General features: G+C 41.6%; 2 protein-coding genes across 2 annotated transcripts; one reads left to right on the top strand and one right to left on the bottom strand.

Moving 5' to 3' along the window:
* Positions 1-55,395: 55,395 nt before the first annotated feature.
* Positions 55,396-196,562, bottom strand: EFCAB11 (EF-hand calcium binding domain 11). The gene is made up of 6 exons (XM_080808646.1): positions 196,386-196,562; positions 195,741-195,836; positions 191,824-191,869; positions 175,986-176,087; positions 175,094-175,184; positions 55,396-55,601 (listed from the first exon to the last, which is right to left on the bottom strand). Exons 1-6 carry the CDS (start codon positions 196,467-196,469, stop codon positions 55,520-55,522), a joined length of 501 nt encoding a protein of 166 aa, XP_080664772.1. The 5' UTR covers positions 196,470-196,562; the 3' UTR covers positions 55,396-55,519.
* Positions 196,563-198,354: 1,792 nt separating this feature from the next.
* Positions 198,355-287,593, top strand: TDP1 (tyrosyl-DNA phosphodiesterase 1). The gene is made up of 16 exons (XM_080808493.1): positions 198,355-198,447; positions 203,340-203,905; positions 206,974-207,017; positions 208,169-208,224; positions 210,060-210,156; positions 213,886-213,920; positions 219,189-219,281; positions 222,568-222,735; positions 223,184-223,262; positions 225,364-225,543; positions 226,341-226,389; positions 228,579-228,645; positions 230,239-230,346; positions 264,479-264,581; positions 276,827-276,935; positions 286,327-287,593. The coding sequence occupies exons 2-16, from the start codon at positions 203,344-203,346 to the stop codon at positions 286,398-286,400; spliced, it is 1,824 nt and encodes a 607-aa protein (XP_080664619.1). The 5' UTR covers positions 198,355-198,447; positions 203,340-203,343; the 3' UTR covers positions 286,401-287,593.
* Positions 287,594-288,358: the final 765 nt, after the last annotated feature.

Here is a 288,358-nt window from a genome sequence, read left to right as displayed (position 1 = left end):
TATGAAAGTCCAGTTCTTTGCTCAGAGTTGGGCAGAGTCTGAGGCATAACTTTTATCCCACGCCTCTCCCAGGGGCAGGTCAAGGCTGGGACTTGGCCCGAAATGGCTCCTGGGTTGGCTTCTGTTGGTTCTCTGTCCTGCCTGTCTTCCCCACCCCTCTCCCACTGATTTACCCTGGGGAATAGTTCCTTAGAAAAATCTTTGTCCATGAATATTCATTTCCAAGTTCATTTCTGGGAGAACCTAAGATAATATATACGGTGCATCTCTTCGTTGGTCATTGGCAGTCATCCCCCCCCCCCCCACTCCACCCACACACTCTTCTAGTTTCCACTTTTTTAAAATGATGCTTGACATGCTCTTTGAGGTAGCCCTCCAGGACCTAACTCCAAGTGAATTTTGTACAAGTCAGGGGAGCACATATTTCAAGTCAGATCATTCCACACATGTCCTCTAATATAGTGAAAATCTACCTAGTCAGTCCCTGGTAATGGGATAACAGATACACAGTCAGAAACTTATATTTATTTATTTCCTTTAGAAGATAACATATATCTTATTTTTCCAGAATTTCCTCATTTAAAAAAATTTCTATGTAATACATTTAAGGACATCAGTGTACTAAAATGTTGGTTTGTGAGATAGTGGAACCATTAGCACCAAAAAGGATTCTCGGAGCTTGTCTGTATTATTAAAACAATGACTGTGACTTCGGGTCATGCGCAAAGGTTTCATTTCATTTTAAAATCCCAAGGTTTGCAAAGCTAGCTAGTGAAATGTCATCATTCATCCTCCTAGGAAACAGTAGTAGCTTCCCCACAAATAACTTTGGATGCCGCCAAGGTAGTCACTGATAGATTCCACGCATCTTTTTGGATCCTACATTCTTCTTCTTCTTCTTCTTCTTCTTCTTCTTTTTTTTTTAAGATTTTATTTATTTATTTGACAGACAGAAATCACAAGTAGGCAGAGAGGCAGGCAGAGAGAGGGGGGAAGCAGGCTCCCTGCTGAGCAGAGAGCCTGATGTGGGGCTCGATCCCAGGAACGTGACCTGAGCCGAAGGCAGAGGCTTAAGCCACTGAGCCACCCAGGTGCCCCAGGATCCTACAGTCTTGATATCCTGACTCAGGAATGCTTCTGCCTCGCTGGCCTCGCTTAAACTCTTCTGAGAAGCTGCCTCAAGCAGTGAAGCAAAGAAACAAATTACCTTTTTGTCCCAGGTCACAAGTCGCTGAACTCTTCCTAACTTTATTTAAACCCAACCCTAAAATCCCACCACCATTTCCCAGCTTTGCTGCAGGTGTGTGTGTTCACGTCCAACCTCCCAAGCAGCAAGCCAAGTCTTGTTCTTTGTTCCCCAGTGTGGGGCCAGGAGCACGCCTGTCAACCGCATTGATCCCTCGAAGAACAAAAGTCACAGGCTACTTTGAATCAAGCCAAGGCAATTCGAGTTTGTACGAGATTCAACCGATTCGTGGATCCAGGCACCTCAGCCAGCTAATGCCTCAACTGGCAACTGAAATGTACTTTTCTGAAATGTGATTTCTCAACCCCTGTTAGCTATCCGCCGTCAGATGCACCTGAGTTTTCTTTCTAGCTCTGCCGTTCTGCAATTTGATTCTTTTTCCTGCCTGAGAAATTCAGGTTTGTGTGAACTTAGGGATTCGGTACTTCAGATTTCTGAGAAAGGCAGTTTATTAGGAAACCTCGTGTTTACTCAAGTATACGACAAGTCCCACTTGGCCAGGAGGCTAAATGTGATTCCTTGAAATTCTGTTCCGTGGACTCCCGGGAGCTAACTGTAACGTTTAGTCATCAAAAGGATAATTTAGGTTCATTCTTTCTACTAGCCTTCTTAAGGGATTGGAGTTCACGCTGGTATTCTCTAAGAAAACGGAACTACCTTCCCGCCCTGTAAAGGCATGTTATTATGGAAAGAGCCGCCCATTTTCTGTGTTGGCTTCCTCTGTGTTTTTGGATTTAGGCATAGTGTCTTTTCAGATGTGCTAACTTTTTATGGCTGCAGCAAGGTAATAGTGTATAAATGCCGCTGGCCGCTTACCGTTTGGGATTCAGCTCCACGTCTGGATCTTGTTATGTAGGCATTTTCAGAGCATTACAGCTCAGCTGTGAAAGCACTCGGGCTTAAAGCGAAAATGCAGTAGAACCTTGCTAATCTAACAACTTAATAACACTTGCCACCCCTGCACAGCCAGGACTTAATAGTAAGACTCCAAGCGAAGCTTCCTGTTTTCGGAATGCACAGAGCACATGCCGCTGATGTTGGGGTTATCATAAATAACCTCTAACTATCTCTAACTTGGCTTATTAAAGCCAAATGAAACAATATTACTTTATTGCTGCACTGGTCTTTTAATTCAGCCGTCAAGGAGCGCCTCCTGATACTTCACTGAGAACCTGGTTGGGGCGTGCTTGCTTCTGCTCTGCATCGTATCCTTAGGTACCAAGACTGGAAAATGTGCTGTTGAGCTCTGGTTTGAGTTGTGCCTTAGGTTTCTTCGGGTGTCCAAAGACAGTCCTTAGGGGAATGTTCAAACACGCTTTTGATACGGAAATCCAAACTCCAAAACAGATGATTTGTTTTACTAAGGACTTTATTCACACATATATAATTCTAATTATTTGGCCAGAACAGGTTAGTCCATTTTCTCTCTCTGTGGGGGTGAGGGAAGCTTTCATAGTCATATTAAAGTTGTTTCCAATGAGGTCTGAATGATTTTCAGGGCATAGATAGGTTAAATTGGTTTCTACTCACCATGTCCCCCTTCATAAAACAGATACTGTGTTTCAAAAAGAAGAAAGACGAGGTGGCACAGTCAGTTGAGTGTCGGACTCTTGGTTTTGGTTCAGGTCATGTTCTCAGGGTCATGAGATCAAGCCTCGCATTGGGCCTAATGTAGAGTCACTTAGGATTCTTCCTCCCTCTGCCCCTGCCTCTCACTCTTTCTCTCAAAATAAACAAATAAATCTTAAAAAGAAGAAGGGGGGCGCCTGGGTGGATCAGTGGGTTAAGCCTCTGCCTTCGGCTCAGGTCATGGTCTCAGGGTCCTGGGAGCCTGCTTCCGCCCCCCTCTCTCTCTGCCTGCCTCTCTGCCTGCTTGTGATCTCTGTCTGTCGAATAAATGAAGAAAAATCCTTAAAAAAAAAAAAGAAGAAGAAGGAAAGTGTTATTTTTGACATGAAACTGATTTCAGCTAAAATTTTACTAACTCTAATTGGGATCCTTTGGTAGGAAGTTTCTGTGTGTGTGTGTGTGTGTGTGTGTGTCTAATATCTTTATACTCTTATGTGAAGAAACTTTCTACAGATCCTGGAAGGCAGCCTTCAGTAACAAAGTTTAATGGAGGCATAAGAGGGAAAATTGATGTTTGGTGTTTTTAAGTTCCCATGAAAATGACTCCTAATGTATTCAATGAATATATTTTCTATTGAGTGTTGTGCTTGTGGAGTACGACATAAACGTGCTGTAAAAATGGTTATGGCCATTTAAAGCACCTTAAGAAATACCTTGATGGTTTGTGGTATATGTAACCCAGTGTCAGGCTTCCTGTATATGGGGCTTCCGTGTGCCCGGTCTGGTTAACTCAGGATAGGGTCTAGGTGTGATGTGTGGGAATGGCTTTGTGGAGATCCCTTCTTTTTTGGCAACAAGTTCCTCAAAAGTTCCAAAGTAACCATTATTCACTCTCTTGTTCCTCCATGTATGTCTAGAGATGACATCTGTCAAGGAGGGAAAAGACACCTCAGAGATTGTCCTGACTCGAGTTTTTCCAAGTGATGCCCATTTAACATCGCTCCTTATAAATTATGCAGACCAGATCACTGTAACCCAAGGTTTCCTTCAAGAAAAGGGTATATACACATGGAGCCAGATATCTCCCTTGTTATAAACTCAGCGTCAGTGAATGTGGCAGGAGTAGCCTTGGCAGCAGTCCAGCATTCCAAATACATCATAGCTGATACCTTAATCCTTGAGGGAAGACATTGCTAAAAAATCTGTGGAGAGTAACTCCTGGGGTCTGCATCTTAAGTATTCTAAGAAACTCTTCTGGGCTTCATGATCAGTATGATCTTTCCCACTAATTCTTGGGAGCCTGCAGAAAATCTGTTGTAAATTTTAAAATAATCCTTTAAAAACATATGCGAGATTATGTCTCTGACTTGCTCAAAACAATCCTATGACTTCCGATGACATTCAGAAGAAAAAACATTAAGTCCCCAACCTGCCTCCAAGGTTCCTCATGAGCCGGTCTCCCCCTGAACCTGCGACAAACTTGGCCTCCCTCACTGGGCTCTGGTCACTGTCCCCCCCTCGATGTTCCAGACTTGAACCGGTGCACTCATTGTCTCTCCTTGCCCAAGGCACCCCACTTCTGGTTGAATCCCCCTACAGCCATAATTTCTTCCTTCTTCAGGTCTCTGTTCAGATGCCTCGTCTTCTTGGAGAAGTCTTCCTGAACCCCCCTGCTATGGGCTGAGTGGTGTCCTCCTCAAATTCATATGTGGAAGCCCTATATCTCAGAACGTGACTTCATCTGATGACAAGGCCTTTAAAAATGTGCTTAAGTTAACGTGGGTTTGTAAGGGTAACACTCATCCAATGTGACTGATGTCTTTATAAGAACAGGAGACTGAGCACAGAGAAAGACACCAGGCATGCATGTGCGCAGTGAGAAGATGGCCACCCGTCAGCCAAAGAGAGACTTCAAGAGGAACCAAACCTGCCTACACCTTGATCTTGGAGTTCTAGCCTCCAGAGCTATGAGAAAGTACATTTCTGAGGTCGATGTCCCCCAGGCGGTGATATTTTGCTATGGCGGCCCAACCTGACTAACACATCCCCCAATCTAAAGCCCTCCCCTGGCTCTCCCCCACAGCCTACTTTATATCTCTTCCTAGCATGTGAAGTATGAACCTATTTATTTGTATCTATTTTTAAATTGAGATATAATTGCCATCTAATGTGATGCTAGTTTCAGGTGTACAACATAACAATTTGATATGTGTGTGTATTGTGAAATGAGCACCACGAGAAGTCTAGTTAACATCCGTACCACACATCATAACAATTTTTTTTCCTTGTGGCGAGAACCTTGAAGACCTACTGTCTTAGATACTTTCAAATAGATGGTACACATTATTAGTTACAGTCATCATGTAGTACATTACATCCCCAGGATTTGTTTCTTTTATACCTGGAGGTCTGTGCCTTTGACCACCTTCACATAGGGTAGGTGTTCAGCAAATATTTGATGAATGAATTAATAAATATGTTAAATAATATGCAGTAGCTTAGCTCTACGATAACTATACTAGGAGCTTTGAGCCATGTGTAAACATAGATATTGAAGTCCTGTGTTTAAATCAAATGAACCAACTTGTTCCCTAAATGTATATTAACTTGGACTGAAATGACTATAATTTTGGCAAGCACCTTGAAAATGACATTGAAATGAACCTAATAACTAGAGAGGTACTAAGTGGCAGCTGTGAATATTCAATCAAATTCAAGAACAGAAAATGTCTTTTTTTTCTGCTCTCATGGTCATTGTCCTATATGTGGAATAATTAGGAAAAAACACACCAGAAAGAAGTTAATACTCAAAAACACAGAGATACCCGAAAGCCTTTGAACACCTCACCAGAAATAACTTAACCCTATAAGATTCAGATTGTTAGCAAAAATACAGAAAGGGAAGAAAGGCAGTTGTAAGACTTCCCATTCCCAAACACACTGACCACCAGCAAACGATTAATAAACATGGGGTTCCCACGGCAAATAATTTCCATTTCTACCACCTGTACGGAATGGCATTACATCGCTGTTCTTGGAAAAAATGGCGGGAGGTTTCCAACACTAGTGATCCGATCAGTCTAGGAGCAGATAAACAATAGAGAAAAAAATAATAAATACAGAAGAATGGATCTTCACTGTCATATAATCAATCAGTAAACATGTATTGACTACCTGCTACTACTTGAAATTCTATCCATGGTGTTATAGGAAAACCCAACAGTAAATGCAAAAGCTTCATGTGATTTACAAAGTCAAGCAAACCCACAGCAAATGGCCATGGACATAAGCTCTGGCTGGGATGGAAGGGAGCGCCCTGATCCTTACATACAACTACAGCTCATCAATAACTTTTTTAAAAAATTAACATATAATGTATTATTTGTTTCAGAGGTACAGGTCTGTGATTCATCAGTCTTACACAATTCACAGCACTCCCCATAGCACATACCCTCCCCAGTGTCCATCACCCAGCCACCCCATTCCTCCAAACCCCCTCTCCTCCAGCAGCCCTCAGTTTGCTTTGAGATTAAAAGTCTCTTATGGTTTATCTTCCTCTCTGGTTTTGTCTTGTTTCATTTTTCCTTCCCTACCCCTACGATTCTCTGTCTTGTTTCTCAAATTCCTCATATCAGTGAGATCATATGATAATTGTCTTTCTCTGATTGACTTATGGCGCTTAGCATAATACCCTCTAGTTCCATCCACTTCGTTGCAAATGGCAAGATTTCTTTCTTTCTTTCTTTCTTTTTTTTTTTTTTTTTTTGATGGCTGCATCAATATCTGTTGAATGAATGTCAAAATAGAAGCAGAAATACGGCAGTGGCTCCATTTCTTAAGTGATCCATGAGTCATGAATTCAAAGCTGTTAGGATCTTTTTTTTTTTTTTTTTTTTTTTAGATTTTATTTATTTACTTGACAGAAAGAGAGAGAGATCACAAGTAGGCATAGAGGCAGGCAGAGATAGAGGGGGGCTGAGCAGAGAGCCTGACGCGGAGCTCGATCCCAGGACTCTGGGATCATGACCTGAGCCGAAGGCAGAGGCTTCAACCCACTGAGCCACCCAGGTGCCCCTGTTAGGATCTTTAAAAGAACTTGGGTCAGCAAGCTTTGTAGGGGAAAAAAAAAAAAAAAAGCCTACTGGACATCTAATCCAATGAAATGGGACTCCCTACACTTCAGCCTGAAATCAGATATGAGCCAGGATCTACTGTTGACTGCCCTCCTGGCGGCAATCATGAATGTTCCTTTTTGGCTGCCTGCATGCACACCCTCTTTCTTTGGATAATAGTATCTCAACTGGCCTTTCTTTTCTTGGTTCACACAGTTTAGGTGGAGCCAAACCCCTCTCTAACCCCCAGACATGAAGATGGGCAGTTGGATCAGGTCAGGCCAGTGCCAGGTTTCCTTCCACTTGTTCAGAGTGATTGGTTTAGGGATATTAGGTGACTCCAGACAGGTATCTAAGATGCAATCCCAGAATTCATGCTGGGACTCCTGAGGAGGGAAAAAGCTCTGTCTTTCTACTAGAATTTAAACTTTTGGGTTTGGCTTGATACTAGTCATTTTAACTTTGTTAGTAGAGGGGTAAGCAGACTCTAGCGATAGAAAAAGTATGTGTGTGCATGTGTGTGTGTGAGAGACAGACAGATAACCACCATTCGGTCACTTGGATACAGCTGTGTCTGAAACTGGCTCTATCCAAAGGTCTTGGTTATGTCACCAACAAATTCCCATACTTACTCCAGCAAATTTGAGCTGGTTTCCCATGGCTTGCTAGCAAAATAACTTGAATAATAAGCAACACACAGCAAGGCTCAAACAAGTCTGCCTTTCAGTGAGACATCAAGAGATAGGAATTCAAATTTGGGGATGGGGAAAGCTACCTCGCTGCTCGCTGGCTGAATTTCCTCATCTGTGAAATGGGGACAAGTCATAAAACCTGCCTTATTTTGAGGATTAAGTAAATCAGTGTATGAAAAGTACCCCAAATGTTAGCCAATATTGTTATTAGTATTATTCCCGTTGCTAAATTTTTTAATTTTTATTTTTTATTTAAATGTTATTCCTATTTTTTAAAAAGATTTTATTTATTTGAGAGAGAGCATATGTGCGTGTGGGGGAGGGGTAAAGGGAGAGGGAGAAGCAGACTCCCTGTTGAGCAGGGAGCCCCACAAGGGGCTGGATCCCAGGACTCTGAGATCATGAGCTGAGCTGAAGTCAGACACTTAAACGACTGAGGCACCCAGGTGCTCCATGTTATTTTCATTTTAAAAATTATTATCCCAGTCCCCATGTTCTGTTCCTCTATGTAAACACATCCCTTTGACATCAGATTTGAACTGTTACCAAGCTGAGTTAACTATCCACAGGGTCTATTGACTACTGAATAAAATAACCCTTTATCCTATCATTCAGAAAGGAAGACCATATTCATGTCTGGGGTTTGCCTAACACTTGAATCTACTAGGAGCACCCATGGCTGAACAAGAGGTCCGTGAAAGACAGGGTGACTTATCACTTCAAGAGCCCGTGAGGACCAGGAGGTCGCGGCTCCCTCTGCACCTGCAGGACCAGCCCATGTTCCCTTTTCTGTGGAATTCAATAGGGAAATGAGTATTTTTAGAGGAACAGAGGGAAAAGGATAATGGGAGCTTTAGCTTGAATCTTGAAGCTGTTGTAAAAGAAAATAACAGTGTCGGTAATTTCTCCTTCCTGTTTAAGCACTTTGTGAAGTGCCATCCCCTAAATTAAACTGGGAAGTAAGAAAAAACGCGTTCCCATGCCAGCATACAGACCCACAGGCCCACTTGGCCAGAGCTTTCTAGCACACAGGAGTTCTCCTAGAGCAGAGTGGGGGAACTGGGCCAGACTGCAATATAAGAATTTCCCTCTGATGTGGAAAAACAGGGAAAAAAAAAAAGAAATTTAATCATCTCAGTCAAAAACATATGGAGGTTTTCTTATCAAATGCTCTCCCCTTCTCCTCCCCCTTCTCTGTTTATTGCAGTAACACACACACACACACACACACACACACACACACACACACTAGAATTTCCCATCTTAAACATTTGAGAGCATACCCATTAGGGGGCACTGTAGAGTCACGCAGTTGTGCAACCAGCAGCACTGTCCACCTCCAGAACTTTTTCATCTTCCGCAACTGAAACTCCGCCCCCATGAAACACTAACTCCCCATACCCTGCCCTTCCTCCCTGTCTCTGAAAACCACCATTCCACTTCCTGTTTCCATGAACATGGTTAGTCTAGGGACCTCCCATTAGAGGGATCAGAGGGTATGTTCCTTTCTCACTGGCTTATGTCACTCAGCATATTTTCAAGGTTTGCTCACTTTGGAGCCTATGTCAGAATTTCCCTTTTAAAAAAAAGATTCTGTACTGTTCTGCTGTATGTACCACATATACTACATTTTGTTTACTTATATCAAGTGATGGACACTGAGGTTGCTTCCACCTTTCAGCTTTCGTGAATAACGCTCCTATGAACACGGTTGTACAAATATCTGTGCAAGTCCCTGCTTTCCATTCTCTGGTGGAATTGCTGGATCACAGGGTAATTCTGTGTTTAATTACTGGAGGAACCATCGTACGTTTTCCACACCAGCTATACCATTTTATATTCCCTCCGACAGTGCAGAGGGGTTTCAGTTTCTTCACATCTTCACCAGTATCTGTTATTCTCTGGGTTTTGTTGTTGTTATTGTTGCTTAAGTGGCCATGTTAACGGGTGTGAAGTGGTATCTCCTCATGGTTTTGACTTGGGTTTCCCTGATCATTAGTGATGTTGAGCACCTTTTCCTGGATTATTGACCATTTGTATATGTTCTTTGGAGGAATGTTTATTTAAGTTCTTGGCTCATTTTTAATCCGGTTGTTTTTTTACTGTTGAGTTGTAAGACTTCTTTACACATTCTGGTATCAGTCTCTGATCAGATATATAATTTACAAGTATTTTTCTCCCATTTTGTAGGTTGCCTCTTGCTCTGTTGAGAGTATCCTTTCATGCAGAGAAATTTTAAATTTTGATGTAGACCACTTTATCTAATTTTCTTTTGTCACCTGATGCTCTAGGTGTCATATCCATAAAACCAATGCAAATCCAGTGTCATGAAGTTTTTTCTCTGTCCTTCAAAACTCTATAGCTTTAACTCATATTTAGGTCTTTGATCCACTCTGAGTTAATTTTTGTATGTCGTGTCAGGTCCAACTCCATTCTTTTGCATGTGGTTATCCAGTTTTCCCATCACCATTTGTTGAAAAAAAAAAAAAAACCACCATGTTTAGTTTCAAAATCACACATAACTGTAGACTTCGAAATCTTTCTCATTTCTCAGCAAACACTGTGTATTTTGAAGTTCTGTGAATACACATTTAGTTGAATACCCAAATGTTATGTTGTCTTAATGAATTGATCTTTGTATCACTGTGAACAGTCCCACTTTTTCTTTGGTTATATTCTTTATCCTGAGTTCCCCTTGTCTGATATTAATATAGCTCTTCAGATTTCTTATTATTAATATTTGCATAGTATATCTTTGTCCATTCCTTTATTTTTTCCTTTTTTATATTTAAATTAGATCTCTTGGGAGGCAATGGTTAACTGGGTCTTGCTTTCTTATCCTGTCTGACAATCCCTGACTTTTAATTAAAGTGTTTTTATTTAATATAGTTACTGATATGGTTGGATTTAAGTCTACTATCTTAACTATTTTGTTTTTCACTTGGTTACCTACCACCACCCCCCCTCCATGGCTTTCTTTTGGATTGAGTATTTTTTTTTCATTCTATTTTCTCTCTATTGGCTTATTATCACTTATTATCCATAGCTACCTGCTTTATTTTGGGGCTGAGTTGGGTATAGAGTTCACAATATGCATCTCTAATATCAGAGTCTACTTTCAAATTATGATATACCTTGTAATGTATAACCTAAGAATCTTACAATAGTATGCATCCACTTCTCCCTTTGGGTCCTTAATGCACTTGCTGCCATACATCTTACTTCTACATGCATAATAAACCCCATAATACATTATTATTTTTGCCTTAAGCATTCCATTCTCTTTAAAAGAAAATTTTAAGCTAGGGAAACATATATTTCATCTTTACACACACATTCACTATATCAGTGTTCTTCTTCCCTTTATGTAGATCCAGGTTTCCAACTGGTATCATTTGCCTCCACCTAAAAAGCTTACTTAGACATTTCTTATGGTATGGGTCTCTTAGATGAAAAGCCTTACTTTGCTTTCATTTACGAAGGATATTTTTTCTAGATATAGAATTCTATGTTGACATTTTTTTTTTCCTTCCAGCACTGTGACAATACATTCTCCTTGTCTTCTGGCTTGCATTGTCTCTGACAAGAAATCTGTGAATATCCTTGTCTGTGTCCCCTGTTTATAATGTGTCTTTCTTTCTCTGGCTTCTCCTAAGGACTTTTCATCACTGGTTTTCAGCAATTTTGATTATATGTATTGTGATGTGCTTTTTATTTTATTTTATTTTATTTATTTGACAGAGAGAGAGTGATCACAAGTAGGCAGAGCAGCAGAGAGAGAGGGAGAAGCAGACTCCTTGCTGAGCAGAGAGCCCCATGTGGGGCTTGATCCCAGGACCCTGAGATCATGACTGAGCTGAAGGCAGAGGCTTAACCCCCTGAGCCACCCAGGCACCCTGTGATATGCTTTTATTTGTAGTTTTTCTGCTTGATATTTATTGAGCGTCTTGGACCTATATTTTTAGTTATTAAATTTGAGGAAATTTTGGCCATTATTTCTTCTAATAGATCTTCTATTCCCCCTTTTCTAGGACTCCTGTTTCACATCTATTTGACTCCTTGGTCTTGTCCTGCATGTCACTAAAGTCCTTTTCATTTTTTTTTTAAACTGCTTTTTCTCTGTGTTTCTATTGTAATTTCTTCAAGTTCACTGATCTTTTCTTCAGCAGTGTCCAATCTGTTGTTACACCTATCCATTTACTCTTACATTTCGTTTGGTTCCATTGTAATTCTATTCATTTCTTTTCTATAGTTTGCATTTCTTTCCTCATGTCATTTCCTCTTGAGCATATTTATTTATTTATTTATTTATAAGAACTATTTTATAGTTCTTGTTTGGTAATTCTATTATTGCTGTCATTTCTGGGTCTGTTCCTATTGATTAATTTTTCTTCTGGTTGTGAATCATGTCTTCCTGCTTCTTTGAATGTCTAGTAATTTAGGTTACAATTATAAACATCACGTTGTTTTGTGTCTGAATTGTGTTGTCTTTCTTTAAAGAGTTTTGAAATTTGTTTTGGCAAGTATTAATGGACTTGTGGATTAGCTTAATTCTTTTGAGCTTATTTTATAGCTTTGTTCAATTGGGTCTAGAGTATCTATTACCATAGAGCTAGTTTATCTCCACTACTATGACACAATTTCTGAGGTCTCTAATAAATGCCTCGGTGGTTGTAGTATGCAGCATGAAGGCCTCCTGAAATGCCTAGATCTTAATCCCTGGAACCTGGGAATATGTTAGAATACATGATAAAGGGAAATGAAGGTAACAGTTGAATTAAACTTACTAATAGCTGTCTTTAAAATAGGAAGATTATAATGGCACTTCCAACAGTTTTTAAAAAACTGTTAGAAGAAAAAACAAGAGAGATAGAGTATGAGGATTCAGCTCTACAACAACAGTGTTGTTGACTTTGGAGATGGAGAAAAAGGGGCCATAAATGAAGGAAAGTGGGTGGTCTCATGAAGGTGAAAGGCATAAAGATGCGAGTTCTTTCCTAGGTCTTCCAGAGAGGAATGCACCATGCCAACACTTTGATTTTATGCCAGTGAGATCTATTTCAGACTTCTGACTCACAGAATTGTAAGATTAATAAACACATTGTTTTAAGTCACTAAATCTATAACAATTTGTTACAGTAGCCATAGAAAACAAATACAGTGATCAGTGGGATTTTTCCACATTGACTAGGTGGAACTCAGTTGTCTCCCAGAGAACTATGGATGCTGAGAAACTTTCAGTTTATTGTTCCCTAGTAGTTCTTTTACCTTGCTTCGTTGCCTTTCTCTCAGGGATTATAGTCCTGCTGTCCAATGTCTGAAATAATTGTGTCAGATATTTCATGAGGTTGTCTAGTTGTTTATGGCAGGAAGAAAACAAGTAGTGTTGGTTATTCCACCATGACTAGACATGGGGAGTGGATAGGGACACAGAATTCAGCTCATAACAATGCTTTTCCCTACTGAAGTTACTGTTTCAAAAAATGTTGGGAATCTCTTCTCCCTCTGTTTTTATGGGCCATTGGCTATTCTTTATCATTGAATGGCAGCAGCAAAAAATGTAATGAGGTAAATTTGATTTACTGGATAGTGTACCAGGATATGCTCAAGATACAGTTCCTAACCTCAAGGTCTTTTCTTTTTGTGGTGGAATTATATTCTTTTTTTTTTTTTTTTAAGATTTTATTTATTTATTTGTCAGAGAGAGAGCACAAGCAGGCAGAGTGGCAGGCAGAGGCAGAGAGAGAAGCAGGCTTCCCGCTGGACAAAGAACCCGACGCGGGACTCTACCCCAGGACCCTGGGATCATGACCTGAGCTGAAGGCAGCGGCCCAACCGACTGAGCCACCCAGGCATCCTGGAATTATATTCTTGATATTAAAATATTAACTGGGGTGCCTGGGGGGCTGAGTCAGTTAAACATCTGACTTGTAGTTTTGGCTCAGGTCATGATCTCAGGGTCATGAGATCGAGCCCTTTGATGGGCTCTGTGCTCACGGGGGAGTCTGCTTGAGATTCTCTCTCACTTATTCCCTATGCCACTCCCCCTCTGTGCACACACACACTCTCTCTGTCTCTCAAATAAATAAATACATTTTTAAAATATTAACTGGTTTCTTTTGGTCCATAGTCCCTTCTTCTGCCTACTGTCCCACAGAGAGACTTCTATATGCCTTGGACACTCACATAAGCCTCTTTACTCTCACATATGTATAAGCAACATGAAAATGCTGAGACTAGGACCAATGGTGGGCAGCCTTACAGTCAAGAATGAGAGAAAACTACACCCTAACTGACAATGAAATACCCAGCAGAAAGGAGGATGGCTACACCAGATGATGACATTGAAGACCAGAGGCCCAGCTCCACAGCCCAGAACTTAGATGCATTTCCAAAAGAAATCAGGAAAACCTCAAATTGACTAGATTGGGCTGTGCCAGTAGAATGGAAACTCAAAAAAGAAATGAAATTTTATTTTATCTTAGTTTTTTAAAGATGTATTTATTTACTTGACAGAGAGACAGAGAGCACGAACTGGGGGAAGGACAGAGGTAGACAGAGAGGATATCTCAAGCAGGCTCCATGCCCAGTAGGGAGACTGACTTGGGGCTTAATTCCCTGAACCTGAGATCATGACCTGAGCTGAAATCAAGAGCCAGACACTTAACCAACTGAACCATCCAGGAGCTCCAATATTAAATTTTAAAAGTAACATTTTTTGCATCTTGAAATCAATATCTACAATATTGTCCAACTGGGGAACAGGACATTTCCATGAAAAGAGAGGTATCATCCCTGGGTGGTAGCTATGGGGAGTAAATAAAGTGTTGTAGAGCAGACACTTTCTACAGGAGTTCAAGGCCTCTGCAGCCCGCAGAGGTGAAGAGACCATCATGAATGGTGGGTAGCCTTCTTGCAATATTAACTGAGCCTAGTGGTTAGGTTGATGCCGAGCACCTAACAAGCTAGGTGCAATGATAAGGAAACCCCACATTTAAAGATTCAGGAAAACAGGAGTTTACTTTGCATATGTAATAGATTGATAGAGCTAATCCTGGTTGCTAGGTGACTTCTTCCACAGTCATGCAGGGCCCCAGGATGCTAGGTCTCCCAGCACAAGGAGGAACACAGTAACAATGTAAAGAATTACTAATGGAAGGAATCCTCCAAGTTCCCATTCGCGGAGTGTATCATGTGCCAGGCACAGTGTTGGGACTCCCCATTTGCTCCCCCCAATAATTCTTTGTGAAGAAGCTGGGGCTTCTTTACACCCAATTCTGGCTAACCCCGAGTCAGATTCTTAATCATTCTACTCTGTATCAGCCTTTTGATTTATGCTGATGCTGCATTCCTGAGAAGTGACAGTTAATTCAAAAACATGTAAAGCAAAAATGAAGTTTCTCACCAGAAAGGAAGGAAAAGCAAAGCAGGAGAGATGCTCCAGTAGATTGCAAAAGATTCTAGTCATGTAAATATTTTCACCAGATTGCATTAATATGAACAGTAAATAAACAGTTTATGGGGAAAATTGAATATATTAAAATTTATTCATGGGATAACAAGAAGAAAAAAAGATAGCCCCTTACTAATGGACCTTTTTTTTTTAGCTCTTTCATCAGAGTGAAGCATACAGCTGAAGCCCGTGAAAATAGTAATTAATCATCATCATCATTATTCGTAGTAGTAATAGTCAAGAGCTCTATGGGCAGGCACTATTCTAAACACATGCACTTATTCTTTCGGTCTTCAGATTCCTCAACAGGATAGGTTCTTTCATTATATCCATTTCACAGATGAGGTTAACTGAGGCACTGAGAGACAGAGTAGCTTCCTATGATGGTTACCTTGGTGTGTCACCTTGGCTGTGCCACAGGGCCCAGATATTCGGTCAAACATTATTCTGGATGTTTCTGTGAGGATGCTTCTGGATGAGATTCATATTTAGATCAGTGGACTTTGAGTAAAGCAGATTGCCCTCCATAATGTTGGGGAGGCCTCATCCAATCAGTTGAAAGGCTGAAGAGAACAAAAGGCTGACCTCTCTATGAGCAAGAAATTTTTTTTAAATTTCTTTTCAGCATAACAGTATTCATTGTTTTTGCACCACGCCCAGTGCTCCATGCAATCCCTGCCCTCCCTAATACCCACCACCTGGTTCCCCCAACCTCCCATCCCCCCGCCCCTTCAAAACCCTCAGGTTGTTTTTCAGAGTCCATAGTCTCTCATGGTTCACCTCCCCTTCCAATTTCCCTCAACTCCCTTCTCCTCTCCATCTCCCCATGTCCTCCATGTTATTCCTTATGCTCCACAAATAAGTGAAACCATATGATAATTGACTCTCTCTGCTGGACTTATTTCACTCAGCGTAATCTCTTCCAGTCCCGTCCATGTTGCGACAAAAGTTGGGTATTCATCCTTTCTGATGGAGGCATAATACTCCATTGTGTATATGGACCACATCTTCCTTATCCATTCGTCCATTGAAGGGCATGCAAGAAGAAATTCTGCCAGCAGGCCTGCCTTTGGACTCCATCTGCAGCATCAGCTTGTCCTAATTCACTAACACACTGCCTTTGAACTTGAACTGCAATTCTTGCCTGTGTCTGCAGCCTGCCAGCCTCCCCCATCAGATTTTGGACTTGCCAAACCGCCACAATCACATAAGCCAATTGCTTAGAATAAATCTCATTCCCTCTCTATCACATCCTACTGGTTCTGTTTCTCTGGAGAACCCTGCGTCCCCACCTAATAATGCACTTGCCTAAGGTTATATACCCAGTAAATGGTAGAAACAGCTTTCTGTCCTGTAGTCTGGTGCCAGAATCCACCCTCTTGATGGGAACTGTCCCGTTAGCCTTTATCAGCATGGTGGGTAACCTCTGTTTTGTTGCTAGTAGTGATAGCTTTTTCCCACTTCTTCATATTACCTGACTGTATTAGTAAAGATGATGCAAACTGACCAAGAAACTAGCTGCTGTAACAAACAAACCCAACATTTTGAAGGCCAACCACAATAGACGCACTTGTTACTTATGTGTGAGTTGACAGGGGCCTTGCTGGTTGCTAGGTGACCTTCCTCCACACACTCATTCAGGACCCAGCTGCTAGGGGCTCTGCCGTCTTCAACGTGTAGCTTCCAAGGTGACCTTGGGGCTGCCTCCGCTCCAGCCAGCCAGCCAGAAGGGGATGGGGCAGGGTAGGTCATGCATGAGAGGTTTCTCACTCACTATTGCTAAAGAGTTTTCTGTTTTTTAAAAAAAATTGACAAGCAACATAAATCGTGCTATTCTGAAATTATTTTATGTGTATGTGTGTGCTGCTCATTTCTCTTTCATTTTATTTCAAACGCTTTAAATTAGGAGGGTGTAAATCAGAGGCAGGTGTATTTCTTAATGAATCAGTCAAGTTGACTGGAAGGGCTGTTTTATATGGTGGATATTAAGAGAGAAGTTTGGAGATAAGTTTGTGGTGAGATTATGGAAGGCCTCGAATGCCAGGCCAAGGACTTCGGAGTTTATCCTACAAGAGATCTCAAGTTCTTGGTCTTTATCCTCTGAACTAACAGAAGTCCTCTTCACATACTTGTTTAGTACCTAGAAACACCCAAACAGCTGGAAGCTAGGGCTGGAAGACAGAGAGCTCCTGGGCAGCTCTCTATTTCTGTTTGGTCTCTCTATGTGGTCATTACAGTATGGTGCCTTCAGTGTAGCTGGACTCTTTACAAGGCAGCTCAGCACTCTAATAGCCCAAGGCCAAGGACAGAGAGAGAGAGAGAGAGAAACTCTAGCAGGATGGGTGCTGTGCTCTTACATAATCGTGCATTCAGAATCATGCACATCCCATTACCTTTGCCAGCTTCCACTGGTTAGAAGGCTATCATAGGTCCTACCCACACGTGTGGTGTGGGGAGTGACACAGGGCTGTGACTCTGAGGAGCAGAGATCGCGGGGGCCACCCTACAGTCTGTCTGCCACATGCACTGGACGTCAGCAACGTGCTCCAGGTCACACAGCTAGTGAGCAGCACAGACAGGACTGGACCCCACGCAGTCGGACTCCAGAGTCCCTATTCTCAACGATTACACCAGAGGGACGCTCCGTATGAGTGTAAACTTTTTAAATTGTTTTAATTCTCCTTTTAAATGAGCACATTCTCCTCTGCATCCTCTGTAAGAGACAAAGCGCCTGTAAGAGAACATGGCGCCTTCACGTGGGTGATGCCCCATCTGTCACTGAGGCTCCCCTGGGGACACATGCTCCACAGTTACACCTTCAGGTCACAACAACACACCCAACGTATTTGTACAAACGGAGAAACCGATCTTGTCAGAAGGCTGTAAGCTTCCTTGGAACACCTTCAGGCCAGAGGCACATGGACAGGAACAAGTGGGTAGCATCTCGATGGAAGGAACTGGAAGAAAGTCTCGTGGATGCGGGGATTTCAGCCTTGGAAGGGACTCAGGCAGCAGCTGATTTTCTACAACACAACGGGCTGAAAAAAACACATCTCTGTAAAAATAAAGAAAAGCCTAACCGAGTACAGCTGCCATCCTCCCAATAATTAGATTTGGAGGATTACTGCCGAGATGAATGGAACATATCATATGGTCACTGCTAGAAATATTTGCCATCCCTGTCTAACTGCACTACTAGGCCCTCAAGTTCTTAGCAGACCCACATATGCTTGTTTTTAATTAAAATGTGCTGAACGAACCGTTAGCTGCACTGAAATAACGAAGAAAAGCAACACAAGACAAATCAGCTAATTGACAACTCCAAACATTCTATTTTATACCCTTCAGTTACGTTAATGGAGATTTCTAATACGTTCTAGTTGAAATAATAATTACACAGTCGCAGTTACATAATAATCAAAGAGGTAGATAAAAATATATTATAAATAACTATGGCACCAAATACCACAAATGGGGCAAAGGATTACAAGTTCATCTACCCAGAATTTATTCTACCGAGTTTGAATTGAGTGCTTATAGCTTATTACATGCCAGGCTCCCACAGGCTAGTGCTCACTCCTGGTGTTTTCAAAGACACATTTTTGTTCAAGACACATGTTCTATAGAATGTTGAGGAGCGATGCACGGTACATCTCCAACCACACGATGAAACACAACAGCAAGCAACTCTTGAGAAAACGGGCCCGTAATTTTAAGTCATTTCAAAAGCTAGTTTATGTGAAGGCAGACAATCTGGCCAAGATCTTGACAAACTACATTTTATTCAGTGCACAAGAAACCAGAGCAGCTGCCTGAAGGAAAATGTAGCCTGGGATGGTGTACACAGAGCAAGGCCAAAGGGCAGCCATATTCCAAGTAGACCGTAAACAGGAGGCTTATTGGAGGCCTTTCCAAAGATCATGGCAGGATTTCAGCTGTGAGATAACCATAATTCTGGCCAAAATGAGGAGCGATGGAAATTGTCACAAGTCTTCGGGATATCTGGTGGAGATTATCCCTTGGCCGGCCAGTTCTCCGATCAGCGAAGGCGGATAATCAGAGTCAGGCACTGAACACTCTTGCTCTTAACATGAAGACCGGGATATCAATGAGGTAAATTAACTTCAATGCATGTAGAGTTTATTTACAACTAAACTGCAAAGCCTCTGTCTCATCCATATTCAATCAGAGAAAATTGTGGCTCATCCAAGACAAGATGTGAGCCAAGTCTGGGGCGAGGCGAAGGGTGACATCATCTGAAAGGGCTGGAAATGAAGTGTAAATTTGAATATCATCTGTATATAAGTGATAATTAAAGCTGTGAGGCTCAATACGCACCAAGAGAGAAAGTCAATAAAAATGAGGAACAACAGTGTCCCGAGCCACGTGGCACCTCTGAAATGGAGATTTTTAAAAATAAAATGGTGGGGGCAAGATTTCTTTTCCTCCCGAATGATCTCAAAACAGATACAGAGCACTCAGAAAAACCGTTACCCTCTGCAGATTATCACTGAATTGCTTGATGGTTGGGTAAAGTAGAAGAGATTTCCTGGAAAATTTCTATTCCAAGGAAAATAAGTCAGTTCGTGGGATCTGGGAAGACCACTCCCCCACCCCCAAATGGACCATTTAGGAATCATAACAAAGAGAATCACCCATCCGAGCTGACATTTGTTGTCCTTTTCAAGTCTAGTGGTAAATTTGGGCGGGAAATAGAAGGTGCTTTCATCTGGGCGTCCGAGGACTTTGTTCACGCAGAGAAGAAATAGCTTCTCTCTTCGTAGCTGTGTTTGAACTCTTCAACAGCACCATTAACTAAAGCAAGAGGCATCATGAATCAAATGAAATTAGACTGGTTCATAAGGAATTATTCATCACGAAAAGGGCAGCTTTTGCCCTAATCATCCCTCTAGAGATCTAAACTTAAGGCTTTTTTTTTCTTTTTTTTGACTACCAGCTCCCCAGACCATAGAAGCTTCCTAAAAATATCCTGTTTTTTAGTAACATGAAGTGAGCCTAACCGTGATTAATGGTGGGTGTTATGAGCTGAACTGTGTCCCCCTTGCATCCATATACTGAAGTCCCAAGCCCCAGTGCCTAAGAACATGACCGTACCTTGGAGATAGGGTCTGGTTTTTTGTTTGTTTGTTTAGAAAGGCAGACTGCCACGTGCAGCTACTTGTTTGGATGTGTCTGGAATCTCGGAAGCTTGACTATCCTACATTCACCTACAAGTTGACCTTGAGAGCTTGTTTGGAAGTCCTAGCAGGGGTGTGCAGCTACTCATATACCCTTGACCAAAGAATGGTCCTCCTCTATCAGGGAAGTTCGTCCTCTTCAACCGGGTGCTTAGCTTCAGGAGGGAGGCATACGGATCATTGAGGGAGGAAGGGGACAACTGTCTAGCCAGCAAGATCTTCCAAATTAAGTCTGGCGATCAGTGGGGTAACAGATGTCATAGCCACACTGCCTTCGCATAAGGGAGAGAGGGTCTTTAAAGAAGTAATTAAGTTAGAACGGGGTCATTAATACCGGCCCTCCTCCTATGTGATCAGTGCCCTTATAAGAAGAGATTAGGGAAGAGGGAAGAGCATGTGAAGACACAGGGAGAGCCTGGCCATTTGCAAGCCAAAGAGTGAGGTCTCAGAAGAAACCAATCCCACCAATGTTTTCACTTCAGATTTCTACTCTCCACATCTGGGAGACAATGAACTGCTTGACTGCTCCCCACCCCCACAGTCTGTGATACTTCATTATGGCCGCCCCAACTGACTAGATCAATGGGACAAAGGAAGTAAGGCCAGCGTGTACATTCTCCATGGAATATCCTCACCTTGAACCTTCCCTGTTATTCTAGAAACAGACCTACCTCACAGATGGATTTATGTCATCTTGAGCATCTTTTTTTGTTGTTGTTGTTAAAGATTCTATTTATTTGAGAGAGAGAGAGCACAAGAGTGGGACGAGGGACAAAGGAGAAGCAGACTCCCTGCTGAGCAAAAAGCCCAATGTGGGGCTTGATCCTGGGACCCTGGGATCATGACCTGGGCTCAAGGCACTTGCTTAACTGACTAAGCCACCCAGGCACCCTCATCTTGGGCATCTTAATATATATATACAAAACTTCTCTGAATTTTAGTCTCCTCATTTCAAAATTAGGATGAAAACTCTGGTTCACAGGACTGTTGCACTGAAATGTAGATTCTGAACAAGTTAACACAAAATTGTCTCCTTTGCCTCTTCCATCCCCTCCATAATCAGGAAACGCTATCACTTCCCAAATATTATATTCTATTATGGTTTGAAGTTAGTCTGGTTTAGTCACTCCCTGTGACTTCAGACAAGTAACTTAAACTAACTGTTCCTCATAACCTACTTTCTAAGGTCCTAAAAATTAATATTTAAATGAGAATTATTTAAAGCCTCTGGTAGAGTGCTTGGCACATGGTAGGAGTTCAGGAAAGGTTGCTTTCATCCTCCTGAAGGCACGAGCCTATTATTCACCAGCAGAGAAATGTTTATGGCATTTGCTATTATACTCATTTATTTATTTATGCCCCTCTTCAATCTAAAAGGATGTTAGTCAGCTCATAAAAATATCTCCAGAATAAATCAGTCCTCATAAGGGATAAATAGTGGGAGGTAGTGGACAAGATCATCAACCATCTTCCTATAACAGATTCAAAAGGAAGCTCCCAGACCTGATCCCTAAAGCATTCTGCACTGCACATCCTCGAAATGTGGCAAGAAAGAGTTTTTCTAGTGAGGCAGAGATGAAATGAAGTCCTAGCGTGCAGTTCCTTCATGGTTTTTGACTTCACGAAAAAATACATTTAAAGTGTCTTGAGGAATGGAGAGTTGGTCATCCTTTTTGATTTTTTAAACTTCTTTAAAAATATAAGAGATACAGGGGTGCCTGGGTGGCAGTTGGTTAAGTGTCTGACTCTTGGTTTTGGCTCAGGTTCTGATCTCAAGGTGGTGAGACTGAGCCCCACGTTGGGCTCTATGCCCAGCTAGGAGTCTGCCTGGGATTCTCTCTCTCCCTCTGCCCCTCCCTCAACTCTCAAATAAATAAGGAGATCTTAAAAATATATATATAAGAGATATGGAAAATTACGAAGAATTTTGTAACCAAACTCTTATATTCTGCTACTCACAATTAGAAACCATTCACATTTCACTGTATTGCTTTGCAATATTTTTTAAGGAAATAAAATACTACGACTAAAGTCACGTTAGACTAACCAACAGAGAGGCGAGTTCTAATGCATCTGAATGATCCTTCCAGGACATGAGATGCTGATATACATGCATAAGATAGTTGTGTAGGTTCATGTGCATGTTTTGTAAGTGGGGAGTGGTATCATACGGTAGGTACCATTATGCATCACGCTCTTTCAACTCAATGTTGTTTTCTTTTTTTTTTTTTTAAGATTTTATTTATTTATTTGACAGAGATCACAAGTAGGCGGAGAGGCAGGCAGAGAGATAGAAGGGGAAGCAGGCTCCCCGCTGGGCAGGGAGCCTGATGCGTGGCTCGATCCCAGGACCCCGAGATCATGACCTGAGCTGAAGGCAGAGGCTTAACCCACTGAGCCACCCAGGCACCCCTCAATGTTGTTTTCTGAGATGAAGTTGCACTGTCACACGTGGCTCTTGCTAGTTCCTTTTAGGGACAATATTATGGGATGAATCTTGTCCCCCTAAAATCTGTACATCTATGTCCTCAGCCTCAGGGCCTCAGGATAGGACTAGAGTTGGAGACTATCTATTTGAATAGATAATTAGGTGAAGTGAGGTCATTAGTATGGGCCCGACTCCAATATGACTGCTGTCCTTATCAGAAGAGATCAGGACACAGGCAGGTAACAGAGGGAAGACCATGAGAAGACAGAGAGAAGGTGGTCGTCTACAAGCCAAGGAGAGAGGCCTCAGAAGAAATCAACTCTGCAGACAGCCTGATTTCAGACTCCTAGGCTCCAGATCTGTGAGATAACAAATCTCTGTTATTTAAGCCACCTGGTCCCTGGCAGTCCTGGCAGATGGATACAGGCAGCCTGGAACACAAAATGCCACAGTATTCTCAGCCGTTCCCCTACCGGTGGCCATTTAGATGGAAACTCAGCACGTGGCCCCTCATGCACATGTGTGGGAGTCTCTCTAGGGCAATACCTAGAAATGGAATTGCTATGTTACAGGGGAGGCACATTTTCAAATTTGCAAGATGCTGCCAAATTGCCTTCTAATGCATCCGTATCTGTCTACAATCTCGACAATAGTGAATGAGAGCACCAGTGTCCCCACATCCCAGCCAATATTTCATATTCTCCAACTTCAAAATGTGTGCCAATATGATTGGCAGAAAAATATCTTATTGTTGTTTCAATTGCGCTTCCCTCATTATATATGAAGTTGGATATCTTTTCATACGTGCATCTTCCATTCTTTCTTTTTTTTTTAAGATTTATTTACTTATTTGAGAGAAAGAGAGAACATGAGCAGAGAGAGGGGCATAAGGAGACAGAGAGGGAGAATTCTCAAGCAGACCCCCCTGCTGAGTGTAGAGCCTGGCACAGGGCTTGATATCACGACCCCGAGATCACAAACCAAGCCAAAACCAAGAGCCGGATGCTTAACTGACTGAGCCACCCAGGCATCTCCATGCATCATCCATTCTTACTTCCTCATCTCTACATTCTCAGTTCATATCCTTTGCCTGCTTTTCCTTCATTGTATGTCTTGTTCTGCCTTACTGGTGGGAATCCTATACATTGCAAAGAATAACAGATCTGTCTGCTAGCTATTACCACTTGTCTTTTAATTTGGTTCATGGTGTTATTTTGACAAAAGGTTTTTAGTTAGGTGTAATCAGATATTCCTCTACTCAAAGTTTGCCCTTTTTTACGTCATCTTAAAACAAACAAACACACAACTTTCCTTCTCCAAAATTGTGAGAGGTGTTCTATTTTCTTCTAATTGTTTTAGAGTATTTTTTTTCCCGTGCTTAGATCTTCAGTACATCTTTTTTAAACATTTTACTTTTGAGTCATCTCTACACCCAACATGGGGCTCAAACTCATAACCCAAGGTCTAGAGCTGCACGCTCTGCCAACTGAGCCAGCCAGGTGACATGATCTGCAGCAGATCTTTAATTCATTTCTGTGATGGGCATGAAGTAGGATTTTTTTTTCTTTTCTTTCCCATCTGAGAGTCAAATGTCCCAACACTATCTACTGAAATGTCAAATACTCTAATCGGTTTTTAAAAAATCTCAGTAAAGCACCCACAGACCATCTCATTTTAAGAGTGTAATTTCCTGAAACACTTCCAAAATATATTAGGAGGCAGATGTACCCCTAGGTAAGTTAATAAGCTGACTGAAATGGGTATTTGGATATGAGCCAAGCAAATGCTAGAGACTGTCTGTCAAAAAATGGTTTTGATATTGGGAGAGCTGGTGTTAAGCCCTTCTTCCTGAGAGTCATTGGATAGTGGGGCCAGGTGTCTTTCCAAGGCCACTCCAAGTTCTTAATGATTAAACCATCAGTGGTGTGTAGAAGGATTGTTCTTCCATTGTCCCTAGCAAGGGAATGGGGCCCCTGTCCCCCAAAGCAATGATCCATGCATGGAAGTCTCTGGAATGATGTGCTGAAGTCGGCTACAGTTTGTCTCTCAAAGATGGAGGATGAGTATTAGTGGGAGTCTGAGTTTTCACTGAATTCCTCTTTTGTGACCATATGCATTATACTATCAATTCAAAATAACAATTTCTTTTTAAAGCCAATAAAAAGGCAGTATGTCACTAGGACACTAAATTAAACCAGGAGAAAACATCCTTGTGTTATGCTGCTTTAAGAAAAAACAGAGAGATGAGAACTTTGGTGGGGAGTAATTCAAACAGAAATTGCACTTCTAATTTTAATTATTTGAATAATTTAGACCATTGGTTTTCAAATATTTCTTGGCCACAAAACACTGTTCAAACTAGACCTTTCTTGGAAGAACAACATATAAAATAGATGAAATGAAAGTAGTTTTATTTAAAATGAAGAGCTCTCCTGGGAGCCTTTGAGGGGGTTCTGTGGGACCCCGAGGACCCTTTAGAATACATTGATAACTTTCTTTTAAAAATCAATGCATTTGAGAGGTAACAATAAATTATAATCATCTTTTTCACTTTCTTCATGTAGTAATTCCATCCTCTCTCCGAAATTAAGAACATATGTACTCACTCATTCTGTAAACACTTCTTGAATGTTCTCCAGGCCCTGGGATAGGTACCAAGGGAGGAAGAGATGGCTTGGAGATGGTGATATCTGAGCAAAAGTTTTAAGCACAAGGAGGAGACAGCTGAAAGTCAAGAAGGCCAGTCCAGGCCCAGGATCCACAGGGGAAAACATGAAGGAAGCCGGCTGGCAGATTAGGGGGCCTGCGGGTGGGTTGGAGGTGCTCAGTGTGGTGAGATGCATGGGGCATCTGTTAGCGATAGCAGGTGCTGAAACTGGAGAGGCAGGGAGGAGTGAATTACTGCGTGCCTCTGGACCTTTCTAAGTTTGGACTTGGAAGACCACGAGGAAGTGATGGAAGGATTTTAAGCAGGAGATCGACACAGTCATATTTGTGCTTTGGAACAATCACTCTGGCCAAAGTGTGCATCAGAAGGGGACGTGACTAAGGCAGGGAGACTGGATAGGAGATTGTTGCAGACATCCAAGAAAGAGATGATAACAGACTGACCATAGTTAGGCCACAGAGATAAAGCAGAAGGGCGTTAACTGAGACAGAATGAATTGAATGCTGGTTGGAGGAGGGAAACGAAGTGTCCAGGGGATTCCTGGAGTTTGGGTTTGTTTGACTGAAGGAACTGGATAACTGGTGTCATTCAACACAGCAGGGAAGATGGGAGAAAGGATTTGGGGCACTGGAGGAGTGCCATTTGGGGGGCAAGTTTTGGATGAGGAACATGTGAGATATCAAAGTGGAAATATCCAGTAGACCATTGGACCTCCGGAGAGAGATCTGGGCTGGAGATGAAGATCTGGAAGCCATCCTCAGTGTGGTGACAGTGGTGGTCAAAAAGGCAGTTGAAATCCCTGAGCGGATATGACCAGGAAGGAGAGAAAAGTCCAAAGAAGGCAGGGGAGGGGTACCCCATGAACAGACTGAGAGGAAGAGCATCAGAGAAAGTGAGGGAGAGAACTCCAGGGTAGGAGGGGCTACCAAGAGGTTCAGATGCTGTGCTTAGAAGACTTGTTTGACTGCTTGCAAGGACCACTGATGGTGAAGGAAGCATGTACTACCTAGAGGTGAACCTGCTTCTATACTCTGATGAACAAAACAGGGGAGCCTGGGCCAGAGATTCTCCACTTTAACTGCAGGATAGAAACACCCAGGGAATTTTGGCTGTTGTTGTCATTAATATCAAAGCCTGAGCCTGGGCAGGGGTATATTTTTAAAGCTCCATTAGAAAGTTTCATGTGTGGCCACAGTTGGAAACCACTGTTCCAGTTACGTTATTCCCTATTTTGAGCAACACGGAATTGAAACGTGTCACTTCTAGGAGAAGTCCGACAACTCTCACATTGGTCCATGTCATCAGAACACAAAGGAGTGGTAAGTAGAGAAAATGGAGTTCCGTGAATCAAGATGTGTCCATGTGGAGCCAATTCTTTTTGGTGGTGACAGGCCTGGAAATTGGGGGAACACCGAAGATGTGTTCTCCATTGTTAGGGAGGGGAATTTCACGGGACTTCCCCACAATGTAAGAGACTTGTCCCACGAATCACATGGAGTCTCTACTTGCCAAATATCCTTCTGAGTAATAATTAAACTTTGCCTGGTGATTTTCACGTGAAAATCAATGAAATCAATGAAAAGCAATATGAAAATATTTCATATTTTTCAAAATTTGGCAGGAATACATGTATAAGATAAAAAAAAATTGAAAAACTACAGAAGCAATCTTGTCCCCCTCAAACCATCTCCACCTGCAACCACATCCCAAAGGCAACTGATTGAACTATTATTCTATTTTTGTGTCTTCTGGTGGTTACCGTCACCATGGATAATACGCTCACTCATCGTTTTCACCTTTTTCATTATTGATCAATATTGGAAGCTGAAAGTTCACTTACTCTGCCTTCACTTCCCCTTCTTCCTTCCAAAGTTTGGTAGTCGCAGTATTATTTTTCATTCTTCTGTTGGTTACTTTCATAACTTCAACTAATGTATTGAAATTCTATTTCTCATTCCATGAACTTGAGACAATATTTCTTTTTTTTTTTTTTTTTAAAGATTTTATTTATTCATTTGTCAAAGAGAGAGAGAGAGGGAGCACAAGTAGGCAGAGTGGCAGGCAGAGGCAGAGAGAGAAGCAGGCTCCCCACCGAGCAAGGAACCCGATGTGGGACTCGATCCCAGAACCCCGGGACCATGACCTGAGCTGAAGGCAGCGGCTTAACCGACTGAGCCACCCAGGTGCCCCTTGAGACAATATTTCTTAACTCCACACAGAGTGAGATGAAGAAATCTGCTTCCCCGTGGAGCCCCTTCAACTCCTCTCAGCTTGATCTGTGCTTTTCCGTTGTTCTGCCCAACAGTAGGACCTTGTGGTCTGCAGCTGGAAGTCCTCTCTGCTTGGTCTACTGCTTAAGTCCAAGAGTTGAAAACCAATAAACTGCATTTGAGTTATTCTCAGTAGGTAGATGTTACTTCCTGGAGAGCCCAGGATTGTGTTAGGACCGTATTTCTCCCTCTTGGGTCCAACGTCACAACTCTTGAGTGATTCAAAGGAGTATACCACAGGGAATAATCTGTGGCATGGTCAGACTGATTTTCCTTTATTACACTCTACCAATTATTCAAAATCATAGGTCATTTTAGTTTGCCTCTATTTGGACCATGATTTTCTTGCACCTTTTTGAGTTTCTCCTAAGACTTCTCTTTTTTGTTGTTGAGAGAAGAAACATATTTTATCTTCACCAAACATTCCCAGCTTCTTATTCATTCCATCTAATGCAAAATGCCTTCGTGTTTTCTTCTTACAGATTTCTTGGAGCCCACTCATTTCCTGTTTTAACTTGGACCCAGAGAAAGCGGTATGAGCGGTAACAATACAAACACTTTAATCATAGCAAAAGGACGGTCTCAGTGTAAACAAACCAGTTCCCATGTTTTCATTAGTCTTGTCTGAATTTAGCGGGTGTGGCTTTGTCATGGAGAGACTAATTATCTGTGGACATATAAAGAACATTCAGGGTCTGGGTCTCAGTCAACCACCCCAAGAGTCTCACCATGGTCAGCTAGAATCCTCCGGTGCACCTGGAGTGGATACAGTATCATGTTGCCAAGACCCCCGAAGGACGAAAGCACTCACCCCTTGCCTCAACTGGAAATGTCTCTGAAGGGCCATCTCATTTTCAGAGTGCCCCGTGGGATGGGCGAGGCTTCTTTTGCATCTGCTTTGAATTTCCACTTTGTTCTCTGTCCTGTTTCCTTCACTGTCTGACAGGTATTGTTCCCACTCCCGAATAAATATCTGTCTCAAAGTCTGTTTCCTGAGGAACTGTACCTACAGCCCTACCTTTCTCTCATACCCAGAACTGTAAGAAGAGCAAGCAAACAAATGAAAAGGTTAATTTTTTACAGGGCAGAGTGGATTACTGTGGAGGTGGTTGTTTCCTGGGCAGGCGGGGCTGGGATCCAGGACTTCAAGGGATAGAAGCAGGAACTGAGCTTGATCAGAAAGAGGAAGAAGGGAGAACAGTGAGGGGCAATTGATGACCCCAGGGGGAACTGGAATGCAGTCCAGGAGGCTGAGAAAGTGGTAAGGATGGTTGCACCTGTGAGTTTGCTTGCAGATCAAGAGCACTCTATTTCTAAATCCAGCTTTTCCTTCTATTGTGTCTGTACTAGAGACGCTGGCAGGGATGGGGGATAGGGAGGATGGGGGCGTGGCTCTGAACTGAAGGCACAGCAGGAATCACAGCAGGTACAGAGTGATCACACTGGGGTGGGTTTGCTGCCATTCGCTTAAAGTGATTTAATTAAGTACCTATTAATCAAAACTAGAATTGGTCTGTACAGAACCTATGCTATGCTAGGGGCGATAGGAGGGGAAGCTGGCTCTCTGTGGCCTGCATTATTGATACATCAGTCCTTGTTAAATTAGTTAAAATTAACTTCAGCTTAATTCAGGATGATAGCAAACTCCAAATAATAATAAATTAGCCAAGACAGAAATGTATTGAGATAGTGCATATGTGTGTTGATATTCCATGTATGTGTTGAAATGTCTAAGATAAACCAAGTCTGGAAGTGAGCAGATCAGAGTTTTTCAGTTATCAGGGACATCATCTCTTACCTATATTCTTCCTCATCAATCTCAAGAAATGGGTCCACCTCATGGACTTAGATGGCTGCTTGAGCTCCAGCCTTTGCATTTGCACCATAGGATGGAGAGCAGAAGAGGAAGGACATGGCCACATTGATTTTCAAGGGAGTCTAGTGACCATGTGTCCATCGAAAGCTTGGGAGTTCTAGTGCCTGGGCAGAAGGGAAGAATGGCATTAGGGGTCATCCATAGCCTCTGCCATACCTGCCTTCCCCCATTCCTGACACGTGCATCACTCATGCTCTCTCTGCCCACCAGCCCCAGAGTGGTACCAACCAACACCCAGACACAGCAGTCAGTGGAACTATATCTGCAGTCACTGCACAGGGCTGCTGCCTGGCATTTCTGTGCCAGAGAACTGGACTTCTGACTCAGTTTCCCTGCCAGCACACCACATCCACAATGGTGTTTACAATAGTAGTTGGATAGTCATTATGGAGACCACATCGCTCACAAAGCTAAAATAAATGTGAGTCATATATGACATTTTAAGTTTTACTAGTAGCCACATTTTTTTTAAAAGTACAGAGACAACCTGGTAGCCAAGAAACACCCTGATTTAAAAGGGGGCAAAGGACCCGAATAGACATTTTTCCAAAGAAGACATACAAATGGCCAACAGGTACCTGGAAAGATGCTCAACATCATTCCTCATCAGGGCAATACAAATCAAAACCACAGTGAGAGTTCACCTCACTCCTGTTAGGACGGGCAGCATCAAAAAGACAAAGGCAAGCGCTGGTGAGGAGCTGAAGAAAAGGCAAGCCTTGTACACTGGTGGGAATGCAAACTGCTACAGCCATCATTTCAAAAAAATGAAAAAGAGAACCACCAGAGGGTTCAGCAATCCCACTTCCGGGTATCCACCGAAAGGAAATGAAATCAGCACTTCAAAGAATATCTGTACTCTCGTGTTGAGGGCAGCATTACTTGCAACGGCCAAAATATGGAAACAACCCAAATGTCTACCAACAGATGAAGGGATAAGGAAATTGTGGTATGTAGAGCCCATGGAGTATTATGCAGCCTTTAAAAAGGAGATCTTGCCATTTGCAACAATGCAGATAAACCTGGAAGACATTTTGCTACATGAAATAAGCTGGACCCTGAAAGAAAAATGCTTCATGATCTCACTTATAGGTGGAACACAAAAATGTTGAATACATCGAAGCCGAGAGTGGAATGGCGGTTACCAGGAGCAGGGAGGTGACGGAAAAGGGGAGATACTGGGGAGATTCATTCTACATAAGTAGAATGAATGAATACAGAGCTCTAATGCACAACATGGAAACTACAGTTTATAACGCTGCACTGTGCACTAGAAATCTGCTAAAAGAATATATTTCCAGGCACTCTCATCACTCAACAAGGGAACGCTGTAAGGAGATGGGTATGTGAATGAGTTTGATGGTAATACACATTTTGCTCTGTATATGTCTGTCAGAACATTATGGTATAGACCACATTATGTTGTATGCTTTAAACATATGTAGTTGTTACCAAAAAATAAACGTAAAAATTTGGTAAGTACCAAGGAGAAAATAAAGAAAATATTATCAATTCAATGTTGCAATCAATATAAAATTATATCAATAAAAATAAATAAATATAAATGATCAAGGAGATAGTTTACATTCTTTTTTTTTTTTTTTTTGCATACCGATTCTTCACTTACCACACACCTCATTTCAGACTAGCCACATTTCAGGTGCTCACGTGACCAGTGGCTATTGTGCTGGACAAAGCAGGACTATACTATTGTAAGCTATACCATTTACTTAATGTATTTTGTGCCCACGACATCTTTTTATATCACTTTTTTTTTTTAAGATTTTATTTATTTATTTGACAGACAGAGATCACAAGTAGGCAGAGAGGCAGGCAGAGAGAGAGGAAGGGAAGCAGGCTCCCTGCTCAGCAGAGAGCCCGATGCGGGGCTTGATCCCAGGACTCTGGGATCATGACCTGAGCCGAAGGCAGAGGCTTAACCCACTGAGCCCAGGTGCCCCTTATATCACTTTTAAATTGATCAATTTATTTGGTTGGGTTTTTTTTTAAGATTTTATTTATTTACTTGACAGGGAGAGCGACAGCAAAAGAAGGAAAAGAAGCAGGGGGAATGGGAGAGGGAGAAGCAGGCTTCCCACCGAGCAGGGAACATGACGCAGGGCTCCATCCCAGGACCCTGGGATCATGACCTGAGCTGAAGGCAGGTGCTTAATGACTGAGCCACCCAGGTGCCCCTAAATGGATCAATTTATTGAAAAGATTCCCATTTTCTGAATATTTATATTGCTTCTGAATTTCATAATTATAAACGATACTGCCGTCACATTCTTCTACTAAAAGTTTCTGCCCCATCTTTAATTGTTTCCTTAGGATAAATTCCCAGCTGTGAGTCAAAGAGCATACATAAAGCTTGCAGGCTGTTGAAATATGTTGTTTAATAATAATATCTCCCTTACAAGGTTGTTATGAGGATTAAATGAACTAGTACATATAAACCAATTTTATTAATTCAAGTGAGGTTAACAAAACTTCAAACAGTCGTGCCTCGCACATAAAGGTCCTCTACAAATGGCATCTATTATTATTAGCATTATTTCTGAATGAATCTCCGGCACAGTTATATTAATTTGTGCCCTCATTAACAATGTCTAAGAATGCTTGTTTCTAGCACACTCTTCCAACATGCTTTTTTTTTTAATAGCCTTCACTAATTTCACGGGTTAAATTGGCTTCTTGTTATTGTTGGCTTAACCTGACTGGCGTTCTTTTAGTTTTCTTCTGCTTAAGATTAATTTTTCCTGAGACATTTGTCACAACCTCAGGCTATAGTCACATACAGAGAGACCTGGACCATTCTTCACTAGAGGGTCAAGGACAATCAGTGGCCATTTGTACCAGTCAGCTTTCCCATAGTTCCGTTCTTGTAACAAGCCTTAATCTCAGCAGCTTATACAACAAATACCACATCACATGTGAGAACCTCGGCTGAAGGCACAGTATGTAACAGGGACAAGTCACTGTCTCGGCAGATGGAAAGGAAGGAAGGCAGATGAGCAAGAAAGGAAGAGCAAAGTCTCCTGAACCTCTCCGATCCGACCTGGCACCTAGTCTCTTCCGCTCACATCTCCATTTGCTCATGAGAACACAAGTCATGGCAGCAAACTCAGTATCAAGGGGGTGGAGAAGTATTCTCCCACCGTAAGAGACACTGCAAGTCACATGGCAGTGCGTGGGAACTGAAATGGGGAGCCAATGATTGAGAACATTAATAACATGACCTACCCCACAGTCAAATTAATCTACTTACGTTAAACTGGTTTATGTGGTTCCATCCACCTGAAGTCAGGAATCCCCTCTAGGACTCTTGTCCTTACGGGAGTGTTATGACTCAGCACCCCAAAGAAACAGATGACAGAAGATGGTCTGCTGACCTACTTTCAATGTGCTCTAAGGACAAACTGATCCAAGAGAGTCAGCTAAAGACACCTAGAAGCGCATCTCCCACGCCCTGCGTGAAGGTGCAGACTTGCCAACGAGAAGAGCTTTGTATCTCAAGAAATCATTTCATCATCAAATAACCAGGAAACAATAAATCCCCAGATGCTCTTACAGCCCTTGAGCCAATGAAAGGTACCTCAGTTCGTTAGGAAAGAGAGTACAACACAGTCTCTTCGGAACAGGGGAGAATGGGGTTTATATCCTGGCTGCACCACCTATAAGACCAATAGCTGCTATCATCATCACCATCACCATCACCATCGCCATCACCACCGCCTTTTATGGTAGCTGACTTGATCCAGCCAGTAGCACCCTGCTTGGCCACAGAGGCATTTCCATTCCAAAGGACTGGCCGCTGTACTGCAGAAATGAGCCCCAGGCTCCGGCGGCCTGACTGCTTAGGAAATCGCTAAGCTACTTACAACCTCAATAAAAACATATTCCTAAAACCCCAGCACCACAAAGTTTTGGAATTAATACATGGGTATTAAAATTACAAGCGTATTCCACTCCAAACTGAAGGAAACCATGCTAGGAACATGAAAAACAAACAAACAGACAAAATAGAAATGCATGTTTCCGAAGGTAAGTCACTTCATATTTGAGTCATTTATTTATATAACAAGCCTTTCTGGAGTGATTAAGGGAACTGCCAGTTACACTTAACCAACCTTTCTTCAGGTTACGGAGAAGCAAACGTTTCTTCCTGCTTTATGTGTGAGTGCCCGTGTTGGAGATTTGTGTTCCGAGACCCAGACTCTTCCCCCACTTTGGTCAGACTCTGGAAGGACTCTGGGCTCAAAGGGAAACACTTCTCATGCTGAACCAACGGCAAAGGGAAGAAAAACAACACGATCCCTTTCATCCCACGGGGCTACTGAGTTTGCTTGAGCCTTTGAAAATGGTCAGGAATGAAAGTACAGTATTTTCTCCCGTATCCATTCTTAAACTCTTAGTCTTTCAACACCCAGCTCCAATCCCACCTCTGCTGTGAAGCCTTTCCTACCCCAGGGGAGCATGATTTTCCCTCCCCTGAACCCCAGTGGATATTCCCTGACCTTACCCTCTCATCGGCACTGTCTTCCTCCTGGTGATGTTGGCTAAGTTCACCAGTAGCAGCAGCTGATTGTACAGATTTATTCCAATCTCCTGTCTTCTGGGGCTCATAGCACTTGGTTCAGGGGGAGCCTGTGACCCCAGCAGGACTGCTCGGCATTTGCTCTGCATAATTAAAAAGAAACATTGAGAGAGAGGCTCTCCTGTCTTCTCCTAGGTCATGAATTCTAAGGAAATTAGAAGCTCGTGATTTCTCAGTGCCATCTTTTCTGGACTTCAGCAGCAAGTCAGTGCTGGGAGATGGAGAGCCTCGTGACATCTTTTGAACCCCTAGGTCCAGCTATGCCTGAAACTCTTACCCCAGACTTCCCAATTATGTGAGCAAACACATTCCCCGTCTTCAGTGGATTTGGGTTGACTTTAATCATCTACAACCTGAGTGACTAACATGCTCACTCAAAACTCCTTAACAAAACAAAACAAAACAAAACAAAACAAAACAAAAAACGGTGCTTTAGGTAAGGATTCTCTGGACCACAGAATCTTTCCGTCTTGTGTTCTGCTTTTGTCCTTGTCTGGTTGAAGCTGGATCGCCTCCATGCCTGGGTCCCAGCTAGTAGGAAGGGGGCAAAAACCTACGGAGGAGGGCACAGGCGGTGTCCACAGGCTCGCCCTCGCAGTCTTGTGACACGGCCACCTCTCCCTTCCGGGGAAGCTGGGACACGTAGTCCACCTGGATAGCTCCGTGTCCAACCATGACTCTCTTTCAGAACGAAAGAACAGATGTTGCTGCACGACCAGGGGTCTAAGGCAGCACCCCAGGCATCTGTAGATTGAGACAGTTTCCCAGCTCCGCTTTAAAGGTGTGCAAGGCTGCGACCCCGCTCATGAAGAGTGCCAGTGAGCAGAACTCCACGTGGGCTCCCCGGGAGGCTGTGCACCGTGTCAGTTTACCAAAGTGGGAGCCACCTTCTCTCGCGTTCCCTTCCCTGTGTGGCTCCAAGTCAGGGCTGGCCACGGGGGAAATCAGTGCGGGACTCTAGGGCCATCTCTGCAGAGAAGCCGCAGCCCCTAGGCTCGGAAGGCGGCCCCAGGGCACCAGGCGTTGCGGCGGGCATTGCCCGTCTGCATCAGGCAATCCTTGTTTACCCGCTGGCTCGCCAGGCCTCCAGCCCCCTCTCCTGCTTCACAGCTTCCCCCGAGTCCTCGGCCAGGTGCAAATGTAACTCCACCGCTAAGGGCCCGCCCGCGCGCTCCTTCCGCAGGTCACACCCCGCCCCCCGCCCCGGAAGTTGGTGGCCTGGGGAGAAAGACATGGCCTCCTCCCTGCCCTGCAGTTGCCGGCCTTCCTCTACTTTAATCTTGGGGTTGCTCAACCTCAGCACTATTGCTCTTTTGATAATTCTAGAGAATTCTTTGCGGTGTGGAGCTGTGCTGTGCATTGTAGGATGTTTCACAGGATCTCTGGATACCGGTAGCAAACTTTACCCCAGTGATGACAAAGTCAGACTGTCTCCAGGCAGTGCCCAAGTCTTCTGAACGCAAGGTGGGGAACCACCTGTCTTCACGACCAGCTCTTCTTTCCAATGGCTGGCCTTGTCGACCCACGCCTTCACATGCAGAGACCCGCACAGGCTTGCTTACACCTCTCCACTAGCTCCCGTAGTCACAGAAGTTCTGACCCTGTAATCAATGCCTTGCCCCGTGTTCCTCATATGTTCTCTGCTCAGGGCTGCGTGGGCCTGAGACACTGGACCTTCATGGACCCCTTCCTCCATTAAGAAAAAAATTAAAATTGCTGTTTTAAGGCTCTTTTAGTAGAAAACAAGTATCTGGGCTGGATTCGTTATTATAGATTCATGATTACACTAGTTTTAATTACAATGAAAGCTTTTGTGGGCCCTACACATATCAATCGTGAGCCCTAGGCATCATGTGTCCAACAGAGAAGGGGGCCTGAGGTCTGCTTTTTCCTTTGAACCCTGACTGACAGGTGCACTCCCTCCACACAATCACCTTCTTTGTAATCAGAGCAAAAACAGGGGCAGCAATGATTGGCTTTTTTCGGGACCAACCTGGGTTTAGGAAAGTAACTCCAGGGGTGCCTGGGTGGCTCAGTGGGTTAAAGCCTCTGCCTTCAGCTCAGGTCATGATCTCAGCGTCCTGGGACCGAGCCCCGCATCAGGCTCTCTGCTCAGCAGGAAGCCTGCTTCCTCCTCTCTCTCTGCCTGCCTCTCTGCCTACTTGTGTTCTCTGTCTGTCAAATAAATAAATAAAATCTTAAAAAAAAAAAAAAAAAAGGAAAGTAACTCCAAATCCCTGATGCCCCACTCGATGGTGGCCAAGCACACTGTGGGGAGAGAGACCCTCGGTGATGCAGCCTGTGAGCCGACTCACTGGGTCAGTAGGAATGATAGTTGTAATTTAGGGCATTCCAGGGAACGAGAAGTGTGAAATAAAACTCTCTTTTAAAAACACATCAAAGAAAACAAGTGTGTCTCAAGGGGAAATTGCAGACATGTGTTTTCCATGTATTTTCCATTCGATTGGTAATAATTGGATATAAATCATCGAGTGGAATCAGATGTACCAGACCCAGGGTCCTTGTCCCCACCCGGTGACGGCTGTTTCTGATTAGCTTGGACCCCGCTGCCCTGACGAACAATGGGTGCCTCTCGGGGTCTGTGGGGGACGGGAAAGTAAGCCGTCGGGCGTCTTGCCTATTATTCCCACGCTTTCCTCAAGCTGTAAATCCATCAAATATGAGAGGGAGGAATATAAATTGTGCAGAGTGGGAGGAAGTGGGGGATGCTGTTTTATTCCACACCTCCCTCAGCACGTTTGTCCACAAATGCTCAGTATTCACTTCGGAATTAAAACACCTGCCTTATGCCAGATGTTTCATAGATGGGCACCCCTGTGGATGGCAGGAGGCTTGTATGAAAACACCCAATTCTTCCTGTAGCAGGAACTCTGCTTCTTTTTCTGCAGAAATATCAGGAAACCATTTTGAGTTGAACAACCAAACTAAAGGCGGTGGAGTTTAAGATAAATGTTATGAAAATTGCATAAAACATTATATCAAAACCCTTGGCAGTGTCGAAAAGCAAGATTTCTGAATCCAATGAGTAGCTGAAGAAGAAAATTCAATTCCATTTTTTCACTTTGTCTGCCAATTTTATAGCACGTCATTTAAAATGGAATCTCTAAAGAATCAATTCAAATTAGCTTTACAGTTTTCCCCAAAGAATCTGCTTTAAAATAAATTGAATTGGAGCATGTGACATAATAAGTGAGCATAAAATTCATGTTAACTAGTCCGAAGGAAAAACTTCTCAGAAGGAAACAAATAATCTCACATGACTGAGCTAAAAATAGTCTTTAGATTGTCAGTTTCAAAATTGAACAAAAAATAGGGGGAGTTGTTATAATAATGATATGGCGCATTTCCCCCTAATGAAATGGCCTTGAATTTTGTAATAAATTACAGAAAGAGAATCCTTTGGGCAAAAAAAAAAAAAGATACGAGACACAAGTTGCTTTCATAAATAGAGTGACAGCAATGAAAATACCTTTACAGCTCAGACCAAGCAGCCTTGGCTTTTCCCTGTGGTGCCTTCACCATTGAAGACCCCACAGAGGGGGTAAGCAAGCGTTACAGTGAGGGTGATTTGTAATAGTCTGCTGCCCTCTGTCCAGAAAACAGCTCTTGCTTCTATATTTGCTTTATTTCAATCAGGTCTATCTATCTTGAATATCTATTTAAAATCTCTTCATAAAGTTTCTTAGGACTCAAGCTTCTCAAGGACGGGGACGGTGTCTTATTTCACTTGGTAACCACCTCATACCCCTCCCAGTGCCTGACACAGAAGAGGAATCCCATAAATGTTTAAAGGGGAGGACACAGGAATGAATTAATGATTCAGTTTATTGTTTAAGTCAGATTAAACTTAGTTTTTAAATTTTATCTTTGAAAAAAATTCAGAGGGGAATTGGGAAATGGGTAGTTAGTTTAATTAAGAAGGGGACAGTGGGTTGTGGTGATTTGTTTCCCCTCCTATTGGAGTCCAGAAACAAATAATGTGTTTTACTGTTAAAGAAAGCTTAATGGGGGTTCCTGAAGGCCCTGACTGAAAGTGAGCATAGAGGAGAAATCTACCTTCATGGGACCCAATATGTCGGAAGCTGGCTAACTCTTGAAGAATGAGCCAGCCCCTCTTTTCACAATAACGATTTAGGTTTCCTTGCTTTTCCACTGTGCTCATTCAACATAGTTTAATAAGGATCGTGTCTTATTTTTTCTCACCTTACTTATTCCTCAATCCACCTACTCATTGGTCCATCCACTTATTTGATCATCTGTCCATCAAATACTTAGGGATTCAGTGATGAACAATAATCATAGCTAACGCTCATTGAGTGCTTATTATATGTCAAGCATTGTTATAAACACTTCTTGCTAATGAACTCATTTAATCATGCCAACAATTCTATGAAATACGTGCTGTCATAATCCACACTTTGTATACAAACCAATTGCGGTGAAGTAATATTAAAGACCTTGCCCAGCTTCACACTGGTAGGACACAGGGAAGTCAGGATTCGGACCAATGAGTCGGGTTCTAGTCCGACTAGAACCACCGGTCTGTTGTACTAATTAGACAGATAGTGCCTTGGCCTTCACAGGCTTTCCATTCTAGTGGTAGAAATAGAATTTAAACAGGTAGCTGTGTAATTTTCACTGTAACGATTGCTCTGAAGGTGAAGTACAGGTGTTATAGAGTGTGTGAAAGGGATACGTGGCCTAGTCTGAGCAACTGAGGAAGGTCTCAGTGCTGAGGAAGTTGGCCCTTGGGTTGAGATGCGAAGGGGTTGGGTGGTGAAGTATAAGTGGGAAAGAGTGTTCCAAACAGAACAACGTGCATCTGTGTTGAGGCACAGAAAGTGGCCAAGGGGTCTTTGGTGTCTACTGACGTCAGTATGATCCAAACTCAACTAGAACATGGGCCCTTCTCCCAGTGTTCTTGATCCCATTGACTCGTACTTTGTTTACCCAGTTATGGGAGTCAAAAATGCAGGAGGTGACCTGTCATCTTCTCCCTCACCTGGTGCCCAACGGATCTAATCTGTCACCAATTCCTGTCACCCAGTGCCTTACCATATTTAACCTATTGTTCCTCATTTCTCTTGCAAACTTATTTCTTTCTGCTCCTACCCTGGTTCCTGAATCCAGCCACTTCCCTTTTTGCTTGGATACCTACAGCGTTCTCCTATATCCAGTGCCTGTCTGAAGGCACTCCAGAACCCCACACGTCTGTTCTCCACACTGCAGCCAGACTGATATTTCCAAAGGACAAATCTAGTCATGCCACTTCTGTCCTCACTTAAAGCCTTCAGTGGTCTCCCACTGGTCTTGGGAAACAGATGAAAGTCCCTGCACGGCCTGGCCCCCGTCTATACTGTCAGTATCACCCTAGGCGCCACGCCCTACCTCACGGCTCCTTAGCCACCTTAGTCTGCCTCCCTTTGGTCTCTGCTACTGCCCACTCTCTCTCTTTGGAGGGCTTTGGCATGAGATCCTCCCTCTTCCTGGAATGCCCTCTTCTCCTCTTCTGGTAGTTAGCTCCTAGTCATCCCTGAGATCCCTACCTAATCCTCAGCAAGCTCACCTTATGTCCCTGCTTGGGTATCTGACCTGTCTCTCTCAGTATCTCCGGATGTACCAGGTACCTCTCTGTTATGGCTGAATTGTGTCCCCCCAAATTCCTATGTTGAAGCTCTAACCCCCAATACCTCAGAATGTGGCTGTATTTGGAGATAGGGCCTTTAAAAAGGTAGTTCAGCTAAAATGAGGCCATTAGGGTGGCCCTAATCCAATTGGAAATAAGAAAGGGAAATTTGGGCAAAGACACATGCACACACACAAAGGAAAGACAAGGTAAGGACACGGAGAGAAGGTGGCCATTTGCAAGCCAAGGAGAGTGGCCTCGGATGAGACCAAATCTGCTGATTCTGTGGTCTTGGACTTCCAGCTTCCAGAACTGTGAGAAAATAAGTGTCTGTTGTTGAGGCCACCTGTCTGTGGTATTTTGTCATGGCGGCGCGAGCACACTACCATGGCTGCGTTCATAGCACCTGTTGTAGTTGCAACTGACCCTTCGTTGCATTGTGTGATGGCTGTCTGGCTGATAAGAACTCGGGCTCCAGAAGGGCTGGAACTGGGTCTGGTTTTGCTCATCACCTCGTAATCACCAGAGCCTGGCACAGTGCTGGGCATGCCATAGTGCTCAATAACTTGCTGAATGAATGAGGGAATGTAAAAACTTATGAGTGAATGCATGAACACACACACATGAAATAACAGTCATTACACAGTGGTTTTACCTCTGGGAAGATTCGCTTTGGGCCCAGGGCACATCCAGAAGCAAGGGCACCTTGGATTGGTTAATATGGGTATTAACATGCATTAATGTAATTTCACCAGCTACAGTGAATTCCTGGAATTTCAGGTTTTTAGTCCCTTGGAGAGAAACTGTTCAATGAAATTTAATCTCGTGGATTTTATTTTTAAAGAGGCAAATATCTCTCTCTCTAGAGTAAAAAAAGATAATTCTAAGAGACATAAATCCAACCTCCTTGCAATGGGAAGAAAATATCTTGTTTCTATCAAACCACGTCGATGAATGGCATGCTGGATTTCAGCTTGGAAGGTGTCCTTGCTGGTTTCCACCGGGGCAGTGACACTGTGAGAGTACCGAGGAGTCGCTGCATGGGAGGGAGGGCGCGACACACATGAGAATTTCTGTCAAAGTCTTCCGAAGAATCCTTTTTTCCGAGAAACTCATTATTCACTTAATTATTCATTCTGTTTATTTACTGTATAGTTATTACACATAAATATGGTGCAAATCCCCAGAATCCTCAAACACCAGATGCCAGTTTCCCTCTGCAGTCCCAAAAGACATAGCCAAGCCATCACTGTGAGAATTAAAACAACAACAACTAAAACCCAATTAAAATTGTGCCAGCATGTTCATTTCCAAAAGAAAAATCCTGCCAATGAATAAGCTTTTAGTCACTCCCCTGACTGCTTCTGTAAAGGAACAAACAAACAAAAAAAAAAACCCTTAAAACGAAAACTGGCATATAATTAGTATTTAAATCACAACTACGATGGGCTTTGTATCTGCACGGAAAGGGCATTGGCTAAGTCAACTTTGTATCATCTCCCCCATTTTCAAAATCAAATGATTGAAGAAAATGGCACTTTGCTTTTCAGAATTTCCATATGTCTGGCAAACCCCAGGGAGGGCGGTGGGAGAAGCCAAGATGGCGACAGGATTGTTGGGATCTTGGAATCTGTGGGTTACACAATCTCTTCCTCCTGATGATCTGAGTGGGGTGAGACCAGGATGCATCCCACCTACCTGAGTATATGACTGGCATACTGAAGAGGTGAACATGGGGCCAGTACTCTTTGAACAAAGTCCAACACAGCACAGGTCACCTGCCAAGAGGAGAGGAGATCAGTCCCATGTGAGAAATGGCTGGGGGATATAGACAAAACCATAACAGCCAAGGGCAGGGCAAGGCTGAAGGCTGGGATGGAGGATGTGGGTGGGTGTGTAGGGGGAGGAGAAGATAAGGTGGGGGTGCGTGTGTGTAATTTTTTATAGGTCACCAATCCTCTGGTGATGTTGGTCTGAGCACAGGACTGGGGACACCTCTAATACAAAGTCACGGTGTAATTGGAAGATCTCTCTGGACTTTTACTCCCATTCTAACAGAATAGTTGGCCTGAGGGTGTTGGTCACTGTGAGACCATGGTGACCTTTTCTTTTTTTTTGAAGATTTTATTTATTTATTTGAGAGAGTGAGAGACAGAGCACGAGAAGGGGGAGGGTCAGAGGGAGAAACAGACTCCCTGCTGAACAGGAGCCCTGATGAGGGGCTCAATCCCAGGACCCTGAGATCATGACCTGAACCGAAAGCAGAGGTTTAACCCACTAATTCACCCAGGCGCCCCTTGTGGTGACCTTTGAGATGCAGGCAAATGAGTCCATTACTAGACACACTTGAAGCTCCTCTGGATGGGACAGAAGTCTGCGGTGCTTCCCCAGAGCTGCGACCTGACAGTGTCTCCATTCTCAGTGTTCAGGTTACGAGGGTGGGCTCAAGCCTGTCCAGGTTCAAATCCCATGTCTGCCACTACTACTAAAGGCCATTCATGTCTCTATGCTTATTACCCATCCTGAGAATAAAGATAACGCCTCCTTCTTAAAGTAACCACAAGAATTAAATGTGGCAACGCATGCCAAGTGTTTAGAACAGTGTCAGCCCATGGCAGGGATACAGGGAACCTTGGTTTTTACTATCAACGTTAGACTCAGTGCGTGCGGCAGTTTAGCACGGCCCGGACTAAGCTTTGCAGTAGACCTGTTTTTTCTCTTTTTTATTTCAAAGGCAGCTGACAGAACTGTTCATTTCACTCTTGAGTAACAAGAATGTTTCTATTCCTGGCACCTCAGATTGAAATAAGTTCGGTGCCTCCTGTCCCACAATGCCTCGTGGCCACTTTCGCTACCTGTCACTAATACTTTCTAGTCATGTAACCTGATTTGGGGCCTTCCTGCTGAGAAGGCAAAAACATTTTCTAATCTATTCGACCACCACATTGTAAAGTATCAGGCCCACCAAAACACAAAGGTCTTCATTAATAATATATGGAGTGGGAACTCTGTATAATATTTCATTATTGCTTTCTTATTAACATAACATTAATAATCTGTTGCTGCTTTAAGAATTCATGGGCATGAAAGCCTGGTATATTAAGTTATGGCTCAAATTAGACATATTAAACAATGACACCTGTGATATCATGAAAAAAATGTGGTAGAACTGAGAAAATCAATTTTAAATTAAAATAAAATCATTCTCTCTGTCTTATGCTTCAATTTTCAAAGCAGCCTCTCTTCTAGATTAGTACTGACATTACCTCATTATCAGAGGTCCAAAGTTAAATGTGTGCACCTCAGCCCCTTCCTTCCTGACAGGCGTTTCAAGTACAATTGTTCCAGTTTCTCCTGGGTGGGTCAGGGGGTGCAACGGAAGATGAGGAAGCTGGAGCTGAGGGAGTGAGAGGTTACGTGTATGGTTCCATGAGTTCATAGTCACACCATTATCCAAGCTGGGCACCAGGGACAGTAAAACTGGGCAGCATCTTCATAAAAGTCATAAAAATGTGGAACTGGACAATTCCTTAGAGACAAGCTAATCTACCATTTCCCAAGGTAATATCCATGGAACATTGTCCTTTAAGATGGCTCTCTCTCTCTCAACACGCCGCACACACACTCACGCACACACCAGTTCCGTGGCTCATTAAATGAGTCTGAGAAACTTTGTACATTCTACCTGTTTCTTGCAGTGCCTTAATGGGATGTTAGCATTTTAAAGTTTGGGGAACTCCTACTGTAATAAGAATACCCATTTATCATCTTTGACCAAGTATTCCCAAGCTCCCAAGCTTGGCCATGGTGCTCTTTTTTTCACATAACACTTATTTATGTATAAATAGGCAAGGAGGCACTTTATCTAAGCCAACCTTGCCACTGAAATTGATAAGAAAGAGGAAACTGAGGCCCAGGAAAAGTAGTTGACTTGCCAAAGAGCACACACACCAAATGGAGAGTAGAATTCAGATCCTCCATTACTTAGCTCCAAATCACACTGCCTCTCAGAGAGATTTCCCTCTCATTCCTCAGTGTGTCCAATCCCATCATACACCAGGCATGGTGCCAGATCTTACAGACAAGAAGATTAAAAAAAAAACACATGGTCCTGGCTTCAGGAAGCTCATAATGCAAAGTCGGAGACAGATATGGAAATGTGCCAATCCCACCACAACACAGGCAGAACTCTGAAGAGGCTACTACGGATCTTGAGAAGAAAGTAAAAAAGTCCTTAATGCAGGAAGGAGAGGTGTAATACAGGAGGTGTTGTCGGCATGGGGCCTTGAAGGGTGATCAGTAGTTAGAGTGTTTCTGTCGTCCTCAATCACGTTTTCCCATGCAAACATGGGAAGATATCCTTGTTCACTGAAAAGTTAAAGGACTTAGAAGAGAATTGTTTCAAGGATTGAAAATATTCAAAATAAGTCCTCTGCCCATGATAGAATTAGTAAAAGCAATAAGGAAAACTAGAAAACCAAAAATATTTTTGAAAATGTAATAATTCATTTCTGACTAGACCATGCACCAAAGAAGAAATCACAACAATGAGCAGGAAGATAACAATAATGAAGATAAGACACATGAGAACTTGGGAGATGCGGCCAAAGCAGCAGTTTAGGACATTCATAGCTTTACTTCATTATTTTTTAAAAATATTTTATTTATTCATTTATTTGAGAGAGAGAACAAGTGGGGTGAGGGGCAGAGGGACAAGCAGACTCCCTGTTGGGCATGGTGCCTGATGCAGAGTTTGTTCGCAGGACCGAGATCATGGCCTCAACTGAAGTCAGATGCTTAACTGATAGCCACCCAGGCACCCCAGGACCTTCACAGCTTTAAATATAAGTGTAAGAAAAGAAAACAAGCTGAAAATCAATGACCTCAGCCTCTCAAGCAGCTAGGGGAAAAAAGCAGAATTGAAAGAAAAAAAAATAAGGGAAGAAATAATGAAACAGAAAATAAAGAAAATCAGCAAGCCCCATAAAAGTGATGAATACCTACAAAGATCAGTCAAGATAAGACAACAATATATTATTTTATAGGTGCAGTTAATACTTAAGGAAATGTGAGAGAATTATAAAAGCCACCTGAAAGTGACAAATATTTGGACACTTGGTACATACTAGAACAGTATGACCTGTATATGAGATGAAGGTTTAATGCTTTTTACCATTTGCTCTGGTCTGAATATTTGTTACCCAAACCCCAAATTCATATGTTAAAATCCTAACCCCAAGGTGTTGGTGTTAGGGGGTGGGATGTTTGGGAGGCAATTAAGTTATAAGGGCAGATACTTCATAAATGGGGTTAATGCTCAGGTAAGGTTACAGTGAGAAAATGAGCATCTGTAAGGAAGTAGGCTCTTATAGGTTCAGAATCTGCCAGTGCCACAATCTCAGACTTTCAGCTTCCAGAACTGAGACATAAAAGATTTTTGTTCATTAACCACCCAGTCTATGGTATTCTTGAACAGACGTAGACACCATTTTAAATTTAATGAGTAAAGTATTAACCTTTACAACCAAACTTGTCTCCGCCCACGATATGGCTTTCATGCCAGCTTCCTTGGCTATGAGGCAGGACCAAGCTGAGGCCAAGCTGCCAGGAGTTCAAGGAACACGATGGAGAGTTAGTCACAACATGCTAGTGTGCTCCATCCATTAACAGGCTGTTTCCCCCAGCTTTATTGAGATATAATTGACATATAACATCATGTAAGGTTAAGGTGCACAATGTGATGACTTGGTACACTTATATATTGTGAAATGATTACCACCACAGTAAGGTTGGTCAGTATCTCTATCCCCTGACATAATTATCTTTTTCTTAAAAAATTGTGGTATGAACACTCAAAATCTTCTTTATTAGCAACTTTCAAATATATAATAGAGTATTGTTATCTATAGTCGCCATGCTGTTTATTCGATCTCCAGAACTAATTTGCCTTATAACTAGAAATTTGTACCCTTGGACCAATACCTCCCTGTTTTCCCAGTCCTGCAACCACCATTCTATTTTCTGTTTCTGTGAATTTGGTTTTTTTAGATTCCATGTGTAATTGAAATCTCACAGTATTTGTCTTCTCTAACTTAGTTTACTTAACATAATGCCCTCAAGGTCCACCCTTGTTGCAAATGGCAGGATTTCTTTCTCTCTCTCTCTTTTTCTTTTATCATTGAATAATATTCCATTATTCCATAATATTCCATTACACACACACACACACACACACACACACACACACACACACTCATCTTCTTTACCCATTAATCCATCAATGGGCACTGAAGTTTCCATGTGTTGGCTATATTAACAGGTCTTTTGAGACACAGGGAGAATCTAGGAGCCATACCTTGTGGGTGGATGGCACCTTATAACTTTCTCAGTGTTATGAGGAATTATGAAATTCAAAAGAAGAATAAAGGGCTTTCTTTTCAATAGGTCCAAAGCTAAGGGATTTCTTTCCTTGAAATGTATATTGAAAGTAATATAATAGGACAGCTGGATACTTTTTTCTTAGTTTTTTGAAGGTTCTCCAAATGCAATTCAAAAGCAGGTACTTTAAACTATATGAGGTCTCTTCTTTGTCAGAAACCAACCCAAATCATATAAGAGGCTGTGAATATACTTCCCCATGGCAAAGGCTTGACCCTTGAGTGTTCAAAGAGTCCTATAAAGGTGCCATAAAGTGGTGGTCTTCAAAGTTTTTTGCTAAAGTATCCCATAACATTATATTGAAAAGCTATATATCCCTTTGCATATTTTTAATTGACATCTACACTTTGGTTGGAAATTTAAATAGTAGCATGGGATATAGTTCCACCATAGTAAAAGTGTAATATGAAAAATTTTAAATAAACTTTTAATTTTAGAACAGCTTTAGATTTACAGAAAAATTGTGAAATAGTACAAAGTTCCCATATATCTCAAACCCAGTGTAACCTATTATTAAAATCTTATATTAGTATGGTACCTTTGTTATAGTGAAGGAATCAATATTGGTACAATATTATTAATGAAAGTCCTGACTTTATTCAGATTTCCTGAATTTTTATCTAATGTCTTTTTCCTATGTCAGGATCTCATCCTGGCTATCATATTATATTTGGTTGTCATGTCTCTTTAGGCGTGACGTGTCTCCCTGGCTATGACAGTTTCTCAGGCATTCCTTGTTTTTGCTGACCTTGACATTTTTGAGGAGTATTAGGCATTTTGTAGAATGTCTCTGAACTGAGAGGTGTCTGCTATTTTCCTCACGATTAGAATGGGGTTGTGGGTTTGGGGGAGAAAATTCAGAGAGGTAAAGTGTCATTTTCATCACCTACATAAGGGTTCACAGCATCAACATGATTTATTATTGTTAATATTGACCTTGATCACCTGGCTGAGGTAGGGATTGTCAGGTTTCTCCACTGTTACTCTGTGCCCCACCCCCTTCTGTACCGTACTCTTTGGGAGAGAGTCATTATATTCAGTCCACACTTAAGAAATGGAGAGTTGTGCTCCCTCTCTTTGAGGGCAGAGAACTGACGTAAATTATTTGGAATTCTTCTGCAAAGGAGATTTGTCTCTACCCTTCCCTTTATTTCTTTATTCAATCATTTATTTGAATCAGTATGGACTCATGGATATTTATTTTACTTTGGGTTACAACTCAATACTACTTTATCAATTTTGTTGATTATTCCAGCTTTGGCCACTGGGCACTCTTTCTGTTGGTTTCTATGTTCCTTTGTCATATCCCCTGTCACAAAGGGGGTCTTGTTTGGTTTTTGTTTTTGTTTGCTTTTTGAGCACTACCTTACTTTCTAGCACTACAAGATGCTCCAGGCTTATCTTGTATTTTTTGCCACACTAAAACCCACATATATTTAACCCACACCCAGCAAAAAACCTGATAATCACTAATCTTAATCACCATTAAAGTTTTGCCTTTTCCAGAATGTCACATTGGTACAATTTTTTACACTTTTTCACACTGGCTTCATTACTTAATATACACATTAAGACTCACCCCTGTCCTTTTGTGGCTTGATAGCTCATTTCTTTTTATCACTGGATAATAATTCCATTGCGTGACTATACCACATTTTGTTTATCCATTCACTTCCTGAAGGACATCTTGGTAGCTTCTAGTTTTTGGTGATTATGAAGGAAGCTGATATAAACATTCATGTGCAAGTTTTTATGTGGAGAGAAGTTTTCAAGTCAGTTGAGTAAATATGTAGGAGTATGATTGCTGGATCATATGGTAGGACTATACTTAGCTTTGTAAGAAACTGTCAAACTGTCTTCCAAAGTGGCTGTACCATTTTGCATTCCCACTAGCAATAAATGAGAGTAAACATCACTAAACTGAAACTAAGAGAGGTGGGAAGAGGAGGAAGACAAGAAAGAGGAGGAGGAGGCAGTGGTGGGGGAGAGAACAGAGACTGAGAGACATTTCAGATAATATCCTCATTATAACATATGTATAATTGGAGTCTGACAGGACATTCTCTTCAAGAATGTGGCAAAAGATGTATTTGAAGAGATAATGGCCAAGAAGTTTCCATATTTAATGGAAGACAAAAAGTATCCTGGAATTTTGGGTTTTATTTGTAGTGGGGGGGGGGGGAACTGTTGATGTTTAAGTTTTGTATATCGGCCAAAAAAAGCAGGTCCAATCGGATCTAGGATGGCCCATTGTATTTAATTCTATTTGTGCATGTGAGAGGGATAGTAAAAACAAAAGAAGAAAAGAAAGAAGGGAAGGAAAAAGGGGGTAAAAGACAGAAATAAACAAGTTTTATCCCATGAGCAGTCTAATACAGATAGCAGTAGGGAAGGCTTGATGAAGAAATGGACTCAAGGGGCACCTGGGTGGCTCAGTCAGTTAAGTATCTGCCTTCTGGCTCAGGTCATGATCCCAGAGTCCCAGGGTCAAGTCTGAAGCCAGAATGAGTCCCACATCAGTTTTGCTGCTCAGCAGGGAGTCTGCTCCTCTCTTTCCCTCTGCTCCTCCCCCTGCTCATGCCCTCTCTCTTGCTCTCTCTCTCAAATAAATAAATAAAATCTTTAAAAAAAGAAAAGAAAGAAATGGACTCTAGCACTATTGCTGCCATGTTTGGCCTTAGAAACATCATTTAAAAATGAGGTCAGCTTCTTTCTTTAAAATGAAGATGACCAAAACTGGATTCTTCTTTACAATGACTTTTATTATGATAATACTTGTGATGTATTTCTAGATCCTTGGTCAATTTTTTTCTATAAATCAAAAATTTATTGAAATTGTTCTTCCTAAAGTCACACACTATAGCAAACTTAACTGTTTTGTTCCTCTTTTTTTTTTTTTCAAGGATCAGTAAACCATAAAATAGGGAGTATATTTGGATTTCAGTTTACACTTTCATGTAAATTAATCTGCATTTTCTGTGAAGTTAGAGTAATGTTCTTTTTGATTCACACTTCTGAGTATTTTATCAATTTAGTAATCTAAGAAATTTAGATTGAGCACTTAATATTTTATCATGTTCAACTGTTTCATGTTAAATTGCTTAAAGCCATTTTTCAATCCATGGGACCAAGCTGATTTAAATTGGTTGTATATGAAAGGTTACTTTGTGAGCAGCTACTCCGATGCTATTAAATTTCAATTCATGTGTTATTTTAACTAATTCTGTAGTTCTAAACAGATTCCTCAAAAGTTACAAGAAAAAGGAAAGTAACCTATGGTTTGTTTTCATTAATCCTAAATTATACTTCTGTGAGTTAAGTGTGAACACCAAATAATAAGATTGGTGAAACACACCGTTCAGAATCTGTGCAACACAGGTAAGTGTTATAAAAATGCACATCTATTTTAAAAATGCTTCCATTGTTTAGAGCATTTCTATAACTCTTCTTTGACAATTGTCTTTAGAGCCCACAGCACACTTTATTTTTTTTTATGTAAATTCAATTAGCCAACATATAGTACATCATTAGTTTTTGATATAATGTTCAATGATTCATTAGTTGCATATAACACCCAGTGCTCATCACATCACGTGCCCTCCTTAATGCCCACCACCCAGTTACTCCATCCCCCACCCGCCTCCTCTTCTGCAACCCTCAGTTTGTTTCCCAGAGTCAAGAGACTCTCATGGTTTGTCTCCCTCTCTAATTTTTTCCCATTCAGTTTTCCCTCTCTTCCCCTATGATCCTCTGCACTATTTCTTATATTCCACATATGAGTGAAGGCATATGATAATGTCTTTCTCTGACTGATTTATTTCACTTAGCATTAATCCCCTCCAGTTCCACCCATGTCAATGTAATGGTAGGTATTCATCCTTTCTGATTGCTGAGAAATATTCCATTGTATATATGTACCACATCTTCTTTATCCATTCATCTGTTGAAGGACATCTCAGCTTCCACAATTTGGCTATTGTGCACATTGCTGCTATGAACACTGAGATGCAGGTGTCCCTTCTTTTCAGTACACCTGCAGCACACTTTAAAAGAGATTGTGTCTGGTGGCAAATCTTTGATTTGATTAATAACCCAATGGAATGTGGGTCTGATTAATTACCCAGTGGAGTTTGGGTTAAGCCCAGTGACATGTTAAGATGGGAATTAATATGCCTATTATGTGTTAGATGTTTGACTTGGGGTGTCCAATCAATCTGGATAAACTGATTTTGGGTCAAAAACAAAGTGTAATTATAGAATATGGACCAATGTCATGGATGATTTTTCCCACTGGAGGCAATGCAGCATGGCAGGAAGGTATCTGTATTTAGTAAGGCTGACAGGTTTTTTTTTTAAATTTTTTTTATTTATTTTTTTTTTTTTTTAAAGATTTTATTTATTTGCCAGAGAGAGAGAGAGAGAGAGAGAGTACACACAAGCAGGCAGAGAGGCAGGCAGAGGCAGCGAGAGAAGCAGGCTCCCTGCGGAGCAAGGAACCCGATGCGGGACTCGATCCCAGGACCCTGGGATCATGACCTGAGCCGAAGGCAGCGGCTTAACCAACTGAGCCACCCAGGCGTCCCAGGCTGACAGGTTTGAATCATCATCCTGACACTCTCTACCCACCTCATCTCTTGGCCTGAGTCAAGTCATTTAGACTCGGAGACTTGTTTCCTCATTTGTAAAAAAAAAAAAAAAAAAAAAAAAAAAGCTGACTAAAATTATCTCAATAAATTTTCAAGAATAAAATATTTAAAACTACAAAATACTTAGCATAATTAGGCCCCATTCCCTCTTCAGAAGTGACAACTGTGAGGGGGAGATACTCATTAGGATGAAGGTGACCCAGTATTTTTTTCATTGAATTTTATTATTTATGGTTGCATTTTCCTATTTTCCTCAGGTATTAATTCCAAGGTAATCTGTTACTTTCCTACTTGGGGCAAAGATCTGCTTGCCATTTTGGTGTTTTGGGGCTAAGGGACCATGTGCAGGTGTGAGTCACCTAGTTGTGGGATAGGATGAATAAGGGGTTGTGAAATATGAAGCTGAACATATAAGTTGAGACCAGATTATAGAGGGCTTTGAATGACATATTAAAGGATGAGACATCATCCGATAGAAAGGGGGGCTACTAAGAGCTTTGGAGCAGAGAAAAAATAAATTTTGTCTGTGCTCTGGGAAGATAATTGACATGCTAGACAAAATTTCCTGACAGCGGGATCTGTTTCTTACTTATCAGCACATCCTTTACTCTTCTTTATACCAATGAAAAGAAAAACGAATGGCTGGATAGGAGGATGGGAGTGGGAATCAGAACACAGCGGGGAGACCATGATGGGCTGGAAGAAAATGTCACAGAGTTACTGCAGACACAGTGACTGGCTGAGTGTCAGAGCGGAGGAAGATGGGGGAGACTTGAAAAGAACCCCGAGGCAGCTGGCTTGGATGACAGCTCAGGGTGGGTGGCCGGGTGGTTGCCATTAACAGAAATAGAAAACACAGAGTGAGAAAGCAATTTTGAAAATTAGAGGAAACAACAAGTCTGATTTTAGTTCAGTGAGTTTGGAATTGAGGTGGAAATGTCCAACAGGCAAATGAAAACTGGTCTGGGTTGAGCAGAGGTTAAGACTAATGATAAAGATTTGTTTGTGGAGTCATATCCATAAAGATGTTAGCTGAAGTCTGGGGAGCAGAGGAAATGATCCATAGAGAATGTTGATCAAGACTGGCCAACTACAGGGACGCCTGGGTGGCTCAGTGGGTTAAGCCTCTACCTTTGGCTCAGGTCATGGTTTCAGGGTCTTGGGATCAAGCCCCGCATCGGCCTCTCTGCTCAGCAGGGAGCCTGCTTCCTCCTCCCCCTCTGCCTGTCTCTCTGCCTACTTGCGATCACTCTCTCTCTGTCAAATAAATAAATAAAATCTTCAAAAAAAAAAAAGACTGGCCAACTAGAGGAGAATACTAATAATACGGGATGGCTGTAGGAGAGGAATCAGGAAAGAATAGTAGGAAAAATGGGCACAGAAATACCACGAGAGGGCAATGTCATGGAGCCTAAAGGGAGAAGGGCCCAGGAGAAGGGACAAGTGCAGTGAGGTCTGAGAGGCACTGGTAGGCTTGCCTGCAGGAGATCTGCGGTGAGCTCTTTGAGAGCTGTTGCCACAGGGGAAGACTGGAGGTGATTTTTGTGATAGGTCAAGTAGAGGCTGGGATGTTGGAGACAGAAATCCTTCCTCTTCCATCTTCAACTATCTCTTGCTAGTCTTTTTAGAAGACTCTTCTCCCTGCTGCCCCAGTAAATGTTGATGTTACCTAGGACTCTGTCTTTGGCTCTATGCTTGTAAGTTAGGGTTCTCTTGGTTTCAAATAACAGAAAGCAACTCCAGCTGGCTTGAGTAGAAAGATTTATTGGAAGGGTACAGGGTTACCTCATAGGACCCAAAGGGTTATGACTGGGCTTTGCACACAAGCTTTAACCAGAAAGCAAGTAGCATAGGGTTTCTCCAGCTTCTTTCTTGTTCTCCTCTAGTTGTTTCATTTTCTGCTCTTGTTGCAAATCAGCTGCCTCAGTTTTCCAGGCCTTGTGGTGGAAAACATGTCTGCCATTTCCTCCTGAGTCATAACCACCCACTCAGCCACTCAGAGGAGCACTGCTGAGTCTCACTCACTGTCATTCTTGATGTCTTCCAAGGGAAGGGATGGAGTTGATTGACTTGCATAGATGCCCATCCATTCAACTGAGGGCAGACCGACAAGGTCACACTCTACAGACAGTATCATGTGGCCTGGAGATGAGGGTAGGGACTGGGACCTAGAACTGAGAAGCTAAAAGGAAAACTCAGAGGATGAGGATTTGGATTGGGCCTAGCAGAAGTGATAAGGAGGGGAAGGTGACACGAACAGCTTCTCACCTTCCCTTTCTTTTTGGTCTTTGCTCTGAGAGCCTGGACCCTCCTACGCAGCCAATCCTAGGTGTGCCCTCTATCCTATACTAGGTGCAGTTTCCTCTAAGAAAATGGAATGGCTGCCTAGCTTTTTATCAACTTCCACTCCCAGTACACTTGGGAGTGTCCAGTGGCCATGTCTATACTCTCTAGATGAACCAGAGTTGACTGATGCATAGGTCAACCAGAGCCTCTTTCTGGGGTCTCTGGACTTGCAACTGGACAGATCATGGGCCAACTCCTCGTTGGAACCAAGAAAGGCTGATGGTGATTATGGCACAGAGGCAGGGTCTGGAGGTACTGGCACTGCTGGTTATCTTGAAACTCAGCTGCACCACTGCCTTCCATATGTTAAACTCCATAAGCTAGCCTAGTATTTTCTAGTAAGTCCCCTTTACATCTAAATTCATTAGGGTAGATTTCTGTCATTGAGACCGAAAAAAGCCTGGACTAATCCAGGGCCAAGGGAGTTGCCCGATAGCTATTCCCAGCCTGGCCTCTTGCCTCCCACGTCAACTGGAGAAAGTGAATCCTCTCTTTCTCTTGTCACGTTTCCCGGGGGGAAACAAGGTCCAAATAGTGACTGCAATTCAAGGTTTTGGCATCCTGGCAATTTCTGAAATACTGGCATTTTGTTGGTGGCTTACTCTGATTTTTAAAAAATCTAAAATCCATATCACTTATATATTGAGATGAAGTTCTGATGAAAACACTTCCTGAACAAACTCTACCAAAGTCACAAAGGGCTTTCCATCAGCCAGAACAATTTGTACTAAAACACACAGGATACTCAAGGATACCTTGGATCCACTCTGCTTTTTAAAATAAAATTTCATTTGTACTTCTCAATGATTTTCAAAGTTTTCTTCATTTTTGATATTGTTTAGTTTGCTAGTTTTTGAAAAAGATTTTTTAAAGTCTTTTTTTTTTGGTAACAGTTTTAGATTTGCAGAAAAATTGTGAAGGTAGTATTATTAACTAAAGTCCGTTCTTTTTTTTTTTTTTTTTTTAGATTGTATTTGTTTATTTGACAGAGAGAGAGAGAGAGAAAGCACAAGCAGGGGTAGAAGCAGGCAGAGGGAGAAGCAGTGGGGAGCCAGATGCAGGGCTCGATCCCACACCCCAGGATCATGACCTAAGTAGAAGGCAGATGCTCAACCAACTGACCCAGGTGCCCCTAAAGTCCATTCTTTATTAGTGTCTACCTAATGTCCTTTTTTCTATTCTAAGAACATCAAATTATACTGTTTTGTCTCCTGAGGCTCCTTTGATTTGTAACAGTTTAAGATCTTATTTTTAAGTTTATCTGCCAATAATTTGTGTTTGAATGATGCTTGTTTAATGTTTCTATTTTACAAATGCATATTTTTATTTGATCTTGAAATGTTTACTACTTCTGAAATTTGAATTAGATGTTTTCCTAATGTTAATGTTGCGATTCCTGAACACTTAGAGATAAAACATTGGCACTGATACCGGCATTTATCTGAAATAAGTGCTGAGGGTCCCAGGTAACAGTTTCTGTTTGGGTACAGCATTACCAAACCCTACGTGCGGACGGGCAAAAGATGGAAAATGTGAACGCACACAGCTCAGCCTCTTGGTCCAGGCGGGGCCACCCACAACCAGGAAGTGTGAGCAGAGGACAGTTGGGTAGCCACAGAAACTCCAGGCCCAAGCCATCCGAAAGCGCTTCCCAAATAAATCTTTTGCCCCCAGTATCCTTTCATACTGCACGCTGTTCTTCTTCTGTATCCAGCTGGAGAAGACTTACTTGTGCCAGCCCAATTTGTTTCTTCAAATTTTGTATAGCGAGTGCCCTAGGGCCATTTTTCAATGAAGATTTTGACACTGGGTACTTTATCCTAGAGAAGTCTTAAGTCCTTGTTTTTCCAGTGCTTTTTTGTTCATCGCTTGGAACATCATTAAGCACTCAGTACACACAGGTGCTATTATTTGTTCAAACAAAGTTGAACGCAAGAAGAAAACTGGTACCATTGGCAGGAAAAAGCAACTTCTCTCCAGACATTAGGAACCAATGAGAATCATGGAGCAAGCAGGTGGGGTGGTGAGGACTGGTGAGTGGAGTACCCCAGCCTGCAGTGTGGGTGGGGTGGATTGAGAGTGAAGAGGAGGTGTGGGGCCACCCCCAGTGGCAGAGCCAGCAGCAGCCTGGCTCAGGGCTACGAGCCCCAGTGGAAGACCATGTGGAATGACCTCCTCCAGGATTCTGCCATGCAAGTAATACCAGCATCTGAAAACCACGATGGAGAGTTTAATCACAAGTATGCAGCGTAATTACATCACTAACGGAGTGGAGTTTGACATTTAAATACACAGAGGTCTCCCCAGAGGTTGCCAAAAGCAGTTCACAATAGTTAGGCTTCATTTTGTCCACAGTTCATGGCATATTCAAAGTCTTTAAAGCTGACAAGACCATCTGAGTCTTGATCTACTTCCCTGGAAAACAAAACAAAAGTTATTTTGTTATTTTCAGATTATTTTTGTCTCACTTACACATTAAGAGCGCTCCACAATCTTTATTTCTTTGCATGTTCATTAGAGGCACCTACTTGAAGGCAAACTTGAAGCCCATTTTTTCTTACATTGATAATGTCTACGGAGGGAAGGAAAGGAAAACGTACTTACTAAAACCTACAAAAATAATATATTCCATTACATTTAAAGAAATGAAGCCAAATGCACAGATTTTTAAAGAAAAGCAGAAATCGTTCTTCTAATCATCCTGCACATTCTTTCTGTGATATACCAACAAATATATATGCATCACACAGCAGAAATGTGGAATCAACCAACGAGAGATAAGAAAAATGTTTGGGGAATAAATAGCAGTGACGGGGACAATGACTGACACCTGCACTGTGCTGCCTTGACATTCCTCGTCTTATTGAATCTTGGCATGATGCTGGGATGGGTCCACTTTACAGACAGAGACACTGAGCTGGAAGCGGTCCACCAATTTCACAAGATCACACTGCTGGTAAGTAGCAGACTTGGAACACAAATCAAGACCACGACACTCCCAAAACGAGGCTCTCTAAATACTCTACTGCAAGGCGGCTTCCCTACGTATACAGAACAGTCCAAGGACAAGGGGTTGTATTGCAATTTCACGTGGCTAACTCTAGCTCCAGAAGTCTTCACTGGCCTCAGAAGTGGTGTTAAATCCTCACAAACACCCGATAAGCTTTTCTGGTGCAGAGCGGTAAAGATGGGAGCCTCTGGCTGGTTGGCTGAGGCTGTGGGTGGCCTCAGTTGCGTCAGCCCTGTGTGTCCCTAGAACCACTGAGACAGGAGCATGGCTCCCTTGACAGGGACAGAGAAATAGCACCCCCTCCACAGGGGTAAGATAACACATGTCAGGAGGACAAAAATCACAGCATTAGAAACACATTTCAACCAGGACCAGGAAAAGTAATGTTTATTTAAGAAGTGTGTTTGAAGGATGCCTGGGTGGCTCAGTTGGTTAAGCTGCTGCCTTCGGCTCAGGTCATGATCCCAGAGTCTTGGGATCAAGTCCCACATTGGGCTGCTTGCTCAGCAGGGAGCCTGCTTCTCTCTCTGCCTCTGCCTGCTGCTCTACCTGCTTGTGTTCTCTCTCTCTCTCTCTGACAAATAAATTAATAAATAAATAAAATCTTAAAAAAAAAAAAAAAAAGAAGTGTGCTTGAAAGGGTAACTGATGAGTAGTGGTCACAATTCCTCTTTGGGGGGCCTTCTAAAACAATACATTACATTCCTTATGTGGAGCTCCTGTGGTTGATGCAAATTATTTGTTGAAACAACAAATGGTATCAACCATGACACAGGGCTTTTTAAAGCAAAGACTGGCCCAAGTAACAGAGCCACTAATCACTGTAATAGTTTTAAAGCAGGCTTTTAAAATATTGAATTCTAAAATAAACTTTCTGAATATTTCATGCCAAAGTCTCTGAAGTCTATAATGGTTCTGGATAGTGATGATAATTTTTCATTCTTTTGAAGTACAGAAAATCCCTACTTCTCTGCCCCAGGGCAAAACCATGTTGCAGTGTGTTAGCGTAAAATGACTGCAGACTGCAGAGGCCATTATTCTTGCTACTTCTTTTGGTAAAATATACATGATGATTTCATGCTATAACAGGACCAAAAGCAGAATGTTAGATCTCTTCTAAGGGATTAGAAATAATCAGTATCACATGTTACTGACTACAGAAAATAAACCTTCCCTTTTATTAAATTAGATAATTGAAGATTCTTAATATTGCCTAAGTATTTTTCCCAAGGAATTGGATTAGATCAGTGGCCTTTTTTCTTTCCACTCTGAACTGGTATGGTTGAACTATAAATCCCAGAGGGTAGGTTAAGAGGATAACCTAGAAAAGTAATGTTTGAAATAAACTGCTTCTGATAATATTTTCTCAGTATGTTTGTTCACTTACTGAGATGCTGAATGTGGAAAAGGGAATCCCTTTTTCTCAGTAAATAACCTTCATTGTAATTGCATTCACTTATTTTTCTTGCTGTCTTTGCCAAAACTTCCCATCATAAAATAGGCATGGTATAACCACGAATCATTAAAACGGAAACATTTATTCATAAAGTTTGTAGTGGCATTTTATTCACATAATGAATATGAACATCGTGTTTATATTTAGAATAAGATGTGGTAAAGTACCTCCTATCTTCTGACTTTTCTTCCTCATTCTGTGTGTGTGTGTGTGTGTGTGTGTGTGTGTGTATGTATGTGTGTTTGAGACAGAGAGCAGGTCTGGTTGTCTCAAGGAGGGTAAAGAGGAAATTCACATTTCAGAGCTATAATTTTAAAAACCGAAATATATTGTTTTTTCATCGAGGATGGAATTATCCTGAAGAAGGAATGTTTCACAGCACCCACACTTGAATCGCCGCGTGATCGAAGAGCAGATGTGGCTGGCGGCTAGAAGCAGTGTGCGCCGAGATGAAGAAACGTCATTAGGTAGCGGGTTTCATCGTTCCTGTTTACCGCATTCCCCCTCAGCAGGTGCTTGCTCTGGTTCTGAAAGGAGGGTGTGCTGTTTTGGTGTTACCAGCACTCACCAAGCACTAAAATACTCCACCACTTCTCACTCTAACTAGAAATGAATTCGGGGAGGGTGAGAACTTTCTCTTGTTTCTGGCTGTGTCCCTACCTCTCAGCTCACTGCAGAAGACACATGTTTGCAGAGTACATGAATCTGTGGAATCAAAAGATCTGGAGAAACACCTGACAACATTAGGGAATATGTACCACCTTCCACGAAGGGTTGGGGGTCAAAGAAAGAGAGTATATCATCACTGCTTTTAGAGAGTCTGGAAACCAGCCAGAGAGAGAACGCGTGCTGACGAAGGCCCCCAGGAACCATCACTCAGGGACCCATAAGGAATAGTCAGTTGCGGTCTCCATGCCCAGTCGCATTTTGAAAACACAGACTAGGTACGAAAGAGACCAAAGTGCGAGATGAGCTCCGGCAAACAAGGCCGCAGAGCAGAAGACGGATGGAAAGAACCACTTGAGGGTCGGGTTGAACGACACAGAGGGAAATACAGAGCAGGAAACTGGAAACTGAGACAGATGCTAGCCACATCTGAGTCTAACCTGCCCTGCAGCCGAAGCCCGAGCACTCCCATCGGACTAAGTAGCAGCTCTTCCGCCAGAAAAGTGGATACAGATACAGACAAGTATACGGGCATCTATTTCAGAACTGGCTTTTCAAAGGAGTTAACAAAGCTCCCACAGATGTCCAAGAAGAAATGAAATGCTGTTTGTTAACAAAAGTAACTGCTTTCTAGAAATATAGGTCCAGTTAAATTGAAGCTTCCTGGTTTGCTTGCTTTTGAGATGCAGAAGGAAGATGTGGGTCTGATTCGTGGAGCAGAGACTCGGGAGAGCTGAGCTGCTCTGTGTAACTCAGCACGAACAATTTAGGATTCTCGGGTGCAAGGGGATGACAAGCCAGATAAGAGAGAGATGAGGAAGAATGGGCCACGGAGAGGCAGGAGGCGGGGATCCTCCATGAAGGGACATGGCCCCTGGGAAAGTCTGTGGGGGTGCGGCGACCAGAAGTCCTTTACTCATCTGCTACGTTTACCGTGTGCTTCAAAGGTGTCTGTATTACTTGTTAGAACCTCCTGTATCTTCACCAAGGACTGCAACAGGCAGACTCCACTGCAGATGATGTGTGTGTGTGTGTGTGTGTGTGTCTGTGTGTGTCTGTGTGTGTGTTGTGGGGGGGGGGGCTTCTGTGTTGACTTTGAAGCTGAAGACTGAGTTAGGAGATGAGTTCCACCCGAGCAGGTGCACAAGCCAGCAACAACTGTGGGGGATGGTTTGATGATCTATCAGCCGAATTAATTCAGAGGAAGGCGTGAGAGTCATGGGCCTTCCAGATACTGTAAAAACGCTTCAGAAGTGCTTGACAATCCTGCAGGGTGTGGAATGGGGCTTCCAGGCAACACTGAACTGTGACACACAGCAACACCCAGGCTGACACTGGGACACATTGAGAATTTCAGGCAAGACTAGACTGTGTCCACTTAGCTAGGTTCTGACAGTTTTCTGTTAAAATATAAACATTTTCTGACTCATCCTGTAAGTGGTTATAATTACTTTCATCAGCATGAGCTTTAGCATTTGTCTGTTACATCCTGACTTGTTAAACTTGTTAAGCTTCTGTTCTCCTCTTCTTGTGATGCGGTGTGGATTCCAACAGCCCGAACTAGATGGGCTGAGACCCAGAGGCTAGGTGGGTCCCGCCCTGAAGGAGCCAGGCTTCCACACTGGAGGCCAGAGTGTTGCTTTAATACATTCTGAAGAGAAACAGAGGGAGTTTTTGAATTTTAAAAATATATAAATAGTGACTGTTTTTCACAAGTAGTGTTTCCTGTATGAAAATATTTACATAATAACTATTTCTTGTAATCTTTAGAAAATAGCTATTTCTTGGAAAATAGTTTTTGTAAAGTAATTCAAGAGAGCCACATGGCCAGGTCTCCCAAGCCAGATTTCAGATTGGAGTACGTGCTTTTTCCCAAGATACTTTAAAAAAAAAAAAAAGGACAAAATTAATTTTTTTTAATTAAAAATGAAGAAAAGAAAGAGGCAATGGTTCGATCTCATTACATTGAAACAATGGAATATTCTCTATCAAAACGATATAGAGAATATAAACGTGATGTTTTTAAGTGGAAACAAGAATATAAACTAGTATGTATTATAATCACACTCTTACAAACATCAAATTCATTTGGGCAGAACCTGAATGTGAGATGGTAAGCAGAAAGTTCTCTTTGGCGTTATTTTGTCTTAGAGTATTTTTTAATATATATATATTTTAAACACTTTTTTAAAAGATTTTATTTATTTACTTGAGAGAGAGAGAATGAGAGAGAGAGCATGAGAGGGGAGAGGGTCAGAGGGAGAAGCAGACTCCCTGTTGAGCAGGGAGCCCAAATCAGGACTCGATTCCGGGACTCCAGAATCATGACCTGAGCCAAAGGCAGTCGCTTAATCAACTGAGTCACCCTGGCACCCCAAGTATTTTTTAATATTATTGATATTTTTCAACTGAAGGAATATTTTCTTTCAGTCCAGATTTTCTGAGAAGATGGCCTTATTTTACAATGTGTAAACCCTCGACAGCTAGGGCAGCGTTTGGCTGGCTAATCCTTTACCGTGGGAGGCTGTCCTGGGCACTGCAGCCTCTCTGGGCTCTACCGTCCTGATGTCCGTGGCACCCTCCATCCTTGCTCCCCAGCTATGACAGCCCAAAACATCTCCGGATATGGCCAAGAGTCCGCTGAGGGACAAAATCGTCCCTAGTTTAAAACTACCAGGCTAGAGGAACCACAGCTGGAGGCAATTCTTTGGAACATTCCAGCTACATCTACACTTACTACAATAATTGCTCTAAGGACTTTAAAAAAAAACCAACAGGTGATTTCAGGGGCAGCTGAGGCACACATGTTTCTTGGATGGGTTATGCAGATAACTGCCCCAGTGCTCTGCCTTGCTGACACTAAGGCTCTGAATTGAGCCCAGAGAAGAGGCTCGAGAGGCAAGCTCTTGGTGTGATAACGGAGCCGGTGACAGGCATATCTGTGTTCCCAGCAAATACACTGACAGACAGCAATTATTTTGAGTCACTGTGATAGTCACACAGGGTTTTGAAAGTTGACGCTGTATTTGATTCACCTGCAACATGAATGAGAAATTTAATGTGGAGGCAAAGATTTAAATTAGAAAAGTTTTCTTAGTGGAATTTTTGGGGTGGGGGAAAAAAAGAGAGAGAATCTCTTTCTCTTTGATTCTTTATGGAATAATTTAAACTAAAGTCAAAACTGCCATCACATTAGGGACAAAGCTGTCATCCTGACTGAACAGTGAGAATAGAAATTACCCTCCAAGCAAGGAGCCCCTGCTGGGGATGAGAGGACCCGCCAATTGAAGATGTGATGATGACAGCTTCTCCCGCAAGCAGCCTTCTCTTCTGAGGAGCCCGCTGGTTCTTTCCACCAGCGTGCTTGCCTCTTTGTTGATGAGAGTCCTGCAGGGCTCTACGGCAATCCGGTTGGTAATGTGTTTATTAATTTTACCTTTTTAAAGACACGTGTTAAGAAAAGCCATTCAGACACGCAGGAAAGATAAAAGAGATGTGTAGATGGTTTCTGGTCTTCTCTGGGTTCCTGTGTGACTTTGGCTGTTCACTGTGCGGTGGACTCCCTAGGCACCCACCTCATGTTCTCACCCCCATCCTTTAGCTCGGTTACGGCTGGAGGACTACCCCTTGGCGCACCCAATGCCAAGTATCTCTCACTGTCTTCCTGGGACCGCTAACACCCAGGTGTGGCCCTCACACAGATGCCGTCTGGAAGTGTGAAAAAATAAGGAGTGGACACCCCACGGGCCAACCCCTGCCCAGGGAGGGAGCAGGCGCCAGTGGATGTCGGCTCTCTCCTGTCCCTCAGGCAGGCAGACAACTCTGAAGTTGTCCTCTCGGCTCCCTGGAGGTTCTGGTGGTATCGAGCTCTAGCTGCTTCCAGAAGTAACAAATTTGGTTCACAGACCCCTGTGCTGGCTTGCCCTCAGTCTCTGTTCTGCGCTTGCTCACGGAGGTTCTTTCCCAAACAAGCTGCAGGCCATTTCTCACCCAAAGCCCTGCTTCCAGGAAAAACCCAGGCTGAGACATGGCGGAAAGTTTTATTTTGAGAGATGGAAGTTCTCCCGGGGCATTTAAATTGCCATCAGCCATAACATGTCACGTCAGATTCTCATGAAGGTGAGGGGTATCTCACTACTTGAAATAGATCAGAGTGTTCCTCTAGAAACATCTTTAGAGCAAATGAAATATTGCCTTTCAGAAGAGCTCTGGAGTTTGAAGTTCCAGACAACTGAATTGCCAGGGGTCACCAGAAAATGATAGGAGCAGGCTTCTCTGTCTAATACATGTGTCTTATTTAATACTATTTAGTCTGTCAGCAAGTCATTATTCTTTTAGCAGGAGGATAATACGTTCCTAAGTATAAGAGAGGTCACTGGCCTTGTGGATACAGAGGTATAGCCATGGACTGGCCATGAGCAGGTGGGGGAATTGGGCACGTTGGCTGAATTGGGGAAGGATAAAAGGCTGGCCAGACCAGATCAAGAATGAAGAATGACACAAGCCAGGCAAAGCTTTGGCCTCATTAAGACCAGGCTCAACTTTCTAAATGAAAGACAGGGTGGATTTTGTTAGGTCCTTCCCCAGCATCCATCCTACACCTCTGTGCTACTCAGCAGCTGTGGGATTTGGGTGAATGGCTTGCCACCCCAGGCTCCAGGAGGGGCAGCTAACTGGCCGAAGCCAAGCACTATAATCCTGCCCTCCTCACCACAGGGATTGGGTTCAAGGATCGACTGGCCAGTCAGCACATGACATTTCTCCCTTGGCCACTGCTGGATGGTAAGGAGTCGGTTCAACCGTAATGAAGCCTAGGAATTCTGTTTGTGAGTTAAGAAGAAGCCCTTTCCTTGGAGGGCGGGGATGCAGGGGTGAGGCTGGGCAGTATAATAGTCCTTTTTCTACCACAAGGACACAATCTCCCCAGTTCTGTGAGCCAATGGTGCATTGATCCAGAAATTTTCTGTACATGCGCATAGATGTCAATTATCAGCCTGAGAATGGGGCTATCCACAGTGAGAGAAAGAGTCAGAAGAACAGCAGAGTGAGCTGGAGCCTAATCAAACCAGGCCTGAAGAGTGCCTAAGGTCAAAATTTTTAGTCACCTGACCCAGTGAAGTCAAGATTCAAGGATTGTTCAAGGCGGTCTGAAATGGATCCCTGATATTATCAAATTAAAGCATCCTGACATACCAGGGATCCCATCTGAAGTCTTTTCTCAACCTTGCAGTATCTGGAACTTGGTAGACATAGAACAGACACTCATAAATACAATATTTGTGAAATGATTATTCCATTTTGAAATGAAGCCTAAAATAATTCAGATTTTCTTGTTAGGTGCGATCTCAAGATTTGAGATTACTCTCCACAGTTCTGGATTCTGAAGAAGTTACTTTTCTTGCTGCATCCAACAAAAATCTCTATTTGTAGCGCCTTAACTGTGATTATGTGCTGAAAGAGGCTATTGATGGGACCAATATGGTTTTTTCCTTACAGAGCGACAGGATAGATTCTCCAGTCCAAGACAAAACAGAAAAATGGATGTGAAATGCAGTCACAGCTGGCAAAAGTGATTAACTATAAATAATGACTCACTTTGTCCTATTTACTAGGTTTTAAAAATGAGGAGTCTTATTTAAAGCTAGAAATATTTTAAAAGGAGGAAAGAATGTAATTTCAGTATGCTTGATTATTGACTACTTGTGGGCATGTGGGTAAATGCAATCAACATACAGCCCAATGTCTCACTTCCGGCAAAGAGTGTCATATTTCTTCTCTAGCAAGTGTTTTAGCAGAGTTGCTAATAAATAGTGACATGATCTTTTTTCTCAGTTTGAATCTCTGGAAGAGAAATTGTGATGTAAGAAAACAGCACAGATCAGACAGATTTAAGGATAAAGAATAAAACCCAAAGTGAACATCTTTGAACCAATTACAAAAAAATCTGGTTCCTATGTCTTTGGGTCACTAGACCTCCCATTCTTTCCCCACAGCAGATCTGTGTGACAGGTTTGCTCTGAATATGGGAGCGGGGAGGCAGCAGGGTCCAGCAGAAACGGCCCAGGAGGGAGCTTTCAGCTCAGCGAGGCTGTGTGACCTTGGGCAAGTGTCTTAGCTGCTCTGAAGCCCAAACTCTTCACTTGTCAAGAATGGTTGGGCTATGACTTGCCAAGATTTGATACGGCTCTAAATTTTGATGGGTCTAAGCTGGATCTTCATATACAACTTAAGTGTCTTTGTGCACAGAACACTTATTAAAAATACAACCGAATTCCTATTAGCTATTTTTGCCTTCAAAAAGTACTTTGAATCCTTAACCCTGCAGACAGTTGTAAAGAACCATACATATATAAATGTAAATGGGGAAAAAATGATCCTGCCTTCAACAGTGTGAAATATGAATGGAGATAAAGCCATTTCTATTTCAAATATATAATCACTTCAGCTGAGATATCTAGTATCATCTTGAACTTGATTATGAGATAAAAGAAATGGGACAGAGATGGCAATCATTTAATCTCTTAAGAACAGCTATTCTGAAGAGCTTTTCACTCTCTGCTCAATAGATTTCTCGCAGGTTATGATCCGGCTAGAAAGAAAGCATAATGATGAGGAAAATTATGTTTTCAATAACACACGCTTTTACAGTACGAGTCCTTCCACAAAGGAGGCAATAAAATGAACTCTGACCACTTTAACAGATGGCGTAATGGCTCAGTGCACAGATGTGGCCTCTCTGAAAGCAACAAGTTCATATCCTTGACTGGAGGTTTAGGAATGAGCTGAACTTTCAAGTGTAATGTGGGAAAGATTACATACTCCCGGACAAGAAAGCGGAGTATTAGTGGACTCAGAGGCTTGGAGAGATGATCCAAAAGAAAAGTCTTAATGAGCTTCATTTTGCTAATGCAACAAACAGACTTGAAGTTGAAATATGAACCATAAACATTCAAGTCGTTTATAAATCCCTGCTAATAACATTGCTAGCCACTGTGCGATAGAAAGCTTGCTTTTTAAAAGCATACTTCCTCGGAGTCAGAAGATACCGAATGTCAAATAATGCTTATCTTCTCTAATAGTATCATGTTTTCAAGTAGAACATATATTTAATAATAGATGATAGGGAGACTGGAGAGTTTTTTGTTTGCTTATTTTTTTCCTTTCTTAGGAAATGTGAAGCTCAAGTTTATCTGGAAAAGGAAATGTGCCAGAAGATTCAGAATATTTTTTTAGAAAATACACATAGTAGCAAAATAGAATATAGAGCTTCAGTAAGTAAAACAGTGTGATTAAGACCCAGCAATCAGTGAGTGAGAACAACATCCAGAACACGTACATAGGAATTCACCAAAGGTCAAAAGGGGCATTTCGAATCGGTGGATATAGAACAGCTTGGAAGGAAAAGGAGCTGGGATAATGGGTTATCCATTCTGACATGGGTAAAGTTTGATTCCGAGGCAGAGCTTGTTATATGTTCCACAAAACTTAATTCCCTCTCTTCCCGAAAACATAGCTAAACCACATTTTCCAGCCTCCCTTACAATTAGATCAGACTGGGAGTCCTGGCAATGGAATGATAATAATATAATAATAGAGAAACAAAAACTAGCCATTGCTTCATCTAATTAAAAGCACTCACATTTCAAAGGAGAGCCCAGGACCTGACAGTCACCCTAGGGACTGTGACATGGCCGAATTATACTGTGTTAGTTTAGCCTCACCAGAAATCCAAGGGACTTACTCCATATAGCTTAGTTATAGAAACGTTATTTTAAAATTTGATCAAGTCAGGTTTTGTTTTTTCATTAAAGGAAGATACAGGAATTTATAAAAATTAGTATTTTTAATTGCTTACACTTTCATTTTAAATAATCCATTTAAGAAAATAAGATTTTATATCTCAGCCCATTTTCAATTGATGTGCATCACTGAGCCAGTAGGAAATCTGGCCTTAGTTCAGAATAATTACAATAAATTACTTATGCTTTCGTTTATAACGTGCTCCCACCATTTGAAACCTCTGCATCTGTGGACAATAATAAACAACATAAAAAATGAATAACGTTTCATAATGAAACAATTCCCTCATATTATCAGAAGCTCTCTATTAATAAAGTCCACTTATAATCACAAAGTCACACCAAATGGAATGACCATGAGGGCTTTTAATATGAGAATTTCACTCAAAAGAGATAAAGAAGGTTCGCAGGGCATATGACAAGTGTTCAGAAAATTATGAAATGCAGAAAATGTGAACATGGCTAAATTAATCAAATGCTAGACTAAGACCAAGGGACTCCAAGTTCAGAGGGGATATTTTAGGACTGAAAGCTGGAAGTGCTCCTTCATATAACAGCTAGAAAATGGGACTTGTTTCCTATCCCTGAAATGAAAATAAAATTCTTAAGGTTGGTATAGGGACGGGGAAAGAAAAGGGGATGCACCCTCCTTAACGAGGTCTCAGAAATCCCATGATACCCCCGGGCCCCAATCCTCCCCGCTCCTGCCCAGCACTGAGAATTACTTTTCAGGTGGGTGACCACTGTGCCGCAAGCTGGCATGGAATGGCCTTGTTGGGTAGGTGGGAGGGGGAGAAGAGCCTTAGATGTTTCCGGCTGAAAGAGGAACTGGCTCATCATGGTTTCAGCAATGTGTAAATCACTAAAGAGTACTGGGGTGCTGGCGGGGCTCTTCTTAGTCTTGGGAAGAAACCGGCCTCTCCCATAAATGGCCACTCTAATACTGATTTCAGGGATTCAAATTACTAGTCCCATCCAGCGTGACATTTTCTGCCCATTATCTAGTCTCTCCTGCCTCCAGGCAGGACCACATCATTGATTACGGAGATTTTCAGCCACTAAAAAAGATCCTGATCATCATTAAAGACATTAAGTGTTGATCTGCACTGACTAAGTGAGTTAAAAGGTTCGTGCCCTTCCAGTAACAACTCAAAGAGGCTATTTCAGGATATTTATTAAACAAATTAAGTATTTACATTATGCTCAAACACAGAGGCACAGACACTGAGCACATAAGTGTGAGAAGATGAAACCAAGAGAATTTATGGCAGCAAAACTCTGCCTTGTCAGTTTCCCTAGAAGTGGGTGCTGAAGATCCACCAAATGCTTGGGAATGAGGTTGAATTGGGGAGGATCAATGGGTCCTGTTGACCAGCACAAACATTTTTAATGTAGTTGAACTAAGGTAACCAGAAGTTCACCCTGATTCCAAATGTTTTCCTTCTAGAATGTATAAAAAGCGGTGATTAGGGATTGGAGAGACAATTTAGGAAATCTCCTTCAAAGCCTAAAGACTAAAGAAAATGGGTATATTTCTCCTACAATTCCCCCCCCCACACACACACACAATTAAAAATTTCAATGCCATAATAATAATGGACCTGATTTAAGAAATACTTACTTTAGCTTATGGTGAACACCATGGCAAAGTTTTCTTGAATACAGCAATAGTCTGTCAATACTAGATCATCTATGTCATGATTATTATGAGTTTTCCTCCTACTTGGCCATAACCTTGCAGTGAACAGAGACCAATACATCCTGACACAGACCCTGGCACACACTGGCTGCAGGAAATGTGTGATGAATATATGAACATGGGAACAGGGGAGTTTGGAGGTGGGAGAAAAGTATCACTCACCATTCCATGATCTTGAACTGATTGCTATGATCATTATTGCACTTTGCCTTCTGACTGGCATAAGAGCATTTTGTATCCTGCTATTTTAAACATAATATAAACATTTTCCCCCATTGCTATAGTCTTTTTCATTTTTAATGGCTATATGGATTTATAATGATTTACTTATTTGCTAAATTTTCAAAAAGCCCTTTTGCTTTTATAAATGTGTCAGTGAACAAGTTCAATAAAAATGCTTTTTTTTAGAAATAGGCTATTGATTTCATTTGGTCATTCATGGGACACACACTAAGAGCCCACTGTGGACCAGGTGCTTCAGGTTCTGAAGATGTGGGGAAGAAAGAAACAGAGATCCTTTTAGTCCAGCCAGAGAGAGAATGAAGTAATTCTGAGTAAAGTAAAATCACCAGTGTGCTAAGTTCTCTGAAGGAAAGAGAGAAGGTGCTACAGGATGGTGGGACAGAGGATTGAGCAGGAAGGTTTGGGCATTGACCCTGAGGATACAGAATGGGGCTGAGATCTGAGGGATAAGAGGTAGTTGGGAGGTGCAGAAGGGCTTTCCAGGCAGAGGGAACAGCATGTGCAAGAGCCTCGTGACAAGAGAGAACAAGGTATGCTCAGGGAATGGAAAGAGCCACCGTGGCCAAAGCATAGAGTGAGAATGAGCATGGAGCCCAATGAAGCTGGAGAGTGAGTGGGATAAGATTATTCTGGAGCTGGAAGGCCACAGAAGAGTTTTGGCCATAATCCAAGGAGCATGAGATGCCCTGATGTGCTTTAAGTAGAGGGCTACTGTGCTTAGACAGAAATTTTGAAAGTTCATCCTTGCTGTAGTAGACAGAATAATGCCCCACCCCCCCACCGAAAGATGTCCAAATCCTAATCCCCAGAACACATGAAAATGTCACATGAGAAAAGAAGAGTAGGGCTGTTGATGGAGTTCAGATTCCTGACCTTAAAATGGGCAGATCATTCCAGATTATCCAGGCGGGCCCTATGTAATCTTGAGGGTCCTTAAAAGTGGAAGGAGGAGGGTCACCTGGGTGGCTCAGGTCATGATCTCAGAGTCCTGGGATCGAGCCCCACATTGGGCTCTCTGCTCAGTGGGGAGCCTGCTTCCCCCTCTCTCTCTGCTTACTTGAGATCTCTCTCTCTCTCTGTCAAATAAAGAAATAAAATCTTAAAAAAAAAAAAAAGTGGAAGGAGGGAAGTAGAAGACTCAGTAAGAGTCAGAGAGAGCTTGGAAGTTGCTAAGTTACTGGCTATGAAATGGAGGAAGGTGCATGAGCCAAGGAATACGGGCAGCCTCCCGAGGCTCTGGAAGGGTAAGGAAATAGATTTGCCCCTCAACCCTCCAGAAGTAAGGCAGCCCTGCTGACACCGTGATCTTCGGCCAGCGAGGGCCACTTTGGATTTCCGACCTCCAGAACTAAAAGGCAATACATGTGTGTTAAGTCACTAAGTCAGTGGTACACAGTGACAACAGCCACGGGAAATTAACACAAGGGGGGATGGCAATGAGTCTGGTTTCGGACATTTAAGCTTTACATGTCCTCGACACAAAGAATATGAATGTTTGGAAGTATTTGCCTGTTTAGCCACTCACCTAACAAGCTGTATGATCTTTAAATAAAGTTATATACTGTTCATGACCTCACTTTTATCATCTATGAAAAGAAAATATACTTAAGGTTGGTCCCAGTTCTAAATCTCAGAGTTTATAAGCTTGGATAGAAACAAATATGCTATTCACTTAAGATTCCTGTCAGTACCTGGCAATCACTGGGGAAAAACAATATTAGAAAGAATAGAGCTAAACTGAAGGGGGGAAAGATTCCACTTTAAAAAAAGTATCTGAAATATAAAATAATAGGGAAATACTTTAATAAGGAATGTGTTAAATTTGTATAAAGAAAAATACAAAATTCCACTGAGACATCAAAATGATATTTGAAAATGTGGAGGGGCATGCCATATGTGTATTGCTGGTTGGAAAGACTAAATGTTGTAAAGATGCCAAATTCTCCCCAATTAATTTATAGGTTGAATGCAATTTTCATCAAAACCCCAAAAGGGAGGTTTTTGGAACTCCACGAAAATGATTCTACCATTCATCTGGAAAATAAACAGGCAGAAAGTGCTGAGAACAATCTGAAAATGAGGAATACTAAGTCTGAGAACATATTATACGAATTGGGGGGATAAAGGTGTGTCTTTTGTGTAAGGAGACCAGGGAATAGAAAAGCTCACAGCCTGGAGAGGTCTGTGTACGTGTATTAAAAAAAACTCAGTACAGAATATGATAATGAAGGCACTGTATACAAACAGGGACTATTTAATAAATGATAATGGAAAAACTGGCTATTTGGAAACAAGAATGTTTCGATCATTGCTCAATGATATATACTAACGTGAATTCTAAATACATGAAAGTGGCAGATAGCCTGAAAATTCACAGATTCAAAACAACCACGAAAATGGAAGTAAATATTAACCTGGTCTCAAAACGAGGAAAACTTTATTAGTATAAAAGTAAATGGAAGAAATTGTGGAGGAAAAGATCACAGATTTGAATATATGAAAACTTAAAATTTCTGCACTTAAAAAATCATAAAAATAAAAAAGAACTGGAAAAACAGTTGCAATAAAAATGGAAACAGGTAAATGCTCTCACTAAAGAAAAAAAAAACATGGGCAAATGACATGAATAGATAATTCACGAAAGAAGGAATAGAAAGAATGGATAAACGTGTGAAAATGTTCCATATTACAATCAGTGAAAAAAAATGAAAAATGAGATAATACTGTCACCTGTTACATCAGAAAAGATGTGAAAAGTAAATAACATTTGGTCATTGCTGAGCACACGGTGAGAGGGGCATATGCTGCTGGAGGAACTGTCATTCGTTAATTAGGCAATGCAGTAAGAAGGATCAAGAGTTGTAAAAATGACCAAAAAAAGCTCATACTCCCTAATATGGTATTCCCCACACTCAGGAACCTCTCCTAGGGAAATAACAAAAGTGCAGACAAACATGGTCAACATGAGGTCTTTAAAAAGTGAAAAATAGCAAAATGATAGAAAAGCAAAGATCAAAACAAAACAAAACAAAACAAAAAACAACTCTCACTTATTTGAGCAACAAAACCTCGAAGAGCAACAGGAAAGAATAAATACCAGAATATTAACAATGATTGTCTCTGGCTTGGTAGGAATGAGGTTGTTTTTATTTTCTTCTCACCCTTCTCTAGTTCCCAAACAGTCTACAAGCCGCACACGTTACTTTCGTAACTGCAGTTCCCGCAATGCCCCGGCCCGCACACCCACGCACACCCACACACACGCGTGTGCACGTGCACAGCAAGCCGCCTGAGCCCGCAGCCCACGCGCCCCCCGCCTCTCGTCTATTCTGCCGACTTCCCGTTCTTGCAATCAACAGCTAAGGGAAAATACACGTTTGATAACATCATCCCCAGCTAGGGCCAACAAAGGAAAGCCATCCAGCACTCCGAGCGCTCACAGAGGATGAGTTTATGAGAAAGGAATGACAGCAAGGACGCTCCGGACCCCGCCGGGAAGGAACGCGCGTGTCCGCATCTGCAGCGGGGACCGCGGCTCCGGGTGTCGTCGTCTGCGCGCACATTCCTCCGTGGCCGGCTTCCTTCTGTGACTGCATGGTCTGGCTATTCGACTCACTTGACACTCTTTCATAATAAATATCTCCCCGTATGGAAGTTTTACTGAGCACAGCTCCCAGGGGGAAGAGAAAACAAAACAAAAACGCTTTTCTTAGTTCCAATCAAACCGCAGGGATAAAACAACTCCGCTTCGTGGTTGGTGTGCGCGCGGGCCTGAACAAACAACCATGAAGTGGGAACCTTCCTGCCCCCCTGAAGTCAGCTGTTCTGAGGGCGCCGGGGCTGCCATCCTTGAGTGTCCCATACTCTGGAACACGGGGAGAAAGGCCACTCTCACGTCCCCACCATGCTTCCAAATTCCCACCCTCTACCCAGAGCGACATCAGGTAGTCATTTTTTCCCCCCTTTAATGAACTTTAGAAATCACCCGACCTACTTTTTTTCATTTTCCAGACAAGAAAACTGAAGTTCAGAAGCATACAGCAACTTTTCTGAAGTTACATATGCAGCTGGCACCAAAACCAGAATGGAAAACCTGGTCTGTCTCTTGATGGACAGCAGGGTTCTACACCCAGCTAATAATAATTCTGGGCTTTTGGGGATCATGAGGACCTTTGTCAAGAATCCACATAGGTCCTATTTTACAAGGAAAAGCCAGGTTGCAGAAAACCACCAGCTCAAAGCTATGGACACACTGCATGGAGTACTAGAACAAGACCTCAGGACGGCTCCTTTCCAACCGTTCTAGGTTTCTGTGGGGATATGGGATGAACCCTGGGATCAGGATCACTGTGCTATGCCACCAGTACAAAGTTTTTCACAGCCCTGCAGAATTTTGGGGTGTGTAAGCCATGGACCTGGAATGCCCTAATCACGACTTCCCAGCCAGATCTCCTCCCCAGATTTTTGCAGAATAATAGCACAGAGATCATTCCAATAATTTGGGGGTAGGAAAAGAGAACAGAGAAACGCTTCAAAGCATTAGTGCTTAAAATATTAGTGCTTAAAAATATTAGTGCTTAAAAATTAGGCAGTAAGTGTACATTTGAAAATTTTCCATTAAAGTTCTTAATTAGGTTTTTCTCCCACAGATGCTGGGCTGTGCTCAAGAAAAGAGCCCTTAGCAAAACTTGAGTTTAGTAGAAGCACTGGAATCAAAATTAGAGGAATCTCATTACGAAATCCTTCTTAATTAATACTACATGGATAGCTGTAAACTTGAGTTTTGAGCAATGGTGAGGAAATAAACTATTAGAGGAGAGTGAGTACCCCTGGAACATTCTGAAGATTAGAGTTTGACTGACTTAATAGAGCACCTAACTGAAAAAATAAAAATCAATGAGAATTAAGAGGAGAGTAGAATGAGCAGACTGGAGATGTTGCTGAGACAGGGGGAGGACATGAAGTCTATAGAGCCTTAGCAACAAGATAAATGAGTGCTCAAGTCTCTGAAAAAAGAAAATTTTGGAAAATTCAGAGCAAATGATGAAAAACTTGTGAACCAAAAAGAAATGTGTTCTTTTTATAATATAGTTAATTCACCCCTTGTCTATTTGCTGGCATTCATAATTATTCATACACACACACACACACACACACACACACGTGTGTGTGTGTAATTATATAATTATAGTTGACCCTTAAAACAACATAGGCTTGAACTTACAAGGATCTATTTATATGCAGGTTTTTTTTAAGTTGACAGCAAAAGGCACAAAGCATATATTTATGATTGCCTACCCCAGTCTCCAAGGAACCCAACTGAAGGTGACTGGTATGGAGTTCTCCCTTGCTGCCCTTTGGGTATCTGGGGAGGCCCACGCAGGCCATCAGCAGCCCGCTGGGGGCCCCATGACTAGGCAGGGTTTCAGGTTGCCCTGTATTCCCACAGGGTAGTTGCATCCAGCACCCAGGGCTGGCACGCAGGAGGCCAGGCTGAAGCAGAGGAAAGGTCCCAGAGTGGGCAGAGTGCAGTGCAGGAAGCCCCTGGCCAAAGCCATCACCCACCCCTGGAGTCCTCTGTGTGCTAGCCTTCCCAGTTGCATTTGGGTGGCTGTAGGTCTTGGGCCCCTCCGGGGAGGCACAGACCCCTCCCTGTGGGAGCCCCTCTGCCCAGAGGCCAGGCACTCATGTGCACACAGCTGCTGATGGCCACAAGCTGGTGGCACACCTCCAAGCAGTTGAGGCAGCTGTACTGTTGCCTCTGCTGAGTCAAGGTCACTAGGCTGCAGAACATTACTATCCCCCGAGGCCAGGCCCACTGTTGTCGCTGCCCCTGGCCCAGCCTGGCCTGACTGGACACAGATTTTCTTTAATAAACTGAGATACAATACTGTAAATGTATTTTCTCTTCCTTCTGACTTTCTTAACATTTTCTTTTCTCTAACTTACTTAATTGTAAGGATACACTATATATACATATACAGATTATGTGTTAATCGACTATTTATGTTAGGGGTAAGGCTTCTGGTCAGCAGTATGCTATTGTGGCTAAGTTTTAGGGAGTCAAATGTTATACCCAGATTTTCAGCTGCAAGGGAATCAGTGCCCGTATCGCCCATAGTGTTATGGGGTCAACTGTATTAGTATGTTAGAAGACTTAAATGGGGATTTTATAAAGTATAATGTACATTTTTGATTTTTAATTTCTGAAAACTAAGCAAAACAAAGACTTTAAAATAAAAATCCATTATTGTTCCTAATGGAGAAACAGATATTAGTGCCATGTTTCCTAAAAGCAAAGTCAAAACAAAGACACTCTTTCTCAGACAGGTTATTTAATAAACTATTAGAGGGTCTTGACATACTGACAAGGCAGGAAAAACAAGTAAGAAAAATTGGTAACAAAGGGACATCACTGGGGTACCTGGGTGGCTCAATGGGCTAAGTGTCTGACTTGATTTCAGCTCAGGTCATGATCTTGGGGTCTTGGGATCAGGCCTCGCATCAAGCCCTGCATCAGGCTCTGCACTGGGCCTAAAGCTTGCTTGGGATTCTCTCTCTCTCCCTCTATCTCTATCCCCCCCCCGCCCACCACCACCTGCCAAAAAAGAACAAAAAAAGACAGGAACATCACTAACTGCAGAAGTCATGATTATATAAACTCAGGAAACTGAAAGAAATCTACTAAGAATTTTAGAAACAAAATAATTCAAGAATATTTATCATATAAAACCTACTCCAAAATAACATTAGCACTCCTTTTTTAGCAATAACAGCTATTAAGTATTTGTTTCAAAATCTATCTCCTGGGGCACCTGGGTGGCTCAGTTGGTTAAGCCGCTGGCTCTTGATTTCAGCTCAAGTCATGATCTCCGGGTCCTGGGATTGAGCCCCCGCTTTGGGGGGGGGTCCAAGCTCAGTGGGGAGTCTGCCTAAGGATTCTTTTGCTCTTTCCTCTCCCTCTGCCATTTCCCCTGTTCATGGGAGTGTGCACTCTCTCTCTCTCTAATAAATAAATAAATCTTCAAAAAATTGATTTCCCTTACAAGAAGGACAAAACATATCTGTACTTAACACACATTTATTGAGTACTTACTTGGTAACTAACCTAAGGTGGGATATATCAATCCAATATAAATAAAACTACAAATATCTTATAGAAGAAAAAAATAAGTAAAAAATATTGTAAAAATGGCAATACTTGAAGTTAATTTATATATTTAATGCATTTTTTTCCAATAACAAGAGGATAATCTGTTACATACAAAATTCTGAAAATCATTATCAGAGATTAATTTTCACAATAAGGAGGGGGCTTGCCTTAGGGAATATCAAATTATGTCATAAAGCAGCCCACATTAAAAGTACATTGCTGACTTCAGAAATCCAGGGAACCAAGTACAGAATTGCAAAATTCTGTACATAAGTTATATGAGAATTTAATATAGGACAATCTGAGTATAACAGAAGGGAGAGCTGTTCAGATTATTCTTTAATAATATTAAGAAATAGAAACTTAGGGGTGCCTGGGTGACTCAATCGGTTAAGTGACTGCTTTCAGCTCAGGTCATGATCCCAGGATCCCGGGATTGAGCCCAACATCAGGCTGTCTGCTCAGTGGGGAGCCTGCTTCTCCCTCTCCCCTGCCTGCTGCTTTACCTGCTTGTGCTCTCCATCAAATAAATAAACAGAATCTTAAAAAAAGAAAAGAAAAGAAACTTAGACCCTTACTTTACACTAAATAAAATTATAAAACCATAATAAAATTATAGTGAAGAAAAATTTAACATATAATTTCCTAGATTTAGAAAAAAAAGAATAATATATTTATCTCAAGTGGTTACTTAGATTTACTACTTAAAAAATAAGAGAAATTGGGGCACCTGGATGGCTCAGTGGGTTAAACCTCTGCCTTCAGCTCAGGTCATGATCTCAGAGTCCTGGGATCGAGGCCTGCATCGGGCTCTCTGCTCAGTGGGGAGCCTGCTTCCTCCTGTCTCTCTCTCTGCCTGCCTCTCGGCCTACTTGAGATCTCTGTCTGTCAAATAAATAAATAATATCTTTAAAAAAAGAGAAATTACAAATAAGTGGTAGGAGAGGTGGGGGGTAAAACTAAGATAAAAGGTAAATATTGATATGAAAACATTTTATGATAAATATTGTATATAAAATTTGACATCTAAATTATATAAAAAGCTCTTAAAAATCTGTAAGAATGAGTCAAAATTCCCAATGATAAATGGCCAAAAGAATGAAAAATTTAAATATACTAAATTTAAGTAACTAACTGTTCAACTTGCCATATGAGTGGAATGAAATAAAACCGTAATGTAACACTTTACACTCACCAAAATAGCAAACACAAAGACAAGTGATAAAGTCCAGAGTTGGCAAGGCCCCAGGGAACATATTACTATTGCCCAAATACAGTGTTTCAAACTTCAAAAGCAGTCCAACAAGAGGTAACTAGAACCACGCACACACAAAAGATGATATTCTTTGACCCTTTAATCCTATTTCTGAAGATGTACCCAAAGAAAACACCCTTTAAAAACTTCTGTTCTTCCAAAGATATTGAGAGTGAAAAGACAAACCAGCAGACTAGAAGAAAATCTTTGCAAAGCTTGTACGTGATAAAGTAATGTATAAAGAATTCGCAAAATGCAGTAACGAGAAAGCAAACAATACAATAATAATGGGCAAAAGACTTGAAAAGACGCTTCACTAAAGAAGATATATGGATGGAAAATAAGTACATGAAAAGATTTTCAAAATCATTAGTCATTAGTAAAATATGACTGTAAATCACAATGAGATAAACACTGCAAACCTAGAAAAATGGCTAAATTTACAAAGATCCATTGTGGATGAAGATGTAGAGCACTTGGAAGTCTCATTCACTGCTAGAGAAAATGCAAACACTTTGGAAAAGTTCAGCAGTTGCTTAAAAAATTCAACATATAAACGGATTAAAGACCTAAATGTGAGACCTGGAACCATAAAACTCCTAGATGAAAACAGGCAGTAATTTCTTTGACATCATCTGTAGAAACATATTTCTAGATATGCCTTCTCAAAACAAAAGTAAAAATAAACTAGTGGGACTACACCAAAATAAAGAGCTTTTTTAAATAAATAAAATCTTTAAAAAAAAAAAAAAAAAAAGGGGCACCTGGGTGGCTCAGTGGGTTAAAGCCGCTGCCTTCGGCTCAGGTCATGATCCCAGCGTCCTGGGATCGAGCCCCACATCGGGCTCTCTGCTCAGCAGGGAGCCTGCTTCCTCCCTTCTCTCTCTGCCTGCCTCTCTGCCTACTTGTGATCTGTCTGTCAAATAAATAAATAAAATCTTTAAAAAAAAAAAAAAAAAAAAAAAAGAGCTTTTTGCACAGTGAAGGAAACCATCAGCAAATGAAAAGGCAACGTACTGAACTAGAGAAAATATTTGCAAATGATCTACCCATTAAGGGGTTAATATCCAAAATATATGAAGAACTTATATAGCTCAACAACAAAAGCGAAATAATACAAGTAAAAAATGGGCAGAGGACTGAATAGACATATTTCCAACAAAGTCATACAGATGGCCAACAGACACGTAAAAAGATGCTCAACATCACTAATCAGAAAAATCCAAATCAAAATCACATGAGTTATCACCTCACACCTGTCAGAATGGCTAAAATCAAAAACATAAGAAATAACAAGTGTTTATGAAGATGTGGAGGAAAAAAAAAACCAACCCTCATGCACTGTTGGTGGGAATGAAAACTGGTGCAACCACTATGGAAAACAAACATTAAAAATAGAAAACATTAAAAATAGAAATACCATATGATCCAGTAATTCCACTACTGGATATTTACCCAAAGAAAATGAAAATACTAATTTGAAAAGACATATGCACCCCTATGTTTATCGCAGCATTATTTACAATAGCCAAGATTTGGAAGCAGCCCAAGTGCCCACTGATAGATGAATGGATAAAGAAGATGTGGTGTGTATGTGTACACACACACACACACACACACACACACAGAGGAATATTGCTCAGGCATAAAAAGAATGAGATCTTACCATTTGTGACAACACAGATGGAGCTAGAGAGTATAATACTAAGTGAAATAAGTCAATCAGAAAAAGACAAACACCATATGATTTCACTCATATATGGAATGTAACAAAAAATGGACATACAGACTCTTAAATACAGAGAACAAATGGGTGGCTGTTAGAGGGGAGGTGGGCGGGGAGGGAGTTGAAATAGATAAAGGATATTAAAAGGTACAAACATCCAGTTCTACAATAAAAAAGTCACGGAGATGAAAAAGACAGCATAGGGAGTATATTCAATAAGAGTAACAATGCTACTTGGTGACAGATGGTGACTACACTTATTGTACTGAGGAATGTACAGAATTGTTGAACCATTATGTTGTACACCAAAAGCTAATATGACACTGAATGTTAACTCTACTTCGATTTTTAAAAGTTCAGTATTCACTTACCATATAATCCAGCCATTCTATCCCTAGGGTTTTACCCAAGGGGAAAAGAAAGCTCCTACCCAAAGACTTGGACCTGGATGTTCATAGTAGCTTTGTTTGCAACAGTCAAAACCCTAAACAATCCAAATGTCCATTATGTATGAATAAATAACCTGTGGTGTATTAACCCAGTAGACTACTACTTAGGAACTAAAAGGGAATGAACCACTGATACACACTATAACAGGGATAAATCTCAAATAATTACGCTGGGTCAAAGAAGCTAGGTGGAAGGAGGGTACCTATTGTGTGGTTCCATTTATATAATATTCTAGAAAATGGGAACTAATTTGCACTGACAGAAAACAGTTTGATGGTTGCATGTGAAGGGGGAGCAGGGAGGTGGGAAGGGGCAGGAAGACAGTAATAATTACAAAGGGATACAAGGAAACTTTGGATGATGACGGACATCTTCATTATCTTGACTGTGGTGGGATTTCATCAGCGTGTAGGTGCCAAAAATTATAAACTGCACACTTTAAAGTTTATTTCATGTCAATTATATTACAATCAAGACGTTAAAAATACTTCAGGTAGAAAACCATTTAAACCATCATCTTTTATAATGGCAAAATCCCAGTAGGAAATCCTTATGTCTCCCAAAAGGAATATAGCTCAGTAAATTATGGCTCATCAATTTACCATGAAGCTTTTCTGTTGTTAAACATAATGTATGTGAAGGTCATGTTGATATAAACTTCCTCAGAGGAGAACATGAAATGATATACACAGTATTATTCTAACTATACAAAATCGTATGATTACATGTGGCTAAAGACTGGAATAGGTCACAGAGAAACCTTAACAGTTTAAAGTAAGGGATTATAAGTATAAACGCCAGTTGTTGGAAGAAATTTCACATTGGCTTGTTTTTTAGGGTTTTATTAACATCTTTCTAGAGCCTTCTCCAAAGCATTTGGGAAGTCCTGGCACTAAGGAAACAAAGAAACTGAAGGAAATGTAAATGTGGAATTTTCCAACAAAATACTATTTACATGCCTCTTGCCTTTCTTTTCACACTCTCTCCAGCGGCTCTCTGCTTGTTCCAGTGGTCCCACTACCGCTTTGCTGATCTTTCCATCCCCAGGACACTGCATTATTTGGGTCCTTGCCATTCTCCCCTTGCTACCATAACGATTCTGCACTCTCAACCTTGCTCTCCACAGCGCCGTCAAGACAGACGACATCATGCATTTCCCTCAGAAAAGCTGTGAGAAGACTCCCATTCTGCCCACATCATATAGTTAACTCCCTCACTCAAGTCTCTCAAAGCTACTGCGACCTCTATTTCCAGCCTTATTTCCAATATTATTTCCTTATCTCCAAACCCCAGCCTCTTATTTGTTTGTTCTTAATTTCTGTGCACCACCGTAGGTCCTGAGGGTGTAGAAATAAGTAACACCTGTGTGGTGGTTAATTTTATGTATCCACTTGGCTGGGATGCTCAGCGGTTTGGTCAAACACCAGTCTAGATGTTGGTGAGAAGAAAATTTGTAGATGTGATTAATCTTTAAATCAGGAGACTGAATAAGGCAGACGGTCCTCTATAATGTGGGTGGGCCTCATCCAATCAGTTAAAGGCCTTCCTTAAGAGCAAAGAGTAAAGTTTCTGAAAGAAGAAGCAGTTCTGCTTCAAGACTACAACATAGTAAAAAAAGACTACAACATAGAAACCTTGGTTGAGTTTCCAATCTGCAGCCTGCCCCGTGGACTTTGGACTTGCCTGCACCCCCAGTTGTTGAGCCAGTTTCTTAAAATGAATCTCTCTCCCCCTACGTGCATATGCCCTGTTGTTTCTGTTTTTCCGGAAAACTCTAATACCATATGGCACCTACACTTATGGAACTCAGAGGCTAATCCAGGGAATAGAAATATAACCAAATAATTAAATCCAACTTGGAGGGTACCACAAGCTCTTCTGCCATAAATTATGACAAAAAAAATTTTTTTTTTAAATGGCAGGGATGCCTGGGTGGCTCAGTTTGCCTTCGGCTCAAGTCATGATCTCAGGGTCTTGGGATTGAGCCCTGCATCCAGCTCCCTGCTCAGTGGGGAGTCTTCTCCCTGAGCTCCTTCCCCTAGTTTGTGCGTACTCTCTCTCAAATAAATAAAATCTTTTAAAAAATGACTTTCAGAGATGGAACAGACAGCAAGACCTATGATCTCTGAGAAGAAAAACAAGTGAGGAGCACCCCATCACAAGCCTAGCTTTCCGTCTAGAGATACTATCTAGACTGAGGCACAGGGAAGGGAAGGAAACTCAAGCAGGGGACGGTGGTCTAGCTGAGACGAGATGAGAAGCATATCATTTTTTTGACACTCTTTCCTCTATATGACAAAATTACTTCCAGCAATAATCATGTAATAATCAGTAAATATCATTATTTTCTTGATTAATTCTCTGGTTTTAAAACAAACTATTAACAATGCAAAAAAGAATCAATATCACTTTATAAAATATTATTCAAGTTTAGTAAAACTGTTCAGGTATACATTAAAATTTATGCTTAACAAACCTAAGTATGATGCCTCACATTCCACACTGTTTCACTATTCCACGTTTTAACACAAATTTCAACGCTTAAGTGGCCACATAAAATGACAGATTTTAATAACTCAAATTGTTTCTTTATCTTCACAGCTATGTGCTGTCATTGCTGACACCAAATCCATTTTTAAACATGGGAGTTTCTTGTACCACAGGATGACGGAAACACAAACCATCATTGAAGCCAGTTCAAACGATTCTGAACTGTGTTAAGCTAAGCAGACTCTCAAAAAGAACACATGTAGCTGTTTACTAGAGGGAAGAAGTAACAACGTGTGATGTAAAGTTTCCATATGGATCCTTAAAACTCAAAAGGAACCTGGGTAGCTGTTTAGAACATAAGCCAACAAAAACCCTACCTTCCACCCCCCACCCCTACCCCAGGAGTATTTTATCATTGATTAGTCAGAATTGCACAGACATGGTGATTATTAAAGATAGACTTTTAGTCATTTCTGTAATTGTTTTAAAATTCTGTTCAGACAGCATTCCTCCAAATTTCCATCACCTAGGTTGGATTGGTCCCTCCATCCTGCATTTGGTGCCCCACTAGTTGGGGGTGGCCAAAGGTCTGAAATCTGTGGGATAGAGTACAGCAGGGAAGGAGCTATGCAGAAAAACAGCTCCAGAAATCATGGCTTTCCCTTGAGTCTAGCTGAATACCCTGTGGACATGAAGCAATGATAAGCAATGATAGCACAGAGCTGTGAAGATAGAGAAACAGGATGAGGGTGGGAAGCCAATGACTTGGGAAAGGAATCTGCAGGGGTGGGACGGCTGAACCACCTCTGGGCCACACAGGGCTTGCACATGTTGAGGTTCCCACTAGTGAGAGTGGCGAGATCTCATTGGACACCTTGGTTACTGAGCAGAAGCCAGAAAGGCCATATCTCAGGAACAGGGCTAACTTAGTAGCAAAGCTTATAAAGAGGCCCCTTGAAAATCAAACAGATTTACAAGTAAATTTAAAACCTGCCAGAACAAATCTCAATACTCTTTAAAAGAAGACATCCAAACCTTGACTCTTAACATCATGACATTCATATTGTTGTAGACAGCATTTCTAGGAATGGCACCTCAAGATTCCATATTCCCTAGTCCCCAGAACCTATGAATATGAGGTAATGCACCCTGATTCTTACATTGTCCAGCTGAGATAATCCAGTTTGACTTAATCTAATCACATGAGCTCTTAAAAGCAGAGAGCTTTCTCTCCCTGGAAGCAAAAGAGGAGGTCAGAGAGACCCAAAGCACAAGAAGGATCTAACACACCACTGCTGCTCTGAAGGTTGAGAGGACCACATGAAAAGGAGTGTAGGTGTCCTCTAGGAGGAGACCCTGGCTGCCAGCCAGCAAGTAAATGAGGCCCTCCAACCTACAGCCACAAGGAAATGGATTCTACTGACAACCTGAATGAGCTTGGAATCAGATTCTTCCCATGAACTTCCAGGTAACAGCCCAGCCTGGCCAACACCTTGATTTTGGCCTTCTGAGACCCTGGGCAAAGAACTCAATGGAACACACCAGACTTACAACCTATGGAACTGTGAGGTAAAAACAGGCACTGTTTTAAGCTGTGTGAGTTTGTGGTAAGTTGCCATACAGCAATAGAAAGCTAATAAAGTAATGCTAGAATCAAACCAAAACATTACTATACATGCTTAGAAACAGGAAAATGTGATCCTTAAGCAGGAGTAAAGTCAGTCAATAGAAACAGAACCAGAAACAACAAAGATCATAGAATCAGTAGACACAAACATTTAATTATAAGTATGCTCCATGACTTTTCCTTTTCAAAACATGAAGAGAATGAAAAGAAAAATGGAAGATACAAAAATGAGCCAAAATGGGACTTCTGGAGATGAAAAGTGTAATACCTGAAGTAAGTAATTCATGGGATGGGAGCTACATCAGATTAGATCTTGCAAAAGAAAACTTCTGTGAACTTAAAGAAAGCAATAGAATCTTTCCAAACTGAGTCTGGAAAAAAGGCTGAAAGAGAAATGGAAAGGCCATCAGTGGCTTGGGGGGGGGTTACTGAGTGGCCTAACACATGTAACTGGAGTACCACAACATAGAAGAAAACTTTTTTTAAAGAATGATGGCCAAATTTGTCCAGATTTGATGAAAACTAAAATCCCACAGATCCAAGAAACTAAACAAACCTTAAGCAGGATAAATAAGGAATACTATAAAAAGGAATACCCTAACCAAAATGTTTAAAACAAGGAAAACAAAATCTGAGGAGCAGTCAGAGAAAAAGACACATGTTCAGAGAAATAAATATACAAAAATTACCACTGACTTCTCATCTGAAACAATGGAAACCAGTTAGATTGACAACTTTAAAGTGCTGAAAGAAAATATCCTTCAAAAATGAAAGCACAATTTAAAATTTTTCAAACAGGGGCATCTGGGTGGCCCAGTGGGTTAAGCATCTGCCTTCAGCTCAGGTCATGATCCCAAGGTTCTAGGATCGAGGCCCACATCAGGGTCCCTGCTCCTTGGGGATCCTATTTCTCCCTCTCTGTCTGCCTGCCACTCCCCCTGCTTGCATGCACTCTCGCTCTCTGTTAAAAAAGTAAATAAAATCTTTAAAAATTTTTTTCAAACAGAAGCTGAAAAAATTTTCCACCAGTAGACATGAACTACTACAAATTTTAAGGAAGCTCTTTGGGCTTAAGAAAAATAACACAAAATGGAAAACTGGATCTACACATACAAAAGAAGAGAGCTGTAAATAAAGGTAAGAAAGGAGGAAAAAAGAAAACTCAGGACAAATAGAAGAAAGAGAAAATATGAAAACGGTAGGCTTACATCCAACCATATGGATAATTACATTAAATGTAAACATGGTAAACATTCTAATTGAAACGCAGAGATTGCCAGGCTGAATAAAAAAGCAGACTCAAGGGGCACCTGGGTGGCTCAGTGGGTTAAGGCCTCTGCCTTCGGCTCACGTCATGATCCCAGGGTCCTGGGATTGAGCCCCACATCGGGCTCTCTGCTCAGCGGGGAGCCTGCTTCCCCCTTGCTCTCTGCCTACCTCTCTGCCTACTTGTGATCTCTGTCTGTCAAATAAATAAATAAAATCTTAAAAAAAAAAAGCAGACTCAACTTTACCTTATGCTTGAGAAATCCACTTTGAAAGACATAAATTAGTTAGTAGTAAAAGAATAAAAAAATAATCATAAAGAAAAGGAGTGACTATATCAATATCACTTTAGAATAAGGAATACTGCCCAGGGTTAAAGAGGTAATTCATAATGATAAGAGAGCCAACCAATTAATTAAGAGGACATAACAACCCTAAGTGTATAGGCACCTGTGTATAGGTGTATACACAGTGTAGAGGTACTTTTATAGCTTAAAAAATACATGAAGTAAAAACTGAGAAAAATAAAAGGAGAAACAGACAAACCTATTATTATAGCTGATTATTTTAATATTCCTCTCTGAGAAAATGATACAACACAGAGACAGAAAACAGTAATAAGACTAAATAACACCATTAACCAGCTTGACCTTACATCTAAAGAGCCTCACTCTCAACATCTAAAAGATTTTCACTCCATTCCAATCCTCATGAAACATTCACCAAGACATTAAAAAGAAAGTTAGAATAAAATTAAAAGGATTGAAATTAAATAATTACATTAAATTAAAAATCAGTAACACAAATATCTGGAAAATCTCTAAATATTTGGATATTAAACAACACATTCTTTTAGTAACCCATGGGTCAAAGAAGAAAACACAAGGAGAATTAGAAACTGTTTTGAGCTGAATGATAATGAAAATAAGAAATTTGTGGCATGCAGTTAAAGCAGTGGTTAGGCAGAAATATAAGGTTTTAAATCTTACATCAGAAGATTAAAATCAATGATTGAAATATCTATCTTAAGAAGCTATAAAAAGAGCAAGTAAACCAAAATAAGTAGAAGGAAATGAATAGTAAACCAAAATAAATAAATAGAAAAACAAAAATCAATGACCTAGAAAATGGAAAAATAATACAGAAAATGAATGAAACCAAAGAAGATTTTAAAAAGAGCAATAAAATCGCTCAACCTCTAGCTATGTTGATCAGAAGGAGGGAAAAAACCCCTACAAATTACCTCTATCAGGATTGACAGTGAGGCAGATCCTGCAGTCATTAAAGATATTATGAGGGGCACCTGGGTGGCTCAGTTGGTTAAGTGTCTACCTGTGGTTTAGGTCACAATCTCAGGGTCCTGGGACAGGGCCTCATACTGGGCTCCCTGCTCAGCGGGGAGTCTGCTTCTCCCTCTCCCTCTGCCCCAGTTCTTCACTTGTGCTCTCTCTCTCCCCCAAATAAATAAAATCTTTAAAAGATATTATAAGACTGGGGCGCCTGGGTGGCTCAGTGGGTTAATCCTCTGCCTTTGGCTCAGGTCCTGATCCCAGGGTCCTGGGATCGAGCCCCGCATCGGGCTCTCTGCTCAGCGGGGAGCCTGCTTCCCTGTCTCTCTCTGCCTGCCTCTCTGCCTACTTGTGACCTCTCTATGTGTCAAATAAATAAATAAAATCTTAAAAAAAAAAAGATATTATAAGACCATCAAATATAGCTTGTGCTAATAATTTTGAACACAGATGAAATGGACAACTTTCATTTATGTTTAGTGGTTCTTGAAAAAATGAAAGAGAGAAGAAAGTGCAATCTGAAGTAAATATGGCCAAATTTCAAAATCTGTTAAATTTAGTTGGCAGGTACCTGGGTATTTTCTGCATGCTTGAAATGTTCCGGAACTAAAATTTTAAATTAATCAATGGAAAATTATTTCCCAGGATAATTTGGTCAATGAATACCTATTGGTCATCTCCTATGTGAGAGATATTGGAGTGAGGTCCTAAGAATACAGTAGCCAATAGGCCAGACAGGTTTCTGCCTGATGGAACGCAGTTGGGTGGGGCACACGATCAAGTACATACCAGAGATGTGTACAGGCTGTGGTAGGTGCTGTGAAAGAAATGACTCCAGGAAGACACACTTAATAGGGGCAAAGGTGGAAGGTTTGCTCTATATAGGGAAACTTGGGGAATTAGGGAACGTGAGACATGCAGGATGAGAAGCAGTCACACGTGCAGAGAGCCAGACAAAGTGAATCCCAACAAGAGGGAAGTACATAAATATGGGAGCCCTGGATGGGAAAGAGCTAGAACATCCAGGGTAAAAAGCAGTTTGAGATGAGGCTGAAGAAGTTGGATTTTATTTGAAATGTAATAGAATGTCACTGAGGGGTTTGAAGCAAAGGAGCTGGCTTGGAGGTACTTAGGTCATTATAAAGTTGGATTCTCAGATTGGAGGACTGAAGGGGGAACTGCTGCAAACCTCAGGGGAAGAAGGAGGTGGCTCACACACGGTGGTGGCCATGGAGAGGAGACAAGTCAAGTCATCTGAGGTTTGCCATTTATGACCCAAGCTGGGTGTTTAAAGACTTTTTTTTTTTTCTAAGAACACAGTGTCCAGACAGAAAGAGCCATCACATTCTGTACCCTGAGCATCATTACTACTCCAATGGCCAGTGCAGTGGCCTCAAGTTACTTGCTTCGGAAGGCACTATGCCACCATCCATCTCAAGGGATGGGCTGACAAATCCTGATGCCACCACATGACCCAGATTACTCACGTTCCACTTTGTGGGGGCAAGTGGCTCAGCTCCGTGTTCGGGGCCAAAGAGGCAAGCACACCACCCCCAGACCACCAGGGCCCACTCCTGGTACCAAGTTGGGTTCAGTCAGGATCCAGTCAGGCAATCAGAAACATAAGTTATTTTAAAAGAGAGAATTTAATTAAGAAATAGGTTAGACAGATACTGGAGGGCTAAAAAGGTGAAACAGAAACAATGCAGTTAAAAAAAAAAAAAGGTTGTAAAAAATATGGTACTGTGAGTCCATGAAGCCTCCCCCATAGACAGCGCTGAAGAAACAGAGAGGAGATGGACCTGGAAAGCCTTCTAGGGTCCCGGGAAGCTGGAGCCCTGCCGTCTGCGGACATGCTGGGGCTTCTGCTGGTGTGCCCGAGGCGGCAGGCTGGGAACCCAGGAGCACCTGCAGGGCCAGAGTGAAGAGTGGCGACCCCCACAGAACGGAGAGTAGACAGGAAGGAGCCACTGCTTCCCCTCCAGCCATGTGGTAGTCTCTGTAGCCCTAGGAGACCCAACAGGATGAGCCGCAGCTGCTAACGGAGAAAGGCGGTTTCCAGAGTCTTGGTTCCAGCCTCACCATGAGGAGCATAGAAGGGGGTGGGGGGTTGGGGCTGAGAGACCACTTACAGCTTAACAACTAACACACAGGCCTTTTTCCGCAATCCTGTCTCATGAAACAATTTGTTCATTCTTCATGTGCACATCACAAGAAATGTCTCCATTAGCACCAGAGCCACTTTTGAGACATGAACTGTTTTTCAGGGCATGTTGTCACCTTCACATCTGTGACAGCTATCTAGGGCACAGGACTTTGGAATTCCATGCCTGGTACTAACACTCTACATTTTTACCCAGAGCCACTTAGTAGCTATTTGCATCACATTACAAAGCGTTTTGTTTTGTTTTAATATATATATAACTTGAGATGTATATCTGTGATCTCCAGTATATAACCACTTACTGTTTTGCTTCTGAGATGATTTTTAAGATGTCCATCGACAGATGAATGGATAAGGAAGATGCGGTATTTATATACAATGGAATATTACTCAGCCATCAAAAAAGATGAAATCTTACCATTTGCAACGACATGGATGGAACTGGAGAGTATTACGTTAAGCAAAGTAAGTCAGACAAAGACAATTATCATATGGTTTCACTCATATGTGGAATTTAAGAAACAAAAAAGAGGATCCTAGAGGAAGGAAGGGAAAGATGAAATCAGAGAGAGAGACAAACCATGAGAGACTTTTAACTATAGGGAACACACTGAGGGTTGCTGGAGAGGTGGGTGGGGGATGGAGTAATTGGGTGATGGGCATTAAGGAGGAGGGCACGGGATGGGATGAGCACTGGGTGTTTTTTGCAACTGATGAATCCCTGAACCTCTATATCTGAAACTAATGATAGGCTATACATTAACTGAACTAAACAAAATAAGCCACAACAAAAGAAAGAGGAAAAAAAATTACTTTTAAAGGCTTATAATAGTAGCCAATCTCTGCAATTGTGAGTTTACCACACTGGCATAAAAATTAGATCTGTGTTAACTTTCTTTTCTCCTCTATTTGCCAATTTCACCCGATGACCCCTGTAAGTGTCAGAACCTCACACTGTGTGAGGCTGCTTTAGGCTCAACTGCTATTTTGTTTTCAAAATAAAGTCACAGAGAGCATGTCCGGTAGTCGGAGAGACTTTGTAACAGAATTAATTCTCTTTGTAAGAATTAATTCTCATTTTATATTCAGTCCCATAAGGCAGTGCTGCTTAAATTCTCTGCAGTGAAGGACCCTTTTAAAATTTTTCCAGTCTGTTGCAAACTGATACTTTGTAAAAATTAATAAAAATGAATTACTAGAAAAACAAAATTTAAAAAAAAAGACATACAAGATAAAAGCCGCAATTTTGTGTTATTAGTTTAACAAAGAGGAAATTACATTGTAATAAATATTGCCAGGGTAAACATAATATGCAGAAAAAGAAAGAAGTACGAAAATTGTACACGTTGCTTATTTGCTAAAGGTATGCATATGCACAACTCATATACAGGCTCACTATTACACTTGTAGGTTTTTTTTTCATCTTGAGGGAAAAAAGAATCCCCATATTAAATAGTTATAGGTATAGTTTGAATGAGCAGTATATAGAAATATTTGAAGTTTTTAATTTGGCAAATAGACTTGCTTCTTGATTAATAATTTATCTAAGATTGCCAAGACTACTTGCAGGGGAAAACGTACATCTAAACTGCTTCTGTGTTTTATTTTGATAATAATTAAGAAGAGGAACAAGAAGGACGAGTAGGAGGAGGAGGAGAAAGTAGTCTCACTAAATGGAATAAGAAATTTTAGAGCAATTTCAGTAAATTCAGTTTATTCACTTTTAAATTTTACCTAAAATGAAGAAAGTGCTATTTTTTTCAGAGTTCTTTAAATACTTAAATAGAAGTCAGTTCCAGCAATGTATCCTGTAAGTTACAGTTAAATTTAAATCATCTTTTGATGAAAGAAATGGATTCTGGACCCATGAATTTTTTAGGCATAGATCTTCCTTTGATGGAAAATAAAATTCAAAATGCTTTATCAAACTTTAAGGCGTTTTGTGATAGCTTTTCACAGATGTGCAATATCAAGATCATCACCCACATCATTGATAATTGTTAAATTATGGAATATGTGTCATAATAATCTGTAGAAACTGTTCTTCCAAGCTTCTAACTTTCGTTTTTGCCCTTTGATCTTATCTTGAGAAACATGTTGCATTTTTTCTTTGCATGGAAGTACTGAGATCATTAAAAGTACTGAAGAGCTTTAGCAACCCTGCTTGTCCAATTCATATCTTTAACAAGCCTGGACCAAACTGTCTTCTGGTTTTGCAGAAATGTTGAGCTGTTCTGTGGATCAAACATTCTCAAACATTTGTTCTCTCGATTATCATCGTACCTCAGCGTGCCATACGAGCTGTTTAGGATCTGCTTCCAAACCATCATATAGCACAAGAGAATAACCCAGAATTTAACATAACAGCTTTTACCTAATTCATGATTTTTAGTGTGACAGTAAGCCCATTTTTTAGCTCACCCATTCTTCATAGCCCAGAACTTCCTTGAAAGACAAAAAGTTCATTGATTTACACCCTGGAGTGAGCCTCTTAATCAGGGTAACAACAGCAGGATGCTTTCTGCACCATCAGAACAGACTCCTACACAAAATGTAAACTCCAAACCGGATTTGTTAACAATGTAATCCTTCACAGTATTATTTAGTTCGGACTTAGTTATGCTTGTCAGCAACGAAGTTGAAAAAAAAGGAATCTTCTTCCTATCACCATCTTAACAGGAATACAAGTGAGATTATACTGCAAAGAGAAAATATATTGCTAGTTTTAACTGCTCTGTGAGTTAGTCTTCCATGTCATTAGCTAGTTCCTAAATACCAGAGCTAAGCACCTTGGAAGTAGTGCCTGAGCTACCTCTTTGCTGCGGATTCACCCAACATTTCCAAACAAATAACTTTGATACAATCTTCACCAATGTCTTGGCAACTGTATATGGATTTTAGCCTTGGCATTTTCAAAACAAAACAAAACAAAAAACAAAAATAACCTCCCTGGGGCTCCTGGGGGGCTTAGTGGGTTAAGCATGTGCCTTTGGCTCTGGTCATGATCCTGGAGTCCCGGGACTGAGCCCTGCATCGGGCTTCCTGCTCAGTGGGGAGTCTGCTTCTCCATCTGCCCCTCACCCCACTCTGGCTCTCTCTCACTCGCTCTCACTCTCTCAAAGAAATAAAATCTTAAGAAAAAAAAAGTATTTCAGAAATAACCTCCAGTGGGGCTTGTTTTACCTTCAATAACTTGAGGGTGAAAAATCACTAATATAAATTTTATTTCCCTAATTAATAATGTTAAATCATAAAATGAAAACTGTCAAAAATTGGAACTTGTAAATATGCTGTAAAAAATGCTCACAGATTTTTATACACTTTCAGGTTACAAGCTGACAAACCTAATAAAATATTACATTTTACAATATGGTCCTACTACACATGATTATTTATTACACAACTTGGACTTTATGACTCACTATTTGAGCTTGCCAATACTGAAGTGGTCTACACCCTGTTCAATGAGATGAGTTTGCCATTGTGAACTTGGCCATCAGAACAATTTTAAACTGTTATCGAAGCTTCTAATGCCTCTTCTCAATTTCTATACCTAACTTGTTACGGATCAGTAACAGTTCATGGACTAGCACCAACCTGCAGACCACACTTTCAGCAGCTCTGCAAAGTATATGCAAATGACCTGAGACGGGTGCTTCTGGGTGTCTGAGGAAAAGCCAGAAGGCAAGTGTGATGGAGCAGCACGAGCAATCAGGAGAGTTACAGATGAGGATGGGGTGGTGGTGGGAGCAGATCATGAGGGAGGAGGAACAGATCATCTCAGGCCTTGTCGACCACTGTAAGAACTCTGGTTTTTATGAAGTGAGATGAGAAGCCACTGGAGGGTTGGGAGCAGAGTGGCGGCCAGACCTGATACACATTTGAAAAAGATCTCTTTGGTTGAGGACAGAATCAAGAACAGATTGGGGGCAAAGGCAGAAGCAGGGAACTGGGCTGGGAGGCCCGGGCTGCTGGTGGTGGCTTGGACAGGGTGCAACAGTGAAGGTGCTGACATGACGGATGTGGGATGGAAGAAAAAGAAGCGAGCTGGGGGGTGATGCTGAGGTTTAGGGCATAAGCAACACAAACGATGGAGATACCATTCATTAAATTAAATTCATTAAAATGGAAAAATTGGGGGCACCTGGGTGACTCAGTGGGTTAAGCCTCTGCCTTTGGCTCGGGTCATGATCTCAGGGTCCTGGGATCGAGCCCCACGTCGGGCTCTCTGCTCAGTGGGGAGCCTGCTTCCTCCCCCCCCCGCCCCCTTGCCTGCCTCTCTGCCTACTTGTGACCTCTGTCTGTCAAATAAATGAATAAAATCTTTGAAAAAAAAAAGGAAAAATTGTAAGAGAGCAGCTTTTGGGAAAAAGATCAGGAGTTAGGTTTTGACCATGGAGGTGCCTATGATTGCTGAATCCGATCAGAAAAATAGCAGAAAACCTAGAAGCGATTTAAATGTCAGTAATAGCAACTGCTGAAGTAAATTACTATGTACTGATAAACTGCTGAAAGAAAAGCAGAATGCAATATAAAGAATGTGATACAATTATACGATTACGAAAATCTGTCTATATTATACGAAAAAGTGAGTTGCAGAATGGTACGGTAGCATTTTAATATGATTACATTTATATATAATCTACATATATAAGTATGTGCATGTATACATCAGTTTACATGCTCAGAAAAAAATCTGGATAGACACACCACAGACAATTATTAGTATCTATTTGTGGAATGGGATTGGCAGAGGGGAGAATGGTGTGAACATTTTATTTCTATATTATTAGAAGTTTTAAATGAAGAACGTGTATCATATGTATAATATAAAAACTAACAAAGATCGAAAAGTTTTTTTTAAAGTGTTTTAAATGCTGGTTGGTTCCTCTATAAGCAACCACTCTCCAACACAGGCACATTTTGTTAACATTGTTCTTTAAAACAGATAGAAATTTTCTGATTGCAGCTTTCGTCTGAGGCAGCAAGCAGTTGGAGATGGTGGGCACTGGGAAGAGGAAGAGTGAGCAAAGGCCACTCCAAGGGGATGAGAGGAAATGTGTCAAGGGACAGGCATGATACAGATAGAGACTAAAACTCAAGCTGGGGCAGTACTGAGTCGCTAAGCATGTGTTTGTGTGGCCAGCTCAGGGTTTTTCAGTTTTTTAAACATGCATGCCTTTAGGCAACTTGGGAGCTCTCCAGTTTGCTGCAAGCCCCACCACTCCCCAAGACCTCACACGCAACCTAAGTCATACATTTAGGTCACTGTAGGCAGTGATTTTCACGCTCCTACGCTGACATGCTTTGAGCTCTTTGCCTGGGCTATGCCCTGCATTCAGTTCTGCCTTGTGCTGTCCTGGGCATGTGGGTAAAGCCAGAAGATTAAGAGCATGAATAATTTCCTTCATGAAATCTATACATCTCATCTATCTCCCTGTGAGCCATAAAAATGTACCTAAAAATGAAAGTGGTCACAAGATCCCTTTCTTAGTTCATACTCAGGCTGCAGAAGTGTGAACTCCACAAATCAGCTGGCAATGGAGTCCTGACTTCCGATTTAATTTTGACAATTCCTTCTTTGCCTGGACTGACTGAGTTTCCCTTCTGCTTAGGTATAGAGTGGCACAAAGATACCATGACCCAGCTTGTTGTTATGACGACTACAGCAGGAACAGATGGAATCGGAACAATATGACACATGGGCCTATGCACAGTAGATCTTGCTAACAGGCCAGAGGTCGGGGGGAAGAAACCTTGGCAGGTAAAGACCAAATAAAGTTACAAATAAACTCAGCAACTTCTGCCAAGTAGCTTTCCACATATTAAATAATATCCATTCTAAGATGACTGTAAGTGGCTATTAACATAATTATTTGTTGAATGAATGAATAAACAACCGAATGCTCTACATGTGGAATCTCTTTAACTCAATGAAAAGAAAGCCCTAAAATGGACCTCTGTGGAGTTCTCTTTTTTCAAACTGGGTTTCAGGATCTAATGATGGCCCCCAGGCCAGTGTGTGGCCCTCGAGTTCTACATTCGGAACATAAAGTTAAGAGAAACTTTACAACCAGACCTGGAAGGGAAGAGGCCATCATGTTTAACCACATGTCTCTGGGGGAAAAAAAAACAAAAAAAACCTGAAAATGTTCTATTTCCAATAATCATGGAATACACATTGCCTTTTAAGATTTGTTTCTCAGAACAGCAGAGATCATTTAGTCTGAGAGAACACAGAGTGGCTTAATTATTTTTTTTCTTTTCTAGATTCTCTGCCAAGAACCACAGAGCAAAATGAAATGACAGTGTGGGGAGACAGCTGCTAAGTAATCTCTTTGTTGTATTTCTAATAAGATAGCTACATCATTTCTGTTGCTAACGTATAGCCATATTAGTTCTGAAATAAGCTATTATGGTTTTTTCCCCTCAGTGGACTCCAGTTGCAATAAGTAATACATCATTTATAATTGGAAATGTGTATCCTTACCCAAAAAAAAAAAAAAAAAAGTTTGCTCCTTCTTGCTTCAACTTTGAAAGACTTTTGAGTAGACGGCTTGAATTTGAAACCAGCAGCTTGATTTACACACATAATTTGATATTGACAGAACACCTTGTACAGGTCAGGCGCCGGGGAGTCTGATGAATCAGCAGAGAAGCAGGTAAGGAGGTTACTCTGAGGAAGACGACATTTAAAGGAAGGAGACTGGGAAAGTCAGCCAGGAAAGCAGGAAGAGTGTGGTGTCAAGGGCGAAGAACATGTTTAGGAGGCAAGCTTGTCAGTGTCAAATGCTAAGGAGAACAACCAAAGCACCCACTGGTTTTAGCAACCAAGAGGTCATTGTTGAATCTGATCCAAGAGGTCATTGTTGAACCTGGTCAGAGCAGTTGTAGCAGCAGAGTTCCTGGGGCAGAAATGAGGTCACAATGGACTGGAAGGGATCTGGATATGAGACCAGAGGGGGCAGTGCGGCTTCAATGATGGCTTCAGACAGAGAGGCTAACTGAGGCACTCAGTTCCACAGGAAGCAGATGGGGGCAGAATCCTAAGCTACGGTGGAAGGATCTGTCTGAGACTGTGGGGCGGAGAGAACAGCACCTTTGCCACTGTGACAGGAGGGAAGGAGTCATAGTGGCAAGTCAATGGTGAGAGGCACTGACATCTTCCTCATCCCCCTGGTCCTTATCAACAGTGTCCAGTGAAATTGTAGAGGGAAGGAGGGAAGAAAAGACACTCGTCCTTTGAGGACTTCAATTTTCTTTTTTTTTTTTTTTTAAGAATTTATTTATTTATTTGACAGATCACAAGTAGGCAGAGAGGCAGGCAGAGAGAGAGAGAGGAGGAGGAGGAAGCAGGCTCCCCACCAAGCAGAGAGCCCGATGCGGGACTCAATCCCAGGACCCTAAGATCATGACCTGAGCTGAAGGCAGAGGCTTAACCCACTGAGCCACCCAGGTGTCCCAGGACTTCAATTTTCTTAAGAAATGGGGAGCAAGGCCATTTGCTGAGTGTGACAGGGATGATGGTGGGGCAGGAGCCTGACAAAAGTGGCCAAGGTTTGAAAATGCTCCTGTGTGACCCAGGGAACCTGGAGAAATGAAGGCCCTGTGGTGGCACAGAGGCCCAGCAAGCCTGGACCCATTTATGCTGCTTACATCGTGCACTGCAGGTGCTCAGGGGTCTCAGCGTAAGGCAGAAGGCAGAGAGTCAGGCAGACCTGGGGCTACGGTTTTGCCAGGCAAGAGTGATGGAAGAACCAGTGCTGGGATGTTGAGGGCATTGCCAAGGGCCTAATGGACTCAGGCTGTAGACTAGACAGGGTAACAAGGCAGCCTCACAAGAGCCTTTCCATCTGAGAAAAACCTAGAATGGGGAGGGAATGGAGGGCCTGACTGAAGTTGATGATCAAGTTTAATGGAACCAGCACCAGTCCCAGGCCAGAGGGAACCTGCTGTGCATCCAGTGTTCTGGAGGGCTCTGCTCTGGCCCTTATCTGGCTGCACCCTTCTCCACAACAAGGAGTATGCAGGACCAAGGGGATGTGCCCACTCAGGCCCACACACTCCACCTTTTAGAAGGCATTCCAGATACCCAGAACCCTAAGATTGATTCCCTATCCAAACAGCTCCAGGGCCACTTTCGGTGCCTGTGAAGGCCTCTTCCTGAGGGCTCCCTCAAAAGGTGGCTGTTTATAGGAAATGTGGATTAAGCTCAGCGTGAGGGCTGGTGTCCACACAAGTGTGTGAGGCCCCTTTCCACAGGAAGCACAGCCGGGGACCAGGGGCCAGTGCTCCCCCTCACCATAGATGTCCCATGTGGACCTCCAAGGAAGTGACGGTTTCTAATCAAACCTTTGCCTCCTAGCTTATTAAAGTATATTTGTCAAGGTAGGAAGAGAAAATATATTTAGTAGTTTACCTTGCTATATAATCAATATGGAGATATACTATACATAGACACACACACACACACAGCATGTGGGATTCCATATGTACTCTTGTCGCAGGCATACAAATGTCAGGGGTGTGCCTGAATGAGGGAGTCAGCTGGGTAAGGGGTTGAAGTAGGGATTCTTAGACTTCTGAGTCAACATGGCAGAGTAAACACATGCTGAAAATTCTCAGTCTGCTGCAACATACAGAAATAACAGATAAAATATTTTTTCAAACCATATAAGCCTGTTCTGTTTATTTTCTATCTGTATTCTCTGCTTTGCTCTGTACCCCTCTGGATCACATTACTTGCGCTCCCTTGTTGGCTGTCTTCCAGTTGGGTTTGGCCAGCAGAAGGTACCAGCAAGAGCTAGGAGGGTAGGAAGAGAGAGGATGGGATATCTCTTTCTCACTCCCTCCCTACTTCAGGCCTGCCTTCTAATGGTGGCTACTTCCCTTCAAACTCAGCTCCCACCAGGAGGCCCCTTATTGGCACTGCCAGCTGTCCCTAGACTCCGTTAATGACATCTCCTCCTTTGCCTCTTCAGGACTCGGTGTGGTGATAGCCTGCTGCTGTTCCTACTCTCTGGATACCTCAAATGACCTTGTTGGAGTCTTTATTCCTGCCCATATTTCTATAAATAGTTTCTTCATTAAAATCTCTTGAATTTAAGTATCTGAATGATATTCTATTTTTTGCTGGGGACTTGACAAGTTAAAATGATTTTCAAAAACAAGAAAAGCACGCCTCTGTAAATAGGAGAGGATAATTACCCCCAGTGGTAAGTAACAATTAAGACTCTGTGGGCATGGTGAAATTGGGGTAGGGGCAGGTGCTAGAAGACTGCGGGGGTCTTACATTTCTGTATCTGCAAAGGGAAAGGGGCTGAATATGCCCCACAGATATCAGGGGATGGAGTAGGGTGGGATGAGATTAGTTCTATTATTTCATTTAGGGTCAAGACCCCAAACTACCTGCGTCTAGAAACAAAGATGCCTATATTTGACTAGCATCTGAGTCTGCCCTGCCCATAAGCTCAGACACTGTTATTTCTCTGCAGTGGGAATCCCAAGCCATGCTTAATTTATGACTTGTCTCAGAGCTAAGGATCTCAAAACCACCCCTCAGAGGAACCCTTGTAAAGCAAATCCATAGGGAAGTTATGCTCTCCAGAAAAGAAAAGAAAATTACAAAATACACAAGGATGTGCAGCATGATTAAAGACAGCCCAATGAATGAGACAATTCACATCTGAGAAGAGAGAACAGAACACTCTGAAGAAGACTTTTAAAATCCTTAGTCATAATGGAAAAACAATAGCTATCAAATGAGATTGTAATATGTAGAAGATTGTGTATAAAATAAAGCCACCAGGATGTAATATCAGTGTGGTGACTAGTTAATAATGCCATATTGTATACCTGAAAGGCTTTAAGAAAGGGGATCTTAAAAGTCCTTATCACAAGAAGAAGACAATTTTTTTTATAACTATGGAAGGTAGTGGACATTAACTAAACATTGTGGTGGTTATTTTGCAATGTACTCAAATCGTTATACTGGAGACTAATAAGTAATTTAATGTTATTTATCAATTACATCTCAATTAAAAACATTTTTTAAAGGCTATGAAATAAGGAGAGAGAGAGAGAAATAAAAAGGAACCAGCTGAAAATCCTGGAATGAGCAAATATAATTGGCAAATTTGATAGAGCTTAAGGGAGAGTCAATGAGCTGGAAGACAAAACTGAGGAAATCTCCCAGAATGCAGTACAGAGATCTAAAAAAGGAGGGGAGAAAACTGAAAAAATTAAGGAGGAACAGACAATGTAAGGGAAAGCACAGACATAAACTAAAAGAAGTTTCAGGAGAGAAAAAGTGGAGGAGAAAATATTTAGTGCTACGGGTATCAGATTAAGGGAGAAAAACAACATTAGCATCTCACATGTATAGGAAAAAACATTCAAAGTAGCCCAATGCCTGTTTACAGTGGAAAAAATTGAGCAGATTTAGAATATAAGAGATTTTCCCTTCCAGCCAAACCCTATAGCAACATCACACTAAGTGGTGAGACTATAGAAGCGTTTCTATGAAAAGCCAGAAACACAACAGGGATGTCACTAACCATTCTAACTACTCAGTATTATATCAGAGGTCCTGACTTGTGGAAAACAGCTATCTAGATGTGAGATTTTAGAGATGCTGCATTTCCTGGTAGTGATCCAGGGTACAGGTAAGGAAGCGGACATGATGGAGATGAAGGTCACTGTAACAGAGAGAGTGGAGGAACTGAAAAGCTACAGTTCTGGGAGGCCCCCAGGTGATGTCAGGACTTTGGGTCTGGGGGTGGCTCTGTGTGATGCACGTGACCTGGACATTGGTGGATGACAGTGCCATGCACATGAAGGGAAGATCAGCCAGAGGGCAGAATGATCAAAAGAGCAGGGTTTATCACGGGCTGGGAAATGACGGTCTCCAAACAGCATCCTGCTTCTGGAGCTGTGTTCGCTTGAAAGACCAAGTGGGCAAAGCTCTCAGGAAAGAGCCAAATGTCAGCTAAAGCAAGAAAGCAGATGCAATGTTTCACCTGCCAGTTAAGGATGTGGGAAAGTTCATTTATGATGGGAAAAGGATGCCAGACATGTCCTTTGAAGGAGGGGGAACGTTGAGGTTGATCAGAACAAATGAAGATCAGAGTGGACTGGGATGAGACAACCAGAGGGAATGCAGGGGCTTCTGTTTCTAACAGAGCTAGCAGGACTGTGAACCTTGTGGGATTAGGTGGTATCATGTGGCCTCAAAGACATAGCTCTCTCCATTAGCCTGCTACAGCTTCACTGACAGGAGAATCCATTATATGGGTTTAGAAATGGAACACAAGGCCTCTTTGGGGTTACAGCAGAAAGAAATAAAAAAATAAACTGACCTCCAGATCAGATCCACTAAGGATTAATAGCAGATTTTTCATTTAACGGTACCCTTGTACCATACCATAGTCCCCACTCACACATATTCGACACAGTATGTAGTGAGAGGCATTAGGGTAGGTTATTAAAGAAGGTATCTGGAACAAAGACCAAAGTCTTATATACAATGCATATTTAGTAGAGGGCTATAGACTTGGAATCTGGAAGTATTTAATGGGTTAACCTTATATGGAAGCTGCTTGAGATATTTTAATTTTACAATTTCAGTGAAGAAATTGTTTTATACTTTGCATAATTAACCTCAGAGAAATAGATTTCGGAGACCAACCTCTCTGTTGACCACTTAGCTGCCCCCCACCCCCGCCGCCACCAAGCCAACTGTCTCTATTACATCTGCCTTATCATTCCCTTTGATGCAGAACATGGCACACGCAAGTCTTAGGAAGCATCCCTTTCAATAAGGAACAAATATCAAAACAAGTAAGGATTGGCATCTGTTAGCCTATGAATCTGGACTGTTAATTATGTAAGACAAACATGATGTATTCAAGAAAATAGTACCCATTCATCCGCTTTTTTTCAAAATGGAAAAGCACTACATTTAATTTGTGGTTCTCTGCATTTTAAATAGGCAACTCAATGAAGCAATAAATGTGTTCATAATGAATAGATTTTTCTACATAGGGAACTCTTAATGGCAGTAGCATAGCTGAAGATTTAACCTGGTGAACATAAAAGTAAACAACAGAAACACATAAGGATGATTTGAATTGGCCAGAAAATAACGTTTCAGTTAAAAAAAAAAATCACTATTGTTGAGAGTAATTTTGTGATATAAAGACGTATCATTGTGTAAAAAGATAAGATTGCTGTAATTAAATTACCAATATCTAAAATAAGATACAGCTCTCTGTATATCCTGCCTGTCTCCTCATAACTGCTAAGTGTGGTCACTGTGGCCTTCAGTCTCTCCCATCTTCTTCCTCATACTGCTCTGTGTCTTTTCTCCTGTGACCCAAACTCCCACTGTTGTCCTCCTCCTAAACCTTTCCATTGAGCATCATGGAACTTCCGTTTAGTTTTTTAATTTTTTTTTTTTTTTTTAAAGAGAGGGTGAGTGGGGGGAGGGACAGTGGGAGAGGGAAAGAAAGGATAGCTCCACACTCAGCATGGAAACTGATGCAAGGCTCCATCTCACCACCCTGAGATAATGATCTGAGCTGAAACCAAGAATCAGACACTTAACTAAGTCACCCAAGCACCCTGGAACTTTCATTTCTAATTAAACTACTCTATGCCCTCAGTTTCTTCAGCCAATGCCCTCCCCACATCATGCCCTCATTGGAACTTCCTGATTGGAAGGTTCCTTGCTGGAGACCTGGCTTCCCTCTACCTGCTCTCCAAATCTCCTCCCCTTCCGACTCTTCTGGAACCTGCTCTACTGATTTTCCCTTCTCTCTTTTATCTTCAACCTTCTCTCTCTAATGGGCTCCTCCCCAAATAATTAGAATTTAAAATCAATCTTTTTCTCTCTGTTTTCCTGCCTCCCACACTCTCTGCAGTCTTTCCCCTCTCTCCTCCACCAACCCCTCCCCTCTCTTGTTCCTCCTTTTCAAGCTCTTGAGAACCTGCCACCTCAATGACATTGTTCTGGATGCAGTCAATTACTCAACAACTACATCCTTGTTGCTAAATCAAAAAGATACTCTCAACGCTCATCTTACTGACCTCTTGACAGCACTGGTCATGACTGATCTTTCCTTCCTTCTTGAAATTCTACTCCCTCGGTCTCAATGACTACATCTGTCTCTGGACTCCCTTAATGCTTTGGGCACCTTTTCATTCCCTCATTGTTGGTACTCCCTATGGGTCTCTCTTGGACAGTCTTCCCTTCTTGTTTAAATCCTCTCTCTGAGAGATCTAGCCCCTGGCTTCAGTTACAATTAATATGCCGATAACTCAACATCTATGTCTCTAGTCCAGGTCTGCCTCCCCCACAACTTCAGAACTGCAGATCCAAATGCTGAATGGGCATCTCCTCTTGGACAGCCTGAAGGTGATCCAAATGGAATACCTCCTCCTTCTTTTTTTTTTTTTTTTTTTAAGATTTTATTTATTTATTTATTTATTTATTTGAGAGAGCAAGCATGAGGGGGAGAAGGTCAGAGGGAGGAGCAGACTCCCCACGGAGCTGGGAGCCTGATGCAGGACTCGATCCTGGGACTCTGGGATCATGACCTGAGCTGAAAGCAGTGGCTTAATGGACTGAGCCACCCAGGCACCCTTCTCCTCCTCCTTTTTAAAACTGTACTTCTTACATTCCCTCTATCAATGAACATTATCATTACTCCAAGGTGCTAAACCTGAAACCTAGATTCAATCTTGATGCCTACTCCACTCTTCTCTAAACACAACCAATCTATTTACCTAGATCTGTAAACTTCTCCATGAAAATACCTCTTCAATCCAGATACATTTCTCCAACACCTCAACCATTCCATAGCCCAGATTCCACCAACTCTCTTTGATTGCCACAATAACCTCTAACCAGTACCCTTACCTCTAGATATCCACTCTCTACAGTCAAGAGAGATCTGTCTAAAATGCAATCTGATGTCACCCTCCTTTTGTAAAACCCTCCAGGATGCTCCATTTCTCCTAAGAGGAGGTCCTCACTCCTGATCTCACAAAAACCCTCATAATCTGGCTGCTGCCTTCTAGCCCAGCCTCATATCTTGCCATCCCCTCCACTCTGTGATCCAATGACACTAGACTTCATTTATTTGTGCAATGAAGCCATGACCTCTTGCGTGGGGACCTTTGTACATGTTTTCCCATAAACCCAAAGCAATAAACTTCTCTTCTTTGCCTAATTAAATCTTATTCATCCTTCAGGAATCGGCAGAGACTTTACTTCCTGCTGAAAGTCTCCCCAACACAGGGCCAGGTGCCCCACAGTGCACTCCCATATCACCTGCTGCTTCTCCCATCACTGCACCTACCACACTCCATGGGAATTATCTGTTTCATTTTAGATGACTATTAGCTCTGGGGGCAAGGTCCACATCTGTCCAGTACACCACACTATGCCTGCACAAGCCCAGGCCCAGGTCATGGTACGTAGCACGTTGGTGGTTCTCACAACTTTGTAGCTTTAAGATTCCCTCCCACTCTTAAAGGTTGAGAATCCTGAAGAGTTTCTGTTTACAGGGGCTTTATCTGTCAATATTTGTCCCACTAGAAATTTTAGCTGGGAAAATTTCAAAATCTTACTTCATTAAAAATTGATAGTAATTTCAGTGCATTTTAACATAAATTGCATGCTTTTATGAAAACCAAATTTTCCAAAACAAAACAAAAAAACAGTGATAAGAGATTTTACATTTATGCAAATCTTTTCAATGTTTTGTTTAATAAATTATAGCTAGATTCTCGTATCTGCTTCTGAATCCCTTTTGTGGTGGTATGACTGTAGTAATGCAAAGAAAAATACAGCTTCACACAGACACGTAGCTGAAAGGGTAGGCAGTCTTTTCAGATAATTGCAGATATTCTTTTCTGATACTCCACTGTAACTCAATTAAGTGATAGTTTCTTAAAGGTTGGCTGCAATGTAGAATTTGAAACCACATCAATTAACTTTTCATACTTTGTTACATTAAAATCCAGTGGCATATCTTGTACTTTCAATAGATCTTTTGCCCAAGCATGATTTTGTAACATCATGCATTGGTTGTCTGAAAAATATTAATTCACTGAGTTACACAGATCTTCTAAATGTTAACACATTTCATTATACAATATAAAAAAAAATCACATTTGTTAATATCACCATTGAATTCACCAGAAAAGTCTTTAAGTATTGAGAAGCTGTCAAGCTCACAGTAGTGGATACAAATTTCCCAAATTCTAATTTTCACTTGAAAGCTCGAATCTTCTCATTGGCAACAAACACTGTCAGTTGTTTTTCTTGAAATGACAGGCTCACTTCGTTCATTTTTAAGAAAATGCTGACCGGATACTCAAGCCTGAATAATGATAGTTTGTCAGTCATTCTTTCAAATAAAAAAAGTGTTCCATTAATACAGTGGCCAGTTCATATTTCAACTTAAACAATCGTGCCAAGAGCTTTTCCTGAAGACAACCACCGTGGTGCAGCATGGGACAGGAATGCTATACAAATACTTCCGAGCATATTAAAAAGATGTGCATTTGAGGATTGAGATTTCTTATTGCTTTACCAGAATATCTTTTTTTTTTTTAAAGATTTTATTTATTTATTTAACAGGCAGAGATCACAAGTAGGCAGAGAGGCAGGCAGAGAGAGAGGTAGAAGCAGGCTCCCTGCTGAGCAGAGAGCCCGATGCGGGGCTCGATCCCAGGACCCTGGGATCATGACCCGAGCCGAAGGCAGAGGCTTTAACCCACTGAGCCACCCAGGCGCCCCTTTACCAGAATATTCTTAAGTGAAACTGACATTTTTTTTTTTTTAAACTCTGAGGGCAAGGTGATAAAGAATACAATGCTTCCTAGATACAGTTGGGTGCTACCGTCTCGATTCATGCTAAAAACAGGTAAAACAATTCAAGCAGTCTTACCTCCCCCAGTTTTTGTAGTTTGAATGCAATGTCAGCAGAGTGAAACAAGGTCTTTAGTGCCTTAGCATCAGGAAAATCATTTTGACCTCACAGACCGCTTTGGGCCATGGATCACTCATAGAGAACCTCTGGGCTAGGTGAATGACACAAGGCAGAAGATATAAGCCAGCTAGGGTGCCCATGACAACACTGCCCGAGACACTGGCCCTCCGCACCTGAATTCCACCCTGAGCACCTTCTGCACAGCTAATTCTTCTGCTGTTTACTCTGGGGCTTCTTGGTTGCTTCCTCCCACCCAACATTTTGTTTTGCCTCAAACCCTGGGTGCTGACACCTGGGCCTTAATAAAGTCCTGAGTGCAACTCAATTTCCTGGCTTCATTTTTGTTATGATTTCTGGGACCTAGCTTTGGATATCAGCCCTCTGGCCTTTGGCCCCATAATGAGGAGTAAGGTAAACTCTCCTTGGTATTTTTTCTGCACCATTCTGGGGTGGACTCTCCAGGTTTACTTCTTGCTGGCTTTGTGTCTTTCACTCTGTATTAGAGAAGGCAGTGGGGTAGGGGGACTAGAGGAATTAGGGGTTGGTACAAAATTGATATTACTTAGGAAGATACCTGACTTTGAAAGCAAAACCAAACTGTATTCTTCTTGAAAGATAAGGTGAAATATAATTTTACTCTTGAAGATATGGGTCAAAATAAAAAGTCAGTGAATACACACTAAAAGAAATGCCCAACATAGAACAGTTTTAAAAATGTATGCTCATCCGTTTCTCTTCCATCAGTACTTTCTAATTATGCATCAGAAATTCATCCAAGTATGAGACTGGTAAATGCATCTTTTAAATACAAAAGTTGGAGTTGGGCATGTATGGGGTAAGATATCATTTGCTGAAACTGCTTTCAAAAAATAGCAAATTAATTTATTTATTTTTTTTTTTTTTAAAGATTTTATTTATTTATTTGACAGACAGAAATCACAAGTAGGCAGAGAGGCAGGCAGAGAGAGAGAGGAGGAAGCAGGCTCCCTGCTGAGCAGAGAGCCCGATGTGGGGCTCGATCCCAGGACCCTGGGATCATGACCTGAACCGAAGGCAGAGGCTTTAACCCACTGAGCCATCCAGGCGCCCCAATAGCAAATTAATTTAGAAGCAAATTAATATGATTCTCAAGGAGGTCCTTCCCACTGAACAAATCACTTTTATCATTACAAAAGAAAGGCTTTCTTCTCCTTGTATACCTCTTACATTACTTTTCTGGGCATTCTTAAACTAAGGCTTCCTTGTACTTTGAATAGCCAAGCTCTATCATAGTAATGTATCTGTGTGAAACAACCTTCCCATATTTCCAAGAGACAGTGATAGACTGAAATGCCTTTCATGTCATTCCTCAGCCCTCTTGCCAGAACAGCATGAGGTTTAACTTCAAGGGGGCTTTGGGAAGACATCTCGCATTGCCCTTGGCAGTGAGGGGCACTGTTGGGGGAAAGTGGAGCTATATGGGGTGACGGCTGCTCAAAGCACGTGAATTATGTTCCAGAGGGAAGCAGGCTGAAGATTGAGAGATAGAAGCCAGTCAGGAGCCCTAGTTCTAACAGTGTGCCCGTGGGACAAGGACAAGGGATCTCCAAGTGGCTACTTTCCTTTTCCTTCATGAACAGGAATACACTGATGTCCAGCATGAGGCTAACCTGGATCTCCCAGGCATCGAGAGGTCATTTTTCATAGTGAGAATCTTGAGTTCTGGAGGCAGACTACCTGAGTTTGAATACTGGCTCCAGCACTAATGGGCTGAGTAACCCTAGGCAAGGGATAATCTCTACCCATCTTGTTGAGTTGTTATAAGGCCGTAAAGATATAATCTACGTAAGGTACTTTGCACGGTATCTGGTATGTAGCAGGTGCCTAACAAATGACAGTGATTATTATTCACGTTGTTCCTCTGAAAGTGTAAGCTGTACATCCCCTAGAGGGAGAAGAAATGAAGCTAGGACTTCTATATTCGCTCCCTACCAAATCCAGGAAGAGGATTCTGAGAGACGGTAGAAGGTTCTTATCAGATCTCTCAGGCACCAATTAAAGAATATGTCACCCTTCATCAGGAGGGTTTACACCTTAATTGGGAGGTATAGATATAAACATTTGATATAAACATTAGATATAAACATTTGATATAAACATTAGATATAAACACCTTAATTGGGAGGTATAGATATAAACATTTGATATATAACATTAGATATAAACATTTGGATTAATAACAAAAAATTATGAAAAGATGCAGTCTTTTTGGGTGAAGACTCAAGAGGATACCAATGTCAGGTCTCAATCACAACTCTAGGCCTAGAATCCCTTGATCTCCTCAATTCTGATGAACTTCACCTCTACTCTGCCTCAAAGACTAACCTCTTAAGCTAGACCGGGGGTTTTGCCAACTACACAGAATGTCTCTGCATATGAATTATCCAGTATCCAGATCCCATTCACTGTACACAGCTTTCCACTCTTAGAGCTCTATTGCTCTCTGAGACTCCTAGGACCCTGACTACTCTACATTTTCTCAGTCTACAGGTGTCTGTCTGGTTTTACTTACTCTCTACCTGGCTTAGAGCACATAGTGCTATGCCTTTAGTTATACAGACCATTGTCCTCATCGCTTCACTTCCTTCTTCCATCCCATGCAACCTATAAAACCCACTCCCAGGCTTGATCGATCCCAGTATTATCCAGTCATAGTTCTTCAACCAGGCTTTGAACCCATTCCTCTTGCCTCCTAAAGGGCTTGGCTCCTTCAATCATGTTCTTATGCTTCACTTCTACTCATTACTTCTTCCCAATACGTAAGTGTTGTGAAATAGCTCCCTAGATTCCAAAATTACTTCTCTAGGATCTTATTCATCAAAGGCAGTTTACACCAGTTTCCTCTGCTTCTTCATCATCAGTTTGCTCCTTAACCCAAAGCAAGCTGGCCTCGGTTTCCATGATCTTCTCCCAATTGCTTTTGTTGAGATTTACTAATGCTTTTCATTTGGATTAGCAAATCCAAGGAATCCTTTTTAATTGTTACATTTTCTGATTTCCCTGTGGCATGTCTAGCTGCTGATGCTGCTTCCTCTTTTTCTTTCTTAAAAAGATTTATTATTTTTGAGGTGGAGGGGAGAGCATGAGCTTGGGAGTAGGGAGGGGGTGCCAGAGGGAGAGAGAATCTCAAGCAGACTCTCCACTGAGCGTGGAGTCCTATGTGGAGCTCGATCCCACAACCCTGAGATCATGACCCGAGCCAAAATCAAGAGCTGGACGCCTAACTGACTGAGCCACCCTGGAGCCCCACATTGCTTCCTCTTCTAAATTCTCATCTTGCCTTTTAAATACCAGGGTTGCATCATGCTTCTTTCACTCTATAGACCCCTCCAGTGTGACCACATTTACACCTAAGACTTCAAAAACTCATGGGCTTCATAAATTGATATCCTGGAGCTTAGATGCCTCTAGTGAGTAGAGACCCTATAGGCACAGTGGTTAAGAACATGAAATCTGAACTCTGATAAACCTGCATTCCAACTCCTGTCTCTGCAATGACCAGCTAAGTTAGTTCACTTAAACCTCAGGCTTCTTAACTATCGAATGGGGGTAATTATATCACTGGTATTTACCTCTTAGAGTTCTCTAGAGGATTCAATTAAATAATGCATGGAGAAGCATGTAATTAACACTCCATAATGTTAGCTATTGCTGTTATTATAGGATTCTCTACTTAAAACTCCCGAAGCAACTCAAACTTCAACTCAAATTACAAAATCAACTTAATGCCCTCATGCTCCTCCTTCATTACAGTAATCATCATAATAGCTTCTATCTCTCAAGGATCCATTTTTATAATAAATCCGTAAGTTAAATACTAGTGACCCTATTTCACACATAAAAAAACTGAGGCTTAGGGAAGTTAATTACTCCTCTGGAGATGGGAGGAAAATGACAGTTAGGATTCAAAACTTGGCCCTTCTGACTCCAAAGTTAATGCTGCCTAGCCCTGCTCAACCACTTCAGTGTTTGAGTCCCAGGCCGAAACCTAGGACATTGATTTTGGACTTCTTCCGTCTCACTCAGCTACATCTAGTGGTGTGCTGGGGAATTGGTTTTCACAGGGAAAAAAAAAAAAATGAAAATTCCCTGATTCATACATTTTGCTGATTTCAAGCTGCCAAGGTGACATCACTGAATGTGAGGTGGGCAAAGGTGGGCAGAACTGGCTTGGGAGCCTGCTCGAGCCAGCTCTGGCTTACCACCGGATCCAGGAAGCCCCCAGATCCCGTTAATTTGGATCTGGATAGTTAGACTGGAAGCAATTTGCCAAAACAACTTTGTCGAAATCAAGTTGGTGAAAACAACCATGTGTTCCAACAATCTGGTCAGAAAGGAATACTGTTCAGTGATAGGCTACAGGGTTTTTTTCTCTTTTTATTCTTTTCTGGAGTGACTTAATTCTAACCAGTCACTGCCTGGGATGTCCAAGCACAGGCTCTTGGCAGCAAGACTTCAATCTCTGCAGCCTGCAGTCCTCTGGGCCCCAAAGAAGACTTTCCATTCTCCTGATGTCAAGGTCTCCTCACCTCAAGGTCTCTGCTACGGCCTGGAATGTTCTTCTCTCCACCCCACCTTCTCTGCTTGACTGACTCCCCTTCCTCAACTTTCTGCATAGGCATCTGCCACAGGGGATGCTCAACAAACCAAATGCCAAACAATGGGAATTCAGTGGGAATTGTGCATGTGTCCAACAACCAGCAGACTGCTAGTTTTCAGAACATATGGTATGACCCTATTTCCATAAGGAAAAGTGCACATGGGCATACTAAAGGATTCAGGACGTTAGTCTCCGGGGTTTTAGCAGTGATTTTCTAAATAATAGATGTGATTAAAGGATGCTTTTTTTTTTTTTTGTCTATAGTTTTTATAGTAAGCATGCATTGCTTCTGTAAGAAAAAAGCCTATTTTTGTAAGATACTTCATTGTTAATATCTTTGTAGTCCAATCGTTCAATAAGACAAATAATTTTGGGCAAGGACAACTGGCTGACTATTCACTGGATAGAAAAGAACCTCAAAAATAATGGAAAACAGGTAATTTTTAAGAACATGTAAATTACCATATGGTGTACCAAAAAACTATCAGAACTGAAGAAACCAGACTCCAGAGAGGCTAACTTTCAACTGCAGTGTGATTTCAGCAAGATTATTGGGTTGACTAAATTATATCTGGCTAAATTCTAGGCTATTGTTAACTTTACCTCCTTGAGATTCCTCGTGAATCTTCACAATTTCTCTTTTTCATTCCTTTTGATACCAGGTTAAGGAAACAACCAAATTCCTTAGGGTACACATACCCACTCTGATCAGAGCTTTACCTAATTCTTGGCATCTTTCCTGCAGCATATTCCCCTTCACCTGCATGTCCCCTCACCCCAAATCACCCACTGGCCAGTTATGAGCTCTTGGCTCCCGAAATGCAAATTCTATGTCCCTGAACACATTACATGGTTTCAGTTCTCTATTCCTTTGTATGTGCTACATTCTCTGAAATGCCTTTAAACACACACATGTGTGCATACACAGTGATACAATGTGATTAATCACACTGCAGAGTATTCACATGAATCCTATCTGCCTTATGCACTTGATCGTGTCTTCTTCACTTTGACATTTTGAGTGTCTCCAGATCTCTCGTACCCAAAACATGGTTTGCATACTGGTAGTATCAATATTGCTTGGGGAGCTTGTTACATAGGCACAGTTTTCAGGCCCCACCACGCTATCTACTGAATCTGAAACTCTGAAGATGGGCCTTAGAAAGAATTTTCTTTTTTAGATATTTATTCATTTGAGGAGAAGAGGGGATGAAGGAGAGAATCCCCAAGCTGACTCCCCACCGAGAGGGAGCCCCACGCAAGGCTTGATCTCACGATCCTGACCACCACCCAAGCCAAAACCAAGAGTTAACACTTAACCAACTGAGCCACCCAGGTGCCCAGAAAGGTTTAAAAAGCCCCCCAGGTGTCTTTTATGCATCTAATGTTTGAGAAGTATTGCTCTAGGTAATCGGTACTGTTGGCTGAATGAATTGATAAATGGTTAAGAACTTGGAACAGTCCTTTACATTATTTAAAAACCTACCTCCATTACAAGCTTCTGCTTTTGAATGTGTCAATCCAGACATGTGTATGTGTGTGTGCATATATATATATAAAATAAATAACCAATCTTTTCAAAATGTCCAGTGAAATGTTACTTAATTATTAGATCTGTTTGGGCAACAAGCTTTCACCTCTAAAAAGAGTCAGTTAACACAGGGTTTCATTTATTATTAGCTATTGTTTGGTAGCTCAATTTGCATTGCGGATCTGAATTTTGGTTGGAGGAACGGAACCCCAGGAAGTTACGGACAATGTCTTGCCCAGGACCCTGCAGTAATCTAGCATGAGGCTGGGTTCAGACTAAGCAGACTCTGAATCTCCATTTGTGCTGAGCCCACCGAGTCACTCACGAGGCTGCTCTTCCTTCAGGTATATCACAGTAATTAACTTGGTGCAGAGACCTTGGAAGGTTACAGTAAACACTTCGCTTTGTGACCAGGCAGTTAAATGTGTAAAGGTCCCTACCCTCTATCTGATCATTACCTAAAGGACATTCCTATCAGGCCAGAAGTGATTTGCTGGTGCTTTAACATAGGCAGCCTTTTCACATCTCCCTCCGTAGCTGCTGGAATCTTGGCTCACACCCAAATGCCCCACTTGGGTTTTGTTCAGGAAAGATTTCCTCCAGCTGCTTTATTTGTTCCACGATTACATGTATGAGCTTCCAGAATGTACAAGATCACAAGTCAAATGAAAGGCTTCAGTTCCCAATTCACCTAAAGAGATAAAATTTGAAACCAAGGAAACAACAAAACATGGCTAAATGAAGGGCTAAGTATAAATGAGACTGAATAGTTTTCCTACTAAAATGTCAGCACATGCCAAAACGCGGAAGGAAAATAGACACTGTGGGGTAATCGGAGTGTCTTTGTGCTCCGTTTATGGTCACACTTACAAGGGGATTCAGACTTGCTCTTTAGCATTTACAATTCGAGGCAGAGCAGGCTGACAGAAACAAAAAAAGCTTTGTATTTAAAAATAAACAAAAACTTGTTTAGCCATGTTCATAGCCGCGTAATTCACTATGGTGAAGTGGTGGACGTAACCCAATTGTCCTTCGATGCGTGGGCGAACGAATGAGGTGTACCCGTACAATGGAATATTGTTCAGCCTTTAAAAGGAAGGACATTCTGACACAATGTGGATGAACCTCAAGGACAGGACATCAAGTTAAATAAGCCAATCAAAAAAGATAAATACTGTAGGATTTTACTTATATGAAGGACCTCAACTAGTCTAACCCGCAGGAACAGAAAGTAGAATGGTGGTTGCCAAAAACTAGGAGAAGGGAGTTGTTCAATGTGTACAGAGTTTTGGTTTTGCAAGATAGAAAAGTTCTAGAGTTGGGTCACACAACAACGTGAATACAGTTAACACCATCGCGCTGTACACTTAAAAACGGTTACGATGGTTAATAAACAAAAAGAACAACATAAACTGTTCTAAGGATTGGAAGAATACATCTAGAAATGGCATTTGGGCATCCTGGGTATCACTGGATCATTCTGGGCCATTACTTACACAGAGAGCGTAGGGGTCAAGATCAAGAGATGCAGGTCTAAAGGGAAAACACTCAAGTAAAAGGAACAAGGGTGGGTAGTTACTTGTGGCAGATGGAGGAGTAACTGAAGAATATGCAGATTAAGACCTATAGGTCACAGGGTATGAGAGGAAGATGACCTTTAGCATAAAAATGGACAGGCTGACCCCCCAAAATCATCAAATGCCAGAAACATCTGGTAACTTAAGAGGCAAAAATCTGAGGTTTCCTGAATCTCAAAATAGATGCTGGAAAGTTTATAAAAGGCTAGAGTGCGAACATCAGTTCAGCTTCAAACACATCATACATGTCGGTCAGTTGTCCTTAAGCCACACGGTCTTGCCAGATCTCAGATGGGACAACTGCTGGATATAAAGAGGACCAAACACGACAAGACCTTCCGAATATGGCTCATAATCAGTGAAGATGCTCTCATCTGGAACAAGAGTGTGTTGAGAAGAAGGAAACACATAGAACGTGGATATACATGGCTGTGGAGGCTGCGGGGAGCGGGGGGCCTTCGGATCCCCCAGCTGCTGGAAGTGTTACCTGCTCAGAGTTCCGGTTGAGAACCTCAAGGGCCTTTCCCCCAGCCAGAGGAAGTTGCCTTGCTAAAGGTGATGGCCCCTACATTCAAGGCCTGGTCACCACGGAAGGACAGGTACCAATTCTGTCTGCTGCATCTCTGCAGAGCGGTGGGCCCAGCACGGCCCACAGCACGGGCCAGGTCTGAGTCACAGTTCACCGTCTGTTAAGCCTGCCTCCTGGGCTCCCACATGGGCCTGGTTCCAGGAGCCCCCTCAACAAACTTCCTGCATGTGTATTTCCATCTTGGAGTCTGTTTCCCAGGGCCCAAACTAAGACATAGCCATAACTTATGTGTTTCGTTTTAAATTTAAAATTTAAGCATGCATTTGTTCCCTGATACTGTGATTGATGTCAAGGCCTGCATCTTAGAAACCAAGTCCATGGATCAGCATGCTTTCTCAACTCTCTCCTGCACAAACTACACCTAAAATGCATTAGCTATGATTTCCTATTTTAGTTTTCCTGCAAGCATGAAAACTGAAAGGCCACTAGAGAACAATTTAGATATCTGGATATGGAATCCCTCCAAATTCTTTTTTACCTCTCCCCCCTACAATCTAATAGCTATCTCGCCCACAGCTAATCTGACAGCTTTTTCTAAAAATTTAAACACTTTAATACACATAATATTTACCATCTTAACTATTTCTTTTTCTTTAAGATTTTACTTATTTAAGAGAGAGAGAGAGGGAGAGAGCGAGCACGTGTATGAGAGTGCCTGGGGGGGAGGAGGGGCAGAGGGAGAGAATCTCAAGCCGAGTTCATGCCAAGCATGGAGCCCTAATCAGGGCTCGATATCAGGACCCTGAGATCATAACCTCAGCTCAAATCAAGAGTCAGATGCTTAACCAACTGAGCTACCCAGGTGCCCCCCCCCCGCCATCTTAACCATTTTTAAGTGTACAGTTTGGTCATATTAAGTACATTCACGTTGTTGCACAACCATCACATCCATCTAACACCAGGACTCTTTTCACCTTGCGAAGCAGCAACCCTGTCCCCATTAGACACTAAGTCCTTATTCCCTCCTTCCCTCAGCCCCTGGTAACCATCATTCTACTCTCTGTCTCTATGAAAATAAGTCCTCTAGGGATCTCAAAACTTTTTTTAAAATTTAGTATCTTTTATTAAGTCTTTCCAAACTTAATTTTTACAGAAAAAGTGGCTGTCTGTGGTACTTACATTCTGTTTGCCTAATATTTAATTAAGTTACCTAATTACAAGAACAAGTTCAACTGGCAGAGATAGGTTTGAGAAAGCACAAACAGGTTTGGGAACAAACACGACTCAGTTAGCTGGAGCAGAAGCACATGAGTACAGTAGAGACAAGCCTCCCAATTATCAGCATTCAACGTGCTACAGGCATCTGCAGGACTGCTTTGCATAGGGACTGGAAGCTTCTTTTAAGTTGGTGCACTGGTTAAGAGAGCTTCTTCTACTATATAAAAACAGGCACTGCTAGTGTTTAGTGGGCACCTATTATGTGACAGGTACTGTGTAATTTGCATTACCTCCCTTAATCTCATCACCCACAAGGCAAATATTATTGTCTTCATTTTACATACATACAGGAAACCAAGGCACAAAGAACTCACGCAGTTTATCCAAAGCCACACCCTGGAGAAGTAGCAGGGTTGACATTTTCTTTTTTCTCTTTTTTTAATCAGAACCTTTTTTTTTTTTTTAAGATTATTTATTTATTTATCTGACAGACAGAGATTACAAGTAGGCAGAGCGGCAGGCAGAGAGAGAGGAGGAAGCAGGCTCCCTACTGAGCCACCCAGGTGCCCCAGGGTTGACATTTTCAAGTTGCTGTGAATTAAAGCCTATCCTCACCCTACTGGCTCTACTGACCCTCCAAATGAATATTAAATAAAAGAAGTAACAAGATTAAAAATATAACAAGTAGGAACGCATGGGTGGCTCAGTTGGTTAAGCATCTACCTTCAGCTCAGGTCAGGATTCGGGGCCAGGGATCGAGTCACGTGTCCGGCCCCTTGCTCAGCGGGGAGCCTGCTTTTCTCTCCCTCTGCTGTTCCCCCTACTTGTGCACACACACTCTCTCTCTGACAAATAAATAAATAAAATCTTAAAAAATATACATACATAACAAGTAATCCTTTGTTTTCTACTGGCATTATACCAAATGACAAAATATGTCACATCTAGTTTTTTTTTAAAGACTATAATTTAACAAAAGAGGGATGTACTTAAATCCTCACAAGAAAGGAGTGAAGGTAGTACAATCTGCAATTGTTACTTGTTTACAGAGGAACGATTTCAGTTAATGAAAGATGTAAGTGTTCAGTGTTTGTAAGGAAAGAACCGAAGTCAGACATGTTAATTATGCTATCAGATTAACACACAATAAAGAATAAGCTGGAAAATTTATAGAATATAATAAAAGCTAAGTGTGTTACATTTCAAGATAGCATTTTGAATTAAAAAAAAAACAAAACCCACACAAAAAAGCCCCCCCCAAAAAACCCAGAGAGCCAGCACATCTAAAATAATTCGTAGAGTCATCTAATAAGTGACTAATTGAAGAGGTCTCATTACAACCAATTGCACCAACACCCACATAGAAAAACCAAGCTACAGTTTTTTATTTAGAAGTATTTTCCCAAGAAAATAAAGCATGAATTTGTGGTTTTCTTATTTTTTAATTTTTTTTTAGATTTTTATTTATTTGACAGAGAGAGTAGGCAGAGGCAGGCAGAGAGAGAGGAAGAAGCAGGCTCCCCACCGAGCAGACAGCCCGATGTGCGGCTCGATCCCAGGACCCTAGGATCATGACCTGAGCCGAAGGCAGAGGCTTTAACCCACTGAGCCACCCAAGCGCCCCTGTGGTTGTCTTTTAAAAAGAAAAATGAGGGGCACCTGGGTGGCTCAGTGGGTTAAAGCCTCTGCCTTCGGCTCAGGTCATGATCTCAGAGTCCTGGGATCGAGCCCCACATCAGGCTCTCTGCTCCGCGCGGAGACTGCTTCCCCCGCTCTCTCTCTGCCTGCCTCTCTGTCTACTTGTGATCTCTGTCAAATAAATAAAATTTTTGAAAAAAAAATAATAAAAAGAAAAATGAATGACATTTCAAAACAGATACGGACAACATTGTAAGCAAACCAGAAAAAAAAAAAAAGGAAGCATTTAAGATTGCCAAATCATACTGGGTAGAAGCAAGCTCTGTGTAAGAGCCGATGGTGGAGTCCTGGGAGAGAGAAGGGCCCTTGTCCTCCATGACCAGGTGGCAGGTCCCTTCTACATCCACAATCAGGAGGTCACTCATTGGTTCCCAATGTGTCCAGGACATTGAGATATAAAGACAGCTGCAGAGATTGCAAATAGTACAGCAGAGCCAAGAAAGGCTGCTTTGCCATTTTAGCTCTTTTCTGTACTGACAATCCATGAACGGGAGGGACATCAATAGACACACATCTAAGACCCAGGCCTTCTCCCAGATATCCTGGGACAACTTCTCTTTTCATGGAACCATCTGACCTCAATGCTCATTTCTCGATGGAATACCTTCCTCGGTTGTCCCACAGACACATCCCAAATTGACGTCATCATCAACCCCACCCCTCCTCTCCCCTTATGTCTGTCTCCTGTCACACTGAATGGAGCCACTATTCACTCAGAATACCAGGACAGAAGCCTAGGAGTCTCTACTTTCCTCCACTGCACATCTTATCACCAGGGTCCTATGGATTTAGATGCAAAACCCCATTTGAAAGCATCTGTTCTTCCCCCATTCCCATAGTTTAGGGCCTGCACTCACGCAAGAAGTCCCCTTCTTAGTAGTGATGGGTTTGGCAAAGGGGTTTGATACATAATCTCCTTATTTACTGAGCTCTAACTTTTAATCTAAATGCCACGTTCTAATTTCTTCATCAGCCAGGGTAGGCTCTCTAGGGAAAAAATGGTAAAAAAGAAAAGGGAGTTTCCCTTAGCATTAATGAGAAATTTTTAGCGTCCCACTTAGAGACAGAAAAACATCGGGTAACACCAAAAATTCACTTGTAGCCCAAACACAACGGGCAGCTTATTCTTAAGATTCTTTTAGCCAATCAACAACCTGTCTCCTGCAAGACTCTTTTAAACCACAGTGACCCATTCTGGGTGAACACAGAAACACCTACTAAGTAATTTCTCCCAGGGAAGATCCGTAAGGATGTTCCTTGGGTCTCCCAACACAGTGGCCTCCTAGAATCTTCCCAAGAGCATCTGTGCTAAACCACAAACTTCAGACCTGGCTTTGAATTCCAAACTCCACCACTTACTCTGCCCTCAGTCAAGTTATACAATCTTATGAAGAAAGAGAACATAACGGTATTTGCTTATAAATATGGCTCAAGGGGTGCCTGGGTGGCTCAGCAGGTTAAGCCTCTGCCTTTGGCTCGGGTCATGATCTCAGGGTCCTGGGATCAAGCCCCGCATTGGGCTCTCTGCTCAGCGGAGAGCCTGCTTCCTCCTCTCTTTCTCTGTCAAATGAATAAATAAAATAAATATGAATAAATAAATAAATATGGCTCAAGTCTAACAACAATAAACATCAGCAAAGGGCCAGGCACTGCCTCCAGCACCTGGGATCCAATGATGAAAGTTCTAGCTCTGCCCTAGAGTTTCAGCCTAGTGGGACAGAGAAAGGACACAAAGAAGGGAAGATTGACTGGGGATGATGGAGAAGAATTAAAAGAGAACATATTCACAATGAGGTATTTAGGTAATAACCCAATGCCTGATACCTGGTTTACTTTAATAAATGCCTTTTGGTTGATTTTTTAACCCCTCCTCCCCCACTAGGGATTATAGCTGTTACCGACCTAACTTTTCTCTTCTCTTTCTGAAAATTCACATATAAAACCACCACCAAGACACGTGGTGGTCACCGGCTCCATTTTTGGAGAAGCTCTCATTTCACTGTAATGTGCTCCTCTCTGAAGGCTTGTTATTTTTGGCACCTGCTCTTCTGATCATCCACGAGTGCTATGTAATTGGTACTCACTGGTTCACCTGGAAACAGGTTTCTTAAACTTTTCTCCACCTCCATTAAGAAGGTTTCTCAGGGCAGATATGTTGTGAATTGATTTCTAGACAGGAAAAGCTCGTAGTGTGGCACGCAGAGAGAAAATGACATCTTTTGATTCTAATGCTTCATGATTTCTACCGCCATACCTCATTATCTTACATTATCTGTTATCTTCTACAAGAGAATAAAAAGGAAATGGACACCGGAAATAATTAAGTGGAGACTAGAAATTCTGATACCCAACTTCTGTTCACGGATAAGAAGTGAGATAAATAACTTGGATCACAGTTGCTTTCACAACCTGGACAATATCAAAGGCAGCAAATTGTGGTGTTCCGTGTTACAAGCTGTGGGGGTTTTAAGATGTGCTCACAGATAACCTTGAGGCCCAATAAGAGGGCTTCCTCCATGTTCTCCCGCTCTCCTGGACCACTTGCTCCAGACAAAGCCAGATGCCATGTTGTGAAGACACTCAAGCAGCCCTGACGAGAGAGACTCCTGTAAACCACAGGCACTAAATCCGCAGGTGTCTGAGGGACCAACCCCTGTAAGTGAATTCTCCAGCTCCAGTCAAGCCTTCGAATGACTGTGAGTCTGGCCAACACATCTTGAATTTAACACCATGAGAGGGTATGAGCCAGAACCACCAGCTAAGCCACTTCCAGATTCCTAACCACAGGTATTGGGTGAGATAATAAATGTTTATTGCTTTAACCTGCGGAGTATGAATACAACCCATTCATTTGATTATCAAATATTTACTGAGCATCTGATCTGTAGTGGAGGTGCCTGGTGCTGGGAGTACCACTGTATGTCAGAAAATGCCCCATGAGATGAGAAGAGGGAGATGATGGTCTGTCATTGACAGAGGCTGCAGTAACTTTAGGGAACAGTGAAGAGAGAGCACATGAGGAACCCAACCATACCTTCCAGGGTGGAATCATACCACATGGTAGGCTGATGATCAAGTTAAAGAATAAAGTAGTCTATTTAGATATTCTGAGATTTTTCCATTGGAAATAGATGTAACTGACCCTCTACCACAATTCTCTCACTTCATAGAAGAAAAACTCCAAACATTGACCCAAGGTCATACAATAAGGATAGGCAGAGAACTAAGTTCCTGTGACTCCAGTTCTAAATATACTTTTTTCTTGACTGGCTCCTCTTAGGAGTAAAAGGCATTTTTCAAGAACCAGAATGAGGCCAAAGTGTATTTCTCAATTCTAAAAAGTGTGTGTTGTTACTATAGCATACTATCTCAGGAGCTATCAATCTGGGGCATTTTTGAAAAGATACAATCAACAAAGAAAAAGCAAGGTGGATGTAAAAAATGTCTTTGAAGCTATTTCGGTTGCTACTGTCAGAGAATGTTTGAATTTAAACTCTAGTAGGCATAAAATAAGCTTATAGAAAATACTAGTTTTGGAATCTGAATCAATGACCTAGAAATAAATCTCAGAGAGGGATAAGCAAAATTTTGAAAGAGAAGAATCAAAATAAAAACGTTATTTCCAAATGGTTTGTAAAAATAATGTTTTTGAGTTACAATGTGAAAATAGGCACATTTTAAATCTACAGGTATTAATAACAGGCTAGCATTTTGTTACTAGTCTGGGAAAGAGTGGATTTCCTTCAAAGGGGTTTCTTACTGGAAATAACTGAAGGATCTTGTATTATAGTCTCACCAGTCACACCAGCCTTTTCAGGGTCTTTGCTATCTGGCATCTACTTCTACCACTTTTCTGAAGTTACTGAAAGGTCAACCTTTTGTCTTTTCCCTGTACAAAATCAAACTCAGACTCTTATTTCTTGACTTCTCTGTTCACTCTGTCTTCCTAAAATACTGTCTTCCCTTTGTTTCCATGAAACTGTGGTTTCCTGGATCTCCTCTGACCATTCCTTGTCTGGCTTCCCTCCTGGCCATGGGTATCCTCTCCAGGCTCTGCCTGGTCCATTTCTCTCTCTAATTCTCCATTTCTGCTAATATAACACCAGGATTCTTCTGCTTGCCTAGGCTCCCAGCCCTTGGAGCAAACCTGGGCAGCTTTCTTTGCATTGCTTCCCAATATCCCAATCAGCTTTTGAGGTTATCAGCTTCTTTCTGGGTAACATTTCTAAGACTTTCACATATCCTATCACATTTCGTTTCACACATCCATCTCCTTTACCCTTGAAGCAGGACCTCATCAATTAGGCCCCAGTCAGTGACAGTGGCTTCCAATGGATCACCCACCTCTTTACTCCATGGTACATCCTGCAGCCAGATGAAGACCTTTCTCATCATGTGACTTCCTTGTCCAAGAGTCAGTACATGCCTTGCTGAATCCAACCTCAGCACCTCTAACCTGGAAAGACTTTCCCCTTTGCAAGGCAAAACTAATACATTGTTAAGATCCAGCATCTTGGATGATGTCTTCACAACCTAAACCCTTCACAGCCTAACCCCCTTCCATAGTGAATTTTATTTTTCCCCACAGTCACATCTGGAATGCTCACATCTCACACTCAATTATTGTGATGAAAAGGCAGTTCTTGTAGATGCCACAGTAATGGGGAGGGGGCAGCAGCAAAAGGGTTTCCATATATATTCACTAAATTGAACTGAATTATATTGCAGCTATGCCAAAGCTTAATTTTAATCACGTAAAGATTGAGGGAGAATAGAAAGCACATCTTGCTTCAATTTTAACGGTTATTACTTTAATTTCTTAGAATATAATAACAGAAACAGATACACACTAAAAGCATTTTTTTTTAATTAGAAAAATCACAGGGACAAAATCTTTAAATATTTTTCTTAGTTTTCATTCCTCTGATGTTTTAGATAGATTTTATCACTCTGAATATAAAGGGGTCTTTTGGCATCTGAGGAGCTAAGGATTGATGACAATGGGTAGACTCAACTACGTGAAGGATGAATTGTGTCCAAAAAACCGTGGGTCAGACAGAGATCTTCCAAATGGGAAATGAATTCTGACAGGAAACTGCCTGCTGGGAAATGAAGGAAGGCTTTGAAAAACTAGTAATCATGATCAAATTTTCGTTGGGTTGACTGGTCTGAAATACACATGTGAAATTTATAACATATAAGTTGTTCTGAAAAGAACTTATTTATGCAGAAGAGGAGCCAAAGATCTTTTTAAAATTTCCCATCTATATTGTCAATGTGTTAATATGTCACAGATAACAGGTCTGCCTTACAAAATAATTGATGTTCAAGCATGTTCTGTTAGGCTTATAAATCTTGCCCACCTTCATATCTAGGGTAGCTTCTGGTTAGGTAAAACTAGTAGGAAGGAACCTGGGTGGCTCAGTTAAGTGTCTGCCTTCAGCTCAGGTCATGATCCCAAGGTCCAGGGATCGAGCCCTGCATCAGGCTCCCTGCTCAGCGGGGAGTCTGCTTCTCCCTCTGCCTCTGTTGCTCTCCCTGCTTGTGCCCTCTCTCTGTCAAATAAAAAAATAAATAAAATCTTAAAAAAAAAACTAGCAGGAAAGTTGCTATGACAAGATAGATAGTTCAAAATCATGTGTGAAACTTAAAATCATAATATGTACTTGTACCTAATTTCCTCAGCATTATTTCTTTCCATTCTGGTGTGAAATATTGTTTTCATCCACTCACGGAGCATTCACTGAGCACTGTCCAAAGCTCCAGGGATTCAACCATCCCAGGCCAAAAGGAATTTACAGCCCAACAGGGAATATCGCAGGCCTCGTGGAAGGAAATGAACAGGAAAGGGCAGGAAATAAAGAAAAACATAATAAGGGGAAAATGTTGGGTTTACTTCTAGATTTAGTAATTGAAGAATAATCCAACAACTCGGTGTTAAATAAAGCCAGCTAAGAACTTGGCCAACTTGATTATAGTCAAATTCAGTTTCCTGAAATTCTCATGTCTTTTCAAAGTCACATGAATGTATTAGGCCAAGACATCCACGAGGAACAGCCCCAAAGGTATTAAGATGCTATTAAAAAATGACTGTGTATCACTGAACACTACATCAAAAACTAATGATGTACTACACAGCGGCTAAATGAACATAATAAAACAAACAAATAAATAAAACAAAACAAAACAAAGTGACTGTGTAGATGAGACAGTGTTTAGAGCCTATAGATAAGTATTTGTCCCTACATTTATTTCGTTAAGAGATAGAACAGTTGGTATTTTTATTTTCTAGTTTGCTTTTGGCAATACTTTCTTCATCACTGTAAAAGAAATTTAGAATTATATTATTATAGCATTACAAAATAATTCTGAAAGACTCATAGGGAGTCATTACAGAAATGTTAGAAAAAACACAAACAATTGGAAGGGATCCATATGACCAAATCTAACAATTCTGCAGAAAATATCAATACAGCAAAGAAAATCTTGGAATTGAGCAGTGCTCTAATAATAAGTTGGGGGAAAACAGAATAAAATGCAACTACAAATATAAACTTACTTGGCCTGAGATGTTCTTCCCTTCCTTGCCAATATCCACACCTCTCCCATCCTCGGCAGGCCCACCCTCTCATCCTGGCAACTGTTCCTCATTTCACCTCACTCGGTGGGACAAGTCTGTAAATAACCTGCTACTATTTATTTTCCATGTTTTTGCCTTTCTTCCCAAATTGATCATATGATGTTCCCTGAGGACAAGTGGCCCTTTCATTTCTCTCTGTCCCCAGCACCTAGGGAGCAACCTGCCCATCATTCTTGCTGATGAGGGTGTATATGCTCCTTTTTATTTATCTTTTATTTTTTTATTTTTTAAAGATCTTATTTATTTATTTGAGAGAAAGAGAGCACATGGACAGGGGGAGGGGGAAAGTGTAGAGGGAGAGGGACAAGGAAAGCAGACTCCCCACTAAGCAGGGAGCTGGATGAGCAGGGGCTCCGACCCCAGGACCTGGAGATCATGACCTAAGCCGAAGGCAAATGCTTAACAGACTGAGCCACCTGGGCATCCCTCTCCTTTTCATTTTAATATCTGTATGAATACTAACAAAACATAGTTGGTTGGGAAGAAAAGACCTGGGATTAAAATTTTTAAATGCTATATATATATTTGCCTTATTTGGAAATATTTCTGAAGAATTCAATATAGCCTCGTATCATTTAGGCAAGTAAATATTCTAAAAAATGAAACCATTCTTCTTTAAAAAGCCCTGAAATTCATTTATACTGAATTTTAAAACATATTTAAATTTAGATAGGGTAGATAGAGTACAAAGATCGCCAGACCTTTCATTAACCAATAACCCTTATTTGCACCTTCCTCTCCTCCTGTGAAACTCCAGTTTATAAAGTTATTCTAATACATCCAATGAGGAACACTATAATTTCTTTGAATAATAGTTTTAAATAATGCATAATTATTTTATCCTATCCTAATAATTATCCTAAACAAACAAGATCTACATTGTTTTTTAATTCCACACACCACAGCCACACACTTAGCCTCTTTGAAGGTCAGAGACGCCCAAGTTCAAATGCCTACAGCATGGGGAATGTCAGAGACCACAATCACTCGATAACCTGAGCCATACTAGCAGATTGGTCACTGAATGTCAGGAGGAAGTCTGGCACGGGGACCCTTAGGTTGGTCCCACTGTCTACTATACAAACAATTCCCTTCCCCTCTATTTGCTGATACCCACATTTCTCTAACATTCTACAAATGGACAAAAAATTTTAAATGTAAATAGCCATGGGCCATCAGCATTGTCTGGCACTTTCTCAGATGCCCTCAATCCTGCCCCCACCCCACTGGTATCCAGCATCCCTGTGGCTTGGGAGGGGAGGATCCCACCCACAGTCCCAAGGGTGTGCTGCCAATCAGCAGCATGCCACCCCCTTGCCCACAGTGACTGGTTCTCAGATTAGCAGACACTCCTGGTTCTCATCATTGGTGCAGGGTTGTCCCACAACCTTTGGGAGAAGCCCAGGACTTCTGACCCTCCTGAGGAGAGCAGTGCTCAGCTCAGGCAGTGAGGGTGGGAGACAGCTGCAGTCAGTGCTGCAACCCTAAGGGGCGTCAGGACAGGCATAGTGGACTCAGCCAAGGGCAAGGCTGAAGAATACCAGAGATGCACAGCTGAGCCCAGCCCCAATCAAATTACACCCAAGCACATCTCACCGCTCCTGCTTCAGCTGTGCGAACCAACAGATTTCACTTATCACTTTAGACAATTTGAGTTACAAAAGGTCATACACTGACATCCTAGGAGAAGGCAACAGACTGATTGAAAATTGCATCATAAAGTTCACGTAAGTCCTTTCTTGAAATCGGGTGTTGATTTAGAGACCAACAGGTGAGTCCTGGGCATCTGAAGGAGGAAGCGATGTCACAGAGACAAGGAAAAGTCACTTTAGAAAAGGATGACTGGAGGTCTGAACAATTTTTTTTAAAGGTCGCCTTTTGCCTAAGCCTTGGTTTTTAGGGAACCTGAGTTTTAAAATGGAAGGATTTTTCAATTATAGGAGTTTAGACACAGTGTCAGGAGGGACTGGAAAGATACTTTGGAGCAGGGGCCTTGGTGGAATTTAGATTTCCCTTCTCTAACCTCTAATCTTCCCTTCTCTAAACCTCAGCTGTATGTATAGTCGGGGCCACACAGTCTGAGTTGTCGCTCTTTCACTTAAAGGCTTAAAGTCAACCCCCAGACCTGTGAGGTTCCGAGCCTCTGACATGGCTACAACACTGGGCGACTAGCTCTGTGTCTCTCTCTGGGCTCCTGCACCCACGAGTCCTCCCTCTTCAAGCCTCACCGGCGGCTCCTCACAGGCACCACGGAGTTTTCTTCCACTGGATTTTGCACACAGTGTGCATTTGCCTGAGATGCTCTCCGCGTGGCCTGGCCGTCCCCACCCTCTTCATGTGACTGACCCAACTGGACCCCATCTCTTTCCAGAAACACCCCATCAGAGAAGCTACCGCAACCCCCAGGTCAAGCAGGGCCCAGCTTACAGGCAGTGACCACAGCCTTCACTTTATCTGACACAGCAGGGAGAGAGGTATAGGATGGTCTAGTTGTAGGGTAATTGTTTACCCAGGGTCTCCTCTCCTGACCTGACTGTACTTAAGTCTGAAGGCAGGAACAGGACTACTTGCTCACTGCCAGTTGATGGGACCTCAATTTGCTGAGTGATCTCATGATTTCTGGTCTCTGTTTGGTGTGATACCTGGGTCTCTTTCCTTCAGTCCATGTCCATGCCTTACACATAACTCACACTTATAATCAATTGGTCACTGATGTCCTTAGCCAATAACTCCGACCCTCCCCAGCCCAAACCCCAAACCTCATCCCCAGCAATGGAGCGTCTACTGCTGCCTTACCACATCAACACTTGGCCTTTTCTGGAACTAATGAGTTCAGAAGCAGTGTGAAGAATGAAGTGATAAAAAACGGGAGTCTGCTTCACCCTCTGACCTCTCCCTTCTCATGCTCATTCTCTCATTCTCTCTCTCAGATAAATAAATAAATAAACAAAAAAAACCCGGGACTGGCTTAGGGAAGCTAGCCCCAGCGAGCAAACTCCACACTGAGCTGTTCTTCCCTGTTACAGCCCAATATAACTTCCTTTGCTCTCTGCCTTAATTTTCTATTTCACTTTATTTTAGGTCTTAAACAATCTATACTTGCTTAATTAATAAATAATTAATATATTTTAAAAGATTTTATTTATTTACTTGACAGAGAGATAGCACAAGCAGGCAGAGCGGCAGACAGAGGGAGAGGGAGAAGCAGGCTCTCCATGGAGCAGGGAGCCCAATGTGGGGCTCGATCCCAGCACCATGGGATCACGACCTGAGCCGAAGGCAGCCGTCCAACTGATTGAGCCACCCAGGTGCCCCTATATTTGTTTAATTTAATAAACATTTTCTTTTAATGATGCAAATGCCTCTGGGTGGATTAAGGGGTATCAGTCATGCATACTTAAGTGTGAATTAGTTTAATTGAAATATTTCCCCACTATCATCCGGCTGATATCAGCTACAATGAGGAAATTAAGAGTTTTGATGGGGTGCAGGGTGGGGGACGAGCAGCTAGTGATTTTGTAATAGCATGATACAAGGACACTGAGGACCTCTGAGGTACAAAGACAACAAAGAAAGGGTGAGCCTAGAGCCCAGAAAGGCAGAGATGAGACTGCCCTTCCTTTTCTTCCTGTATTGTAACAATAACAGGACACATGGGCTTTAGGGTAAAGGCTAACCACACTAGGAATTGAAGGTGCCTGGTGGGCTAGCCTGGGAACTCAAGCATTATTTTACTACACTTATTACTTTTATTACCCTTCTGGTCATTATAGTCCAGGTTCCAGATTCAATTTCCCCAAACTTCGGAAACCAATCCATTCTTAGCTGGGGACTATACCTTCCTTGTTTCTTCCAAAGGGGAAAATGCTGAACGATGCCCATTGTAAGTGTGCAGTAAAACCTGTTTAGTGGATCAATACTGTGTGATCTGATCACTGAATCAAAGAACTGGCTCTCAGGAGAAGCCCAGGAGAACTGAACAAAAATAAAAATTTCTTTTTGATCAGCTTCCAAGGCCTTCACGTAGTTGTAGGATCGAGTGGCCTTCAAATTATGCATTATATTTCAACCATTACTGTGTACGAGATTGCTTGGTCCTCAGGAAGAATTTGTGATATGAAATCTTACTACAAGGAAAGGTATTTTGATTTTTGTATCAAGCCCTCCCAAAATGAAGCACATATAAGTATGTAGCAAGAGAAAATCATTGCAAAGAATTAGGTAGTGGACTGTCTTCTATAAAATGCTCTCCTAAAAGCACGGCAGCTGGGGGGCTCTCTTCCCGGGTGCTCAAGCACCAAGTACTCATCTCCCACCATGCTGCCAGCCCGAGGTCCCCCCTGGGGGAGGCTCACTCGTGCTATCTCTACACTGCAGGTCCTGGTTTTAAGCATTCTCTAAGTCAGAGGAAAATCTTTATTTTTTCTGGGGCCAAATAAAGACAAATCTGCAAGCCAAGGATAAAGACACTTCAAACTCGCCTGTGATACCCATTTCTCTTTAAGAACTTGACTTCCCTCATTAGGACCAGGAAGAAAATGACATTCACACCCCTCACAAGAAGACCAGAAACCAAGCTGCCCGCATTCTTACAGAAACAAACGTGTGGACACTCAGTCTCATCCCGGCATGGTAAAGAAATATAATCGTGCTTAGCCAAATAAAAATCTCTCTCACGTGCTTGCTCCCTTCACCCCTCTCACTTTAGGAATGTTTAATCCAACCTATCCAAAAACATCAACCACCCAGATACTGATGACACTGCTTTGATGAGAAGAAAAAGTATGGAATTCATTAAAAAGAGGGGTGATCGGATCTCAGCAACCCCCAGTGTAGCCTCCCTCCTGCCCAGAGGCCACGTCCTTTCCATACCACTTCTGGTCACCAAAACCCGTGGAATTCTGACTTCCATCAGATAAAAAAAAAAAATTTATATGCTCCCATGATATTATTAGAATTAGTGGATTTAAATGACAAGGCCCTGGTATTGTTAAAAGCATGAGTTTTAGAATCTGTAAGACCTAGTTTGCGGTCTCTTTAGGAGAACATGAAGAGTCACTTCACCCATCTCAAAGCTCCACTTCAGTATAAAATGGCGGGGGATGAGAAAGAAACCTCCTGAGAAAGGTTTGAAGAACTCTTCCCTCTTCCCTCTCTTGACGATAGAGAAGAGAGAATTTGGAAGGGAAGTAAGACGGGCTTCCCCAATCCCCAAGGACAGTGAAGTTGGTAGAGTACACATAATATTTTCCCAATTTCTCAAATGCCTGGGTAATGTCCCTTCAGCATTATAAATATAGAAAGTGTTCACAAGCTGTTTTTAGGAATGATGAAAACGAACTGTATCTAGAATTAGACCTCAAACTAAAATAATTTCTAATTAGTCTTAGCTTGAGCAAATATGAGAGCACTTAATTTGCAATGCAACAGTCCCTCCTTATTCATGGGGGATACGTTCCAAGACCCAGGGGGTGTCTAAATCAGCAGATAGTACCAAACCTTACACATACTATTTTTTTTTCCTATACTTACATAAAGTCTAGTTTATAAATTAGGCCCAGTAAGAGATTACAGGCATACCTCGGAGATATTGTGGGTTGGTTCTAAACCACCACAATAAAGCAAATATTACAATAAAGAAGCTGAAATGAATTTATGGTTTCCTGGTGCACATAAAAGTTACATTTATATTCTACTTGTACTCTATTAACTGTGCAACAGCTTTATGTCTTTAAAAAACCCCAATACGCACACCTTAATTTTAAAATAACTTATTGCTAAAAATGCTAACCATCGACTGAGTTTCAGCAAGTTGTAATCACTGATTACAGATCACCATAATAATAATAATGAAAAGTTGGAAATAGTATGAGAATCACCAAAATGTAACAGAGAACCATGAAGTGAACAAATGCTCTTGGAAAAATGGTGCCAATAGACCTGCTTGATGCAAGACCTTCAACTTGTAAAAAATGCAATACCTGCAAAGTGCAATAAAAAGAGGTATGCCAGGGCACCTGGGTGGCTCAGTTGGTTAAGCGGTTGCTTTCAGCTCAGGTTATGATCCCAGGGTCCTGGGATTGAGTCCTGCATCAGGCTCCCTGCTTCATGGGGAGCATGCCTCTCTTTGTCTCTCATGAATAAATAAATAAAATCTTAAAAACAACAACAACAACAAGGTATCCCAGTACAAGCAATAATGAATAAATAGAAAATTAAAACAGTATGTTTTACTAAAAGTTAGGTGAATGTGGTCTCTCTCAAAATATCTTATTGTGCTGGAATAGATCTTCTTGTGATGATGGGAGATGAGAGAATGCCTATGTGATGAGATGAGGTGGGGCGAATGATGTAGGCACTGCAATGAAGCATCAGGCTTCTGTTGACTTTCTGAAGACACATCAGAAAGGGGATCCTCTGCTTCTGGACTGCAGCAGAGTGCGGGTGATGAGGGAGCAGGAGGCTGGCTGAGGACAAAGCAAAAGCTGGCACCTTGCACCCCCTCTCCACCCGCTCCCCTCCCCTCGGTAATATATGTGACATTCCTCAGGCACCCCTGACTGCCATAAACGAGAAACAAATAGTTAACTTGCTGAGATCACAATCCTGCAGGACAGGAGTCTCCCTTGGTTTACAAATGTCCTAGAGATCTACAAACAAAGAAGTTACATTATCAATAGCACAATTTCCAGAGGCAAATAACTCAGTTCCTCAAGCCTTAATGTCACCCTCCCCTCCATAAACAAAACTGAAGGAGGCTGGGGTAGAAGGAAATGTAAGTAAAGTTAAGTTTCTTCTATACCTAAATCTCACTAACAAAGATGCTTGATAGCAGGATTGTGACATCCCACCAGGAATCTCCCAACTATCTTGATGTTAATGGCTTGCCAAAAGACAACATTGACCAAGCCTCCGGTATCCCGGCACCTAGTAGGGCCTCTTTAGCATATGAAAGCTCCGTTGACACCTCCCTTTCCCGCACCTTCCCCCAACCTCAGGGTACATAACCTGCCATCCTCACAAGCCAGGGCAGCAGCTCTTCCTGCCCCCGGGTCCTGCCCCCGGGTCCTGTCCCCGTGCTTTAATAAACCACCTTTTGCACCAAAGATGTCTCAAGAATTCTTTCTTGGTCATCGGCTCCGGACCTCAGCCCACCGAACCTCACCTAGGTTCTAGAACTTCATCACAGGTAACCAAAACCACAGACAGCGAGTATGCGCATAAAGGGGGACCGCTATAATTTCATGACATATCTACCATCTAAAAAGGTAAAAGTCTGAATCTCTCCAGGATTTCTCCCACAAAGGCATGTAGATATGCCATTTTCCTGTTGGATGCTGCAGGAGTCTTATAGGAATACATCATCCTCCACTCTGCTGAAATCCACACAGAAATCTAACAGACGTTATGTAATTCATAGCAATCTAATTATGAACTAAATTTCCCTAAGCTTGTTCCAAAAATGTATTACGTAATAGTTGATACATATAAAGAGTGAATATATATAACAAATAGTTGCATTATGAAGCATGATAATAAAACCCAAACTTGCAAACTCACCCCACACTTCACTAGAAAAGGACCAGCATTACTGTAGCTGACTGCGTGGTCTTTCCTGATCTCAGCCCTGCGCCTTATCTTCAGAAGTAATCACTCTCCTGAATTTGGAATTTTATCATTCCCCTGCTTTTGAAAATAATGATTTTCCAAATACGGACCTTTAAATGTGTATTAATTTGTTGGCTAAACAATATAAAAACTTTGATACCGGGGCACCTGGGTGGCTCAGTGGGTTAAGCCTCTGCCTTCGGCTCAGGTCATGATCCCAGAGTCCTGGAATCGAGCCCCACATCAGGCTCTCTGCTCGGCAGGGAGCCTGCTTCGTCCCTCTTTCTCTGCCTGCCTCTCTGCCTACTTGTGATCTCTGTCTATCAAATAAATAAATAAAATCTTTAAAAAAAAAAACAAACTTTGATACCTTACCTCCAGCTGCATCTACAGTGTGCATCATAGACGTAGGAGGAGGTGAGGTATAAGATGCTTTGGCTGTTGCCATTCTTCCTTAATAGGCATTGTGTGCTCTGCTCCGTAGCTCCCAAGAGAATCTACTGAAGTTTTAAGGCTGCTCTTGGGCTCTGCCCATAGCAGTCACTAATTTCCCCCCATTCTCACCCAACATAGGTGTCTGTCTGTATAGCTGTTGTCTGAAAAAGAGGTAGAACTTTCTGCCCACCGAATATGAATCTTTGTACTAGTCATCACTACAGAAAGACTTGAGACTGACTGCCATAGTGGTGAGGACGTCCTCTGGCCTGGAGGAGGGTCAGCAACAACACAGATACTCTCTGGGAGGCTCTCCATGACTAGACTACCCCACCTCCCCAGTTCCTCTGCATTAACAAGTGACAAAGCAGGCGACCATTACGGCCTGGCTGACCATCTAATGTGGACAACATATTTGCTACTAATTCCCATGGACTTTCTTCAAGTCCTGTTAGGGACCATGATTTCCTCATCCTTCTTCCAGAAAGCCATGTCACTGTCAGCATCCCATCCTTGTTGATAAAACTGTTAAGAACTGTGAAGGATCTGGGAATTCAGCCTCCCTGCAAGCTACCTTGGTAGCTTGGATTCAGGGACCCTGGCAGAAGCCCCAGGATGACTGGCTCACAAAGGACTCCATTATTCACGGCGCAGCAAGCAGCATGAGGGTCGGCACATTTGTGTCAGTTCCCTTTACCCTCCAAATCCTATGGGATGATGCAGATGAGCCTAGATGGATGGTGACACATGCAGAGGGTTGCCTGAGTTTAGGAAGCCCGAGATTTTTAAAAAATGGTTTGTAAGCATGCCTGCCTTTTGTTCTGGAAGGAAACCCTAACTTTATCTTCTAAGCCTATTCACTATTCAAACGTCCTTGAAAAGACATTCTGGAACAAAGGGAAGTCAATGCCTCACTCACAAGATCTTTAAAAACAAGAGAGGTCCATTGAGAAAAGTCTCTCATTATCTGTTATACTTTAAAATTGCTTAGAAGTTTTATTGTCTGATTGTTTTAAATTGAATCTTGAACCCAGAAATGACAGTCCTGTTTACAGAGCCTCTGGGAGGAAGGACTGTGTGTCTGTGTGCAGCAAAGGGTTCCCAAAAAGGTGTGTTTTTGCTAGGATCAACAAATATGAGGTTTACAGGGTCAGGCATTCAGAAGTTTTGAGGGGATCTTTCCGACTTATTTTTTTCCTCTGTTGGGCAAGAATAATAATTTTGTGCTATATTATTAGCTTGGAATTTAATCAAGAATTCTAAAAGACCTAAAGATCTGTTATGAGACGGAGCCATAAAAATACCTAAAGTTCTAGCCAGTGGATGCATGGCCAGCAAGTATCCTTGATAGGATGGAAGCTCGTTGTTACAGCGAAGCCCCTACCTCATATTATCTTACAATTTGCACCTTTTCCTCCCAAATCTGCCAGTTTTCCCATGTTACTAATGTACTGACCTCTTCTTTACATTACCCTGTAATTTGTACCTTTCCTTTAAGTCCATCACATTCCTTGCATTACTAACGGACTGGCCTCCCCAGTATATTATCCTGCAATTTACACCTCCTCCCCCTGACTCCATCAGATTCCCTGCGTCACTCCTAATGGACTGACATCTCCCAATTTGTACTGCATTTCTTGCCATTTGTACTCCTATTTTCAGAAAAGCTGGGGGGAAAGCTGCATTGTTCCTGTGTGTCTTAGGAGTGAAAGAACAGAGACTGCTGAGAGGTAGTGCTCTGAAGGTGGATGGGGCAGGCTTGTGAAGGTGTCAGGATGCGATTAAGCAGGATGACGGTCCTGAGCTGATAGCTAAGTAAATGATGAAAAGGAAGATAAAGTCTCCTAATCTGTCCTTTAGGAAAGCTCCAGGGGCTCCACAGAATGAGGAAAGTCTATAACAACTAGCTTAATTTACATTTAACATATTCTTTTTTTATTACATTCATATGAAAGAGATGCCTTTTCATGCATTAACAATTTCCCTCAGTTGGTACTATTATCATTTGCCACATCTCCTCCTGGTTACTCTACGGTTAGATTGCTTCCAGAATGTGCTACTTATGTGGAGTTTCCGATGAGTTAGAGAGGGCTAGATGCAGGTAGGGAAGGTAAAGAATATTCCAGATACAGAATGCTGCGTGTGCAAAGGCACAGAGGTGCAGGTCCAGAACCTTAGGGAATTTTAATATTTTTTTTAAATTTTTAAAATTCTTTTTAAATATTTTATTTATTTATTTGACACACAGAGATCACAAGTAGGCAGAGAAGCAGGCAGAGAGAGAGGGGGAAGCAGACTCCCTGCTGAGCAGAGAGCCCAACTCAGGACTTGATCCCAGGACCCTGAGATCATGACCTGAGCAGAAGGCAGAGGCTTAACCCACTGAGCCACCCAGGCACCCCAGGAATTTCAATATTTCAGACTGGTTAAGGTAGAGTATGAATAGGACGGTGGCTGAGGCAGATCATGGAAGAATGCCCTTTGAAGGAATCTAGACATTATACTCTACGTAACTGGGAGCCATTAAAGAGTTTGAAGCATTGAGAGTAATGTGCTTATCTCTGAAATGAGATTAGTCTCTCAGATGGTGGTATGGAGGATCCATTAGAAGGGAGATGATCCTGGAAGCAGGGAAACTAATTATGAGAGGACACACTAGAAAGGACTTGATGTGGGCTTGTGTTATGGGCTGAATTGTGTCCCCTAAAATTCATGTTGAATTCCTAAATGTCAGTACCTCAGAATGTGACTCTGTGTGGAGAAAGGGTCTTCAAAGAGCTAATTAGCTTAAAATGAGGTCATTAAGGTGGGCGCTAATCCCCTAGGACCGGTTTCCTAAGAAGAAGGAAATAGGACGGAGACTCACACCAGCTATTTGTAAACCAAGCACATGGGCCTCAGGAGAAAATCAGCCCTGCTGATGACTTGATCTCAGACTTCCAACTTTCCAGAATTTTAAGAAAATAAATTTCTGTTGTTGAAGCCACCCATTCGTTCGTTATAGCAAACACAGTATGGATCAAGGATGGTGAGGAGGAAAAAATTCTGAGACAGATGTGGGTGGAAAGACAGACCGAATCTGGTGACCAGTTGGTCATAAGTGGCCAAGGAAAGAAATGGACATAAAGGATTCTGGTGTGGGTAACTGGGTAGATGGTGATATTATGAACCAAGGAAAGTAATACAAGAGAAGATCAGCAGGTCTGAGAGACAATATAAAGCATTTAGAACATATGGAATTTAGAGGTCAACGGAGACACCCAGAGAGGGATATTTAGCAGGACAAAGTTATGAGTCTGGAATTCTGAAAACAGGACTGAGATATGGGACCAGGAGTCTTCCACATGGAAGGGGAGGCTGTGAATGAAATCTCTCAGAGGAAGGATATTGGTAAAGGGGAGAAAATTGGAAGAATCATGCAGGCAGAGGGCCAACCACTGAAGGATACAGAATGGAACGGCTGTTAAAGGTGGGACCAGGCCCAGGAACAAGAACCGTCACAGACACCCATGGAAAAGGGTGTTCCAAGGAGGGGCTGGTCACCAGGGCTGAATGTTTTTTGTGTTGTGTTTTTTTTTTTTAAGATTTTTATTTATTTATTTGACAGTTCACAAGTAGACAGAGAGACAGACAGAAAGTGGGGCGGAGGGGAAGCAGGCTCCCCGCTGAGCAGAGAGCCTGATGCGGGACTCGATCCCAGGACCCTGGGATCATGACCTGAGCTGAAGACAGAGGCCCCACTGAGCCACCCAGGCGCCCACCAGGGCTGAATGTTGAAAAGAGGTCAGAGACTAGAGAGTGACCAGTGAATTTGACAATTAGGAGATTACTGGTGAACTCAGCAAAATCCTTCAGCCGAGCTCTTGAAGGTGAAAGCCACTCTGTACTGACTTGAGAAACGAGGCAAACACAGATCACTCTTGCAGGAAGCTGGGCAGATTTGGAGCTAGGGGTGATGCAGGCTCCAGAGTGGGCTCTACCATGATTCCCAGTAGTGGAGGTGCTGGGCTGGAAGGAGGGAGGGAACAGAACTACAAAGCAGGTAGGGTTGCCGGGGTCATCTCCTCAGGTCAGAGAGTATTGGGCCTCTCTGACGGGTTCTCTATCTAAGATTTCAAACATCATCCTTACGAGGAGCTGTTCCTGGTTCTGTTTGGGATGGCTGATGTGAATTAGGGCAACTTCCTGTTCAAAGTGTGCTCATGGGTGCAGGTAGCCCACTTGTGGATAATTCTTCCACAAGGATAATTCCACAAGGATAATTCTTCAACAGCGCAGGCTTCTCTGCGCTGTGAGGGAGATGACACCCATTTGATGTTGTGAAGGAGCACACTGGGTCAGGGGAAAAGAAGAGGGGTGGAGTAAACCACGAATGAGGCGAAGAGCAACTTTATCCCCCAAGGTGCTGCCTGTCACGGCTAAAATTTGGTGAATTCTAGTCACTTTCTATGCATGTACTCTCCCACCAGATGAATTCAACGCCTGCAGTGATAAGCCAGTGTTGTAACCTAGAGCACCCACGCAACCCCAGGCCCTTCCAGCCCACCCAGCACTGATCAGAAGTTTTACCACAGCAGTGTAGACATCATGGCCCTGGTTCTTCATGCCCTGATGGCCAGGTTCTGCTCACAAGGCAAGAAAGAGCCCAGTGAGCATTTCACAGCATGTCTATACCCTCTCAGGAGGCTAGGATAGGGAGGGAAGGACGTATAACCCTGAGGGTCAGAGGCCCAACTCTTCCAGGTAGATGGCCAAAACTATTCCTGAGCGAAGTCAGAGTTACATCTGGAGAAACAGAGTAATGAAGCCATGACGAGAGTTTTCAAAGGCAGAATAAAGTAAACTGGGTAGAGATAGTATTAAATACACAAAACCTGGAAAAGAATTCAGAATGGGGTGGCTACAAAATGTTTGTCTGGGTTTAGGCTGCATATTATCTTATTTCATTGATTCTCAGAGTCACCTTTTCCACAATTTAAAAATCTAAAATTGTGAGGCATTTTACAATCATTGGTATCATAGCATTGTGTCATAGTTTAATGGGCAGAATTTTTTTCTTTCATTAGTGGAACATATTATGATGGTGCCCGAGAATCAGTGTGTTTCAGACTTAATGATACAGTATTTTACTCTATGAAAGGGTACAGCAGTTGTTTTGATCTGCTGCTTTAATTAGAAGTATTCAGCTTTAGCAATGGGTAAATTTTGAGTACTATCTGAAAAACAGAGTGTCTCAAAAGGCACCCCTTCATATATTAAGACACTGAGTAACTATTTTGAGAACCAACAGTGCACTTTAATTTACCACTCTCCAAACAGTGAGCAGCAAGGCCTCTAATTGGCAGAAAGTGCTGTTGTGCTGTATCATGAGTGATGACATTCAGGTTCTGAAACTCAATAGTAAAAAGAGCCTGATTATTACCATTTTTTTGTTCAATCGTTTGTATATCTGTAATTAAGTCTGTGCCTTCTCTCCAACACTCTGTAATGCTGATCACTTGCTTCATGGGTGGGGAAGAAAAGACTGGAGACTCTGCTCTTTCAAAAGTCAGAGGACAAATTCTAGCTTGCAGTTGGGACACACTAAAGGATGGTTCTGAAGAATACTCTGAGACAACATCTTTCACCAGGTGAACCTTGTGGTAATGGTGGTATTTGGGGTTTGTAGGGTTTTCAGTATGTACAAGGTCGAATTCATATATCGGGAATGCGCTCTATTTTCACTCCTGAGTATGGGATGAATCGATTTATTTGCTTATTTTTAAATTCGTCTACTGGCCTTTAGAAGCTATTATCTTATTTACATAAAGGTACTTTTGAACTTTACAAACATGTTGGATGCTACCCGCTGTCCAAATATTTTAAATAAGGTATTAGATATGTACAAAGTGACAATTCATATCTGAAGTAAGAAAATGAAGGATGGAAATCACTGCCAAATGCCTTCCTAAATAATATTTTTAAAATAATCATTTTCACAGATCAGCTTTTGTCGTACTAAATTAAAATACACTTTCTTAAAATATTAAACCATATGAATATCTAAATCTATTTTCAATGTTTTGAAAGAATATGGAATATATTTTTGGTGGCAATCAGTATGTCTACTTTGGGCAGTTATTACCATTCCGTGTCTTAACTATTTTTTTAATTGACCTAAGAGACAATTAACAAATGAATCTTTATCTTAGCTTTCTTCAAGGTCTAAATTCACTTTTCATCCTGGCTTTTCTCATTTTCACCTTTTCCCTGATCACTTTACAAGGCATATGCCTCTTTCTTCCTTTAATTGCTTTTTGTAGTTCCTTTTTCATTCTTTTTTTAAATTGCGTGTTGCTAAGCAATGTGCACAGCAGTACGATATACATTCATTACCTTGAACATGGCCACATGGTATTACTTTCCTCTCCTCCTCTACATCATTGGAATTGACCTCAACTGCACTTTCTGCTTTCTTCCCACCTTTCTTTTCGCCAACACACCCATCTTCCTGTCCTTTGATCATGATTCAGTAGCTATTGTATTCAATATTTATCCCCCTTTTTGCTATGCCCCATTGTTTTTGTTAAGCTCTGGTGGACAGACTCATTTCACAGGACTATTTTTCTTTTTAGTCTATTCTCTTTGTCTTACTTCTTTCATTTGTATTTAAAGACATTAGAAAGACACCTCTTCTTTGATGAAATTTAGGTCGTTTTTTATTATTTTCCTTTTATCAACTTTGTAGTAGATATAGGTTCATCTCAGGACCACAGCACCCATTTTATTGCTCTCTTCCTGATATCACCTATTTACTTAAGTGATTATATCAACTCTAGTATAATCCTATGAAACCACATCACTTACTTGAGGTATATCTGTTCTATTTTTCAATGACCTAGAATGTATTTAATTTACTTAGCTATGGTAAGCTGCCAAAAAAAAAAAAAGCTCCCCCAACACAAACCAAGCAACTAAACAAAAAACCAAATACCTCAATTATTTATAAACATGTATCATAATTTTCTTTTACATCTACGTCTGAATAAATAGTTTTGAAGAACGCAAAGAACATGCTTTACCTTTACCAAACCAAGCTAATTTGTACTGTTGGGCTCATATGGACTCTTGTTCCTATTATGCTTGGAGACAATGATTTCTAAGCAGGTGTGGATGGGTTATGACTCAGGATCCCCTCATATTCAGCTTGATTCAGTCTGGCCATAACTTTATAAGGTCTTGCTATTCTAATTCTAACGAAAGCCAAGTGATGCTTCTTCCCCAGTTACAACGCAGGGAAGTCACAGAGTTAGAGAACGTCAAATGTAGTTCAGTGTATACAAACGCTCTGGAACAAAGCTATTCTATCAGAAATGTCAGACATGGGTACGGGTGTTCGTGTTACTACCAGTATACTCTCTTCCACATCTAGCCTATTAACAGTTTTTTGGATCTCTGTTTATTCTAAATTTTACAAGCACACCCTTCTCTCTTTCTGTCCTTCTTTCTCTTTCTTTCTTTTATTTTTTTTGGGGGGGGAGAGAGAGAGAATGAATAAGCGGGGAGGAGGGTCAGAAGGAAAGGGAGAAGCAGACTCTCTGCTGAGCAGAGAGCCTGATGTGGGGCTCAATCTCAGGACCCTGAGACCATGACCTGAGCCAAAGGCACATGCCCAACCGACTGAGCCACCCAGGCACCCCAAGTATACCTTTCTTAATACTATTGTAGGACTCCTTTCTCTCAAATACTGGATTGCACAGTCAAGTGAAAGGACTCAGGTTAATTGGCCTCATAATCAGAAGTTCTTATCATATTTCAAATTGATCCTAAACTGAGAATTTGCTTCCACATTTCTTTTCTTTTGAAGGTGGTTTAGGATAAATTGAAAAATGATAATAAATAGTAAACAGTAAAATGGAAAACAAATGTTAACTACTTAAAGAAAATGAATGATTAAAAAAATGCCAACTATGTTATAAACTATGGCTTACTGAGGGGCAATCAGTGTCCTTAATATGAAGACAGGCTTTGGGGTTAGCTGGATTGGTTATCTTGGTTATTTCACTAAAATGAAAACTAGTATCACTTATGAGGCAGTAGAACATAGCAGTTAAGAATGTCAGTGTGGAAATTTATGCAATGAGTTAAGAACAGTCAAAACAATTCTGAAAAAATTACAAAGTTGTAAGACTTATACCACTAGATTATCAAGACTTATTAAAAAGGCATCAAATTAGGAGTGTGGTATTGGCACAAGGACAGACAAACAAATCAATGTAAAATAACAAAGTCCAGGGAAGGGTTAATGTTATAGTCTCTCAAGTCCAAAGGCAGTTGAGAGGCAGAAACCCTTCTTTCTTGGAGGACCTCAGGTTTTTTTTTTCTTCCCCGACTTGTGTCCTTCAACTGATTACAGAAGGCCCACCCACATTATGAAGAGTAATCTGCTTTACTCAAAGTCTACTGATTTAAAGGTTAATCACATTTTAAAAATATCTTTGCAGCAGCATCTGGACTGCTGTTTGATCAGAAGCTGGGTACCATGGCCTAGCCAAGTTCAAACACGAAACTAACCATCACACCTGGCATTAGGCAAAGATTACTTTCTTTTTTTTTTTTTTTTTTAAGATTTTATTATTTATTTGATAGAGATCACAAGTAGTCAGAGAGGCAGGCAGAGAGAGGAGGAAGCAGGCTCCCTGCTGAGCAGAGAGCCCGATGAGGGGCTTGATGCGGGACTCGATCCCAGGACCCTGAGACCATGACCTGAGCAGAAAGCAGAGGCTTTAACCCACTGAGCCACCCAGGTGCCCCTAGGCAAAGATTTCTAAGATAAGACCAAAAAAAACATCATGAGTTATTTAAAAATTAATAATTTGGACTTCAAAATAAGACTTTTGCCTTTTAAAAAATGTTAAGAAAATGAAAACAAAACTTACACACTGAACCTGTATCTAGCATATATAAAAATCTCTTACAAACCTGGTACTTTAAAAAAAATTTTAAATATGGGCAAAAGATTTGAACACATTCTTCATTACAAGAAATATGGATGGCAAACAAGGACTTGAAAAACTGTTTAAGTCATTAGGGATGTGTAAATTATGAGTACAAGGTGATACCACTATACACCTATTAGAAATGGCTAAAAACAAAAACAAAACAACAAATTATCAATACCAAGTGCGAGCAACAATGAGCAGCAACTGGCAGTCTCCCATCTTGCCAGTGAAAATACAAAACAGTTTGCCAGTTTCTTATAAAATACACCTACCATGTAACTCAGAAATTACATTTATTAACCCAAAAGAAATGAAGACAAATATCCAAACAAAGACCAGAACACAAATGTTTATAGAGGTATTATTCATAATTGCCCCAAACTGGAAACAACCCAATGTCTATCAACTGATAAATGTCCATCAACTGGTAATTGAATAAACTGTAGTAGAATTCATAAAATAACACATGACTCAGCAATGATCAGGAACCACTGACACAGGCAACAACATGGATGAATTTCAAATGCACTATGTCAAGTGAGAGAAACCAATACAAAAGATTATATACTGTGTGATTCCATTTATGTGACAGTCTGGAAAAGGCAATAACATAAGGATAGAAATAAGATCAGTGGTGTCAGAGATTGGGAGTAGGTAACGAACTGAAAGGAATAGAAATATTTTGTATGTTGATTTCATGCTGGTTACACAGCTATATACTTTGTCCAAACTCGTATACTGTACACCTATAGTACGGTAAGGTATGATACATAAATTATACCTTAATAAATCTGATTTTTAAAAATTAGAAGTGAAAGAAAACCAAAATGATGAAGGAATATAATAATTAAGATAAAATTTACCAGGAGAAAAGAAACAGAAATATGACTTCAAAAAGAATCTAAATCTTTGTTAAAGAAGAATTTGTTCATACCATTTTAAATGCTTACACATTTCTGAAACAAAATTAATCACAATGATATTTAGATTCCACTGGGTACACTGAAGAGCCAAAGAATAGTTTTATTTTTAATGTCAATATTTACAACACACTGGAAATCATATGCTTTGCAACCATTTAAAAAGGATTAGCCCATCAGTCTAAAAATGCTCAAGGAAGTACATTGTTTTTAAGAATCCTTTTAGAGAAATACAAAGGCCACTGCCCTAGAATGCAGCTTCCCAAAACTCTGCCACAGATGGTTTATAGGTACGGCAAAATATTGTGCCCCAAAGCCTCTCGGGCAGACAGTCAAAAGCAACTTGTCTGTTTACCTAAAAGTGCTTTATAAATACTTATTGTCTGTAAGTGCAATAAGGTGAGAAGATTGTAACGCACTGCCCTTGAGAAACTCTTGCACATGTGTACATGTGGAAAGGTACAAGAAAGCTTATGGCAGTATTTAGTTGAAAGAGCGAATCACTAAAAACAATGTCAATGTCCATCCACAGGCAAGTGGATATATAAAATGTAGAATTATCTTTCTTTTTTTTTTTTTAAAGATTTTATTTATTTATTTGTCAGAGAGATAGAGAGAGTACAGGCAGGCAGAGGCAGAGGGAGAAGCAGGCTCCCCGCAGCGCAAGAAGCCGGATGTGGGACTCGATCCCAGAATGCCAGGATCATGACCTGAGCCCAAGGCAGCCGCTTAACCGACTAAGCCACCCAGGTGCCCTAGAATTATCTTTCAATGAGACTTTATACAGCAATGAAAACAAATGAAATACAAAAACTACATGTAATATTGATTAATCTCAAAAACTTTATGTAGAATGAAAGAATCAAGATCTTGGCTATGAATGATACAATACAATTATAACAATGGAAAACATGCAAAACAAGGTAACATACTGTTTATGGATATCTATGCAGTTGTATTAAATGCATATGCACAAGACTGATAAATACCAAGATATGAATTATCACCATTCTCTTTAGAGAGAGAGAGGGTAAGGAATTAGGGAAAAATGCATAGGGGTTTTCAACTCTACATGTATACTTTTATTTCTTTAAACATCTAAAGTAAATATGGCAAATGTCAAGACCAGAAAAGCTAGGTAGCTGAAGCATAAGAGTTACCTTAAATTACTATTACCTTTCTGCGTTTAGAATATTTCCAATGAACACACAAAAAAATGAAAAAGTATGCATTTGGTATCTTGAAAGTTGGTAAGGAGTCCTGATTAATTGTAGATTTGATGATTTATGCAAATATACAATCCTCAGAGCTCAAAGCATCAGAAATATTAGCCAAACCTTGAGATTAAGTATAACCATTATTAACTTTTTAGTTAACTGCTTATCAGAATCTAAACCCACAGTCAGTCTGGATACCCTCTTCGAGTTCTATGAAACCCAAAGAAAATCTAATACGCTTGAATAATAAAGATCACATATCATATCTAACATAAATAAGTTGTTTTTCTGTAGTCTTGAATAAACTAATTCATTGATTTATTCAAGAACTAAACAACCGTGTGCTTTATGCTAACCTGAACATCCAGAGGTAATCAAAACAGAACAGATAACACCACTGCTCTCATGGAGCTATTATAGTCAAGTGTGAGAAATAAACAATATGCAAACAAAGACAAAAGATAGTCTCAGAGATTGGTAAGTACTGTGAATGACATAAAACCAGTAGTAAAGATTTATTTGGAGGTAGGGTCGGGAGAACGGTGAAGACACTTGGGATAGGGAAGCCCTTTCTGTTGATGCAATGTTTAAACAGGCAACCACAAATGCAAAGACCTGGAATAGAAGGTAGCAAATGTCTAAAGACTAGATGCCCTGGGCCACATAAGCATAACAAAATAGACATAAGCTTTCTAAATTCCTAGAAGTACAAGGACATTTATCATCATGCAGTGGAAAAGTTTACAATTCTTTTAAAAAAGTTAAAACTAGGGGCGCCTGGGTGGCTCAGTGGGTTAAAGCCTCTGCCTTCCGCTCAGGTCATGATCCCAGGATCCTGGGATCGAGCCCCGCGTCGGGCTCTCTGCTCGGTGGGGAGCCTGCTTCCCCCTCTCTCTCTGCTTGTTTCTCTGCCTACTTGTAATCTCTCTCTCTGTCAAATTAAAAAAAAAAAAATCTTAAAAAAAAAGTTAAAACTAGAAATAACTTGTTTCCTATCCATGAATACTTAAATAACTATCATACCTCAGTCATATATCGAGTTCTTACATGGTATTTATGTAAAAACAACCATTATGGTATTATACTGAAATAAAATAACACTGAAAATAAATAATAGGGAATCCTTATGGTAGTCACTAAATGACACTGGTAAAAATCAACCTTTTTCTAACATATGTACTAACCATTTAGAAAAGACGACAGGCTGTAAATATATTCTTGGGAACAGGTGTTACGGAATAAAGCAAGCAGGCTTAGGCAGGGATCAAAAAAAGCAGGTGACTCTGAATAGTGAAGTAATATTACAGTAGGACATTAAACATCTGTATCATATTTCAGCACATGTGTTAACACTCAGACTTTTCTTGAAGCTATCATGTATTTTCTTGGGAATGGATATAGTAAATAGTGGATCTCTCCATTTCAATCAGAAAAGAAATAATCTAAAGTACACTTTAGATTTAGATTTAGATTCACTTTAAAGTACAGAGAAGCAAGCTCCATCAGTCATGCCAGTTATCAGTTATATCCCAGATGGCCACCTAGGGGCATTTAAAGACCATTCCCTGAGTCATTGTCCAATCTACTAAGTAGACAATACGGCTAGCACGATGATGAGAATTACAAGGAAGGAAATCAAATGCTGAAAATGCTGTCCTGTCTTTGTTCATAAACCACAGTGCAGTGATACCTTCTCTGTTTGCAGTTCTGATGGCTACAGCTCAGAAGATACCAAAAGAAGGTCTAAAAAAATAGTGAACTAAATTAGCAGTCGAGGACCAAACAAGCTGTCTGTAGGGATATAGGAAAAATACGATTCAGATCCTCTAATCCAGAAACACAAAGGCTGAGAAAACCTTAAGAGATCAAGAAAGTTTTACATATGATAATTAGAATGGTTTTTCCAAAACTGAAAATTAAGAGCCATGAAACAATGAAGATTAAAAGAGGTTAGATGAAGACAATTTCTTTTAATCACATCTTAACCATGAAGTGGGACAAAATGAAAATTAAACACACACACACACACACACACACACACACACACAATGGGGGTACCTGGATCATTCAGTTGGTTAAGCGTCTGCCTTCAGCTCAGGTCATGATCCCCAGGGGTCCTGGGATGGAGCCCCGAATCTAAATGGGCTTCCCTGCTCAGCAGGAAGCCTGGTTCTCCCTCTCCCTCCCTGCTGCTCTCCCTGCTTGTGGGTTCTCTCTCTGTCAAATAAATAAATAAATAAAACTTAAAAAAAAATACAATAAAGCATTTGATAAATCACAGAATCTGAGACCCAAGCTTGAATCCTGATTTACTACTTATTAATTGTGCAACTTTGGACAAGTTTCTTAACCTTTTTGTGTCTCAGTTCCTTACCCAGGAAATGGCTGTGAGAATAAAATGAATAAAGAACAGTGCTTGTTGGGACGTGTGGTTGGCTCAGTCCTTAAGTGTCTGCCTTCGGCTCAGGTCATGATCCCGGGGTCCTGAGATCGAGCCCCGCATTGGGCTCCCTGCTCAGTGGGAAGCCTGCTTCTCCCTCTCCCTATCCCCCTGCTTGGGTACCCTCTCTCACTGTGTCTCTCTCTGTCAAATAAATAAATAAAATCTTAAAAAAAAAAAAAAAGAACAGTGCTTGCTACCTAGTAAGTGCTTTTCAAAAGCTTTAACCATAATTCCAGGCACAGAAAAGAGGTAACACAGCAGACCTGATTGCTATCCTGCTTATGAGGATGGCCCTTGGTTGGCATCCAGAAACAGATTTTCAGAAGTTTCTCACCACCATTAACTCATATATGAATGGGCTGCTGTGCCTAAAACTGCTTGTGCAACAATATGGTTTATGTTGAACCCCACATGCTTTCCTTCTGGGAGTCTGGAATTTTGGTACATACCAGGTAGAGACTGTCTACATAATCATCCCACAATAAAAATCCTGGGTGCTGAGTCTTCAATGAGTTTCCCAGGTTGCCACAACTTGCTGTTGGAAGAATTAAGCATGTCCTGTGTGACTTCATTGAGAGGGGACTCTCAGAAGCTTGCACCTAGTTTCTTCTGGACTACACCCATGTGCCTTTTCCTTTGCTAATTTTGCTTCATAACCTTTCTCTGTAACAAACTGTAGCCATAAGTAAATTACATGCATAGTCCTTCCAGTGAATCATCAAACCTGGTGGTGGCCTTCCTTAGAGACCTATCAACACTCAAACATAGTTAAATTATTTTATACCAGATGTAGGTATAGTAAAAATACATTTTAATAAATCTTGAAGTCAAGTTCAAGAAAAGTGATTTTTAGATATAATACCTTGATAAAAACAGGAAACATTGTTTCTTCTCATAAATAATAGATGAAATAAAAAAGTTGAGATTCAGTGGCATATTCATTAAATTTTACCACTATTTCCAGACAATATGCCTTGACATCAGATGAAAATAAATATTTAGCTTACACCTTCTAAATGATATTCAACAGGAGAACAATACTGGTCCGAAAACCTTGGCATATCCTTCAGATAGCAACAGAAGATAGAGCACAACTGAAATTCCAGAATCCCCAAACTAGAAACATATCACTAATTTCATATATTTTCCATATCTCTTAACAAATAAGCTTAGTCTTTTCCAACACTTGGTAAATCCAATGCTCTGCCCAATAAATCAATATCTGGAAATGAGAATTTAGAATGAAAAGTTTGAGAGAAAAAGTACTTAATAATTCATGTGACTTTCTGTTTTTGGATAGTCCGATCAATTCCCCCACTGAAAAAAAAAACCAAAAATGTTGCTTAAGAACTAAAACAAAACTACCTTAAATGCACTGAGTTACAAAGATGGTGGGGCCAGGCCATATTCTTGGGATAGCTCAAATCTGAAGTGGTTATTGGAAATTCGGCATCCCCAAACCACTTTTTTCCTGAGGGTGAGGGTCCATATCTGTACTTCAGCTTTGGTTTGGTGGCTTCATAGGAGAAGAGATCAGGAGTGAAGACTCGGGGCTTACCCACCAAGGATTATCACACAGAATACAGCCTCATTAGGCTGATACCCAAAGAGCTGCATGAAAGTTGCCCTGAGCAAAGTAGCAAGAGAAGAGTGAAAGGAAAAATGATAACCCATGTCCGAGGGGTTATGGATGTTGACTGACCCTCATCTAGACTGGCACCTTGGATCTAAGCATAGCTTGAGTGGGTACAGAATTTCAACATAGTGTGTACACACAGTGTGTACACACACACATCTTAAGTAAAATATTAGCAAACTGAATGCAATTGTATATAAAAGATAACAGGCATGACCAAATAGTGTTTATACTAAAATATACACGTCACTCACCACATTAAAAATAAAAACCAATTATCTTTATCTAAATAGATACAGAAAAAGCATGTAATACAATTTAATGCCCATTCTTGATAAAACAACAACAACAACAACAAAAACTCCCAATGTAGTAGACTAGGTGGGAACTTCTTTAATTGGACACAGGGTCTAATTATAAAACCTTATAGTTATGATAAAATTAAGTGATTAGATGCTGAAGTCTTTCCCCCTGAGTTTGGAAATAAGACACTGTCACCACTTCAAGTACCAGTCTTAGTGCATAAGTCAATGAAAAGAAATTAAAGACATAAAAACTGGAAAGGAAGAAAGGAAGTAGTCACTATCTTCCACTGATAGTATTATCTTCATCAAAATATCCATAGAAATCTATGAATTTAATAAGGTTGCTAGATATTAGATCAATATACAAAAATCAATTACATTTCTATTTAAGTGTTATTATAAGTAATTTAAAAACCATTTTTTAAAAGATTTTATTTATTTATTTGTCAGAGAGAGAGAGAAAATGGGCACTAGCAGGAGAAGCAGCAGGCAGAAGGAGGAGCAGACTCCCCACTAAGCAGGGAGCCTGATGCAGGACTTGATCCATTTATATGGAAAAGCAGAGAACTGGATATAACCAATATACTGCTAAAGAAGAAAAGTAAAGAGGGAGAATTCCCATATGGATATTAAGATTTTATGAAGACATTGTGGAATTGGCTCAGGGTAACCAATGGAACAGAATACAAAATGTAGGAACAGAGGCAGCATGGCAGAGCTTAGAGAAAAGAGGGCACAGTTTAAAAAAAAAAAAAACAAAAAAAACAGGGCAGAAAATAATAGTTATCCATAAGGAAAAAGTTCCCACACACCATGCACTGCTCTAAATCAACTCTTAATTTTCAAGAGCAAAACTTTAAATTTTATGAAGAAAATATGGGTACCTCTCTAACCCTGAAATGAGTTTCTTAAATAAAACATAATCACTCCACTACAAAAAAGATTCATAAATTCAATCAAGTTAAATTTATTTATATTTCAAAAGATATCTGAAGACAGTGAAAAGACAAGCCACAAACTGGGAGAAGATACCTGTTAAAATGACAAAATATTTGTAAAAGGCGAAAGATTTATACGATCTGAAGAGAAACCAGAGTATAAAATGACAAAATATTTGTACTGAGAACATCTATAAAGAGCATGGTAAAATCAATAGAAAATACAACAGAAAAATGGATACAAACCATGATCAACTATGTCACAGAAGAGACCAATAAACATGAAGATATGTAATATATGATTCATCATTAATCAGGGAATGTAAATCAAGCCCACAATGAGGAACTATACCCGCTCCACTGGAAAAGATTAGGAAGTCTAATAATACCAAGTGTTGGAGAAGATGCAGATCACCAGATGCTCTCATACACTCATGGGCATGCAAATTAATGCAAATGATTCAGAGATATCATTTGACATTTTTAAATGTTGGCACTATCAAAGTAAGCATTTGCATGCTTTATAACCCAGGGATTCTACTCCTAAGAGAATCACCTGTATATAGGCACAAGGAGTTATGATACAAGACTGTCTGTATAGTATTATTAGTTATAGCAAAAAAACAAAATGCCCATCAATAGGAAAATGGATAAATTCTGGTAAATTCATACAATGAATTGTTATACACATTTAAAATGAATTCTAATTATATGCAAAACAGGGACAAATATTAGAAACACATTACTGAGTGAAAAATGCAAGTCATCAAAAGACTACATACATCTTAACACTCTTTTTATATATAGTTTTAAAATGAGAAAGATTAAATGTTAAGGAAATACATAAGGGTGTGTACATGTATGTACATCTGTATTTGTGCACGCATGTGTGTGTGTTTAAAGCAAAGGAATAACAAACACTTAATCCTGAATAGTAGTTCTTAATGGTAGGAAAGCAGGAAGACAGAATGGAGGACTACATGAGTATATATGAGTTAGTGGTAGTATTTTAAATCTTAGATTGAATGTACTCATTGTATTATTAAACACACTAAGAAATCAAAGATAACTATGCATGGAAAAATTATATTAAAAAATTAACTACATACATCTACAAATTTACAGATTGTTACAATCTGATTCAAACTATTATACCATAGTTTTAATGTATGCAAACTGTTAATATACCATTTTGGAATAACTTATCATAACATTTAACTTACTTACACAACCTGCTGGAAAGGCTACCAAGTAAACACCAGTTGAAAATAAGGAAGGAAAAGAGTACACATTGCTTCCATAAAACTAATTTAAGGAGGTATGATAAACACTTCCTGCAGTGTTAAAAAACAAAAAAGATGCCAGCAACAAAAAGCAAAATGCACTGAATCCTACCAGTCAAGGAAAGCTAGCTGTAAAAACAAACATCAGCATTATAAAAATAGAGAATAAAGCTATAATTCTATAATCCATTTGTATAGACTGAATGTTTTATGTCTTCCCAAAATTCATATATTGAAACCTAACCTCCAGGGATGCCTGGGTGGCTCAGTCGGGTTGATTGTCTGCCTTTGGCTCAGGTCATGATCCCAAGGTCCTGGGATGGAGTCCCATATTGGGCTCCTTGCTCAGCAGGAAGCCTACTTCTCCCTCTGCTTCTGCCTGTCATTCCCCCTGCTTGTGCACGCTCACTTGCTTGCTCTCTCTGACAAATAAATTAAAAAAAAACTTAAAAAAAAAAAAGAAAAAGAAAAAAAGAAACCTAACCTCCAAAAGTGACAGTATTCAAAGGTGGGGCTCCTGGGAGGTGGTTAGGTTGCGAGGGTGGAACCTTCATTCTGGGATCAGTGCCCTCAGAAGGGACCCAGGATAACTCCTTTGCCTCTTTCGCCCCATGAGGACACATCGAGAAGATGGCTGTCTATGAACCAGGAAGCAAGTTCTTACCAGACACCAGATCTGTTGGCACCTAGATCTTAGACTTCCCAGCCTCCAGAACCGTGAGAAATAAATGTCTGTTGCTTAAGCCCCCACTACATAGTCTTCTACCAAAACAACCTGAATGGACTGAGACACCATTGCAATGGGGAGCGCAATGTGCAAGCGCTGCCAGACCTGGATCTAACCTTGATCTATGCATGCTTAAATGTGTGACCTTGAGTGGGTCATTTAACCTCATGTGTAAAATAAGAGACAGTACCAAGTTTGAAGGATCTTTTCTTTGGTGAAAGTCCAGAATCCTGTAAGAAACTATTCTTATCAAGAATTAACAAAATCATGATGCAATTTCTTTATATAAGTAAATGATATGTAATTTAGTATTCAAGTGCCTTTGGATGAATGACAACAATGTCCATAAGCTCTGAGGAGAGAATAAAGCATTCATACAGCATTAGCATGAGATTAGCTAAAATGGAAAAGGGATGTATGCACCGACAGTTTCCAAGTGGTCTATGAATTTGATTTTTGGTAGATCAGAGGTGTTCTTTGGTATAGTCTTTCCATGTAACTATACTGAGGCAAAAAATTATAATTTAGGCATTATGATTTAAACATTAAGCATTAAATTCTATAATGGAAAGAATTTGATAAGTCTGCAGAGATTCTATCTATATTTCCATGCAGAGGAACCTCTTTTGGGGGGAATATTACCCCAGTAAATTACTCCAAAGCAATGCTCTGCTCCCCAGAGCCACAGGGGCAGGCCTCCATGTGGGGTGCCTATGATTGGAAGGGAAATCTATTTAATCCTGGCTGCAATCTAGCACGCCCATTCCTCCAACAGAGCTATTTCACAAATCGAGCTGACATTTTAATCTACTATTCTGTAATACATGTATCTATTTCTCAATTTATTCTAGATGGTGAAAGAGTCTGCTAAGTTATTGTACCTCTTCAAGCCCCAACAGAATAGTATGCAACAGGGAAAGTAAATGAAAGATGTGTGTATTAATGTAAATATGTCTCAAAAATATAATGATTAGAGAAAAAGAGATCTGCATTTATGTAAGGCTTAAAAATAACACAGTACTGGGGTGCCTGGGTGGCTTAGTGGGTTAAGCCTTTGCCTTCGGCTCAGGTCATGATCTCAGGGTCCTGGGATCGAGCCCCACATCGGGCTCTCTGCTCAGTGGGGAGCCTGCTTCCTCCTCTCTCTCTGCCTGCCTCTCTGCCTACTTGTGATCTCTGTCTGTCAAATAAATAAATCAAAATCTTTAAAAAAAAAATAACACAGTACCATGTACTAATTCAAATACACAGACCTGCGTCTTAAAATATAAAGGCACACATGGGGGTGCCTGGGTGGCTCAGTGGGTTAAAGCCTCTGCCTTCTGCTCAGGTCATGATGTCAGGGTGCTGGGATCGAGCCCCACATCAGGCTCTCTGCTCAGCAGGGACCCTGCTTCCTCCTCTCTCTCTGCCTGCCTCTCTGCCTACTTGTGATCTCTGTCTGCCAAATAAATAAATAAAATCTTAAAAAAAAAATAAATAAAGGCACACATGAATGATTTTAAAAATTTAGGATAGTGATTATTTCTGGGGCAGAGGAAGGGAAGGGCAAGCAGGCAGGGCTACCCACGGGGCTTCAGTCATGTTTGGAATGGAACGACTTGCTTCTTAACCTGGAACGTATACGCACTATTTTTCTGCCTCAATTATTTTACATGTACATAATACACACTGACGCACCACATGTACATCTCCAAGAGAAGAAGCAGCAGAGCTGAAAAAGTTCTGCCCTGTCACAGTGAGGCCCTGTCAACTCTTTTCCAGAATCCCTGGAACAAAGCCAGTGGGAAGAGGCATTGGCCATGCCTGGAGATAGACACTAAATGTAGCACTTGATGTAGCACTGGCTTCTACAGTTTTATTCTAAACAGGAGGAAAATCTATTAAGCCACAGAATAAGGGAGGTTAGAAAGAGTAAAGCCGAGCAGGAATCTAAGGAGTGGAAATTACTAGCAGCAAACCATGGAAAGTCTTCTAGAACTTACTTTTGCCAGAATGAAATCTCAACCTCTGCCTTCTAATAACAAAATATTTTTATTAATTATCTCTGAAGGAAGACTCAATAAGTATTCTCAGCAATGCATTTCAATGCCTTATAAATCACTAGAAAGTTTAGTTCAGTGGAAATTTTAAGTCAGGATATTATGACTAATATGGTCTGAAGACACACAGAAAGGAGATGGTCTATATTGTTTCCTGATTCCCAAGTCTAACTCAGACACCCTGAATCATAACCGGGATAGAACAGAGTCCTCAAATCTGTGTTGTTTCATTTAAAAGTGTCTATACCTTTTAAGCTTTCATGTATTTTATTAGATCGTTAATTTTTAACAAGTCTCTTCCTCAAGAAGAAAGGTATTCAAGTGATTCATCCTTTTGGCACTGAGGCATGCACGTGTAGGTCTCAAGATCATTTGTTCACGTCTTGTGTCTCCAGTGAGGAGGAACAGATGAAGACTACGTTCACATTACAAATGACTGACATTCAGATTAGATATTTGGTCCTTCATACCATTTTATGATTTGTAACCTAAGGATAAATAAGACGTTAGAAAAGTTAGCTGACCACGGATTGAAGTGATAGATACCATCCAGGAAAGTTGCTTTCCAGTCCAAGTCTATCCCATTCGCTGCCACATTCGTCTGTAATAGCTCAGTGGACTCATCAATTTCTTGTGCCTAGCACGGACTCAGGGTATCTGTTGAACTGAACTTTACTGATAATTGGAAACAAATGTGGGAAGATGGCGGGGATACCAAAAAAGGATACTACAGTCCACTAGCTTGACTTTCTTTGTATACTGGGAATGCTCAGAAAACCTATGCGCCTTGAGGACTCTTAACGTCCTTTTTTATCCTTCTATCTCTCTGCTTCCAAGGTTTACAATCTTACAGAAGGTTACAAAAATAATTAATATGAGTATAATATACACAATATGATATGAAATATAATAAAGGACAGAATATGCTATGATAAGATAAAATACAATAACACAATGATATAACATACTATGGAGGGGAATCCACGAAGAGTGCACATCACACATTCCCTCTTGTAGTGTTTTACCTTCCTTACAGCATGTTATCCCTGTCTGGAGTTAACTTGTTTACTTGGTTGTCTGTCTTCTTACAGCTAAACTGTGAATTCCTTGAGAGCAGGGACCTTGTTTGCTTTACTCATAGCTCTACCCACAAGCACCCCGAAAGCACCTGGGTACACAGTAGGTACTAAATAACCACTTACTGAAGGGAGGAATGAATATACGCCTATTCAATTTAAAACCCCTCCGCTCAAAGTCTTCGAAGCATGTAACAAATGCATTCCCTGTTTCATCAAACTCACTGTCTTGAATACTGGGTTTACTGAAAAAGGGGGGAGGGGAGAAGAAAATGGACTCCTTACAATATATAATAGGGAGAGCTCATGCCACAGAGAAGAGCATGGAAATGAATGCTGTTATTTAATTTACACATTTTAATCACATTCATCTGATCCATTAAAAACTAAAAATAAATCCTTCCACTATTTTTACACTAGGCACTAATTTAATTATATTCTGTGACTAAAGCTATTATATTACATATTTTCTATACAAATTACTTTGTACTTTTCTAGCAGTGATATGAGCTATCTCAATATGTCGCAGGTTTTCTTGTAGTCTGAGAAATAGTATGAGGTAAGAGGCAATATGAACATATTACTGAATAAAATGCTTATAAAATGGGATTCCTTCTCTCAGCCAGAAAAAGGAGACACAACACATTAGGTCAGTCATTAGGAGTGAAGCTCCACGAATACCACGTCTGCATTAGGCATGAATCTGGCGCTCCTACGTGCCTACCGGAATTTGAAAAACTGTGTTTTCCTGAAAATACATTTAAAGGAGAAAACTATCCCTTAAAAAACAAATTCGAGAATCATTTAAACACAGTTTTACTGGCATAGTTTCAGAATCTATCGTGAGGTATTTTGTCTAAGTTAAATTTAAAACTCCTCATTTTTCAAGCTGACCTGTTACAACTAATAGGTTTTAAAATGATGAACAGCCACAGAACCGTAAAAAATATTTCACTTTCATAAAATCAAAGATCATTCTGTCTGAAATGAAGTTTCATTTTTAAAACTATGCATTTGAGAAAAAAAAACAATCATATACTCTTGGAAGAAATGGTCATTTTCCACAAAAGAAAATGTGAGTAGGATTCAACAGTAGCACAGAACTAAAACACACACTGTCAAATAAAGGCTGTTCTGGTATTTGGCAAATACAGAGCTTGTTTCTATATAATGGGTAGGAGAGAGGGGAGGGGAATTTCCAGGTGTTTGCAAATCAAGAACACAAGGGCTTTTTTGTTTTTGTTTTTGTTTTAACTTAGCCTTGTGAAAATATTAGCATTTAAAAAAAAAATCAATGTTAGCTTTGAATTAGGTTTAGGAAATTATAGAGACAACACACAATTTTAGTATCAGGGCATGTAAATAATCGGAATTTATTATCTACTTTTAATATCATTTCTATATAGAGAACTCTGAAATGCACTGTCATGAAAGAAGCAACTCAAACCATATATGTGTGTGCAACGGGACAAAAACTCAGTGGTCGATGGGGCAAAAGGCATGGCTTCAGATGGGATCCTTTGGAGGGATTCCCAGGATCACCCACAGGTTTGGTGATTTGCTACTTTTTGCTACATCCTTTGGTCAATCTAAGTCACAAGGTCAGCTCAGATTCAGACAGGGGAGAAAAACTTTACCTCCTGATGGGAAAAAGGCAAGGCGCTCTGCAAAGGGGTGTGCCAACAGGGGTGGCAGGAGTCGTTATGGCCATCTTTGAGAACCGACTAGCACATGAATGCATGTGGTCCTTTTGCTGTGCAGTGGGTATCTGAATCATAAGGTTTGGGGGATGAACGGGAGAGCTCATAACTCAATGAGTTCAATGTGAGAGATTTACTACAGTTACCATAAAGATTGCTATCCTCATACCTGCACGTGGGGCGCATTTCTGGGCACACAGCAATGTTCCAGATGTCCATAAGGGTTCTAATCCCCACCCCCGAACACCACTGATAGAGAGCAGGGTCACACGCAGGAAGAGTAGTGCAAGGCAGGTGACACGCGCTTAGTGCACAATGAGCTACAGAAGCTATCGCCACAGGTGCTGAGAAGAGGGGACAGTCCCTGAGGAATGGATAGATCAGAATGTGCAATAGAGGAGGGGACCCAATCTCATCCTAAGGAAGGGGCCGGATGCAAACTGGGGTGCAAAGGAGGGGACATCCCAGAAAGGAGTTATCGTGTACAGAGTGTCTGAAGGTAACAGCTCATCAGGAGGGAAGCTGGAAGAACTTCTAAGGGGAGGGGGCAGAGGGTAGCCGGCTGTGAATATGGAGTTAAGGTCCGGCCTTTAGCATGTGCACTTGGGCCTGGGGCCCAGAAACCTACACGGAGGTGACGGGAAGAGGGCTGACAGCAGAAAGACACTGTGCTAGCAAAGGGACCGGTGACTGAATGAATCTGGAGCAAGGACAGAAAAGAAAAAATCAATGATGACTGCGAGCATGAAGCTGGGAAAATCATGGTATCACTGACAGAAATAGAAGGAAAGAGCTGACTTGAGGACAAGGATAATGATTCTCACTTTAAATACAATGAACGGAAGGTGACAACAGGCAACTTAGAACATTGCTGGCTATTTATTAACTGTGTGACTTTGGGAACATTATCCAACCCCTCTAAGCTCAGTTTTCTTATCTGTAAAATAGGAATCATACCGGTGTACAACTTATTAGGTTATTGTGCCGAAATCATGGCAATAGTGGGCACTCAAAAAATGACAGGTACAGGTACCATCATCATTATCCAGTTTATTATTTGACAAATAGCCCAGGAACCGAGTTTTTTTGGTCACGTGAACTTATGATTATCTGATACACCTCTTATCAGGTTTTTTTTCCCCTCCTGTACAACTGAGGTAATTTAAAACATTCTATTCTAATGGCAGTCCTTGTAAATTTCCCATCACATTTGAGTCTGAGCAATTTATAACCCAGAGAAGGCTCCAATTCTATGACAAATTCATCACCGCAAACCATTAAAACTAGGATGTCAGCTGACCCATCTGGATTAGATGTGAACATTTGACAGCTATGGTTCTAAGAAGCATGACCCAGTAGGTTTAAACAGGGCTTCTTTACACCAAAAAAAAAAAAAAAAAAAACCCTGAAAAAACATGATTTAGTAATAATTTGCAACATGCTAAGGATCCCTTTGAGATGAGAGGTGTCTGTCTGGCTCTGTTTATTTGGAATATAAGAAAATAAGATTAAATAAAAAGTATACGATCTTATAGTAATAAGGCAGATACAAGCAGTAGTGAAAAAGAGAAGGTAAATCCCAAGTAAATCTGAGAATTTGACATTGGAATTATTGGTAATCCTGGGCAGTGAAACACATATTTATCATGTACATAGTCAGTGCTTAATAAAGATTTGTTAAATAATGCTGAAATTGATGATGTTTGAGAACAATGATGAGTGAATTATTTTTCTTCATTTCTTGCCATTAGACACTACACTATTCCTCACAGTTTTCTTTAAAGAGTAAGTAAACAAAGGTATGGAAACAGAGAATCAAGGTATTTAAAGCTAGAAGGAGAGGAAACTGAGATCTAGGGAGGTTAACAAATGTGCCTGAATCAGTTTCCCATAATACGGGAGCTGAGGCCAAACCACTGACTGACAGCCCATGTATACCCCACCACCCCAACATGGAGAAGACAGAGTAATGGAGAAAATCCAGCCAGTCAATTTTGTGATTTGTCTGAAGGTCTAACAAAAGGTTGAGAAATGTGGACTTCAATTATTTAAGCCATAAATGTTTCCCATTATGAGATTTAAGCAGTCATGACCATCTAAAATACAGATTTTTTTTTTTTTGGCCATTAACACGGTCACATTTTACAGTTTGGCAGTATGAGGTTTTTGATATTTTTATCAAAAGGTTTTATGACCAAATTGTCAGAAATCAGGGAATTTTATAAAAAGGGTGTACAATTCAGCTGAAATGTTTTCATATATCCACAGCCTTAGGTCTATGAAAAGGGTTATAGCCATAGATTATATAGCTCTATTTTTGACCGTGAAAATTTATATGCTGTCCAGATCTTTATTCTATTGAAATTGAACTGGAAAAGGGCCTTAAATAAAATGATTCCTTCAGAATCTGTAAACTGTAGTAGACCTGATTGATAAAGCGATTCAAAATCCCTTTCAAGGGTGCACATGAGGAGAGATATAAAAGAGAAAGATAAAGGTTCTTCTTCTCATGATGGATGTGCTTATTTTGTGCTTCCAACCTGGGGTCAGACTGTCTGGGGCAGAGCCCATTTCTATCAGCTCATGTGATCTTTGCCAAGTCACTGAGCTGCTCTGGCCTTTAGCTTCCTCATCTGTAAAATGGGGGCAATAACACTAGCCACTTCACAGGGCTGTTGTGAGGATCAAAGGAATTCAAGACGAGCAAAGCATTTGGAAGAGGGCTTGGCAGGCTGTTGGCACGGGATGTGCTCACTGTTGTTACCAGTCCCTCCCGACCACGGACTCCCTGTTCTTCCTCCATCCCCTACTCTTCTCCTTCATCCACTCCTGGTCTGTGCCTTCTCTCTCTCCAGATGCCTTTCCTCCCGGAGTTTTTCCAATTGTAACTCAGTTGTTAAACTCCTGGATTGTCCTGGCTGGAATCATATCCCCTCACCTCTTTATGCATCTATAGTAGGTATTTTCTGCCTTATCTTACAGTCAGTCCATGAAAGACTGTCCCTGCCTGATTTGCTCTTGTAGCCCTGAAGGTACCCTTCTTAGTGCCTGGCACGTGGCATGTGCTCAGCCAGCATTTGTGGAATAAATCAATAGAGAGAGTTGTCATCTACTGCCTGATCAACTGTTATTATCACTGTCACGATGGAGGAAAGACTGGTCCTGGGAGGCCCAAACTATAAAGTTGAGGCAAACATCATGACTGCCTTTTAGATTAAAGCACACTTTGTGAAATGCAAAGATCATTTAATTTCATGAAAACTTATAGAATTTGTGGAACAAAATCAACACAGAATAAAGTCTCAGACTTGAAACAAAGCCAACTTGGTCAGTACCCCTTACTGGGCAGGGTGTTGTGTTACTGTCATCTCTCCATTATCCATACTGGAGAGGAGGAGTAGACCGCTCAAGATTAATACCCATTTGGCCATGGAAAATTATTCCCTAAGTCAAAACCTCTTACGTTTTCCTGTCTCTCTCTCTCTAGGATAGTCTAGATACCGTCATTAAAACATTAATGAACAGTGAGTGTCTACCAGGGGCCAGGCATAGTGTTCTCCTGTGTATTCCCTCATGTAATCCCCCAAACAACTCTGTGATGTAGGTTCTCTAGTCTCCGTATTTTACAGATGAGGTGACTAGGCACAGAGAAGTTGAGTAACTTTCTCAAAGTCAACTGGCTAGTACAATCCATTTAATTTCAATTCCTCTTCCTATACTTATTGTCCTAAATGGCAGTGCAATGGGAATCAGTGTAGAATATCTGGGATACTCAGCAGCTAGTGGAACAGGAGGCCAGAGGAATTCTCTCAGGTTAAGTCCGATCTGGTCCGGCTGGGCAGGAAGGGCCAAGTGTGTGAACTGCAATGGGTTTCAGGAGTCAAAGGTGCTCAGGTTAGATCCAAGCTGGCCTCCGAGTCCTAGGGGATCCAAGCTGGTGGGCAAAGCAATGGACTCCGACTTCTGCAGATGCACTCCACGTGAGACACACGCTCTTTCTTTGCCTGCCTATTTCTATCCTTCAGGTCTCACACTGGCTATCACTTTCTCTGAAGTCAGCCTCATGCCTGCTCCTCAGCGTTCATTAAGCATCCTATATTCCCACAATGCTTTGCAGTCATCTTTCAGGATCAACCACCTTGGATACTAACTATCCATCTCCCCAACTGGACTATAAGCTCCTGGAGGGCAGGGCAGTGTTTGTCTCATTTACTTTCACATATTCCCAGTGTCTGCAATGCACAAGATGCTAACACATATTTATTTCCAAACCAGAAAAAGATACAAGCCTGAGGACAAAAGCACATAGGGCAGCGACACCTCCTAAAGTGATTGGGGGTAAGGAGAAGACTGGCACGCCCACTGCACATATAGTATAAGGTGAGGACCGCACATACAATCAGGCACATAGGGAGGATTTGGAATTGTTACCAAGAATCCACAGAGGGTCTCAATTTCAGTCCCTGATTTGAAAGCTATACGCTCCTGTGTCCACTGCGGTCACAAAAATATAGGTGTCTACTGAGTACCCATGTCACTTTGAGTGTTGAGAGCTTCACTTAGAAGGCATAAGAGTCTTTTAGAGTTTTTAGCTGGTGGGGAGAAGCAGGAAGAGCACCCGGGAAGGGAGAACATAAGGATTTGGAAAATTTAAACTACGCTCTCTTCTTTAGAATTGACATGAGCCGACCGACTAGGGGATAGGAAGCAACCAAGAGCTAAACAAGGAGAGCTGGGGACACTTTGAAATAGTATCAGAATGTGGCAAAGGGGAAACCATACGGGCTACTTTGTTTTAATCATTAACGAAAGTACACCTACTTCACATGCTATGGATCCGGTTTCGGGAGAGAAAAGATAAATTAATCTGAGGCTATTCATTTTGTGATTGCTTCAAGCAAACAACTTTTAGCAATGTTACGAAGCCAGCAAGCAAACTAAAGAGAAATGAGGTCCAAGGAACCGAAACATGAAAATTTGAAGAGAAAAAGAACTGCACAAAGCAAAACAGACCAAATACAAGGCTAACCAAACAAGAGCTAAATCCAATAAATAGGCATTGCCGTGTGTCCTGGAGGACTGCCAAGGAGAGTGAATTTCCACAAAGAATGCGTCTGCCACCAGTTCGGAAAACTTCAATTCCAGAAGGGCTGAAGGAGGGCTGCAGCCACCGCAGAGCAACACGGGAGCACTGGGGTGGAGAGGTGCAGATCAGATCATATTTTGGCCTCTGTAGATAAATGCTGGAACTCTCCCTAGCAAGACAGAAGCGAGCAGCCCACTCCCTCCCATGCACCCCAACACAGCCCTTTACCAGAAACAATTCAGGTCATAGAAATTTGCAACTTTGAGGATGGCCTTCTCTTCTCCATTTGTAGAGAAAAGCGCCACTGTCAATACTTCTTGGCCAAAATCCTTGGATCCTAAGTGTTGAGATAAAGTGAGTCCATGCAGCCCAGGTGAAGGCACTGGCCATCACCTGTCACCCTGGACCCTAAAGACAGAGTCCTGGGCATTGAGGCTGAAATCAAGGTAGATCAAGGAAGCCTCACTCCCTGGGTTAGAGCTCAGCTCTGGCCTGGCGTAGCGAGCAGTCATCCTAGGAGTAACAACCATGACCACCACTACCGCAGGCCCCCTGCCTGAGCATTCATATGAGGCCAGGCATACAGCTAGGCGCTTTGCATGAATGAACCCTCTCCACAACCCCTTATTATCCTAATTTTACAGCTGCTCACTTTACAGATAAAGGAACCAAGCTAAACTGAGACATTTCTCAAAGGTCTCCCAGCCAATAAGCAAAGGAGCGGTTATTCCAAACATGCTTTCTTAACCGAAAGACTTGGCCAGAAATGCAATAAAAGAAGGCAGATAATCAGCAAACACTTATTAATTGTTGGCATGGTATGTACTATGAACCATGTAAGGTGAAACTGGGGCAAAAAATAAGGAAGATTAAACAGAATTCCTTTTCCTTACTCTGTAAAAAAAAAAACCAAAAACTTGAACTTTATTAATCTTTAAAGAAAGAAGTCCCCCTACCCTAAAATCCACTGTGATCTATCCAGCAAATATTGAGGTTGTTCAAATCTGTAAGGAGACTAACAAAACAAAACAAAAGGAGAGTTGATCATATATAGCTCAGGGGCAGTTCTTGGTTGGCATTATCTAAAATGCAGACTTATTTAGTTCCAAGCATTGGGAGGCCCGAGAGTCTGAAGCTCCTTAAGATTTCCTGAGCGTAGCATTGCTTTTTTGCTCAGATTACTCTATTGCTTTGATTGAAATTTCTGTACATTAATATGTGCTTTTTTTTTCTACATGACCTATTTTCCAATGGGACTGAGGGGGAAAATCGCAAATGCGTATTTAAAGCCACAAGAATATTTAAATTCTCCCTATTTTTGTCAGACATTTTTAGTACTTTCTATTTGAGATGAAAGATAAAAACTTGTGTGCATGATTAATTGTAATGATGAAAGAATGCGAGGCAGTTGCTTAAGAAACAAGAACAACAAAGGGATAAACTACTGCAGGCATCACCAGGACTGGAATGACACTGCTCTGTGTACTTGATCTCCATGGCAACTAGCAATGGGAAGATGAATGTTTCATAGTCACTCCGCTCTGCAGTACACGTCTATAAATCAAACTTGCATAAAGAGCACAAGATTTCTGCTGTGGGCTGTACTCAGAGCTGGTTTATTTTCCTGTTACTGTATAAGTATGGAAAAGAAGTGCAAGACAATGAGGTCATTTTTAGTGGGGAACAAACTCAGAAATTACTAATACACCTGTGGCATAGGATGTCATTCATCTAGGAAGAGAGGAGAGGGCAGGAGAGGCAGGCAGGAAAAGTGGGGTGGGGGGGAGGGGATGAAAACCCTGCCTGCTTCAGTAGGGGTAACAGACATAGGCACTTGTGTGCTCTAAGAACCGCGAGCTTGCATGCCTCCCTGCCCCTCTCCTTAGCTCTGCTCCGAAACATATGTGGGGGCATCTTCATCAATGGTCTTGGATACAAAGTTTTCACTCTGATGAATGGGCAGAAATAATGCTCTGGGTTTAGTATGAAAGTTTAGGAAGGCTGAAAAGACACACACTTGTTTTTATTTACACTGAAAATGGCTCCTCGTTGTAGAAGTTAGGGCAGAAAAATAATACGCTGGCGTTGAATTGGGAGTCAGGAGACCTGAGTTTTGATCTAGGTCTGTGTAACCTTGGGGAAGCTATTAAGTTCATTGACCTCCATTTTCTTAGCTAGGAGAGAGACCGTGGATGTGATTTCTGACGTCTCTACCACCATCCGAGGCCACAATTCTGTAATCTCTAAATCTCAAAAATCCAAATCAGTGAGATCTAACCAACCATGTTAGCTGTGCCATTTCTAAAAAATACATCTCTTATATAGCCACACTATGAATTAATACTGTTTTATGATTTTATCATCACAGTGAAGCCTCTGCCAACATGTGTCAATCTTCTAAATACAGAATATGCTGTGGAAAATGAAACAAGTTTCATTATCAGAGTTTTAAAAAATGCACAATCTTATACCTGATTTCTATAACATTTTAAAGAATACTTAAATTTACATAATCTTCGTGTTGCATAGATGAGGGCTGCCTAACAGTTCCTGCCAAGCAGGGAGCATTCCACTCCTTGGAGTCTGCAGCGCTCAGCGAAGGTTGGAGGCTCTTCTGGGGTTCATTGCTGGAACAGTAATGCTCGGTGAGAGTTTGTGAAACAAATAAATGAGTGGAAAACCAGCTGTGAGGAACACCTTTGCTACACCTTTTAGCAATCTTGTATCGCCTTCCCTAGTCTTCAATGTTTAGGCAGATTTTGACCAACAGACAAATATCACCAGGATAGAGAGGCAAATATTTGAAAGCCAGGTAAACTATCTGAATCTCTCTTCCGTGAGTCTAGGAGTCTACAAAATCCCTGTGGAACTTCACAACCTAGAAATATCTTTTCATTAGTGGAGTATGAGGCATTATCAGACACAAAGAGGACCCCTGGTCCTCACGCCTGGCTAAGCCGGAGGGTAGGGCAGGGGCTCCAAAGGACTGAGTCCCAGCCTCTGCTGCCAATGAGGGCAGAGCAGGGAAATAACACCCAAGGAGCACTCATTATATCATTTAATGCTTATGGAGGCACCTGGGTGGCTCGGTTGGTTAAGTGTCTGCCTTTGGCTCAGGTCATGATCCCAGGGTCATGGGATCAAGCCCTGAGTTGGGCTCTCTGCTGAGCGGGGAGTCTGCTTCTCTCTCTCCTTCAGTGGCTTCGCCTCCCCGCTACCGCTTTCTCTACATTTAATGCTTATGCCAACTCTGCGGAAAAGAGGTTATTATCCCTGTTTAATAATTTGGGAAAGCTGAACTGTAAAGAATTTATGTAAGTGACTACAGGGTGATGGTTAGGAAGTGTGTAGCAAAATTCAAAACCTGCTCTCCCTGATCCCAAGGCCTCTCTATGCTTCTGACTGCATCTCAGGACACATTTGGGCAACAGATTATTGCTCTACTGGACTTCTTTGGCACTAAAAAAACAAGAGGTTAAAAAGAGTTAAACAACCCTAGCCCTAAAAAAGCACACTGGTAGTAAAAAATGTAGTAATCAGGGGCGCCAATCAGTGGCTTAGCTGGTTAAGCATCTGACCCTTGGTTTCAGCTTAGGTCATGATCTCAGGGTCCTGGGATCAAGTCCCATATCAGGCTCCACGCTCAGTGCAGAGTCTGCTTGTCCCTCTCCCTCTGCTTCTCCCCCCCTCCACACACACTCCCTCTCTTAAATAAATAAAATTAAAAAAAAAAAAAAAGAATAGTAGTAATCAGTATTTCTTAATTCTAAATTCAGATCCTAAATAGAACCGGGTCTATCACTCCGGCATACATTACCACCCATACTTCAATTCCCCAGATGACAGGCTAAAGGCCATTTCCAGGATGGAGCAAGATGTCACACAACCATGTAATTTCCAATATGTGAACACTATGAGAGCAATGACATCTTTATAGGAGTTTACTAGCAATGTATTCTGCTGCCTAGCAAAGGGATTTGGTTTGGTTCTTAAACCAAAGAAGATGTAATAATTTGGGCATATATTTTCTATACTAATTTTTCAAGACCTAATAAAATAACATTTATAAGGAAGGCTCCAGCTTAACTGCCTCTTTCCAATTAGTTTCTTATCAGAGTGTTTAGCACCACCAACTGGTTAAAGAGATCTACTACAAGTTTGTTTGGCCCTCAACCCGCTTTGTTCATTAGGAGAGGATTATACATTTATTTCACATTTAATTTGTGGTAAAAGAATTTCCTTCAGCTACTAAATAAAATTAGAAATGCCTTTCCTTGTCAGTCAAATAAATAGTAATCCACTTTGGCTTGTTCACATAAGAAGAACGTATATTTTGGTTAGTAAGTCATTAGAGAAAACTAAATCTACCCACTAAAACTAATTTGATTTATTATACCATAAGCTCACCCTCAAAAAACAAAGACTAAGAACTACAATGAAAATTAAAAACTAAAATAGAGAGGAAACTAAATGGGACTGAATACTACACTAGCCTATAGTGTTTATATCAAACATTAATTGGGAATAAAAATGATTGAGGAAGTAATTGCACTTTTAAAAACTTTGGAGTTTTCCAAGATTCCTGACTCCAAGATGGATGCTGCCATATGACAAGTAAATATATTCCACCATTTATCTTTCCTTCCTGTCTAACTGAACCCCATCTAGCAATGGGTAACTATACATATAGCATAACTGAGCCCTGAGGATTCAAATCTGATCTCTGTACAATGAATCAGTGAAAAGAAATAACCCTGAAGAACTAAGTCTGACTATTTCCCCCAAACAACCAACTTGTGAATATAAGTTGTCCATGAAAAGAACATCCAGCCAACTTATTGTCATGACCAACTTGTAACCGACAGAATGAATGGCACCAACATTATAGCAAATTTGGTCACTGCAGAAACTTTTCTACTACTCTATGAGGCAATGTACAAGAGAGAAAGAAGAAGAAGGTTCCATTCAATTAAATGAATTGGACTCTGATGGCAGAGTTCCATTAAAAGCTTTCTGATCGGGGCGCCTGGGTGGCTCAGTGGGTTAAGCCTCTGCCTTCGGCTCAGGTCATGATCCCAGGATCTTGGGATCAAGCACCACATCCTGCTCTCTGCTCAGCGGGGAGCCTGCTTCCTCCTCTCTCTCTGTCTGCCTCTCTGCCTACTTGGGATCTCTTTCTCTGTGTCAAATAAATAAATAAAAATCTTAAAAAAAATAAATAAAAGCTTTCTGATAGAGTTTAAAACTACTGTAATAATTTTCTGATAGCAGTTTAAATCTCTATACAAATATGTGGTCAAGTTCGTATTTTTTAAGCCCTCTGCATCTAAATCTGCAAATGAAAGCCCCATAAGGAAGATAATCTGTGATAGTTCCAGATAAAATTAAGGACAAGCAGATGCTCTACCCAATTTAACACATAATTTGAAGATGCAAACTTTAACGAACTTTATTCTATTCCTTTCTGTTTACTCATTCATTCATTCATTCATTCATATATTCATATATTCATTGAACACTCTCTCCATCAAACAGAGGTAGGTTTCTGCAAAAAGGAAAAAGTGTGCCTCTTCTACTGCCCTCACCTCTCCTTGGGTTGAGCCTTGGATATGCCATCTCCAAGGCAGAGAAGATTTTTATTTGAAGTCATGAATGGATCACAAGAAACCTTAACAATAATGTTGACTTGGGTTGAGAAATGCATGTTGTAACTTTTATTTTTGTTTCCACACAGGTGGAATGATACTTAATGCTAAATGTGTTCAGGCATTTTATTTTAACTGTAAATTCAGGCTACTCTACCATTATTAGACAGTGGTATTCTTAAATCAAAAGACAAAATTTTGAAGTATAAAAAAGACACATGACCATTAACAAGTACCAGCAATGTGATTGTCATCAAATAAAATATTTTTATTGTTTGTCAGTTTCCTACGTCAGTTTTTTTCTTTAACCAAAGGTAAAATAATTGAGAATTAGGTCCACTGTTGCTTGAAATTAGGGATAACAGAGCTCAGCTTCACCTGTACAATGGGTATGAATAATAGCTGATGTGTAGCATCACTGTACAGATTCAGTAAGATTATGCTAGCAGGTGCTTAATGAATGGGAGCTGCCATCACTGGCCCTGGAATGAAACAATGCCAGGAAAGCTGGGGGGAGGGGGGAGGGAGTGAGCATCAAGGACAGGTTTCCTTGGCAGGGTGCTCAACACCCAGAGAAGATGACAAGAATGAAACTTGAGAAAAGGAGGGGGAGCTACTTGGAGGGACTTAGGTCAAGGGAGCAGCTTTGTAGGCTGGGAGATTAGAGTATGTCTGTAGACAGTCTGGAAGTTATAAAAGGAGAGGAAATGGCTGATGGAGAAAGGTCTTACATTAGAAAACAGGGAGGGGATGAGATCAGAATAAAGGAGAGGAATTAGGAAAAAAAGAGAGAGAGAGAGAGAAAGAGAGAGATCCTATTCCTTACAACTAGAATTGAAAGAAAATTGAGAACTTTGAGGGTGAAGAGGAGGCAGGAAAGAAAACCCAGGCAGAGGCCATGACCATCTCCATGAAGCAGAAGGCAAGCTCACATGCAGTGCAGAGCAGATGGAAAGCTTTGGTACAACAATGACAGAGAGCAAGTCAATCTGATTATGTGTGACAATGCTAATGAACTGACTTGGGGTGTGATGCCGAGAATTCTGTGGCCCTTCAGAGGCATGCAGGCCATAGGTACAGGAGGAGATGCTGATGGCACTCGTGCCAACAATTTGCTATCCCTGAAATAGGAAATCAAAGATAGAGGAGACAAAGTTCTCCTGGATGCCAAAGAGGATATGACATGACTTGAGTGACAGCTATCCCAAACCTGAGCAAGGAAAGGAAAGCATTCTGGAATTACCCAGGACCAGGGCTGGGGAAATGTACAGAAGATGGACTCAGTCCAAACACTTTGGTCAAGTAGACATAGCAGTCTCTGTCTCAACAGAGAACGTAGTCCCATTCTGGGATAGGCAGTCGGAAGATCAAAGCAAGCCACAGGGGATCTAGGCAATGGGATCCAAGAAAATGGACCCAGAGTTCCTGAATCTCTCAGACATTACACTTGATGGGAGAGAGACATTTTTGTGATATGTGTGCTCTGGGGAGGAGGTAGACGCATTGCAGAAAGGTGGCAAATGGCTTGTTCTAGGACATAGATTGACAAGGAGCAGGTCCAACCACCAAACCCCATTTCTCAATTTAAAATTATTTTTTGCTTTCACAGTATTTGGGGAAATACTTTACTATTATGATGTAATTCCAAAGACAAGATGTGTAACATAGGGGTGGGTTCTTATCAAAACAACCTGAACCGGGATGCCTGCTATAGTCTTGTGTGATAGAAGGCTACATCAGCTTCCTTTTGCACATTTTTGTAAACAGTTCTTTTGTATATAGTACAGATAACCAAATGAAATCTCAAGTTTAACAATCTAAACCAAACCAATTCATATGAACAGAGGCAAACTATTTAATTATGCAACTGGTTTACCAAGAACATTTCTGGGTGGAGCGAAAATGCCTTGCTTTGTCATGTTTATGTTCGGTATCCTGGGGAATAAAGCCATGGTTCCCGCCCTCAGGATGCTTATCCTGCTAAAAAGAAGTGAGAAGCAACTTGAACCGTGATTAAAAGCACAAGCTCAGTAGTCAGCCTACCTGAGTTTGAGTCTGGGATCCATTACTCGCCAGCAAGAGACCTTCAGCAAATTCTGTGACCTCTCCAAACTTTTTCCTCCTCTGTAAAATGGGGATAGACAGGGCCTAACCCATGCGGATCCTGTAAGGATTCATTCAACACAGTGCCTGGCACATAGTAAATACTCAGTTAATGTTAGTTGCCAGTGTTATGGTGTTTACTATTATTAGACGCCTTAATGTGGCAAGTGCTATAGGAGTTCTAAGGAAGAGGAAAGAAATTTTCTGGGCTAGTGATCAGGGCAGGCTACCTAGGAGAGTTCAGCTAAGCTCTAAGGAATGGATGCCATTTAGATATGTGGATGGGGTAGTCAGAGAAGAGAGGACAATGAACCTGGCATGAATGAAAATGCCAGAAATGACAGGATCAGTATATGGCAGGCAGATCAGAATGGTGGAGTAGAATTTCTGACTTGGGAAATGCTGAGAGACATGCTAAAAAGGTACACGAGGTTTCTCTGTGTGTAGCGGCCTTGTGTGTCAGACCAAGGAACCTAGGGGCCATCTGGTAGGCAATGAAAAACTACTGAAGTCAAGAAGGACAACTAAATGGTAATGCTTAAAAAAACAAACAAACAACAAAGTAATGCTAATTTCCCCTATCCAAAATGTAACCGGAAGAGAAGGCCAAGGATTTTCAAACTTACATGTGCATATTTACCATCCAGGGATATTAAAGTGAACACAATTGACTCTACATTTGGAGGGGGGCCTAAGATTAGGCATCACTGATAAACTCCCTGGTGCTGATGCTATTGATCATTGGAATACTCTTTAAATGGCAAGTGTATATGTATTCAAAATAGCCTGATGGAGAATGACTGGGTAGGAGATTGGTAGACAAGATGGCTAGACATGAGCTGGCAAACTCATTATGAGTCATTATGTCACTGAGATAAAAACACAGTACTGGAAATTTTTTGTTTCTGATTTTTAGGATATATGTAAGGAAGACAACTAAAACTCCTAAGTGTAACTCCTAATTCTGAGCCTATTTTTTTCCACACCTTAAAATAATGTTAATTTAAATATCTCATATAAAATCCAAATTCATTTTATTAAGTACGAGCTTTTCTTGTTTTATTAACACAACACATAATATTATCAAGATTATTTTCCCCAGGAGTTAGCTATCTACGACAAAAGAAAAACATAAGAAATCGATTCCTTTTTCTATAAAGGAAAATGGCATGAATACATTCATGATGTGTGGCTATTAATAACTTCAGGGATGACTGAAAGGGTTAGCAACATTTGGTCATAAGAAAGAAACCGTGGCAGCAGTATCTTATGTGACAGTTGGATTAAAAGAAAAATAGCCCTCATGCTATTACAGCAAGAACAGCGTATTCAACCATATATGTAGATGAGGAATTGGATACGCTGGCCATAACACTTGTTATAGTGACATCTCAAAAACTAAACCCAGGGTTGGATAGCTGTCAAAGCCAGTAATTTCCTCTTGAGAGCAGTCTTTGTCACACTGACAGACCACATCTGTATTCATGCGGTGGTGGATTCTGAATAATATCTGTGATACACAGAGAAAATAAAGAAGACCGCCATGGCACTCTCCATGATAGATAACCCTACCAGCGAGTTCTGGAATGAGAAGAAGCCTGCCAGATCATATAACACAAAAGCCTCATTTCTGAGATGAGGAAAGTGCAGGTCACAGAGGCTCAGTGATTTGTGGGAAGACAGGTAAGTGGCAGAGCTGGAACTGGAACTCAGGTCTCCTGCTTCCCAGCCCTGGGGCTTACCACTCCACGTGACCTTCACAGGGCTCCGGGGCAGCATTTAGAGAGGACAACAAAACGTACACAAGAGAAAGCCCCTTGGCTACAAAGCCAGTCATTTACATAAAATGGAGTCATCTATTCAATACATACCAAATTGCGCTGTACTGTCCGAGCGTGATGTCAAACACTTTGCTGTGCCTGCTCACGCTCTCATACTGGATTTTATGTATACAAATAACTATGAATAAGTATAAATAAGATACTTATGACAGATTAGGAGTTTAAAGAGAAGGTGAAGACAATTTTCTTCTGAGGGTTGCAAGGTGGTGAGTAGGGTGTAGGGTAGGGCCGGCTATCAGGATAAGAACGTCTTAACAGCTACGCCTTAAAGGTGAATAAAATTTGCATCTGGGTAGGTTTTATGCAAAACATGACTACAAAATCTGGGCATCCTAAATGTAAAAGAGATTAAGTGTTCTTTCCGATCAAATAATATATCCTTGATAATATAAACTAAGGGAGTGGAACCAAAGAAACCAAAATAACAAATTCTATTTGAAAATTTACGAAAGAGGTCAACACTCTTCTCTCCTTGTTTCCCGTCCAGTGGCTGAGCTTCAACTCCTAGGTCACCGACTTTAAGTTTATACTGGTAAAAAGATAATCTTCAAATGCAAGGATATACTTTTTGTCCACAGTACAAAATCAATTAAAAGCCCTCTGAAAAACTGGCATTTCCTTAAAATGATTAGAATACATTTCTATAGCTGGATTTTTAAAGTACAGTTTTATTCAATATATATGAAATCCCCAAAGAAATGAAATTCTGAGGTCAGCTTGAACAGTTTACACACTGATACTGCCCATTCAGGAACCACATGCAAGAGGATAATCAAAAAAGGAAATATCTGATAATACAATTTTGAAACAAAAAAATGAAAGAAAAACTAAGGCATTACCACTGCCAAGAAGATACAAAAATTTATAAAACAAAAACCGAAAATTTAAGAAGTCTATTCCTTTGGCCCTTATACTTACACAACCAACTATAGCTTGTAACAGCTATCTGTGTATGATTACGAAGAATGAGATATGATTTCTAGGCTTTTTTTAAAAAATACTTTTCTATAGACAGAAGCATGTAGATAATTCTGGATCGATAATCATATTCATCACAGTACGTACTCACTATAATAGCTGTGCTCTTATTGAGGTCACATGACTACATTTATAAGAGAACCATTCTGATGCACAAATGACTGGGAAATCTTTTCTTGTCCAAGAAAATGATGTGCAACAAGTGTGCTACCAGCAGAAAGTAGTTATAGAAAGCTAAAGAACATAGTGAAGAATATTACTTCAAAAGAGATGAGAATGAATTGAAAAATAAATGCTATCTTTAAAGACACACACACACACACACACACACACACGCACGCGTGCGCGCGTGTGCCATTCTATTTATTTATTTGGGAGAGAGAAAGAGAGAGAAGAGTGGGGAGGGGCAAAGGGAGAGGGAGAGAGAATCCCGACCAGACTGAGCATGGAGCCCAACACCGGGCTCGATCTGACAATTCTGAGATCATGACCTGAGCTGAAGACAAGAGTTGGATGCTTAACCAACTGAGCCACCCAGGCATCCTGAAAAGTAAATGCTATTTTTTTTTTTAAAAGATTTTATTTATTTATTTGACAGAGAGAGAGATCACAAGTAGGCAGAGAGGCAGGCAGAGATGGGGGGGGAAGCAGGCTCCCTGCTGAGCAGAGAGCCCAATGTGGGGCTCGGTCCCAGGACCCTGAGATCATGACCTGAGCTGAAGGCAGAGGCTTCAACTCACTGACCCACCCAGGCACCCCAAGTAAATGCTATTTTAAATCACTTTCCTTTAGGCCCCTTGGCTCTGTAAGACTCTCTCCCATTCAGCATAACAGAAGAGTCTGTTAGTTCATTCTACCCAAGTTCATGACAACCCTTTCCTCTATAATGGCTGTGACATGAGACGTATATGATCTTTCTCCAAGAAAATAACCATCACTCCCTAAACCCCTATCCCCACTGCAACTCTAACATTAAAAACATATTCATCCACAAGTCATGATGCTCTTTTTGTCAACCAATTTTTAATATCCAGAAGAGGAGAGTTAGAGGTTGTTTTTTGACCTTCCGCACATCATATGAGGAATGAGATTCTTACACCAAAAATACCAGATATAACTTTAAATGTCTCCTGTCATGATTAGAAAGCGTTTTGGTGCCTCAATATTTCCACATTACATTAGTAATCTGGCAATCTGCCTGCGCACTCAGAACCTCAGACAGTGGGTCAGGGAGTGGGCCTTCGGCATACCCACATTTCATTTCATGGCTGGAAAGCAGAAGTTTCCCAGAGCTTTTTGCCAATTGACAGGTGGTGGGTAAGTGCAAATCTCAGTGCTTACAATGAGCTGGAGAAAGCTCCTAGGCATGGAGAAGTAAATATAGCCACGCAGAGAAAAGGGCCTGCCAGAAATACCACAGGGTGCTGATGGCGGGCAAAGTCAGGAAAGAGCATGAAGTCATCTCCTTGATAACAGCTGAGGCTAAATCGTGAATTGCAAGTGACCCCAAAATAAAGCAAAGAGAGGCTATCAGAGATTAATTCATGAAAACCACATGCAAAAAGAGAAAAATGGAAGAGAAAGCCATAGGTGGCTATAAAACTCCTGATTGCATTTTAAAGTACTTTTTTCTAGTTCAGAAGAAGTAAATTAAACCATTAAAAAACCCCTGAAAGTGAGAATTTCACTGTCACTGGACATTGAGAGTAAGTCACAATGAACCAACAATTATTTAAGTAAGTACAACGCACGAGGCACCATGCTGGGGACAGTGGAAGTTGCGAATAAGCTCATAAACTCAAAGAGCTTGTAGCATCTTATGAAGACAATCCTGAACACTGCCTTTATGTTTATCAAGTAAGTGAAAAAAAAAAAATACGACCATAAATACTAACAAACTTTAGCAAAAGGAGGTAAGACTGTTCAATGCAAAGAAAAAGAAAATTTTATCATGCGGGACCTTGAAAGATAGGTCTAATCTGGGCAGATAGGAGGTAGAGAAAGGCACTGCCAGCAGGGGAAACAATGAAGTTTAAATACACATCACATGTTCAAAGAACAAGCAGTAGGCCAAGGGAAACACAGTTATTTGGGGCTAATGAAAGATGAATGTGAAAAGGAACCAGATGTTGGAGAGCCAGGTTAAATAGTTTTAACCTTACCTGTTAGAGGCACTGAAGATTTCTGAATGTTAAAACAACAACAACAAAAAACTATAAAATTTTCTGTAAGCGCCAATAATACTAAAGAAGAAAGTTATTTTTTTAAACTTTTAGTGCTAGAAACAGCTTATTATCTCACATTTATTCTATTGTACAAACTATTCAGTTCTCAAACCTCTTGAATTTCTGGCATTTGTAGTGGGTAGGGAAAAAAAAGATCTTCAGAAAAAGGATTCTCTAAGAACTTCTGAATAACAAAATACCACCTCTGATATAGCCTAATTTCAGTACACAAATCATGATTATCAACTGTTAAGTAGAAAGCAAAGTTTCAAATACTGAAAGGAATCTCAAATTTTGAATCCACGTGTTGAACATTTTAGGATATTGTTAGAGGTAAATAAACTAGTACCAATTTCTGTCTTTGTTTTTTGGGTAACATATCATCTCTTGGTTTAAGAAAGTTAACTTGTTCTTCAAAACCCTTCCCTTGGTAGAAAACTTGTTTTCCTTAATTTATATGAAAAAGGCTATAATCAGCAGCCCCCAAGCAATCATTCATTAAAAATAAAATCCCCAAACCACTGTTTCCCTAATAAGGCAAACACCTCCATAAAACAGGAGTTGTAAGTAGATACAGAAAGGTTTAGGGAAGATACTATAAAATAGTACCACAAAATTGTGGAGGGCACATATTACATGGAGCACTGGGTGTGGTGCATAAACAATGAATTTTGGAACACTGAAAAAAAATAAAATTTAATTAAATTTTTAAAAAATAACAAAAGGAAATTAAACATCAGCATATATAGCTCATGAAAGAAATGTAAAAGAGAAAGAAAACCATAGAAGACAAAAAGAAAAGTCGCACTGGACATAGTACAAAGAACAGACTTTGCTGAAAGTATGTGAAGATACATGGTGAGCAAAACAAGCCAATGAAATAGAAACTAATAGACAATTTAAAAGGACTTTCAACATAAGCATAATCAGCATTCTCAAGGAAAACTGGCTCAAAAATGTTAATGTTCAATTCATTATATATTTTTATTCAAGGACAATGGCCCCTGTGAACAGTTTGAAATGTGAAAGACACCAGGGAATGCAGTCATGATCCCTACTAGAGGACGGACTTCAGCTAAGCAGAAACTATGGCACAAGGCCTGGAAGTGAGCTCTGAATCCACGTAACTGTAGAACTAAACTGAAAGAGATTATGGTGGGGCGCCTGGGTGGCTCAGTGGGTTAAGCCTCTGCCTTTGGCTCAGGTCATGATTCCAGGGTTCTGTGATCAAGCCCTGCATCGGGCTCTCTGTTCAGCAGGGAGCCTGCTTTCCTCTCTGCCTACTTGTGATTTCTCTCTCTGTCAAATAAATAAACAAATAAATAAAAAAGGAAAGAGATCATGGTTGCTCATCATAAATGTTATACTACATATGTGCATTAGAAATGTAAGTGTTATAAAACCTGACAATATATATTTTTTAAAACTATACAGCTTTTATTCATGATAAAATCAGTAACATAAACATTCCCAGAGCAGTTAGGCAGCAATTCACAAATCTTTGAAAAATATCTCATTTAGCTCTTGGGATGCATTAATGAATGATCCATCCACTTGTAAGCAAAATGATCCTTTGATGTCTTCTGCCTCAAGTCTCTCTTTTTTAATTGGTTGTTTTGGTTGTTCAGTTGGTTTTATTGTTGTGGTTGTTTGATATGGCTCAAAAAAAATTAAGGTGTAATATGGATATGTAATAATTCTGAAAGAAACCACTCCTGATCTTTTTTGGTTTCTTTAGGAAGAATATGGCCATCACTGAATTGAAGGTAATGAAAACTTTAGTCATTCACACCAAAGATGACTGTCTAATTAGGATTCTCCCTCTCTAGTGGTCTTCTTCTAGTGTCTTTGGATACCAGCTTTTTCCTGGGTAACTGTGGACCTAGGAAATGAACTCCATTCCCAATGGTCAATTAAGTCAAATGCTACTCCAGCTGACAAAGAGTGAATGTCTAACCTTAGAAACATCATGTCATTTTGTATCACTAATAGCCTTAGCATCTGATTTTTTTTCCTTAGTCTTGAAAATTGTTGGAACCACTGAAACAGAGTTGTGTGGAAGACAGACATCCCTGTGTTTTTGGCCTACTTCAATCTATACTTAGAGGAACTATTTTCCTCTCCCTACTTGGTTTCACAACTACATTTAATACTTGTTATGCATCATTAATTCTAGTTTAGGGATTATGGTGCTAAAAATAATAAAAATGAGTGTTTAAAATGGGCATGTTCAATTAACTAAAATGTCTTTTTTGGCTGTGGTCTCCAAACTGTTTCAATCTATAATCCTAGGAAGTATAAGATTTGTGGGCCTTTCATATGTTTATTTACAGGTTATATGCACAGATGCTCCTATATTAATATAGTATATACATTATAAGGCATAATATAGAAATTCTAAAGAATTAAAGATAACACTATTTTATTTATTAATGGCAAATGATTTTTGCTGTCACTAGAAATTATTAATACTAATAAAAATAATGTGACTTAATATACTTTATAATTTCCAAACATCTCAATTTAACCTTTTGTGATTGAGCAATTTAATACTTGGTTTTAATGGCTGTCAGAGATACCTCATGAAGATATGTGGACCTAAGTGGGAAAAGGGCCTCATGACATTCAGTCTCTTAATTTATAATTCCATCCTCCAATAAGGGAAAGGCTCAGGGGTGTTTTGAGGGTTTTTAAAAAATTATTATTTTATTGTAATTGTGAACTGAAAGTCAGCTAGTATATGTCTGTCTCTCCTGGTATTAGTTGCTCTTGAGAGCTTACTAAAGTTATTGAATTTTTATAGCTTTAGGAATTGTGTTCTAAAACCACTGAAACTTTATAAGATTTTTTTCCACTTGGTTAGGACATTCCACTTTCAACTTACTGAACATGCAGATGTAAAGGGTTTCCACAAGTGTCACACATCATTTTTTTAAAACAGAATCACACTTCCAATCACTCATTTTTAAAAATGCTCTCCTGGAAGCATAGATTTCTTTTGAGAAGTAGTTTCTCATGCATTGTTAAAACACTGCTTCTATAGGGAAGGGCTGTATTTAAATGTATTTTTCAAAAGTACACTTAAACTATGAGGTTGTACCTACTGAAACTGTTTAACACATAAAGGTCAGCCAACATGGACACTTGTCTTTTGTTAAAAGAAAAATGCAGTAACAATTCTCTATTCTCTCCTTCCTTGAAGAAGAAATACATTGATGCTCATTACTCATCATCACAAAGTATATACAAAGATGCTACCATATTTCAAAGGTCTCGCTGTTCTAGGATCAACTAAGTAATAGCGTCCTATAACATTCTGCTAGGTCTGGCTTTAACTCTGCTCTTCTTCAATAGCGTGCTCGATAACTTGCTTACGAATGTTGCAGTAAAAGAAATCATAAAGGTCATTGTTACTGACAGTGAGAGCAAATCCTTATTTCAAATAACCTGCCTGATAATTTCTATGGAGCAGGGATGGCTTCCAGTCAGATTTCATGAAATTATTTTAATCTCAAATGGGAACATCTATGTTCCTCCATCCATGTTCTTACTATCCACTCACTCTTTCTTCCTCTCTATCAGAAACTCAGAGGACACATGACTACCCAGAGCAAAGAAGACACTTCTCAGTCTCTTCCCCCTTGCAGCTACCCAGTGCCTTGAAACTAAGTCTGGGTCACTAGGATGTAAGTAGAAACAATGGATGGCCCTAAGAGGAAGAGAATCTCTTCAACTCCCTTTCCTCTGACCTAGCTGGAATCCAGATGTGATGGCTGAAATCTAAGCAGCCACCTTGCAGCAAGAGGGAGACACCTAGTGTTGACGCAGCCAGGACAGTAAGAGGAAAGGAATCTGGGTCCTTCATGACCGTGTTGCCATCAAGTCAGCCCCAGACGGCCTGTGTTCATGTGGGAGAAATACAGTGCTTTCTTTTTTTGAGTTTTGTGATGTGGGGTTTTTTGGTTCTTGTTGCAATAGGGACCACTAACAGATACACCTGGGAACAGCTGAGGAAGAGCTCACACAAAGACTCAGAGAAGACTCTGCTCTGCCGTCTTGTCACGTCCGCACATGCTCGTGCTGTTTATATGACCTCCACTCTGCAGCTTTCTAACAGAAACTACGTTTAAGCCACTTGCCTGTATTGTCAGGAGTCGTCTAAATAAAGGACATAATACAACCATTATGTCTACTCTATCAGGGATGCATGAATTGTAACATTGATCAACAACTCTGAAAGCACATGAACAAGGGGGCCACCATCAAGCAACTTCCACTCTTCAGACAACTTAAGACCCATGTGTAACCTGTGTCTGAACACAAGGGAACCAGCCTCCATGTTAAACATTAATAAAGCTTCAATTTTTTTTCTTGCTAAATATATATATACACAACGAAGTTCTACTTTTCCCCTTGCTCCTCTCCCACCCTTACCAACAAATAGCTATACGCATCTCCCTGGTCTGTAAGCACTCCACTATCAAGGGTATAGATGGAAAAATCTACATACCTAAGTGTTTGCCATAAGACTGGAAACTTGTAAAAGCAAATGGCAAATCAAGAGGTGGGTGTATATAAAGATTTTGGTGCCTTACCTGAATACGTCGAGAACAGTCCTTTCTGATAACTTGGGAGCCACCTGCTTAAATGCTTTCTTGAAATCTTCCAAAGTTAAATACCCACGATCTATTTGAAATGAAAATATAAAACATTCACTTACTTCTATAAACCCTATTAACTGTTACCTCAGCCATATATGTGTGAAACTTTCTTATTCGAAGAAAGGCAGTAAATATAAGGTAATCTGAGATTGTCTCATCAGAAGAATTTAAGAATCTACTACCACTCTCCTTCAGTGCAGGCCCAGATGATCTCACAGGTCATTAGCTGATTCTCTGAGTGCCACTGGGTTTCAAGTCTATGTGAATTGCCAAAACAATTTATTCATCAAAATTCAGGTTTGTTTTTTTTTTCTTTCTTGGTGTCAGAATGACAATATACAAATGTTTAGCAGCGAAGACACTGATCCTGGACTCCACAAGTCTTTCCATCCTTTGTGTGATCTATAGGGCAGAGAGGGTTCAAAGCCACTTCTCTTGGCTATATCCAGTGTGAAAAAAAAGAGTTCTTTCCAATCACTTGTGGGTCAAAGTAGGAGTCAAAGGAAAAGGCCATACGGTTCCCCACACCTTTGTAGGTGGCTCATGACCTATATCCCCATGTAGCCAGCCCTTTTGCTATTCCCATTATAATGTAGGCAAATCCTAAGTACAATTATGTAACTGTAAATATTATCTTATCCATGGTAAATGTCAAGAGTTTAAGACTGTGATAGAGGAAAAAAAAAATTCATATCAACAGCTAGGTAACAGCTAATGAATACAGTAAGATAATCTTCCAAGTATATTAGTTTATTTACTGAGAGTACTTAGCAACTTTTCTTAATAGCAATTTTTTAAATATCAAAACAATTTAAAGATACTTAACAGTGCCTGTCAAAAGCTGTGAAGATGTGTCTTATTTCATTCCAATGGAGTCGAACTTCCTTCTTTTTTCTAACAATACTTAAAAACTCCTCAAGCAATATACCTAAAAGTTAGAAAAAACAATTTGCCAAAAGTGAACATCTTCCTCTTTAAGAAAAAACAAAAACATAAATGAAAAGTGATACATATCATGAACAAATTTTATCATTGTTTTGATGAACAGTACATATCCCTAAAGCTCTATAAAGTGAAAAAGACAGTTTACTAAATGCTAAATAGACCCAACCCCAGCAATGAATAGCAGAAACGATAGGTAGTTCACTGAGCTCTTCTAGGGGTTAAAGGAATGGTGACCTCGAAAAAGTGCAACACTCTTCCCTCTAAAAGATGGAACACACAGGCCTGAAACTACTTATTAAACAAGGTGTCCTAATTTTTCTTTCCTTATGGTTCTTTGATTCCTTTTTTCCTAGCCAGATGTCATTATGGTAGTTTTTTTTTTTCCAACTGGGAGATGGGGGCGAAGAAGTAGTTTCTCAAAAGTCAATACCAATTGCACACCAGAGATAAAGGTGGAGAGAATATTCCATAAACAATAGAGTTGGCATCGTCCCCAGCCTTGGGTACACCCCACCACTGCTCCGCAGCCTCAGGCTCTGCTTCCTGTGATTCTCATAATAAAAGAGCCCAGCGTGATCATATTAGGTTGGATACTGTGCTTACAATGTCTATTAAAATGAATTCTAATGTAATCTTTGTAGTAGGTTTAAAGAGGAGAGCCAAGAATTTAAACATTTTAGTGAACTGAGCCCCAAATATATAATATAAAAAGAGCAGTTCATTTTAGTAACTCAGAATTTCCATTACAAAATGGATCACTATTTTTAAAAATAGCCCCAAATCATACAATAACCAAGTGCTAATTTTTAAGAATTTGCACTTTTGGTGAGGTAATACTGAGCTGTATACGTTCTGAAAATAGTTCCAATGGTTTTTAAAAAATAACAAAGAAAATACTTTTCTTAAGGGAACCTTTGTGCAATATTGGTAGGAATATAAATTGGTACAGCCACTGTGGAAAACAGTATGGTAGTTCCTCAAAGAATTTAACAGAACTACCATCTGACCCTTCTTGGTATTTACCCAAAGAAAACAAAAACACTAATCTGAAAAGATATCTATGCCCTCATGTTCACTGCATGAGGGTATTTATTTATACTATTTATTTATACTAGCCAAGATATGGAAGTAACCTAAGTGTCCATCGATGGATGAATAGCTAAAGAAGGTGTGAAACACACACACACACACACACACACAGGAATACTACTCAGCCATAAAAAAAAGAATGAGATCTTGCTATTCTCCACAACATGGATGGACCTGGAGGGTACTGTACTAAATGAAATAAATCAGAGAAAAATAACATGAATCCACACATAAAAAAAAAAGCAAAACAAATGAATAAACAAAACAAAACAAAACTTGAGAGATACAGAGAACAGATCAGTAACTACCAGAGGGGAGAGGAGGGGAGTGGGCAAAATGGGTGATAGGGATCAAGAGGTACAAAATTCCTGTTATCAAATAAATAGGTCATGGGAATGTAACATACAGAATGATGACTATAAATAATAATGTACTGCACATTTTAAAGTTACTAAGAGAATAGATCTTGAAAGTTCTCATCATAAGAAAAAACGATTTTGTAACTCCGTATGATCACAGGTGGTAACTAGACTTACTGTGGTGAGCATTTCACAATATATACCCATATGGAATCATTTTGTTAAACACCTTAAAGTCATATGTCAATTACACTTTACTAAAAATAGTTTTATTTCCCATGTTTTTCCTATTTGTCCGTTAAAGGCTTAGAAACCTTTTTAAGATTTTATTTATTTATTTGACAGACAGAGATCGCAAGTAGGCAGAGAGGCAGGCAGAGAGAGGGGAAGGGAAGCAGGCTCCCCATCAAGCGGAGAGCCAGACGCTGGCTGATCCCAGGACCCTGGAATCATGACCTGAGCCGAAGGCAGAGGCTTTAACCCACTGAGCCAACCAGGTGTCATTAGGTTAAGAAACTTTAAAAGTCAATCCATTTTTATGTTTAAATGATCCTTTTACAACTTTTTAGGACCCACTGTGTGCCACACAGTGTTAAGCTCTGGAAATAGAGGGGAAAAGAGAACACACACACACACACTCACACTCCAGTCCCAAGGGAGTTAGCGGTCTAGTAGGGGAGAGAATGATAGCCGAGGTGCACCAGCACATGTACACGTATAAATCATGGCATGTGGATGACAGAGAAAAGAGGAAGTTATAAAAGGATCACAAGAATCCTCCTGCAGAGTAGATTCTGAGGAAAGAGTACTCTCTAAGGAGAGGGAATATTTAAGATAAGACCCATGACAAGAAGGTACCAACTGGCTAAAGGTGAGGGGGAAGAACATTCCAGGAAGCTGGGGTGGGGGGGAAGTCCGGAAGGCAGCTGCATCTGTCCTAAGCAACAGGGCACACCTCCCAGCGCTTCCCAGAGTGCCTGGCACATGCTCAGTAAATGTGCTTTGTATGGAATTTGTGCCTGCAGCTTTTCCCCCCATCACAGCTAAAGATACACAGGGATGCAGCGCTGTTTTCATCTCGGCACCTTTGAGAACAGAGAACGTATCCAGACCACTTGCTGAGGATAAAATTGAAGTCTAGTCATGCCACGTTGCTACAGGTTCAAATCTGTTAACTTTACTTTCAGGAACACCAAAAGCTCATCAATTAGATAGCATCTAGATTAGTTGAAATTCCTGAATAATATATTCACTGATCTCCGCATGTCCTACGAGACCCTTTACCACCTTGCCCCAGTCTACTTTTCGGGCCTCCCTAGTAAACTTCCTGAGGCTTCCCCAAGGCAACAAACCCTTTCATACCTTTGGGCACATTGCCTGGAATGAGCTTCTCCTTTTTCTCCTATTGAAAGTTTACCTCTCCTTCCCTAGGCAACCAGTGCATTGCCTCTTCTTTGAAGTCTTCCCTGATTTCTCCTAGTTGAGTCCCTTTTCTGTGATCCACCAGCCCTCTGTTCATAACACAATTGATTTTCTTTTTGAATCTATTAGGTCCTATGGTAATTATCTGATCACACATCTACCGGGGAAGCACTGTATGTGGTTTAAGATTTTATTCCCAGTGTCTGGCATCATACCAGGCACATAGTAGGCATGCAATACACGTTCGTTGAATAAGTACATAAAGTAACAGGAAGATGTTATTTCTAGTTTTCAGCAAAAAACATTAAAATGTGTGTTTTAAACGATCTCATAACTCTGTAAAACTAATGCCAAAAGGAGGTTACTTTCTATTCACCTAGCCAACAAAATAAACCATCATTTTAGAAACCCCAATTTCTTAATACATATGATACAGTGAAAAACAAAATTCAGAGAGAAAAGAAATGCACACATAATATTTGCTCTTCTCTTATCATTGCATCTGATTTAGGGAAATGATAAAAAACCAAAACCAAACCAGGACAATTCTACGGTTCAATATGTGATTCACACACACACACACACACACACACACACACACACACACACATAGAAAGACATGAGTAGTAATAACTTCTAAATTACATATTCAGAAAACTTATTGGTATTTAGAACTATAAAGCAGTTAGGTCTTTATTTCAGAATCCTGTGGGATAACAAGCAAATGTTCTTTAGTTTTTCCTAGGAGAAAACGTGGATTTCAATGGAATGTTTACTATCACTTAAAAAGGACAACAATCTAATAACACAAATAATTCCATATATGTAATCAAGTTCTTTTACACTATTTTCCCACAGGATCATATGCCTTATTTTTTGAAGCCAATGTTCTAATGGTCATCAAGTAACATTAAGCCATAAAAACACATCCCCACTGCTCCCTCCACCCCCACACGCTTAACTTGTCTTAATCTTGCACAGCAACATATATCCAAGTGCAAGCCCCTTTTCCACAAAGGGTAGAGTTTCATTCAGCTTGGCTCTCACGCTCCAGCAGTACAACCACTTTCCAAAGCCAATGCATAATAGTTTGCTATTCCTAAAGCTCTGAAATGCAAACACACTAATGTAAGTTTTATACATTCTGCCGCTCTTTAAGTGGCCTAGAAATACAGTTTCTACAACTAGCTCCCCCTGCTGTCACAATATTCAAACCAAAAATTACCTCTTCACAAAGACTCAATAATTCTATTGCCATCAGATTTCATACTCAATGACAAATGCATTACCTGTGTCCACCCCTGGAGTGAAAGACTATGTTCAGAAAATTCTAATTTCAAATACAATGTTGTTCTCCTATGTACATTGTTCCACTAATGACAGTTGCCTAAATCATCTTATTGTGGTTTCACATTAGTATTGTGACAACATCAGGAACCACGTAGACCTATATGTTTATCTGAGTTTATTATTAATCTATCTACAAAAGGTGTTCAGAAATCACCTGGGTAGTTGGACTCTACCAGTAGTTTGCAGACCTTTTTTTTTTTTTTTAAACCGTAGCAAAGGTGGGGTTCTTTATAAAACAAGAAAGTCTGACTATAGAGGAAATGAAAGCAGAGCTCTTCTGTTGGAGCCAGGGGGCTTCCCCACCATTCCCTGTCCAGCAATGTCCCTGGAAGGGCCCCCACAGGACCTGGGATTGAGGACGGTACCTTAAAACCACTGGGACCAGTGATTTTTACTAATCTTTCCCGACTGCAAGTCTATGCATTTTCTATGCCATTAGAAAATACTCCCTTCCATTTTATAACTGCTCTTAGCAAAATGCACTCTTTCCATGTTCTATAATAAATATATATATTTGACTTTGCAAACCACTTAATATATGTGATACAGATATAACATGTACAGAGAAAGACTAGGAATGTTATCTTTCCTATTTTTTGTTTTGTTTTGTTTTGTTTCGTTTTTAAGTAGTTTCCTAGGAGAATAATCATCTTTTACCACAGGGGTGGATATACTCAAAAAGTCCAATAAAACCATATAAATTTTTTGCTTGAAAGTTTCATTATGTATATTTTTTTGTGGTTCACAAAACCACTGACCCCAAGCTTCAGGGCCAGTGCACACAGAGAAATCCTCTCGAAAATGAAGTCATCTAGTTTCTGGCTATCACAGTGAGCTTAAATTAGAAACTGCAATAAACCTGGGGAGAGTGAAAGAGAAAACAATAAAAATGCCAAGTTATTTAGACTCTAAGTCTGGTCCTAGACTTAGGAGAAAAGGGAGGATTCACATTCATTGTGTGGTATATTAATTTTTTCCAGGGCTTGAAAATGCCTAAAAATGAGGTTTTAAAAGGATTAAGTGACTTTTTAAAAGGTATAATGCAAGACTTCTCTGGTATGAGAAATAAAATTCAGATTGTGACTTCTAGAGGCCATGAGGGGAAAAAGGGACAAAATGTGTTCCCATAAAAAGATTGTAAGGACAGAAGGCACAAGTGGCATCAACAATGATGGGATGTCCCCTACATTCATCCGTTTTTGTTTTTGTTTTTTTAAGGGGGGGCATGCACGTGTGTGAGCGAGCACACATGCCTGGAAAAGTGGGGAGGGCAGAGGGAGCCAATCTTAAGCAGGCTCCCAGCTGAGCATGGAATCCCACCCCAGGCTTGATATCACAACCCTGAGATCACAACCTGAACCAATACCACCCTGAGCCAAAATAAAGAGTGGGACCTTTAACCGACTGAGCCACCCAGGCACCCCCATCTGTTTTGTTTCCTAGGGTTAAAAAAAAGAGAGAGACAAACCATACAACAGACCCTTAACTATAAAGAACACAATGAGGGTTGATGGAGGGGAGGTGGGTAGGGAGGCTGGGCTAGATGGGTGATAGGAATTAAGGACAGCACTTGTTATCATGAGCACTGGGAGTTGTTTATAAGCGATGAATCACTAAATTCTACTCCTGAAACTAATATTACACTGTTTTTTTTTTTTTTAAGACTTTATTTGAGAGAGAGAGCACAAGCAGACAGAGTGGCAGGCAGAGGGAGAGGGAGAAGCAGGCTCCCTGCTGAGCAGAGAGCCCAACATGAGGCTCTTGATCCCAGGACCCTGGGATCATGACCTGAGCCCAAGGCAGATGCTTAACTGGCTGAGCCACCAGGTGTCCCACACTGTATGTTAACTAACGGGAATTTACATAAAAACTTGAAACAAACAAAAACAATGGTGAGCTGTTACAGTAAAATGGATGAATAAATTCTGAGGACTAACGTTTTTCTTCCAGCTTCCTGAATGAAAGTAAGGGAATAAAGAGGAAAGAATCTACCTTAATGGAAGAAATCAAGTTTTACTATATCACTGGGAAGAAAATGAAAAGAGTAAAACCAGGTTACAACAGAATAGAGAAATCTGAACCAATAAAACCTTACTTCTATCAAACATGGACAGGAATTGTTATTTTTTTTTATTGTATACATCTCCTGCTTGTAAGCCATCAGAGGCTCCTCTTCCCCTTCATACTACAAAGTCCCAATACCGTATTCTAGAATTTAAAGCTTCACTATTCCTTCTAGGCAAAGAGATCCTCAGTCCGCCTTCTTAACACTCAGCTTCCATCAGATTAGCTTACTCTGCTGAACACAATTCACTTATAGGTAGGCACTATACTCCTTGCTGGTGCAAGAGGTAAAAATATCCCAAGGAGGATGAATTCCATTTAGGGTAGGACCCATTACTAACAGTATGACAGCTGATAGCTTTGGATATGCAAATCTGGGGATGGCTGGGCAGGGAAGGGGGGGGGGTCTTCTAAGCAGGGATCTGGGAGAAGTCCCAGCCTCTGAGGGTGGGCAGTGGGGGAAGAAGGTCTGAGAAAGTGCACAGAGGTAGGCTACAGATAGCCTGCAAAGAGAAGACAGCACTAACTAGGCCTTTCCCATCACTAGCTGTGGAGAGGGAGGGGAAAAGCCCTTTTCTGTACTGTTAGCAAATGCCTTCACATTTGACATGACACCCAATGTTTATACGGACATGGAGCGTGGCGGGCAAGCAATCATGCTGAGCTCTGCCTCCACACTGGCATGGCAAAGCACAGAAAGCACCAGGGGCTCGGGGATAAGCACACAAATGGCATCTGCTTTCATTCATTTCACTAAGTCCTCTTCTTTGCTTCTCTAATTTTGCAAACCCTACCCATCCTTTCCCATCCAGCTCTGGCCCATACCTCCTGTCTCCCTCCTCTCATCTCTTAGAGGTTTTCTTGTCCACAGTAATTATTTGACATCTGGCCATAAATGAAGTGACAATACCCTTTTATCTTCCCTATCTTTGGTCAGTGTCCGTGTCTCCCAATTCTTTTCTACCCTACAGTGACACTTACTCAGCATCCTCTAAATGGGTAATGAAATAAATTAATTTAGGGGTGAATGGCCAATACTAACAAAATGGTCCCGTGATTATGTTGCAAGATAAGGTAAGCATAATGGGCAAGCATTTTCTAATCACAGAAAAGAACTAAGAGATCAGTTGAAATCTGAAGTCAAATAAAACCTTGCTAAACCTGCTATACTGGGGCTTTAGTTCCTTAGGTATGAGCCCCAAACAAGAAAATATACACAGCTAAAAAGGATGTTTACAGAACTTAAAACACTAGAAAATGGACATTTAAATTTAAATCTGGGAAAACAATACATTTCACAATCAACTACTGGGCTCAAAACAACTCAGATGAGATCGCAATAAATTAAAGTATACAAGCCAATTGGCCATTAAGCTCTTCCACAAATTATTTTCCAATTGAACTAACACTGGAGAGCATGACTGAGTCAAACAGTCCATAATCACCAAGATGATGAGTCAATCTCTTTGATTTTTTCCATTGTTTAAGTTGGTTAAAAGTAAGTTCTTGGAAAGCCTTTCCTTCTTTATGCAAGTGAATTATGTTAATTATTTTCAAAAGGTAATATGAAAACAGGAAGGGGAAAAAAAAAGCTGGATCTAATCACCTAGTGCAAAGAAAATTCTGAAGTACTTTGTTTTTATCCGTAGACATATTTTACATGGATTTGGGATGAAAACACACCAACAGCTGTGAGGATTCAGTGGGGCAAAATTCATGCAGTTCTTACAGCACTTGATTTACTTACTAAGCAAAAGTTCCATGAATCTTATTTGTTGTTACTCATATAAAATGCTCAATAATTTATCACACAGTGAAGTCAAATCATAGGGTATCACCCATGGTCGTGGTCTTTCTCTGCCCCTCAGGGAACTGCTGAGACACGGTTGGCATTAAACCACTGGCCTGCAATGAAGAAAGTTTAAGGAAGAGCCTTACAAAATTCACTAGTATATTTGCTGAACATCAATGGCCACTCATCAGTCTCTCTGCCATGTGATGTTGTGAAAGAAATATCCCAAATCAAGGAAAACTGTCCCTCTACATAAGAAGTTTCTATTGCATGAATACTGACCACTAGATTGTCATTCCCTATTTGTTCTGGACATTAGGTAGCTCAGAAGCAAATCTGACATCAACCTCTAACAACAGTGGAGAGCTTTCTGTGTACTGATCCACTCTGGACTTCAACACATTGACGGAAGTTCCTGGGGGAGTGAACGCTGGTCTCAACTCTGTCACAATGACTAATATGACCCATGGCACTATTAAAATCAAGGGAAGGGTTTATCAAATGGTTGAGAGGGTGAGTTTGGAGATCCGACCACTGTGGTCTGCTAAGTAGATAGCTGGGCCACTCTAACTTAACCTCCCTGAGTTTCAGAAGGTTATAAACTTACAAAATGAGGATAATCTTGAGAGCATAGAGTCGTATTAAATTGAACAATTCATGCACAGTGCTCATCATGGAGTCTGCACATGGTAAGCTCTCAGAAAGTCATAGCTGCAATTATCATCTATAATAAATATTGTAACATACGTTATAAGTATTTTGTAAACAAATAAAGAACCATCAAATGCCAGGATTGAGATATTAATATTCCTCTCTAGAACCTAATTTCCTCATGGAAAAGAAGGGAATAAATAAGTTTTCTAGGTCTCTTCTAGTTGCAAACTACTTCTGTTCTCTATACTTAGAGAAGGTATGAACTGCATGACAGAGAACAAGGGTTATTAGGAAATACAACCCTTTAAAAGGGGTTGCACAATATATATTAGAACCACCCAACAGTGATCTGCTGCTTCTTAAACAAGAGGCTTGATTTTTTTTGTCTCCCACTAATATGATTTCCTGTTCCCAGTCCCTAAACAGTTTTGGCTGATACCTGCTTGCTAGACATTAAAATGCCTTCTTGCTATTTCTGGCTGCCCTCAAATTCTCTCAGTGTGTCTTTCCTGGAGACACTCTACTCTTGCTTCTAATGGCTTTGATTCACTTTTCACTACTCTTAATTTTCACCCGGAAAACGTACAGAAACGACCTGACTTTTAGAGAGACCAGTACCGAAGTAGGACCTGGGCACCTAGGTTTCGGTACTGTGTGAAGCGTGTGCCTGGTTAAGACTCTGCCAAATCAGGATGAATCCAGATGTGAGTCTGGACCTCACCCAGGAAGCTGGGCAGCAACTGGGCCTGCACAGAGAATCCTTTTGGGTGGCATGTGAGGGACCTGCCCAGGATATAGAAAGAGTCACAGATAGCTGGAGAACTCCCAGGTCACGCCTGCCAAGAACTTTGAAAAAATGGGATTACTTGAATAAATAGCTTCCAGAAAGCCAAGGTCAACATTTTGGTGCTTCTTCAAGTTCAAAACATTAGGAAGAGAGACCATTTGACAAAACATTTAAGCTGGGCATAAACCGTCTTCCTGAACAAAAAAATAACATGTAAAAGGTGACTCACATATGGAAAGAGTGAAAAGAAGGAGTTGATAGTCTGAAATTGATTCAGCACTGAAGAGTTCTAACAGAAAAAAATTACGTTAGCAACAATCAGAGTTTGGCAGGGATTTCCTGCTAGGATGACTTTTTTGCTCTTTCTTTTGGGTGCTTGTGGCCTTGAGTCTCCCTTTCAAGGGAACATGAATTAAAGCTAGTTGGAAAGGTAGTACCCTGACTTTAAATCTATTCCTTTAATCTTTAAGATAGTAATACTCTGAGAAGATTCATTTGCCATTAATATCAAGACCAGAAGAGGAAGGAGAGGAAAAAAAAAAAGAAGAAAGAAAAGAAAGAGGGAAAAAAAAGAAGAGGAAGAGGAGAAAGGGAAAAGACTGGAAACTGTAGACTGAGGAGAGTCCTTTGACAAGAATTTTGGAGCCAGGTGCTAAGCACCTCCACTGTGATCTCATTACCCCCGTTCTTCCCCTGAATTTCTCAGAGGACTAAGTTATTTTGCAACCTTTTGAAATACATCTTAAAATTAGTTATTAGGAAAAGATGCTGTGAAAAGCATCATCTTCATGATCTCATTGAGGAGTGGATGTGAGACTAGATGTAATATCCTTGATAGAAAATGCAGGAGAGGGGCACCTGTGTGGCTCAGTAGATTAAAGCCTCGGCCTTTGGCTCCGGTGATGATCTCAGGTCCTGGGATGGAGCTCTGAATCAGGCTCTCTGCCCAGCAGGGAGCCTGCTTCCTCCTCTCTCTCTGCCTGCCTCTCTGCCTACTTGTGACCTCTGCCTATCAAATAAATAAAATCTTAAAAAAAAAAAAAAAAGAAAATGTAGAGAATGTATATGGGAGCAGGTCGAGGAGCACATCATCAAAGTCAGAGAGGTCTCATCAGGAAGATTATTTTCACTCTCAAAGAATTCCAGTTCTGGAGCACTCCTTAGGCCGTAAGGAGTATGAGAAAATGTTCCATAACAAAGCAGTCTTCATTATATATGAGAGAACTCAGGCTGGGAGAGACCACATAAACACAGTAAAGGGAAAGAAACTCTGACCCAGAACATAAAGCTCCAGTGGACATGAGCACTAGTAAAAGGAAGCTCTGTGACTCCAACAAATGTGAGAATATTTCTGTGTGAAGTCAAAACTCAAGAATTAGAGAATTCATAAAGGAAATTTTGTAACTTTCACAAACACATCTTTAGCCACAAGTCAAAGTCAAACTGAGTCTCCCAAACACCGGAGGGGGTGGGGTTGGAAAAAAAATATATGTATACACACACACACATACACACACACATATACATATATACATACATATACACACAATTATTTATGGGAGGAAACTAACAATGGCTTACTTCGAGCAGCCTCTTGCCACAAATCGGTTCTCACTCTATATCAGAATACACACAAACAAGAGAAATCTTCAGAAGGTAAAAAACCTTCTGCCAGAATTTACCCTTCAAATTACTCATACAGGAGAAAAAAATCACATGAATGTAACACAGGCAGGGAAACTGTTTTATGAAGTCTTATTAAACATGAGATAACTCATGGTGGGGGAATCTTATGAAACTGAATGTAGGAAAAAGTTCTGTGAGAGTCAATCTTGGCTCTACAATGGAGAATTCACTATACCTGTAAAAAATGTGGAAAACCGGGGCACCTGGGTGGCTCAGTGGGTTAAAGACTCTACCTTCGTTAGGCTCAGGTCATGATCCCATGGTCCTGGGATGGAGCCCTGCATCGGGCTCTCTGCTCAGCGGGGAGCCTGTTTCCTCTTCTCTCTCTGCCTGCCTCTCTGCCTACTTGTGATCTCTGTCAAATAAATAAATCTTTAAAAAAAATGTGGAAAAGCTTTCTTCTAGAAGAACACCCCTTTGGAGATCAAAAGATGCATTAAGAAAAGAAAACCTTCTGTGTGAAGGCAAATATTCAATTCAGAATCAGAGAACACACATTAGGGAGATCTATGAAACTAATGATCTGAAAATGCCTCCAATAGCGGTCCCACTTGCTCTCTCAGGAAAGTCACAAGATGAAGCAGCACAGCGTATATAATGTGTGGGGAAGACCTTCACTCAGACAGAATCACTCACTGTTGGGGGACTGCTAAGGAGAAACCCTATCAACATAAAAAATGTGGGAAATCCTTCTGCCAGAAGATAGAAATCTTTTAGATTAGAAAATTCACATAGAAACCCACAGAAAAAAACATAGGCAAGGCCTCATCAAGAAGTTACAACTAATTGGGGGCACCTGGGTGGCTCAGTGGGTTGGGGCCTTTGCTTCCGGCTCAGGTCATGATCCTGGGGTCCTGGGTTAGGGCCCACGTCGGGCTCTCTGCTTGGCAGGGAGCCTGCCTCCCCCTCTCTCTCTGTCTGCCTCTCTGCCTACTTGTGCTCTCTCTCTGTCAAATAAATAAATAAAATCTTTAAAAAAAAAAAAGAAGTTACAACTAATTGAACATTACAGAAATAATATTTGAGCATATGAAAGCATAAAAATTTTTATAAAAAATTAAAAATTAAAAACCTGGGGAAATTCCCAAGTTCGAGAGTTTGTTAAAAACACATTCTCCTGCCAATAATTTGCTCTAAGAGTCATGGTTCACATGTGGTCCCAGACCTTGTATACAAAAAAGCAATCCAGTAAACTCCTTTGTAAATCTAACATTTATAAATAAAAAGATATTTAGGGGCACCTGCCTAGCTCATTCAGAAGAGCATGCGACTTGATCTTGGAGTCATGAGTTCAAGCCCCACGTGGGATGTACAGATTACTTAAATAAATAAAACTTTAAAAATAAAAGATAAAAAAAAAAAAGCCACACTGGTCATAAACAGGAGCCAGCTTAAGGAAACACTCAATGACCAAGTCTGTGACAAAGTGAAAACTAAAATAATTAACAGAATATAAATTATTAAAAACATAAAACATGCTGATAATAAACAGAACGACTGATCAAGAAGGGAGGTCTCTTGCCCATAGTCAAGAGTTAACTGGAAAAAGTACGGGGCAGGGTGTCTGGGTGGCACAGCCAGCGTCCTACTCTTGATTTTGGTTGGGGTCATGATTTTAGGGTCCTGTGACAAGAATCCCAAGTTGGGCCGCATGCTCAGCGGAGAATCTGCGAGAGATCTTCCCTCCCTCTACCCCTCCCACTCATGGTCTCCCCCTCTCTTTCAAATAAATACATCTTTTTGAAAAAAGGTGGGGGAAGAAGCACTGGGATTAGAAATCATTGCTTTGTAACCATTTTGGCAAAAACTGGGTCAGAAAAGAATCACAGTTACCAAATCTAGGGGGAAATTCTGATGAGAAGCAAAATATTTGCAATGTCTTCAGTGCATCTCCACAGACTGCCTGGTACTTTCAAAGGAAGAAAAGATAAACAGAATACAATGGAGAAACTGTATAAAATCTTGATCAGTGATAAAAATTAATATCATCTATGAGAGACAGGTGGATATTAGGTTCCTCCAGACATGATACCTGGAGAGGGACAGGTCACCTAAACAGCATTCTGGCTCAGAATGCTTAACTTCAACCTAATTACAGAGAAGCATTAGGCAAACACAAAACAAGGACCATTCTTATAGAACAAACACTGGGGGCTGGGTTAGTTCCTCAAAAATATCAATGTTACGCTTTTTTAAAGATTTATTTGATAGAGACACAGCAAAACAGGGAACCCAGCAGAGGGAGTGGGAGAGAGAGAAGCAGGCTCCCCGAGGAGCAGGGAGCCTAATGCAGCTTGATGCAGGGCTCAATCCCAGGACCCTGGGGTCATAATCTGAGCTGAAGGCAGACGCTTAACAACTGAGCCACCCAGGCGCCCCAAATATCAATGTTATAAAAAAGGCCAAAAAAAAGTCTACAATTTTTTAAACTTTACAGTCCTTTTAAACTTAAACAGTCCTTTTAAACTGTTCCATTTTAAAGGAGGCTAAAGAGACTTGGCATTAAAGACTAATTCCTGTGTTAAATGAGGTAAGATGTTATTAAGGACACTATCAGATCAAGTGATGACACTGGAATATAAACAGTAAATTACATTAAAAATATAGTACCAATATAAGCTTATGAAGTTGATAAGTTTGCTGGGGTTTGGGTGCCTGGGTGGCTCAGTTGGCTGGGCGACTGCCTTTGGCTCGGGTCATGATCCTGGAGTCCCAGGATCGAGTCCCACATTGGGCTCCCTGCTTGGCAGGGAGTCTGTTTCTCCAGCTGACCCCTCTCCTCTCGTGTTCTCTCTCTCTCTCTCTCAAATAAATTAACAAAATCTTAAAAAAAAAAGTTTGCTGGGGTTTTAGGTTCAGTGCAGTGAGAGGAGGGGGCAGTGGTAGAAGGGGCCCAAAGGGTAAGATGTTAACAAGTGCATCTGGGTAAAGAGTATACAGCTCTTCTCGGTATTATTTTTATTTTGCAACTTTCTGTAAGTTCTAAATTATCCACCACCACCACTACCCTGCCAAAAAAGGTAATTTTTAAAAAGCCAGTCAAAGCATGCTCTGGACCCTATCTCCAAAACCAACAGATATTCCCGTCTCTCTCATCTTCCTTTCTAAAGCAATCTGCTAAGCTCAGACACATCTTTAGGTGCAAAACAAAACAAAAAAAAACCAACTGCTCTCAACCCCCAGCCACTCTGGACCTACTAAAATGATGAAGTTCTAGAACATAGGTGAGGTTCAGTGGGGTGAGGTCCGGAGCCAATGACCAAGAAAGAATTCTTGAGACATCTTTGGTGCAAAATGGTGGTTTATTAAAACACGGGGACAGGACCCATGGGCAGGAAGAGCTGCTGCCCCGGGGATGTGAGGAGTGGTCTATTATATACTTGTAAGTTGGGAGGGGGTTAGGGATGGCATAAGTCTCTAAGGAATTTTGGAAGCAACGTTTCTAGGACCTTGAGGGGCTAGCTATTGTCTGGGGAAAAGGTTATTCATTACCAGTAATAAAACCTTCTCCTGAGACCCTTTAGATGTATATCAGTGGGCCATATGCTTAGGAATGATTGTCGACACTATCTTGGAGGTTTAGAGATAAAGTTTCCAAAGGAATTGTTAAAGTAGACTTAGAGGATCCTGGTTGGGGGTAGGGGTCAGTCAGGCTAGGATTGTCCTTTGCCCTTAGCAAAGCCTCAAGATGAGGGTAGTTGAGTCCCTAGAGGAGGGTCACTCTGCCTGTTTCAAGGGCTTGTTATGTAGGTAAGGAAATCTAATAATTTTCTTCTGCCTCTGTTTCCCACATTGACAAGACTTCTCTACTACTCCAGCCTGGCCTCTGCCCTCATTGCTCTTGCTAAATCAGTAAACACATCGAGTCGCCAACTCCAACAGATAAATATTCAGTTACTACCCATCTGACCTTTCAACAGGGTTGACCACAGCCTCTTCCTTGAAAGAATCGGCTTCTCCTCACTTTTGATCAGACACCCCTGATTTTCCTCCTGCCCCTCCGTCCCTCTAAATCTTCTGCCACTTCCTAACTCTCTCTCGGACTTCTCGCGATTGACGGGACGTTCTTAAGATTTTCAGTCCACTCTGTCTCACTAGATGGTCTCTCATCTACCCCATGGTCTCAAAAACCATCTACATGCCAATGACTCCCAAATTTCTTTCTCCAGCCCACAGCTTTCCTCTGAATTCTGTATTCACACAGCCTGAGTGCCTGACATCGCCGATTCAAAGGTCTCCCCACCCCGTCTTTCCATTTCAGTGAGTGCCACTTCCGTTCATCTAAGTCAGAAAATCCCCACCATCAGCTGTTGACATTACAAGCAAGATTTTTCTTTATGGTTTTCAATGGTTTAAAACTTCAGTACAATAAACATATGTACTTATGAATGCATTAAAGAACTTAAACCTCTTTCCTTGAAACAGAACAAAACGAAGATGTGCTTTATCATCTCTATTTCTGTTCTTAATTTTCGCTTCGTGAATGTCTAAAAATTAATATTAAGTTTCGTATTACCGGAAGCATTTGGATTTACTGAAGACATCACGAAATCAGCTTCAATCTAGAAAAGAAAGAATGGCACATGTAATTTCATCAAATGTTTTCACAGTGCAAGTTCTTAATTCCGCAGGTGTGGGGAAAGATTCTATTTTATGAGAAACCAACTGTCTGGACTTCAGCAGACAAGTAATATTGCAGGACAGCTGCAATAGTCATTTTATTCTTCCGTCTCTATCTAGGGTGGGGGGGGAGGGTGAAACAGGTGATGGGGATTAAGGAGGGCATTTGTTTTGTGATGAGCACCAAGTGTTGTATGGAACTGTTGAATCACTACATTGTACACCTGAAACTAATTATTACATTGTGTTAACTCACTGGGATCTAAATAAAAACTTAAAAAAAAGTGATATTGAAGCAAAAAAAATCCCTGTATCAATAGGATACAATATGCTAATCTGCTACAGACTCTAAAGGCCCCCCAAACTGTTCCATTGACCCAAACAGTTGAAGCATATATAATCAATTATATATAATATAATCATATGCTGTCACATATGCAGCATAACCTAAAAGGTAACCTTTCTCCCATCCAAGTACTAACCAGGCCCGACCCTGCTTAGCTTCCGAAAAGGTAACCTTTCTATTTCAGACAAATACAAGCGATTATTGCAAAGAGCTCGATGGCTTTATTTTTGAACTTTTTTCCTGATTATAAAAGTAACATGATGTAGAAAACATGAAAAATATAAAAAATTCATGAAGAACATCTTTAAAAACAGTCACCCAATAAGAGCTACTATTAATATTTTGGGCTAGTTGGCATTTTCCCCCCCTATGGCTTTTTAAACGTATTTCAGAACACACCCTCTACATGGTTCGGGAAACTGCTTTCACTATATATTAAAATACAAGCATTTTCCTGTATGGTTACAGGGCCTAATAAACACTATGGAATTAGAACCTTGGCAACACCTGACACAGTTTCTCTACTTTGGATTCCATGTCCTGCACTTTCCCGGTTCCTCTTGCCCTCTTCTTGGGCAACCTGTCTGTGGGTTCCTGTTGCCCTCTTCTTCCTGGAGCCCCTGCTTCCCCTGAGATGTTGGTACCCGCTGTGGTGTACTCTCTCAGTACATGCTGCATACTGTCCTCAGGCAACGCCACTCAGTCTCTTGCTCTGAGCTCACCTGTAAACAGAGGAGTCCTGAATCTGTCTCCAGCCCTTACCTCTCAATTCCTCACCTGGTTCCAGATTCCCGCATTTACAAAGGACAGCATAATCTGAGAACAGATCCTTACCACCAGAACCTCAACACCAGCACAGTGTTCACTGAGTGACTTCACTTGGGATGTCCACAGCCTCCTCAAACTTAATGTGCCCCAAACTGAACTCACTGACTTTCCCCCAAACCTGCTCCTCAGTTTTCCTACTTGGCGGTATTTACTATTGCTGCAGGCCTGGTTTCACACCCCTGTCTTATGGCCAACCACATCTAATCACCAGGGCATAACATCTCCCAACACCACAAAGTGCTTCTGGATACTTCGTCATCAGCGGAGGCTAGCTAGCTCTTCTAGTCTAAGTGATGCATAAACTCCTACTTTCCACTAGAATTAGATGACCCTCTTCCTTGTCCCCTATGCTTTGGGTTCTTCCTGTCCTTCTCCATGTTAGTATTTATCAGAGTTTTATAAGTCTCTCTACACTAAATTGTGAACTGCTTCGCAGTAGGGGCTGTATACTATTCATCTTTATATCACTAGCAACTAGCAAGTGTTCATTTTATTACATGGGAACACTTCATAAATTTCATTGTGTAAACCATCACATGAGTTTTTAAATGATTTATTACATGTCGTGCATTCAGTAAATATTTCATCTGCTCAAAAGCAATATTCAAAAATAAAATCCCAGGGGTGCCTGGCTGGTTCAGTTGGTGGAGCATGCAGCTCTTGATCTTGGGGTTGTGAGTTTAAGCCCCATGTTGGATATAGAGATTAATTAAAAATAAAAACTTTAAAAATAAATAAAACCCCAAACCTCAACCTAGTATAAAAGTAAATATCTGTTATATTTCACAGGGGGTATACATTGTCATTTATTTAACACACTACAAATGACTGACAGGTATACAGATGACTTGTTTTCACTTTACTGTTTAGTGATCTGCGGTCATCAGATATTTGATTAAAAAATGAAATCCAGGGGCACCTGGGTGGCTCAGTGGGTTAAAGCCTCTGCCTTCTGCTCAGGTCATGATCTCAGGGTCCAGGGATGGAGCCCCACATCAGGTTCTCTGCTCAGCAGGGAGCCTGCTTCCCCCTCTCTCTCTGCCTGCCTCTCTGCCTACTTGTGATCTCTCTTTCTCTCTGTCAAATAAATAAACAAAATCTTAAAAAAATGAAATCCAAAACTTCAGCCAGGTATGAGAATAAAAGTAAAAATCTGTTAAATCTCGTGGACTGTACAGTGTCTTATCACATCAGTGTACTTGTCATTCAGTTCCTCACCTGTATTCTAAAATTAAAGCCAATTAAGTAGATTCAGGGATGATAAAAGCAGAATGAAAAGAGCTATCCTTCCAGCTGAACACAGGTTAAATACAATGCTTCAAAGGCTGGATCCATTTAGCTGACTTGTTTTGGAATTCTAGCTGAAATGTTCGCAGGTGAATAGAAGAGCTACAGTTTCTGGGAGTCCGCCTTATTTCTCTGCGCTCCACAACCAGTATCTCAGTACCAAGCATTTGCTAGGAAGTGAACCACTTTGAGCCCACCTAGTCCGTTCATGGGACATATTTGTGTCAACAGAACTTATTTACCATGAAGTTGTGATACATTTAAGCATAGTGAGGGATGGAGAAGTGAGACATCAAATGGCTCCTGGCTTTGCTGGGTATGAGGAATAGCAGCGGCCAAGCTGGTTTAAGGAGAGAACAAGGGAGGGCATTCCAGGCAGAGCCTTCCGTTTGATGGCTGCAACTGAATTTCTTCAAGCTGGATGAGATCTTGTCTCTGATTAATTCCAGTTCAGCATCTTAACAAGAGGGATCCATTTCTAGAATCAACGTAACAAGGGGAGCAGGAAATCTGTCCTCCTAAAGCAGGCCGATCCCTGAAGCTCAGTTCAACCATTCTTATTAGTGAATTAGTGCAAACTTTTCTGAAGAATAATATCCAACAAAATTTCAAATGGTCCTATCAATTGTACTTCCAGGAATTTATTCCATAGATAAACATCCACAAGTATAGATAAACATACAAAAGGATGCTCAACACAACAATGTTTGTAGGAATGAAAACTAATGGAGGCAATCTAAATGACCGAAGTCAGGAAACCAGCTAAAGAGAATACTATGCAAACTACTTTTTAAAACGTGGTCATGGGTGCTTTTATGATCATTGTTAAGTGAAAAAAGCAAAATAAAATAGGTGTACTATGTACCCACTTATGTGTTTAATAGAATGCTAGGCATGTTTGCTATACATGGGAAATTCTGGAATGACACACACACACAATTATTAATAATGGTAACCCCTGAGGAATGGGACTCTTTGGTAGCAAAGGAAGGGTTTTACATTCAACTTTATACTTTTTCCAGACTGCCTAAATTTTTTGCCTGTGGAAACGTATTAGTTTTATAATCTAAATGAATTCCTGTTACCAATACCCCCCCTCCCAGCCTTCCCTCTTGACATCTCCTTAGCATCTTGCATTTATTATAAGCCTGGTGGTGAGAAAGGCTTCATGAACTCTAATTCATCCCTGAGTTAGGTTCTTATAAAGAGTAAAATTCAGCACTGGACACATCTCTGAAGTCGCTCTGAGAGATAGTGATTTTAGACATCCTAAACTAGCCACTGTCTTGACGTAGAATCCACCCACTTTTTTATTGTCTGCCCCATTCCCAAATAGATGAAGAAAGCTCTACCTTGGAGGGCTTGTACCCAAACAGCATTAAGACAGCAACTTTAAAGTCCTCTCTGCTTAGATAGCCTTTGTTATCTTCATCGCATGCTTTAAATACCTAAAGAACATTAAATAGCTTCAGTTAGACCGAAACCGTTTGTTCTATTACTTTCATTACTCGTTTATATTAAATTTAGACCTCCAAAATCCAAAACTTAGCTGAGCAGGAGGGCTCGGAATTGGGAGTTGCATTATCCTAATTTTACTTCTCAAGAATTCTTCATGTGCTAAAACTTTCCACCACCACCCCCGAAATGCGCAAACGACTTAATCGTTAGACTGACGCAAATTAATTCCTTTAAACCACTGGGATTAATTCTACCCAAAATTCAGTCCTAGAATTAGGAAGGTGAGACAGATAGAAGGTTAGATAGAGGTTATTATTAATAAACTATGGAGCGGGTTAAAGAAGGGACTTGGAAGTTGCCAGAACACGGGACAGAGAGCGAGAAGCCGTGCAGCCCTCGGCTCAGTCATTATCCACGGGCCTTTGGAAGGACAGTGCAGTCCTTGTCAGTGAACAGAGCTGGGTGAGACCCGGGCGGGTGACAGAAACAGGAGCCCTAGTTCAAGTTCGAGTCCGAGAATCAGCCCTCCGGACACCTACTTCCACCCACTTCTTGTGTTCTGAGGGGCTGGCTTCCCACGTCCATGGCCGGGCCCCAGCCTCGGAGAAAAACATCGCGACCATCACAACCGAAAGCAACCGCAGAACCCAACACCTGCGCGGCCAGAACCCGGTTGCCTCTAGGTGCCTCACTGCAACTAAGGAAGCTGAACTTGGCCGGGCAACTCCAACGTCTTCTCCCATTGGACGGCCTGCTAGCCACTGCAGTGGCGTTGATACCGCGGTTCTATTGGCCAGAGGCTTAAGGCCCATTTCCTTGAAACAGCCTATGGCGGAGAGGCTTCTGGGCTCGCCCCCAGCTTTGCAGTGCTCATCCCCTTAACTCCTTGCGCACCGCTGGTATACACCTCACCTAGGTTCTGCTTCACTGTCTCTTGCAAGGTTCCTCCCATTTTTCTGCTCCTACACCTTGCAGTAAGTTACTTTGTTAATTTTTATCTATGACGCTGTGCTAAACATAGGAAACATAAAACGTGTGAACAAAGCATTTAAAGAACCAAAGAGCCAAGTCTAGGATTCGTGTGCATGTCGCAAGTCAAGTCATTGGGGTCCAGCCCTCCAGGGTAGTTACTATGGTCTGTTTTGTCCTCCCCATATCCCTGCAACGAAGCAGATGCTCAGTAAAGTCCTTAGGACTTTTATGATGTGGGAAAGCCAGAAGGAAATGTAAATTAAAATTAAATGTTCTTATAACCCGCAGCCCACTGACAATTACTTGATACAGGCAGAGTATAACGTTCCTCTAGGAAGCTCCCAAACTTACTGTTAATGCCTTGTTAGAGTGAAAAACAACCTTAGCTTGATAATAGCAAGACCTCCTTTATCCGTCGAGGCCTCTTTAGCAAATGAAAGTCCTTTTGGAAACTTCCTTTGTCTTTACCTCCCCCAACACCAAAGTATATACTCAGTTGCTCCTCACAATACCGGGGCAGCAGCTCTTCCTGCCCCCATGTTCTGTCCCCGTGCTTTAATAAAACCGCCTTTTTTTTTTTTTTTAAGATTTTATTTACTTATTTGACGGAGAGATCACAAGCAGGCAGAGAGGCAGGCGGGGGTGGGGGGGGTGGGGGGTGTGGAAGCAGGCTCCCCGCTGAGCAGAGCCCCATGCGGGGCTCGATCCCCAGAGGCTGAGATCATGACCTGAGCAGAGACTTAACCCACTGAGCCACCCAGGTGCCCCTAAAACCGCCTTTTTGCACGGAAAGCATCTAAGAATTCTTCCTAGGCCGTCAGTTTCAGACCCCCAACAACACTACTCCAAAAAAAATCACATCAGTTCACACCAAGCTGGTTCACCAAGTCCTCTGGGAGAAGTGCCTAGTTTGAAAGAAACTCTGAGAATAAATGTTATAAACATTATTAAAGCCGAGGAATATGGGGAGGTTTCCGTTTTGCAAGAGTTTATTTCAGACCTCTCTCTCTCTTCTGGCAAACCAGTAAGATTAAAAACACAACGTTTCAAAGAAGAAACAGGTATTCGCGTTTGAGTGTGATGGGAGCTCATTTATCCTTTTATTCTACAGCAGGTTTTACAACTTTGCACCCCCAGCGAGCTCGCTTCTCAGGGATAAAGGTCTCAAGCCACAGGGGCCTGGAACCTCCGCTAATCCTCTCTGCCTTTCAGTAACTACCCCCTGCCCCGAGCTCCGGGAGGCTGAAACTGTCTAACAGAATCCTTGCAAAAGGGATGAGTTTTGCCCATTAACTAAGGGAGGAGAGAGAGAACACTTGATTTTCTCTCTCTCCCTTTTAGCAGAAGCGATCAGGGGGTGAGTCGAGAGCTGGAAGCGGGCAGGACCTCCCTTCCACACGTTCATGCAGGAGCCCTCAGCAGCCCCTCAGGATCCGGCGGTCTTTAGGACCCAGCGGCGGGCGTTCCGGAAAGGGAAGGGGCAGGGCCAAGGGGGTGGAGAATACGAGCCCGGGCCGGAAGGGTTTAAACCGCGCGCAGGCGCGGGCGGCGGAAAAGAGGGCGCGAACCTGTGGGTTGCTGTAATTTCAGGAGCGAGTTCGGCTGTAGCCCCCTCTCTGGAAGTGTCAGGTTCGTGGCCGGCGGTTGCGGGACCCTGGCCGGGGAAAGCCTGCTCCTTCCGTCCTCGGCCTCGCGGGTCCCGCGAATTCTGAGGCCGGGTGGAACTGGAGGCGGTGGAATCTGAGGGAAGCGGGGTGTCTGGTAAAGACCCTGGGGAAGGTCCCCTTCTGGGCCTCGGCTTTCTCAGTCATAGAACTTGTCGGGCGCGAGCGGCAGGCGTCGCAGAGAGCAGAGGGCGGCGGGGGGCGTGGGTGCGAGGGTTCCCCGCGCTCTGGTTCGTACTCCGGTTTCCCCACGGGGCAGGTGGGCTGTGTCGCCCGCCAGGGATGCTGGCGCGCGTCGGGCGCCTACCCTGTGCCAGGCACTGAACCTTTCTGGGCCGGGTTGCCCTGTTCTCGGAGCCAGTCATTCGCGGGACTTTGTATAGACTTGGTGCGAGCGTGAACGGAGTTTCCTCCCGGCAGAGCGTTTCGAAGGGGGCTGGACCAGGGGTCAGAACCCAAAAGGGGTAGTCCCTGTCCTTGCTTCCTCCACGTACCCGGAATGGGCCCGCTTCGGTCTGGCTTCACCGCCTCACGCCAGGTTTGTCTCTCTCCAAACCGTTGTCACGGAGTTAGGGAACGTAATAGTTGAGAAAAGTAAATCGGGGCCATTGTATTCCGCCCCACTTTGTTAAAGCCTTCCAGGGCTGCTTCCCCCTACCCCGCACTTCTAAGGCTGAAATCCAGGATCTTTAACACGTACCTTACTCCTTCCCACTCCCTTCATCCTGAACTACTGTATTCCTTGACCAAATTCCTCTTTGTAATCTAGGAGTTATTACAGCTTTGTTCCCGCCTCCTAGTCTTTACAGGCTGGGTTCCCTCTACTTGGAATACCACCCTTTATTCGGCCGGTTCTTTTTCATGCTGCAGATCTCTCTTAAATGTTACTTATCGGGACGCGTGGGTGGCTCAGTTGGTTGAGCAGCTGCCTTCGGCTCAGGTCATGATCCCGGCGTCGTGGGATCGAGTCCCACATCGGGCTCCTTGCTCGGCAGGGAGCCTGCTTCTCCCTCTGCCTTTGCCTGCCACTCTGTCTGCTTGTGCTCACTCTCCCTCCTCTCTCTCTCTCTCTCTCTCTTTGACAAAAAAAAAAAAAAAAAGTTATCTAAAGAATCGTCCAAAGGACGTCCCTGTCACTCTCATACACCTGTAAAATGCAACCAATGTCTGGAAAGATAGCTTGGTTTCTCTGTTGGTGTTGATCTGGTCTTTTCCCCCGTGAAATACAATCAGTCCGGGGACAGAAACCGTTTCTATATTAACTCCTTATCCCCAGTGCTAGGCACATAGTAGTTGCTCATTAAGTACTTGTTAGCGTGAGTTCTGGGAGATAAGGATGATACACATTTTATGGAGAAGACTGTCTTCACAGTGAAGTAACCTGCCCAACTGCCCATTTACCACCTACTAATGATTGAGTTTGAAATTGGGGGTCCATGTTTACCCACAGATGGCCACCCAGGGCCTCTGTCCTTCTGGTGGTCTATGCACTCTACAAGAAGCCGCTGGGATGTGGAAAAGACCTGCCCAGTTGGTCTGATGTGAGGGGAGAGGAGCAGCTAGCATCTTTAAGAGGAGTACCTATTTGCATCTCAAAAACGCTTTTCAGACACTGTAAGAAACTAGTGTTCCAAGCTGGCATTTGGTGGGAGAATTTCTTTAGATTTTCATCCTCCTTGGCAATACAGCTTAAGGTGTTTTGCCAAATTTCAGTCATTTGCTTGTCTTCTTCATGGTTTTTGTCCAACTGTTAATACCTATACCATTGTCTACTTGATGTTTTTATTTGAATCCACTTTTACGTAAACTTAAATGTAAAGTGTACATACAGACACTTAAAACTTTTTGTCATAAATAAAATGGAGCCTTAAGATCCTTTGATGGTTTAAAAAAAGTGTTACTGGTGCCTGCAGAAGAGCCCAGTTCCTTGACGTATCTCCAACACAACTGTCTCCTTAATTTAAACGGATTGGAAAGGAAAGGGATGGAATTACGTGATATTAACGTTTGGTCCCAGTCATCTCCACTTCGGAAAACACTGCAGATCTGCTCAGAACTGGCCCATCTGTATTGTGATTGTCTAATTTCAGTGTCACTGTTCACTCAAAATGGAATGTAAAACCTGTAGTGTCCCAGGTGTTGCCCAGGGAAGACAAACAATTGAAGGAAATGCTCCTGAGTTCCATCTTTAACACTGTGACTAGATTGCAAAAGCACTCTGCAAATGCCTGCAGGGCAGAGAAGTAAAATTCTAATACTGGAACCAGGGAGTCCTCCACAGGAAGTCCGTTCCTGATCTTGGCATTTCAACCACACTCCTCCTCATCAGGCTAACCTCCCTGATACCATAAAGAGCTTGGTAACCTGCTGGATGTAATGACGATTTTTTTCTTTCAAAAGTATTTTGCCTTTAATTTGTAAATAATTCAACATATTTAAGTGTGAGCAGATCCAAAACCTAAAATATGTCTACATCAGACAAGCATTTTTTCCCCCCTTGAGGAAAGGTCTTTTTCAAAAGATTTTTTTTTTAAAGATTTTATTTATTTATTTGACAGACAGAGATCACAAGTAGGCAGAGAGGCAGGCAGAGAAAGAGGAAGGGAAGCAGGCTCGCTGCTTCGAAGAGAGCCCGATGCGGGGCTCAATTCCAGGACCCTGGGATCATGACCTGAGCCAAAGGCAGAGGCTTTAACCTACTGAGCCACCCAGGAGCCCCGAAAAGATTTTTTTACCTACTTGTCCCACTTTGGAGAGAATGAATGGTCTTTCTCCTCCTTCCCATGCATTTGTGGTTCTAGAAAATATAGATAAATAAAACTTAAACTTTGGAATTATTCTAAATAGCTGAGTTGCTGAAGAGGAATATCTTCCCTACAGAGTTTTCAGGACTTTTAAAACTACACTTTATTTAGCTGTAATTCATCTGGGAGAGCAATGATGATAGCCTCTAAGGTGTCTGCACACAGCTTTTCTTAGGCTGGAAGCTGAACCCTTTCCACCTAAAAATTAGGCTTCAGAATGAGGAAGGAATCTAGAAAGAATAGCCTGGGGATTCTTCATTGAAGATTCTGTTACTGAGTGCCTGGCTTTCCTACTATTTGAGAATGCACTGAAAGCTAGAGCTAATGGTTTTTTCTAAGGTCGGTTCTATTTTGTAATAACTTTTTGAAGTCACAAAACTGTAGCCGCCAAAATCATTCCTTCACAAAGTGAATTGTGATGGCTTAAATACCTCTCGCCAGCAGCCTCCAAGAGTCTAGAACACGAGAGGAATGTAAGTTGAAAAAAGAAAAGCTTAAAAAAACCTGAACTGTTCAAATGTTAAGTACTAAGTCTGTCTAAATATTTCATGAAAACCTAGCTCTTGTATCCTGTTAACGATAATACAGTTCTAACAAGCTTTGTTATCTGGTTTCTTAACCCTTAGCAGATTAGAAACAAATTAGGGGAAAAGCCTACTGAGTTCTAACAACTCTTAGAAGTGGACTGGACAAAACACTTGGAAAGAAAAAGAGCTAGGGCCACTAGTACAGGAGCAAGAGGCCCTCTACATCCCTGTAGTCCCTAAGGCTTCATAAAACAATATCCATGCCAGGTGAGGTTAAAAGGGACACTGAGCCAAGAACAGGTCAAATTATTGTCTAAATGCATTTAGCTTAAACACCTGAAATAGGTAATTTACAGGAGAAACTTGATCTAACTTCATTGGTCATGAATTTAGAAAGTGAGAAATTGTGAAACATTAATAGATACCTTAAGTTTTTTGACTTGACCAGCAACTGGCTGGCTCACTCAGTAGAGTATGCAACATTTGATCAGCTACTTAAAAAAAAACAACTTTCTAGCTTAAAACTTGAAAGTATATTCATTTGCAAATATTTTGGTATGGAATCAAGCCTATTTTTTTGCGGTGGGGAGGGAAGAGATGGGGGGAGGGTCCTGTGAACAGAGTGCTATGGTCCATCTCGGTATACCTAACTTGTAATGTGTCCTCCGTTTCTTTAAAAGAATATAACTTTATCTACAATTTGAGCCGAGACTCTTGGGTTAAACAGTTTTTCTCTGGGTCTTATACAAAAAATTTTTTGAATCACAGTAAGAAACTTAGCTACCTGGAAAATATACTTAGACCCTTACACTTGAATTGGTGAGCTTTTGTACATAACAAAACCAAAAGTACTTCATCTAGTTCAAGTAGAAATTTGATTCTGGTTTAGAAAACGTGTTTTGCTTCAGTGCAAGTTCTCTGCAGATTTTAGTATGATTTAAGACAGGGCCTATAATTTAGTTGTGTCCTCATGGCAGCAATTCTAGATAATGTATATACAGAATTGAGCATTTGACACTATCTTGAGGATTTTAAGCTTTAGAGTAAGTAGCTTATCTTTGAAGTAAGAATCGCTAAAGTCCTATGGGGTCTCATGCTTGGGTGAAGGGTAGATTTGTAAACTTCAATTTGACCTCAAAAATTTGAGTGATTATAATTCTTGAAATTCCTTAAATTACCTTAAAAACCAAGCACCTGTTAGAAAATTCAGGGTCAAGAATGAATATTTTTATGTTGGAGTGTAGCCCCAGCTCTTTCCTCAGGCCTCTAAGAACAAGGTCTGGGTTGAACGAGGAGAAGGTAACTAGGATTTGGGCTGTCACTTTATTTCCCGATTTCCTGTAGCAGATTCTGGGATCGTGCCTCTGAACACCTGCAGAACAGCTCATGTTCCTTACGTGGCTCAGCATCTGGTGAGCGTCAGGTGTGCTGTATGTGTTGTAGAAACTCACACTGACAGGGAATTTGAGAGCAACCGTTTGCCAATGGCCTAGAGAATGGAAATAATATGTGTCTTTCATTTCCAGAAGTATGTCTCAGGAAGGTGATTATGGGAAGTGGACAATATCCAGTAGTGATGAAAGTGAGGAGGAAAAGCCAAAACTAGACAAGCCATCTACTTCTTCCCTCCCCCGTGCTGGGCAGGGAGCAGCAAATGAACCAAGATACACCTGTTCTGAGGCTAGGAAAGCAGCTCATAAAAGGAAATTATCACCTGTGAAGTTCAGCAACACAGATTCACAAGTTTCACCTCCCAAAAGGCAGAAGAGTGGTTCCCAGGAGGACCTAGGCTGGTGTCTCTCTAGCAGCGACGATGAGCTGCAGCCAGGAACACAGCAGAAGCAGGCTAAGAACATGGTGGTCAAAGAGGAGAGCGGCATCTCTTCTCCCCAAGACGGTGCTGCCCAAAGAACTGCAAATCACAGCCCTCCTGCCCTCCATAGACTAAAAGAGGAGGAAGAGGACTATGAAACCTCAGGGGAAGGCCAAGACATTTGGGACATGTTGGAAAAAGGGAACCCCTTCCGATTTTACCTCACTAGAGTCTCGGGAATTAAGCCAAAGTATAACTCCGGAGCCCTCCACATCAAGGGTAAGTGGGTGCTGCATGCCCAGGAGCTGTCAAGGGGCACTTGAGAGAGTTCCCTTGGCAAAACAAGGAGGGTGACCTAGAATGACCTCTGAGAACCCTTCGCAGTCTTTTAACTACCCTCAGGAAAACTACCAGTTTGACAAGCAAATGCATTAGTTTGACAGCAAGCTGTTTACTTAGGGAATCACAGGGTGTTTCTCAGTCCTGTAGATCTACCAGTTGGAATGCTTAAACGATTGTCAGCATTGTGCTAACTTTTAAAGCTTAAACTTATTAGTAACACTTGAATGAAATGGCAAATATCTGACAGCAATAGCATCACTTAAAACTTGTTAATGCAAATTTGGGGCTCCACCCAGGTTCACTGAATCAAACTCTGGGAGCAGGGCCCTGCAGTCTGTACTAAGAAGCTTTTCTGGGGATTCTGATGAGGGGGCAGAAGGTTAGCTGAGGAAAAGCAGAAGCTGACATCCCACAAACCAGCCCCTGCCCCGGTGGGATATGTGACATTCCTCAGGCACTCCTGGGTGCCCTAAAGGAAAAACAAATAGCTAACTTATGGAAATTACAATGCTACAAGACATGAGTCTCCCTCAGTTTACAAGTCTTAGCAGTTTACAAGAACAAAACATTTCTATCCATGGCCTAGCTTCCAGAAGGGAATGTAGATACAATTAAATGTCCTTATAATCTGTAGCCCATTGACAGATACTTGAAGTGGGCAAAATGTAAGGGTCCTCCAGAAAGCTCCCAGCTATCTTATTGCTAATGCCTTACTGGAAGGAAAACCAACCTTAACTTGGAAATGGCAAGGCCTCCTGTATCCTGTGAGTCTTCTTTAACATTCAAAAATCCTTTGAGACCTCCCTTTCCCTTACCTTCCCCAACTCTCAGGTATATAAACAGCCACACCTCACAAACGTGGGGCAGCTTTTTCTGCCCACTGCTCCTGTCCCTGTGCTTTAGTGAAACTACCTTTTTGCACCATAGACATCTTAAGAATTCTTTCTTGGCCATTGGCTCTGGACCTCACCCCACCCAACTTCACTTATATTCTAAACCCCATCACTTATGCCCAGTCGGGTTTGAGAACCACTGTTTGGAAGCCAGATTTCAGTTCTGGTGAAGAAACAAAAAACACCAGCATGCAAATAGATATTTCAGTTCTGAATCAAAAGATAGTCTTCGGTTCCTTTGGTTATTCCCCAGGGTGCAGCTGTGTGGTAGCGTATTTTGTCTTCATTCTTGGTTGGTTTTTGTCCCAGGCTCCTGTAAGAGCTCTGAAGTAATGAAGGTCAAAGAATATCTTCTGGGGCGCCTGTGTGGCTCAGTTGGTTAAGCATCCGCCTTGGGCTTAGGTCATGGGATCAATCCCCATGTCGGGCTCCCTGCTCATCAGGGAGCCTGCTTCTACCTTTCTCTCTCTCTCGAATGAATAAAATCTTTAAAAACAAAACAAACGAACAAAAACTTCTGTTCAGAAAAAGCCCCTTTCAGTCACACCTGGGTTTAATGAGGTGGCTTTTGGAAAGCCCTTGAGGATGAAGGAGTCATTGCCAAGGGGACCCAGTTGTGTCATTAAAGTTGGAACTCAGGCCCACCTCCAGGAAGGGGGAAAGAGACAGGAGGTTGTTAATCATTAGTGGCCAGTGATTTAATGGCCTTTGTAATGAAGTCTCATTTAAAAAACCCTAAGGGGTTTGGAGAGCTTCTAGGTTGGTGAACACATGGAGGTGTGTACCCCTTCTCCCATACCTTGTTCTTTGCATCTCTCCAATCTGGCTGTTCCCGAGTTGTATTCTCTTATTCTCTTATATTAATAAACTGGTAATCTAGTAAGTCAGGTGCTTTCCTGAGCTCTGTGAGGCATTCTAGCAAATTTTCAAACCCGAACAGGGGCAAAATAGGAAATATCATCAAGAAACTGCAACATACTCCTTTTGTGTACCTCTCGTAAAGGTAGACGCCTGGGTGGCTCAGTCCATTGAGCATCTGCCTTCAGCTCAGGTCATGATCCCAGAGTTCTGGGATCGAGTCCTGTGTCGGGCTCCCTGCTCAGCAGGTTGCCTGCTTTTTTTGCTCTCCCCTCGCTCCTCCCCACAGCTCATACTTGTGTGTGCGCAAGGGCTGTCAAATTTATATTTAAAAAAAAAAAAAGGACAGGAGCTTCCTTAAGGTGGTGACTTTTAAAATTTTTGTACCCTACCATGTAGCTCAAAATCTGGAAGAAGCACTCAGTAAGCATGGGTCAAATAAAGGAGCCTACTCTTAATCCTCAGGCAGTTTGATGGTTGTGAGCACATGTGCTGAAGCCAGATAGCCTGGCTTTAGATCCTGACTATCCCTTCCTAGCTGTCCAGCCATGGACGACCTCCTAAGGGGAGACCCCTCATCTGCAAAGTGGAAATGAGCAACTCCAGCTCAGAAAATGGCTATGAGATGGAAGAGTGAGCACAGGGTCGGTGGTAAGAACAGTGCCTGGCACCTAATAGGTACGAGTCCAGCAGTTATGAACAGTGGTGGTAATCCTGTAATTCCTCACCTGGTACAGTTTGAGAAGTGAGCTTTCTGATCTTACTTGAAATCAAGTTGGAATGGGTGCGAGGTGCAACCCCTTCAAGATGACCTGGAATGCTAGAAACGTGAACTTGGGGTTGTGGGTGCCTCTGCCCTCCTTCACAGGAAGCAGGGGCTCTCAGGCTCCAGAAGACAGTCTTGCTAGTCCTGGGTTGGGGAGGTTTCTTGGAGAGGCACTTGAAGGAGTTAAAAATTAACAGCTGGGAAGAACAGCAAAATGTCATTGTTGTCCTTACTGGCAGTTTTTAAAATTGACCAGCCATCAAATTCTGAAGCTGACGTTTTAGTTTTACATTATATTTTGTTAAAACGTAATAAATATTAAAGAGCTCAAATTTTCTCTTGAATTTTATGGAACATTAGAGTCTGGCTTTGTAGTCACTTCTCAGTTCAGTTTTCTCAGCCAAATTTTGATTGTGAATAAGTCCATTGTGATTATCATCAGATTTTTATCAAAAAGTGAGTTAGATCTAAATGTTTTGTCTTCTCAGATATTCTGTCTCCCCTATTTGGGACACTTGTATCTTCAGCTCAGGTGAGTTTATGGTGGTTTTTTCGTTAGGGGAGAAGGGACAAATAAACCCATAAGAAAATACATGTGAGGACCTGTCTTAGTCCTGTACAGGGTTCCCAAGATGACCCATACCGGGAGGCTGGCACCAGGAGCCACGATTGTGGTATCCAGCCATTAGCATGGAATAAGGATACCATGATCAGTAGAGCTTCTGCTTCTGGATTGGGTTACAGGGACTGGCCAAGAAGTCACGTTGGGAATTCCAACCTGAGGGACTTCTTTTTGGGACCCAGTTAATCTCATGGGGTTCTAGTACGCCTCCTGGGAAGGTATGGTTAGGTAAGTGAAGCCCCAAGTCATTTGATTTGATTTAGAAAAATGTTTCCTACACCTACCAAAAAGCAGTGAGTAAAAGTTATGTGTACTTCTGCATGTTTGATTGCTCCTGCTTTATTGAGCTGGTCCCTGGTGTTGATGAATCATGTTAATGCTTCATGCTCTTGAGGAAATAGTGAGAAAACAGGTCACATCCACGAAGAAACCAAAGCTGTGTGCTTTATGTTCAGCTTGGCCTCCAGAATCCTAGTCTCCAGTTGGAACATGGGGCAAACTTGTGTTCTCTTACCTAGATAGGGGGAGGAGGGCCAGGGATTACCCAGGCATGGGGAGGAGCCCCCCTGGGTAAGTTCCATGCAGAACTTGTAGTCAAGATGTAATTGTTCTAAGCCTGGTGAATGTCCAGTCCCAGAGTTCTGTTCATAAAGCTAACCCATAAGTTAGCCTGAAAGGAAATGTTCTTTTCTAAAAGTCTTTTTTATAATCACCTAGGGGAAAAGGGATAATTTTATAAATCCATTTATTTAAATTAATCAGAGTGCTCCTAGAAATATGTAGTAAGGCTGTCTAGAAATACAAATACTGCCCAAACCTGCGGGTTCCTTTCCTTAGAACCTGTTTTCTCTTGCACTACTCCACCGAGTCAGATTCCTTGAATTGGGTATTCCCTTCAAGAGGTATTTTAGGGTTGAATATTAGAGCACAACTGTCCGGGTTTATAAATAATAATTGGAGTTTGTCATTAGTCTAGAGTTTCTTTTAATTCAGTAACCAAACTTCTTACAGACTGCTTGCCTGAATTACCCATAACCCTATCCTTTTCTTTACCCATCTAGTTTAACTACTGCTTTGACGTGGACTGGCTCATAAAACAGTATCCACCAGAGTTCAGGTGAGTACCATAGGATGACTGATAACATCCTAACTGTAACGGGGCTTTAAAACAAGATTAGATTTTCTCAGGCAACTGCTGTTCATCTTTCTTGAGTATTTCTTTTGAAACTATTGAAATCCTACAAACTTAGTTGTATAGGGAAAACAGTGTTTGTTGATCTAGTCTAAGTAGTCACATGCATTCCTAATACGGGTTTTAGCATTTGCTTCTGCATTTTCTAGAAGTGGATAAGGACAAAGCATTCTAAAGACAACTTTGATACTAATGTGAAAGAAAAGATCATTGCTACCTGCTTTCCAAACTTGTAAGCATGCCACACAGTTAGTGCGGCAGTGCTGTTCAAAGGATTCTTCTTTCTAAAGGTTTTATTTGTCAGAGCACGCAAACACAAGAGCAGCGGGAGCAGCAGGGAGAGGGAGAAGTAGGTTCCTGACTGAGCAGGGAGCGCAATGCAGGACTCAATCCCAGGCCACCCCCCCCCGCCCCCCCCCGGAATCATGACCTGAGCCCATTTAGGTGGGATTCTGACTGAGCTGCCTAGGTGCCCATGTTCAAAGAATCTTTGCTTTGCAAATGATTCTTCCTGTGGTTTAGGAGCTAGTGAAGGGGGTCTTAGAGCTTCCCTTGTCCAGAGTATGGAGGTGATGGATTTTTCAGTTTGTCTTCTACAGTTCCTCAGCCCAGTGTTAGGGAGTGTAGACCAAATAAAGATAGCATTGTATGGTGTCCTGCCACCTGTCTCATTTTTAACATTCACGTAGCAAAACCCCTAACAGCAGGTAGGTAAAGGAATGTTTCCACAGAATGATTGTCAAGGTCCTTGGTGCATTTAGGACCTCAGATTCTGGAAACCTTTATTAAGAGTAGGTAAAATGCTATTGAAATTTTCCAAATGGCTTTGACACTCAGGCTTGTATTTGACCTGTGACACAGAGGATTAGTTTTAGCTACATGTAACAGAAAAGCAAAAATAATCGTGGCTTAAATGAGAGGAAGTAATTTCTCCAACCTAAGAAGTCCAGATGGTAGACATTTGTGGTCTGGATTGGGGTCTACTACAGTTCTCAAAGACTTACCCACCCATTCTGTCTTTCTGTCCCACCATCCCAGTACATGCCTTCAAAGTCCCTTCATGGTCCAGGATGACACCCAGGGCTTCAGATCACTGGTCTGTGGTTCAGATGGCAGGAAGGAAAAGGGACAAAAGGGCCACATCCCAGCTGTGCTTCCTCTGAGCAGTCTCCTAGAAGTCCTACACAGCACCTTATATTTCACTGAGCAAGACTCAGCCACACAGTGCCTTGTTTCATTGAAATATAACAACTTGTTAATGAATCTGCATCATGCTGTGGGTTATTCACTGGGTTTGTTCACTCTTGGATCTTGGGGGACTGTTGCCGCTATACCTAGCACACAGTAGTTCAGTGAAGATAGGTCTAATGAGGAAATGCTCTTTGCTTCGTCTAAAGAAAGGGAAAGAAAAGAGCATCCTAGTAGATAATAATACATGTTTATCTTTTAATCTGAACTTGAAAACACAAACATATAGCTAACTATTTTTGGACCAAAGAAGATAATTACGCAGGAACTTCCTCGAGTCACAATCTCTCTGGGTCATAACAGAGCTTTGGGATCAGGCCACACGACCCTGTTGTAAAGGTAACTGGTTAGTGGAGATTAACTGAACAGTGCTACTTATTAGCTCTGTACTCCATGAACACAAAGGCCAGAAATACTTGTCTGGTGGTAAGGAAACTAGCATTCCTTAATTAATTCCTTAACTAGTCTTTTTTATAAAAGATGTATTGTAAATACTTCTGATCTGTTTTCAGGAAGAAACCGATCCTGCTTGTGCATGGAGATAAACGAGAAGCCAAGGCTCACTTACATGCCCAGGCCAAGCCATATGAAAACATTTCCCTCTGCCAGGTAGGCTGCCTATTGCTGTTTGAGATCCTGCTTAGTCTGAGAGTTGGAAGGAAATTTAGACATTTAGTCTATCCTCCCACCTAGAGCAAGAGTCCTTTCTCTAGCATCACCAACGGCTCCTTGTCTAGCCTTGACCTAAATGCTTCCTGAGAGAGCCCATCTATGTGTGGGCAGCCCTTGTTGGAAGGATTTTTCTTTATGTTGACCTGATGTCTCTGTATGTGTCAGGGTTCTCCAGAGAAACAGAACCGATAGGGTATGTGTGTGTAGAAAATCTTCTTTGAAAAGAGTTGGCTCATGTGATTGTGGGGATTGGCAAGTCCAAACGCTGTAGGGTAGGCGTGTTTGTGGAGACCCGGAAGAGAGTAGGTGCTACAGCTTAGGTCCAAAGATAGTCTGAAGACTGAGTTCCCTGTTCCTTGAGGGAGCTGGCCTTTTTTTCACGTAGGCCTTCAATGGACTGGATGAGGTCCACAAAAGGTAATCTGTTTTACCCCATCTACTAAATTAAATGTTGACCTCATCTAACAATAACCTTCATGGCAATATCTGACCAGGTATCTGGATATTGTGACCTTGCCAAGTTGAAACAAACAAACAAAAATCCTCACCATTTCCTTTTACCTTTCAAACTTGTGTCCTAATTCCCCTCTCTGGAGCCACATAGAATAAATTTCATCTCAGATATGAATGATGCTTGTATGTAAAGTCTTCTTTTGTACCTCCCTAGGTTTCTTTCAGGATCGAGCATGGTTTCTTATACTTATAACAAGAATCCCTGTCTTCCCTCAACGTGCCTGCACTCCTCTGTTTGCATCTAGTTTGTCAGTGTCCTTCTCAAACCTAACCAGGTTGTCTGGATATAGTTCCGTGGTTGCTGCTTTCTGTGAGTGCAGCTTAAAACTTTTTATTTTGACAACTTACCTGACTAGTATTAGCTGCTGCTGACCCGTGTCCAGTAGTCCTCTGATCTTTTTCACGTGAATTGTGGTGAAGGTTTATACTGGGGAGATGGACAAATTAAAAGCAAACCTGTTAGGAAACTACCTGTATGAGTCGAGCTGCAAATGATCCAAGCCTGATGAGGGGATGTTAAGTGGTCTTATAACAGGTGTTTCTGCTTGGTTTGCTGGGACCAAAGCAAAGCCCAAAAGGCCAGAAATTGTTGCCCAGGTTCTTATTAGAGTCCCAGAATTCTGTTGTCATGCTCTTCAGTCCATACATGGAAATACACAGTAAGTCTTGGACTTCCATTATGACCGGTTGCTTTTGGTTCCACCTCGAAGAGAATATTGTGTGTGGCATTTCATGCAAGAAACCGGCACATGGGGGAGAGAAAAGCAAAAATTTTTCATAGTAGGATTTCCTTCCTGTGGAAATGGTGGCTGTGAAGTGGCTGGTGTCATAATGACCTTCTCCTGTTTTAGCAGCTGGCCAGTCCATTTTTAAGCAGCCATGTTCAGATACTTCCACAGCCCCTTTCTCTCCTTGCCAGAGTGAGATGGCCTCCAGATTTCTCCTCTTGGAGTGCGTTGACAAGAGTGAACTACATGGAACCTAGATGACTTTTCTCCATTTTTTTTTTTGTAGTGTTTTTTCTCCCTGTCCATATAAGATGTAAGAATTCCAACTCATTTTGATGTTCTTTCAACTATAAAACATAATCTGTGTATATGTGGTTATTTTTAAAGATTCAAAGTGAGAAACCTCAGTCGGATCAACCTTAAGCTGGTCTTAAATTTTTCCTATGATTTAGCCCACAGTACTTTATATATAGTTGGAGTTTTAAGACAGTCACTCCTTTACCCAATATGTTTGTGGCTTACCTTCTACACATAGATAAGCCTCAGCTTGGCATTTGCCTAAAATCCCGTGGTTGCTTTTGCTTCCAAAAGCAGAAGAGGTTTAACTGCAGTAGGATGGTGCTAATGAGACTAATTTTGGGTGGAAAATAACACAGGAATCCTAAAGACCAGTCATGAAATCAGTGGAAATAGGAAGTCTTTTTCAGGTACTAGCTCCTTGTACTGGGAAGTAGGGTGGGTGTGTGGCAGGTCTGGTGGTGTGCTCCCGGCCAGCCGCTAGAGGGCATGGTTGTCTTTAGCTCGAGTAAAGAGCTGTTCAGAAGGTCTCATTTCTAGTCTAAAGTAGAGATTTGTGGCCCGATCCTGACCTGTTGAAATATTGTTATATCTTGTCTGTAAGATGAATTCTTGGGGGTTTTTTTTGAGGGGGGGCGATGTTGCACAGCATAGTATTACTTGATAAAGCTGAGGCATACTAGTCAAAGAACCAGCATGCTCCCATTTTGCACATGCAGGACCTGAGGCCAGAGATTGAGACCTTGTGGTGGTCAAGGTTCAAACTGCCTGGGTTCTGCAGTTCTCTTCTCACTAACTGTGCCCTTCTGGCCCATCACTTAACTTCTGTAAGCCTAATTTATCTTTAGAATGGATTGCTAATTGTCTTTTTCACTGGGTTTTTGTGCCGAGGATTTGGTGCATTTGCCTAAAAAGCATCCGTTAGCTCGTGCTTAGACTTGAGCAAGAGCAAACAGCTTATAGCGAAACTAAACTTGGAACCCCAGACTTTTGACCATTGCTTTATCTGAGCTAAATATCAGTTTACAGGGAGACAGTCTTCATTCTAATTCTGTAATTTTAAAGACCTTCTCTTCCCTGGTCTCTTGATTTGTGTGGCCAGAACATATAAATGAATTCTGGTCTGTGAGCATCCCCAAACACTGAGCTTAGGAATGTAGTAGGCGGGGCCACCTGTCTGAGCATCCCTAAGATGGGCTGCGTCATACTACCCTGTATTCCAGTTGCCTCTTTCTTCCTTCAGCAAACAGGTCCATTCCTCGCCCTGTTGGGGTGGGGAGCTTGATTGTAGTAGTGCTTGGTTCCATTTGTAGAGTGCTTATCCCCTGGAGGCCCTATTATCTAGACAGTCCATGTAATTATCTCATTTACTCCTAAAACTCTGAATCCCCTGACAGCACCCCCATTGTAAAGAGGAGAAAGATGAAGCACAGAGATTTAAGTATTTTTAAGAGTCACCCAGAGTTGTAGGGATAGGGTTTGTCCCTCCACCCACATTCCTCACTGTTGACCTGGTTTGACATTTCTGTTTAACTCTTTCATAGCCTACATCTTCAGGCATATTCTACTTAACCAAGGTCTTGCTGTATCAGATGTTACATAAAAATGTTTTAATTCTCCACCCACTCCTGTTTGTTTGTAAAGGTATCATTTTGTAATAGGAAAATAGATTGAATACATTATCTCTTTTCAGCACTTGTTAGGTTGTCAGTATAAGAGAACTTCTGTTTCAGCACCACAATGCATACTGCTACCACATTGGTTTTTTTTTATATATGGTCTGGAAACTTCCGGATACGTTAATTTCTGAATAAGCCAAATATCTTAAAACTTTGCATAGGGTCTCATTTGGTTTTTTGGCAACTAAAGAAATCCAGCTTCTTGCTTCTTGATTACTGTAATTAAAAGTGGAGTATGTATCGAATCATTCTGGCTAATAGAAAAAATTTCAATGAGCCTCACAGGGTAGAATTATAAAAGTTGTAGTGTCAGTCCAGGGTTTGTCCACTAGAAGGCAGTAAAAACAATTCCAAACAAAGTTGACCTGAACCCTTTGTAACCTGATTTCCAATAGATAGGGATATTGAGTTTGTTCAAAATAAGTGACTCAATTTCTTTTTCATCCTAGGCAAAGTTGGATATTGCATTTGGAACACACCACACGTAAGCAAGTTTTTATGAGATGGGGGAGGGTATGATTTTATGAGAGCCAAGGAGGCTGTTCCAAAAAGTGCTTTTGAAGGAACTCACAGGTACCAGTTTTGCCAGGGAAAAGAGCCTATCAGTAAAAATTAGAGGCAGTGGAGCCGTTTACTAATGGCCTTAAGACAAAGTCTTGGGATTCTGGCTCTCAGCGTGAAAATCTGAATCTGTGATGCGGTTTCTGCTTTCATTCTGTTTAGGATATTTCTTACAGCCAGCTTGAGGGGAATATTTGGTGGTTGTGTAGTCTGTGTTTATGGATGACTGTATGTGTCAGTCATGTGTCTGTGGATTCTACTACCTTAACGTCTAGTGATCTCTTAAGAAGCTGACTTGCATTAAATAGACTTGTTAGGTCAGCCTCATGCTGTGATAGGAAAAAAAAGTATTTTACAAAGTTGGTCTTTTTTGTTTGTTTGTTTGTTTTTAAAGATTTTTATTTATTTATTTGACAGAGAGACCACAAGTAGGTAGAGAAGCGGGCAGAAGGGGAGAGGGAAGCAGGTTCCCTGCTGAGCAGAGAGCCTGATGTGGGGCTCAATCCCAGGACCCTGAGATCACGACCTGAGCCGAAGGCAGAGGCTTAACCCACTGAGCCACTCAGACACCCCTATTTTGCAGAGTTGTTAACTTGAGAAGCGGATGCATATTCTTGCTCAAGACTTCTCAGAAGTTCCTTTTAGAATAACTTTGAGACGTTGTAAACTAGACGGGAAAAACCCCTATTACTTCCTGCTTGACACATATCCAGTGATCAGTTTGACTCCTGTTCTACTGCCGTGAGCCCAGCCGTTCGAGCCTTTTTACATAATTATTCTATAAGTGAGAAAAAGAATAAGATATGGTTGTCCCTGTTTCAATATTTTTATGAATCACATTTCTCTAGAAAGGATTTGTCAGAAGGATGTGACAAAGCCTCATCTTGGAGACCGACATTGGAAATGGGTTGGTATTGCAAGCAGATTCCTTCAGATGTCCATCTCTAGGGCAACAAGTGATCTCATAGGAGGAATATTAGTCCTGAGTCTTGCCGTGGTCATTGTTTTCTTGATGTTACAGTGACTTGAAATAAGGAAATACGTTCATCTTTTTATGGCAAAATGCATTTTGCAGCATACAGCCTGTTTTCAAAAGGAACCAGGGCCGGAAGAGTTGAGCCATTTCATAAGAGGATGCCTTTCAATGCTACATTATCTGGTCTAGATGCCCTTGAGTAAATGTTGCAGTGTTTACCAACCATCCCTGATTGGTAGCCTCTAACAGGACAGGGTTTGAGGATTGTTAGGAACTTTAAGCATTTAGCTCAGGTATAAATTACTCTTTAGTAGCACTGAGGTCACAGGATGCTAATTTCAGCAAAGGATACAAAATAGCCTTGAATAGACTGAATAGGTGTCTTGGGCTCCCCTTCCTGCATCACAGGAGAGCCTGGCGGTGGATGGCAGTAGTCACCCTGTCATAGATAGACATTCTGCCCGCAATGAATAGCACCAAATGGACCCTAGCCCACTGCCCTAAGCTGGACCCTGAGCATAAAGATCTTACTGATTCTGAAATACTGTCTCCCATTTGGGCCCTGGACATGGTGGCATGCTAGGTCTCTAGCGCCAGCTCCCTGCACTAGCCACCCATTCTGTGTCAGCAGTCAGCACTGGGCTTAATTATGCTGCAATTAACAGGCTGGCACATAGGAGAGCCCATGTCTTCCATCTTCATTTCAATTATACTGTAAGTCCTGTGATGGACTGAGTGTGTTGGGCCTGGCCAGGATCTAGCATAATGACATTTGATTGATCCTAGAGAGGCTATCTTTTTTTATGCTATTTAACAAATTATTTGGTCCTTCCTTTTCATTATATAGAGGTTCTGAGTAGACAAGCAATTACCTTCCAGCTACTGTTGAAGATAGAACTACAACTCATTTTTTATTCTTGTTTGTTTACAGCTAAAAGCGACCTCATTTTTTTCCTTTGGTCTACTCCTTCTCCCACACCCCCGTTACACACACACACTTAGCAGGTTGAACCCAGCAGTTACTCACTTGGAGTTGTAAATGCCTAGGGAAGCAATTATAACAGAGCCCTTCCCAACCACATAATCTGTGTAGTTTTTACATCATGTTAAAATGCCAGTATCTTGTAGGAGATTAAACTCATGCCTTGAATTTACTCCATTGCTCGTTTAAAAATTTTTTTTAAAAGAATTCATTAAATATTGAGACACAGGGGCACCTGGGTGGCTTAGTGGGTTAAAGCCTCTGCCTTCGGCTCAGGTCATGATCTCAGGGTCCTGGGATCAAGCCCCACATCGGGCTCTGCTCAGCAGGGAGCCTGCTTCCCCCTCTCTCTCTGCGTGCCTCTCTGCCTACTTGTGATCTCTCTCTGTCAAATAAATAAAATAAAATCTTTAAAAAATAAATAAATATTGAGACACAGTTTTAGTGTTTTCAGACTTAATAATTCTTTTAGCTCTTAGTGTTTGGGTGAGAGAGGCCAAATTATAGGAGTTAGAAAAAGGAGGAAACCTTCCAGCTCCTGGTGCTGGGGTGTCATGTGCCTCCCCACTTGAGAGTGTAGCTACCACAGTAAATAGGAAGTAGTCTTTGACATTCAGTTTAGCAAGCATGTATCGACCATGTACTGTGCACAGCTGCATCCAAAGACAACCATGATGTAGGCACCCCGCCCCCGCAATCATCATCCCTATTAGGTACAATAAACATGCTTTCTCTGTCTCTGTAGGATGCCATGCAGTCCCAGGGCCTGTCACCCAGTGTTTTAGAATTCTGAAGCTTTTCAGTGTCCCCCAGGGCTGGGAGCAAAAGTACCTCTGGCCCTGAGAATCCATAGCAGGGAAGGAGGGAAACAAAAGCAGCCGAATGGCGAATATCTAACTGGGAGCCAGTGGCAGACTGCCGGGTGGTCCAGGCACCCCTTTCTGCTTGCGTCCTTAGGCAGGCCTCCAACCACACATGACTTCGTCCTTCATCTCCCCTAGATCACACAGTCCTACCCGTCCACCCACTCACACACCAGTTGTGTGAAGGTCCTTGGCCCCGTTCTTCCTCAGTGAGAGGAAGATCCCAGCACACGTGATCTGAACAAGCTCTTCTGGCTCATTAAGGAACCTTGATCATCTCATTACCTACCCAGCCATAGATTCTGCAGCTGTAAAATGAGACTGGTAAAGCCTTCCGGATTGCTGTAGGGATTTGGTGTGTTGCTGTTCTGGAGAGCTGCTGGAATGCCTGGCCCATAGGTGCTCTGCAGACATTCGTGTTCTCCCCCCTTTATAGGAATAGCTCCAGATTTGGAAATCATCCCTTTTGCTGCCCCCACAACTTAACAGGTGACATGTAGGTCAGCATTTGTTCAGGGGAGACCTCCTTTCTTATCCTTTATCCATTTTTAATTGTGATACTCATTAGCTCATGCCATTTTGTGTGAGATGATGGCTCTCCTTAGAGTAGTTCACGATTCTGTTGGGTAGGATTCACTGACAGCAGTACATGATTTTCCTGATAATTGATGCCTTGATTAATGGAAATATTTGTGAAACTTACATCTTGAATTCATAACTGGCCTTATTCTTAATTACAGTCAGCTGCTAATTTGGCAACTGTGTGTGTAAATCTGCCTAGATTTTAGGGAGCACATTTCATAAATGGAGAAAAGATGGGTTCAGCAGCTGTCACTTCTCCAGCTTTGCATTAACTTACTGTTTGCCAGCTTGGGTTAAATTCTCATTTCGGCAAGAGCTAAATTTCTCTTTTCTGTTCTGTGCAGTATATTTTTATATTAACTTCCTCCTGTCCAAATACCATTCACAGTATTGTTTGGAGAGAACCACTGGTTCATTTTGCCCCCCATGCATGAACTGATATCACAGTAGGTATTAAGTATAAGTAGCATTTTGGCCCCAGTGGACATAAGGAAGAGTGACTGCCTTGAGGAGTGAATCTCTAGTTACATGGAGAGAACTTAGATTCCTGAAATAATTAGGAAACAATTGGGAAGCCAAAAGCCCTCCAGTAGCAGATGAAGAAATGAAGCAAGACACTGAGGGAGTCCTGGAAATGCACATGTGAGAGAGTTTGTTTCACGAACGCATGTTATGTTTCCATCTCACAACCCTATGCAGCAAGGAAGGGGTTGATCCTTCACTTTGTAAGTGAGAAACTGAGTGACACTGAGTGACTTCCTTAGGGTCCTCTGGCCTCCAACTGATGACTGGAGTTTAGGTCTTCAGCTTCAAGTAGAAAGCTCTTTTTTGTTCTTATTCCTTCTCTTGCTAGAATTAAAATACGAGAACTCTGTCTGATAATTGGAGGCTTGGGGAGGGAAGGCCCATGGGAAAGGGAGGACTCAACTGGGTCTGATTTTAGTAAATAAAGGAAAGACTTATTTCAAGGCGAGATACACGTTAGTGATTAGTATGGCATTTGTGGAGTATGAGAAAAGATCAGTCTTAGGATAGTGAAGCATTTTCTAAATTTCTCTAAACTGCAACTCACATTAAAAAATACAATGTACATTTTAGTCTGTTATATTTGTCCATACTCATATGCTAAAACTAGCTATTTAAATGTCTACAGTATATTTTTGAGTTTTTAAACTTTATTGCAACTTTTTTTTTTTTAAGATTTATCTATTTCTGAGAGAGAGCATAAGCAGGAGGGGCAGAGGGAGAGAGAATTTCAAGCAGACTCTCTGTTGAGCGCAGAGCCTGACATGGGGCTTGATCTCACAACCCTGAGATAGTGACCTGAGCCAAAATCAAGAGTTCGATGCTTAACTAACTGAGCCTCCCAGGCGCCCCTTTATTGCAACTTCTTAAAGAATGCTAGCCATTAAAAAAAAAAAAATGCTAGCCATGATATAGCAGGAGGTTGTGACCATACTTCAAAAAACACTGGACAAGAAGGTTTCCGTGGTCCTGAATAGTAGCGGGTAACAGCTAAGGGTAAGGGCTCAAAGTGTCAGGCTTGGCCATGCAGGCAAGATGAGGCCAAAGTTCATTTACTGATAATCAGAGCATTTTGGAAGGTGGTTTTCTACCTATCACTAAAATGGACTTTGATTTTAATGTGTAGAAGAAATGAGGATTGTAAGTGTTAAAGAGTATTAGAAGGGTCTAAGCACTCCTTCAGCTGATGGTATTTGCATTGGAAAAATAGTACATATTTTAAAAGTAGTCTTAATGCTTTTGTTCTTTTCTCTGTTATTAAAGGAAAATGATGTTACTGCTGTATGAAGAAGGCCTCCGGGTTGTCATACATACCTCCAACCTCATCCATGCTGACTGGCACCAGAAAACTCAGGGGTTTGTAGGCTTCTATTTACTACACAGCAGTGGCTCTGGGTGGCATTCCCTTTCTCTTATATTGTTAAAACAGAACAAAACAAAAAACAGAAACCCTCACATGTGGCATAGAAAAGAGACCTACACGGAAATAGTATTTTGTTGTGCCCCCCCCACCCCCCAGACCCACCCTCTTGAAGTAACGAGTGCTAACAGTTTAGTACATACACATCTGTGACTATTGTATGTGTAAACAGAAGGACCTTTTTTTCTTAGCTCTTACAAAAATGGAATTATACATACTCTACAGCCAAGCACAGGGAACAGCATATGCAAAGGATCTGAGGCAGGAGAAAGAGGGTGTAAAATGAAAGGTCTGAACCCATTTTTCTGGTGAGACCCGTCAGTAACTTGGCCCGGTACCCACTGTACTTTTGCTTGCCATTTCCCAAATGGTAGTGAAGGGGAACTTAGTGGTTAATCATCTGTTAAAAACTTGCTGTCATCCTCAGTTTATTTTTCCATAAAAGAAATCTGATGTATTTTTAGAGCCTTTGATACTTTCATATGGTCATGAATCGTCAAGGGAAAAATTGAATTTGAAATTTTTTCATGCTTTTTTTATTACTAACCCTTTGTCCTCAGTATACTTATTCCAGATCTAGTCTTTGAGTCCTTTTAAGAAGAGGGGCTGGGTTTTTTTTTGTTTTAGGGATTTGCTTAAGTCAAGTTTTAAGCACTGTTCTCCCACTTGGTAAGCTCTTCATTCTGGCTGGCTTTCATTTCCCTGTTTTAAGCCATTGTGTACATCTCTGCCTTCTCCAGGATTAGAAGAAACTCAGGCATTCCTCTAGCACCTTTCACAGTTCCCATATTCTCTACTCTCCTCTTCCCCTGCCTTATGCTCCCTGTCACTGCCTAGGCTGGGCTAGAACTCTTAATTTCAGAGCATGTTAGCAGAGCCTAAGTCATACCTTACGTTAACCTGAAATACAGGACCTTCTAGCCTCTGTCCTGGGGCTTGATTTGACTCCACTGCTCTGTAGAACAAGGGTACCCCCTCTCCCTTCAGATGGCCCTTCCGGTTTGAAAGGCAGGCTTTTCCCTGAGCCCGACATCTCTAGCTCTCTTCACTCCCCTTCCCCAGCGTAGCAAGGGACTTAGAGCCCCACCCACAGTGCCTGATAGTTTTTCTGTAAAACTGTTCCAGTTTTCAAGTGTCCCACTGCTTCTCAAAATGCATTGAATTCCAGCTGGTTCAGGATGGAAAGGATCACCACTGTCTCAAAAGCCTCAGCCACAGGAGGACTCTCTTGAGCAATAGAACTGAATTAATTACACCTTTGCTACTCCTAGAGCTGCTTAGCTGCTTGGTTGGGTTTTGAAATTCATGAGTCTTATGGAGTTTATCAAGTTGGCACTGATTTTTATGTGGCTCAAAGAGTCCCACCCCTAGCCCCCAGCTCTTTCTGGAGTCAGAAGCTTGAGCCATGGATGCTCCTTTAAGTTGATGGCACATGGTTTCAAACTTAATGTATCGAGGGTATGAAATCTCCAACTTCCCTTTGCCAGCCACCCTCGAGTTGGGTACTGTTATCTCACAGTGAGTCTAGATTCTAATCCCAAACTTGCATTTTTGTGTTGTGGGTTATAATTTTTTTAATGTTTAAAAATAGTCCTTTGGTGTAATTTTCACGGTTGGTCCACTAGTTACGCTCTGCTGGTCCTGGTCTGCTGTACAAGTGTTTCAGCCATCCTTTTTAGCTGCTGCTTGGTCTGCCTGTTAATTTCTCACTTTGAAAATTATTTGGCCCACGATAGTTACACATTTTACTTTGTCAAGTGCTAAAAACACCTCACATCTCCGTATCCTGGTTTAGAAAGTTGTCATCTGTCCTGTTCCTCATCCAGACACTGATGTGAGGGAGCCTTTAATCCAGGAGGAGCCCAGCAGCCTGTGAGCTCCGAATTGCTATGTGTGAGGGAGAGACTGACACATCTGTGCGGCCCGGTGTGCTCGTTACTCATGTAAAGCACCAGGCGTTCACAGAGCTCGTTGGGCTGGCCCCAAAGGACACAGCCAGTTTGAAGTAGATCTGGCCCCAGAACCTGGGCTGTAGTCCTCTTCACACATGTTACCCCTTGTCCAAGGGGTCTCTTCAAGATGGGAAGGAAAGGTGTGACATGCCACCCTGCTAGATATGTGTGCAGAGTTCAGAAAATGTACGGGCAGGATCCTTGCAGTTCTGGATGCTTCCTGCCCTGGTGGCCTGCATCTCCCCAGTCTCCTTTGAGGGGTGCCAGGTGAAAGAGGAATTGGGCAGTTTCTCTTTGGGCTTAACAGGTAGAACTGCAGTGGGGTAGCCATAGAAGCAGAAAGTTGGTGACAGCAAATACGTCTTTAGCACTTGTTTAAGCCTGACATTGCTCATTATCTCAAATGTGAGGCACACACACCCTGTGATGCGGGACTGCTGGCCCGGGCGATTTTGCAGCTGAAACTGAGCACGAGGTTTGAAACCATATTTCTTTGTGATCTGTCATGGAGCATGTCATAGAGGGATGGGGTTTAGGTACGCTTTTCCCACTTGTGGGTGCATAGAAGTTTAGGCGAATGGAATTACCCTCCTTTGAGGACAATCGGCGAAATGAAAGATCTCTTTAATACATTGTTTACTACGTTGTTTGAAAGTATGAGGTTAGTAAATGTAATTAAATTAAATGTGTTATCTACTCATTGCAGGCACCAGGAAAGTACAGGACATGAAAAGATCTCAAGCCGCTATAGCATATACATCATGAAAATGAGTTTATTTATTGCAAATAGATTTGTATATACATTTTTCTTAGTGTAGGTAACTTTTTTCCCATTTGGCTGAAGAGCTACATGGGGGTGGCTTGCTGGGGGTACTATGGGTGGTATGGATTTGCTGTGACCATTAAGCATGCAGCTATTAGTTATTGTCACGGGGTCTTAGCAGTGTGGAGGTGGGGGGTGGGGGTAAAGAATAAGGAAGGTGTGGCCGAAGAGGGAGCATAGAGCATTGAGTTGTGAGAAATGGGCAGAGGCAGGGTCCTGAATTCATGGTGAGGTATTGAAAAATCATTCTGAATATTGTGGAAGCCATTGGAGTGGTGCAGTGGGATTTATGCTCATGTTCCCTAATGATGCACTCTACTTACCATGCGGACTCCAAGTGCGATTCGCCTCTTCCTTAGGGTGAGTGTGTAGTCAGCAGAGGTATCATGGTGATCAGTTGCTTTCCTGACTGGTTTTTGTTGTTGTTGTTCTGTTTTTCTATTCCAGAATATGGTTGAGCCCCTTATACCCACAAATTATCCATGGAACCCACAGATCTGGAGAATCAACAACACATTTTAAAGCTGATCTCATCAGCTACTTGACGGCTTATAATGCTCCTTCACTCAGGGAGTGGATAGATACCATCCACAAACACGATCTGTCTGAAACCAAGTATGTGTTACTTAGCAGTTCGGGATTCTTAAAGCGGATAAATACCTTGAGAGCCATACCGTAGCCACAGTGCAGGAGCCTTGGAAGGAGGTAGAGTGATATCTGGCTGTCCCTCATAACGTGAGAGCACATTCTCACTATCTGCCTCTCCTACATCTGAGGGGCTAAAGTGGAGGCCAGTAATCTTCCTGCTCACCGTAAGCCTCCTTCTGGAGTACTCCTGAAGCTACACGATTTCATTGCTGGTACCTTACCCTTGTGAGTGTTCCACCATGATTTGATGTGCTTGAAAATGAGTGTCAGTTATTGTTCTGAGGAGGCATCTCAAGAAAATAGGTGGTCTCTTAGAACATCTCATGATACCATTAGTTTTTGTGTGTATTTTGTTATTTGGGGGTCCACGAATCATATCACTCTTTTCTATAACTTGTATTTTATGTCCTTTTAGTGTTTATCTTATTGGATCAACCCCAGGACGCTTTCAAGGAAGTCAAAAAGATAATTGGGGACATTTTAGACTTAGAAAGGTAACAGAATTTTTACTATTTTGTTATAACTAGTGTATATTTTTCATAATATATTTGGATGGCAGCTTCATTAAAGCACAATTGTGGGTGAACAGCATGCTCTTGATTATAGTTTTCAGTAATTTTTAATGTTTTGCCTTTTTGAGGTATAGATTGCTCTAAATGGCAGAAGTATAAAGACTTTTTTAGTTGCTTTATTTCTTAGATTTCTCATTCATGCAGTTATTGTTGCTTTTGATTTCCTCATCTGAAGGATTTTAACATACAAATTCAACAAAGAACAGAAAAATACTATTGAGTAAAGGCTACAGCTGTGCTAGGATGTATTTTGTTTACTAAACCAGAGCCTTTAAGAGTTATTACAAAAGCAGTCTTTGCTGCTGGTATGAAAATGAACAAAGAAAAGTCTTAACAAATTGAAACAAGCATGTTCAAGATTATGGTTTTCTTCATCTCTGTTTAGGGGACCCATTAATGGCACTAATAAATTCCCCAGGTGGCTCTCCTAAAAACTTTACCTTTTTCTGTGAAGTATTGGTCATGTAAGAATTACTCTTGGTTAATGAAACTTAATTTCCTTTTTTGAATTGAGACCACAGCTGAAAGCAGGTAGAATGTAGAAGCTAACATCCTCATGTCATGACCTAAAGAAGGCATTAGAGCACACAGGCTGAGTGGATAGCTTGGAGGCAGATTCTCATACATGCGTTCAAATCCTTACCTGTTTATAAGTCATGTGACCTGCCTCTCCTCTATAAAACAGGCATAATTACAGTACTTCACTCACAAAATTGCATAAGGATTAGGTGAACTAGAGAAGGCAAGGAGGCACTTGTTGAGCCTTCGGTATGCTGGTTGGTGGCTATCAGTTTGTGGCCTGATGGTTGAGAAAGGCTGGATGCTAGTACATGGTGTGTAGAATCAGTCTTCCTGGAGGGAAAAGAGCATCTTGGTTTCCAGACCACTTCTCCCACACTCCTGTTGCATCACAGCTTCCTTCCAGGGAAGACAGGAATGGTCAGACTGGTCTTTCACTGTCCTGTAAATGGAAGCCCAGGATCGTGTCCAGGACCTTGTAGCAGATCAGGGGTCGAGCACCGGAACAGAAACTGGGTCTTGTAGCTGTCAGCTCAGTCCTGTTTCTTTTTTCTTTTTTCTTTTTTTTTTTTTTAAAGATTTTATTTATTTACTTGACAGACAGAGATCACAATTAAGCAGAGAGGCAGGCAGAGAGAGAGGAAGGGAAGCAGGCCCTCCGCCCAGCAGAGAGCCCGACACGGGGCTCGATCCCAGGACGCCGGGACCACCACCCGAGCCGAAGGCAGAGGCCCCAACCTACTGAGCCACCCAGGCGCCCCTCAGTCCTGTTTCTTACACCATGCTGCAGAAGGGTGGAAACTGAGAACTAGGCTTTTTGGTAACCACGTTTATAATATTAATGCCTAAACTGTGTTAAGAAAAATAATACTTATCAAACTAAATAATCCATCAGTCAGAATATGAACTCCATTGGGAGCTGCTGCGGCTTATTTTTCTTCAGCCTCTTCGTAGTAGACACTCAGTACATGTTTAAGTAGATAAAATTTCCAAATATTTTTGAATTGTTTCTGCCGCTTTGCATAATTATCAAAGCAGGAAATGCAGATCAGGCTCCTGCAGTGCTTAGGGTGCTCTGTATATATACATAAAAACACTCTTTAATTTTTTTAGAGCATCACTACATGGAGCCCAAGTGTTAAATCTCTTTCAAATGAAAGGAGTCAAAATACACAATAGTCTGTATTTTTTTTTTTAGGTATTAACAATTATTTCAAGGCAAAATCTCTTTCCATATGGCAGGTCAGTGGTTTATCTGACATTCCTACTAAAAGGGATCTTAAAAAAAAAAATTGGTTTTTCTTTAATACAAATCAAAGAATTTTAGAAGAATACTTCTGTCCACCTATCCCATTAAAATATTTTTAGTATTTAAGCAACATTTTCCAAAGAAGAAAAAGTGAGTATGAAATTGATATGTAATATTTTCAGCATTTTTCTGTCGATTAGGGGTTCCAAGGACAGAAAACCAGGTTCTGAGTTGTTAAAGCTTTTCTGTTCACAGCTTCTGAAAGAACATGCCTCTCCTAAAGGGGAGTCCTGGCCCATAGTAGGGCAGTTTTCAAGCATTGGGTCAATGGGAGCTGATGACTCGAAATGGTTGTGTTCTGAGTTTAAAGAAAGCTTGGTGACGCTGGGGAAGGAAAGTCGGACCCCAGGAAGAGGTGCCGTTCGTCTTCATCTGGTGAGTGCCCTTCCTGCTTCACGTGATCACGTTTATTCTCTAGTCCCGGAGAAGTATGAGAATCCGTCCTCCCTCTCATAGAGGTTTTAGTCCATGATTCTTGCATGGAAACAGCAGTGCATTAGCACCATCGTGTGTGATCATGTGACCCTTGTATCCTCTGGTGCTGGGAGGGTGGTGCCCTCTGCTGGGAGGGTGGGGCTCCGTTTCAGCACACACTAGTCTGGGATTTTTCCATTCCTTCCTTCGGGTTCTAAAGCCAAAGAAAAAAATATTTGGTAAAGCATTAGCTGCAGAACATAATTAGAGACTTTTGAATTAATAATTAATTTTGCATTGAACTCAGTGTTAATTTGGCATTTTTGAGGGAGAAACTCAAATTGAAGTTTTTCATTGAATATATCTGCTTCCTGTAGTTACTAGAAGTTATATTTTTTTCCTAAGATGGAAATTCTTAAAATTTAAACTACATTTTCTAAGTTTTTAAATGACTTTTTTAAAGATTTTATTTGTCAGAGAGTGCAGAAGTGGGGGAGCAGCAGGCAGAGGGAGAAGGAGGCTCCCTGCTGAGCAGGAAGCTTGTTATGGGACTTGATCCCAGGACCCTGGGATCTTGACCTGAGCCGAAAGCAGATGCCTAACTGACTGAGCCACCCAGGCGTTCCCTAAATGAAATCTTTCTAATTGAGATTTTCATCTTAAAAACATTCCTTTTAAGAAAGTTTCTTTAACATGGTACAATTTGAGTGTTATTTTGTATTTTTCCTTTTTTTGAAGTTTTTTTCATTTATTTTTAGATCTATCCTTCTGTGGAAAATGTGCGAACCAGCTTAGAAGGATATCCAGGTAACTGTGGAAGACTGTCTCAGTTGCATTTTTGGTATATCTTTCATAAATGCCCTGGTAAACTTTTTCAAACAAGTAATAAAAATGCCATTCTCCTTGAGAAAAGAACTGGTTACAAATTTGGAGCATATTTTCCCTTAACTGGCTAAGAATCGTGGAAATAGGTAATATTGAGTAGTACTAGTTCCAAAGATGGTTCCATGCTTTTGGGCAATTTTAGTATGTTACTGAATCCTCACAGTAACACTGTGAGGACTTGTTCTGATTTCCACAAATTAAGGTGGTCCCTCTGCCAAAAGTGGGTCGGTTGTCCAGACAAGATGTCTGAATAAAACCACCTTCCCTGTTGTGTCCTGCCCTTCCAGAGAAATTCTAACATGCCTTTCTCTGATCTCTCTCTCCATATCCTCCTTGCTTGTGTCTGTGGCTCTGTGTGGTTCTCCCAGATTTGAATCACAGATATATTTAAGGTCCAGAACTTCTGCTTAATCTTGGTGTAGCCTAGTTGATACTTGAGCTTTCTAAAGCACTTCATCTATAAATGCCTAGGATGATTTTGTAGGCAACTTTCAACCTTGTTCGCTATTTTCCTTATGCAGTGCTGGACGCTGAACTTATATTTGGAATCCAGCAGCCCTCCAGATAGCACATTCAGGAGGCAGTAACCAAAAACCCAAGCAGGGTTTGTCTCTGGAAAAAGGAAATCTGATTGGCATTTGCTCGTGGCTGGAAGCAGAATGCTTTGAATTAGACTAATTTGGTCCATTTATTGCTTGTCAAACCGGAGGTGACCCTGCCAGAAATAACTTGGTTAAGGCTTGGAGTATAACGTATCAGCCCATTTGTTGCTACTTAATGGCAAAGCCAAAATTATTTCGCTGAGGCTTGAGACATGGTGATGTTTTAGTTGGTTTTTGTCTTCTCCTTTCTCCGCTTCTGTTAGACCAGATTCATTCAAAATGTGCTATTTAATGGGGAAGAACAAGGTATTTTCCATAAAACTATTTCATAACTGGCTCTGAATACGTTTTTAAGTTATTTGCAGTAGAGAATACGACATACCTTATGATGATTCAGAAATTTAAAGCCCTTTTTGGATATAGATTATTTATGGAGAAGTTCCAACATGTGTTTAGAAAGTCACTGGTGAATCTGCAATAGAACTTTCCTCCTTTCAAAGATGAACAAAAACTGGCTACTAATTGTGTTTCCACTTGGAACTGTATCTCTACTTTCTATGCAGGAATATGGCATTTAGAATTGCTTTTTAAAAACAACTGTTTACTGGACTTTTTTTTTTAAGAATTAAATATTTGAGAGAGACAACAAGAGCAGGAGGAGGAGAGGGAAGGGGAGAGAGAGAGCAAGAATCTCAGGCATACTCCCTATTGAGCACGGAGCCTAACACAGGCCCTAGTCTCATGACCCTGAGATCATGACTGGAGCCCAAACCAAGTCAGACGCTTAACCAACTACCTCCCAGGTGCCCCTGTACATTTTAACTTAAATTTAGTGATGACTATTCCGTTTGTAAGAATGTTTAGCTAATACAAACTCTGTTTGGAAATATCAGAAAATAAGAGGTAAAGGAAGCAGGAGGACTGGTTTTCATCTTAGTGTGCCTTCCCAGGTGTCCTGCTCTTGGGCAAAAACGGAGATGCTCCAGACCACCTGCATGAGAACTGTAGGGTAGGCCAGAGTTCTTTTTTTTTTTTTTTTTTTAAGATTTTATTTATTTATTTTACAGACAGAGATCAGAAGTAGGCAGAGAGAGAGAGCCAAGCAGAGAGCCCAACGCGGGGCTCGATCCCAGGACTCCGGGACTATGACCCGAGCCAAAGGCAGAGGCTCTAACCCACTGAGCCACCCAGGCACCCCTAGGCCAGAGTTCTTAATGCAGTTTTTAAAAAACCTTCGAATCTGTGCTGTTATTGATATGTAAATTACCACCCCTGAGTGATTAAATCGTACCTCTTTTCAGATTGTAAACATGTACCATTTAACATGTATCCCTAAGTAAGGAAACCCCATAATGGAACATACCTAATACAAGTGTAGACCTTTTCTTTCAAAGAACCATTTCATAAGACAAAATAGGAAGTGGTATTGTTTTTTCAGTGTTTACTGTAGATTCTTAATGAAGGATCCTAAAATTATTTTCTATAATACTTGTTTTCTTCTTTCAAAAGCTGGGGGCTCTCTTCCCTATAGCATCCAGACAGCTGAAAAACAGAATTGGCTCCATTCCTATTTTCAGTAAGTAATTGGTTTAGAATGCTGCTATTGCTTCTTTAGGAATAAGAATGTTATTTATGTCAGTCTGTTCTTTTAAAAAAGAACCTTACATAATACAGCTGTATTTTTTCATCGACATATGTTAGTGATGGAAATAACTTAAAACAAGGTTTTGAACATTATTTGAAATAGGTTTTTAATACCAAAGAATAAAACTGATCTGTGAGGTTTGTATTTAAATATTGGCACTCAAAGAAAAAAAATCAAGATGATGATGGGTAACTTAAAATTTATGTAAGCAGCATTTTAAAAAAATGTTATTTGAGTATAATTGACACACAGGTGTGCCTTAGTTTCAGGTGTACGGCATAGTGATTCAGCCGCATTTAGCTCCTATTTCCAGATTGTAGTTCTTCTGTCTGCACATGAACATCCTGCGTGACTGTGGGCTTGCTGAGGGCAGACTCCACAGCACTCTTTCTCCAGGACATGGGCTCAGATTTGGTTTGTTGTAAGGGTTCAGTAAATGGTTGAATGAACAGGGGAAACGATTGTCATTTGTCCTCCTCTTGTTCCACTATGCACACTGCATGTTCTAGGCCATCGCACTTCCCTGCTGGCTCCAGGCATTTATTACACTTGATGGCTGGAAGCAAAGGCAGGTTGCATCTCAGTAGCTTGCAGGCTAATTCAGTGTGTCTTTGAGGGCCCGTTGGGAGATTATTCCCTAAAGAGAATATTTCTTTATATTGAGCTCCTTTCACAGGTCATTCAAGTGAATTTAATGATTGAGGGGATGGTCTACCTGATCCTAACTTTGGTCTCAGCCTCTTCCCTTTGCAAGCAAGGATAGTTGCCTCATGATGTAGGTCCTTTTTTCCTATAGAACTCAGTCCTGCAGTACTGGCAAGTAAATGTCAGCCCTGGACTGAAGTGTTTCTGAATTATCCTCCCCCTCCCCACTTTTTTTTTTAAAAGATTTTTATTTACTTGACATAGAGAACACAAACAGGGAGAGCAGCAAAGGGAAAGGGAGAAGCAGGCTCCCTGCTGAGCAGGGATTCCCAATGCAGGGCTTGATCCCAGGAACCTGAGATCATGACCTGAACTGAAGGCAGGCGCTTAACCCACTGAGCCACCCAGGCACCCCATTCTCCGCTTTTCAGCATTGTTTTAATGTTCATCCTGTTGGCATTTTTCTCTTTTTTTTTTTTTTTTTGCATTTTTCCCATTTTGTACTTACTTTGAACAAACTTTTCCTGAGCCCGTACTTGGTAATACACTGTGGGAGCCTGATTCCTCCTCTTAAGGAGCTCATAGTCCATGCAGGAGACAAGACATGCACACATGCAGTTGAAAGCACAACAGAAGTAATAGACATGAGTATATACATGTCTTGTTGGCAAAAAAAGGGGGGGGGGCTAAATACCAAAAGGCTACAGTGCTTTATTACCCTGCTCTCTAAACAGAGTTTAATAAAATACCAGAGGTCCGTCGCAGAACTGTGTACATACTGTTTAGATGACAGGATTTTGCTTTCCATGAAGTTTCCTAATACTAGGATTTTGACAGATTTATATTTTCTTACTAGTAATGGGTCTTTCCTGTCACTAGCAAATGGTCGGCTGACACATCTGGCCGCAGCAATGCTATGCCACATATTAAAACATATATGAGACCCTCTCCAGACTTCAGTCAAATTGCTTGGTTCCTTGTCACAAGGTAAGTAATCCTTATAGTCTTGATGGGAAGAACTTTTAAAATGTGTTTTTAACTCTTGTTCTGAATACCGAATGGGTTTCCAAAAAGTGGTTTTGTAAATTGTCATCTAGTTTTCAAGTGTGTGTGTCTTCTGAGCCTTATTTAAGAGGCTTGTGACTTACCCCTTTCTAGTGCCTGTAATCATTGCCTGATTTTATGAGTCTTGATATTTATAAGGTTTGTGTAAAGTCTGCATTTACTGTTGTTACTTAATATTCAATAGTAGGAATGAGGCAAGTTAACATTCAGGGTAAATACAGAACAAAAATGATAACGGTAAAACTAGTATTCCTTAATTACTTTCTCTTAGGTAATTAACATTTGGCTAATCCAGTCTCTTAAGTATTTTTTAAAACATCTTTATTAAATAACATATTTTAAGTTTCACCTATTTAGTGTGCAATCTAATGATTTAGTAGTATACTCTCAGAATTGTGCAACAAACACTACGATTTTAGAATTTTCATTACTGCCTATAAGAAATGCCTTACCTACTGAGCATTCTTGTGTCTATAGCAAGGTATATTGCTATGCTCTTAGAAAAAGAGAACTGACTCCTAGTCTGACCAAACGCCATTAGGCATCTCTTAATGAGTTAGTAACACAATTGATGTCATTAGTAATAATTAAGGTATGACAGAGTAATTTCTTTAATGAAAAAACTTTGAAACAAAAGAAACTCTTAAAAAATCCAGTTAGAAACAAAACCAAGTCCCTTCCCTAGCTTATGGAAATTAGTCGTTACACTTTTCACCTGCTCAGGATAAGGAACTGTGTGACGTGAACAATGTTGGGGGTATACATCAGATGCAAGAGTGGGCTTCTGCAGTTTTTGAGGCACAAAAGTTTTTTCCATTACACTGGAAAGTGTAATGGAAAAATATACATTTGAGTACTGAAGATTTAAAGTACTCTGGAGGCACCTGGGTGGCTCAGTGGGTTAAGCCTCTGCCTTCGGCTCAGGTCATGATCTCAGGGTCCTGGGATTGAGCCCCGCATCGGGCTCTCTGCTTAGCGGGGAGCCTGCTTCTTCCCTCTCTCTGCCTGCCTCTCTGCCTACTTATGATCTCACTCTGTCAAATGAATAAATAAAATCTTTGGGAAAAAAAAATAAATAAAGTACTCTGTCATTTACTAGCTCTGTGAACTTGCAAAATGGACTTAATCCAAGTCTATTTCCTATTCTTTGGGAAAAGTGATGGTGGTCTTTTGGGGTTGCCGTGAGAGTTAAATGAGATGCTCAAGGCTCCATGCATCTGACATAACGGACTGGAGGACATGATAGCTGGGATTATGCTAGTTCGGGCTTCACCGTCAAGACTGAAGGATGGCCAGGGGAGTTGGTACACATTTCTTTGCCGTGTGTCTTTTAAAGAGAAACTTTGGCTTCTTTTTTTTTTTTTTTTTTTTTAAGATTTTATTTATTTGAGAGAGTGAGAGAGACCATAAGATGGGGAGAAGGTCAGAGGGAGAAGCAAACTCCCCATGGAGCTGGGAGCCCGATGTGGGACTCGATCCTGGGACTCCAGGATCATGACCTGAGCCAAAGGCAGTTGCTTAACCAACTGAGCCACCCAGGTGCCCGAGAAACTTTGGCTTCTGAAGGAGGTTTCTTGGATATGAAGACCTGAATTAAATTGATATTTCCTGGGTAGAGAAATCATTGCCTGAGATAGTGCCGGGGAGAACAGAGACCTCTAAAATGTATGTGGCCTGACCTTGGGCAAGTTCAATCCCTAGTTGCCTTGGTAAGTATGAGATTGTTGTTAGTCCCTCTCCCAATTTTATTTTAACACACTTAAAGCTAAATTATTTAAATATTCCTGACTTAGTGATGAGAAATTATCAATATGCTACCCAGCCTTCTATAAAGCTAACCAATAAGTGCATAAATTGGGGTATATTATGGACCCTTGAATATAATCCAAAGGAACTGGATTTTCAGAGACCACATTTCAGTGTCCACTCACCTGTTCAATAACTGTCTCTTAAGCCAAGTTATTGAGTAAAAAGGAAACCATGTTACTAAGTTGCAGTATTAAAAGCCTGGCTTTTTGAATTGCATCTGCCCCATCCTGATGCTGTGTGTGATGGTCACTTCCTGCATACCCTGATGATGAGTCAGTAAAACTAGGTGAATTATCTACCTGCTTGCAATTCTGAAATGCTACCACTGGGAATAGTTGAGTAATAGGCCGTCATTCAGCCCACGGGCTAAATGTTTTGTGTTTGTTTATTTACACGACCATTCTTTTGCTTTGTGTTGAATACCTTAAATTAGATATTTTTCTCAATCTGGTCTGACAGAATTCTCTGACAGTGTGGGTCATGTTTTAGAGCTCTACCCATTATATATTCATTTTTTTTGTATGAGTCAAGGTTCTTCCTGCAATCATGCCACTTTGCATGAAGGCTGAATTGAACTTGAAGGCTAATACTTCCAACTTTGAGAAAAATCAGATAGGATTTTAACCAATGTAGGAGAAGCCATGTGGAGAAATATATCAATTATTTGGTAAAAGTGGTCTTATCTAGCATCATGTTATCCTGCTGGGAAAACTGTTGCCTAGAGAAATGTAGCCGTGAGTCTCTTTATACGTCACTGGAAAAGTTGAATTTACTGTTTATTTGGGGATTGTTTTCCTCAGGGTGGAGTTAAAAGATGGACATACTTCACTAAAGTTGGGTATTTATTGATCCTATTTTAAGGGCATAAATTGAGGTTGAGATTAACACTGAGTAATCCTTGTCTAAAGGCAGATTTTTGTAGTTGAGTATAATGACAACATTTGTTCAGCTCTAGGAATCCAGAACAAGACATGACCCCATGCCATGCAGAGGCTGCAGGAAGAGACGGGACCCTGTTCATTAGTTGCTTACTTGTGTAAGGATCTGATGAAAGCACCCACAGAAATGTATTATCTGGTTGGGGGTGGGGTCGGGGTGGGTCAGAGACCTGCTAAAGTTAAGGCATTGGTATCACGAGTAGGGCTGGAAGTATGTCTGAGAGTAAACCAGATGGACTGGAAGGGACTCTGAGCAGAGGAAGGTAGTGCAGAGGCCACGGAGCTGGAAAACATGGGGTTTTCAGGGAACCTCTGAGTGAAGCTGCAGCTAGATGAGAGAAAAAAGATTCACGTAGCTTCAGAATGGATTTTCTCAAGCCAGGGCACCCTGTGTTCTTAAGTCCAGAAAGCATCCACTGTCTATTCACTTCGTATCTGCTGTTTTGTATTCTGTGAATAACTGCTTATTCATTACTAAATTCTGACTCAGAAGTTAATTTGTTAAGAATTTGAAATTTGTCATGGATTTGTGGCTTCTAATTTCATTCTGGAATACCTAAGCTAAAAACTATCAACTTACCAAATTATAAAAAATTAAAACAATTACTTGGCAATTTCAATATACCAGACGCTGTTCTAAGTGCTTTTGTGTGCATTTAGTTTCACAGCTGTTCCATGAGGACTTGGAGAATGGTTAAGTAGGCTGCCCATAGGCAAACAGTAGTAAGTTATGGAAGCAGGTTTGAACCCAAGGAATTTGACTTCACAGCTGGTGCTCTTCACTTTGGCTTTCTGATGCCACTCTTAACAGCTATGTTCTGTGTATACCTATTTTCTGTGAAGACAACTCAAAAGAAACTGCATCACTTTACTTTGATTGTGATATGAAAAAAAAAAGAGAACTCACATAGCATCCCAGTATTGAAGTATGTCTGACATAACTGAAGTAATAATTTAGAAAATACTTAGAGCCCATTCTCAGCCCTTCTACAATAAGGAAAGTTGTAGATTCAAAATAAAAGAGACATCTACCAGGAACTCCATTTTGTTTCTTGGTTTGCCACCTTCTCTCCAAGTCAGAACATCCCAAACTGAGCTCTTATCTAGAAGAATATTTCCTTCCTAACATCTACCTTGGCACCTGCCCCCTCTTACCCTCAGGCTTACAGACCAGCCATCCTCTTGCTATTCCTTCCTTTGAACATTCTGCAGCATTTACTGCAGTCCTTCCTCTTGTGAACGCAGGGCACTTGGGATAAAAACATAAGCATCAGGACAACTGGGTGGCTCTGTCATTTAAGCATCTGCCTTCAGCTCACATCATGATCCCAGAGTCCTGGGCTCAAGTCTTGCATTGGGCTCCTTCCTCCGCCAGGAGCTTGCTTCTCCCTCTGCCTGCCTCTCCCCATGCTTGTGTGCATGTGTGTGCGTGCAGTTGCTGACAAATAATATCTTTTTAAAAATAATAAAAAAATAAGCATCTTTAAGGCACTACCTAAATCTTACGTTCGATGTTAGAAGCCAGACACAAAAATAATTAAAACAGGAAGGGAAGCAATTCTGTGCTTGAGTTGGGCATGTGGATGCTTTGGAGGATAATCAAAGCCTGTTCATCCTTAAAGTGTCTCAGACTTTACTTTTCTGATATATGAAATTACCAAGTCAGGTACTGCCTGGACTTATGAAGTGATTGCCTATCTGCCATCCCATCACTCAAATGGGGTCCGCTTCCCAGGCCACCTTTCCTTTCCTAGTTGTTGATGCCCATTCACCTTTCGGAAGCATGAATTTTTCCCATGTTCACGTTCCCCCCACTTCCTGTATACTAGTATCTAGAGACCTCCTTGGCGTTGTGACCCTAACCATACCATTTCCTCCTTTCTTATCTTGTGTTCTCCAACACAGACTACCAGAAGCAACTTCCTGTGCCCCAGTAATCACCCTGCCAGCAGCCCTCTCCTGATCCCTCTGTCTTTACTCTCTGCCTTTCCAGTTGCTGCCCACCTCCCAAGAATTGTCTCAGGTCTGGTGTCCTCTCTTGGGGACTCTGCCAGCCTCCTGCCGACTTCTCTCTCATCCACATCCTTAGAGCACTGATGAAGGTTCCACCACTGGAGCCTTGTCTTGTCTCTTCTTGCAGAGAAGTTTATGAAGGGATCTGGATCCGAACCTCATATCCCTTATGTGCACGGCAGCTGTAAGGGTGAGTGAGGGGCCACACTCAGTGACGTGCTCCCCAGGCTGCAAGAAGTCCACAGTTGTAAGTTCACTGCGATTAAGTATAGTGAAAGAACTAGAAGTGGAAGTAAAATCGTAATATAGGCGCTAAAGTTACTAGTGACAGTCTAGTACGACCACTGTGTATGACCTACTCGGCCATTAGAATGAGAGCATTTTTATCAACCCCTTGTGTATACGTATCTGTTGTTCCTTTGAAATATTGTGTCCCAGGCAGGGCCGTCTCTTCTGTGCTCCCACATCATGTTATGAAACACACTTGCCTAACACATGCTGCCCCTCCTCTCTCAAAGAGTCCAAATTCTGTTTCCTTAAAGGCCCAGTTTAAAATTTACAGCAGGGGCATCTGGGTGGCTCACTCAGTTGAGCGTCTGACTCTTGATTTTTGGCTCAGGTCATGACATCACGGTCAGGAGATTGAGCCCCGAGTGGAACTTCTCCATCTGCGGGGAGTCTGCTGGAGTCTCTCTCTTCCTCTGCCCTTCCCCCGCTCACGCACTCACTTGCACGCACTCTCTGTCTCTAATCTTCAAAATGTACAGCCGTTAAAGGATGTGTGTTGCTGCTTATAACAATAGTACCCTTGCTTTGAAGGGCCTTTGAAACAACCTCCCTGTTCAGTTTGTGCGCCAGTGTTTACTTGCTTTACTCTGTCCCAGTAACCAGTGATCAGCTCATGCAGGTCTGGCACCAAGTCATCCTCTTAAGTAGCCATAATATTCAGAGTGCATTTCTTGAATGCCAGTGGTATGCCAGGCAGAGAGAACACAGGGTGATACAGTATGGCTTCCATTTCTTCCTTCAAGAAGTCTGAGTTGTGAGTAGCAAGAATTTAATGGGACACAGTTATTGTTAAACACTCAGGACACTAGTAAAGCCGTATGGAGCTCAAGACGCTGTATTTTCACTGAATGCTTGAGAGCATGAGTGATGTGCCCAGCAAGACCCACCCCGTGTCAGCCACTGCTCATACTGTGGGGAACAAGAGCGACAGAGAACCTGTCCTAATAGCTTTCATTTTAGCTGGAGGAGGGTGGGAGAGGCAGACTGTATACAAATGAGTGAGCATGAAATAGCAGACGAGGGGTAGAAACAACAACATGGGGTGATGTTAGAGCATGTCTGGAGGGAACAGGTGTCTGCTTCAGGAAGTAACATTTGGGCTGAGTTGACCTAAAGGTGGGGTTAGGCCCTCAGTTGTGGAGTGTGTGGAACATTGGAACAGCCCAGTGCAGCCATGCAGAGGCCACGCCAGAGCATATAGGGCCTTGAAGGCCAGAATAAGAGTTTTATTCTAAGTGCTGTAGAAACCATTTGAGAGTTGAACAATGGAAGGACATCTGATATGTGTCTTTTAAAGATAATCCAGGCTGTTGGATGGCAAGTGGATCGTGGGAAATGAGTAGCTGCTTGTAGGCCAGCTGGGAAGCACGGAGAAATTATGGCCGCTTAGATAGCAAAGGTGAGCGTGGGTATGGGCTCTGTGGGTATGGGCTCTGTGAATGAGGGGTGGGTACTGTCTGTAGAGCACATACCCCAAAATCTCTCTTGAGGAAGGGCAATCAGGATGGTGGGAAGAGCGTGCGTTTGGAGTTAAACAGACCCAAATCCAAATTTTAGTTCAGCCCCTTAACGTTTGTGAATTAATAAACTTCACCAGGTTTATTAACTGAAGAGGCTTTAACCCACTGAGCCCACCCAGGCACCCTGTCATGAGACTTCTGATCACCTTGGAGAATCTTCAGTGAAATGTCAGTCCCTGGGTAGGAGAGTTTTAAAAAGTTATTTCTGGGGCACCTGAGTGGCTTAGTGGGTTAAGCCTCTGCCTTCTGCTCAGGTCATGATCTCAGTGTTTTGGGATTGAGCCTCACATCGGGCTCTCCGCTCAGCAGGGAGCCTGCTTCCCTCTCTCTCCCTCTCTCTGCCTGCCTCTCTGCCTAGTTGTGATCTCTCTGTCAAATAAATAAGTAAAATCTTAAAAAAAAAAAACCAAAGTACTTCTGCTCTGTGGGGATAAGAAAGGGGCAAGAGAGAGACTTAACCTTCATTGAGCAGCTGTCATGTGGAAAGTTCTAGCACTTTCCCTGCTTTGTTTCATTCAGCCATCACAGGAGCCTGTGAGGTAGTTGTCCCTTCTACAGGCAAGGCATAGGACTACAGAGCTGAGGACTCTCTCCATTACCCACCAAGTATCTGCACACCATGGGCAAATCTGCCAACTCCAGGCACAGGGATAGAAGGATAAGCAAAAGTGCAGTCCTTGCTCTCCAGGCATTTATGTTAGAACAAAAGTGGTTTTATAAACAACTTGTAGTTTAATTGCAGTTATTTAATTGCAATTGTAACAATTTTGAGTATTCTACATACATAGATTTTCACCTAGCAAGGCCTTAACTGTCTTTAGGTCTCAACTCAACATGATGGAGACTCTCCTTGCTTCCTTAGCCTGGTGCCTTCTGTAATGTTCTGGGCCTCCTGCTTGGTCAGTTTTCTTTCCCTGTCAGTGTGACATGCCTCTCCCCACACCTGACATGTAGGGGTGGTCGGTAACGATTTGTTAACAAGGAAGCTAGTGGTGTCCAGGATTGAGGCTGTGATCGTCAAAGTGCTGTTCAGACTTTGTGCAGAACTGAATGTGGAAGATGCTTCACATATGATTCCTGCGTTTGGGGTGTAGTGGGAGATGGGAGTGGTCATTGTCATCCATACGGAAATTGGGAAATGGAACTGTTTTAGTGCGAGAACGGGCACTTTGAGTGCAAATTGACTTACGGTTAGAGCGTCACATGGGATTGTCTATTGTACTCAGAAGTTTGGTGTGCAGTTGGTATGTTTTGGAGTTTTCTTTAGAACTAATTATTGACACCCTGAGCCTTTGTGGCATTTTTAGGGGAGAGGGTAGCAAAAGGTTGATGTCTTGGGAATTGAGAAACCTCAGGAACTACATAACAAGTGGGCTTTTCACACTTACAGTGTTCCGTTGCCAAACAAACGAATTAGACCCTGAGTTGAAGAACAACTGGTCACCATCCTTCAGAAATAATTTTCCTTCTACCTAAGAGAAATGTTACACGTTCTATTTGGACACCACAGAACTTAACCTTTCACTCAGCCTATGCTGAGCATCTACTGTGTACCCGGCACTCTTCCAGGTGCTGGGGGTACAATTATATAAAATAATCCTTGACTTTATTATGGTGGGAGTTACCCAAAAAGTAAATGTATATGTATCAGGTGATAAGTGCTATAAAGAAAAACAAAGTAGAATAATTCAGGTGCCTTGTCTTTTACTCAGAATCCTTCTGACTAGATGTAGTTCAGTACTTAGAGTTTAGAAAGACAACACGGTACAGGCTGCACTGTGGTAGACATTACAAGTAGCCTCATGCCTGTTTAGGTCAACTTTTACCACCAAATGAGCTGGTTTTTTGCCATTAAATGAGTTAAGTAGAAGCTTAATTTTGAATTTGGTTCAGGTTCTTTTTAGGTTCAGAGCCAACATTTAATTCTTACTATCAGATCCAGACACTGTTCTAGGCATGCTTCATACACACAGACATACACCCCACACGTAATCCTCAGTTTTCTGCGTGTAGCTGTTAATCCTCTCTACAGGGAGGGGAACTGAAGCACAGGGAGGTTACAGGGGCCTAAGAACCCTCCGCACCCTTTAGCCCTGTACTGTTGAGTGGTGAGTGCTTGGGTTGAGGATGGAGGCTGCTCATTAAATAGGATGGTCAGGGAAGGCCTCACTGACATGGAGACATTTAAGGAGGAAGTGAGCCTTGGGATGGATAGCTGGGGGAAAACATTCTGGGCAGAGAAGCAGAGGTGAGAATACACATGCTTGTGCTTGTTGTGTTTGAGAAGAAACAAAGTGGTAGTGTTGGAGTGTGAAGGTAGGAGGGCAGACTGTCCTTTACATGCTTTCAAGGCAGAGTTGCCATTGCCTTCATGTCTCCTGTGTTTCCTAAAGCTTTTAGTCCTGGGACTATGGAAGGCAGTCCTGTGTCAATGTATTTTATAATTTGCATTGATTAGAACAATTAAGTACTTTTAAAAATACATCTTGTTACAGATGTTCCATTAGGCTTTCTGGAATAAGACATGGTTTTAATGTAGTAGCTTATACTCAAATAATGGGTTTCTCAACAGGGCACTGTTGACATTTTGGTCAAAATAGTTTTGTCCTGTGAGTTGTCCCATGTATTATAGGGCATTTAATAACCTGGCCTCACATACCAAATGCCACATCATGGTGAAAGCAAAAAACAAAACATATATTTCTAAATATCCACTAGATTCTGTCCTGTTGGATAGTATCAGTCATCATTCAGAACTTTATGAATAACTGATTTATGAATGCTGCTGTCCTTTCATTTAATACATTTTCCTACTTGGGAGAGTGAGACATAGTTATACCAACAACCACAGATTCTCGTCCAAATGAAGTGATAATGTCTAGCAAATATAACCATCAACAAAGTGGCAGACAGATTATGTCTTAAGAATTGGATTTTAGCAAAAGACAAAAATATCAAAAGCTACATAAATTTAAGTTTTTGTCCCTTTTCTACTTTGTATATTACCAGTCCATGTTAATAATCATATTTGGGATGAATAACTCCATAAGTACAACAAAATTAAAAGAAGTTCACCAGAAAAAGGAACAGTAATAAGCAAGATGAATGATAAGCAATACAAATTTTGTCTCTGACATGACGAGAATTTTTCTTAATCGAGATTCATACATCAAAAAAGTATTGCCCTTCAAGGTGGTCACCTTTTGAAACTAAGTACTTTTACCAAAAAAACTGCCATTGCTCAAATCTTTTTGTCACTCAAGAATTTTCTTTGATGTGAATTTGAGACACATTAACAAGCATTGTTTTTTTAACTTTTTTTTATAAATTTTTTTGAAGGTTCATTTATGGAGAGTGCATAGCAGGGGGAGGAGCAGAGAGAGAGGGGAAGCAGACTGTGCTCAGTGCAGGGCTTGATCCCACAACCCTGAGATCATGACCTGAGCCGAAACCACAGATCAGACGCTCAACAGACTGAGCCACCCAGGCTCCCCCAGCATTGTTTCTTAATAGGCACTGTTCGGTTTTTGGCCATGAGTTAGTTTTCTGTTTTCTGTTGATGTGTAATAAATTACCAACAAACTAAGCTTAATAAAACTGCAGATTTATTATCCTGCATTTTCTTTGGGTCAGGAGTCTGGACCCAGTCCTCCGCACAGGATCAAGGTGTGAACCCAGCTATGTATGATCTCCTCTAAGGCCTGGGGTCCTCTGCTGATCTTACAGGTTGTTGGCAGAACTCTGAGGGTCCTGGGCTCTTGGCGACAGTCCAGGGGCCGTTCTTGACTCTACAGTACTTCCTCTGGTTCCTGTGCCATTGCTCTTTGCAGGGGACAGGTCACAACAAAGCTGTTTGCTTCCTTTTTTTTTTTTTTTTTTTTTTTTTAAAGATTTATGTATTTTAGAGAATGAGTGTGCAGGGGGAAGGGACAGAGGGAGAGAGAAACCCAAGCAGACTTTGCTCTGAGCCCAGAGTCTGACAAGAGGCTCAGTCTCACAACCCTGAGATCACAACCTGACCTGAAACTGAGTGGGATTCTCAGTTCACTGCACCACCCAGGCACCCCAAAACTGTTTGCTTCTTTGAAGCCTGTAGGAGAATCTGTTCTCAGGAAGGACCCCCACTTCCTCTTTTCAGGCTGCACCTCATAAAATCAGGCTCACCCATGGTCATCCCAAACTTTTTGATTAACTCAGTTTATTAGTAACCTGATCACGGAATGAAATCTTATCATGTTCACAATTTTGCTCATGCTCAGAGGGAGAGGTTTATACCAGATGGGTACATCGGGAGCAAGGGCAGGAATCTTGGGGGCCATCTTCCAATTCTGCCTTCCATAGGATTCATTGGTATTTATTACACTTAGATCCCTCTGTCCTATTCCCCAACTTTGAGTTGAAAATAATTTCTTACTGTTCTCAAAATTGAGATTTATTTTTCATAGTTAGGCAAAATTACCCTTGAATATATTCAGAAGACTGAACCTCAGCATCCGAAGGCTATTTGAGAAAAGAAATTCTATAATTATCTTGAGGCAAAGGAGGAGGCTGCTTTATTGGAGTGAAAGAGTAACTCTGCAGTGTGATTGCTTTGGAGAACCACACTGACCAGCATATGTAGAGCTGTTTAAAGTAAATCTTGTGAAAGAAAAGTAGAATCCCAAAAGATCTAATTTCCTAATCTGGGAGTGGGGGGAGGGAAGACCCTTATCACCTTAGAAGTGTCCTTCACTTGTTGCTTCCAGTGTATACATACCGTCTTATTATGTGTCATTTCTCTGCGCATATTAAGTAGAGGACATTGACTTTCTGGTCATGGGGACTTTGTTTACCCCATTGACACTTCAGATCAGGGACTGAAATCTTATAAAAACACTAGCTTTACTACAGTTCTCATTTTCCACTTATCCTTCTAAATATACATGAATCACAAAGTTTTGGGACACATTGCTGGTTCGGTCGGTTAAGCATCTGCTTTCAGCTCGGGTCATGATCCTAGAGTCCTGGGATTGAGTCCTGCGTCAGGCGGAATCCCTGCTCGGCGGGGAGCCTGCTTCTCCCTCTGCCTGTTGCTCTTTTTCTCTGACAAGTAAATAAAATCTTTTAAAAAAATAAAAAAATAAAAATTTTATAAAACCAGGTTTTTTAAATTTTTAATTTTTTATTAACATATAATGTATTATTAGCCCCAGCGGTACAGGTCTGTGAATCACTAGGTTTACACACTTCACAGCACTCACCATAGCACATACCTTCCCCAGTGTCCATAACCGCACCACCCTCTCCCTACCCCCCTCCCCCTGGCAACCCTCAGTTTGTTTTGTGAGATTGAGTCTCTTATGGTTTGTCTCCCTCCCGATCCCATCTTGTTTCATTTATTCTTTACCTACCCCCCAAACTCCCCGTGTTGCTTCTCAACTTCCTCTTATCAGGGAGATCATATGAAAATTGTCTTTCTCCGATTGACTTATTTCACTAAACATAATATCCTCTAGTTCCATTGACGTCGTCGCAAATGGCAAAATTTCATTTCTTTTGATGGCTGCATAGTATTCCATTGTACATATATACCACATGTTCTTTATCCATTCATCTGCTGATGGTCTAGGTTCTTACCGTAATTTGGCTGTTGTGGACATTGCTGCTATAAACATTCGGGTGCACGTGCCCCTTTGGATCAGTACATTTGTATCTTTAGGGTAAATACCTAGTAGTGCAATTGCTGGGTCGTAGGGTAGCTCTATTTTCAACTTTTTGAGGAATCTCCATGCTGTTTTCCAGAGTGGTAGCACCAGCTTGCATTCCCACCAATAGTGTAGGAGGGTTCCCCTTTAAAAAACCCGAAGTTTTAATATTCTCTCTGTCATTATATGTTGAGATTGGGGTTCTGACTGAAAGCCTTTTGCATAGACCCTGGGTTAGATTTTACTGTATAGTTGCCATATCACCGAGAATTCTAATTTCTGCACCGAAACCATTTTTACTGAAGTCTCTACTTTAATGAGCTGTATGCTTTAGAAGTATTCTACTTTGAGAGAAAATGAACTTGTAATTCCTACACTTCTCCTGCTAAAATATTCATCCTGTTGGAAACTTTTGTTTAATGTTTTGTTTTCAGACCAGCAGTTACCGTGCCTGGCATAGCTCCTGGTCTATAGCGGCCCAGAAATTTTTGAATGAGTGAATGATATTCCCTATAATGCAGTTACCACTCATTTGCTCACTGTTTCTCAGATTCTCAGTTTTTCTTTTTGTACTGTCCAGAATGATTATACCTCTCCTGAAGGTCTATTTCAAGTGTTCCCCTTTGAAAATTTTTCTAACTCAGCACACTGAATTCCTTGTTTTCCCTATTGTGTTTTTGTAGCACTTTTTGCTTAGTCTTTTTCTACATGTTCCTTCTTAATTATTTCTGGGTTCCTGTGTCTCCATACAATAGGAACTGCTTGAGAACAGGTTTTACTCATCTTTAGATCCTCAACATCTGACTCTGCACAGCGTATCATTAATGACCTATACATACTTGAATGAGAGCCTTACAAAATGTTCCAGTGGGTAATACATGCACAGAATAGGAAAAGAGTAGATGGAAAAAGTTTGTCTTCCCATTCCCCAGCCATCCTGCTCTTCTTTCTCAGACCACTACTACCAGTTGCTTGGGTTTAAGAGCTTTTAACCCTATGACCCATCAAATCCAGGTACCTCAGAGGCTGGGTGATCTTACCTAATCAATGTCCTGTGGAGGAAATAACACTGGGATGGAGTCCAAAGATCATATTCTAGTCTGCAGTTGCCACTTATAGGCTTGCCACATAAATTTGGGGAATATCCTTTATAATCTGGTTTTATCTCCTTTATGGAGTGTTGTGAGGATGATGATGGAAAACACGTGCGGAAGTTACCTACCTCTCTGTATGATGTATTGAACATGAACTGCCTGATTTTCGTGGCTGTTAACAATGAGGTATTAAGTTCATGTTCATCAGACCTCACAAGACTCAAGAAAGCAGCTTAAAAAGCCTTTGTTTTATTCATACAATAAAGGATACATGACCCAAAGATTTGTATAGTTAGAGCCTTTTCTAGGTTGAATATGTGATTAATTGACAAATTGGTCACAATTATTCTATGAAATCAAGACGAGTACATTCAGCCAGAAATATATTATTCAAAGAAACTGAAAACTAGCACTTACACTTGAACTTAAGATGTTATGTTGGCTACCAATTTTCTCTTTTGTTTGGTTGCTTTTATTTCAGGCTATTTATAGTTTTGATCCTACCATGAAATAATCCTGTATTTGATGGGCAGTTTGTTGTTCTTGAAATTCTGGGACATGATGACAAACACAGTGTTTGAATTTTACCACAGGGCCAAGTGGGCAAGAAGACGAACTTGAAGAAGCAACTTTGGCTGAAAGATAATTCCAAGGACTAATTGGCAAACCCAGTGAGCACAATTAGGAAAGCTGTGCATTGTGGGTGGGCAGAAAGCCTTGGCAAGTTACAGTTGCCTAGCAACTGACAGGCATTGCGGGATAATCGGGGAGAAGCAGAAATGTTGGTGCTGCCACTTTAGGGGAAAATGAGACAAATACTTAACTATAAAACCACCGTGGCTTTTTGAGGAAACATGAGACATGGTACCCTGCTCTGATTTTCAGCATTGCTGTGCAATACTTCTCTAATGTCTGTTCCTTTGGCTCTGAAACAGTCTTTTTTTTCTTTTTTTTTTTCATCTGTCTGGTTTTTTCCTTCTTTTTCTGCAGTGAAAATCAAATTGGATCACATAAGAAAATATTGGTAGATGTCACTGGCTAGACTTGGTTGCCTGGAACTGTGGCTCCAAGATACTGGGGTTAGTTGTTGTGCCTTATGTACTTTGTCAAAAATAATGGTATCAGTTACCAAAGTCAGCAGATGACTTCCTTTATGCACAAGAGATGATTAGAGGTCCTATCCCTGCCCTCACTTTCTTGCATTCTACTACAAGTAGACCAAGGACACAGAGCATGCCCCTTTTCATGCTCATGGGAGCATGTCTGATGGAGCATTATCCCTGATTGGGAAAAAGTCCTGAGCTCCCCCTGACCTAGGGCCTCTAGACCCTTTGTACACTTGGACTACTAGTCATGAGTATACCTATCACTTGAGATGAGGAGGTTCTATTTGGGAGTCCTGCATCAGGTTCAGGGCCCCAAAGAAAACCCATTATAAATAATACCAGATACACTCATGATGCTTACTATATATGCTGACCAACTGGTTTTGGGGTTTTTTGGTTTTTGATTTTTTTTTTAGTATAATTGACACAATGTTACATTAGTTTCAAGTATTCAACAGTGATTCAACAAGTTTATGCCTTCTGCTATGTTCACCAATGCTTTTTTTAATTCTAATTTATTTAATTTTAATTAGGAATTACATAGTAATGTTCCCGTTTTAGAGACCTGACAGTGGCCTGGTGGCGGTAGAGCTAGGATTGGAATCCGGATAGTCTAGAGTATTTCATATGTGTCTGCTCTAGGCTTCGGTTATGGGTGGCGGATAAGGCAGGCATGATCCCTGCCCACAAGGAACTTGTATTCTGGTTGGCATAGCCCTCTTGTCTTTCTGCATTGGGGTCAGCACTGCTGGCTGAGGTTGTGAGGAAAACACACAGCTCAGAAACTTACCACACCATTTCCTTAGGTACTTGCCAAGTCTTCCCTCTTCCCTGCTGACCTCCTTTAGAGCTCCTGTGCCGGCCTTCCCCTGACTCCCCTTTCCCTTCCCTTTAGAATGCTGTGTCTTCCTATCCATTGCATTGCCACTGGTTTCTCAGCCCATACAGGTTTAGTTTCTGCCATAGCAGCCCTTTTGGCCCTTGCTGAGCCTGCTGTGACAGCTTTGGGCTGCCAGTGGGAGCCATGGTGCTGCCTTTTCTCCGTCTGTGTGTGTCCTGCCTCTTGGCTCATTGATCAGATGTTCACTGAGCATCCATTCTGTGCCAGGCTTTGCTGGGGTACAGCACTTAAAGCTTCAGTACTTTCTTCCCCTTCTCCTTTTTTTTTTTTCCTTGAGAGAGAGTGCTCGCTCGTACATGGAGTGGTGGGCGAGAATCTTAAGCAGGCTCCATGCTCAGTGTGGAGCCTGACACAGGGCTCAATCCCATGACCCTGAGATTATGACTTGAGCCACAATCAAGAGTTGATTCTTTAACCAGTTAGTTTCAGTGCTCCCTTAAAACATTTCTTTATCCTGGGCATCCAATTTCCACTTATTGGTCAACATCTGGACAGCTGACAGAGGTCTTGAGGACCTGATCCTCTGGCTTCTGCTCATCCAGTCTGTTTAATCCCACCCACAGCCTCCATCTTCTGGATGTTTCTCTTGTCCTTTACCGCTGATTGTTGTGTGTGTATAAACATTTATTATTTTTTCACACTTTTGGAGGCCAGAAGTTTGAGATCAAGGTGTCAGAAGGGTTGGTTTCTCTTCTAGATGGCCATCTGCTAAATCTGTGTGCACATTGTCTCCACTCTGTCCTAACATCTTTTTACATTTATGTTAACTGGAATTTGATTAAACATTAGCTTCAGGTGTACAATATTAGGATTCAGCACTTTTTTAGTTGTTTTTTAAATATTTTATTTATTTATTTGACAGAAACACAGCTAGAGATGGAATACAAGCAGGGGGAGTGGGAGAGGGAGAAGCAGGCCTCCAGCCGAGCAGGGAGCCCAAAGTGGACTCGATCCCAGGACCCCAGGATCATGACCCGAACCAAAGGCAGACACCTAACAACTGAGCCACACAGGTGCCCTGAATTCAGCACTTCCAGATAACACCGGGGGCTCATCATGAGTATACGCCTCAATGACTTGGATGGAGCTAGAGAATATTATGCTAAGTAAAATAAGAGAAAGACAAATACCATATGATTTCACTCATATGTGGAATTCAAGAAATGAGCAAGGAAAGATGGAGGGGAAGCAAACCAAGAAACAGATTCTTTACTGTGGAGACCAAACTGGTAGTTACCAGAGGGGAAATGGATGGGAGATGGGCTAAATTGTTCACTCTATTACTCATCTTTTTTGCCATTTCCAAATACACATTCAGTACCTCTTTCTGTTAACCGTGCTGGGCCTGTGGGCTTGCAGATTTCCCTCAGCCTGGCATATCAGTATCTAGTGAGGGATAGGTAGGTGGTGTGTGTGTGTGTGTGTGTGTGTGTTCAGGGGAATTTTTTACACTGTAGCAATTAAATGCATCCAGGGTGGTACTAATAATGTGGGTGTCTTTCAGAGGAAAGAGATCTCTTCTGCATTAAGTAACTAGATGAAGCTTCAGAAAGTGGTACTTTTTTGATAGGTCAAGGTGGGCACTTTAGGTAGAAGAAATCCTATTCTAGAGTCGTGATATAAGATGTGTTGGGGGATATGGAGACATCACCTAGGCTGGCATGAAGCCTTGTATGCGAAGGATGGGGAAGAAGCCTGGCAGTGGATGGGGCCAGGTTTGTGGAACTTGTATGACAGGCATAAGATTTCACTTTTCATATAAGGATTGCTGAATATTTTTGAAGGAGACAGTGAGATGACTAAGAGTGTTGTGATAATAGTACTGATAAAGACTGTTGTTCATGGCTTTATGATTGACATCCTGTTCTTACGATGATGTTGTCATGTGCTCTGAGATATAAATGGGGCAAGTGTTGTCATAGCTATTTTTTGAAAGTAGAAACAGGTACAGGCATCGAGGCTGCTTATCTAGTAAATGGTTGAACTGGAACTTGAAGCCAGATCTTTTGTTTCTTCTAAGTCATGCTCTTTCTGGAATTAGCTTATGGGGTGGGTTAAAGGAAATAAAGCATTGAGGCAGAAAAACCTACTGAGCAACTGATATGAAATTCCAAACACAAGACTCTAAAGGTGCAGTGGAATTGAAAAGGTAAGGAGTGTTCACATGGAGAAATGATTACAGAAGAATCTGATAGACTCAGAACAGGTTGAGAGGGCAGGAGAAATAGAGCTGTGAACATAGCTCTTTAGGGGAGAGAGGCACCATCAGGCCTTGCGGAGCTGGTCACTAACCCCAAGGAGGCTGCTCCTCAAGCTGTCTCAGAAGGTCCTGGTAGAAACCATCCCTGATGGTGCTGTTCATTCTGAGGCTCCCGAAGGCTGAGAAGAGCTCCCGGCAGGTGGCACCGCTGTGGGGCCCAGGCACATAAAGGCAGGGACCTACTTGCACACACTTTGTTGGGAGACCAGGAGAAGACTGTTACTCCAGTGGCTTTCCAGGGTTTCTAAGGTAAATTGAACCAGTGCTGGCTGTACATCGGACTGTAGTGTTACCCGTCTATAAACAGTCCATGGTTGGCAAGCCTTCTTGCTTCTAGGCCATTGCTTCAGCCCTCTGGGCTATTTCTCCATGTGTAAAGCCAGAGACTGGGCTGGATTTTCATGCCATGTTCCTTAGAGCCCTAAGGGTTCTGGAAACTCCTTTCAGAGCCCACTACCACAGTGGGTGGGGAACACGAACGCAGATAATTCCTGGTTCACCTAGAGATACTTTTATCTGCTTGAAATGTTTCCTTTGAACAAAGTACCCTCTAGATTTTTCTTTTTTTAAAGACTGAAAAGCCACTATGGTAATCTCCTAAGCCCATCTCACATTTTACAGGTTTAAGTATTAATACTTCCCAAACATCACCTTTATGTTGTTTTTTCAGTAAACTAGGAACTAGGAACTAGGAATCAAATTGTTTCATTCATTTGTCATTATTAACCAGGGAAGTGAACAAATGATGTTAAACCCCATATTATAGATGAAAAGGTGGCACCCAAAAGACGTAACCCCAAGGTAGTAACTGGCCAAAATCAAAAGTCAAATCTTACGAGTTGATTGCTCTTTGCAATCAACTCTTTGCTCTTTGCGTTACCTTTCCTCTATAGGAGGTGGACCAGAATAATGGAATATATCAGTAGAAAACGAGATAGTAAGCAGTTTTTGACTATCATCGTGGTTGCTGTTAAACACACACTGAAATTCTTTGGTAGGATGTTCCAAATACCAGTTTTGACCTGAAATTGACAAAGCAAATTTGATTCTGCTTGACAGTATGTTTTGTCCTTTTGGATTCGGGATACTGTTATGGTGCCTTCTTTTTTTTTTCTTTTTTTTTTTTAAGATTTTATTTATTTATTTGACAGAAAGAGATCACAAGTAGGCAGAGAGAGAGGGGGAAGGAAGCAGGCTCCCTGCTGAGCAGAGAGCCAGATGCGGGGCTTCGATTCCAGGATCCTGGGATCATGACCCGAGCCGAAGGCAGAGGCTTAACCCACTGAGCCACCCAGGCGCCCCTGTTATGATGGCTTCTAAAGCCCATGTAATTCCATTTATGGGATCAAGGATAGATGGGTCCTTTTATTTTTATTTATTTTTTTAGAAAAGGAGAGGGGCAGAAGAAGAGAATCATAAGCAGGCTTGATGCCCAGCACAGAGCCCAATATGGAGCTTGAGATCATGACCCTGAGATCATGACCTGAGCCAAAATCAAGAGTTAGACACCCAACCGACTGAGCCACCCAGGTACCCCTTGAATAGATGGATCATCCTTTTATTAAAGATTAGGTTGACAGCTAGACTGAAATATACATGGTACCAAAGCTAGCCCTCCAAATTCAGTGTGAGTATGAAAGCATTTGCTATGCCTGTGGCTGAGGAGGAAAATGATGTTGCAAATAGATTTCTCAGCCTATTTGGTGAATTGTCAGAACTGCAACTTGTAAAAGCCCACACCCAAGTAGCTGATCTCCTGTAGTGCTCTGCTCTTATCTGTGGGAAAACATGGGTCATAATTTTGTTTATTTTTCTTTTCTTGCTGGAATTTCTTTGTGAATGCCTTACCTATGAAACAAGATAGCCCCAAAACACAACTGGCCTGTTGTGTCCCCTTTGGTACCTCATTTCATAAGATTATTGGATATGAGCAGAAATGGTTTAATTGTAACCATGCTATTAAATTCCTAGTCACTACATTAAAAATTGGGGAGGACTGCCTGGATGGTTCCTTCTGTTAGGTGTCAGACTCTTGATCTTAGCTCAGGTCTTGGTCTCGGGGTTGTCGAGTTCAGACCCTGTGCCTGCTTAAAAAAAAAAAAAAAATTGGAACATATATCTGTATCAAGGGAACCAAAATCCTTTTGACTTCCTTAACAGAATAAAGTAGGAGCTCACTATATTTCTGCCCTGGGGACTTGTGCTAGAATTATGAAATCAGTGAAGCAATCCATTGTAGAAACTTTAGACCTATCTACCACTGACATTTCCTAGGATGAGGAGGCCTGGATGGATTGGCCTTCTGGAAAATTCCATTTTTTAGTGAGTCACGAGAGGAAGACCAGAGTCGTCTTCCCAGAAATTTAGCAAGGGTATTAATGTTGGTAATAGCTAACATCTAATAAGCACCATTTATGTGCCAGGGACACTTTACATACCTTCTCTGATAATAATCCACACATTCCCTTTATAAAGCAAGTACATTACCATATTTTACAGGCACAGAACGTGTAGAGCAGCAGTGTTGACACTAATAGAAATGCATGCAAGCTCAGATTCTGCTCTTACCCACTACCCTACTCTGCTGTTGTGCTTAATTTTCAACAATAAGACTTTTTCTCTAGATTTTAAAGTTTTAATTTATAACCATAATGAACAAAATAGTCTCAATAAATTGTATCTTCTGGGCCTTTGTACATTAGTCTCTTTTCTTGAGTTAATTAGATGTTTCTTGCCTATGTAACATCTGCAGGATTCAGTTGGGAGACATCTGTGGGCCATAGACAGCTTCTTGATAGCAACAGGGTTTAACAGGTAGGAAAGAGCTCAGATAGCCACGGGGTGGGCGAGTGTGGAGAAGATCTTGTGGACTAGGAAATGTTTGCATAGACGTGGAGGCAGTCAGTAAATCAGTTCATTTAAAAGTAGCAGAGTCAGGAAAGGGCGTAATGGGAAATAAGACTGAAAAGCATAAATCTGGTCAGACTGAGGAGGGTCCTAAATTCTGGGCTGTATATTTACCTTGTGCTTAAGTAGAAAGGACACATGGATACTTTGAGAGCCTGGTAGAAGGTGTAAATGAGAAAGGGCATTTACACCAGAGACAGGGCAGTCCATTTGGATCCGGAGGCTAGTGTGAAAGGGGCAGAACTAGGGAGATCTCATTGGAAGTAGAGGATATGGAGCAGAGAAGTCCAAAATGCATGAGATTTCTGAACCTGACTGAATGAGACTGTGGGTAGAGGGGAAAGCAGGAGAGAGCTGGTTTTCAGAGGGTAAAGGTATGCTGATAGGTTCTGTTTTTGGAGTATTGGGTTTGGGTTGATAATGTGACATTCCAATAGAGAAATCCAGCTTATGGTTGGAGATATTAGTTGAATATGGTGACAGCTCAAAGCTGGTGAAGTCTGGGAGTCATACTTAATCAGCATAACGTTTGCTGTTGGTAAGCTGGACAGTAGAATGAGCCAAGGGCCAAGCCTGAATTTAGAGGGTTCATGGTGGGAAGGACAGCAAATGAGAGAGAAGCTGAACAGTCGAGGGGAAAGAAAGCCAAGGAAGAGAGATGGAAAGTAAGTGGAGAAAATCCTATCCATGCAGGAGAGAAGTCTAAAACGGTTTCTCCACCATGGCATGGTCAACCTCTGGGGCCAGATGACTTCTGTTATGGGGGTTGCCTTCTGCATTGTTGGATATTAACATCCCTGCATTTACTCGCTAGCTGCCAGCAGCATGCCACAGTCGTGACAATGGAAAATGGCTCCAGACCTTAGCCCATGTCCCCTTAGGGGCAAAACTGCTCCCAGGTGAGGACTGCTCATCTCTCTAGAAAAATAAGGACTCCGAAAAGACCGCTGAATTTGGCAGTTGCAAATATTAAGTGAGTGGAAGTCAAACTACAGAGAATTGAAGAGGGAGAAAGGGAAGGAAAGGAAAAGGAAACTGAAGGTGAAGACCACTCATTCAGTACATCAGAAGGGGGGTAAAAGCAGACCCTTGAGCTCTGAACTCATCAAGTTTTTATGGGGTAGAGCCAGCATTTGTTCACCGTTCTCTTTTGATAGGTTGTCCTGGCTATTTTTTCTTCTTTTATTATTATTAACATGTAATGTATTGTTTGTTTCAGGGGTACAGGTCTGTGATTCATCAGTTTTACACAATTCACAGCGCTCACCATAGCACATACCCTTCCCAATATCCATCACCCAGCCGCCCCATCCCTCCAGCAGCCCTCCAGCAGCCCTCAGTTTGTTTCCTGAGATTAAGAGTCTCTTATGGTTTGTCTCCCTCTCTGGTTTCATCTTATTTCACTTTTTTTCCTCTCTCCCCCTATGATCCTCTGCCTTATTTCTTAAGTTCCACATATACCAGTGAGATATATGTGGAATATGATAATTATTTTTTCTTATTCTTACATATAAACTCAATAAACTTGTCTTGCTCTGGGAAAATAAAGTAATGGTATTTTTACTGGGGTTAAATTAAAAGTACAAATAAATTAGTCCCATGTGCCTTCATGTGTATAAATAGTTCATTACTTTTCAAATTTAATAGACTCTGTCTTTTAAGCAGTTTAACAAAAATTTGAGCAGAAAGGACCCTTCATCTCCCTTTCCTCTATTGTTAACATGTTGCATTAGTGTGAGACCTTTGTTATACTTGATGAGCCACTATTAATACATTATTAACTAAAGTCCTTAGTTTAGGGGCACCTGGGTGGCTCAGTGGGTTAAGCCTCTGCCTTCGGCTCAGGTCATGGTCTCAGGGTCCTGGGATCTGCTCAGCAGAGAGCCTGCTTCCTCCTCTCTCTCTGCCTACTTGTGATCTCTCTCTCTCTCACTCTGTTAAATAATAAATAAAATATTTAAAAAAATAGTAATAAAGTCCTTAGTTTACATTAGTGTTCATGTACATTCTGTGGAGTTTAACAGAAATAAAAGGACATGTATCCACCATTACATTGTCATAAAGAGTAGTCACTGTCTAAAAATCCTCTGTACTTCACCTCTTCATGCTTCCTTACTACCATCCCTGCACCCCTAGCCCCGGCAGCTGCTGATCATTTTACTGTCTGTATGGTTTTGTTTTTTTCAGAATGTTGTATAGTTGGAATCATACTGTATGTAGTCTTTTCAGATTGCTTCCTTTCACTTAGCCACATGCATTTAAAGATGCGCCATGACTTTGATAGCTAATTTCTTTTTAGTGCTATATAATAGTCCGTTGTCTGAGTATGCATCACAGCCTGCTGTCTGTTCACCAACTGGAGGACATCTTGGTGGCTTCCGAGTTTGCGCAGTGAAGAATAAAGCTACAGTAAACACTCATGTGCAGGTTTTGTGTGGACATAAGCTTTCAGCTCCTTTAGGTGAATATTAAGGAGCATGCTTTCTGGGTTGTACAGTGTGAGTATATTTAGTTGCGAAAGAAACTGCCAAACTGTTCTCCCAAGTGGCTCTATCATTTTGCATAACCACCAGCAAAGAATGATAGTTCTTGATGCCAGTATTTGATATTGTGGTTTTTAGAGGGTTTGGGAGTGGGATCTTTTGGCCATTCTAACAGGTGTGTAGTGGTAGCTTGTTGTTTTAAGTTGCAATTTTCTAAGGACAAATGACGTGCAGCATCTTTTCTTAAGCTTATTTGCCATCTCTATATGTCTTAGTGATGTATCTGTTCAGGTCCTTTACCAATTTTTTAATCAAGTTGGTTGTTTTTAGTTTTTATTTCATCACACCCAGAATTTGCATTGAATTTTATTTATTGAAGCATAATTGAAATACAGTATTTTCAGGTGTACAGACTTAGTGATTCAGCAGTTACATAAATTGCAAGATGCTCATTTTAAGTGTAGTTACCAAATATCACCATACAAGTTATTAAATATTGACTTTATTCCTTATGCTATACTTTCCATCCCCATGACTTAACCTATTTCATAACTGGAAGTTTGTACTTCTTAACTTCCTCACCTATTTTACCCGTCCCCCTACACGCCTCCCCCTGGCACTCACCAGTTCTATTGGTGAGTCTATTTCTGTTTGTTCATTTGTTTTTGTTTTATTTTTTTTTTTAAAGATTTTATTTATTTATTTAACAGACAGAGATCACAAGTAGGCAGAGAAGCAGGCAGAGAGAGGGAGAGGGGAGCAGGCTCTCTGCTGAGCAGAGAGTCCGATGCGGGACTCGATCCCAGGACCCTGAGATCATGACCTGAGCCGAAGGCAGCGGCCTAACCCACTGAGCCACCCAGGCGCCCCTGTTTTTGTTTTAGATTACACATATAAGGAAAACAAATCATATAAAAGTATCTAATCATATAATAAGTCTTCTTTAATAAGTCTTTCTGACTTATTTTGCTTAGCATAATCCCTCTAGGTCCATCCATGTAAATGGCAAGATCTTATTTTATGGCTGAGTAATATAACGTGTATATATACCACATTTTCCTCATGCATCTAGTGATGGACACTTAGGTTGCTTCCACAGCTTGACTATTATAAGCAATGTTATAGTAAACATAGTAATGCATTTATTTTTTCAAATTAGTGTTTTTGGTTTTGTTGGATAAATAACCAGAAGTGGAATTACTGGATCATACAGTATTTCTGTTTCTGATTTTTTAAGGAACTTCCCTGCTGTCTTCTATAGTGGCTACACCAGTTTACATTCCTACCAACAGTGCGCAAAGGTTTCCTTTTCTCCACATCCTTGCTGAGACATCATTTCTTGTCTTTTGGATACTAGCCATTCTGACAGATGTGAGGTGATATCTCATTGTGGCTTTGATTTGCATTTCCCTGATTATTAGTAATGTCCGAGCATCTTTTCATAAATCTGTTGGCCATCTGTGTATTGTCTTTGGAAAAATACCTGTTCAGGTCATCTTCCCATTTTTAATCAGATTATTTGTAGGGTGTTTTGTTTTTTAGGTGTTGAATTTTAGGAGCTCTTTATATATTTTGGATATTAACCCCTTACTGCATATATCATTTGCAAATATCTTCTTTTGGTATGTTGCCTTTTTGTTGATTTCTTTCACTGTGCCAAAGTTTAATTTGTTGTGGTCTCAAGTGTTTTCGTTTTTGCTTTCCTCGCCTGAGGAGACATATCTGGAAGAACATTAAGGCTAATGTCCAAAAGATTACTGCTCATGTTTTCTTCTAGGAGTTTTATCGTTTAAGGTCTCAGTTTAGGTCTTAAATCTGTTTTGAGTTTATTTAGTATAAGAAAGTGGTCAAGTTTCATTCTTTCGCATGTTTTGCATGTCCAGTTTTCCCAGCACCATTTATTGAAAAGCCTATCTTTTTCCTATTGTATGTTCCTGCCTACTCTATCATAGATTGGCCATATAAATGTGGGTTTACTTCTGGGCTCTCTATTTTGTTCCATCTATCTATGTCTGTTTTTATGCCAGTACCATACTGTTTAGATTATTATGGGATTGTGATATCTCTAGCTTTTTTGTTCTTTCTCAAGATTGCATTGGCTATGGCAGGTCTTTTGTGGTTCTATACAAATGTTAGTATTATTTGTTCTCGTTCTTTGAAAAATGCCATTGGTGTCTTGATAGTCCTTTATCAGGTATGTGTTTTGCAAATATTTTCTCCCAGTCCATGGCTTTTATTTTCATTCTCTTAATACTTCTGTTTGCAGAGCAGAAGTTCTTAAGTTAAACTTACCAATTTTTTTTCTTTCAGGGATTGTGCTTTTGGTGTTGAATCTAAAAAGTCCCTTCTCTTTTAATGTTTGTTTCTCCATTTTAAGGCATGTACCATATAAATCAATCTGATAATCTCCACTTTAGTAGGTGACTTTAATGCTTTTGTGTTGTGTTCATACTGATATATTTGTAATTTTCTATTTTACGTTATGTGTTCTTGTTTCCATGTTTTTTTCTTTGCCTCCTTTTTCTCACTTCTATCAGATTCATCAGGTTTGCTTTATTTTTCTTCTATTAATTTAAAAAGTATAGTCCATTTCTAATCTTGAATCTAAAGTTATTTGGGGTTTTCCTCTTCCTAAACAGCTAGAAAAATGTGGAACTCCCAATTCTGATTGTCCTGTCTCTTACATGTTCTCCAGGATTGTTCCAATATTATATTGAAGCCTTGGAAATGAATCATTCTTGCTTAGAGTTAACCCACGGGTTTACAAACTTCTTTGCTTGCTTTTCTTCCTGGCATATCTGCCTTTCTAGTCAATCTAGTTTTCTTTCCTAAACTGTATCCTTCTTTAGTTCCTTGAAACCTTTTCACCGATAATAAGCACTTGGGGGAGTTTTTGTAAAACTACCTTTACTTTTGCCCTTATTTCTGAGTAATAATTTTAACTGGATTTAAAATTCTAAGTTGGGTGTGCTTGGGTGGCTCAATGGGTTAAGCCTCTGCTTTGGCTCAGGTCATGGTCTCAGGGTCGTAGGATTGAGCCCCACATCGGGCTCTCTGCTCAGCAGGGAGCCTGCTTCCCCCTCTCTTCTCTGCATGCCTCTCTGCCTACTTGTGATCTCTCTCTCTGTCAAATAAATAAATAAAATCATAAAAAAAAAAAATTCTAAGTCAGCCATTATTTTCTCCTATTTCTTTGAAGAATTTTTTTCATTGGCTTTGAATTCATTTGTTGCTATTAGGAAATTGCCCTCTAATTACCGTTCCTTTATGGGAAATCTACCTTTTGTCTCAGCCTGCTTTTAAGATTTTTCTTTATCTTTAGTATTCTGTAGTTTTACTACAACAGATCAATAGATGTAGAATTCCTTTTAGTCTTGGTGGCATTTGTTGTACTTCAGTCTGAAGATCTATTTAAACAATTCTCTAAGATTACTGGTTTTCATCTCTGAGCATATTAACTTACCCATTTTTTGTTTTTGTTTTTTAAGATTTTACTTACTTATTTGAGAGAGAGCATATGAGCACAAGTGGCGGGGAGTGGCAGGCAGGTGGAGAGGAAGAAGCAAGTTTCCGGCTGAGCAGGGAGCCCAGTGTGGGGCTCGATCCCAGGGTCCTGGGATCATGACCTGAGCTGAAGGCAGATGATAAAGCGACTGAGCTATCCAGGTGCCCCTCAACTTAACCATTTTTATTTCCCTTTTCTAACTCTTAATAAATACATGTGAGACCCTTTCAGTCTTCAGCCTTTTATTTTTCATTGCTTTGCCTCTGAGTTGCTTTCTATGTTATTTCTTCAAGATCTCTCTTCATTAACTTTTAAAAGTTCATTAAGTTTTTTTTAGCTTCAACTAATATGTTATTTTATTCATCAATTAAGTTTTGAATTTCAGTGACTGTATTTTTCGGTCTGAGTCTTTAGTAATATAGTATGCTTTGTGGTTTAGAACTTAGAGCACAAGTACATTGCAGGGTTCAAATTCTAGCTTCACCACTTACTACCTGTAAAACCACCAGCAAATTAACAGTTATTTTTCTCATCAGTTAAATTAGGATAATAGTATAGATATACTATAGATATAGAATCTAATGGTTTAGAATGAGAATTAACAGAAGAATAAAGGGATTAAACAGTGTGGTAAGTGCTGTGTATTAACTGCTATTGTCACATTTGCATTTTTGTCTCACTTTTTATTTCACAGTCATCGTTCTAAATATATTTAATTTTAAATTACCATCTTATCAGTTATCTGAAGTCTAATCCTATTTTCTGTTGACTTTTTCTCATGATGGATTGGGATTATTTTCCTATTAATTTGAAATTTGGGTTTATAAAAGTCTCTTCATTGAGGCTTTAACTGTAAGAATCTTCTTTCATCTAAGTGGACCACTGTATCTCCAGATTTTGTTTCTGCCAGCCTGGAACCAATGTCTGTTAATAGCTTGGCATGGGGTATGACACATTCCTGGCACTCCAGTATTTAGAGATCAGATAGAAGTGACCAGAGAGGTTGAAAATAGAAAACCAAAGTTTAACAGAAGTCGAGGGAAAATACCTCATTTTTAAATGAGGGATCTGGTTGAGTTATGAAAGTTTTATGCTGCTAAGAGATGAAGTAAGATGAGGTCAAAGGAGTTTCCATTGGATTTGATAATGTGGAGGATTTCTGTGACTTTGAATGATTGTAGTATAGTAGTGTGGGGAGAAGCCTTATGAAGTAAAAGATTGAAGACAGATTTTTTTTTTACTATACCTGATGCAATAAGAAAAAGATAAAGGAAAAAGTAGAACTATCTATAATATAGGTGACATGATTATAAATAATAAAGTTGTTTTGTTTTTATTTTTTTTTCAAGATTTTATTTATTTGACAGAGACACACCAAGAAAGGGAACACAGGCAGGGGGAGTGCGAGAGGGAGAAGCAGGCTTCCTGCCGAGCAGGGAGCCCGATGTGGGGCTTGATCCCAGGACCGTGGGATCATGACCTGAGCCTGAGGCAGATGCTTCAAATGACTGAGCCACCCAGGTGCCCCAATAATAAATTTCTGTGTTAAAAAAATATCAAAAGCACCAAATAGCTAGAAATAAATTTAACAGAAGTTGTGTAAGACAGCTACACTGATCACTGTGCATAAAACACTGCTGAAAGGAATTAAATACATGGAGCTAGATACAACATGTTCATGGATTAGAAGATTCAATATTGACATCAGTTGGTCCCAGCTTCTTTGATTTCATTACAATCCTGATCAAAATCCCAGCAGCGTTTGTTGTAAAAAAAAAAAAAAAAAAAAAAAAAAAGAATCAGCAAGCTGATTCTAAAATTTGAAAAATTTGAAAATGCAAGCTATTAAGAATAGGCAAGACATAGAGAACAAGCTGATTGCAAAATTTACATGTGTATATACAAAAGATCTAAAATAGCCAAGATGGTCTTAAGATATTTACAGTACCTGTTTGGAAGACTTGGCATAAAATGAGAGTAAGACTGTGGTAGAGTTTAATAGATATTCTAATCAATGGAATAGAGTCCAGAAATAGATGTAATTAAACACTTTTGACAAAGGCACCAGCTTTTCAGTAAATGGTGGTTAAGACAGGTGGATATCCATGCAGAATAAACAAACCTTGGTCTATCTTAAGCCATAAACAAAATTAATCTCACATGGATGATAGACCTAGGTAAGAAAGCTAAAACTATGGTGTGAAAACTGAAGAATATTCTCATATTGACATTGGAGTAGGCAGAGGTTTAGTAGATGGCACAAAAATGCACTTGACCATAAAAAAAAATCGATGTATTTTTGGGCTTCAAAGATATTTTAGAAATTCAGTTCGTCAAAAGACACCATTTGAGGATGGATAAAGAAGGCTTTTCTAAACAAGACCTCAAACTCAGAAGATGGTAAAGGAAAAAATTGCAGCTTAGTTAAATTGTCTCCACTCCCCAAAAAAGGAAGAAAGCAAGCAAGAAAGACCTGAAATATAAAGGTTCTCATTAGCAGTTTCAAGAAACTGGGAGAACATTTGCTGCATAATTATAATATATGAAAAGCACCGTGAGATAAAATAATGGCTCCTCAAAGATGTCCTAATTTCCAGAGCCCGTGAAGGTAGCAGATGGAATTTTAATGAGGGAGATGATTGGAGAGAACCCAGCGTAATCACAAAAGCACTTACAGGTGGAAGAGGGAGAAGTCCAGAGTGATGGCAATAGGAAGAGAACTCCACTGACCTTGGCCTTTGAAGGTGGAGGAATGGAGACACAAGGAATCCAGGTGGCCTCTAAAAACTGGAAAAGGCAAGGAAATGAATCTTCCTAGAGCTTCCAGGAGAAATACAATCCTGCCAACACCTTGATTTTAGTCCAGCAAGTCCCATTTTAGACTTCTGATCTCCAGAAGTGTAAGATAATGAATTCATGCTGTTTTAAGCCACTAAATTTATGGTAGTTAGAGCAGCAATGGGAAGCGATGCATACTGGTTATCAGTAAAAAAGACAAGTAAAGTAATTTTAAGATGGTTAACATAAAGTTAAACCAAGATGTCCAATAAATACAGTTAAAAACCCTGAGTACCACTAGTAATCAGAGAAATCAAATTTAAATGAGATCTATTTTGCCTATTAGATAAGAAGAAATTTTCATAGATATTATCCATCCAGTCTTCTCAAGAATCCAAGAGTCTCATACATTGTTGGTGATAGTCCAAGTAGGAAAGATGTTTGAGAGGGAAAATCCATCAAAATTAATAATAAAGATTATTTCCTTGTGTATACCCATATACAACTTGAATCTTTCACAGGGAGTATCTTTCCATATCACTTGTGAAACTATTTTTCAGTGCATAAAGAAACCGAGTCCAAGGGCAATACAAAAAAACCAGCAAATACAAAATAAGATGCATGTTGAGAGTGGGGAGCAGGAAGGGGTGCGGGGGAGATAGGCATACTGCCTGCCAGATTTTAGGCTGGGGTGACAGCAGCATTAGCTAGAGTTAATCATTTTCCCTCCTCGTCACACAGCTGCTCTGTCTACATCTTCTCTCACATCTATTGCCAACATTCTGTTTATTGCATCTGTCTGTGGAAGTATCTGTACCCCCCACCCCTGGTCCTCTAAGAGATGTGGCTAAAAGCTCAGTCTGTTAGCCATGTCTGCACTCATGGTGCAGCTGCTGCCTGGATTAAGTACTCATCATGAAAGAGATGTTTTCCATGGACACATGTGCCCATAACAGTCATCCTTGTGGTTTTGTACACCCCCTAACAGTCTTGAAACAAGTACTTACGGTGGTGAGCATTTGGTAATGGAGGTAATTGTCAAATCACTGTCGTAAACTCAAAACTAATATGGCAGCTATACTTCAAGTAAAAATTTATATAATTTTTTTTTAAATATTAAAAGTAAACTCATTGAGCAGCATAAGTAGGTGCTCAGGCCAGGGTTGGAGGTGGCTGATAAATGTTACCAGACTTTAAACTTATAAAAATGCATGAAGCCAGATGGGCCTGCAGGTCTTCTTCCTTGCTCCCTTCTCCTTTCTTGCATGGCTGTTTCCCCAGCATGTTACCATGAACATTCAGGCAAACACTGCTCAGCCGTGAGCTCCCAGTGAATAGCATGAATTTAATCTTTCTGGTTTTGGAATACGTAGGTGGAGGGCAACTATCTGGTTAGGAGGTGGATGTCTCTAGTCATTGTAGACTGTTGTCCAGAAAGGGTTCATGGCTTCATTGGCCAAAACCCCCTCATTCTAGGGACAAGAAACTGATGCCTAAGAAGAAGAGTGCCTGAGCATGTTGCTATTAGTGGGGAAGCCAGGACAGAAATCTCTCCCACTCGGGAGAGATTTCTGAAAATCTGCCTTCTCCATGTACCTTACTTAGGTGGCATCCTTATGCTTTCCTGAGCTTTCCTTGGACTTTGTTACACATTAGCAGTTTAAATTTACTCTTAAGGTTTCAACTTCGGACAAAATTTCCATGTTCTGGATGAGTTCAGGTCTTTAGCTAACAGGCAGGCTTTACAAGCTGTGGCGGGGTAACTTACCACCAGTTGAGCTCTTTGTCATTAAGGGCCTTGTGAATTGCCTAGTTCAAGAACTGACCATTGGTCCACCTATCTGGTGGCTCCAGAAAAAAACTTTCCCCTGTGGTGGCTTTGTAATGTGTCGGTATACATAGGCTGAGCCACGTTTTCCAGAATACCCGTTCTTGTATGTTTCTGGTTGGGGTGGAGCCCAAAGGAGATTCTTGTTGGAGATTTGGAGGGCACATGTGATGTAGCAGTCCTTTTCATAACCTAAAAGTTGTGCTTTTGAGCCAGCTCCCCTTGTTGGCAAGAGGCAACAGAGGGACCGGCAACTGCTGCATCTGCTCCAGGTTCCTGCTTTAGCTCCTCTAACCCCTCGCCTCGCCTGGTGCATGTACACAAACGCCACCCCCCGCAACCACCCTGCCCCAAAGCCAGAGGCAACACAAGCAGACATGGTTTTAGTCTCTACTTGTGGCTTCAGCTTGTTGCCTATGGTTCTAGCTTGTGGCTGTCTATCTTTCCTGGATACCGCTAGCCCCAAAGATTTCAAACTCAGCTTCAGGGCAAAGGTGGCCCTTAGAGACTGCCTTAGAAGCTCTTGCAATTACAGAAGTTAAACTCCTGTAAATTAATACGTATTCTGTTTCATACACACTCATCTAGTGGTTCTGCTTCTCTGCTTAAACCATGACCGCCACACACCTGTTCCCAAGAAGCCACTGTTTTATTCACCTTACTTAGCAGCTTGAACAGAGTTTCTGTAGGACAGTACAACTTTGGACATCCAGGATCCCACCCTCTGGAGTTCTCCAACTTTCAGAATCCTTCCATACTCCTAAAGAACAGAAAATAAACTAAAAACCCTCTTTGATGAAGCATCATTTGACACCCAACAGCAACAGAATGGACCCGAGAACTGGCAGAGGAGAGATCAGCTCCGTCCAGCAGGAGGCAGAAGAAAACTGAAAGGACAGGGACGAGAGTAAAAGTGAGCCTGAGTAACAGCAGGGGCCACAACTAGAAGCCAGGAAAGGCAATAGACCTAGATCCTGAATGGAAGAGAAAAGCTAGAACTCCTCTGAAGTTTTGGTAGTAAAAAAGCTTGTCCTAAGCACCCCTGTGATGTCACTGTACCTCACAAGGCACTGGGTTTCTGCTAGACACTTGGAGATGCCCATCTACACCACATACACCACAGGCAGTAGGGCTGGAGTTTGGTAAAAATACCCCTTTGTCCTGGCAGCCCTGGGTACCAGTGATCCACAGTGTGTTCAGATATAAAAAAAATCATTAAAGATGCTCTTTGAAGGAATACTGACTTATCACCTAGACAGCGTACAAGTGACTTTCAGTAAAATTATTCAGGATATAGTTAAATGTTCCAGATGCTTGGGATTTTATTAGATGCTGAATACAAAGGAGGGCGTGGAGGAAACTATCTGAAGAGGTATCTTCGTGGTCTCCAGTGATCTTTACCTTGTAATAAGCCCTCCAGTTGTTGAAATGACTAGTTAGTGAAGAAAGAAAACAGACCTTCCAGAAAGTGCCTCTGGCCTGTGATGCTTAGGTGTTGCAAGTCAAGGGAGCAATCAGGTGGTGACCTAGAAAGTGGGGAAAATATTCAACGGGAGACTGCTTCCACCTCACCTCACTGGCTGGTTGTGCCATTAGACCTGTGACTTTGCCCAGGGGGTCACCATGTTTTATTAATGGACTAATAGGTGAGAAACCTACAAACAAGCTATCCTCTTGGACTTCTAAAGAAGACAGTTTTCCTGGAGTCATAGTACCACTTTACTGTGAACTTCCACACTCCCCCTGCTCTTTCCATCTTTGTGATCCATCACAGATGGTGGTGTTCATGATTGCGGCTTTTGAGCAACAAAGTGGAGTTTCTTGTTCCTCAGTATGGTCCGTTAAGGATGACAGGCAAGTCTGTCCATATGCTTTAAGTTAGCTTCATTGTTTCAGCACTTTTTTAGCTGTGATTGCCATAGTCCTTGTCTATTCCCACAGGACCCTGAACAGAGATCACACTTTTCACTTTTGTTGGTTACTGCCTCTCTCTGATTCTGTGATTCCTGTGATGCCAGGTTAGCACTTGCTTCCAAGGATACTTGATGCCCCAGTGATCGAATTTTGAAATAATTTCATTGTACTTGAAGTCGGGCTGTAAGGGTCTGAATAGCTAAGAATATCCCCTATTCTAAAAATAAGGGAATTTGGGTGAGCCTCGTTGGGGGAAAAACATTGTGGTGGGTTTATGTTAATTAACTGGTGGGTGAGGGTTCTCGGCCCAGTTTGGTTGCACCATGGAGAGCATGTTTCTAGAGCTGATGCCTCAAAGCTTAGATCTGTTCCCTATCTGGATTGCCTCTGGATCTTGATCAAATCTGGGTGCCTCCCGGTCAGGCCCAGGGCTCCTTCCTTCTGCATCCTGTGACTCGTAGGCATACCTGCGACTCTCTGCCCATGTAAAAGAGGATTCTGAACACACCGTTTCTTTCTGGATACAAATGCCAGTCTACTGCCCTTCTCTGTTTTTCTTAAGGTTGAAAGTAGAATTTAGCACTTCCTGGCCCAAAACCAAAGGCAGAAGAAAGGAATGTGAAGCTTAAGATACTACCAAAGATCATATTGACATAGTTTTTCCTTAAATACTATTTTGGCATATAATAAAATCAGACCTTCCAGCTACACCAGAGTCCAGGAAAGAAAGGACTTTAGACAGAGAAAAAAAAAATCTAAAAAGGATAATTGTTTTAATAGCTATCCTTGGGGAAAACACAGATAAGGGTGAAGCTGCCCCAAATTAACAATTAGATAAATCCTGGGGATTATAGCACAGCAGGATTTAGTATTCCATTTCTAAAACAATGCACAATGCTGCCAAAAACTGAATGAATGTTATTGCAGCTATCTGTGATTTTGACCGATGTTCTTGTAGCTATGAAAGTTTGACCTGAGCTGAAATGCCTCACTGAGTCAGCCCTTTCTGTGTCCTTGTCCCTGCAGCGCGAATTTGTCCAAGGCTGCCTGGGGAGCGTTAGAGAAGAACGGCACCCAGCTGATGATCCGTTCCTATGAGCTTGGGGTCCTTTTCCTGCCATCAGCATTTGTAAGTTCACATTTGAAACTGCCTGAGTGGTCACATGTGAAGCAAATTAGGTTTTTATGTTCTCTTCTTTTGATCATGATGACCTGCCCGAGGGCAGGAGGTAGCAGGGCCAGGGTTCTAACCGAGAGCCTGTGCTCTCAACTGCTGGCCTGTGCTAACAGATATATTTAGCACTCGCTATTCTGGGTGCCATGAGATTGCTGCTCTCAGGAAGCATACCTGATGACAGATTGAAAATAATTGCGTTGGGTAAAGTTAATCACATGTTTCACAGGATTTAAATATTGTTAAGATTCATTACAAGATGGTAGTGACAGGTCACCAAAGGGATGAGTCAGCCAAGAGCAAGATGTTCCTTTGGAGGAGGTCTTTGGAAGCTAGAAAATTTAGTAGGGCGCGGGGGAGAGGGGTTGGTGGGGGAGGATGCTTCGAGTTTAGGCTAGGCAGAGAGGAGAGGGAAGGGCATCCCCAGTTGGACATGGCATTAGCATAAGTCAGGAGGCTGGGACACTCACAACATCTGCTTGAGAAGGAGGTCAGAAGGTCACAGAGGCCCTGTGCGGTCAGACTCACTGGTAAGCCCCCTAGAAACAAACCACATTGGAAGCTGTGTCTCTCTCTTGAGGAGCCTAGCCCAGCCAGCTTGTCTCCCACCTTGGAACAGCTCTCGGTTTCTGCAGCTGAACGCCGGACAGTATGGCTGCTTTTCATGTAGGGACTGGCTATGCAGGCCTTCTGATTTCTAAACACTAAAACCACTCTTGGCCCATTCTGAGGGGCATACAGACCCCAAGACCACCTATCTTGCCCCTCACATTCACTCAAACATTTGGTGGAATGCAGTCAGAACTGCCCACACAATAAGATGGTTAATGCTTTTCTTTGCCTTTTTTCTTTTCTTTTTCTTTTTCTTTTTTCTTTTTTCTTTTTTTTTGCCACCTGCTATAGTTGAACTTATGATAACACACACATGATGCAGCTCCATTGTAAACCGCTTGGGCTAGACCAGAATATTTAAGGGAGTGCTGTGTACTTGTCCTCAGGCTTCAGTCCAGACCCATGTGACATGTAGGCATAGTCTGGAAGATTCCAGAGAGCACACCACCACCACCACCAGCCCCCCAGCCTGACGGTATTCTTCACTGTCCCTCCCTTCTACACTCCAGTAAAAAGTCCTCTTCTCCCTCTCTCTCCTCCCTTTGTCAGTCTTCATCCTTTTCTTCTCCAACTCAGAGTTTTGCTACAGAGCTGTCAAGTAAGTTTCTCCTAAGGGTAATTATCATGAAATTCTAGCACATTTTGTTTGTTTTCTACAGAGTCAGAGCAGATTCTAACACTGCTTACAGCTGCTTCCCCCTCCATTTCTTGGAGGTAGATGGTTCCCCCTTTGCTATAGATAAGGATGTGACTTTCCTAGGGTTCCACAGCTGAGTGGGCTCCAGCCCTCAAGCCACCATCTCTAACTGATCCCTCCTGTGATCTTTCAGCTTTATCACAGAGAAGTAATAAATTCATAACACTAGGGTACTAATAGTAATTTGGTGTGACTATAGTGACCGTAGCTTTGAACTAAGGCCAGGATTATTTCCCAATAATAAGGAATAAATCCCATGTCTCTCTTGTTTGGCTTTGGTTGTCCATGTCTGCAGAATTCTGGGCATTTCTAACTGTGCCGACTTGATTCCTCATCATGAAAATGATAATACGAAAGACACTTCAGGTCCTCTAGACCCTGCTAAGCTAATTTTTACTTCTGATTCTATTTCTGACTGTACGTTAGCGACAGCTAATAGAGGAAAAAATAGGCATAATCATTTAGAATCCCCAAATTAGACTCTTCTATACTGTTACAATAAGGAAGAGCCCCCACTATAGTACATTCTCGATAAGATATTCAGTTATTTATAAAGACTATCAGGCAAGAATATTAAGAATATTATATTATATTAAGAATATTCTGCCCTCTTATGCTATGCTGATAGATTGAAGGGTGAGGCTCCAAGCACGGTGACCGTGTAATTAACATAGTGACTGAAAAGTCAGTGTTTTGTCGAGCAGTCTGGGTTTCTTGGCCAGATCCTAGAACAGTGCTTTAAAGCAGGCTTCCTCTGTAACACTGGTAAGGGCCCAAAACCGTCACTATCTTGTCAGACACCCAAAACTTTCACTATCTTGTCAGACATTCTCTTTTCTGGGTGGATTCTCTGTGTCCTTCACTGAACTATAAATTATTTGGGCAGGGTACCAAAATGAGGCATGTGGACAAGACACAGAAGTATTTTATCTGGGGCGCCTGGGTGGCTCAGTGGGTTGAGCGTCCAACTCTTGGTTTGGGCTCGGGTCATAATCTCAGAGTTGTGGGATCGAGCCCTGTGTTGGGCTTTACATTTGGCAGGGTGTCTGCTTGGAATTCTCTCTCTTCCTTCCCTCTGTCCCTCCTCACCTCTCTCTCTCTTTCTTTCTCTCTCTCTCAAAAAAAAAATGTATTTGACCTCGCCCTCCCAAGAAGCCTACTAGTCAAGCTGAGCAAGAAGGTCATTCTAAAAAGGCACTTTCATTGAGAGATGTCCAGGTGCCAAGACCTGTGAGAGAAGTAACTGGCCTGAGTGAGCAGACCCCCATGGGCTGAAAGTGGGTAATTCGGATCCTTTTCATTGCTCTTGGCAGAAACTAACTTGAGCTTACATAAGCCTGCAACAGAGCTGCTGAAAGGCATGTCATGAAATCAGTGGCACAGCGGAGACTTGGGGTGCGGGGGTGGGGGTGCAGAGCGGGGCACCCTGGGGCCCTGAGCAGTGCACCACCTGTCTGGGGGCTGCCACTGGTAACACCTCTACGGTGGCTTGTCCCCTCATTTGCCAGTCATTCCGCATTTAAAGACTGCTCAAGTTTTTATACCTCTGTACGGCCCTGCCCCTGTCCTATAATAGTGGGCCTGTTTCCCAGACAAGGGCAGATTGTTGTGAGCTAGGAAGCCATCCCAGAGGTAGCCACTGCCTGAGGGTGTCACCCGTGAGTGAGCTGATGTACGTTTTATCAGTCTGCATAAAACCATGTCAGGAAAATTGCAACAGAGGAGACTGTTCTTAAGCTACTGTATTACTTACTGGTGTGTGAAGCTTCTGGAAAACCAGTAGACCTTTGCTTGGTCTCTGCAGAATTCACAGAATTAACATATAAACATAAAACCATAAGGTTTTGACACTGAGGGCAGCCTAAAGATCTTTGCCACGAGAGGTGATGTGTCGTTTTGCTGAGGTAATTCGAACACAGTGAGACATTTAACTTGTGAAGGAGAGACTGTGCACCACAACTCCATAGCTCCCTCCTCAGAATGTCTCCCATACTCGTCACTGAACATTCCGGCCTGCCTGGAATGACCACGTAGTCACTCTGTTCAGCTCCACCAGCTCCCCATGCCTCCAGTTCAGTAGCCCTGGGAGTGGGAGGAGGAATGAGATGGCATCTTCATTCTCATGAATTTCATGGATAAGGTCAGAAACTGATTATAGTATGTGATGAGAACTGTGGTGTAGGGGGTTCACAGTATAAGGACTCTGAGAAAAAGAGCATGTAGTCTGCCTGGGGGCCCAGGGAAGGCTTGTCTTGAAAAATGAGTTATGAGCTTAAAACCCCATCAAGGGAGATGAGGCTTCCAGCCAGAGAGAACAGTGATGTTATATTTGAGGAACGGCAGGCCATTCCATGTACCTGGGAAGGCGCTGGGATGTGGGCCATAGAATTTGAGGTTGGACTCCTGTTCTAAAGGAGACTGGCAAGCAGGACCTGCTGGAATTATACTTTGTCCCATGTGGACAGTAAAAAACCACTAGTTTTTTAAGCAGGAATAGTGATGTCATTGGGCCAATTTTCAAGTAATTTGAAGCTTATAAGATACTTCTCCAATTATGAGTATAATTTAAGTTATATTATTCAAAAGGTACCTGAGGATAAGGGCCTTGTGAATCTCACCAAAATCCTCTTCATCACTTAAGACATAATATTATAGAAGTTTAATTAATGATTACTATTACTGTCATCCCACCGTCCTAGCTCAAAGTGTACAGTCATCTCTGGTGACTCTTTTATACCCAAGTTTGGCTGCTTAATGCTGCTTGATAATCAGTCACTTCTGGCCATTCCTGCTGCCACTGTGTCGAGGGTGTGTCATCTCCTGGTATGGGATCCTCCCACCATGCTTCCCAGGGCAGCCTCCAGGCTGCTCTGCACCCAGCTGCTGGAATGTCTTTGTAGACCACACATCAGGTCACATCACCCACCTCCAAATCTCGTAAGATAGAAGCCAGGCTCCTTAGCATGGCCTACTTTTCTCTTCATGCCCTGACTCCTGACTCCTCAAGCCTGACCACTTCTCTCTCTTTCCTGGCCCTCATGTTCAGCCATACAGAATTTGTTCCTACTACAAGTCGAGCTCATCTGTGTTCTCCAGAGAAACAGAACCAGTAGGATATATAGATACATATAGAGAAAGATTTATTATGAGGAATTGGCTCACATGATTTTGGGGCTAAGAAGTCCCAGCCTCTATCAGCGAGAGACCCAGGAGAGCTGGGGGTGTAGTTCCACCAGCTGTGGAGTCTGACGGTCTGAGGGTCAGGAGAGTTGATGCTTTCAATCCCGATCTAAGTTGGGGAGAAGACCCATGTTCCAGCCAACAGAGAGTAAATTCACCCTTCTGCAGCTTTTTTGTTATAGTTAGGCCCTCAACAGAATGGGCGATGCCCACTTACAGTGGGGAGTCAGAGGCTGTCTGCTGTATTCAGTCCACTGACTCAAACGCTAATCTCATCCAGAAACACCCTCAGAGAGCCCCCAGAGTAAGTGACGTTTAACCAGTCATCTGGTATCCGATGGTCCGGTCAAGTGGATACCTAATAACCATCATGCCATCATTCATCAGCCTTAATCTGTGTCAGGAACAGCGCCCCTACACCCCTAAACCCTGCCTCCCCTGTCTCCAGTCTAGGTGCCCCTCCTCTACATCCCACAGCTTCTAGAATGCGAACTCATCACATATCCCTTGTATTATCATTTACTTGTGTATCTCCTTGACTGGACTGTGAGCTCCTTTCTCCTAGGGCTTGGTACATCTGTTCGTTGATGTTGCTTCCTTTCAGTTCCTAGAGTACACACTGTCCTTTGTGTAAGGATGGCAAACGGGGAGAACAATGGCTGTGCATACCACAGGGATTTAGCCCAGTGGATGTTGTGTGTAGTAGGTGTTCAAATGTGTTCGAAAGCAATTTGCAGTATAGAATTGCTCACCTGTTTTGTTGAAAATAAAGCACGTGTGCACATACTTAGTCTGTTGCGCTGCTTGCAAATGCCAATCCCTGTGTGTTTAATAGATGTTCTTAAAATTTCTGTATCTGTTCATCTTAAAACGGTTACTAATGGGAATGCGGTTTGTTATAAAATGAGGCCTTGTGTTTCCCTCTTCAGTACTAGTAAGACATGCCTTTTAAATGTTTTTGGTTACAAGTTTGCCAAAAAGACTTAATACCCAGTTCTGTAATCATTTCTCTAACTGGACATCATCCAGAATCCGGTTTCTTGAGATCAGCCCACCTTTGTACTTCTTAGCAGAGCTCCATGTCCAGAACACCCACATTTCTGAGTGATCAGCAACTGGAGTTGCCACTTTTGTCCTTCCCCAGTAGGCCATCCTGATCCTTGTGTTCCAGAACACTGACTTGAGATTAGCATGTACAAACAGTTGAGCTTTGTGGCCAGAATGAAGAGTCGCAGACATTGCTGAGGCAGGCACCTAGAAGGCCCCACATCTCCTGCACTTTCCCCCAGCCGTAATAAGGACCTATCACTCGGGAACCAATAGTTGCATGACAGGACATTCTCTGTGGTCTGAAAATAGTGGATGAGAGCCACCATTTTTCATTCATGATTCTAGGCTCGGTCTGGAAGCGAAGTCTCTGGTAACCAAACATTGATTTGTTCATATTTTTTTCTGCATTTAAATGAATGAATCAATAAACCTACCATCTCATGGTGACTCTAACGTGCTGTTAGAGCCGTGCAGTCAATAGCTTTCCCTTTGGGACACTTTCAGGAGCTTTGGGGGTTAATATCAAGGATACATTTCACTGTGTACATAGCACTTAGCTATTATTACACAGGTGCTTAAAGACTATTCTTTTGAGGTCTGATATCAATTTATCAAGTATATAATTTTTCTTGGGTTTGTCCCTTTAAGTGTATTTAACTTTTAGATTAGACTCTAATTCATTTAGGTTCAGAAAAATTTGAATATAGGAAAGATCCAACAATTTCAAAGATTGGTAGCTGTGTTCTAAATCCTCAGGCTTCTGTGAGTATATTAGGGAGAGGCAGGGTTTCTATTTCAACTTCATGCATTTTGGTGTTTATGGAGCACATACTTTGTCAGGCACTAAGTACTGGACTCAAGCCTGCCTAGTACTTTGTGGGCTACAGCTACTGCTGCCTCTGGGGATGAATGTATGTAACCATCTGAGAATCCTGGGTCAAGGTCCAAAATGGTTTCCTCCACACAAGGGTAGCCTGCACTTGCCTTAGGGCTGAGGGGCACCTCGGCTCCTTCCCAACCCTAGATGTGTTTGCCCCTAAGATGGCAGCTTCTCTTTTCTGTCATTAGAATCAAAAATGCTTCAGTCAAATCCATAAGAACTTTGTCTTCAAGTCTCTTTTCTCTGTTCTGGTTAAACTCTTTTATTGTCTTTTGTTGCCAAAATTGATATATATATGCCACAAGTATTTGCTCACATCATGACTGGCTCTGGCTGGAAGAACTAATGAAGTTCATAGAAGCCACCACCTTGCTGCTCCCTCCCCTCCCCACACGGTGTCTGACCACTGGCCATCTCTTGAGGGTACTCAGTGTTTCCCATGGGACTACAGCTGGTCAGTAATGTTTCGTTTTCGTCTAAGTTTTCATGTTCTCCCACTCAGCTCCATTCTGGCATTCTGTTCCTTCCTCTTTCCTGTTCACATCCAGTTGCCACATCCTGTCCTCTGCCCTAGCAAGAGTTTTGCCACCTGCTGCTGTAGGTCATTGTCTTCTTCCCTGGACTGATTCCATCACTCCCCATCTTGGCTACTGCTACACTTCTGAAGCTCTTTTTGCCCATCTGCCAGGGTCTGCATTCCCCTTTGAACCTGCAGTGTCTCCACTTGGCCCATGAGACTCTGTGCAGAATCCTTTGTGGGACAGCAGGGCCCGCCCTGACCTGGGACAGCATGGCCCCCCAACCTTTGTTCCCACCCCTCCCCACCACATCCCCTACACAGCTAGGGCTCTAGTCACCTGGGAGTGCTTGTTAGCAGGTGGATGAGGTGGGCTGGGGCACCAGTGGCACAGCTACCACTTACTAGTTGCATGATCTTGTGCTACTACTGTTCCTCGCCTCCATTAGAAAGTGAAATCATGTGGAAAGAGAATGTAGAAGAACATGTTGGAGAAATACCAGGGACCAAGTAAAGGAACTCTGGGAGTACCCAGTGCTAGAGGAGCCAAAATGACAACAGAGTTGGGGTCCTGCTTATAAGCTGTTGGGTCCTGGACCTGTTACTTCCACAGGCTTCCTTTTTCTCAGTGTGAAGTGGGAATAGTGCAGTAACTACTAACTTTGTAGCACCGCTGGAGAATTGAGAGCTTGCTTACAAGTTGCTGGAACAGTGTCTAGCACTTGGCAGGTACGGAGCAGTTAGCAGCAGCGGCACCAGCTTGGAGACCCAGGAGTTCAACAGGAGATGGAAGGCAGAGGTCAAAATTTTGACCTCACACCCACAGTGATGGGATGCTGTTCCTTTTTCTCCTGAGTGTACTCCACCCCATCGACACAGCCCTTTGCTTATCAGAAACCCACCCTTCTTGGGCCTCTTGGGCTTACTCTCTCCTCCATGAAGCTTTTCAGCCCCCACCTGGAAACACAGTTGATCACACCTTACAGGCAGGACAAGACAGCCACCTCCCTGTACTTCACTTCCTTGTCAATTAGTCCTTTTTTGATTAAGTGTGCTCCTTCTAGAAGGCTCACTGTCATTACCGTTTTATCCCAGAAAACTTGATGCCTTGTATATAGGGTTTTACTGCTTGAGGGTGCTAATCGGATACAACTGAAAAATAAATGATATCTCTGAGATTTGAACATGTTTCTTGTTCTCTGTGTTGGAGCTAAGCCGTTAAACTTAATCCGTCATGGTGATAACAGCTCTTTTCCTCCCAGAGCTGATGAAGGGAAAAGCCAGTAATTTCTCAAGTGTGATAGATGTCCACCCTCTCACCTGGTGTTTTATAAATATATTGTCTTAACTGTCTTTTTAAGTATCTGTGCTTGGGAGGGTAGCTTCCTCTGTTTTATGAAATGCCAAGTGATACCACTGTGATATATAAATAATGATAATTAGACGACAGCTTCAAATTATTTGACATCCAGATTGAAGGGAAAAGTGGTACTTCTTTTTTTTTTTTTTTTTCCCCTATAATACCCTAGAATTTAGTTCAGAAATGGCATTCAGGAAAGCTTATTACTTCCTGTCAGACATGGATGGCTCAAAGCTTCTTATATGTGAAGTAAGACACCACAAAACAGGCACGTGCCAAAGCACATTGGGACATCAGATCTGGGCCAGGCCATAAGGACTCTCCATCCTTTGTGATGATTTGTTTGAAAATAACAGAAATAGACTAGGAACCAAAGAAGAGGGAAATTGTTTTTAATCTGAAAGTCCACATAAAGTATTTAATGTCATTAAATGACTTCACTTCCCAACCTCTGGCCTCTTTTCACAAATGTCAAGAACCATGGTTTCCAGAAGTTGGTTCCTCCTGATTTGGTCTGCTTTAATATCACCTCTTAAATTTTCAAGGAATTCTTCCTTTGTTGTGGCTCCTGGTGGGTGAATGTGAGACTGTTCACTTACTTGAAGGAACAGAAGATTAACAATCAGAAAGGCAGGATTTGTTTTCCAGCCGTACCGCTTAGTAGCTGTATGGCCTTGGGCAACTATCTAACCTTCATTTTATTTCCTCCTTTAAAAAATAGGAGTAATTTTATCACAACATCCTGGATGTACATACTATACTAATTTACATCCATGTGCAAGTCATCATTCTAAATAACTTACTGTCAGCATACCATTTAATAGATAAGGAAACCCGGGCCCAGAAAGGTTAAGTAATTCACCTCTAGTCACACAGCAAATAAGTGGTATGCACAAGGAACAGGGTAAGATTAGCCTCCAATCCAGAACTCGTTGAAGGTAAGCTGTGAGTAGGGGCACCAGTGTTGACTGTTTTGGAGATGACCCAGCAGCCCTCTCCAGGGTGGGAGGAAGTGAGGGCGAGGGGGCAGGCTGCAGTGTCCCCCTTCAAGTGCCCTTGGTCTCTCTGCCCCCTTCCTTCTCCGCCCTCACATATCCCTGATCTTTTATTTTCCTTCAGTCTCTTTCAAATCCATTTCCTTCCCTTTCTACTGACCCCACTCTCCTCCGAACTCACCCCGTTTGTATCTCCGCTTTTGTTATGACACTGGTATTTGTATCCCCATTACCATTCACTCATCCATCTCCCATTGGTGTGGCAATAGCTGTCAGTCTTTTGGCTCTAACAATTCCCTGTTGGATCTGTTCTCATCTGTGCCAGTCTGCCTTTGTAGTAGAACTTCTCGGTTCAGAAACCTGCACCTCCTCACTGTATGTCAAAGTAAGGGCCACACACTTTAATCACTGGGGTCTTGTGATGCTGTGGGTTGTGACAGATAACCAACTGAAACAATGTAAGAAAAAAGGCAAACACAGAGGGTGAGTTTCTTGCTTCAGGCAGAGCTGAATCCAGGGGTTTGGGCCATATTTTCAGAGTTCATTTTGAAGTATGTGAGAGCCCCCAGCAGCTCAGGGCTCCCATCTTACCGAGTGAACTCCTCAGCAGAAAGATGGTCTCTACCCTGATGCGTCTGACGTGGCCAGCCTGCCCATCAAGAGTCACTGTGGCCTCGGCTTGGGCCCAGTGAGATAGGTGTGAGCCACAGGCACCCGTACTGCTTCCTGTTCACACCCCCTCCATCTGGTTCTCTCAAGTGTTCTCAGCCCTCCTCCTGCACGTAGGTCATTCACTCCCCGTCTGCCGGATGTGCTTGCTCTATGCTTTACCAACTCTGCCTTGGCTTATGCTGGTTTCCCTTGATGTTCTTTCTTGCCATCTCTGTTTATCAAAATCATCCCAATTTCCCAAGGCCCAGCTGTAATGTTTTCTACAAAGCCTTTCCTTTTCCCAAAACTGGTGAAAGGCATTTCTTGCTTTTCTGTGTAGCATGCAGACGGTTATCACTTAACTGCCTTTTGCTGTTTCTCATCCCCATCTTCATCAGTGCTAGCACTTTCTTCATCACCCATACCTTTCTAAGGTCATCATGTGCACAGAGCATTTGGACATTGATTTGTCTAATGGAAAAGCCCGTGGAGGAAGCAGGCAAGATACCTTTACCCTCTTTTTGCAGCTCAGCATTGCTTGAACACCAGCTGTGCACCAAGGCTAGGTGTTGACGTGAAAGATATTTTAAGGTGGTGGCATCCAGATGCTTTATTCTGATTTTACAAATGAGGAAATTGAGGCCTAGTAAATTAGTGTCCCACTAACCATTGTTTTTAGCTTCCGGAACATGCAAGCTCTTTGCTACCTCTGCACCTTTTCAGATGTATTCCTTCTGCCTGGAATATTCTTTCCACTCTCACGTCTCCTAACCCTACTCCTCTTTCAGGGTTTAATTAAAATGTCATTTTTTTAGGGAAGCTTCTATTGACCATCCTCCACCCCCACCCCTTATCCTCCTTGTTTAAAACAGGTCTGCTGGGGCGCCTGGGTGGCTCAGTGAGTTAAAGCCTCTGCCTTCGGCTCAGGTCATGATCCCAGGGTTCTGGGATCGAGCCGGGTGTCGGGCTCTCTGCTCAGCAGGGAGCCTGCTTCCCTTCTCTCTCTGCCTGCCTCTTTGCCTACTTGTGATCTCTGTCTGTCAAATAAATAAATAAAATCTTCAAAAAAATAAAAATTAGAAAAATAAAACAGGTCTGCTATTCTGTCTTCTGGTACTTCTGTTTTTCTTCATAGTGGTAATCACAAGTATGTAATTATTTCACTTTTATAAATGCATTGTCTCTCCAAGAGACTGTGTACCCAGTGAGGACAGGGACAATGACATCTTTGTTACCTCTTAGGCAGCCAGTGTCTGACACCAGAGGCACTCAAGAAATAATGTGTTGAATGAACAAATGCAAATATCAGCCATTCTTGCAGCTCAGCAAATGCCAGAGCAGTGTTAGAACCAGACTGCCTGAAGCCCAGGTCAGCATAACCCCAACTCTTACCATGTCCTACACTGTGCCCACAAGCAACCTCCCCTACTCAGTTAGGGTAGTTTGAACTCTAGTTCTTTGTATGGGTTCCAAGGACATTAGCACTGTTTGATGTGTGGGCATTTAGGTTATGGAGGTTGGTTATGTGTTTGGATGGGTGGACAGAAGGGATGAGAGACAGAGTGACTTGCAAACAAGGTGCTGGGATGACCCGCTGAGGGAGATCAGAAGAGGGAGATCAGTGTGTGGAGGCCTGGGGAAAATGAGGCTCATGTAGTAAGCACCTGCGCTGCTGTAAAGGTCCTAGAAGGCAGTTAGTGGTTCTTTACTTGAGCTGAGATGCAGAACTTTAACTTGTACCCTGGTTAAGATCTAAAAATAATACCCTTTTCTGAGTTCTTGGAATAAACCTTCCATTTTGGTGAGTCTGGAAGAGTTTTTGTTTTTATATTCCTATCACATTATATTGGAACACTTTCATTATACATGAAGGCAACTTTTATTCTTACACCAGAGTGAGCAGCCTGTTACTATAGCAATATTGAAATTATTTATATACAGTGTCTTCTACACACTCCTTGCAAACTGTACATAGTGGTTAAGAGAAATGGGCTATGGTATCCAAAATTGTTTTCTCTCTTATTTCCTTTGTTAAACTTCTATAAACTTTGTTATAACTTGATTTTTTAAAATTTGAACCTCTTATTTTTAGGAAAGATTCATTTAGGGGAGTTACAAATATATCCCACCTATCAAACATTGAAAATAGCTCTGAAATAACTTCAGTTTTGCTGTGAGCACCATACAGATACAACTGCTTCTTGAGATCTTTTTCAGATAAAGGGGTGGAATCATAGATGCCTTCTGTGTGTTTGCAGGGCCTGGACAGCTTCAAAGTAAAAGAGAAATTCTTCTCAGGGAGCAAGGAGCCAGTGGCCGCCTTTCCTGTGCCATTTGACCTGCCTCCAGAATTGTATGGAAGTAAAGGTAGGACACACGTGAAGGGAGACCATGGGTGTTATGTATGGAACAGAAACAGTGCCCAGAAGAAGCCGTCAGTCTCTCAGTGGGAGGTTGGCTCACGGAATACTTTGGAAATGCAGGTTTGCAGAGGCCCCTTCGCTGCCCTGTCTCGGGCCACTAGAGCTCTCATTCTCAAACTGGTTGGTCCAGGAGCCCCTCTGAACTCTTACCATTATTAAGGACCACAAGGAGCTTTTACTCACATGGGTTTGTTTTTGTTTTTGTTTTTAGCCATTGAATATATTATTTATTTTTTTAAAATTTTTTATTTCTTTTCAGCGTTAACAGTATTCATTGTTTTTGCACCACACCCAGTGCTCCATGCAATCCGTGCCCTCCCTAATACCCACCACCTGGTTCCCCCAATCTCCCACCCCCCGCCCTTCACATGGGTTTTTGTATCTGTTGAGATTTACTATATTAGACCTCAAAACCGAGAATTTTTTATATTAGTTTTTAAAGTAATAAACCTATTTATATATATATATACACACACACATATACAAACACACACATACATATGTTATGTATGTATGTATATACATATGCGTGTGTGTGTGTGTACACATGTTTGGTGTTTTTTTAATTGTCAAAAAAAAGTGAGGAAGGTGGCATTATTTACAATTTTCGCAGGCAGACCTCTTTACTCTCTGGATTAATGAAAGACCACTGAATTCTCGAAGCTGCTCTGTTGCAGTATCGCGTCACAAAGCCTCTATACATTCACGAGAAGTGAAGATGACAAATAATGGCTTAATATTTTGATGAAAACAATTTGACTTCACAAACACCTCCTATCCTCTTAAAGGGGAGATACCTAGGCTGCCCTCAACTATGACTTTCTTAGAGGCAGTGAACAAGTATTTTTCATAATAGAAAGTCATTAGAACATTGGTTCAGGTTCATGGTGTTCTTGGAGGAAAGCTGGCTGGCATGAGTGGGACCAGCTCCATCTCAGGTCTGTCCCAGCCCCACAGCTGCACTTGTCTTAGCCCTAGAATGTCTGTCTTTAAAGCAAGTTCATACTTAACAGACTCACACAGCAGCAGTTGTAAAATCAAGACATGATTATTAATTTAAAATGGCGAAAGGTATATTATAGTCAGCATATTTACAGTGGAAGGCAGGTGCCTTCACAGATAGCTGGATTATAGTCAATGGTGTTTGAGTAAATTCTGAATTTGAACAGGGAAAATGTGGTTTTTGTTTGGAAAGTTTTAATGACATCATTGCATTGATATTCCCGAATCTCTGGTTCCCTAACAGAGCCAGCTGTGACACTGGGTCCCTTTCTTCCCTGGACGGTGCTAGATGGGCTCCAGCTACTCCCCCACCTTTACTTGCCCTTCCTGGTTTTGGTGGTAAACCGGACCTTCCCCTTCCAGTGGACCTGTTTCTTCGATGGTGTTGACTTTGTTGGATGTATCCATACAGTCTCATGCTGCCTGGTGTGCCACCGCCTATGGCAGGGGACTTTCTAGAGCTATAATCAGTTGTACTGATAACAAGTTTAAGAAGTGTTCTTTTTTCCTTCTTTCCAAGCTATGTATATTTGAGTCCTCTAAATTTGTTGTATATTTATGCATCTTCATTTTTCACTGGCAAGATTATATCATTTGTTTTTTTTTTTTTTAATTTTATTTATTTATTTGAGAGAGAGAGATGACAAGTAGGCAGAGAGGCAGGCAGAGAGAGAGGGGGAAGCAGGCTCCCCGCTGAGCAGAGAGCCCGATGCGGGGCTCGATCCCAGGACCCTGAGATCATGACCTGGGCCAAAGGCAGAGGCTTAACACACTGAGCCACCCAGGCGCCCCAAGATTATATCGGTTTTATCAGAATTTCAGAGAATCGGTGCCCCCAACAACCCTCCCTGCACATACAAATGAAAAAGAGGGCTTTAGAATTAGGCTGTTTTTGTGTGCCAACCTTGGAACTTATTAAGTGACCTTGGGCAGTTACTTTCTTTCTTTAGGCCTTAGTGTCTCTATTTGTAAAATGGGAAAATAAGAGTGCCCACTTTGTAGAGTTTGTTGAAAAGAGTATACCAGGATGCTATCTGTAAAGCACCTAACACAGTCTTCTAGTGCAGAATTAGCAGTCAATAAATGTTAGCTGTTGTTTCTGTTATTTAGAATATCCAGTTCAGTTCCTGGCATGTAATAACCGGTGTTCATTTCCCCCCCTTCCCCTTGCTGAGCTGATAATGAAAAGAGCCTAAGGCCCATGTAGGACAGTCCCTGAACCCACCTAGTGTCATAGGACCTCACGGCGAAAACCTCTCCTTCCTCCTTCTAGCTTTGTGCTGTAGTTTTGTTTTTTCTCCTTCTGTCTGTTCATGTTCTTTTTTTTCCCCCATCCTCAAACCTGAGTTCTGAGTAAGCTTAGTGGAGGTGGGGACAGATGCACCATGGACTGACTGAGTTTGACTTCCTGTGGTCTGGCCTTGGGCTATATACTTTCCACCCCCAGCCCAGAACCTTGGCTGGAATTCCACCTCCTCCACTTACCCATAATCTCCAAAGGACTTTGCAAGCAAGAATGAAAGGGACAGAGGAGCCTTAAAAATATCCTGAGGTTCCTTCAGTTCTGATAGAAAAAGCATTCCTGAGAATTTAAAAGTTTACAGCGGGATAGTATCTTAGACTGTGCAGTGATGAATCTTTTATTTGGCCAGCAAGCAGAATAGAATGTTTTCCATTGTTCAGCGGCGTTGTCTGGGTGTATACACTTCTTTGAAACAGACATACAAGGGAGACTGGAGCATTGTATTTTTTATTAGTACAGTTTTACCTTCCACACTGCTTCAGTAGCATGCAGAATGGTGCCAGTCACTCGGATATCACCAGTTCACATGTAGCCAGCATTCCAGGGACTCCTACGGACTAGAAGAAAGGTGTCTTACTAAGACTTGGGAAAGTGAGTAGTTAAGAACATTTCAAAAGCACTTTGTTTGAAAATGATTTTCAAACCACTGTAACATGTATAAGATCGTGCTCATTATTTTTTAAATCTAAGGAACTGTACAGAAAGCTTAGCAAAGAAATACACTGCTCTGAACCAATTATAGTTTATTACAAGACACCAGCAGACATCCTGAAACCAAGAAATTGATCAAATAATGAAGTAAAACACACACAGCTGCAGGTACACCTTGCTTTACGCAGGACTTGCTGCTCATCTGCTCTCTCCACAGGTGTATTTCTGCTGTGTGCAGACACTGTCTGGGTCCTGGGAATATGTCCTTGAACAAGACAGACACAAACCCCTGGCCTGAGGGAGTCTAAGTTAGTCTTCCCCTGAGAAGTTATACCTAACCAAACTCATGTGACTAATAGGAGTTGTAGTTTTAAAGGAAATCTTTCAGATCCTTTTGTAGTTCATAAGTGTGATGATTGGATGTTCACACCAATGTGTGACACGCGCCTCCTTCAAACCTTGTTATGACCTCAGCACATTACCCATCTGATGTGAGGGAAAAAAATCTTTTATAAAGCAGAATCACCACATTTTAAATCTTATTTCCATATGTCCCACTTGTTGTGTGACCCTGAGCCTAAAAAGAATGAAATAGACCAGTATGTGGTCTCTCCGGAGCTGTTACATGCCAGAGACATCTGCTTTGTACTCCCTTTTTGGCTTATATTCTTTGTATTCTCTGATACACTATAAAGCGGGTAAAAAAAGGTAAGGTTATGTAAAGCTTATCTTATTTGGACTTAAAGAGTAAGTTAGATATGTCAAATTTAAGAATAATTGAAGTATAAAGCTTCAGAGACCATAGTTATGTTAAGTGATCTGGGTTGTTCACATGGTATATGTGAACAGTTGGCCCTTGCACAATGCCGGGGCTCAGGACAGTGACCCCCAGTGCAACTGAAAATCTGCATATAACTTTTCACTCCCCAAAAACTTAACTACTAACAGCCTACTGTTGACCAGAATCCTTACTGATAATCTAAATAGTTAACACACATTTTGTATGTGGTATATATTATATACTTTATTCCTATAATAAATAAAGTAAGCTAGAGAAAAGAAAACATTATTAAGAAAGTTATAAGGCAGGGCGCCTGAGTGGCTCAGTGGGTTAAAGTCTCTGCCTTCAGCTCTGGTCATGATCCCAGGGCCCTGGGATTGAGCCCCACGTCGGGCTCTCTCCTCCGCAGGGAGCCTGCTTCCTCCTCTCTCTCTGCCTTCCTTTCTGCCTACTTGTGATCTCTGTCTGTCAAATAAGTGAATAAAATCTTTAAAAAAAAAAAAAGTTATAAGGCAGAGGAAATACACTTAAATATTGTACATATTTTATTGGGGAAAAAAACACCACATGTGAGTGGACCTTTGCAGTTAAACCCATGTTGTTCAGGTCAACTATAGTATTCTTTTCTTTGAATTTTTTGACATAATGTCAAATTTAGAAAAACGTTCTAGGAACAGTATAAAGAATTCACATATTCTCTTCACCCAGGTTCCCCTTCACTTACATAATCTTCCTTTCTTATGTTAACTTTTTTCTGATCCATTTGAAAGTTGTAAACAAGATCTGTGCAATCTCTAAATACTTCAAAATATATTTCTTGAAAACGTTCTCTTACATAGCCACAGTACAGTTACCAAAATCAGGAATTAACGTTGATTGAATACTGTCGTCTACAGAACTTACTTAGATTTCATCTGTTGCCCCAATAATGAACTTTACAACAAAAGGGAAGTTTCAGGTTACATGTCATATTTGTTTAGCAGTCTCTTTAGTCTCCATTAATTTGGAATAGTGCCACAAGAAATTTTGTGTGTTTTATGTTGCTGACACTTTGCTGAGCACAGGCCAGTTAGTTTAATAGACAGTGAGGGACATTGTGTATTTGGTTTTCCCACTGTTTTCTCATAAATAGATCCAGATGATGCACTTCTGCCAAGAACACCGCAGAAGAGATGTTGTTGTTAGTGCATCGTATGAGGAGTCACATGATAAAATCTGCCTGATCACTGATGAAATCAGTATTGAACAGTTGGATAAGGTGGTATCTGCCACATTGTGTGTATCTTTTGCAGATTTAGTATATTTTAGAATTTAAGTTTTAATGTCTAGAACTAAGCTAATTAGCTGTATATGTAATTTCTCAGTAGGCGAGGTCATTGAAACCTGGCTGGCACAAGAGATACACGTGATCTAGATTTAGCATATATGTAGTGTATATAATTCTTTAAAGTGCTTTAAACCATGGGCTCCCAGATAATTTAACCATTCCACCTGCTGCTTGATTCATTTGAAACAATTCCTTGAATTTAGATAATACCGGAATAAACTTCAGTCTAGACCTGTCAGAATTACTGCTAGATGGCAGAGACCAGATTCATAAAGTATTTTTGTAAGGACAATAGCTATTTCAACTTTCTAATCCAAAGAAAATGCAAAAGAAGTCAGTCACTTAAATCACTGTTGATATGCTTAATTTTCAAGGACCAGTTTTTGAACGATCTTTAGAAATCCGGATTTTTTTTTTTAAATGAGAACCAGAAGAGGTTTTTAGACATGATTTTGATCATCTCCTTTAATAAAATCTATTTTTGTTTCATAGTACAAACAGAAGGCTGACACCAAACTTCCAGCTTAGCTTTTAAAATTACTTTGTCAACAGAAACCTTAGGAAATCTAGAACTATCAAAGTAAAGTAATTTTATCAGATGATATTGAAATCAGTACTTGGTTTTTAGCAATTTGAATTATTTTTCCTCCCACTGGATAGATTGTTCTCTTGTGCTTTTTTTAGTCACAGATTAATATGGGAGATCTTCACAGAAGTGAGTATTAATGGGCTTCAGATAACACTGGTATCCCAGTTACCAAAGATTGCATCTCTGCTAGGTTGGTAACCCAGTGTAAAATATTTTGAAGCTTTCCTTTGTAGTGCAAGCTGGCAAGTCTTTTGTACATTTGTTGATTTCAGAGTAAGCTGAAGTAAAGTGGCATCAGATATCTTCTCCTTAGTTCATCTCTTTGGGATCACACACACATGCCATATACACACACTTTGTGCCTGATACAAGGAAAGAATTAAAGGTAATTGCTCAGGTGATAGGCAGCGGCTTCTATAGGTAGGTAGGATATCAAGTTCCCTTGAAGACGACAGTGGGAAATGTGGGTATGGGTCTTTGGACATGGGGTCCAAGTCGTAACTCTTTAACACAAGGGCCATTTATTAGAGAATTAGAGGCTAAGTAGAATGGGATATTGTACTTGTCTGGCTGCTAAAAAAAAAAAACCTGAGAGACCTACACAGCATATAGAGTAGTGACCGTATTCACCCACTGTGAGCTGAGGGTGTTGGTCATTATATTATAGCAGCTAGCACTCATTAAGTACTTATTACATGCTAGGAGCTGCTTTGAGCACTTGATTTGAATTTATGGGATCCTAACTGCCCCCATGACACCAGTACTAGTATAACCCCTACTTTATAGACAAGGAACCTAAGCACTCAGGTCAATTTGGTCAGATCCCCATGGGCAGCCTGTCCACCATGTCCATGCCCCCTTTACTGTCACACTGTGCCACCTCCCCACAGAGGACTGGGTTTAGAGTTAGAGATGTCAGATGCACGCAGTCCTCAACTGACCAACCATGAGGACAGATGGCATAGACACAGAGATAAAACCCCTCGGCTCTCCCCTCATCCCCAGCCTTCCTGCCATGGCCTTAATGTTGGCCTCACTGTGTCTTCCCTAGACGGCACTGCCTATCCTCTCCCCATTGTTGGTCCCCTCCCACTGGACATCCATCTCCCCTGCTGCCATGTGCCTCACGTCACATCCTGGTTTAAATCCTTCCATTGTATCACAGCAGAAAGCGGCTCATCCCATTTAGTTTCTGATCTCTGACTCTGACTGTGTTGAGATCGCCGTTAGAACTTGGCGAGAATGTGTAATGCCAGGCCCCAGCCCAGACCGACTGAAACAAGCTCCCTTAAGGTGAGCTCTGAGGAAACGCTCCGGCAATTCGCACGTCAGCCAAGTGCAGGAACCACCTCGCTGACGTGGTAAAGTTCAGAATTCCGCCCCCGTGACCTGCCTGCTCATCTGTCTACCCCCTTGGACCACAAACTGAGAGGACCTCAGCTTTGGCTAGCAGAGCACCTGGCATCTAACCAGCACCGACAGATATTTCAGATACATGCAGGACTTGATGAAGCAAGCTTTTCTTTCATGGGATAATTTAGGAGGATTGCTTAGAACAGGCTTTCATCTAAGCCAGAAAGTGTTAATGCTGACTTCCGGTAATGGTAGCAAGACAACAGAGTCACAGCCACCTCCTACCTTCCTGTTAGCCCTTCTGTGTCTCTGCCCCAGGGTAGCGGTGAGCCTTGCAGCCGGCATGGCACATGGTCAGCCCGTGGGTACAGGCATTTGCTCACTTAGCGAGCAGTGTGTCTAGGGACTCGCCAGTGCCGTTTGGTCATCACTGGCTGATTGTGAGGGAGAGGAAGAAATCGGTGGCGGTCTCTGAGTTGCTGGCTGACCGGCGGGTGTTTGCATCACGAACCCTGCCTCGGTGAAGAATCTAACAGCTCCTCACCTAGCAGGGATCGGATGTCCTTTACCTTGGAGATGAAGTGGAGCAGATGTTACCCAGTGGGGCAGTTTGCAGGAAAAGATGGGAGAAGTCCGGCCACAGAAGACCGTGTTCCCGGGGCAGGAGAGCCAGTGCTCGGTTCAGACCAGTGGGAGCTGTGGGGAGTCTCCAGTGCTACCGAACCTTCAGCCTTTTATGAAGCAAGAGTGTCGCACAGGCGCAGGATTATGGCTCTCTCACGGGCTTGTTTAACAAGCTAGCTTCAGGCTTTCACACCATCTCAAGGCCAAAGACAAGAAAACGGGCTTCTGCTAACTTGTGGCCATCTTTGGCCTTCTTTCCCTGTGTGTCCTGCTGGGTGCTGCTGTCCACATGCTTGCACGGCCATTATTCCACACCAGGGACGGTGAGGAGAGCCTCCTGTTATTTGCCAGGTCATCCTCTGAGCTGCCATCTGCCTCTGTTCGGGAGGAGGAGGAAGCTTCCCCGAGAGCGGCTTGGCAGTGCTGGGCAGCGGCTTCCGCCAATGGTACCTCTCACACCCCTGCTGCACGGCTGCCTCACTCTGCGCACTCACCCCTTCAGAGCTGTTGGAGCTCTCCTCCTTATCAGGACAGTAACGTGGAGCTCGATTCCTAACCCTGGGAGTGCCTTTACACCCTACCCATACTGTTGTTCTTTTGAATTGGTTTGATTCTAACAGTAGTGATGCATGGTAAAAAGTAATCAGAGTTTGTCAATTTCTGAACCCCAGTTGAAAGGGGATGGGGGGAAGTTCGTGTTTATTGAGCACCTACAATATGCCGGGAACTTTGACAGGTGTTCTTGTTTATGTTTCACAGCCCTCCTGAGAGGTTACTTATGTAGCTAATTCCCATTTCACAGCTGAGGAACCTGAGGCCAAGATCCCAGTGTTTTCCCGAGTTTGCAGAGAAAGACAAGGGCAGGACCTGAACCCCTAGGTCTTCAGTGTTCTCTCCGTGGTGTCTTACCAAGGCGTGTTGCTTGCTTCACCATCGGTCTACAGTCATTGTTCAGAGACCTTCATGCCTCATCAATCATTAGCCTTAAGGATCAGAACAAAACCATTTCATGGAGGTGAACCCGGGCCTCCTGATTATATGTGACCATGACCAGCTGAGAGCAGTATGCCATCTGTTACTGTTGGTTTCTCCAGAGTTGTAAAACATAATAGCTGCCTTTCTCTGCTGGATGCTCTCAGACACTACATGCGTTTATCTCACTTGCCGGTCCTGACAGCGCCGCAGTCAGGTACACAGAAGGAAACTGAGGCTGACAGGCAAAGTGACTGGTCAGTGTAAGTGGCAAGCCAGGATGTACACCCTGATTTCTGCTGGCCAGCTTCCACTGTTCACTTGCCTGTGTCTTAGCACAAACCTTTGCCAACAGCCACTGTCTGAAATGGGCTGTTGTCTGGGGCTGCTTCAGGGAAGGTTCTTAAGCGGGTACCTGGGTGGCACAGTTGGTTAAGTGTCCAAATCTTTGTTTTGGCTCAGGTTGTGATCTCGGGGTTGGGAGACTGAGCCCCACTTTGGGCTCTGGGATCAACACAGAGTCAGCTTGAGATTCATTCTGTCCCCTTCCCCACCCCCACATGTGCTCACACGCACTCACTCATAAATCTTTACAAAGAGGGGAAGGGTTTTTAACGACATGTAGACTCTGACACGTGGGTGGTTTTATCCTAGTGGGTTAAGTGAATTTTTTGTAATCCTGCCTGTTCAAATAAGTATTATACAACTATAATGTGTTTTGTTTTTTCCCCAGATCGGCCATGGATTTGGAACATTCCTTATACCAAAGCACCAGATACACATGGGAATATGTGGGTTCCCTCCTGAGAATCTTAAAGCACTATGAAATTTAGGTGCAAGACATCAAGCCCCAAATAATGAATATTTTTATTTGTGCTGGATGTTTACCCTTCGAGTTTTATCTACACCCTTTACAAAACTTTGCATAGCTCACTCTCGTGAGCATGGATGCTGGTTACACTTTTGATAGTCATTAACAGTGTCCCTTAATTCACTTTTTTAAGCTTCGGAATGAAAGCTATCAAACTCGACAATGTTGAATATAGACACAAAGTCATCCTCAAAGTGATGCATGGAATTTCATGATGGTGTTCGCTCTTCCGAAGTGAAAACTATGTGTGTTGTACTCCGTCCATCCTGCTCTTCAACCAAGCAGGGGAAGAATGTGACCGTTTGCTTATCACCTGGCCCTCCGCTTTCTGAGTGTTGTCTCGGGGCTGCTGGCCATGAGGCTGCCCATGTTCCTAGCCTGTCACTGAGGTCAGTGTGGCTACCCTTCTGACGCACCGAGTCCTACTCCCTCCCATCATCCTGCATCTTCACTAGGCATCGCATCCTGGCACTGTGCCAGCTGCCGCTCTGCTTACAGATGGGTCCTGCCATTTCCTCACCCGTCCCCGGAGCGGATGGGTGTCTCTTTCATCCCCGCAAGTTTCCAGAAGAGACAGCTCACAGAACCATATAAAAGCACAAATATGTTACTTGCAAGAAACCCCGAAAGGTGACCTAAATTGGCTTCAGTTCACAAGCAAGGAAACGGAAGCCCAGAAAGGCTCAGGATGTCCCCCACATCACAGCTGGTTTGGGTCCAAGCTGTGAATGTTTCCACATTAAGTACATCTGTCCTTTGTACTTAGGAATCGAGTTCTTCTAGGATGATGTAGACCTTCTTTTCCACATGAGGCTGATATCCAGTTTATCTCCAGCCTCTTTATCTTACAACTTTCAAGAGTTGTTGAATATTAATTTTGAAAGATTTCTGAAGATACCTTTTCAAACTGTTCCCCAGGCCTACGATTTTCACCTTAGGACCTGGCAGGGTGGAGCAGTGGTGCTGCCATAGAGAAGTCTGGGAAGCCAGCTGTGGACCCTCTACCCTGTTGTCACTTCGCTTTACCTATTTTATATTTTGGGATTCTGTAAAAGATATTATCTGGGATTATGTGTGTATGTGTGCTCATGCTGCTTTAAAAAACAAAAAAAAAGTTGAAAAGCCACCGAATTACTCCTCTTACCTGTGTAGTGAACTGGTTACACTAAGGCTTGAACCTTTCAGGGCCCTGCCTTTTACTTCCCAGAACATGCAGACCCTCATCACATGCGCCGGGAAGGCAGTGGGAGGGCACCCGGGTCTGGCCCAGAGCGGGTGCCCTGCAGTTTGTGTGTCCATAGGCCTTGCAGGGGCCCTGAGATTCTCACCACCATGGTGGTCCCATCCTGGGTGGGGGTAGGGCAGCACCACAGAGGCGTCTCGGTCAGCCGTGTCACCAGGACAGTGAGCGGGCCACCTGGGCTCTGTGGGATGGGTTCAGCTACTCGAGGACAGCAGCAGCTTGACAGCGGTCACTGGTTGAGTCAGTCACACAGGTCCATTGCTCATCTGATCCAGTCACTGCAGAGTGGGTTGGAGCTCAGAGCTGAAGTTAGACTGCCAAAGTTTGAATGCCTCCTCTGCCACTTAAGGCTGTGTGACCTAGACCAGGTTATTTAACTTCTCTGTGCCTTCGTGCCCTCAACTGTAAAATGGGAGTGGTGGTGGTAATACTCCTCACAGAGGATGATGGAGAGTGGTGAGTGAATGCGTGAAGATACTCTGAGCCCGCACAGCGTGAGAACCATCTGGTAATTGCTCCTGCTTCGGCCACAGGCGATCCATTAGGATTAGCCTCCTTTTCCTAATGAGACTGGGACTCAGAAAGGTGTAGCGCTTGTGCAGGGTCCTACTTCTAGAAAGTGCTCTACCAGTGTTTGAACTCAGGTCTGGC

This window comes from Martes martes (assembly GCF_963455335.1).
Source record: "Martes martes genome assembly, chromosome: 7".
In the NCBI taxonomy this organism is placed as follows: Eukaryota; Metazoa; Chordata; class Mammalia; order Carnivora; family Mustelidae; genus Martes; species Martes martes.
The sequence above is the reverse complement of the archived record's forward strand: the minus strand, read 5'-3'. Positions and strand labels throughout refer to the sequence as shown.

Bases quoted from the DNA above. Each gene is read 5' to 3' on its own strand.
- TDP1 (XM_080808493.1), top strand. From the start codon at position 203,344: ATGTCTCAGGAAGGTGATTATGGGAAGTGGACAATATCCAGTAGTGAT. The intron at 208,225-210,059 runs GTGAGTACCATA...ATCTGTTTTCAG, and splicing joins CAGTATCCACCAGAGTTCAG to GAAGAAACCGATCCTGCTTG. The intron at 228,646-230,238 runs GTAAGTAATTGG...TCCTGTCACTAG, and splicing joins TGGCTCCATTCCTATTTTCA to CAAATGGTCGGCTGACACAT.
- EFCAB11 (XM_080808646.1), bottom strand. From the start codon at position 196,469: ATGGTCGCGATGTTTTTCTCCGAGGCTGGGGCCCGGCCATGGACGTGG. The intron at 195,837-196,385 runs GTAGGTGTCCGG...AATGTTCTTTAG, and splicing joins AACACAAGAAGTGGGTGGAA to GTATTTAAAGCATGCGATGA. The intron at 175,185-175,985 runs GTTAAGTATCTT...CATTTCAAATAG, and splicing joins CACAGCTTTTGACAGGCACT to ATCGTGGGTATTTAACTTTG.